At 47.3% G+C, this 285,592-nt stretch overlaps 5 protein-coding genes and 1 pseudogene across 25 annotated transcripts; 2 read left to right on the forward strand and 4 right to left on the reverse strand.

Moving 5' to 3' along the window:
- Positions 1-47,135: 47,135 nt before the first annotated feature.
- Arhgef11 (Rho guanine nucleotide exchange factor 11) lies at positions 47,136-175,343 on the forward strand. 11 transcript variants are annotated; one of them, XM_052731856.1, is made up of 44 exons: positions 47,136-47,489; positions 48,159-48,348; positions 117,772-117,804; positions 119,060-119,074; positions 119,368-119,459; positions 120,384-120,482; positions 123,277-123,326; positions 123,965-124,022; positions 125,091-125,269; positions 126,067-126,138; positions 131,910-132,029; positions 133,958-134,003; positions 134,506-134,582; positions 135,815-135,952; positions 141,434-141,508; positions 141,727-141,828; positions 143,057-143,158; positions 145,543-145,585; positions 147,338-147,434; positions 147,526-147,648; positions 151,256-151,279; positions 152,296-152,440; positions 152,702-152,801; positions 153,508-153,537; positions 158,812-158,938; positions 161,932-162,111; positions 162,215-162,262; positions 162,678-162,862; positions 163,259-163,405; positions 163,675-163,754; positions 163,907-164,032; positions 164,510-164,627; positions 165,547-165,725; positions 166,286-166,361; positions 166,631-166,798; positions 167,509-167,599; positions 168,098-168,223; positions 168,675-168,736; positions 169,549-169,764; positions 170,039-170,392; positions 171,266-171,394; positions 172,234-172,448; positions 172,739-172,928; positions 174,358-175,343. In XM_052731856.1, the coding sequence occupies exons 2-44, from the start codon at positions 48,317-48,319 to the stop codon at positions 174,399-174,401; spliced, it is 4,713 nt and encodes a 1,570-aa protein (XP_052587816.1). In that variant the 5' UTR covers positions 47,136-47,489; positions 48,159-48,316; the 3' UTR covers positions 174,402-175,343. The 11 variants fall into 11 exon arrangements, with proteins under 11 accessions (XP_052587816.1, XP_052587815.1, XP_052587818.1 ...); XM_052731855.1 differs by having other exon boundaries at positions 47,136-48,348; XM_052731858.1 differs by having other exon boundaries at positions 47,136-48,348; positions 152,705-152,801.
- On the reverse strand, positions 143,165-145,535 carry LOC128106379 (40S ribosomal protein S27-like; annotated as a pseudogene).
- A 978-nt stretch (positions 175,344-176,321) lies between the features above and the next one.
- Lrrc71 (leucine rich repeat containing 71) lies at positions 176,322-185,700 on the reverse strand. 8 transcript variants are annotated; one of them, XM_052731870.1, is made up of 15 exons: positions 185,365-185,699; positions 182,844-182,993; positions 182,588-182,716; positions 182,379-182,454; positions 182,113-182,190; positions 180,606-180,674; positions 180,283-180,442; positions 180,129-180,212; positions 179,961-180,053; positions 179,057-179,206; positions 178,773-178,866; positions 178,294-178,382; positions 177,211-177,300; positions 176,723-176,847; positions 176,322-176,534 (listed from the first exon to the last, which is right to left on the reverse strand). In XM_052731870.1, the coding sequence occupies exons 1-15, from the start codon at positions 185,522-185,524 to the stop codon at positions 176,495-176,497; spliced, it is 1,587 nt and encodes a 528-aa protein (XP_052587830.1). In that variant the 5' UTR covers positions 185,525-185,699; the 3' UTR covers positions 176,322-176,494. The 8 variants fall into 8 exon arrangements, 7 of the variants coding, with proteins under 7 accessions (XP_052587830.1, XP_052587831.1, XP_052587827.1 ...); XM_052731871.1 differs by having other exon boundaries at positions 177,211-177,297; positions 185,365-185,698; XM_052731867.1 differs by having other exon boundaries at positions 177,186-177,300; positions 185,365-185,698.
- A 636-nt stretch (positions 185,701-186,336) lies between these two features.
- On the reverse strand, positions 186,337-205,049 carry Pear1 (platelet endothelial aggregation receptor 1). Of its 4 annotated transcripts, none has more exons than XM_052731404.1 (23): positions 204,828-205,049; positions 196,939-197,103; positions 196,212-196,316; positions 195,824-195,924; positions 195,140-195,232; positions 194,740-194,983; positions 194,037-194,157; positions 193,703-193,839; positions 193,407-193,619; positions 192,972-193,146; positions 192,769-192,889; positions 191,823-191,986; positions 191,629-191,731; positions 191,395-191,541; positions 191,103-191,228; positions 189,689-189,817; positions 189,451-189,579; positions 189,103-189,315; positions 188,849-188,937; positions 188,609-188,732; positions 188,386-188,460; positions 188,052-188,297; positions 186,337-187,573 (listed from the first exon to the last, which is right to left on the reverse strand). In XM_052731404.1, exons 2-23 carry the CDS (start codon positions 197,037-197,039, stop codon positions 187,422-187,424), a joined length of 3,108 nt encoding a protein of 1,035 aa, XP_052587364.1. In that variant the 5' UTR covers positions 197,040-197,103; positions 204,828-205,049; the 3' UTR covers positions 186,337-187,421. The 4 variants fall into 4 exon arrangements, with proteins under 4 accessions (XP_052587364.1, XP_052587366.1, XP_052587367.1 ...); XM_052731406.1 differs by lacking the exon at positions 204,828-205,049 and adding an exon at positions 203,501-203,636; XM_052731407.1 differs by lacking the exon at positions 204,828-205,049 and adding an exon at positions 198,368-198,400.
- A 9,246-nt stretch (positions 205,050-214,295) lies between these two features.
- Positions 214,296-232,473, reverse strand: Ntrk1 (neurotrophic receptor tyrosine kinase 1). The gene is made up of 17 exons (XM_052731000.1): positions 232,215-232,473; positions 229,292-229,366; positions 228,965-229,036; positions 227,004-227,072; positions 226,174-226,325; positions 225,854-225,996; positions 223,431-223,563; positions 220,955-221,284; positions 220,561-220,578; positions 220,347-220,402; positions 219,990-220,092; positions 219,397-219,543; positions 218,938-219,068; positions 218,418-218,590; positions 216,144-216,384; positions 215,705-215,863; positions 214,296-214,650 (listed from the first exon to the last, which is right to left on the reverse strand). Exons 1-17 carry the CDS (start codon positions 232,424-232,426, stop codon positions 214,465-214,467), a joined length of 2,400 nt encoding a protein of 799 aa, XP_052586960.1. The 5' UTR covers positions 232,427-232,473; the 3' UTR covers positions 214,296-214,464.
- A 1,509-nt stretch (positions 232,474-233,982) lies between these two features.
- Insrr (insulin receptor related receptor) lies at positions 233,983-253,861 on the forward strand. The gene is given in 23 exon segments (XM_052730999.1): positions 233,983-234,692; positions 237,651-238,202; positions 239,671-239,974; positions 240,059-240,201; positions 240,360-240,504; positions 241,291-241,505; positions 241,687-241,813; positions 246,191-246,429; positions 246,917-247,084; positions 247,173-247,368; positions 247,535-247,576; positions 247,672-247,892; positions 248,134-248,270; positions 248,350-248,512; positions 248,651-248,756; positions 249,262-249,314; positions 250,643-250,872; positions 251,267-251,377; positions 251,486-251,645; positions 251,931-251,980; positions 251,982-252,061; positions 252,195-252,329; positions 252,879-253,861. Coding segments are annotated over 23 exon segments (3,906 nt in total). The 5' UTR covers positions 233,983-234,604; the 3' UTR covers positions 253,120-253,861.
- The last annotated feature ends 31,731 nt before the right edge of the window (positions 253,862-285,592 follow it).

The raw sequence follows: 285,592 nt of genomic DNA on the forward strand, positions 1-285,592 counted from the left end.
TTGGAACCTTCTTCACCCTTGGTTTACTCAGGTGAACCATGTTAGGAGGGCATCAGCCTCCCAGGGCACACACAGCATTTGTACGTGAAGCCTTCCTCTATGTTCTTCTCATAGCAGAGAACATGGAAGCCACAGTTCTAGGTACCAACTCATCACACATGTAAAGACAAACGTGGACACTGACATCACTTGGCAAAAAGTGACAACATGCCATCCTGATGACTCAGAACAAGGTTTTCTTTTCTTTTTTTCTTTTTTTTTTTTTTTTTTGGCTTTTTCTGAGACGGGGTTTCTCTGTGTGGCTTTGGTGCTTTTGGTGCATTTCCTGAAACTTGCTCTGTAGCCCAGGCTGACCTCGAACTCACGGAGATCTGCCTGCCTCTGCCTCCCGAGTGCTGGGATTAAAGTCGTGCGCCACCACTGCCCGGCTCAGAACACAGTTTTCTTGTGTGTGTGTGTGTGTGTGTGTGTGTGTGTGTGTGTGTTTTATCACATTAAAAATGTTACGTAAAAGCCAGCTTTCCAAAGAAATTTCTTCTCCTTCTCCTTTGAAATATTGTCTCACTATGTAGCCTTACTTAGCCTGGAACTCTATATAGACCAGACTGACCTCAAACTCAGAGATCTGTCTGCCTCTGCCTCCCAAGTGCTGGGACTAAAGGTGTACACTACTGCGTCTGACTCATTAGCTTCTTCTAAAGAACTATTAAGTCCAATCTTCACCCAACGCAGGATTCAAGGACTCATTGCTGTACCCGCATACGTACCACAGAGACTGAAGTACACCTCCCCCCATCACTGAACATTATGGTGTGTCCAAATTACACATGCCGCTGTGCTTTGGGTGACTGTCCATCCCTTTGACAGGGCCCTACACACTCTCTTTCTCACCCTCTCCCTCTAGAGCTTGGCTAATAGTCATGTGACCTCATTGGCCGTTCTCTCATCTGCGCCTGGTTGTCTGCAACACTGAGTGTATCTTGTAGAATGGGATGTAGGCAGGTGCTGTGGCGGATACTCTCTTGTGGCCTGCAGAGCTTGCTTTCCTGACCCTCGGCAGTGAGCCTCTTCATGGCCACCACCGTGAGCCTCATCTGCTCCAACCATGAAACAGCCAGCACAGATACGCCAGTACAAGTGCACAATAAGAAAACTTGCCACAGCATGGCTCTAAAAGCAAAATCTTAGAAGCAAATTAATATCCACCACAGCGTCCTGATTAGACAAATGTGGTACATCCCTACAATGGAACAGTGTGCAACATCAAAAAGAAAGAGGGGGCTTTGGGGTACCATGTGGAACTACCACTAAGATTTCAGAGGAAACCAATCATAGAGGCACAAGCCTAGTCACTGAGATGTGAGCAAGCATCGGCCATATGCTCCCTCCCCCTTCCTCCCCCTCCCCCACAGGCAGCAGCCACCTTCTCCCCCAGCATTCAGGAGGTCAAGGCGAGAGGATCAGAAGTTCAAGGCCAGCCTGGGCTGTATAGTGAGATCCCATCTCCAAAAGCAAGGCTGGCAGTGGTAGCTCATGTCTGTAATCCCAGCACTCAGGAAGCTGAAGCGCCAGAAGGATTGATTGCCTTGAGTATGAATCAGCAGGGATTATATAGTGAGTGCTAGGCCAGTCAGGGCAACAGAATGAGACCATAGACAGACAGACAGACAGACAGACAGATCTAACAAAATAATTTGAAAGAAAAATGTAGAAAAAATAGTGTGGTGACAGTACTAGACTTCAAGAAGGGAAATTCCTGAATGAATTCATGTTGACTTCATCACATACCAAAAGTCTAGAAAAATAAACAAGATCTAATACTAGCAGTTGTCTGTTGGGAAGAAATGTACAGATGTGAGAAGTGGGTTCCTCAGCACATGTGTTATAAGACTATATTGTGTTTATTTTTGCAAGATTTAGTTTTTTGAGATAGAGTCTCATGTAGCCTAGGATAGCCTCAGACTCACTAGGCAGACAAGAATGGTCTTGAATTCTTCCTGATGCTGCTGACTCCACACCTTGAGTCTTGGGTTCCAGATGTATGCCAATCATGCCTGGCATCACTATGTTCATCACATCATTATGTTCACACAAAATCAAATAAACATAAAATGACGCTATTACCTGCCAAACTACGTCACAGCATCAAGACGGAAGGTCAGCAAAACAGTGCAAAAGCACGAGCTACTCTTGTGAGGCATAAGCAATAATGGCGTTTTTATTATGAAGCTGCTGTTCTGTGGTTGTGTTAATTATAAAGACAAATGTGCTGTATACCTTCCTTCCTCCATGCTGCACCGCCCTCCATCGGACCTACTAGGGGAGTTCAAGCTTGCTTTCCAAAAGAAGGTCAGTGACAAGCAGATTGACACATAATCTCACACCTGCTTCTAACACAGAGGTTCCCACACTTGATCCCTCCTGACACTCGAACACCTGCTATCGACTCCACACATTCTTTTCTCATTACTCTAGCATGCACATGGGGGCTGGTGATCTCCCCTCACTAACCCTGGCATCCTCACAGGAACCCCAAGGCTGTAAATCTAAGGAGCAAGCCAACAGCATGCTCCACACAGACACCAGATGCTGAACCCCGAGAACTTGACAGAGAATCTCAGTCACCAATGGCATTTCTGCTTCTCATTCCTTGTCCCCTTTATCAATATTTCCAAGAGACAGGGACTTAAGGGAAGGAATTTCAAGGTTTGCTTTTGGAGGCTGTCCAGGAAACAGGCAATTCCTGAGCACTGTCCACAGCCAGAGGCTCCTGAGGTTAAGAATTCTGCAGGGATCCCCTACCAGTTCAAGTCACGGCCAAAAAGACTTTAAGGAAATGGTTAAACACAGGGTTCAGTACCATAGGCTTATTCATTCAACAAGTATTTAATGAATGCCTACTACGTGCCAGGCACTGTCCCAGATAAATAACATGTTGGATCCTATTCGCCAAAAAGAAAATTTTAATTTTGATTTAAAGCATTTTCCAGTTGCCAAGGCATAAATCCTCCCGTCACAATCAGGGTCCAGCTACCTGACCTTGGTGAATGTGGAACTGGGAAGAGATGTGAACAAATGGTTGCCACGAACCAGTACAAGCTGCATCCGATACACCTCTGCACAATGAACAACGTACATACAGACCATATTCATCAGTTCTTAGTAGTTTCTATCAAGTGCTAACTAAATGTCAGATAATACTCTAGAACTTTATAGTCATATTTGCTAATTTCCTCATCACTGTGACAAAATTCCTATTGCAAACAACTTTAAAGACCTATTTGGTCATAGTCTCAGAGGTTTAGGTCCTGGTTGCTTAGTCAAAACACCAGAGTGTCAGGGATATGTACAGAGAAGGCTCTTCACCCTCTGGCAGGTAGGAAGCTGAGAGAGTAAGGAAGCGATAGAGGCCAGACACACCTCCAGGGAGACCCCCTCCACTCCCTAAAGTTCCCAGATCCCCTATCAAAGACTAGGAGGAGAAGGAGAGGGAGAGGGATGGAAGAAGAAGAAGTGATGAATTTGGAATAATCTCAGGTATTCCTGGGACACAGAATTAAACAAAGACAAGGAAGTGATATCACAGGAAACAGGGAACACACAAAGAAAGAGGCACAGCAACCGTGCAGTTGGCGACCAAGACAGTGCCAGGCGCATGGTGTCTCCGACTGTGAGCGGGAGTTTGGGATTTATTCAAATGCACCAGAGAGACCTTAAATCTTCATTTCTACCATCTGTTAGGTGTGTATAAAAATTCCCTTCCTGTCTCTTTCTCCTTTCTCTCTCTGTAGTTTTTTCACTTTGCTCCTGTGTTTTGCCTTTTTTTTTTCCCTCTTTTTATTATACCTTTTATTTACTTGTGTCTTAGTTAGGGTTTCTATGGCTGTGAAGAGACACCATGACCATGGCAACTCTTCTTATAAAGGAAAACATTTCATTTGGGAGCTTGTTTACAGTTCAGAGATTTAGTCCACATGTTGTCATGGCGGGAAGCATGGCGGCATGCAGGCAGACATGGTGCTGGAGAAGCAGCTGAGAGTTCTACATCCACATCTGAAGGCAGCAGGAAGAGAGAGAGACACTGGGCCTGGCTTGAACATCTGAAACCTCAAAGCCTGCCCCAGTGACACACTTCCTCCAACAAGGCCACATCTATTAATAGTACCACTTCCCATGAACCCATGGGGGCCATTTTCACTCAAACCACCACAACTGGTTTATTTTTGTGGTTCTTGAGATTGAACCCAGGCCCTGCACATGTTAGATAAGCATACTCTCTCTGCTCTGAGGAATATCCCCAGCTCTCTTTTATACACTAAGTAGAATCATATCACACTTTTTTCAAAACATATTTTTATATGCCTATCTAATACTGTGTATGTATATTTTTCATATTAGGCAAAATCTCTTCTTTTTCTTCTGTGCCCTATGTTTCTTCCCTTTTTTCTAGTACTTTCTTTAAAATTTGTCTTCTTAGTATTGAAAAGAACTGTTATGGAAGCTGGGAGGATGGCTCAGTAGGTAAGAATGCCTTCTCTGTAAGCAGGGAGGACCTGAGTTCAAATCGCCCACATCCAAGTAAAAAGCAAGGCATAGATGCTTGCTCAGCCATGTTCATTGTCTCTCTATTCACAATAGCTAGGAAAGGGAAACAACTTGAGTGTCCTTCAACTGACCAGTGGAAATGAAATGTGGTAAATACACACAATGGAATACTATTCCACTGTTAAGGTGTCCCAGACCCAGAAAGACAAACGTTGCATCTCTCTCATCTTCAGTTCCTAGCACCAAGTTTTTACATGTGACTATATAACCTGGAATAACTGCAGAAACCCAAGTAAAGGGGGACCACACAGGGGGTGGAAAGAAAGGAGAAGAGCAGGGTACAAGTGACTTGAAGGGGAATGGGAAAAATGGGGGAAAGGCTTTAGCTAGGGAGAAAGGAGGAGATTAATACAGAATAAGGAGGGAGAAGGGTAATTAATACAGAAGATGGAGGGAGGAGGGCAAACTAACAGTAAGTATGTCTGAAAAAGGCATAAGAAATCATATTATCTATCTACCTAAAATTATATATTATATACACATATACATTATTTAAATGAAAAATTTTTCCTATCTGGGCTAACAATGCTCTCCTCAAAAGCCATAAACTGCCTGACAAAAACCCTAACGCCGGGCATATGAAGTCTCCTTTTGATATGTTGGTCAGAGTTGTCCAAGAAACTCCCAAAACATTGTGGACTACTTCAGTTGCCATTGGTTGCCGCCCAGAGGTGGAAGGCAAGTCCCTGTTGCTAAGGATATCATGCACTTTGAACACAGGACCCAGAGGACCTGAGCTGGCTATGACCGGAAAGCCTCTTCCTGAGGACTAGCTTTTGCAGTACCAGAAGGTGCCGTGCAAGCTTCCGAGAGAGAGAGAGAGAGAAGCAACCAATAGTCCCAACCAGCTATTATGCTAATGAACTAAAACTACAGCTGGCCTGGCAGGATCACCCTGAGGGTGCAGTGATACCTTGTGTACCTCGTAGGTAATCATCAGATCTCTAATTGGACTTAAGGCCCACTCAATAAGAGGTAAACTGTGCCTAGTACTAGAAACCTAGCTGACTATCTGGGGCTAGAGAAGCCATGGATCTCTGGAGGACCACCTACAACCACCTCTTTACTAAACCAGCATAATCCCTACGGATATTCTAAATATTTATCCTTATGTCCACAGGTAAGTACAGATCTCACCCATCAAAGAAACTTCTCCCTGCAGCAGACTGAGACTATTGCAGAAAACCACCACCAATCAAAAGTCAGGGGAACCATGTGGAGCCCAGTCCCAACTGATGTATCTACAGTACAACTCCTGTACCTAAGGCTCAGGGAACACTGTGGAAGAGAGAGCAGAAAGGTCGTAAAAGTCAGAGAACCAGTAAGTCTGCTGTGAGAGTGTGTCTCCCAGAAGCTAGAGCCATGAAGTCTCACCAATATGGCTGCCTAAACATGACATGAGCAAGCACCACACCAATGTGCTAGAGCTCGTGGGGCCCTAATCCTAAACAAAGAACTGCAGGGAACTAAGGAATGCTGAGGATGGGAGACCCAGCCTTCCCTAGGGAAGAGAACACCAACTGGTTATCAACCACCAAATGGTTGTCCCTGAAAAAACACACATACAAGTAACATTACACGGACTAAGTTGTATTTATATATTTAGGAATATGTATGCATAAATGTGTGTATTCAGAATTAAAGAAAAGCAGGCCATGAATTTGAGTGAGAAAAAGGAGGGGCACATGGGAGAGGCTAGAGGGAGGAAAGGGGAGAGGGAATGATGAATTATATTATAATTTCAGAATATAAAACATTACTTTCAAAAAAAAGGAGACATGGCTGCGCCTATCTGTAACCCCAGCAATAGAAGATGGAGACAGGCCACCTGCCCAAATGACAAGCTGCCAGGTTGGGGAGACTCCCAGCCTGGCGGCAATGATGGAGAGAAACAGAGCAAGAAGTCCTAAATCCTGCTCTGGCTTCTATATGCCTGCTCATGTACTTGCACATTGACATGCATGCAACACACACACACACACACACACACACACACACACACACGCACACGCACACGCACACGCACACGCACACGCACACACACACACACATACACACATACACACACACACAGGCACACGTACACGCACGCACACGCACGCGCACGCACACGCACACACACACCAAACACTACATTATTACACACAAGCACACACAAATCCTTTTATATATTTTTTCTTTCTTACATTTGTCTACTTTATGAATTTCCTTATTATTGGGAAGTCTTTTATTTTTGTAACTATGAATAAAAACATGAATGGCTTGGGAAGAACTCCTTTTCAGAGTTGCATGCTTGAAGAGAATCCCTATTACTTGCTCCTCTCATGGTTCAAGGCTTTCTGGAGACCCAGTTTCCACTGTAATAATGTAAATGAGGAATTTCTGTGAATGCTGGAGGTGACTGTGAACTGCCATGTGCCAAGTACATTTGCATACATAATTTCTTTTTCCTTCTTATTTCTATTTTTAAATTGGCTTAAAAAGTAATAGATTTCCATAGGCTAGGGTCCCTCACTGAATAAAACGGAGACAAACATTCACAATGTGACCATCCACCTGCTGTCACACATCCCTGCCTAGATTGATTATCTCCCCAGAACTGTGAGTCGGAACAAGCTCCCTCCTCCCTTTCTTCTTTCCTTAAGTTGCCTTTGTTAGGTATTTTGTCCTAGAAATGAGACAAATAACTACCATAATAAGTAACAAATACTCCATTCTCCTCTATAGATAGGACATCTAAACTTAAAAATCAACAAGTTAAACTACACCATAGAGAAAATGACTTCACAGATGTCTATTAAATATTCCATCCAACAGATACAGAATGTATAGTCTTCTCAAAAGTCTATGGAATCTTCTCTAAAATAGACCACATTGAAGGTCACAAAGAAATCCTAACAAATACAAAAGCATCAAAGTCATTTCTTTTCTTTTCATTTTTAACATAATTCTTTATTGATTCTTTGGGAATTTCACATCATGCACCCCAGTCCCACTCACCTCCCAGTCCCTCCATATCTGCCCCTCACCTCTGAAGCATGCACTTCCAAGAGAATTCCCCCCAAAATTAATTAAAAATAAAACAAAGCTAACAAAAAAAGCATTCCCCCTTCTCTGTCTTTCCAACACCTCTTCATTCATCCAAGTGGCATCGGGAGCTATGGTGTGTCATGCAGTATATCCTTTTATCCAATCAGCCCCACCTGCAAATTGTTCATTGCAATGAGTCATTGACTTGGTTCAAGGCCTCCGGCACACCATCATCACTGGACACTCACCGAAACTCCTCTCAGATATCCTGCTGTTGCCCCAAGTCATAGGGATCCTGTGGTTATTATTCCACAGGACCAGTTCCTTCACAAACTCCAGCAGGTCATAGATGGGATAGATGGGAGGGTGGGCCAACCCAAGGCCCAGGATGTGGGTCTGGGTGGTAGCTGGGCTGATTGGTCTGGGCCACTAGGACTGCCCCCCTCCATCAGGTAAGGGGCAGATCCAGCTCTCCTAAGCCCATGCCATTGAAGCCAGCTCTCCCCCACCCATGGTGAGGGGTGGGGCCATCTCTCCTGAGTACAGGGGAGCCAGCTCTCCTGCTGCAGTGTCCAGTGAGGGGCAGGGTCAGCTATCCCAGGGCCACTGAGGGGCAGGCCAGCTCAGCAGGACCCTCAGATTTTAACACACATAGTTCTTATGACCTGTGGTAACACGAGTCATGGACATCATCACAGACCCCAGCTGCAGCAGAAACATGGACTCAGACATGGCCCTTGGCAGCAGGTCAAGCCCAGATATCACCATGGCCCTGGTGGCAGCAATGCCTTCTGACATCAACATGGTTCCAGATGACTGTCCAGACCCCGGGTATCCATACAGACCCAGTGGCAATAGGAGCCACAGATATTAACCCAGATCCTGGCTACTGCTGGGCCACAGACCCAGACATGGTCCATGTCAGTAGCCTGGGCCTGGATGACACTATGGCCCTGTGTGGGAGTGTAGGCCACACATTGATGTGTAATCCTGGTGGCATCGCCCCAGATACCAACATGGCCACAGGTTGCAGCCCAGACCCTGGGCATCTGTGTGGCCTTTGTAGTACCATGGGCCATGGATATCAACACAGAACCCAACTGTGGTAGGACCACAGACCCAGACACAGTCCTCAGTAGCAGCCCAGGCTAGGATGTCACCATGACCTCAGATGGCAGTGTGGGACATTCAAATTGACATGGCCCCTGTGGCAACATGGCCCTGAGACACCAACATGGCCCCAGGTGGTAACCCAGACCCCTGGCATCAGCATGACCTTTAATGGTATCAGGAGCTGTGGACATCAACACAGATCCTGGCTTTGGTAGGGCCACAGACCCAGACATGGCCCTCAGCAGCAGCACTAGCCCAGACAATACCATGGCCCCAGATGACAGCCCAGACCACTCAGATCAGCATGGCTCCAGCAGAGGCATGGCCCTTTGACACCAACATGGCCACAGGATACTGTCTAGACCCTTTGATGGCACCCTGGGCCACAGACATCCACACAGACCCTGGCTGTGGTAGAACCACAGACTCGGACATGGTCCCCATCATCAACCCAGGCTCAAGTGTCACCTTGGCCCCAAGTGGCAGCACAGGCCACTCAGATTGGTTATGGCTCCAGTGTCAATGTGGCCCTCAGACACCAGCATCAGCCCTGGGGACTGTTGGTTGCTTCCCTCCTTTGGAAGCTTGGATGGTACCTTCTGGTACTCCTCAGGGAGGAGGCTTTCAAGGTCACCAATTGCTTTCAAATTGGAATTTAAGCCTATTCCACAGAAAGAACTCATGTCTCATACTTCAAACTTGGTCAAAAGTCCATGGCTGGAGAGGCCATAGCCTAGAGAGGAACAAGCTACTGTCATTTTGTTAAATAGATATGTTGCCAAACTGCATGTTTATGTTTGTACCCATAAATTAGTGTTGCCCTCAGCCTTGGTCAGAGAAGCTGCTTTTTACAGTGAGCAACAGTGAATGCAGAAACTCATAACTAGTTAAAGTGCCAAAAGTAAGTGAATGTTGGGTGCTCAGTCGAGTAAGGGACATCCATGTCACTGTGGAGGCCCAAGAAACATTGAGGAAGATGAGGCATAAAAAATGCAAAGGCCAGAGGCTAGAGGAGGAATATGCTACAGAACATGGTCTTCCAGACGAGACATGGCTGCTGCAGCAGCTGTGGTACTTGTACAAGACCTCACAAAATTGGGCTCTTCAATATCTCATCATGAATGAGCAAGGGCTCAGGAGGCCCCCTCCATAGTTAAGGAGTTATTGGCAGTCAATGGCTGCTGAGAGACAGGGAGTCGTCATGTTCTGGAGTGTAGACTGGTAAGTTGCCCAGCTCCATTAAATCATATCCATACTCATATAAGAAGACATAACTAAACTCAGTGGGTCATTAAAAAAAGACTCGATAGTAGGAAGAGGACTTGTTGGGGAGAAGGAGCTTGAGGGAGAAAAGAGGGGAAATTGAAGGAGGATGAATGTGATCAAAATGTATCATATACATGTATGGCACTGTCCAAAGTAAATAACAAGCATTTTTTAAAAAGAACTGTGAATTAATCCCAAGATCCTCTAACTGGATTGATTCTAGTCAGAGTTAAGTTACTGAAGTGGGGCATGGTGGCACACACCTTTAATCCCAGCACTTAGGAGACAGAGGCAGGTGGATATCTGTGAGTTCAAGGCCAGCCTAGTCTACATAGCAAGTTCCAGGATAGCCAGGGATACACAGAGAAACCGTATCTCAAAATGAAACAAAGCAAAAAGTTACTGGATGTTTTCAGCACCTCGGACAGTGCTGATAATCAGAAGGAAGTATCCATTAAAACAAAAGAAAGAAAACCAAAGATCTTTTAATTGAGCACTTCTCAAGATCCTCTGATTTACAGAATCCTGTCAAAGTAACATTGTGCCTGGGGCTGGAGAGATGGTTCAGCAGTTAGTAACACTGGCTGTTCTTCCAGAGGACCAGGGTTCTATTACCAGCACTTACAGGGTAGCTCACAACTGCCCATAACTCCAGATCTCCAGGGATCTGATGCCCTCTCCTGGCCTCTATAGGCATCAGCCATTCACATAGTGAATATACATACAAGCAAGCAAAACACACAGAAACATAAAATAATAAAAATAATTTTTAGAAATATTGTATTACCTCTTAAAAACTGGGAAAGTTGATTCTTTGTGGGGGGAATAATTTTTAACTGCTTTCATAGTTGAGCTTATTGCATTTCATAGCTGCACTATGATATGAGTCATATTACTTTCCATGATTTATAGAGAAGTAACTTGAAACAAATGACTCATCTGAGAGGCTGGTAAGATGGCTGAGTGAGCAGAGCACCTGCTGCATAAGGCAGATGACTTCAGCTGGGTCTCTGGCACTTATGCCAAGGTGGGAAGAGAGAAATGACTCCACAAGTTTCCTCTGATTCCCACATTCACGTTGCTGCATGCACACACCCACATACAGCGTAAGTCTAGTGGCTGGCTCCCACACCCATGTTTTTAACCATGCCACTGTGACATCATAAAGAGAAAAGGTTTAAATCAAAAACAATATGCTTTTAAAGGTTCTGCCATATGCCAAAGAGATGGCTCGGTGGTTAAGAGCATATACTGCTCTTGCAGAGGACCCAAGTTCAATTCCAGGCACCCACATGGCAGCTCACGACCATCTGTAACTCCAGTCCCAGGAGATCTGATGCTCTCTGTTGGTCTCCCTAGATACCAAGCACACATGTACTACAAGAACATATATGCAAAGAAAACACCCATACACATCAAAGATTCAAGCCTTCCCCCTTCCCCCTTTTCTATCTCTTCCTGATAGAGCAATAGAAAGAAAACCAGTAGGTATGATTAAAAAAAAAAACTGAGCTATGCTATCAACCAAACCGTCCTAGCTGACATTTAAAGATCACTTTACCCAAAAGCAGAACACATAGGATGTTTACTATAAAATAAGTCTTAATAACTTTAAAAGTAGTCAAGCCAAACAAAGAGTATTCTCTAACCACAAAGTATTTACCCTAATAATTAATAACAATAATATCCAGAAAATCTCTAAATATTTGGAAAATAAATAAGTCGCTTTTAAATAATTCATGGTTTTTAACTGAAAACGGAAATAAAATAATTTCAAAGCCCATAGAATAAAAGAATATTAATAAAAAATTAATACTAAAGAGAGCTTAATAATGTGAAAATGCTATGGGGTGTTCAACACAGGGTTTCACTGTGTAATCCTGGCTGTCCTAGAATGTTGCATAAATCCTAAATAGTCCTAAAATAAATACCCGGAACCAGACACCAGGGTGAAAGCTGAAAGATCAGAGAAGCAGAGCAAGCACAGCCACCACCTCTTACCTCACCAACTCCTCAGCCTGAAAGAGCCAGAGTTCCTGTCTCCTCCAGCCTTCTATTCCTCTCTCTTCCCAGCCATATCACTTCCTGTCTCAACCTTCCTAGTGCTGGGAATAAAGGCGTGAGATCCCAAGTGCTGGAGTTAAAGATGTGTGCCACCACTGCCTGGCTCTGTTTCTCTTTTAGACTGGATTAATCTCATGTAGGCCAGTGTGGCCTTGAACTCAGAAATCCACATGAATCTCTGCCTCCCAAGTGCTAGGATTAAAAGTGTGTGCTAGACAGTCACCCAAGGTTCCTCTGCAATGTTGGGGCATCCATCTTTGTCCTACAGTCCTAACATATCTGACAGACTTTTCTGTGAAGCAGGATATTCTGAAGGGCCTTCCTACCTTGTCTTGGCAAGGTTTGGCAGTCCTTTCTTTTGTGTCCTGCTTGTCAGCAGTCGAGGCAGGGGTGTTTTCTTACCCAGTGGCTAACTTTTGCCACAAAAGGTAACTCCTTTAACAAGCATGCTTGAATTTAGAGAAGGAGAGAGTCACACTCCAACTCCAAAGCCAGCTTTAATTTTTAATTGAACTGGGACTACATAAAGACCATTTGCATTATGTGTTTGTAGAGAACAGCAGAAACAAACATTTGTGAAGATTTATGAAATTTATTCTGTTGCAGATGTGATATATCAATAGGCCAACTTACACTTTTTCTTGGGACATTTTAAAAACATTTCTGGATGATTTGTTGTTTTTCTTCACATCTCATTTGTCCATTGGTCTTCAGATTCCTTAGCCTTCATTCTCCTGAAAGACAAAAATAAAACCCTTCCCCAACCCTAACTTTGGGAAGGTTCCCTTTGGCAAATTACATCTGATCAAATGAAAAACATTTGTTAGTGGTATAAGTTAGTTTAAATTGGATGGTCATGCTGGTTGATGAACTATCACCTCTTCTAATTAAGAGGTCTCTCTTGTTCAAATTGAACCTTTATCAATTTTGATGGTATCCATAGCTTTTCTTCTCCTGTGGGAACAAAAGCAAAACCTTGTCCCCAATGTAACACATATCCTGGTTTCCATTCTGAGGTCAGCGCATTCTTAAAGTATACAGGCTGATTTAATTCTGTAGGTTTTTTTTCTATTTTCCAATGTCTCTCTGCAGCTGTTGTTCCTTTCTCATTAGCATTGAGAAAATTCAAAGTTAACAAAAACATTTATTTCTGGGGGTCTTTATTGCCCCTTTCTGTTTATTTAGCATATCCTTTAGAGTTCGATTTGATCTTTCTATGACTACTTGGCCTGTAAGGATTATGTGGTATACCTGTAATATGCTTTATATTGTAGTAAGCAAAAAACTGTTTCATTTTACCATTGTTAGTCTTAATTTGTACAGGTATATCCACAATGGCCATAACTTCTAGCAAAAGTGTGATTTCAGAATCAGGCTTTTCAGAACTCAGAGCAGTTGCCCATTGAAATCCTGAATAACTATCAATGGTGTGGTGTACATATTTTAATTTTCCAAATTCTGCGAAATTGAACACATCCATCTGTCAGATTTCATTCCTTTGAGAACCCTTTGGGTTACTTCCTGCAGGTAGTGAGTTTGGTTGTATAAAGAATAAGTAGGGCATTTCCTTATAATTTCCTTGGCTTGTTGCCAGGTTATGGAAAAATCATTTTTTTAACCTTTACTATTGACATGATGTTTTTAATGGAATTCTGAGGCCTCCAGCACATTCCCTATCAATAGTTGATCAATCTCATCATTTATTTGTGCTAGAGGACATGTATGGCAGACATGTATGGAATTGGATGCAAGTTGTATATCAGGGATGATTCCTATTCCTGATTATTTCTTGTAACTGAATAAATAACAAAGTTAATTCTGACTCATCAGGGATAAATTCAGCAGTTTCAATGTGTAAAACAACTCTTTCTGCATACTTAGAGTCAGTAACTATGTTAAGAGGTTCCATAAAATCCATTAATACCATCAGAATGGCATATAATTCTGACTTTGGGACAGAATTATAAGGACTTTTGTTGCTGGATCCTAATGGCTCCTTCATGGGAGGGGGTGAGAAGGTGTGATGTCAATGACACAGACACCAGGAGTCAGTTGAAGGCAAACAGCAAACTCGTTTATTCAATATCAGGGAAGACCTTATATATATACCTTCCTCCCAGCACCCAAGCTGTGTCCCAATCTGGTGGCATTTTGTGGTCATCCCTCATTGGCTGGGCATGATCAGGAACTGTGACAGTGATCACAAACTCTGACAGCACCTGTTGCTAGGCCCTCAGGCAGACTCTAGGTTGGCTCATAAGGAAGTACATTATGTGTATGCTTTAGCAACTGGTTTGAACCAATTTCCTCAACCCTATGGGCCTGTCCTACTACATATCTACCCTTTTATTTTAGTACATGGGTGCTCAGTGGGAGTCAGAGTTCTTTGCTCCAACCTTGTTGATCACACCTCAGCAGGGCTCAGCAACTGGATTGTGCCTGTCTTAGGGAGGCTTGCCAAACAATCTCTCACCCATCATTGACTATCAGCCCTTGAAGCACATCCATCCCTGGGGAGTCACCTCGGGTAGGGAGGTTCAGGCAGTAGCCTTCTGAATTTCAGAAAGCCAGGCATGCATAACTTCCTGTTGAGGGCTATGAGTTGGATATCTAAGAGCCATTAACACCTGTAGAGTCACCTTAGTGGCCACCTCTTGTTGCCAGTTGTGCTGTAGGAGACACTTGAAAAGGAGAAAGATTAAAAGCAGCACCCCACCAATCAAAACATAAATGAAAATCCAGGAGGGATCAACAGCCTTTTTATATCTTGCTAAACCTTTTCAAAAAAATAAAGAGTCAAAGTCCATAACATCTGCCCTTGTCTGGGTGCTTGGAGGAGATCATCCATATAATGGACCAAAAGAACATCCCTGGGGACATTGACCAAAGCTTGAGAAACATATAACTGGCAAATAGTGGGGCTATTCTTCATTCCTTGGGGCAAAAAAGTCCATTGATATCTTTTAGCTGGTTTATGCATATTAGGTTCCCACACAGTAAAGTCAAAATAATCTCAATCCTGTGGCACCAGAGGAATTTTAAAAAAGCAATCCTTAATATCTAAAACTAATATATAATAAGATGGAGGAATAGCACTAGGGTGGGGGAGGTCTGTTGGGATAGACCCCATTTTTTCTATTAGACCATTAACTACACGAAGATCCTGCAGGAGGTGGTAGCATCCCAATTTCTTGGGGATAACAAATATGGGGGTATTATGTTTACTTGTAGACAGTTTCTATGTGCCCCATCTTTAGCTGTTCTGCAACTAATTCCTTTAGGATTGACAGTTTGGGTCAAATTATAGGCCACTGTTCCACCCATACTTCTTGATATGAGAGCCATGTCAATGGAATGGAGCTAGGGGGGCTCAATCATGGTGGATCTCATGGGGATACTGGCCCTTAGAATTGGGGGTGCAGATCTCGTGCAGGGTTGTGGACCGCAAGGCCCACCTTTTCATGTACCTTGATGTCATCAAATAGGCCCTGTCATCTGTAGTTAGGACAACACCCATATCCTCCAAAATATCTCTGCCCCACAGGTTCCTCGGTACAGTGGAAATGATAGGGTGAATGGCTCCCTGATTGCCATCAAGATCCTTCCAATGAACCAGACGAGTTGTCATCTTAGAATATTGTTGGCCTCCCACACCACTGATCAGGGTGCCAGATTTAAACTTTCAATGAGGGAAGCAAAGTGCCTCAGTCTTGGTTAAAATGGTGACATCCCCACCCATGTCAACCAAGCCTTTGACAGCTTGTCCATCAAGATTGACAGTTAGCATTGGGGAGTGTGGAAAAATGGGCATTGTAATAGATTTTTTGATTACCAGAGCCTCCTCTTACTGGCAGGACTGAGTAGTGCCCCACCTGGAGTTTAAAGGGGCTGGTGTTTGGGCAGGCTGTGACCTGCAATCCAAAGAAATCCTTTATTGCATCTGGGGCATCAGGTCCTAGGTTTTGCCCAGGGGCAGTTACACTGCAAATGACCTAGTTTGCCACATACCCAACAAGTTCTATCTACCTGGAGGGCCTTGGGAGTGTCATTAGCATGCTGCCTGTCAGCAAGGAGAGCATCCAGGGAGGCAGTAAGAGCAGTGATGGGACTGGTACTGGGGAGAGATCTCTGGTGGCCAACACCCATTTATGTATGTCCACATTTTTCACAGCTGCAACCACATTATGGGTTTGGGCATTGAGCCCCTCCCAAGTCAGCTGTTTAATCAACGTATCTCTAGTGGAGCCCACATCCACTCTGCACTCTACTGCCTCATTGACAGGGGCCAGGAAGTTGATGAAGAGCTCCCCTGGCCATTGGATAAGATTGTGAAAGTAAGCCAAGGTGTCCCAGGGAGTACAGACTCTGAGGGCCTGGAGAGCCATGTCAGAGACCTGTTAAAAAAGGCATTTAAGCCAATCTGTGCCTAGTGCACAGGATGGATATCGGGGACTATGGAGATCCAGCCCCTCAATAGTCCCCTCCCAGGGTCCGGGAAGAATCTACAACCAGCTGATAATTAATCTTTGAAGAAAAGAAATGAATCTATGTACACGAAACTCCTTAGTTCATACACTTTATTATTCTGTGATAGTTCTCTCTTTACACAGCTTGTATTCTGCTCTCATGTCTAGCTCCTTTCTTGCCTGATTTCTCTCTATATTTATTTACTGTCCCCTCTAGGTTCTATCTTAATTCCTTCATCTAGTTCTGTCCCTTCTAGGTTCTCATCCATCTAGTTCTTTGCCCTATCAGCTCCTCTCCCATCTCCTTCTCTCTCATCTGGGTCTTCCTCATCTTGTTCTTCCCCATCCAGCTCTTCCTCACCTTCTATCTCGTTCCTCTAGTCCTCTCCTCTAGCCCTTCAATCTAGTTCTTCCCCATCTCAGTTTGCTCCTCTCAAGTTCTTACCCATCTAGTTCTTTTATTCTCTTTTCTCTTCTCCATCCCATGCCCTGGAAGTCCTGGTATAAAAAGGGAGGCTCCAAGCTAAATTGTATAAAGCTATTACTTAATGTCCATCTGACCTAGGCGGTGTCCCCTTGTGGAATTTACCTTAAGTCAGAAGATTTGTATGTGGGCTGTTATCATTGTTATCCTCGGAAGTTGGGTGCCCACCTGGGCGGTGTTTCCTGTAGTCCTTGAAAGTGGCTAAGGGAGATATCTGATTCCAGAGAAAGTCTTTCCTGAGGCTGTTCTCCAAATACCTTGATTGTGTATGTCCAGAGAGTGATCAATCCACACTGTTAGCCCTTCTTAGGGAAAAGTCAATTGGGAAAACTATGAAGACACACATGATTTTCATAACAGAATACAGCTGATATATAACAAGCCAAGTAACACCAAAAACTCCTTGGGATTTGGCTTCCTCTGGAGGAATTCCCTGATTCCTCCAGGCAGTGACTTTGCCATAACCAGTTGAATTCTTATGATATATTCCTGCGGCCTGCAGCAGATGGACATATTCCCCATGCTCTGTAAGCATGTCATAGGTCACCAGGACATTAAGTAAGATGTATGTTCATCTGGGCCTAGGATTCTACCTGATCATCATAGGCCGATTTCCAACCAAGAAAGACCGCAGACTCCAACAAAGCTTTAAGTAAATGGTACCAATCAAAATAAGTTTGTAGCCAGGCAGCAGTGGTGCCCACTCAGGAGACAGAGCCAGGTGGATCTTTGTGAGTTCAAGGCCAGTCTGAGCTACAGAGTGAGTTCTAGGTCAGGCACAAAACTACACAGAGAAACCCTGTCTCAAAAAAAAAAAAAAAAAAGTTTGTACCTGCATGGACCATTGAGCCTAACTCATTGGCTGCCTTCTGGATGAGGCAGAGATCAGCTATGGGGGTGGGAATCCAGGGCTGGGCATAGGCATTTGGACCCATATTGACTGGGAAGGCTTCTATGGGCCTACAGATTGACAGTGGCACAGGCTATGAATGTTGTAAGACACCTGGCACTGTGGGAGAGTAGCCACCTCCTGAGGCAGGCAGGTACTGGGCTAGATCACCCCAAGAATACTGTGGCAGAGTCATACCCATCTGCAGTAGTGGTGGAGCCAAGGAAGCAGCAGTGAATGACTTCATGACAGCTGCCTTCTCCTCGACAGATTTTATGGGGCCCAAACTGTCTGTCTCCTCCTCATCAGATATCGTAGAGATATCCAACATGGAAATGGTGGGGGTGATGAAAAGATTACCCATCTTTTAGAGGGAAACAGCAATCAAACATTCAGAGAGGAGATGACAACCAACAGGAATGGAATTTGTATCGGGCCCTTATGTCTTGTGCTTAGTGGGGGACTTCTGTGGTTTTTTTAGACCACGGCCATATGCCCACATGGTATCTCTGGACAAGAGACATCATTTGGGACCCAAACTTTGTTTTCACCTCCTGGGTGAGTGAATCCTTATGGGGAGGCACTGGGTGAACCAAAATAGAAAAAAAAAAAATGTGCCTTCCTAATGGGATAGGCAGACAAATATAACAGACAACACAAATGAAGGAAGGAAATGGGGGGGTCCCAATGCTTGTCTGCTGAAGGGACTAAAAGAACACAACACTGAGGGGCCTTCTCACCAAAACACACCATCTTGGAGGTGCTGTCAAGCACTGCAAGTAAAGGGAGGGAGACGATCATAATCTACACCAGGAAAGAGAAAGTAACAAAAGTCCTACATTCAGACACCAGATGTTGCTGGATCCTAGTGGCTCCCAATGTTGCAGGAGCCTAACATCTCCCTTAGGGGAATGGGTGAGAAGGCACAGCATCAATGACACAGACCCTGGGAGTCAGTTGAAGGCAAACAGCAAATTCATTTACAACATTGGGAGCCATTTGGATCCAGCAACAGACTTTGAGCCACTTTACTTAAATTTTCTGATTTGTAACCTGCCTTTCATGATTTGTTTGCATCAGTATAAAATGTAGGGGCTCCAGATATTTGTGTTCCCCATAAAATGTGAGACAGGATCCAGTCAGTTCTCTTTATAAATTGACTTCTATTGCTTTTGAGATATTTGTTGTTAATCTCTCCCCAAAAATTACTGCAAGCTCTTAGCCAAGGTTCACTTTCTGCCTATAACTTGTCAATTTGATCATTAGTTGAAGGTACTACAATTTCTGCTGGGTCAACTCCTGCTAATTGACAAAGTCTCAATTTTCCTTTTAAAATAAAATCAGAAATCTTTTCCACATATGTCTTTAATTTCTTACTCTGTTTATTTGGTAGAAATATCAATTCCAACATAATATCTTTACTCTGCATTAAAAGTCTTGTAGCCAAATACTTAGAGGGTAAAACAACCAGAATGCAATCAAGCTTCAGATCCAAACCATCCACATGTGCATCCTGTAATTTCTTTTCCACCAAAGCCAATTCTCTCTCAGCTTCAGCTGATAATTCTCTTGGACTACTTAAGTCTTTGTTATCATCTAAGGTTTTGAACAAATTACTCAGTTCATGATTTTTACCCCAATAGATTTTTTTTACCCTGTAGATTGGAAATGTCTCCTAGCAATCTTTGAAGGTCATTATGAGTCCATAATCAATCTCTCTTAATTTGTACCTTTTGAGGGTCTAATTTTTTGTAGACCTATTTTATATTCCAAGTAACTAATAGAATCTCCTCTTCATATTTTTTAGGAGCAATTTGTAATCCCCAATAAGGCAAAATTCTCTTTACTTCTTCAAACATTTTTTTCTAAAAGTATCTACATTTGAATCAGCTAGTAAAATGTTGTCTATGTAATGGTAAACTATAGATTGAGGGAATTTCTTACATATTACTTCCAATGGCTGTGATACAAAATATTGGCACATGGTTGGGCTATTCAATATTCCCTGTGGGAGAATCTTCCATTGATATCTCTTATAAGTAGGCACCATGAAGGCAAATTTTTCTCTGTCTTTTTCTTGTAAGGGTATTGAGAAGAAACAGTCTTTTAAATCAATAACTATAAGAGACCATCCTTTAAGTAACAGAGTAGGGAAAGGAATTCCAGATTGTAGAGAGCCCATTGGCTGAATTGCCTTGTTAACAGCTCTTAAATCTGTTACCATTCTCCATTTACCAGATTTCTTTTTAATAACAAATACAGGAGAATCCCAAGGGCTGGTTGATTCTTCAATATGCTGAGCATTTAACTCCTCTTCTACCAGCTCTTCTAAAGCCTGCAGTTTCTCTTTTGTGAAAGGCCATTGTTCAACCTATACAGGCTTGTCTGTTAACCATTGTAAAGGTAGAGCTGTTGGTGCCTTTGAAAGGTCAGCAGCTATTGTGCCTTGTTCTTGTACAACCTGAATGGTCAGTGACTATTTATAATATCTTCTAATATTTTTCTAAGAAACATATATTAGTTTATGATTTGTTTCTGCAGTTGAAGGAATGTTAATCTGGGTATTCCATTGCTGTAACAAACAACATCCCCATAAATTCATGGCAATATTAGCCCTATATGGCTTTAATTTTCCTCTCTGGCCCTATTCATTCAATCCATCTTGAGCTCTGTTTCACTTTGAATGTTCTAATGTTCAATCATTAGACAATATTGTAATCCCTAAAAGCTGAACATTTACCTCCTGAAGAGGTCAATTTGGATGCCAAGATTCTGGTTCAATTATTATTATCTGCACCTTTGATGACATCATTTATTCATAATTTTAATTTTGGTCTTTCTTCATTTATAGAAGTTTGCCAAAAAATTGCTTTATGGTTTCTCCCAAATTTTTTGTTCTCTCTTCTATAGCTGTTCTATCATCCAGCAGTATGGTTTTTTACAATAGGCATTGGGTTCTTTAATTGCTCTGGGAAGGAGTTTCTCCCATGATGACAGGAAAGGACTGAACCAAATTTGACATGGGGGCCTTCAAGAAGCCCCTCAGAGTGTTTGCCAATGGCAAAGGAAAGGAATTACCTTATCTGTCCTTTGTTGATCTACATTCATTAGTCCAATGTCTGCCTTTGCCACACCTTCTGAATAATCCAGAAGGGAGGGGTGTTTTGTTGGGATTATTCTTTGAAAAAAAACATCGTTTCTAGAAATGCCCTGTTTACAGCCCATTTTTAGGTGACCTTAATTGAAACATTTGACATTTTGATTTGTCTTCAAACCTCTGGAAATCACCTCTGCTATGCAAGCATCATCATAATCATGAGATTCAAAATTGACTATATCTCAGATCCATTCCAAGAGTGGTGATCTTGCCTTTAATGACCTAACTACCATTTTGCATTATGTATTAGCATTTTCAAAAGCCAGAGATTCAATTATTATTTGTCTAGCTTCTGAATTTGGTATCATTCAATTTATTGCTGAAGTCAATCTTTGTAACAAATCAGTGAAGGTTTCTTTTGGGCCCTGCATAACTTTAGTAAATGACTCAATTTTCTTTCCTACTTCTTCATTTCTGTCCCAAGCATTCAAGGCTGCTGTGTGGCATAAAGCCAGGGTGTGGTCATCATATAAAGAATGTCTTTGTATATCAGCATAATTGCCCTCTCCAAAAAATTGATCTTGGCAAATTTCAATACCTCCATTGTTCAATGGTCTTAGTCTCATCCTTTCACCAGGTCCTCCATTGTAATTGGGATCCAGCCTCTAAGACTGCTGCAACTAAATCTCTCCAGTATTGAGGGATAATTCTATTACAAGTTGACCATGAGTTTAACATCTGTTTCACAAAAGGTGAGTGCATGCCATATAAGACTATTGCTTCTTTGAATCTCCTCAAATCTAATCTTCTCAAATCTAACATTTGCACAGGAGTCCACTCAGCTCTTACACAGTCTTGGGGATATCTATCATTTGACAATTCCTGTAAGGTTACTGGATAAATTAAGATTGGTTGTTTGAAAGTATTCGGCTGTTTCTCTGTAACCTTATAATGCAATGTTGAGACTTCTCCTTTAAATTCCTCTGTCTGGGTCTGAATATCTCTATGATCCGTCTTATTAAGTTTTTCTAAGACTTGTATCTTAGCACTCATATCACCCAACTTGGCACTCATAGAGACCAATTTTTTGAGTGATAAAACAAGAATGATCAAACCAATAATGTTTATAATTGACATTATGTCAATCCCATCTAAGTTAATTATCCCTCATTTATTTGTTCCATTTTCAAACCATCTAATGTATTATCAAACAGAGACAAAACTCCTTCCATTGTATAGTGTTTCCTATTTTTTTAATGTGGGGAGAAAAAAACTCTCTGATGTTTTTGTAACTAATTTCTCCCTTTTAAGAAATCCCAGTTGACTCACCAAATCTGCTGACAATGATGATTCAGATGACAGTAAAGTGAGCTAGCGACCTAGTGTGGCAGCAGCCCGAAAAGGGGCTCCAGTGAAAGCCACAACCCACCAGGAGAGGGAAGAAGGGAAAGAGCCAGTTGTCTGAACAGGGAAACATGCAAAAGCAGCTAACTCCTGGGGCTTTTGGAGTCCAAAAGCCTATGGAGTTTGCTGCAGATAGGCTGCAACAGAAACTTAGCCAGCAGGGTAGGCACTCTGACACAGGTGGAGGGGAGACTCCAGCTGCCTGCAGCTCCAGCCTGAGCCAGTGGCTGCAATGCCAAAGGCAAGCAGCTTTTTCATGAATTCATGCCCCAAAAGTTGGACACCAGATGTTGTCCAATCCTAATTGGTTTTATAATAAAAACTCAGAGCCAGGTATCAGGGTGGAAATTGAAAGATCAGAGAAGCGGATCAAGGCCACAGCCACCACCTCTCCTCAGCCTGAAAGAGCCAGAGTTCCTGTCTCCTCCCACCTTATATTCCTTTCTCTGGCCAGTCATATCACTTCCTGTTTCAACCTTCCTAGTGCTGAGATTAAAAGTGTGTGATCCCAAGTGCTGGAATTAAAGATGTGTGCCCACCACTGCCTGGCTCAGTTTCTCTTTTAGACTGGATTAATCTCATGTAGCCCAGTGTGGCCTTGAATTCACAGAAATCAAAATGGATTTCTGCCTCTGCCTCCCAGTGCTAGGATTAAAGGTGTGTGCCACCACTCCCTGGCCTCTATATTTAATGTAGTGGCTTGTTCTGTCCTCTGATCTTCAGGCAAATTTTATTTGTTCCAAAATATCATCACACTGGAACTCACTCTATAGATCAGCCTGGCTTCAAACTCATAGAGATCCACCTGCTTCTGCCTCCTAAGTGCTGTCGGGATTAAAGGCGTGCATCACCACCGCCTGGCTGAAAATGCTATTTTTCAGATTTTTATTATTATTTCTCTCTCTCTCTCTCTCTCTCTCTCTCTCTCTCTCTCTCTCTCTCTCTCTCCCTCCCTCCCTCCCTCCCTCCCTCCTTCTCTCTGTGTGTGTATGTGTGTGTGTGTGTGTGTGTGGTGGAGTGTGTACACGCATGTGTGCAGGTGCCCCTGGAGTCCAGAAGAGGGCATCAGATCCCTTGGAGCTGCAGTTATAGGTGGTTGTGAGGCACATGATGTGGGTGCCAGGAGCCAAACTCAGGTCCTCTAGAAGAGCAACATATGCTCTTAACTGCTGAGCCATCTCTACAGTCTATGAAAATGCCACTTAGGAAGAAGACTGACCCTAGGTTCAATCTTCTTCTTTCTTTAAAACCAAAGATCTTCTAATTGAGCACTTCTCAAGATCCTCTGATTTACAGAATTCTGTCAAAGTATTGTTTCTGGGGCTGGAGAGATGGTTCAGCAGTTAGTAACACTGGCTCCTCTTCCAGAGGACCAGGGTTCTACTGCCAGCACTTACATTGTAGCTTACAACTACCCATAACTCCAGATCTCCAGGGATCTGATGCCCTCTCCTGGAACCTATCTTTTGTTTTAAAGAAAAAGAAAAGCAAATTTAATGGAAAAGAAACAAGGGTCAGCACAGAAACCAATGAAACAGAAAACAACACAGATTTTTTAATAAACCAATGAAACAAGAACTGATTATTTGAGGACATCAATAAAATGTATAAACCTATAGTCAAATAATATAAAAAAACAACAAATACCAAGAATAAAACAGAAAATATGGTGTTTACATATATTAAAACAGAGTAAAGGAACAGCATAATGAGAGAAGGTGAAATGGACAACATCTTGCAAAGAGTTTGAACTGATCAAAACTTATTCAAGGGGCTGGAGAGATGGCTCAGCAGTCAAGACACTTGTTGCTCTTGCAGAGGACTCAGACTTGGTTCCCAGCACCCACATGGTGGCTCACAGCATCTGTAACTCCAGTTTCAGGGGATGTGCTCTCTTCAGGTTTCTATGGGCACCAGGCACACGCATGGTGCACATAAATACATGCATACAAAACACTCATACACATAAAATAATAAATAAATAACATTTTTTGTTTGTCTTTCAAGACAGGGTTTCTCTGTGTAGCCCAAGCTGTCCTGGAACTTGCTCTGCAGACCAGGCTGGCCTTGAACTCAGAAATCTGCCTGCCAAGTTCTAGAATTAAAGGCATGTGCCACCACCACCACCCAGCAACAAAATATTTTTTAAATTTAAAAGAATAACTCAAAAAATAACAATTAGAGTTATATATACTTGTAGAGACCCACAGAGGTTTCCTAGTGAGAGCTTACTCAGGGTTCTAGAATCTGAGCTTGCTTTACCCAGCAGGACTGCATAAGGGGATGATTTGACCACGGGTGTGGTTACCAGGTGTTTGGAAGGGTCTGCACTTGGCTGTGCAGTGTGCATTGATCTAGCAAAGGAGAGGTCTTTTGCCCCGCCCCTTGGCATTATTATAAAAAGCCCTTTTGAAGAGACAGAAGGGGCTGGTGGATTTTGATCCAGGTCCTCCCAAAGCTATCCTGTGTTTCTTTCTGTCTCCTCTCCACTATCTTTCTATCTAAAAGTTTCTTATCCCTCTCTCCTCCTCATAGGAACCCTTTAAAAGGTGGGTTCTGGCCTCCCACATATACTAAAAATACTAAATTTGTAGTTAAAATTTTTTCACAAAAAATCTCCAGGTTTGAATGGCTGCACTGGAGAATTTGTTTTAAAAACCTTATTTTGCTCTTTTTTGATTTTTCAGATTTATTTTTATTATTTTAAATTAATGTGTGTGTATGTGTCTTAGTTATGGTGTCTATTACTGTGAAGCGACATCATGACCGCAGCAACACTTACAAAGGAAGGTATTTAATTGGGGCTGGCTCACAGGTTCAGAAATTTAGTCCATTGTCATGATGGTGGGAAACATGGTGGTACACAGGCAGACGTGGTGCTGAAGAAGTAGCTGAGAGCTCTACATTCAAATCTGAAGACAGCATTAAGAAAGAGTGAGCCACTGGGGCTGACTTAAGCTTCTAAAAACCTCAAAGTCCACCCCCAGTGACACACTTCCTCCAACAAGGTTACACCTACTCCAGCAAGACCATCTGTCCTAATCCTTTCAAATAATGCCACTCTCTATGAACCTATCAGGGTTATTTTCATTCAAACCACCACAGTGCGCATGTCTGTGTGTGAGGATGTGAACATGAGTTTAGGAGCCAATGGCAGCGAGAAGCAACGGATCCACCTAGAGCAGGAGTTACGGACCATTGTAAACTGCCTGACGTGGTGCTAGGAAGCCAAACTCAGAGCCTCTGGAAGAGCAGCAAGTACTCCTAACCTCATAGCCATCTCTCCATCCCCTGTTTATTTATTTTATGGTGTATGTACCTGGGTGCATGTATGCAGATCAGAGAGGACACCTTGCAGGAGTCCCTTCTCTCTCTCCACCATGGAGGTTCCAGGAATCAAACTCAGGTCATCACGGTCTTTATTCTCAGACAATATCATCCTTTACATAGACCATCCAATTCAACTTACACAATCCTAGGCCCAAGAAGGAAGTTTATAAGAATGAAAGATTCGGCCGGGCGGTGGTGGCACACGCCTTTAATCCCAGCACTTGGGAGGCAGAGGCAGGTGGATCTCTGTGAGTTGGAGGCCAGCCTGGGCTACAGGGTGAGTTCCAGGAAAGGCACCAAAACTACACAGAGAAACCCTGTCTCAAAAAAAACAAAACAACAAAAACAAAAAAATGAAAGATTCAAGATGGATATACAATACGGAACTAACTGTTTCTACATACTAGCAGTAAACAATCAGAAATTTAAAATTTTAAATGTCAGTAACTATAAAGTAAATATCCTAGGACATTGCTATAGATGAATCTAAAAATAATTATGCTGGGTAAAAGAAGTAATGGTCTAGAAATGTAAAGAAATCTATAGAGACAAAATGCAGGTCTGTTGTTGACTGGGCACTAGGAATGGGGAGGGGTCAAGGGGAAGGGTTGAGGGTGGAGGATTAGAAAGGAGCAAAAGTCAGCTGTTCAAGGTCATTGTGCTGACAGCATCCTACATGCATGTCTCAAAACATCCAGTTCTACATTTTGCATTTGTGTAATTGGTTCTGTCAATAATTCCTTTTTAAATGTATGTTTATTACATTGTATGTGTGTGGTGTGGGTGTGTAGATAAAAGGAAAATCAGGAGTCGGCTCTCCCAGTCTGCGGAGTTCTAGGGATAGAATTCAGCTTGTACTCACTGAGCCAACTCGCTAGCCCACCTTTCAGCTTTTAAAGCAGGGTTCAGGCAGTTCAACTGTTTCCCTCTCGGCATCTCACCTTCCTTTTGTTTCTCACATCCGACCCTGGAAACTCGTCCTGTCAAGGACAGGAAAACTCACACGCACTCACTCACACACACAGCTTCCCAAAATATGAGCCTTCAGTCTGAAACTAGTTTTCTTTCACACATTTTTCCTTTACTATTTATCTTAGTGCCTTCTTTCCTATTCAGTCTGTCTCAGCTTCTACTGGCGTGACAGTAGAAGGTGGTTTCTAAGGCAACAACAGACAGGGAAGTATCAGGCTTGGGGAGATGAAGGGACTAAGGATGTGACAGTCCTCACCCCTTGCAGACAACACAGCTGTCTCTCTAGTGTGAGTTACAGTGAGTAACTTTTGTCAGCTGAATACTCTGAGATCCCTGAGAGGGACAAGAGAACAAATCTCTGAAGGAAATAATTCAGGAGACACTGAGGGGAAGTTGCACAAACTATGGGCAACTGAGAGAAATCATGCTGGTCACTGTGCCCTGGGAAAAAGAAACCACACTCAGTCATGTAAGATCAGCACAGCCTGAAGATGGCAGGGAGCAGTGATGGAAAGGGAACAGTGGACCTCTGACTCAGTCTCCCGCTCCTGGGCTCTAGTCTAGTTCTCCTTCTGACCACCAGGAGCCTCCTGATTCCCATGCCTCAGTTTGCATTTGGAAAAATCTCTTTTGCTTTCTAAACCACAGTTTGCAGTTCAGTTAGACAGAAATTTTCAAGGAAATGCTTCCTGAGAAAGCCATCCCCAGTCTTCAAAGTGGAGTATGTGAGGAGATGCCATGGTGAACCTGAAGAACATATTCAAGAATGTACTCAGAGTAGCATTCAACGATAGGAAGGCAATTATTTAAGCTAATACTAATGTCCTAGCATACACACCATGTCGAAAGCAGTAGGTGAGGAATGCCCAGGAACCACAGGTAACACTATGGTTAACATTGGTTTTCTTCATAGATCATGCCATTCACTGGGCAAAAACAAGACTGTCAATTGCTGTAAACGTCCTTGTTTTTCCGTGATGGCCAGGGGATGAACACGGACTTCTTTCTCTTTCTGACCGTCTCCTGAGAAAGGACTAACACTAGCTAGTGAGCAGGGGGGATATAGGTTATTCCCATGGCCCATGAGAAATGACATGTGATCTCAGGATGGATCAATAGTTAAGAGTACGTACTGTTCTTCCTGAGGACTCAAGTTCAGTTCCCAGCACCCAACTCCAGCAGTTCATAACTGACTGTAACTCCAGGGAGATCTAACACCCATGGCTTCTGGGTGTCACCTACACTCACATGCACAGACACACAGACACACAGAATTTAAAAAAGAAAATGTGACCCAGTACTTATTTTCAAAAACCAAACTAAACAAGCCAAAAATATCAACTTAATCTGTCCTATCAAAGTGAAATGACAGTTTGTGATTGAGTGAGAAAGTCATTACCTTCCCAGAGAAGCATTTTGAGACTGGGTTATTGGGAGCGGGTGTGATAGCTCAGCAGTCATGGCCCTTGTCACCAAATCTGATAACCTGAGTTTGAGTGTAGATGTAATTCTAAATGGTCTTATTAAGTAAGAAACACAGAGCCAAATGCAGAGTTAAAAGCCCAGAGATCAGAGAGCAATAGCTAAGAGCTGAGACCACCTTCTTACCACTCACTGCTGCTGCCGTCCTCCTGAGAAAGAGAGCTACTTCTGTGTGTCTGTACTTTTATTGCCTTTCTGTTCTGCCTTCTCATTGGCTCTAAAACCAACCACATGGTACTTGGATTAAAGGTGTGTGTCACCATGTTGCCTGTGTCCTTGAACACACAGACTCTGCCTGCCATGTGATCAGATAAAAGGCGTGTGCTACCACTGCCAGACTTCTGCTTAATGGCTATGACCTCTGATCCCCAGGCAACTTTATTTATTAACATACAAATAAAATCACATTTCAGCACAAATAAAATATCACCGTATTTGAGTCCTAGGACTCACAAAAAAGGCGAAAGAAGAGAACCACCAGGTTGTCGTCAGACCTCCATATGCGCACCCTGGCATGCACCCACCTACCACAATAACAGTAAAGAAAAGCTTTTTGAAAGAAAATGGGTTACTGAAAATATTTCAAATATTGTGCTTTTTTTCTACACAGCTGCAAACTAGGAAACAGTTAGGTGTGTGTGCAGGCCTGCAATCCCAGCACCAGAGAGCAGAAGCAGAAGGATTCCAAGTTTGATGCAGACCTGTGTTATTCAGAGAAAACATTGAAGATAGAGCACAGAGGCCTGTTTGGAAATTTTAAGCTTATTAATGTATATTCTTTTCAATTTTTAAATTATTGTGTACATTATTCATTTATTGCATACATTGCGTGTGTGTGTGTGTGTGTGTGTGTGTGTGTGTGTGTGTGTGTGTGTGTGTGTGTAACATATATGTGTGATGTGGGGCAGGGGATTGTGTATGTCATGGCATGCATGTGGAGGCCAGAGGACTTTGTATGGACCTTGGAGATTGAACTCAGGTCACCAGTCTTGCAAAGTGAGTTCCTTTGCCCACTGAGAAAGCTTGCCAGCCCCTGGGTGTGTTTTAACTATTCTGCTAGAAATATAAAAATGTAATACCCAGCCGGGCGGTGGTGGCGCACGCCTTTAATCCCAGCACTCGGGAGGCAGAGCCAGGCGGATCTCTGTGAGTTCGAGGCCAGCCTGGTCTCCAAAGCGAGTTCCAGGAAAGGCGCAAAGCTACACAGAGAAACCCTGTCTCGAAAAACCAAAAAAACAAAAAAACAAAAAAAAAATGTAATACCCTTTTCTAATCATTTAAAATAGACCAATTTCCCTGAGCCCCAAGGGGAGGGATTTGATGGAGACATCACTTAGGATTCACTGTTCCAAGGTCTCTCACTCTCTGCAGTTTTGTCCAGTTGTGGGTCTCTGTGTCTGTTCTCATCTACTGCAGGAGGAAGCTTCTCTGATGACGTCTGAGCAAGGCACCGATCTTTGAGTATAGCAGACTATATCCTTACGAGTCATTTTATTGCTATGTTCTGGTAGTAGAACAGTAGGATTTGGTCTTCCCCTAGGTCCCTGGACTATCTAGTCTCAGGTTCTTGGCCACCTGAGCAATGTTGGGAATTGGTAACTCACAGAGTGGGACTTAAATCCAATCAGATATTGGTTGGTTACTCCAGAAGCTTTGTGCTTACACTGGTGCAGTTTGGATTCCCCAAAACAGTCCTCTAGTCTTCTGTCTAGAAGATAGAAGCACCTAGCTTCCAGTCAAAGATAAAACAATTCTACTAGGGCCAGGAGGGGCAGTTATCCCTAGGTGGCTAGAGCCAAGGATGATGAAAACATTCAGTGCAGCTGAGCACTTGAGCCTTCCCTAAGAAGGGAAAGTGGGGAAACCAATGGCTCCACAGGCATTTGTTCAACCTTTCTCCTATGATTTCAGATTGTTGATACTCAGAATTGGAAGGGTCTGGGCCCACTGACATGATTTAGCTACCACTGGTTTTAAAAATCAACAGTTATTCAACAAAAGGGTAGTTCAGTCTATTTTTCAAGTACTTTAAGTAAAAGAAAAAGAACTTACAGTCTAGAATGTCCTAGTTTTTGACAAATAGCCTATATAATTTTTAGAATACATAAAAATGTAAAATTAAAAACATAAAATAAAATGGATAGATTGACCCCAGATGTAAATTAACTAGTTGAATTCTGATTTAAAAAAAAAAACCTTTGTATCATTAATGAATGGGATTGGGATTGGAAGATGAGTGTCATGATTTAATGAATGCAATCAAGAATGCACTTCTTCCCCCACAATCTATACATCTTTGTCAAATGCATTTGATTATCCTGATTCACCAGTTGTCAGAAGCGATGGACTTGCTGAGTCTGTATATAAAACTTTTGATAATTTGTGGAAAAACAAAGAAAATGATTATGTTGGTTGTGGTTGTTTGCTCCTGGCATCTCTGGATAAATTGACAAAGGAAAAGAATGAGCCCTATGATGAAATGAACCAACTTCCAGCATCTCAGAATACAGTGAAGGACAATAATGAACTCGTGATAAAACTGACCAGTTCTAGATGCAGACAAATACTCTAAAGATTTCTACGTGTGCCTTGGAAGAAAATCTTCCCTCCGGCAGCCACAGAAATCAAGTTTCAGAAAATCAAACTGAAGCCCCCATTAGGTTGGCTGAATTACAAAAAAAATTCAATTCTCAGCCTTGGAGGGTGTCGGTGGTTAAAGGAAGGGCATTAATTATTAAAGAATGGGATCCTGTAACTTGGCATGGAGATGTGTGGGAGGACCCTATTGAAGCTGAGAACTTTGAACCTCAGATTCTCAAGGGTTTATCTCACCTGAGGTTGTTTCTCCACCTTCAGCAGAAGATTTACTCCTACCCCATCCCCTGAAATATTGCCTTTTCTGCCTTTGACTGAGGAAATTAATCCTTCATTGTCTGCTAAAAACAGCAGTGACTTTCTCTGAAGGAGGTGACAGGCAAGATAATACTGATGTCCCTCAGGGCCCACCAATAGTTGCTTCAACACCTCAACAATAACCAGACTAAAGACTAAGCGGGGGGGAGGTAGAAAGGATAGTCCATGAGGAAGTGCACTACAATATTAAAGAGCTTAATGAATTCAGCTGATTCATTCAAGCAGAAGTCTGGGGAATACGTATGAGAATGGATTTTAAGGATGTGGGATGATGAAAGGAACTTAAAATTGGATCAGGCTGAGATTATTGATATGGGTGGAGATTCTAGGTTTAATATGGAAGCTCATACAGTTTTTAAAAAGGGGGTGTGTCAAAGTTTGTTTGAATGGTTGACTGAAGCATTTGTCAAAAGCTGACCTACTGAAAGGGAGTTGGAGATGCTTGATATCCCTTAGCTGAGTGTTGATGAAGGGATTTTAAGGCTCAAGGAAATCACAACATTAGAGTGGGTACACTGTTTAAAACCTAACCCTCCACAATGGGAAGGTCCAGAAGACTTGCCCTTCACTAATCCTCTAAGACACAAAATGATGAGAGGGGCACAGCACATCTGAGGAGCTTGGTTTCCTCCCTGTTCCTTGTGTCAGACCTTAGGGTTGGAGATGCTACTGCTCAGTTGGATGAACTAAATACGAAAGGGTTAATTGGGTCCCAAAGTAGCAGTGGTCAGGTATCAGCACTGAATTGTCAAAGGCAAGGTGATCATAGTTATAATGGGCAGCATGGACAAAGAAATGTCCATAATGGTTTAACCCATAATGGGCATCACAGGGAAAGTGAATTTTATAGTTGCATGATTCATATGGACCTTTGGTACTGGCTGATCAATCATGGTGTTTCCAGGCATGAAGTAGATAAGAAGCCTATTGAATTTTTGTTTGATCTATATAAGCTGAAAAATTCTCAAACAAATTAAAGAAAGTCTACGTTGGATTATGGCAAAAGGGAATCTTAGCCTTGAACCAATTTCCAGACTTGAGCCAGTTTGCAGACTTGAATGAAGGGATGGCCAGGTTCCCCTAAGGGAAGGACCTTAATAAAATACCTAAGAGTTTTACTGTTAGCCTTTCTCTAGTCCTTCCCCAGAAGGACCTATGGCCTTTTACAAGGGCAACTGTAAACTGGGGGAAAAGGAAACAATCAGACTTTCTGGGGTCTATTGGATACTGGTTATGAATTGATGCTGATTCCAGGAGACCACAAGAAACACTGTGGCCTTCCATTAAAGTAGGGGTTTATGGAGGTCGGTGATTAATGGAATTTTGGCTGAAGTCTGACTCAAAGTAGGTCCATTGGGTCCCCAAACTCATCCTGTGGTTATTTTTACAGTTCAGAATATATAAATAGGATAGATATACTTAGAGGTTGATAGAATTCTCACATTGGTTCACTGACCTGTAGGATGAGGGCTATTGTGGTTGGAAAGGCCAAATGGAAGCCTTTAGAGTTGCCTTTATCAAGGAAAACAGCGAATCAAAAACATTATTGCATCCCAGCAGGAACTGCAGAAAAATAGTGCCATCATCAAGGACTTGAAAAATGTAGGGTTCTGGTAGGAACATCTCCCTTTAACTCTCCTATCTGGTTAGTGCGGTAGACAGATGTATCATGGAGACTGATAGTTGACTATCAGAAACTCAATCAAGAAACTCCAACTGTAGCAGATGCAGTGTCCTTACTTCAGCAAATTAACACATCTCCTGATACATGGCCTGGTATATTATATGGAGCTATTGCTATAGCAAATGTCTTTTTCTTTGTACCTGTCCATAAAGACTACCAGAAGAAATTTGTTTTCAGTTGGCAAGGCCAGCAGTATACCTTTACAGGTGTACTGTAACTCGAGGATAAATTAGCTCACCAGCCCCGTGTCATAACTAAGTTAGAGGGGATCTTAATCATCTGTCTCTTTTTACAAAATATCACATTAGAGCACTATATTGATGATATGCTGATTGGACCAAGTGAGCAGGAGGTTGCAACCACTTTTGACTGGTTAGTAACACATATGTGCATCAGAGGATGATGAATAAATCCAGCCAAAAATGAAAGACCTTCTACATTAGTGAAATTCTTAAGAGCCCAGTGGTGTGGGGCATGCAGAGATATTCCTTCTAATAAGTAGGATAAGTCATTGCACTTGGTCCCTTCCACCACAAAAATGAAGTACAATGTTTAGTTGTTGTGGAATAATCTTTTTGCACACTGTGAAGATGTGACACTCTAATTAGTTTAATAAAAAGTTGAATGGCCAATAGCTAGGCAGGAATTTGGGGCAGAGGGGATTCTGGGAAGAAGAAGGCAGAGACACCAGACGATTCAGAGCAAGCAGGATGGGCATTATGGAAATGATGTAATAAAGCCACAAGGCAGAAAGTAAATTAATGGAAATGAGTTAATTTAAGTTATAAGAGCTAGTTAGAAACAAGCCTAAGATATCAGCTGAGTTTTCATAATTAACAATAAGTCTCTGTGTGGTTATTTAGAAGCTGGCTAGTGGGACAGAGAAAGACTTGATACAAATGACGCCCAATGTGGGGCACATATTTCCACATAAGACCGGAGAAAGCTTAAAAAAAAAAAAAAAAAAAAAGGTTCCAAACACACAAAAGCAGAGCCAAATGCAGTTTCCTAGTCCTACAGTCTCTCATGTGGGCCATGGTACAGACACATCTCTCAGTCACTGCCTGCTGGCAGCATGCCATGAGCTAAGTAAGCTACAAGGCAGTTTAAGATTTTGCTCATACAGACAGAAAATGTTACAGATACACAGTAAAGCAGGTTCAGACAGAAAAAAAAAAACTCTAATCAGGTTACAGTGTGTTTTGAAATGTATGAAGGCTTAATAAAGAAAAGAAGATGAATATAGACCACCATAAAAAAGTAAATGTTTGTAAATAATGAAAAAAGAATAAGCCATGTAGAGATAGGAAATACAAAAGGAGTCTGGCTCCTGTATGGTGTGGTATTGATCTTAAATTTTTTGATTGCTGATAAGCAAACAATAGATGCTGAGAGATACTAGATTATAAAAACTACTAAATTAAACCAACCTATATATTTTTAAAATATCTTAACTTCAAAATGAAAGTAAAAAAATATGTTATTTTGGGGAAGAGGTTATGCTTTTGTTTCCACAGAAAATAAAAGGCTGTGGATTCGTTCAAGGTTGATAGAGATCAGATTTGATTGAGGGAGACCACCTGAAAATCCTGGCTACATAGAAATAAACCGAGAAAAACTATAAGACAGGTGAAGTATATTTTATATGCTCAAACATAAAAAAGTCATATTTGGCTTACTTGTATACAATGCACAGTTCATACTTGTGTTAATACAGATATGTATGTTACTTTGAAAGTTTGTGTGTTTTTAGAGCAAGGGACCAGACACCATTGAAAACAGGTGGCCCAAGTGATCCAGCTTCTCAGAGTGCCTCTGTTGCAGTTTCCTCAGAGTTCTGCATCTAGAACAGCTTCAAGGATGCTGCCTGAGATGGTCCAGCCTCACAGACTATTCTAGTGAGGACTGCAGATAAGCCTTGTGCTTTCTCATTGTATAGAGACTGGACAACAAATGTTATGGCTAGCTCTCCCAGGACATGACAATTATCTCATTTTTCTCAGGGTCCCCAAAGATGCCATCACCACCAGACAACAGGAAGCAGTCTAGAGAACACAATGCCCACATTTCCAAGAGTTGGGGTGGTGGGTTTTGGCTATTTGGTGGGTTGTGGATATTTGTCATTGTTTAGGGGGGGTGGTTACAAATTGTTATTGGCCATGATCAGGGAAAAAGCTAAACAAAGGAGATTAGATTCAGATCTCTTTCTGAAGGGAAAAAGGGGGATATATTATAGAAATGATAGGATAAAAGGGTGGATTGTTGAGTCTACTTTTGAACAACCACTAGTGTCAAATATTTTACAGTGGTATGGATTTTTATATATTGATACAAATTTAAGGTTATTTTTGTTGTGCTGTATATATGTTTCTATTCACATTTAAGATATTGTACCTATGCATCTCATTTAAAAGTGTAATGTAAAGTTTTAGTCCTTGAAAGCTATTTAGGATAATAAAGAAATACAGGTTAATAGTTAGTCATCTATAACAATCAAACTTACAGTCATATCAAGTATGTTTTCAAGGTCAAACAGAGATACATTTTTAAATAGATGATCTTCAAGCACTTCAAAGACCTAAAGAATACAGCACTTAAAATATTTCAATAATATAAGGCTTTTTATGACAGTGAGACACATCTGCTCCTGGAAGCACCAATTTACTTCAAAAAAGGGCAACAAAGAATCTCTAATTGGAGTTTAATTTCTTTGTGGCAGAAGCTAGCCATTTGGGCAAAAAGCTGCCCTTGCCTTGACTGTTGACAGTATGCTGTCCAAACTGGACAAGCAGGACACAAAAGAGTGATTGCAAAACTTTTCCAAGACAGGGTAAGACAGTCCTTCAAAATTTTCTGCTTCACAGAAAAGTCTGCCAGATATTCTAGGCCTGTAGGCTGAAGATAGATGCCCCAACATTACAGAGGAAACTTGAGTGACTTTCCAGGCAGCCAACTGCTTCTGTCATTTCCTATAGTTTTGGAAATTGCTTACTGTGCACTTCCTGTTTACTCAGGTAATATTATATCCTTCTCGGGTCTTTGATGGGGTTTAAGACTAGAGAGTTATACTTAGAGTTTTCCTTAGTAGTGATAACATGTAAATTAGGTACAAAACTCTGGACTCATCAAGAGAGGATAATTAATGGATTATTTTCTCTGAATTTGCCAAATGTAAATGGACTGGACATTGTGAATATAACTCTTGATAATTATTTTTATTGTATATAGTTTCATTTGTTAAAGTGAATACCTTTCCTTTCTATTTAGACAATAGCTGATAATTGTTATTATTGTTTATAGTTTTACTATATTAGAGTTAAAACTTTTCCTTTTTATTTAGACAAAAAGGGAGAAATTTTGTGCAATGATCTTTTTGTACACTGTGATGATGTGTCATTCTGATTGGTTTAATAAAAAGCTGAATGGCTAATATCTAGATAGGATTTTTGTGCAGAGAGGATGCTTGGAAGAAGAAGGCAGAGACACCAGAAAACAGAGTATCAAAGTTTTCCCAGGGGACTGCCCTGAGAAGATTTCTCCCAGAGTCCTGGGGAAGATGCTACAGCCATTGTGGAGTAACCTGAGGGAAAAGAATCTAAGTACACCATGCTCTTATGTCCATTTGCTTTATTTCTCTAAGACAAAATTCTATCTACACAGCTTCAGTTCTATCCTCACACTCAGCTCCTCTCTGTCCCTTTTCTTCCTGTCCTCTCATAGCCCTGACTAAGCTCTTCTGCTATCGATCTCATCTTCGTCCTCCATTCCTCCACCACCCCCATCTTTCCTTCCTCTCCTACTCTCTTGACCTGATTCAAATCCACCTACAATCTGCAAAAACTTTTCCTTGCTGCTTTTCCTCGGGCCAAGTCACTCTCACCCTAACCTGGAGTCAGGAATTCTGTCCCAGTCTTCACTCCACCCGGTTATGTAAAAACAAACAAACAAACAAAACCCAAAAAACCCTTTGTTCTGAGTCAATAGTTCTAGGATGCCACTAGGCCTGTGAGAGAAAGGATGATCTGAGTTTCATTTGCACAAGAAATAAAGCTATGCATTTACACATCTGCCTGTCTCCTATGCCTAGAAAGACAGGCATTGTCTCTGTAGGGGTATTATCTAGTACGGATCAGCAGTAAGTCTGAGAGACTTATACTGTTTGCCATTATGGCCTAGGAGTTATGGGCTCACCAGAAATTAATAGTAGGAAATAGCTGATATAGCCAGGCGGTGGTGGCACACGCCTTTAATCCCAGCACTCGGGAGTCAGAGGTAGACGGATCTCTGTGAGTTCGAGGCCAGCCTGGGCTACAGAGTGAGTTCCAGGAAAGGAGCAAAGCTACACAGAGAAACCTTGTCTCGAAAAAACCCAAAAAAAAAAAAAAAAAAAAAAGAAATAGCTGACATGTTAAAAGCCGAATAACATCAAATATTCCTTGATATTTGACTTCTCCTCTAGAAGGATTCCTTGATCCTTCAAGGTATAGCTTTATCATATACAGCTGAATCTCTATTTCATATTCTTGCAGCCTGCAGCAACAGAGCAAGCAGGATGGGCAATACAGAGATGAGGTATTAATAAAACCATGAGGCAGAAAGTAAATTTATAGAAATGGGTTAAGTTATAAGAGGTAGTTAGAAACAAGCCTAAGCTATCAGCTGAGCTTTCATAATTAATAGTAAGTAAGTAAGTCCCAATGTAGGTATTTGGGAGCTGGCTGGTGGGACAGAGGAAGACTCACTACATTTAGTGGGCCTATCTGGATTCTGGAGACAGCACATTCTTCACTTGGGTGTATTACTCCAGTCCATATACCAAGTGACTCAGAAAGTTGCTAGCTTTGTGTAGGGCCTGGAATAGGAGAAGGCTCTTCAACAGGTCCAGGCTGCTTTGCAGGCTGCTCCACCACTTGGACCATATGATCCAGCAGATCTTATGGTACCTGAAGTGTCAGTGGCTGATAGCGGGTTGCTGTTTGGTTGCTCTTTGGCAGTCCCTTATAGGTAAATCACAGAACGGACCTTTGGGATTTTGGAGCAATGCTCTACCATCATCCTCAGACTACTGTTCTCCCTTTGAGAAACAGCTCTTAGCCTGCTATTTGGCCTTAGTGGAAACTGAACATTTGACGATGGGTCACCAAGTTACCATAAGAGCTGAGCTGCCTATCATGAGCTGGGTGTTATCTGATCCACCAAGCCACAAAGTAGGATGTGCACAGCAGTAATCTATTATCAAATGGAAGTGGTTTAGACGTGATTGGGCCCAAACAAGTCCAGAATGCACAAGCAAGTTACATGAAGAAGTTGCCCAAATGCCTAGGGTTTCTACTCCTGTTACAATGCCATCTGCTGCCCAACATGCACCTATAGCCTCGTGGGGTGTGCCTTGTGATTGATTGACTGAGGAAGAGAAGACTAGGTCCTGGTTTACTGATGGCTCTACATGATATGCAGGCAACACCCAGAAGTGGACAGCTGCAGCATTACAACCTCTTTCTGGGACAACCCTGAAAGACAATGGCAAAGGGAAATCTTCACTGTGGGTAGAACTTCAGGCAGTACACTTGGTCATAAATTTGTTTGGGAAGAGAAATGGCCAGATGTGTGATTGTTCACACAGCTGTAGCCAATGGATTGGCTGGATGGTCACGGACTTGGACAGAGAATCATTGGAAAGTTAGTGAGAAAGACATCTGGGGAAGAGGTATGTGACTAGGTCTTTCTAAATGGGCAAAGGATATGAAGATATTTGTGCCTCATGTAAATGCATATCAAAAGGTGACTTCAGCAGAAGAGTTCAATAATCAAGTAGATATGTTGAGCTATTGTGTAGACAGTCAGCCTCTTTTCTCAGCCATCCCTGTCATTACCCAGTGGCCCATGAACAAAGTGGCCATGGTGGCAGAAATGGAGGTTATGCATGGGCTAGACAACACGGACTTCCAGTCACCAAGGCTGACCCGGCTACAGCTGCTGCTGAGTGCCAGACCTGCCAATAGCAGAGATCAATGCTGAGTACCAGATATGGCACCACTCCCTTGGGTGGCCATTCAGTAATCTGATGGCAGACTGACTACATTGGATTACTTTCTCCATGGAAAGGACAATGCTTTGTCCTTATTGGAATAGATACTTACTCTAGTTATGGATTTGCCTTTCCTGCACATAAGGCTTCTGCCAAATCCACTATCCATGGACTTACAGAACGCATTATCCACTGCCATGGTATTCCACACAGTATTGCTTCTGACCAAGGAACTCACTTCACCCAGAGAAGTACGACAGTGGGCCCATGATCTTTGGAATCCTGGTCTTACATGTTCCCCACCATCCTGAAGCAGCTTGTCTGATAAAATGATGGAATGGCCTTTTGAAGACACAGTTATAAGTGCCAATTAGGTGGCAATGGCCTGGAGGGCTGGGGCAGAGTTCTCCAGAAGGAGGCACATGTTTTGAATATATCTGGTATTTAGATATATATCTAATACATGGTGTCTTAGTTAGGGTTCCTATTGCTGTGAAGAGACAACATGACCATGGCAACTCTTATAAAGGAAAACATTTAATGGAGACTCACTTACAGTTCAGAGGTTTAGTCCATTATCCTCATGGCAGAAAGCAAGGCAGCACGCAAACATGGTTCCAGAGAAGCTGAGAGTTCTACATCTTGATCTGCAGACACACTGAGTGAAGCTTGAGCAAAGAAGACCTCAAAGCCCACCCCTACAATGACACACTTTCTCCAATAAGGCCACACCTACTCCAACAAAGCCATACCTCCTAATAATGCCATGCCACTCCCTATGAGCTTATGAGGGCCAATGACATTCAAACTACCACATTCCACTCCCTGGCCCCCATAAGCTTATAACAATATCATAATACAAAATGCATTTAGTCCAACTTCAAAAGTCCCCATAGTCTATCAACAGTCTCTTCTGAGACTCACGCAATCTCTTAACTGTAATCCTCTGTAAAATCAAAATCAAAAAGCAGATCACATACTTCCAACATACAATGGCACAGGATATACATTATCATTCCAAAACATAGGGAAGGGAGCACAGTGAACCAAAGCAAGACTGAAAACCAGCTAGGCAAACCCCAAACTTTGCATCTCCGTGTCTGATGTCAAAACACTCTTCAGATCTCCAACTCCTTTTAGCTTTGTTGACTGCAACACACTTCTTTCTCTCGGGCTGGTTTCACTCCCTGTTAGCAGCTCTCCTTGGCAGGTATCCCATGACTCTGGCATCTCTAACATCTTGGGGTCTCCAAGGCAATCCGGGCTTCTCCTTCACAGCTTCACACAATGGCCTCTCTGGGCCTCCATGCAGAGACACCCTTGACACATGCCTGGCCTCAGCAGATTTCCTTAGTCATGGAGAAATATTCTATAACTCCTTTCTCATATCCTTGACTCTAAAACCAGAATCATGTGATGGAAACTGTCAAGATCTGCTGCTTGTTGGGGCTGGAACATGGCTCCCTCATTCAATTACATCTTGATCAGTTTTCTGTTTTCAATGGTTTCCTTCGCTGCCTAAGTTTGGCTGTCCTAAAACTGGATCTGGAGACCAGGTCGGCCTCAAACTAAGAGATCCACCTGCCTCTGCCTCTGGAGTGCTGGGATTAAAGGCATGCACCACCATACCTGGCACTAAACTCTTCTTTAATTCCTTTTCAAGTTGGAAACTTAGCTAGCTGGGATCTTGCCTGAGGTCACCACTCCCTTTATTCCATTTCTTAATCTGTTTATCTCCTTGAACACAAGACTTAGCTTCATTCCACTTCCTGGTGCTCCTTTTCTCCTCAAATTGTTCATTTTGTATTCTCCTTGTTCAGCTTGCTTCTATATATCTTCATTAGAGTTAACACTAATAACTACATGACAAAGTCTATACTAGGCTGTTTTGAGATTTCCTCTGCCAATGGGATTAATCCAAAATCTCTTCGCTTTGGCCTCAGGCATACTCTTCAGACAAGGTCAAAAAGCAACCACATTCTTCATCAAAATATTACAAGAATGATCTCTAGACAACATACTAAAATTCTTCCCCTCTGAAACCTCTTGAGCCAGGCCCCCACAGTTCACATCTTCCATGCTTCTACTAGTATGGCCTATTATGCAGTGCTTAAAGCATTTCACCGATTTTCTAACCCAAAGCACCAAAGTCCAAATTCCTCCAAACAAAAACATGGTCAGGCCTATCACAGCAATACCCCATTTCTGGTACCAACTTCTGTCTTTGGGTTTCTATTACTGCAAAGAGACACCATGATCGTGGCAATTCTTATAAAGGAAAACATTTAATGGAGACTCACTTACAGTTCAGAGGTTTAGTCCATTATGGCAAAAAGCAAGGCAGCATGCAGGCAGACGTGGTGCTGAAAAAGCTGAGAGTTCTACGTCTTGATCTGCAGGCAACAGGAAGGGGTCTGACTGTCACGCTGAGCGAAGCTTGAGCAAAGAAGACCTCAAAGTCCACCCTCACAATGACACACTTCCTCCAACAAGGTCACACCTGCTCCAACAATGCCACACCTCCTAATTTTTACTAGTTTTACTCCTTATAAGATTTTGAGGGCCAATTACATTTAAACTACCACATATGGTATGGTTTCTCCCATAGCCAGGATCCATGGGTTCAGGAATCAAGGGGTGGAAAAGAGAATAATTTCACTCACTATCACACTTAGTGACTACTAGGAAAATTTTCTTTCTGTTCCCATGACTTAATAAAGTTCTGCTAGCCTAGAAATTTTGATCTCACAGGAGGAAGTGCTCCTACCAGGAGCCACAACAAACATTATTGAACTGGAAGCTCAGACTTCCCCCGGACGCTTTGGGCTTCTGATACTATTAAGCCAAGAGGCTAAGAAAGGAATAAAAGGGTTAGGAGGGATGATTGATCCAGATTACCAAAGAGAAATTTGTTTGCTTCAAGAAAGATTATGTTGCCGGGCGGTGGTGGCGCACGCCTTTAATCCCAGCACTCGGGAGGCAGAGCCAGGCGGATCTCTGTGAGTTCGAGGCCAGCCTGGTCTCCAAAGCGAGTTCCAGGAAAGGCGCAAAGCTACACAGAGAAACCCTGTCTCGAAAAAAAACCAAAAAAAAAAAAAAGAAAGATTATGTCTGCAATATAGGGGATCCTTTAGGGCACCTCTTAGTGCTACCATGTCTGGTGATTAAAGTCAATTGGAAACTACAACCTAATCCAGGCAGGATGACAAAGGACTGCAGATATAACCGTCTTTTTAAATAAGAAACACAGAGCTAATTCAGAGATGAAAGCCAAGAGGTCAGAGCAATAGCTAAGAGCTGAGATTAAAAACCTTACCCTTCACTGCCGCTGCTGTCCTACCTCTCCGCAAGAGACCTACTTCCTGTGTGTTTGTGCTTTTTATTGACTTTCTGTTCTGCCTTCTCTTTGGTTGTAAACCCAACCACATGACCTCCTCGTCACTGCCCATCTGTACAGACCTCCAGGTCTTCTATGGTTGGTATTGAGATTAAAGGCGTGTGTCTCCATGCTGGCTGTATCCTTGAACACACAGAGATCTGCCTAGCTCTGCCTCCTAAGAGCTGGGATTAAAGGCGTGCACCACCACCACCCAGTTTCTGCTATGGCTTGCTATTAGCTCTGACCCCCGGGCAACTTTATTTATTAACATACAAATAAAATCACATTTCAGTACAATTAAAATATCACCATAAAGGACACAGACCCTTTAGGAATGAAGGTATGAGTCACTCCTCCAGGAAAAGAGCCAAGTGTGGGCTGATTTTTCTGTCCTGCCTAGCCAGCTCCCAAATAACCACACAGAGACTTATTATTAATTATAAATGATTGGCCAATAGCTTAGGCTTATTAAAAACTAGATCTTACAATTTAAATTAACCCATATTTCTTATCTATATTTTACCGTGTGGCTTGGTACCTTTCCTCAGTACGGCATGCTCATCTTGCTTCTTCCTGTGTTTCCTGGTACTCTGCCTTTCTTTATCCCAGAGCTCTCTCCATGTCTACAAGTCCTGCCTAACCTCTTCTGCCTAGCTATTGACCATTTAGCTCTTTATTAAACCAATGAGAGCAACACATCTTCACAGTGTACAAAAAGACTATTTCACAACAGCCAACATCTGCTGAGGTGCTTGCTAAGGGTGGAGGAAATACAGAATAGTTAGTAGAGGAAGGTTATAAATACTAACTAAAGCCATATGACCAGTTGCAGAAACAAGGATCATAATTCACAAGAATGTTTCTCTCATATTTTGTTAAGCATGTGTTTGTACATATATCTGTGTTTTCTTTCCTTAATTTCTTTATAATGTGATATAACATCAATTAAGAGAGTATCAGAAGTTATTATATTTAAGTTTGAGATTCTAAAAGACTGTTCCTCAAGGGACAATGCCATCTATTCTAAATGTTTGCAGTTGTATGAGGGATAGTTATATCATGTTAGGTGTAATTATGATCTGACTTAAATATATAATGCATTTGCAAGTGTACATGGGACAGTTTTATCATGTTAGATGTAATTATGACCTGGTTATTGTTTTCACTTAGAAATTAAGCGTGACTTAAGGAGATATGATTGTGTGTCAAGTTGATAAGGAGTGGACTGTAGTGGCTATTCTTGGTTATCAACTTGACTAGATCTGGAATTAACTAAAACCCAAGCTGCTGGGTATATCTGTGAGGGAAATTTTCTTAATTAAATCATTTGAATGGGGATACCCACTTTTAATCTGTATCTTTTGAGGTGGAAGATCCACCTTTAATCTGGGCCACATCTTCCAGTTGCAGCCTATATAAAGGACATGGAAGAAGGAAGCTTGCTCTCTGTGTCTACTTGTTCTTGTTCTGTAAGTCCATTCCTTCACTGGCATTAGAGCTTACTTCTTCAGGATTCTGGCATATGCTGGAGACCAGCTAAGACATCCAGCCTCATAGACTGAACGGATACTGGATTCTTGTCTTGGACCTTCCCTTGGTAGACAGCTATTGACTACAGCCTGTAAGCCATTCTAATAAATCCATTATATACATATATATGTATGTATGTATATATATATATACACACATATACATATACATAGATAGATAGATAGATAGATAGATAGATAGATAGATAGATAGATAGATAGATTCATTCTTTAAGTTCTGTTCCTCTAGAGAACCCTAATATACCGGCATACCCAGCACTTGGGAAACTGAAGTAGTGACTGCTTAGAGACTGAGCCCAGCCTGAGATTTTATATTAATAAAATGCTGATTGGCCAGTAGCCAGGCAGGAAGTATAGGCAGGATAAGCAGAAAAGGAGAATTCTGGGAAGGGAAGGCTGAGTCAGGAGACGCCAGCCTGCCATCCAAGGAGCAGCATATAATGGCACACAGGTAAAGCCACAGAATACGTGGCAACATATAGATTAACAGAAATGGGCTGAGTTTAAGTGTAAGAGCTAGTCAGTAGTAAGCCTGAGCTAACAGCCAAGCAGTTTTAATTAATATAAGCCTCTGTGTGTTTACTTGGGTCTGAGTGGCTTCGGACCAGGTAGAACACAGGAAAACATTTAGCTACAGAGATACTCAGTGAAAACACTATCTCAAAACAAACAAACAAAAAAAGCATCTAGAGATATGGCCTAGTTGGTAAAAAGTGCCTTGCAAGCACAAGAACCTGAGTTCAATACTATTATGTGACAGACTTGCTCCGGAAAGGGACCAACAACAGATCACAGTACAGATCTGACCGAAGTCCAATGTGGTGAGCCAGTGAGTTTTATTAGGGTTGCTTACAGGAATATGGGTATGGACTTTCTTATAGGCACAGAAATGACTTAAACACAGCTGTACCATCAAATGCCATCTCAGCATGGGTGACAGACAGCTTGCAAAAGCTTGAAACCTGGAGCACAGCACACGCTCTGCAGCAGCTCACCAGGTTGTAGTGTCCTTTCCAGGTTGGTAGCTTAGTGCGTCTGACCCTCTTCCAGGCTGCTTGGTTGGTCTTAGAGTGCTGGACTGTCTGATAGTCTTCTCTGTACCTTGGCGTGTCTGAGAATGACCGTAAGCAGTTCTTATTGCTTATATATGCTTGGAGAGGGAGGGGCCTAGTGAATCTGGTCAGTTTCAGGGACTTTCTGAAGCTATTTTGAGTTGTCTACTTCCTGTCTTAAGGAGCTTCTCTGTAGAATAGAATGTTTTCCCTTCCTTTTTTTTTTTTTTTTTTTTTTCGAGACAGGGTTTCTCTGCGTAGCTTTGCGCCTTTCCTGGAACTCGCTTTGGAGACCAGGCTGGCCTCGAACTCACAGAGATCCGCCTGGCTCTGCCTCCCGAGTGCTGGGATTAAAGGCGTGCGCCACCACCGCCCGGCTTCCCTTCCCTTTGAACATCCTGCCCTAAAACATCCTTTTTCAACTCCATTTCATATCTTATGTTTTAAAGAGGAAGGTTTTAACTTGAGACGAAACTGCTATATGTCAAACCGCTAAATGTAGCACAATCCTAATTGGTCTTAATACTAAAAACCCAGAGTCAGATATTGGGGTAAATGCTGAAAGATCAGAGAAGTAAAGGAGCAGCCAAAGTCACTTCTTATCTCCACAACTCCTCAGACCAAAACAGGACTGAGCTCCTGTCTCTGCCCAGCCATATCACTTCCTGTCTCCTGTCTGTACAGACCTCCAGACCTCTATGGTTAACTAATGGCTAGCTCCACCCTCTGATCTTGAGGCAAGCTTTATTTGTTAGAGCACAAACAAAGCATCACCACACCTAGAACTCACACACAAAGGCCGAGTTTTGGTGGTGTGAACTCGTAATCACAATGCTGAGAAGGCGGAAGGGTGGTGCGTGCTCAGCAGCCATTGTCGGCCTACTCAGCAGGCCAAGGCTGTTCAGAGACCCCTGTCTTCACAAAGGGGATGAGGTTGTTTGGCACTTGAGGCAGAAGGCTACCCACAGTTGTCCTCTGGTCTCCACAAGCATACTGTGCAAGGGCACACTAGCTGTGAAGATTCAGAAGGTACGCACTCAGAAATTTCAAGTCGTTTCTAAAACAAACAAGATTCACAATACCCTCCCCAAGGTTAGAGAAGCAATAACAACTCCAACTGGCCCAACGACAGAGGTCAACAGTCCACTGTCCTCACCCACGCCTGGGTGTTTTTTTGTTTTTTGGGTTTTTTTTGTGGTACAGCTGCCTTTAACTGCTCATGGTCCTGAGAAGTAACCCCAGTAAATTCACTGGCTCACTAGGATAAGCTTCCGTAAAATTGTTGGTGTTCTATCTGATGTTTTATCTGATGTATCTCCCCAGGAAGTCACATCTTACATACACACATGCACCTGCACACACACACACACACACACACACACACACACACACACACACACACTCAAACTATAGCAAAGTTCATTCATCAGCCTGTGCAGGAAAAAAAAAAATAGGGAAATCTGATTTTAGTAGGTCCTAAATAGATGCTTAATCAGTTTCTTTTCCCTTTTGCTAACACAGGTGGCAAGCTAGGAACTTGGAACGGGCTCAGGTAGGCCAAGACTGAGGCAGGCAAAGGGAAAGTAGGTACAGGGAAAAAACAAAACAAAACCAAACCAGCGCCTGCACAGCTTCCCCAGGCAAAAAGACAATTCCTCCTCAGTCTCAATGCTCCTTTTTACTTCAGTCTCGGGACCTCCTGATCACCGACAGTTACTTGAAGACATTTAGAAACCGTGATTTCACGAGGGGGGTGTGTGTCATGAAAATAACATTGCCCTGGAAAGGCTTTTGCATTGAAGGAAAAAGCAGCGCCCGAACGAGGCACCCAAGCTAATCCGAGGGAAGCCGAGAGGGCAGAGCCGGCCGGTGGGCGTTCGGAGGGGCGAGGGCACAGCTTAGAGAGCGCCTGGTAACTGGGAAGGGGCCGCGACCAACGAGTGAAAAACGAGCCGAGAAGGACGGGGCAGCAGCGAGCGCGGCCGACGGAGGCGCGGGCGGCGGACACTGCGGAAACAAAGGTCGAACCTCTAGGACAGCAGCACCGGGAGCAGCTAGGCCGCAACGCGCGGGCCGGGGGCGCGCGGGGCCGCCAGAGGTTGGGCGGCGCCAAGGAGGGGCGAGCGCCCGGGCCAGCCGGGGCGAGCGGAGTCCGCTGGCGGGGGCGGGGCGGGGCGGGGCGGGGCGTGGCCGGGCCGGGCGGGGCGGGGCGGGCGGCAGCGGGCCTGGCCTGAGCGAGCGCGCGCGGGGGCGGGGCCGGAAGCGCAGCGGCCGCGACGCGGACGCCGGGAGCGGCCGAGCTGGGAGGCTGTGGCTGGCTGGCTGGCTGGCGGGCGGGCGGGCGGGCACGGAGGCCGAGGCCGCGGCCCGGGCTCTCCGCGCCGCTGTGGAGGGCGCCCTGGCCCTTGCCGAGCCGCAACAATAGTGGGAGCGGGCCGCCGGACGCGATCGGCCGGCGAGGGGAAGCGGGAACGACGGTCCCCGGCGCTGCGGCGAGAGAGACTTTGGGAGCCTGGACGTGCAGGAGCACACAGCGCTGACTGAGGAAATTGTCTCAGAAAAAGGCCGATCTGAGGCTGGGTCTGAGCACGGGACTGGGCTAGGTGGAGGAACCTGCAGGTCGAAAGGGAGAAGAGCATTTAAGATATCCTGGGGTTTTGGCCAATGCTACCATTTTGAAGGTAAAAAGCATTGCGCTTCAGGTGTTTTGTGATTTTTGTGTGTGTGTGTGTGTGTGTCTGCACAATTGGCTCATTTCAGAATTCAAAACCTTTAATGTAAAAGATCGGTGTTTTGTTTTGATTTTTAAAAAAATCCACAAATTTTGCTTCCCAGAGCTCCACTGGACTTCGTGTTGTGTACATACTGCTGTATGGTTTTATTTATTTTAACTGTGCAAATCATCTGGAAGATTTTTTTCCCCGAGTGCCATTTCGGATTTGTTCAGCCTTTTTTTGTTTTGTTTTGTTTTCCTTCCCTGGCATTTTAAGCATTTGGAAACGAGAGATTTTTCAACCTTTGGAGCTTAAGGGTTCCCTTGTCAACAGAAGGACAGCTGGGAAAACTGGATTGAAAGGATGGTTTTTATCTGGCTACAGTTAAGACTGATATTTTGAAGTCACATTCTTTCTGTGGTTCATTTTTTAGCCCAGAGTGCTACCCTTAAAGAGATTTGTGGTTGACGTTTTGGTTTCTAAGAAGGTCATAGTTTTTCCTCTTTTGTTTCTTTTTATTTTTTATTTTTATTTTTTCCATTTTCTTCTTTATTTTTTAAGACAAGGGAAGGGGAGGGTAAAGGGTCAAGAAAGGAGGAGACCATGTTAAGTGGTAGAAGTAGAACGGTTCTGCAGTTACCAGGCTCCTGACAGCTGGAGGAAAAAAAAAGGATTCTGTCTTCAACTTGGGAGGCCTTCCTCTCACCTTCCTTAAGAATTGCAAGGGATTCAGGCCTGATTGAGACGCCCAGAGAAGCTACAGGATTCCGGAACTGTGGAGACACCAAGAAACCATGAGCATAAGATTACCCCATAGTATAGACAGGTAAGTTTGCAGATAATTGGGGGTTTTCCCAACACTTACTAAAAGGACTGGGAGGAGGTACGTAAGGTGGGGACCGTGGTCTATGGGCATGTCAGTATACATGTTTATAGTCCCTCCCTCTGTGTGTCCATGTCCAAAACATACCTCCTAATTCTGAGTCATTTATAACCAGTAAGCAGTGAAGCTGGAGAGGAGGGGAAGTGCTTTCAACAGCTTTTGCCTTAGACCAGGTGTAAGGCTGACTCTGAGTCCCCCACTTGCCAGCCTAGGGATTCCAAGCTTGGACCCAGCCTGGTCATGGGAACCCACAGGGTGAATGGGGACTAGCTTTAGATATTTGAGGAGGGTAGGGGTGACTGGCAGGGTTGTGAGCCTCCATCAGGCTGACTGCTAGGGAATGGTGGGACACAGTGGTAGGGGTGGTTCCCATTTAAAATGAGGAAGATGCTCTTGGCCTGAAATGCTGGGATAGAAATATATCCTGTATCCATATAATCAGAATTTTCACCAGTGGTTGATAGAGCTCCAAAATGTTTAGGCCACATTAGAATTTCTTCCTCTTCAAGTTTAGAGTTTACATTGAGACCTCCCAACAGTCTGATGCTTGAGGTTTAATTTTCCAAGCTGTTCTTAATAAGCTTGACTCTGCAAAACAGGCCTTCCCTCTGCTTGAAGCCGGAAGGAGTTGTTTTGGCTCTTAGGCCCTTGAAATCAGCTGGAGACACATGATGCCCCTTCCCCCATGAGCCTGATCTGCCTTCCCTGTTGCTGGTAATACTACAGCTCGATCAGTCTGCCCTCCACGGGGCTGGTACGACTTCGGCAGGTGTCTGCCTTGTCATTTCTTTCTTCTCCTCTTCCACTTCAAAATCCTCCGAGGGGGTGTGTTTCGTGGACATTCCATACATCCTGCCTGAACAGAGAGGGAGGTGGCTGGAAGAGAACAGTCAAATGAAAACATAGTATTTACGAGGTAGGGAAGAAAAGCTGTAAGTCAGCAGCTGCCCTCTCTGTGTCCGTGAACCTTTGGTTATACATGTTAATAGTAATTTCCTTTGGACTGCGGAACGCGGCCTGAAAATGCCTAATGATCTCCCCAACACTGCTGCTGTGTTTTCTCAGGGTCCCAGTTAGATCTGTTTAGTCGTTCTTGTGTAGGGAAACTGCCTTGCAGTAGGGAAAAGGAGGCAACCACGAAGGCAGTGTGGCCAGTTGGCATCTCCCTTCCCCTTTCCGTTGTGGTCTTCTGCTGTCATTTGCCCCTGGGAAAGGATAACTGAAACTGTCAGAGCAAGGGGGTGAAGGTGATTGCATGTCTGCCCTTTTCGTCCTTTTGAAGTTGGGGGATTAGTACACCCAAATTAAGATTTGGGTGTCGAACAGTTTCTATTAATTCAGGGGTATGAGCAATGGCAACCAGGTATGAAGTGGTGAGGGGTCAGTGAGGGCTTTTGGGTTAACGTGAGCTGTTCCTCTAGGAGCTTGCGTAACTTCACAGATACAGATCCCAGGGTCCTAAGTGCTTTCATTTCTCATGTGAACCTCATGATGTTTCTGTGAGGCAGGCAAACCAGATATTATTCACGCTTTGCAGATGAGGAGACTGAATGGACTCCTGGTTTGTCTGGTGCCACTTAGCATGGTCTGAGGGGTGTCAGGATCTAGTCTCAAACCTAAGTCTTCTGATTCTGAATCCCTGGGCCTTTTTGTTGCCGCTCCTGTCTACAGGGGTTTATAGACTCACCATCTAAATGAGTAAGACACCATTTTGCTCTCTCTCTCAGGCAGTTGGGTTAGGTGCTTGTCAAGTGTTCCCCTGTACTTTGGACCTATAATCTCTGGAGTTAAACACCATGTTCTTCCATGGGATAGTGCACTTTGTAGGGGAGACGTCTTGCCTTTACCGTGCCTGATTCTCTGCCCCAGTCACAGGGTCAGTCCTGGAACTGAGATCCCCTTCTGGCTTCCTCTAGCTGACTTCTCTGATCTTGCCGCCGTAGCTATGGGGTTACACTGTTGAACTTGTTGATGTCCTAGGCGCTGTACCTTACAAGTGTAAATAAGTCACAGTCTTTTCTTTTTGTCACTCAAGCTGGCTTCCCAACTTGCTATGTATCTGGGATTGGCAATCCTCCTGCTTCCACCTCCCAGGGGAAAATTTAGTCTTCTGCTGTGCTTGTAGGAATGGATTAGATGGAAACATTCGTTGCAAATTATCATGTCAGGGCTTCTGTTCTCTTCTAGTTTATCAATTTATTATGTAAGCTTACGGTATGAGTGTTTTAGAAAAGTATTATTTCTTATTGAAAACAGTCAACCTAATTGGGAAGTAGACATGGTGGCACATGCTTATAACCACAACCCCAGTACTCGGGAAGCTGAAGCAGGAGGAGTTACAGGATTGAAGCCACGGGCCACAGTGGATTTAAGGCCAGCCTGAGTTACACACCGAGACCCTGTCTCAAAAACACAACTCTCCCAAAGGCCACGTGGAAGTGCCACTGGTCTGAGCTCTGAAAGCAGGGGCTGTGTTGGTTCACATGTTTTTGACCTGTCTGCTCAGTTTAGTGCCTGGTGTGTAGTCAGCGCTCCACAAATACTCAACAAATGCCTGTTCGGATACGTGAACATGCCAACAAGTGTCGTGTCCATGACTTCATCACGTAGTTAATCTAGGGTACATTAGAGAACATTTCCTTGGTGATATGTATTCTCTAGAAGATAAAGGGACAGGATGGAGGCCCTTATATTTAGAGACAGTGTGGCTTCAATAAAGAAGACTGGGCTACCTACATGGCAGCCTTTACGTCAGTTTTCTCCTAGGGCCACAGAAGGCATGAAGTGTCTTAGATACCCTTTCCCTTCATGATCACCGGTTGTTAGTGAAGGGGGAGGAAAATTGTGGCCGTCCTGTCCTTTGCAGTTTTTGTTCATAACATCTTTTTGGCCCTTCATCTGAGTTGTGTTTGTATTGCAGATAGAGAGCATGTCTGATTCCTCGGGGTAAGTGGTTTTGGGGGCTGGGTAGGTTAGGAGTTTGCATCCACAGAACAGCTTTTCTCTGCACAATGGTGGCTCATCTGAAGACCGAACCAGGAAAGTATAGTTATGCCAAAAATTCTTGCTCTTCTCCATTTCCTCCTGTATAAAGCAGAAGTGCCACACTAACGTCATCTCTAGTTTACACGTTTACGATTGTGCCATTTGAAAATTGCTTAGTGGGCAGCAAAAAAAAAAGAAAAAAAAAAGAAAATTGCTTAGTGTATCTCCCTTACAGGGCTGTTGAAAGACACAAATCAAATGAGATAAGATATTCCAAATTGCTTTTATAAATTGTGAAACTATATAAACTAGATGGTAAATTCATGGATTTGATTTAACTTTATGTACTACTTTATGAATTAAATAATCCCAAACAAATTAAAACTGGTGTGGTGCACACCTTTAATCCTAGCACTTGGGGGAGAGAGGCAAGTGGATCTCTGATTTCAAAGCCAACAAGGTCTACAAATCCAGCCTGAGGCCAGCCAGGGCTACATATTGAGACCCTGTCTCAAGACAATAATAACAATAATTTTACAACTTAAGGAGTATCAAAAAGTTTTACTATTTTGAGAAATTTAAGATGAATACATTTTTGTTGCAGAAATGTACAGGGTACATGAAATGTACAATAGTACTGAGTAGGGAGTATAGCTTAGTTGGTAGCATGCTTGCTGGAATGCAGGAAGGACTGGGTTTAATCTCCAGTAATGCATGCCTATAATCTCAGCACTCTTGAAGTGGAGGTAGGAGGATCAAAAATCCAAGGTCATTCTTGGCTTCATAGGGAATTTGAGGCCATCCTGAGCTACAGACGCTGTCTCCAAAAGAAAAAAGCAGTACTGATAGGTGGGTGTGGTGGCCCACCCTATAATCCCAGCAGTTGGGAAATTGAGACAGGAAGATTATGAGTACAAGGTCAGCCTGAACTACATATAAGGTCAAGGTCAGCCCACTGAAGCCTCGTCTCAAAAGACCAAAAAGGAATAGTTTTCCAGTGGACAAGAGAGTATATTTGTGTGTGTGTGTGTGTGTGTGTGTGTGTGTGTGTGTGTGTGTGTGTGTGTGTGTACACATATACTTGGTTGTGTGCACACATGTATGTGGAGTTCAAAGGTTGACATTAAGTATCTTCCTCACTCACATTCCATCTTACTTTTTAAGACAAGGGCCTCACTGAACCTGGAGCTTGCTGATTTAATGAGGCCAGGCTGGCTGACCAGTGAGCTCCAGGAATCCAAACTCAGGTCCTCATGCCTGCAGGGCCAGTGCTTTCCCTACCGTCTGTCTCCCCAGCTCCTCCCAAGGCTTTCTGATGAATGGAAGAGACTTCTGCTTTGCCTAATTAGATGTCTCTTTGTGTGATACAGTTAGAATTTGTGGCTTTTGCTTTTTCCTTCTCTGTTTTTTTTCTTTCTTTTTGCATTCTAGGCAAGTACTCTACCACTAAGTTTCACTTGCAATCCCAGAAAATGTCTGATTGGTGATCCCAGGCCATTGTAGAAGAATCTTTCAAAAGAAATGTGGACCCTCAAACTGTTACTGTCAGGGACCTCTTCCACCTGAGATTCCTGTTTCTATAGAACGCAAAAATCCCTGGATATTTAATTTAGTGTATATTCATTCTTATTTTAAGTACTTTAGAAGACTGTTTTCCCAGCACAGCAATCATGATCTAGAACAGCAGAGTAAATGCCCTGAATTGCTATGGATTTTCCTCACATGGAAACCCGTGTTTCCATCTAGAATATGAGATAGGAGCTGACTGTGGATTTGCAGAAGAAATATTTGGCGATTAATCACCATTATGAGCCAGCAGCAGGCTAAGCTTAATTTTGATACTCAAAATGTTCTAATAGAGCAAGCTAATACTTTTTTTTCCTGGTCAGAATTCTGTCTGGCAAAGAAACTGCCCTCCAGTTTAGGAGTATAAACAAAACATAAAGATGATTGCATCCATCAGAAGCCAAAAACAGATCTTGGTGGAGACTGTATAAGTATCCCCTAAATGAACACACAGATAAGGGGGTTCTAGAAGCCTACAGCCTCTGTGGAACAGGGTTGGAAACCGGAGTCTGTGTCCCTGACTGCTTTAAAGATCCAGGACTTGTGTGTGTTTGAAATGGGTTGCTAGCTCTAAAATTCTGTAATACATGAGTTATTTTAATTTATACTGAGTCTGCGTCACAATATCATAGTGGCATTACTATTAAAAATAATATTTTACTGGGAGTGGTGGTATACATCTTTAATCCCAGCACTCAGAAGGCAGAGGCAGGTGGATCTCTGATTTCAAGATCAGCCTGATCTACAGAAAAACCAAAATATAAATTAGATTTATATTACATTTATATTTATAAGTTATTTATATTATATTTATATTTCAAAATTTAAATTAGAAATTAAAATAAATATCCAGTGAATAAAAAAAGAAAAAAATGGAAGACATACAGCACCCAGGGATAAGTTTCTAATCCATATGATAAATCTTCCAATTAAAATTTTAAAATAATAAACTAGTAAAATATATTTTGGGGTTTGTTGTTGTTTTACTAGACAGGGTTTCTCTGTGTAGCCCTGGCTGTCCTGGAGCTCACTTTGTAGACCAGGCTGTCCTTGAACTCACAGAGATCTGCCTGCCTCTGCCTCCTGGGTGCTGGGATTAAAGGTGTGTGCCACTACCACCTGGCTGATCACTTCTCCTCTTTAAAATTTATTTCTTTTTTTTTTTTTTTTTTTTTTTTTTTGGTTTTTTCGAGACAGGGTTTCTCTGTGTAGCTTTGCGCCTTTCCTGGAACTCACTCTGTAGCCCAGGCTAGCCTCGAACTCACAGAGATCCGCCTGGCTCTGCCTCCCGAGTGCTGGGATTAAAGGCGTGCGCCACCACCGCCCGGCTAAAATTTATTTCTTTTTATCTTATGTATATGTGGGTTTTGTCTGCATGTATGTCTCTTTGAGTCCTCTGGAACTGGAGTGACAGATGGTTGTGAGCCATCATGTGGGTGCTGGGAATGGAACTCAGGTCCTCCTCAAATCAGCAAGTACTTCTAACCATGGAGCCCTCTATCTCTCCAGCCCCTTCCTCTTTGTCTTAATGTGTTGGGGGAAAACCCAAGCTTAGACCTGTAAATGCCTTCCATGGCCCCTCCTTCACCCCAGTGGTCAAACAAGATAAAAGGAGTTGCTGATTCTAGTCTCAAAAAAAATTAATCCCAGCACTCGGGAGGCAAATCCCAGCACTCGGGAGGCAGAGCCAGGCGGATCTCTGTGAGTTCGAGGCCAGCCTGGGCTACCAAGTGAGTTCCAGGAAAGGCGCAAAGCTACACAGAGAAACCCTGTCTCGAAAAACCAAAAAAAAAAAAAAAAAAAAAAAAAAAAAAAAAAAAAAAAAAAAAATTAAAGACTATAAATCACATTGGAGTTTGTAGGGAAAATGCCAGCCTCTTGAGTTAATAGATATGGATGCTGGAGTCAGCTTTGCTTCTAGCTACATGGAAAAAATGCTTACCTGCTCTGGATCTTCATTTTCTTAACCAGAAAAATTAGTCCATTGGGCTAGTCGGCCTCGAAATTTTTTTCCTTGGAATTATAATGTTCTTAGAGCCTCTGGAAATGATGCCATGCTTTCAGTGATCCAGGACTTTTTTGTTTAGCAATTATTATCTTGTCTCCCTGAAAAGTCATGAAAAAAAGGAGGGAAAGAGTGCCTGATGAAAAGGGAAAGAAAAATAGAAATATGGGAGTGTTGAATGTGAAGAGAAACTGTGGTTCCTAATACAATTGGAGACAATAGATTTAGAAGGTGTTTAAAGACACCCAGGTTAGATGGATTTCAAGGGAGAAAATCACAAGAGTAAAAGAATGATATTGATAAAAAATGGTAGAGGATGGGCTGGAAAGATGGCTCAATGGTTATGAGCACTTGTTGCAGAGGACCCTGGTTCGATACTAGCACCCACTTGGTAGCTCACAAACATCCATAACTCCAGTTCCAAGCGATTTGACACCCTCTTCTGACTTCTTTGGATACTAGGCATATACGTGGTGCACAAACATGCTTGCAAGTAAAATACTCATATGCATAAATAAATCTGAAAAAAAAATTTAAATAGGCAGGAGAGGAGTAGTTAAATTTTTTTTTAGGTGGAAGGGAGAAGTCATTTTGGGCAAAGGGAACATGAACAAAGCTAGAATGGGTGTGGACTGAAAATGGTATGCTTGAGGGTCTCTGGAGCAGAGAAAAATTAAGTTGATAATGTGTACAAGGTAGACGATAGTTCAGACTTTATGGAGGATTCTGCTGAGATTTATTATAGAATGGTTTTTAAAACAATATTTAAGGTCGGTTTGATGTTTCAGTGGGTTAAGGTGCTTGCCATCAGTCAAACAACCTGAGTTCAACCCCTGAAACCCACATGGTTAAAGGAACCAATTCCTGACAATTGTTCTGGCCTCCACATCATGTGTGCTATGGCAGTTATGAGTGCACATACACACAATTAATTGTAATGCAAGACTTTAAAAAGTGGTGGGTAAAGTTGCAAATCCTGGTGTTGAGATTTGAATTAGAAGAGTTCAAATTTGAGAAGTCTAACTGCAAGTTTTTATATCAATTTTTGCAAGAGATGAGTTTCTTCTGTGTCCGAATAGATGGTGACAGTGGAAAGAAGGAAGAGGCTGGGTGCAGATGGCATTTTGGAAGCAGAATCAATGAGGTATGTTAGGGCTGAATCTAATGTGATTCCCAACTGTGAGACCAGTTGACTAGGAAAGGGACAGTGCTATTGATAGAATAGGAGCTTCATTAAAAGTCACTTGTCTCCCACTGGTACCCAGCAGTTCACTGAGTACAGAGTATTGAACAAATTTGTCTTGCTAAGACTCTTGGGTTAGGCCATTTCTAACGAATAGTTTTTGAGTCCTTCAGTGCAGTCTTTCAGAGAGATGGGGAAAGGACAGTTGGTTTGGGGGTAAGCTCTTAGGAAATTGGGTCATGCTTTGAGAAGATTGGCATATATTTAATAGATCCTGATTAATCATTCATACTCTATTCGTAAATATCAGACCATATTCAAGGGATTTAGAAACCATACTAGTAGATGGGTACAGAAAACAGAAGACTTTAAGGGCGAAGGTTGTTGTGTGAGCCCCACTCAGCCACTGACTAGCTATGATCAAGATAATTTTTATAAAGCCTTTTGTGAACTCTATAGTATAGTGGTAAGCATTGTCAAAGAAATTGGTTGCCAAGGACCCAGATTAGCCTAAATTTAACCTCACTCGTCACTGGAAGACCCATGCTTGGGTTATCCATTCTTCTGTTGAGTCTCAACTGAGAATTGACAGGTATGGCTCTGGGATCATGGTGAACAAAAGCAGGAGTGGTTGAAAATCAGGTAGCTAGCTGGCATGGTGGCACATGCCCTTAAACCCAGCACTCAGTAGGCAGAAGTAGGCAGATCTTTGAGAGTTTGATGCCAGACTTGTCTGTACACTGAGTTCCATGTCTCAAGATAAGGAAGGAAGGAAGATAGATTGCTTAGGTGTCTGAGATCTCAATCCAAGGCAAATTCTATTTTGCTTGAAACCTACTTGTTTTTCTTTTCTAGGCTTAGCTGTCTAGCTTGGAACTCATGGCGTCCTTCTTTCTTCCTTTCAGCCTACAGCTTGCTAATTGTGGTCATACTGTCATTTCCTACCATCAGGTAGATCAACCTATTTCTGAGCCCACTGCATTATTTTAACCCCTTTGTACCAAATGTTCTGTCTCCAACCCCATTAGTCTTTTATTTCCTTAGTGATTAATACCACCAAACTCTACCATACATTTCTGTTACTCCTCCTTCACATACATATAGCAGTTTGATTCTATTATTCTTTATTTGTGCAAAAGAATTGATATAAAAGTTCATTTTAAAATAAACTTTAAAAAACTTGCAAATAAATAAAAATATAACACATCAAAATTAACCAGACTCAGAACCTATGAAGCTGCACATTAAATTTATGCACCTATCCACCATCAAAACAAACAACAAAAAAACCTACAACAGAATTAGAACTAGAAAAGCAATTACCTGTGTGTCCTCTTTCATAACTTGGATTCATTACTTGTGTTTCTCATCCCCTTGTATTAGCTTTTCTTGTTCTCTTTTCTTCATGTTAGACTGCACTCATCAGGTATCTTTGTTTACATATATATTATTGTCTAGATCCCACATATAAGAGAGAAAATGTGATTTTTTTTGAGATTATGTGGCCTCACTTAATAGTATACATTCTAAGTCCATCCATTTTCCAATTTTTTAACTTCATTTTTTTCTCAGAGTCAAGTAGTATTCCATTATATATATATATATACACACCAAATTATTTTCATTATCCATTTTTTCTGTTGTTGAACAACTAGGGTGATTCTAATTCTTTGCTGTAGTGAATAAAGCAGCAGTAAGATAAAATCGGAATTTATGTAAAAGCTCATGCATAGCACCTAGCACATAGAAGACTTTGATTACAAAAAAAGAAAGTGGTGCTGTCCCTTTCTTCACATGTTTTATGTCGATTGTCATATCTTGTCCTGGCAGTAAAGGTTCAAGAACAGTGTGTCTTTTTTGCTTTTCTGGGTGACCTTTAGTTCCTGGTTCTTGTTATGTTAGGTGTTCTTTATACATAACAAATACTATTTCTAGACTTGAACTGTAGCTCACTTTTGACATTGCTGATTTCCTAAGAAAATGGCTCTAAACACTGCTGCCAGGTGGGATGGAAAGATGGCTCAACAGTTAAGAGCACTCACTGACTGCTCTTCCAGAAGACCTAGGTTCAATTCCCAGAAACTAACAACTGCCTGCAACTCCAGTTCCAGAGTATCCAGTGCTCTCTCCTGGCCTCTGCTGGCACCAGTCATGTATGTGGTGCATAGACATACATGCAGGCAAGACACCCATGTGCATAAACACTGCCACCAGGAGCTGAGACCAGGAATCCTTGTTCATAGCTGGGCGGTGGTGGTGCATGCTTTTAATCCCAGCACTCAGGGAGACAGAGGCTGGCAGATCTCTGTGAGTTCAAGGCCAGCCTGGTACAGAGTGAGTTCCAGGACAGCCAGAGCTACACAGAGAAACCTGTCTGAAAAAAAAACCAAAGAAAGAAAGAATTCTTGTTGATGTTGGATAGTAGGCCTTGGGTACTTGGTAGTTATTGTAGGGACAGGCCAGTCTTGTTGGAATTGTTGCCTTCAGCTTATCAAAGTTTCCGGTGTTTCCCCATCGGCAGCTTAGTTTCTAGGCTGCCTCTCCCCCACAGGAGTCTGAAGGCAGGGTCTACCCTGCTGCTGTCTGTGCTGCCTGCCCAATGCTGGCTCAGTTCATTCCACAGAGTAGAGCCCTTAGAAGCTTCTCTCCAAGAGACTGCGGCTGCAGAGAAAGGCCACTGTTGTTCTGGGAGGTGGTAACTGAAGAGAGTATAGTGAATAGCTGTGTGAAAGGGACCTTGTGTTAGGCAAGAACTGCAGACCCTCTTTTCAGAGCCCCAGAGACAAAGGAAAACGCCACTTAGGTTTCAGTGTCTTCACAGGAACAGGGGTTCAATATTAGGAGAATTCACTTATGTTGTCCCTCACATAAGGTTAATATAACAAATCCTCACATGCCATGGTGCCAAACACATGGATTCAACGTGAATAAGATGCCTACTGTCCTGTCGAGGACCAGATGGTTTTGTGGAGAGAAGACAGATGTGAGGGAGTACCTAAACTTACTCCTCTCGTACCATTTGGAATAGATGGGAAGGACACCTTGAGGTTTACAGACTTCCTGGAGGAAGAGACCTTCAGATTGGGACACAGAATGATAGCTAGGAAGGAGAGAGGAAAAGAAAATTAGGCAAAGAACATCTTCCTCTGAAGAGCAGTCTGTGCTTCCTAGGTGGGTATCGTGGCCTTGGGAGTGTTGCTGGGCAGTGGTGAGGCAGAAACCACTTCATCCTGGGTTCAGTGAGAGGAGAGGATAAGGAAATGGTGATAGACAGCCAGAGTTTAGTGGGAAAGGGAGAAGTCTAACTCCCTCTTTCTGACAAGAGGACTATTTTTCAAGAGAGGACCCTGTGCCCAGGCCAGAGGTGGTTTATCTCCAGTGCACATCAGAATCGGCTGGAAATCGGCCTGCTTAAAATATACACTGTTGGGCCCAGGTCCCTAATTCTGGCTCAGTAAGTCTGGGGCGAAGTTCCAGTCTCCTGAGAATTTGCATTTTTAACGGCTCAGGTGATACTGATATCTGTGTTCCGTGCTTTGAGAGTGTCAACATTGCCTCGCGACATCTGTGCTGTTAATTAGCTCTTCATTTGTGGGTGTGGAATGTGTGGTTTTTCTGAAGCAGGGTCTTACTGTGTCAGCAGCCTCGGATGGCATAGAACTCACTTGGTAGCTCCAGCTGGCCTCAGACTCAGTGATTTTCGTGTGTCGGCCTCTGGAGTGTTGCCCCCGCTGCTGTTAGCTCTTGCATTCTTCCGGCCGCGCCTTTTTATTATTATGAACTGTCTGTGTCTAAACTTACACCGACATGGCTCTGCTCTCTTCTGTGAATTTCTTCAGTGGATGGTGAACACTGTGTCCTTACATCTACCACACTGTTAGAATCCTGTAAATACTGCTTAAATGGGTTGAACTGAACCACATACATCACCTTCATCTGTGAAACCTTCCTTAGCCCTTTTCCTAGGATTGTTTATAATTCCAAATTTTGCTTTAGCCCTGCAGAAGTAGCAAAAAAATAATTCTCAGAGAAATGTCAAAGCTGACTGCCTAAATCAAATACATCTAATTTCAGTTTAGGACTAAATCAAGAGAATAAATTTCCCGACGTGATTCCCTAAACTGGTATGAGGTTCTGGATCATTCAATAAGAAGGACCTTTGGAATATCATTGATTTCTCTTAAAATGTTGGTACAAGTTCTCAGAATGATCAGATTCCTCCTGAACATGCTTCCTACGCTGTTGTTCTCGACCCTTGTAGTAGCCCACACCACAACCAGGCTTCTCTTCTCAAGGCTTTGAGGTTCTGTACTGGAGCCTTGGGCACTTCTCTTGAAATGGGGCCCACAGACCACACAGTAAGGTTACCAGAGCACCCAGCCTTTAGTCTCTCATTGTGTCATGGACAAACTCCATGATAATGGGATGTTTCTCATTATTTCTAGGTTCTCCATACCAGTGGCTCTGAGTTTGAGATGTAGGTCTAGATCAGAGTGAGGCCTGGCAGTTCCTGGGTCAGGGGTTTTTCTAACACTTCCAACCTTAAGGTCATTTAATTATTAGAAGCCAGAAATCCTAGGCTGTGTGTGACAGCATATTCTGCCCTCCCCTGCCCCCAGCCTTAGGATAATAGCTGCTCTTCTGTGTTCCTGGAGACACACTCATAAAGTAGACCTGAACTTTAGGCCCGGCACGTTGATTAAGGAATAAGCAAGACATGGCTTATATATTAAGTGTTAGGTAGTCTTCTAGGCTCTGAGAACACATAGGACATTCTGTGGAAGCAAGAGCTTCAACAAGCAATTAAAGAATTACTAGTTGTAATGCAAAGACCTGGATTCATAACTCTTAGGAGAAAGGCAGGAGGAAAAATGTGACAGGATTAAAGGAAATACGAGACAAAACTTGACGTGTTTTGTTTTTGTTTGTGTGTTTGTTTTTTTTTTTAAAGTAGGGTAGGACAATAACCACCAGGGAGAAAAGGATTCAAAAGATGGAGATTTTAAACCGAACACTGTCATGCCCCTCTGTTTCCCTGTCAGTGTGCTGCTAGCTACCCTTGGGCATTGCAGAGTCCCAGCTCTGTTTTAGTTTATGTTTTACGTTTATTTATTTTTCTTGTGCGTAGGGGGTGGCACATGCCGTGGAACAAGACTGGAGATCAGAGGACCCTATTGACAGTCCATTCTCTCTTCCTACCACATGGGTCCTGCGGGTCAAACCCTTGTCATCAGGCTTGTCAGCAAGGACCGTTAGCTGCTGAGCCATCTCACCCCGCCCCCATCAGTCCCGCCTTATGGATAGAGAATCGGTCTTAGAAAGCCTTGATGACTTGCCTAATGTCCATGAGCTGAAAAGTTAATGGAGCTGGGGATTTCTTTTTTCCTTTTTAATTCAGTGCTTAGCAAGTCCTGGGATGACTAGTACTGTTTCTGTTTTCCTATACTCTTGGCAAGGCTTAGGTGGCAAATAACTGCACATCTTGTGAGGGAGCCAGACCTCACTGTTGCTGGACAGTGGTGAAGATGACCTCTAGGAATCAAGTCTCCTGAGTTGCTCCATATCTTCCAGCTAAAATGTCCTTGCCTTACAAACTGAGGTTTGTATTTGCCATCCAGGAAGAGGGTGACTCTGCTTTTGTCTTCTGGTTGGTTAATGATGGGGAATGAGGAGTACCCTGGGGCTGGGAATTTCAGTGAGATTGAAGAACATAAAATCTCAGAATTGGCTTGGCACTCTACCACCAAGCAGTGTGGCATCTTTAAGCTGCTCCAGGCTTATCTTCATATGTAGTACACTTTAGTAAGTAAATGATTGATAAAATATACCGAAAAAAAATGTATAGTGTTTTAAAATATCTTTTACTTAGTCTTTGGCAGTTTCATAAGTGTATACAGTGTGTCTTGATCCTATCCACCTCTAGGACCCCTTCCCATTCCCGCTGGACACCTCTCCCAACATGTTCTCCTCCCCAATGTTTTATTTGTTATAACCCACAATGTCCAATTAATACTCCAGGTGGAGTGCTGACTGCCCTTGGCAGACTCTGTGCAGGTAATTATAAATGAAGTAGTTTCTGAGTGCAGCAGCCACATTATATCCGGAAGACAGCAGTTCACATCACACCTCCCCATCCTCAGGCTCTTAGGTTCTTTGTGCCACATCTTCTGAAATATTTCCTGAGCCTTGAGGTGGGGAGGGATGATACAGATGTCAAGTTTGGGGAGCTCCCAACAGTCAGTTATTCTCAGCACTTTGGCTAGTCATTAAGTCTCTGTATTAATTGTTGCTGCCTGCTAAAAGAAGCTTCTCTGACCAAGATTGAAAGCAGCACTATCTAGAAACATAAATATTTAGAAGGCAGTTTGACAACATGTCCATTTGTAAAAACATTGGTGGGTTCTACCCAAGGGTCTATGACTTCCCAAGCCATGGGCTTTTGACCAGGTTCATGTACCAGACATGAATTCCCTCCTGTGGAGTACGCCTCACATCCGTTCACAAAACAGTTGCTTATCCCCAGAACCTTCCTGTCACTGTTGCACTAGTGAGTACATCTTGCCTGGCAAATTGGTATTGTAGCATTTAAGATCCACTTCTGAGTAATACCACTGATGGCATTTCTCCCTGCAACAGCCTGACTGCACCTTCCCACGCTAGGAAAGTCAGTCAGCAGGGAGGGAAGCAGTTTTCAGATCAATTCCAGCTTGATTTCTCTGTCTTGTAACCAAAGTGTCTTCAGCTGTAGGGTCTTACCACTCAGCTATAATAGTCAAACAAGAACAGTGACAATGGACTGTGCTGCTGACAAGGGAGAAGGTGACCTCCAGCACTTGTAGGGAGCTACCCACAACTGGCACTGAGATTTTCATTCAGTAACCCATGCCTCCTGGGAAAAGCATTGTCCACATCTGCAGCATGTTCATACTCTTTTGTAAATTACACTTTTTTGGTTTTGTTTGTTTGTTTGTTTGTTTGTTTGGTTTTTCGAGACAGGGTTTCTCTGTGTAGCTTTGCGCCTTTTCCTGGAACTCACTCTGTAGCCCAGGCTGGCCTCGAACTCACAGAGATCCGCCTGGCTCTGCCTCCCGAGTGCTGGGATTAAAGACGTGCGCCACCACCGCCCGGCTGTAAATTACACTTTTTAATTAGCGTACAAAGTAGTGGATTTTCAGGAGGTTTTTAGACATCTTTAGTTTTGATTAACCAGTCACGTATCCTTCCCTCCTTTTTCCTCACTCCAGTTCCTTCTTAAACCTTTAATCTCCAATATTTCCCCTCCTTCTAATTTCATATCATGTGTACTTCTGTCCCCTCCTAACTCACCTAGGCCCTTTCTAGCTCTCGCCCTCTGCCGACACTGCCAATTAAACACACAAATCTAAACATTTGAAACTAGGACCCACGTATGAGAAAACATGTGACAGTTGCCTTGCTGGGCCTAGGTTACCTGATTTAGTGTAATGTTTTCCTGTTCCATGCATTTTCCTGAAAACAGTTCATAATTTCATTTTTATTTACAGCTGAGTAAAATTCTACTGCATATATGTAGTGTACTTTCATTATCCATCAGTTACTGGACCTCCAGTGTGACTCCATTTTCTAGCTGTTGTGGTTAGAGCAGTATGTGCATGGATGTCCATGTCTCTGTAAAACAGGGTGGAGTCCCTGGGTGTTTACTCAGGAATGATACAGCTAGGTTGTAGGGCCACCATACGCATGCTGGGAATTGAACCCTCGTCTTCTGTGAGAATAACAGTACCCTTAACCACTGAGCCAACCAACGTGTTCACGTTTTTGTAGAGACATATTTTCATTTCTCCTGAGTATATAGTAAGAGGGGAATGGCTGATGATACAGAAATCCAAACTGATTTCTAAAGTGGTTTCACCATTTTATATTTCCACCAGCAAACTGTAAGGGTGTGGTTCTGAATAGCACACCAGTGTCTATGCCTGCCTGCCTGCCTGCCTGCCTGCCTGCCTTGCTTCCCTTTTTCTTGTATCTGTTTAACAGACTTATTGTTTTTATTTATATATGTGTGTGTGCCCTGTCTGTGTGGTTGTTCTTGGAGTCTAGAGTGGGCACCAGAGTCACTGGAGCTGGAGACAGGTGTGAGCTGGGTGCTGGAGTCTAAGCTCAGGTTGGCTGGAGGTGCAGCAAGTGCTCTCAGCTGCCATCTTTCCAGCCCGCTTTTGTTTTGTTTGGTTGGTCATTCGGTTGGTTGGTTGATTTCGTTTTATTTTGTTTGAGACAGGGTATTGAATGTAGTGAGGGTTGCATAACCCCGGCTTAGTCTCCTGAGTGTGGGAATTACAAGCGCACTCCATCTATCTCCCTCGTTTCTTTCTCTTTTCTTTGCCCTTCCCCTTCCATTGTGTTTTTGTTTGGTTGGTTTGGTTTTGTTTTGGTTTTTGGTTTTTTGGTTTTTTGGGTTTTTTGGGGGGTGGGGGGGTTGAGACAAGGTTTCTCCGTGTAGTTTTGGTGCCTGTCCTGGATCTTGCTCTGTAGACCAGGTGGCCTCGAACTCACAGAGATCCGCCTGCCTCTGCCTCCTGAGTGCTGGGATTAAAGGCGTGCACCATCACTGCCCGGCTCCCTTCCGTTGTTTTTTAAGTTGAGATCTTATGGGACTAGAGAGATGTTTCAAAGGTTAAGAGCACTTGCTGTTCTTCCATAAGATCTGAGTTTGATTCCTGGTACCCACATTGTGGCTCACAACTGTCTAACTTCAGTTCCAGGGGGAATCTGGCACCCTCTTCTGGCCTGAGGGCACTGGGCATGAGTATGATGCTCAAACATACAAGTCAAACACTCATATAGATAAAATAAAATAAAATTTTAAATTACACACACACAAATTCAGTCAGGCTTGCTGTGTTGCCCAGGAAGCCCCAAGTTCTGCTGGGTTCTAGTAAGCCTCCTTGCCTCCACCTCCCTGGTGCTAGGACTACGGGTGCAGACCTTTTTCTCTTTGGTCACAACCTTCCTTGTGACGTGGAGTAGTATCAAATTGGGGTTGATTTACATTTGCCTAAAGACTAAAACTGCCACACATCTTTCTTTATGTTTACTATTTCCATATCCCTTATCGGTGTGTTTATTCAGATCCTTTGCTTATTGTCTGTTTGGATTATGTTTTTAATTATTAAGGAGTGGAAACAGTTTTAAGGCTGGGGATATAGTTCTGTTTGTGGTAGTGTTTGCTTAGCATACATACATGAGGCCTAGGGTTCAGTTGTCAGTACCTCCTTGGTGTGTGTGTGTGTGTGTGTGTGTGTGTGTGTGTGTGTGTGTGTGTACAGACCTCAATCAAAGATACAGTTTTAAATTAAGCCCTTTAGCTTTCATTGGCCTCCATTTCATCAACTTTTTAAGACTGTATTTATTGCCTGGCGGTGGTGGTGCACACCTGTAATCCCAGCACTAGGGAGGCAGAGGCAGGAGGATCTCTGTGAGTTTGAGGCCAGCCTGGGCTACAGAGTGAGATCCAAGACAACCGGAGCTGTTACACAGAGAAACCTTGTCTTGAAAAACCAAAACAACAACAACAAAACAACTGCATTTATTTATTTATTTATTTATTCATTTATTTATTTATTTGTGTGCCTGTGGGGTGGGGGGAGCAGGTGTAGTCAAAAGACAACTTCAACAGTCTGTTCTCTCTACAATATGGGTCCCAAGAATCAGACTCAGGTCATCAGGCTTATGGCAGATGCCCTTCTTTCCCGAACCATCTTGCCTGCTCTCATTGAGCTTAAAAGTGCAAAAGTTGGATTTGATTACAGAGTGGGTTTTGTTGTTGCTCTTGTCTCTCTTGTTTTGTGACCTGGTCTCGTGTAGCCCGGTAGCTGGAGCTGGCCCTGGTCCTCCTCATTCTGCCTTCCAGGTGTTTGTTTTACAGGTGTGCACCACCATACCCAACTTCAACTCTCGTAGTAAATCTGTGGTATTGGGTTGTTACTTCTGGGTTTGCAATCATCATCTTGTTGCAGTACTGTCTATTAGGAGTATGAATTTTGTGTCAAATAGATCTGTATTTCTTGTTATTTAACCCTTTTAAGCCTGTTTTCTCTCTCTAGAAATTGAGAACAATAGTATTTCTTTCGTAGGGGTCTTCTGAAGATTAACTGATACAGCACTTAGTAATTCAGAATCCCATAGCTGCCAGGTTTTATTTATTTTTATTTATACCATCCTTTCCTCATCTGATAGTCTGCAGCTGGGATCTGCTCCCTGGATGACGTGTCCTGGTAGTGAAGCTTTGAATGGACCACTATTGTTCACTCTATCCATTGCTCCTTAACAAACTGCAGCAGCAGGAACTTTATGTGATATTGCTCATTTATTTTGCTTATTTTTCAGAGGTTTGATTGGGCTGGGCTGAGCAGTTGCTCTCAGATGGAGTCTCTGCTACAGCTATAGTCGTGTTGGAACAGGTCAGGGCTTCAGATACTACTCGGGAACCTATGTTGACAGGACTTAAACAGCCAGGGCCTTGCAACAGCTAGAGCTCCTTAGGCATCTCTTTCTCCATCCCCACACGTGATACAGAATCTCCAAATTTTCTTTCTGTTTGGTGCTAGACTTACTTGTTGTGACTTCAGGCTTCTTGGGTAAGCATCCCAGAACATTTGCAGAGGTAACAACCTAGCCTCAGGAATCTGCTAGTTGAAGGAGTTACAAAGGCCTGCACAGAATTAGAGAGAGGATGCAATGTAAGCTCTTAGGTAGCTAGGTGGCTAGGTGGCTGGGTGGGCGGGAGGGAGGGAAGGAGTGAAGGAAGGAAAAAGAAAAAGTTTAGTTCTTTGACAGTTGGGAATATGAATGTGATGTATTTTGGTCATTTCCCCCTCCATATCTTCCCCTTCCTATTTCCCTTAAACCCCTTCTTCTAAACAAGTGTCCTCCTACTTTCACATCTTTTTTGTTGTTTTGGTTTATTGTGACCTCTGGGTTTAATTAAGGTTGCTTTGTGTGAGCTTTGGAGCAAGGGGGCAGATACATTGGCGCATGGGCAACTACCGGTGGCTACACCGCTGAAGAAAATGACTTGTCTCCCCCAGCAGCTATTGTCACCTGCTCAAGGAGGGTTTGGCTTCCTGATCCCCCAGCAGCTATTATCACCTGCTCAAGGAGGGTTCGGCTTCCTGATCCCCTCCTCCGTCCATAATGGAATGATGCTCCTAATCTTGTGTAGGTCTTATTGGGGTGGCAAGCTGCAGCTACTGCGAGTTCATGAGTCCAGAAGTGTTTCACATTGCTCCTCCACAGCATCCCACTCTGACATTCTTTCCTTCCCTTCTTCCCCATGTTCCTTGGAGGGCTGATATAGGTGTCACTTTAAGTCCAGAGCTCAGCTTCTCGATGAAGAGTGGCAAGACTCTGGACAGACAGTTCACTCTTTGATCATTATTTTTGTTTGTCCCTCCTCTCCTTTAAATACATGTTCAAAGTTAAAAGACTCACTAATGAAATCTTACTGGATTATCACTTCTCCTTAATTTGGGTTTCTTCCTTCTTATAGATCTCTCCCACATAAGTCCCTGTTGATTCTTACATGACATCTGATTATTTATTTTTGTGCCTGTTATTTGTAAATACTTCCAAAATATCTGCAACTGGACCCTATATTATTTTTTCCTTTTTTAAGATTTATCATTTTAATTTTATACACATGATGTTTGGCCTGCATGTCTGTCTGTACACCATTTATGTTCCTAGTGCCAGCAGAGGCCAGAAGAGGGTGTTGGATCCTCTGGAACTGGCAGTTGTTACAGGCAGTTGTTAGTGGCCATGCGGGTGCTTTGAATTGAACCCCAGGTCCTCTATAAGAACAATTAGTGCCCTTAACCACTGAGCCACCTTCCTAGTCCTGGGCTTTGTGTTCTTTAAGAGGTAACAGACAGCTGCCTGAAATAAATTACTAAGATTTCTAGTCAGGTTTTTCCAGTAACTTCCATGGTAACTACTTTGCTCCTGGCTAAAAGTTTTCATAGATTTTCAGACGGCTCCCTTACACTAATACAGTTGATCCTGCAAATTGGTGAGTCTATATATCACACTCCTTTGTTCTCCCAAATAGATCCTCCCATTAAGACATGTGAAAGGGCAGGTAGAGGGAGATCCATTTGCCTAGTACTTGCTCATTTTGGAAAGTGCTTTAACAATCTTTCTGATATATGTCTGTGACAGTTTTGTTTGTTTGATTTGTTGGTTGTTTTTTTGAAATGAGTCTCACTGTATAGCACAAGGTATCTTAAAACTGACTATGTAGCCCAGGCTGACTTCAACCTTTAAGCAGTCCTCCCTCCTCAGACCTGAGTACTGTGATTACAGGAATGAGCCTCTGTTCTTAGTGAACTGGGGTGTACAGGCATTAAAGCTCAAAACTACATACAGTGAGCTTAACGCTCAGACTAAGGAGGCAGAGCAAGTCATCTAGTTTCCCTTCCAGTTTGGTGATCTTACCCAGAACTCCAAAGAGCCCCCAAAGGGCTGACGTCAGGAATCTCTTTCCTACCTTCCAGTCTTTTTTTTTTTTTTTAAAGATTTATTTATTTATTATGTATACAGAAGAGGGTGCCAGATCTCACTACAGATGGTTGTGAGCCATTGAACTCAGGACCTCTGGAAGAGCAGTCGGTGCTCTTGACCTCTGAGCCATCTCTCCAGCCCCCTGCCTTCCAGTCTTGAAGAGCCTCCTTCCTCCACAGTGTAGCATTCACTCCTCTAATGAATGACCTGGGACTCTGGGCTTTGTTTCCTCCCATGTCTTATCTTTGCTACTCTGAGATTTATAACAAGGAGTGTGTGGCTTGGAGCCCTATCAGCCCTGTCACTGTCCTGGGTTGAGTGAAGTACCAAGTACAAAACTGGTATCTCTGCCCGTGATAGCCCTGCCTCTAGACTGGCACTCCCAGCAGTGCAGTTTCTTCATTGAGGGTCTGGTGCATGTCATTTCCTGTCCTAGTGTTTGGACACCTGGTATGTTTTCTTAGGGTGTAGATACTTGGTACTTTTTATTAGGGTGCTGTTGCCAGAACTAGGATGTAACCCAGGCAAAGAGTAAGACCCCACTTAATAATCACTGCAGTACCATTTACGCTGGGGCACTTTTATTCAAAGCAGTCTCCGTCTACTGCTGTACCTTAGTCTCACCATCTGCTCGTGAGGGTGAGCTTAGGGATACAGAGGAAGGATTGCTTTCCAGGGAACTTTAGTTTCTGTTTTCTCCTCTCCTTGGCTACCCAGGGCACTGCTTTCACAGCTCTTTCAGAGTTGCCTCCCTTTTGATCCAGCCTGCCCTCCCTTGAATGGAGCACCTTCCCTCCCTCTTAGTGATTAACTGGGGAGCTACTTATCTGTGTGGTCGCCCAGTTTGTCCCCCAGCTCTTGGGGAGCCTTTCCTATGCAAGCTATAAGATTAGAAAGTGAATTAACTAGGGCAGGAGGATTACCAACTCTAAGGCTAGGAACTCTTGTCAGGAAGATGCAGGGAAGGGGTGCTGAGGAAGAAAGATGAGGTAACAGCCTCCTGGCGGCATGAGCCCTGCTGGATGGAGTCTGGTCCTTTTCCCTGTACCAGCCTTCTATGCTGTCTTATGTAACAGCTGTCGCCCTCTCCCTGGCACCTTCTCTGGCCCTGTATTGTGTGTTCCTTGCTCTTCCACATGCCTTGGAGAAGGTAATGAAGGTAAGATCTCAGCATTTGACTAACCTAAAGGCTAACTGGGAGGCAGAAGGCCTTAGAATCTAGAAGCAATGCAGTGCTTTCTAAGAGGGCAGGTTAAAGGCCTGGCCCTCACCAGGAATGCTCACAGTGGGGTTGGTAAAGATAAAGAGCCTACTCTCCTTTTTTATTTACTTTGAAGTCATATTTGGCAGTTAATGGCTTCAAATAGAAATGTTTGTTGATCCCAAGTTGATGTGCTGGGTTTGCCCTTGAGGTTGTAAGGATTTAATATTGATAAGCACATGCTTAAGCTACAGTATGTGGTCAAAATATGAAAAGAATAGTCATACAGGATGCCAGGGCAGTGACATCTGACACATCTTTTCAAGGGTCAGTGGGCCTAATTGCTGAATTAATAACCTCTAGTTATTTAACTGTGGCACAGATTTCCTACACTGTGGAGAGGAATCGGCTTTTGTTTCCTTCCCCTGTGCATTTAATCTTCAGTATTGTTGGTCAGAGATGGACTGCAAGTGAAATAAATGTAAAACACTTAGCAGGCTGGGCACCTCCCTATCTACAGACACATTTTTTTTGAGGATTAGTAAATTGGCTAGTTTAATTGCTACTTCATCTAACCTTCATGACTTCATAGTCCACAGCCACTTATTTTGAGTTGTAATAGTCCCTTACATTTGTGCAACACTTTGCAGTTTTAGAGTTGTTTTTTTTTTTAAACATATGTTCTTTTTATAAAACAGCTTTATTGAGATATCATCACACGATGAAGTTTACCCTTCAGGGTATGCAGTTATCATTGTAACCTAATTCCAGACATTTTCATCATCCCCAAAAGAAATCTGTTAGCTATTAGCACTCACCCCCACCATACACTTACACAGACCCAACCACTAATCTACCTTTTGTTTCTATGATTTACTTATTTAGGCATTTCTTATAAAAAGAATCATACAGTATGTCATTTAGCATGATATTTTGAAGGTTCATTGTTTTATAGCATGCTTAATTCTTTGTATTGCCAATTAATAAACTATTGTATAGTTAGTACTACCTTTTGTTTTTATCCATTCATTGGTTGGTATGTATTTGGGATTTTTTTCTGTTGTAATATTGCTGTGAATATTTAGGCACAATTTTCTGGAGTCGTGTTTTTCTCTCTCTTGGGTATGTACCTTTGACAGAAATCGCTGTATCATCATATGGTAGCTCTATAGTTAGCATTTTGAGGTACTGTCAGAATGTTTTTCAGGACTGGAAAGATAGCTCAACAGGTAGAATACCTACTGTGCAAGTGAGGACTGGAGCTCGGATCCCCAGAACCCATGTAAAGGGTGGGAGAGTGTGGTGGTTGCTTGTAAACCGGTGTGAAAAGTGGAGATTGAAAATCTCTGGAGAAAACTGGCTTGTCAGAGCTGTAGGTTCACTGAGAGACCCTGCCTCAACACATAAGGTAGTGTGCAATCAAGGAAGACACCCGTAATCAACCTCAGGACTTCATCCGCATGTGCTCTCACATACATAACACATACATATACCCCTCCTCCAAAAAATGTTTTCAAAAGTAGTTGCACCAATTTACATTCTATCAGCAGTCTATGGGGGCTCCAGTTTCTTCAATGTATGAGGGCTTCCAGTTCCCCAGCGCTTATCAGAGGTCTTTTTCCACAGTCATCCTATGTGTATACTGGGATTTCTGTGGTTTGGGTTTGTATTTTTGCTAATGATGTTGGACATCTTTTCATGTGCTTATTGGTCCGTTGTACATTTCCTGTTCAAATCCTTTGCCTTTTGTTTTTGTTTTGAGACCAAATATCACTGTGAGGCTCTGGCTGGCTTGAACTTGCTATATAGACTAAGCTAACCTCAAACTTGTGGTGATTTTTCTGCCTCTGCCTTCAGAGTGCTGGGATTCCAAGCGTGTCTCATCATGCTTGGCTCTTTGCCCGTTTTTAATTTGAGTTGTTTCTCCTTTTATTGTTAGTGGTAAGAGTTTTGTTTTGTTACTGTGCTTTGGTGTCAGATCTAAAGCCATTGCCCAACCCAAGGTCTTCCAGTATTTCTTCTAGATGTTTTATTGTTTTAGCTCTGTTCTGGTTTTGTTTCCATTGCTGTAGTAAAGACCATGACCAAGAGAAAGTTGGGGAGGAAGAGTTTATTTAATCTTACATTTCCAGGTAACAATCCATTACTGAGGGGAGTCAGAGCGGGAACTGAAGCAGAGACCATAGAGGAACACTGCCTACTTGCTTGCTCCTCATGGCTTGTTCAGGCTGCTTTCTTCTATACCACAGGACCACCTGCCCAGGGGTAACGTCACTCACAGAGGGCTGTGGCCCTCCCAGATCAGTTATTAATCAAGAAAATATCCCACAGACTTATCTATAGGCCAGTGTGATGCAGGCTTTTTCCTCAATTGAAGTTTCATCTTCACAGATTAAAAAAAAAATCTAGTCTATGGGTCACTTGGAATAAGTTGTGTACATAGTAGAAGATAGGACTTTAACCTCATACTTTTCTGTGTGGTTATCTGGTTGTTCTAGAAGTATTTGTTGGAAATGCTGCTCTTTCTCCACTGAATTGTCTTAGTAGCCTTGTTGAAAATCAGTTAGCCCTTGGGGCTAGACAGATGGCTCAGTAGTTAAGAGTATATACTGCTCTTCCAGAGGGCTTAAATTCAGTTCCCAGTGCCACATCGGGTGACAAACAACTGCCTGTAACTCCAACTCCAGGGCCTTCACTCACACCGCACATACCCAAACACATGTACGCATAAGTTAGAAAATAATATGTCTTTTAAAAAAGAAGACTGCTGGAACTGGCCATGATGATCCACACCTTTAATCCCAACACTTGGGAGGCAGAGGCCAGTGGGTCTCTGAGTTCGAGACCAGCTAGGTCTACATAGTGAGACCCTGTTTAGGGGTGGGTTATTGAACCCATAAATGTGAGTTTATTTCTAAGTCTTAATTTTAATCTGTTGGTTTATATATGTCTGTCATTTTTGCCAGTATCACATTGTAGCATAATGAATTTTGAAGATAGTAAGATACGTATTCCAGATTTAAGTATTTTTAAAATTGTCTTGGTTATTCATTTGTATTTACATGTGAATTTTAAAATGAGCTTGTATATAAAGTTGTGGATTACTATCTTAACAATATGGAACCTCCTGATATCTTTCTACTTACTCGGGGTTTACCTGATAGGATCCCTAGTGAGTTGTAGTCTTCAGTGTACAAGTCTTAAGTCTTGGTCAAATCTTTCAAATATTTTTGCTAGTCTTCCTTTTGTCTTTATAGAAAAATGTTTTCTTAGTTTTTGATATAGATAAAGTGATAGGGAAAGATTGGTAGAATGACAGAGGTGTTGGGACAGAGTCAATGTAAACTGGATATTGATATTGTATCTTGCAACTTTGCTGAGCTTAGTAGTTTATAGGATTTGTTTCTTTTCCTTTCTTCCTTTCTTTCTTTCTTTCTTTCTTTCTTTCTTTCTTTCTTTCTTCCTTCCTTCCTTCCTTTCTCTTTCTTTCTTTCTTTCTTTCTTTCTTTCTTTCTTTCTTTCTTTCTTTCTTTCTTCCTTTCTTTCTTCCTTTCTTTCTTTCTTTCTTTTTGTTGTTCTTTGTAGAATCTTTGGGTTTTCTAAGTCAAGATTATGTCATTTGTGAAGAGTTAAATCTTTTCGGGGCTGGAGAGATGGGTCAGCGGTTAAGTGCACTGACTGCTCTTCCAGAGGTCCTGAGTTCAATTCCCAGCAACCACATGGTGACTCACAACCACCTGTAATGGGATCAGATTTCTTCTGGTGTGTGTGTAGACAGAGCACTCATATACATGAAATATATTAATAAATAAATCTTTAAAAAAATCTTCTTTTCCTCCTTCCTAATCTGGATGGTTTTCATTATATCTTCTTGCCTTATTGCCCTGACTAGATCCTTTATTAAAATGTTGATTAGACATGGTGATAGTTATCATTCTTTATTTTTATTTCTAATCTTAGAGTCTCCATCTTTTTAACCATTACAAATGATGCTACCTTGAAATTTTTTTAGACCATCCTCATTAGGAAGAGGAAAATTTCTTCTAGCCCCACTACTATGTTACTCTGACAGCAATTGATTGTCATACATTAAACCAGCCTTGCATTCTTGAGATAAATCTATCTTACTTGGGCATGCGTCTCGTCCATTTTCCATGTTGCTAGATTCAATTTGCTAATGTTTTAATGAAGAGTTTGGCATTTATTTGATCCTTACAACAATCTGTGATTACAGTCCTCCAGAAAAACTGAAGCATAAATTAAATAGTTTGCTTGTGACTACATAATGTCAAGACTGAAACAGGAATGAAGACTTTGCCCCTCGTAGCATAAATAACTCACTATTGGTTTCATTTCTTTGGACTGTTTGTTTGAGACAGGGTCTCACTATGTAGCCCAGGCTTTCCTTGAAATCACAGAGATTCATCTGCCTCTATCTTCCAAGTGCTAGGATCAAAGGCCTGTGCTACCATATGCAACCTGCTTACTTAAAAACAACTGTCAATACCATCATGGACTGGAAACTCCCAGAAAGGGCCTTTCTAATGCTCTCATCATGGCCATACATTAGGATATCACATTGATTGCATTTTGGTTGTTATTCCTGTGCTTTTCAATGTGCTCATTATGTCTCATGAGCACTAATGATGGGCATGGTATGTGTATGATTCCACTTTCTTTTTTGGTACTCAGGACTGGTGATGCCTGTCCATTCCCCTTGCCTCAAATCTCTTAAACAACTCTTTACCTGGGATTGTGTACTTATCCCCTCCCCCCTCCTCTGTCACCATAGCAACTGCTTTACCAAAGACTATAATTGCAGAGAATTTACTGAAAGAATCTCAAGATTAAATCTTTTCTTTGTCCACCTTTTCTGTTGTGTATACAGTCAGACTGTTACACATTTCACATTGAATCTAACCACTTAGATACCCGGAAAGTTTTTTTATGGCAGCTTGCAAGAGGGAGTAGAGAATACAGGGCAAACATTTGCCCATGTCCATATTGGTGGGAGACACATGGATTCTTTTGAATTCTCAAAGTCTACATGTAACACAATTGCTTCATCAGTTTCAGCATTGTAATTTATCCCTGCCACTTAGGAATTCCTGCCACTCCTATTCTAGCATACAGGTTTTTAACTTTTTTTAATGTGTATGTGTGTTTTGCTTGATATATGTCTGTGCAACACTTGTGTGGTGTCAGATCCGCTGGAAATGGAGTTATAGATGGTTGTGAGCTGCTATGTGGGTGCTGGGAATCAAACTCAGGTCCTCTAGAAGAGTAGCCAGTGTTCTTAATTGCTGAGCCATCTCTCCAGCCCCTAGTATACAGCTTTGAAAAGACACTTCATGGACCAGGAAAGAGGCTAAGTGAGTCAAGGCACCTGCTGCCAATCCTGATGGTGGACGGGGAGCACTAGCTCCCAAAAGTTGTCCTCTGCCCTCCTCTTCCAAGCCATGACACACATACATCTATAACACAAGCAAGCACACACACACATACACACACACACACACACACACACACACACACACACATACACGCACGCACGCACGCACACGCACACACACATGCATATTAAATTTTAAAACAATCGTCTTAGATCCTTGAGAGCATATCTTCTGCAAGCCATATACTAATGTATTACAAAGGCAATAAAATGCATTTTAAAAATTATCTGTCCTGATTATTTGTGTTGCCTCTCCATTGATATGTGTATTTGGAACTTGCCTATGTATTAATCAATTAAATAACCATATGCATGTTTAAACATAAAATGCAAGAGTATATGTACTTACTAATTTTCTCCCATTTTAAATTCAAACAGCATTGCCTCATTTTATAATTTAACAGCATTCTGAAAATCAGGATTGACTTTTATTGCCAGCACAAAGAATGTGTTTCTACATCTCTGTATTTGAGGAGTACAGTTTATAGTCTCTAATACAGATCCAGTGCTGTAGTGCTGTTTTTTCTTTTAATAGCTTTATTAAGATATATTTGCTTATATACATGCATAGATTTATAGAATTTAATTTGATGCATTTTGACATATGTGTGCATATATGACACCATCTCCTAAATCAGGATAAAGAACATAACCAACATTCCTCTCAAAAGTTTCCTCATGCCTCTTCTAGAATCATAATATATACCCTCTTATTGTTAACACAGTTGTTTAAGTTAGTCTGTATTGTCATGTATATCAGTAGTGTGTTCCTTTACATTGTTCAGTATTCTATTTTGTAGATATACCTTTTATGAACACTCACTCATGTGCAGGTCTTTGTGCAGGCATGTATTTTACTTTTTGAGTTTTTTTTTTCCTTGTGTAAATATTAGAAAAATGGCTAGGTCGTGTGCTAGGTATGTGTATAATGTGTTGGTCTGGGCAGTCATACTTTATTGTTATGAGTGACATAGATAAATATCTGTATGTGTCTATTTGCTGTTGTCTTAATTTTTTTTTGTGTTGTTGTGATAAAACACTGACCAAAACCAACTTGAGGAGGAAAGGGTTTAGTGTACAGACTATAGTGCATCATCAAGGGAAGCCAAGGCAGGAATTGAAGTAGAAACCGCAGAGCAATGCTGCTTACTGGCTTATTTCTTCTGCTCAGCCAGCTTTCTTATGTAGTCCAGGCTACCTGCCTAGAGATGGTACAGCTCCATGCACACAGTGCACTAGACCCTCCTCCAGGGTCAATTAGCAAACAAGAAGATGCCCACAGACAGGCTCATGGGCCAATCTGATGGAGGCTACTCCTCAGTTGAGGCTTCCTCTTCCCAGGTCTGTCAAGTTGACAACCAAGATCAGCCATCACAGCAATGTGTATGTCCTTTGTCCTTCTTTCATGTGTTTAAGTCTTTTATCCATTTTAAAGAATTTTATTTATTTATTTATTTATTTATTTATTTATTTGTGAGAAAAGGCCTCATGTAGCCCTGACTGTCCTAGAACTCTGTAGACCACGCTGGCCTCAAACACACAGAAATCTATCTGCCTCTGTCTCCAAATGCTGGGATAAACGGTGTGGACCACCACTCCTGGCCTAAAGAAACTTTCTTTAACACTTATTTTGTGTGTGATTGAGAGAGGGTGATGGATATCAGAGAATGTGGTGGTTTGAATAGGTATGGCCCATAGGGAGCACTATTAAGAGCAATAGAAACTCTAAGACAGGGGACAACTTAGGAGTTTGTCCTTTTTCACCATGTTGGTTCAGGGGATCCAACTCAGGTCGTCAGGTTTAATGACAAGTGCCTTTACTTAGCCATCTTGTCAATTTTTAAAATTGGATATATTGCAGTATTGGCCCAGTTACTGCATTGTGAAAACTCTGTATTTTCTGGACAGTTTCTGTGTTGGATGCCCTTGCTCTGTTCTCTCCTGGGCTGTGGCTTACTACGGCTTTGTTCTCTCCTGGACTGTGGCTTGCTATGGCTTTGTTCTCTCCTGGACTGCGGCTTGCTATCTATGTCTTTGCTCTGATCTCCCTTGGACTGTGGCTTGTTATATTTTTGCCACTGTTTTCTCATATTCTTGTTTCATTTTGTCTTAGAAAGATGTCATTAAATTTGCACACAGTGAAGTACATTGATGTTTGAAGAGCAAACGTTCTTAATTCGGATGAAATCTAGCATCAGTTTTTTCTAAAGTTTGTACTTTATGTGATTAATCTCTGCAACTTCAAAGTCTTAAGGTTTTCTTCTAGATTTTTTGCTTCTGTCTTTTAACTGTGTTATGGTTTTGGTAACTTTGTACCATGTGTGACAGAGCAGTGAGGTCTGTTGTTTGTATGGTATGCACTTGTTGGAAGATTATTCTCTGTCATTGAGTTACACTGGCACCAATGCAGAAAACTAGTCATCAGATACACTTGGTCTAGTCTACTCTGTCCATTGACATGTGCCAGTCACAAGCTTTTATGATTGTTGTAGCTTTAAACTACACTTAGAAGACAAATAACACAATTTTTCCAACATTGTTCTGCCTTCAGAATTATTTGAGTTTTTCTGTATTGTTTTCCTTTTCATATAAATTGTAGAATCAGCTTGTCAGTTTCTACACAAAAAAAGTAAATTAAAAAATGTTGAAGCTATAACATTTGGCAATCACTTTGGAGAAAATTCCATTTTATCAATATTCAGTCTTTTGACCTATGGACATGGTATATTTCTCCAAATATTTATGTCTGTTTTTGTGATGCTGGGGTTGAACGCAGGCAGTAGGTTTTTTCACTGTTTCACAAGCACTTTGCACATAGTAGCTCCTCCAGTCCTAGCAACCCTAAAAGGAACTATACAGCCCAGAGTAATTAAACATGAGAGTTATGCACCTTCCCCAAGGTCATGAAGCTGGTAAGTAGTAGAACTTGGTTTCAGATCCTGCCAGTTTGGCCACGTCTTAGGTTTCTATTGCTGTGATAAAACTCCATAACCAAAAGGAACTTAGGGGAAGGAAGGGATTTATTTCATTCTACATTTCCACATCACTGCTCATCAATGAAAGAAGTCAGGGCAGGAACTCAAGGCAGGAACCGATGCAGAAGCCATGGAGGAGGACTGCTTACTGGCTTGTTCTCTGTGGCTTGCTCAACCTGCTTTCTTATACAACTCAGGACCACCACCCACATCAATCATTAATTAAGAAAATGCACTACAGACTTACCTATAGGTGAATCTGATGGAGGCATTCTGTCAATTGAGGTTCCTTTTCCCAGATAACTAGCTTATGTCAAGTTAAGAAAAAGCCAGCCAAGAAAGAGCTTTGGAATCTTGGCTCTTGATCACTATCCCGTGCAGTCTCTGGAATTCCCAGAGCAGATGCAAAAATGAGAAGTAGAAACATCTTTATCGTATTGGCAGAATTATTACTTAGCTGACTGGCCATGAGAAAGACGTAAATGGGAGACAGAGTGGAGAATGGGAAATGAAGTTTTCAGTGTATTGGACTTGAGTATCTATAGGATATCCCCCAGGATGTTTCAGAGAGGAGTCTGAAACTTGAGAGAGTCTTAGCACTGAGAAGTATTATAAGGTTGGCTAAAGCAGAAACAGCCTGAAAAACATGAGAAACCCCAGGTAAAAGACATCAGCATTGTCGAATGAAGTGAGACGTCCATCTCAGTGAGATCTGATAAATAAAACCCTTCAGATTTTTCAGTTGATGGGCTGGCTAGTAATATTATTGAAAATAATTTTATCAAAGTTCTGGCAAAAGCCAAATTGAAATTCCTTTGAGCAGTCAATAGAAGGTAGAAAAATGGAGGTGGTAAATGTGCACCACACTCTAGATGTCTAGATGAGAGGCAGGCCAGGAGACTGCTTGGTAATAGCTAGAGGGGCTGACTGTGTCAAGCAGATATTTTTTCCTCAGGATAAAAAGGATGTGGTTGTGGTCTGAGTAGGTAGAGCCCAGAGAGAGTGATGGGGTCAGAGTCATGAGTGGGATATGAACTTGTACTAGAAGTAGAAGAGACTAGGTGAGTGTTGGTGTAGTGGGAGAGGTAGAAAGTTGAAAAAAAAATGTATAAAGGCTCCAGTTGTGTTGGTACTGTAAGAGTATCTTTATATTTATTATAGCCTTAAAAATGGTAGTTGAGAAGAGCCATCAAGTTTTGGAGTAGTGGAAGAACTGGCCAAGGCTAATAAAGCTGGACCATGGCCTTGAAAGCCTGACCATGGCTGCTGGCCTTGAAACTGCTTGCTACAATGCATAGTGGTATGATTTTCCCCTAGCTGAGTGTAACTATCTAGAAGTCAGAGCAGAGCCCACAGGTGGGCTATTTGGTTGGTCAGATCCAATGAGAAAATTGGACATGCAAAAGAATCAGGATGCCTGCAAACAAGAAATCAAGAAACTGTTGTCACCTGAGAGAAAGGGAGACGGGTGTAGTGAGGTCTCTAGAAAGCCAGTATGCTAAGATTAAATATGTGTGGAAGAGGGGATTGAATCTGTGCATGTGTGTTTGTTTGATTGATTGATTGGTCGAGGATATGTTTATTGGGATGTTTCCCACTCATCTTGATTCAGATACTTCCACCACCGCTTCCTCCTAGAGGAGCATCCTCCTGGCAGCCTTGCTTTTATGTGTGTAGGTGGACAGGACAGTGGAGCAGTCAAGTCTCAAGACAGCATTTGGGTGTGGCCAAAGACCACAAGGATTTAAAGAATCTTGGGCATTTCCCATCCATAGCATAGGAATTGGGGCTTTGCATCAGGCACTGCTTCTTCTGTTTCCTCTTCTGTTGGGGAAGGACAAAGGAGATCCTTTGTGAGAGGCATGTTAGGGAAGTCACCGTAGGAAGGCAAATCTGTGTTTTTGAAAGTGGTCGTGTTGTGAGTAATGTCAGGATCCAAAGTGTAATTACACAGTAAGTACTAGAAGTGAAACCATAGGAATTAAAGGAAAGTATATTTAAGGAATTCAAAATGGATTGTGAGACCCCCAGGTTTTTTGTTTGTTTGTTTGTTTTTGGTTTTTTTATTTGTTTGTTTGTTTTTTCTTTGCTAGACAGAATGAGAGGAGAGGGAAATATAAGCATTTGTATCATTGATAGTATAATATTTTTATTTTGAAATAGCCCCACCCACTAGAAAAGGCTTTCGTTATGTGGGATATGGAGAGGGAGGGTTAGGAATAGACCCCAGTACAGTAACAAGATGGGGATGGAATTCAGCCCTGCAAAAAGACAGGTCTCCATAATATGGAGCAGCCTTGACCAACCTCAGTCCAAGTAGGTAGTCTGTTATTGATGTCCAGGCCCAGATGGCTCCATGCCCATCCCCACCACCATGTGCCTGCCCAGTAGCTCCCAAGAGCAGCAGCACCTTTACCTAAAGACTGGAGGACAGTACCAAGGAAGGGAAGTCTGATTTCTGTCTTGTCCGTTTATCCCTTCAGTCTTGCAGCACTTCTTCATATAAACTGTTAATATATGACCTAAAAACATGAAAATGGTGATGAGAATGATTACTCTGTGCCAGGCATTGATCCAAATGGTATTTAGTACTTAACAATGCTGTGGGGTAGGTTCTCTCTTTTTTTTTTTTTTTTAAAAAACAGAATTTTTTTTTTTTAATTTATTTATTATGTACACAGAAGAGGGTGCCAGACCTCATTACAGATGGTTGTGAGCCACCATGTGGTTGCTGGGAATTGAACTCAGGACCTCTGGAAGAGCAGCTAGTGCTCTTAACCTCTGAGCCATCTCTCCAGCCCGTAGGTTCTCTTTTTATCTAGAGTCAACATAGATGACCCATTAATACCTAGACAGAGCACTAGGCATCCAGCTAGCCTGTGTGTGAAATGTGAGGAAGTTGTATGAGAGTAAGTGCCAGGAAAGACCTTTTTGACATAGCCTTACTGAGATACATTTCACATGTCATAACCTTCACTCATTTGACAGTTAAGGGGTATTGGTGAAATTATTAAGGCAACTCCACGTAGTTAAAAGGGAGGTTTATTTTGTGGGGTAACTTACAAATGAAGGGATAGTTTACAGGGTCTGGGAAAGGTGTGGCGTAGTCCAGTGGTGTTCTCTGGAGAACTCTGCTTGGTCTAGCTCCAGCTTCCAGGATCCAGGCATGACCGTTACCGAAGCCTCAATGGGGATTGGAACTTCCAGGTCAAAGCTGGAATGGCTACCCACTACAAAGGGGTATATTAGAATGGCCACAGTTTTGCCATTACCACTGCCAAGTTTCAGGATTCTTTTAAGGCCACAGATGGGAACGTCATAGTCTTTCCCTTTGCTGCTCTTTTCAGCTCAGCCCTAGCTAGCCATTCTTTGTGAATTTGCCTGTTCTGAATATTTCACAGACATGAAATCATGCAACATAAAGTCTTTGTGGCTGTCTTTTGCTTGGCTTGATGTTTTGAAGGCTCATCTATGTTGTGGCTCCTATCACTTCTTTGTGGTTGTTTTTAACTGCCAATTAAGATGGCATTACTTAGCTGGGCGGTGGTGGCGGCGCACGCCTTTAATCCCAGCACTCGGGAGGCAGAGCCAGGCGGATCTCTGTGAGTTCGAGGCCAGCCTGGTCTACAAAGTGAGTTCCAGGAAAGGCGCAAAACTACAGAGAAACCCTGTCTCGAAAAATAAAAAAAAAAAAAAAAAAGATGGCATTACTTGTTCATTTGTTAACAGACATTTGGGTTGTTTCTTCATTGGGGTTTTATAAATTCTCTTGTTGGAAACATTCATGTATATTTCAGGTGAATGTAGGTTTTGAACCTTGGGAGTTGACTGCTGAGCCATACAATGCCTCTGTTTATTTTTTTTTTGAAAAGCTGCCTGTTTTCTGAAAGTGGCCACACTGCTTTGCATTCCTACCAGCAACTTGTGAGTGTTCAGGTTTCTCCGTGTCTTAATCTACATTATATATTTTTGCTGTGGCCATCCTAGTGGATGTAAGGTAGTATCTCATTATTGTTTTGATTTGCCTGGAAAGTCATAGGGAACTAATAACAAATTTTAGCTTTTAAGGTATTTATAGGCATGAGTGTGCACATGCATGTACATGTGGAGAGAAAGGTATATTCAAATATTTGCCTATTTCTAATCATATTTTTATTGTTGATGTTCAAGAGTTTTTACATATTCAGGTTATAAGTTCTTTATACATAATGTGATTTGAAAATATTTTCTCCCATTATGTGTGTTGTCTTTTCAATCTCTTGATGGTATGATTTGAAACACAAAAGTTATTAATTTTGGTGAATTTCAATTTTTCTTTTTTCTGTGACTTACACTTTTGATCTCATCTAAGAAACCATTGCATAACTCAAGAACACAGAGATACAGTAGATTTTGAAATCAGGAAATGTGAGTCCTCCAACTGCCCTTTACTCAATATTGTGTCAGTGTAGGTAGAGTTTTCCTGCCTGACCCACAGTCAGGACAAATCTCTCTCACCTGCCAGTCCCACAGCCTTTCAAACCCAACCAAGTAAACACAGAGGCTTATTTTGCTTACAAACTGTATGGCCGTGGCAGGCTTCTTGCTAACTGTTCTTACAGCTTAAATTAACCCATTTCTATTAATCTATACCTTGCCACGTGGCTCGTGGCTTACCGGTATCTTCACATGCTGTTTCTCATCGTGGCAGCTGGCAGTGTCTCTCTGACTCAGCCTTCCACTTCCCAGCTTTATTCTCCTCCTTGTCCCGCCTACACTTCCTGCCTAGCCAACGGCCAGTGTTTTATTTATTGACTAATTAACAACACATTTGCCATACAGAACATCCCACAGCACAGCTCTTCATTCTCACGTGGATTTTATGGGTAACATTCTGTGCCAAAAACAAGTCATGAAAATCTGAGGTTCCAATAAAGCCTTCATTGAATTGTAGCTTCATATTCCAGAATCTCCTTCCCTTTGAGCATGCCTTTCTGCTTGATTTTTTTTTCAATATTTTGTGAATTTCGGGATACAGATTTTTGTATATATCTTGTCAATTTATTCCTATTGCTTTAGTCTTCTTGCTGTTCACATGGGATTGTTTTGTATGTTTGTTTGTTTGTTTGAGATAGGGTTTTACTAGGTAGCCCTGGCTGGCCTGAAACTCTTTATGTAGACCAGGCTGCCCTTAAGCTCATAGAGATTTGCCTGTCCCTTTCTTCTAGGTGCTGGGATTAAAGGCATATGCCAATATTACTTTCTTAATTTCACTTTTATATTGTTCATTGTTAGATATAAAAATATACTTTTTGTTTGGCAATCTTGTATCTTTAAATTGTTTTTGTTGTTTAATGCTTTACTTTTGGATGACTGGTGTTCAGCATATCCTGTGTAGAATTGTGGATTTGGATGTAACTTTTTGCATTTGTACATTGCACAGAGTTAAGTTTGTTTTGTCTGTCTCCAGGCTTCTCAAGAACTTAAGTCTCCCAAGGACATTTTATACCTTAAGATATGTCCCAGATATCTAAATCATTTCTTTGTACCAGTCAATACTTGTTAGCCATTGGCAAAGGTGAACATGATTGTAAAGGTGAGCCAGGCATTGTGACAGACACCTAGAATCCCAGCATTCAGGATGCTGAGGCAGAAGAATGGCGAGTTCAAGATCAACCTTGGGCTACAGAGTAAATTCTAGGCTATCTGAACTACAAAGACAAACTCTGGCTCAAAAATGTGATTTAAAAAAAAAAAACCACAAAAACCTAAGTTACTTAGGAAGCATATTAAGTATAAATTTGTTTCACATGTGATAGCAGATTTTTCATCAAGATGAAGAATTTCATTTGACAGTTTTGATTTTAAAGGTCTAATGGTATACAAAAATCTTGGTATTAAACTGCCTCCAGGATTTCATTAAATCCAGTCTTATTATTTACAGGTAATTTTTTACTTAATACCAATTTGTAACTCCTTTTTTTTTTTTTTTTTTTTTTGGTTTTTTGAAACAGGGTTTCTCCGAGTAGCTTTGTAGCTCTGGAACTCACTCTGTAGCCCAGGCTGGCCTCAAACTCATAGAGATCCACCTGCCTCTCTCTGCCTTCCGAGTGCTGAGATTAAAGGCATGTGCCACCACCGCCCGGCCCAATTTGTAACTCTTAATCCTAACTGCAGCCTTGAGGCTCAGTAGTAACTAGGAAGGGGCTGGGGAGGTAGCTCTGCGGGTGAAGCTCTTGCCATGGCAACCTGAGTTGATCCCTGGGGCTCATGTAGAGGTGGATGGTGAGAACATTTGCACACGTGCGCTCAAACACATACACATCATGTACACGCACAACAATAATAGAATTTTTAAAATAGCTAAGTGGAAAAGCCTTTGAAGGCAAAACCATGCCTTAGTTTTTGTTCCTCTCCTTATCCTGTGAAAGAACAAGAAATGAAGCAGGGCTCAGGAGAAGCAGGTGAGAAGCTCTGGGAAGTCGAACAGAGGGAAATCTAGGATAAGCTGCCCATTTTTCCAGCTTCTCCTTATGTCATTCTCTTCACAATCCGGATAAGCCAACTGGTTACCCGGGGTAGAGTCCTGCATTCCAGTTCTCACTCTGCCACCGAGGGGCCCCTGAAATGAGCTTGGGCTCTCTCTGTCTTGGTTCCTTTTCCTGTGACAAACTATCCTGACGAAAGCAGCTTAGGGAGACAGGGCTTACTCGGGCTCACAGTTTGGGGATGTAGTCCCATCAAGGTGGGGAAGTCGTAGTGGCAGGAGCTACATCCACAGTCAGGAAGGAGTACTCAGCTAGCTTTCCACCTCAGTCAATGTAACCTATACAATGCTCAACAGACGTTCCCAGAGGGTAACCTTATCTATGCCCGAGGCTTGTCTGCCAAGTCGACAATCAGTACTACCACAGGCTCCTATAGAATACCAAAGACTCGCTAGCTTAAATAATAGACATTTACTTTCTCAACTCTGAAAGCTAGGAGTCTGAGATCAGAGTGAGAGTGGGGTTGAATTCTGATAAAACATCACTGGCATGCAGTTGGTCAGCTTCTCACCCGTGCCGATGTGGCCTTTCCCCACACTGTGCTTTTGAAAAGAAACAGCAGTCTCCCTGGTACCTGTTTTTTCTATGAGTGCTACCCCCCCCCCCCCCCCCCCCCCCCCCCCGTAAGTGCCACACTCTCATGACCTCACTGACCCTAGTCACCTCCTAAAGGCCTGTTGTGTGACAAAACTTTCCCTTGGGAGATACAACACATGTCTACCACCCCAGATAGGGAACCCATGACAGATACCATCAAAGTCCAACTTGGTGAACCAAGAGTTTTGTTGGGGTTACTTACAGTAATATGGGTGAGGGGTCACTTACAGGAGCAGGAATGACCCAAAGACAGCTGCATTACCAAAGCCCACCCAGCATGGGTGGCAGCTCACAAGGCTGGGAACCTGGAGCCCAGCATACTCAGGTCAATGAGTTGCAGACTGACTTTTCCAGATGCCTCAGGAAGCATCTTCCAGGCAACTGGTCTAGTCTGAAAATCTTTGCAGCTTTTCTCCTCACAGAGTCTTCTTTGTAGCTGTTTGTCTGAGAGTCTTTGTCGCTTGACTTCCCTCTAAAGGGACTCTCTGCTTTTATTGCTTACTCTGGCAAGGAGGGACCGAGTGAATCTGGTCAGTTTCAGGGACTTTCTGAAGCTGTTTTGAGTTGTTTACCTTCCTGCTTAAGGAGCTTCCTATAAGATGAAATGTTTTTAATCTCAAGGAAACTGTTACACTACAAGGCCCTCTCTCCAGATTCCATCACATTGGGGCTTAGGCCTTCAGCATATGAATTGGCTGGGTCCAGATGATTGTGTAGACACACTCACTCAGTACATAGCAAAGATTTATTCTGCTCCAGTTTCTCAGATGTGAAATGATGTGAAATTCTCTCTAGCTCTTAGCTTTTATATGTGAAAAGTGTTTTTGCATTGTTTTGTAGTTTGAGGTGTAGGAAGTATTTTCCCCCTATGTTCTCTGAAATAACAGAACTTCATAAGATTGGATTCAAATAGCAATAGTCTTGTCTTGTTCTTTCATTCATTAGGTACTCTTTGAGTGCTTCTGCTGTGTTCCAGGAACTATTGCTGACACTGAGACATTAATAGTGAACAAAATGAACAAAACTTCTTGTCCACTTTGAACTTAACATTTTTTAAAATTAAATTAGAGATGATTAAAAATATGTGAGGTAATAATGACTAAGGAGGGTAATATTAGCAGCTTACAATTTTAGAAAAGGTGATCAGAGAGAAGGTCACTTCAGGTAATATTTTAGTTAAAGGATGGGAACAAGTGTTGACTTCTTTATGGCCAGATTGGAAGCTGAGATGCTCCTAGGGAAAGAGCCTTAATTCAGAATCTTACATGAGCCAAACCTGCTTCTTGTTCTTAGATGCCATCTACTCAATTCTGCCTGCACTCTGCTCTCCTCAGCACCCCTCCTGTGTTGTGTCAGACACTCCGCTCTGATTAACAGTTTTACAGCCTTTTGATAAAACAGTCTGTAATAGGATGTCCCATTCTTACACCCGCGCTGCCAGAACCGAGCACGTCTGGCTTGGCGTCTGCACCAGCGCCTGTGGAGTGTGCCATGTAACTAGTTCTCTGGGCCTTCTCCCCCTCTCAGTGCTCAGGTGCTTTTGCCCCCGTCTCTGCTTTCTCCACATCTTTCTGTGTCACCCTCCGTCCAGGTCTTTACTCCCATTCCCTTACTCTAAGTCTGTCTTTTGTGCTTTCCATTTTTCTCTTGCTGTGTTTCACCACTCATCTGTGTTTCATCTCTAACTCGTACCTTCTCCCTATATTTTTATTCTTTCTCCATCTTGTACCTTGTGATGCGTGTGAGAACAAAGATAACCCAGGGGAGGAGTTCTGTCCATTTCTTCAGAGTAAGTCACGTGTTGGTATCAGTAGCCTCCCCTGACTCAGCTGTCTGCACATTCAGAACCTGCAGGGGAAAGAGTCTAACCTTTAGCCTGTAGTCAGTTAGGAGAGAAACAGCTGCTAATCTTGGCCAGCCTGGCCTTGCAAGAGTCTGTGTCCTCCGACCCACGCCCGTGGCACATTCACACTTAATAAATTATGGGGATGACATTCCATATTAGTCAAGTCATTAAAGGTTCAGTGTGATCCGGGGAAGGAGGCAGCAGCAGGTGAAGAAACTTGGGTGTCACTCTTGCCACTGCCTTCACACTACCTCTCTAACATGAGCCTGCTGTTCCCAGGAACAGTCCTAAGTCCTCGTCTATGGCAGTCTTTTGTCCATAGAATCTTTCTCAGTACCTTTCCCCCCAAGACCTGGAGAGACACAGAGAGGCAAGAGTCTACCCAGTCCTGTCCTGTTAATGCAGTGCTTTTGGTTGAATGCATCCTAGCTCCTTCCTTACCTCCTCAGTCTTCAGATCAGAGTTAGAAGGACTCTTGTAATCATCTAATTAACCAGCCCTCAGATGCCTAGTCCATAAGATTGTGTGGTTCCATTTTGAATATCCCCAGTTTCTCTTTAGCCATCTGATCTCTTAGATTTGTGGCTATCCCAGTTACCATAGTCATCTGGTTTGCCAAACAGATGGATTGAACAATGCAGAATGTATGAGTTCTGCATCTTGTGATAGATGCTCTGTGTGTGCGCGTGTGTGCGTGCACTAAACTACCACTTACTCATCCAGCGGGTCAGCAGAAAAGGAGGGAATACAGAGACACTTTAAAAGTGGAAAGGTATCCTCTCCCTTCGAAGAGCTGATCCCCTCCTGGGGAAATGAGAAGTGTGGAAGTACACTGAGAACCCTTTGGTACAGTGCAGAACTTTGGAGAACCAGCTCCAGGATCAAGTGTTGGTATGTTGGTCATGCTAGATATGTCAAATGTAACTTACAATGGTGGGTGGAGTGGCTGTGTATTGTGTGTTTTTCCTCTTGATCTTGTTGTAAGAAACTAAGCGATGACGTGTTTATGACAACTAAGATAAGCTAGCCTAGAGGGAAGATCATTCAAGAGGCACTAAATCAAAGAACGCTTCCTGGAGTTAACTGTTTCAGGTCAGGTTTGGATGAAATTGGGTCTGTGCTCGATTGCTCTGGAACTTTTCTCCATCACTTGTGTCACCACAGTTCTGGGGGCTCTAGAAACTGTCCTGACAACCTTCAGCTCCAGAAACCCTTTAGCATTTTTAAGTCCATTTCCTATTTAGAACACCATTCCATCCTTATTTTCTGTACTATCACCTTTGACATCACCTCCTGAGAGTCGCTGGAGGTGATCCAGTGTTATGTGACTTCCTAAAGGCTTTCAGCATTATCAAGCAGGGCTCGGTGGAAACCTTAGAGCCCTGAAAATCCAAGGAGCTGTAAAGGAAAGCATACACTTTTTAAATGACTTGTTTGACGCAGTCATAGAACTAAACTAAGCAAATCTACATCAAGAAAGAGGCAGTACTACGGGGGGGGGGGGGGGGGGGGGGGAGAAAGGCGGCACTGAGCGTGCTGCTGTGCTGGGGTTTGAATAAGGGGAGCTTCAGTCCCGCCATTCAGGGTGAAGAGCAGCGTGTTTAGAAATGAGGGCAACTGCTGCTGTTCTTCCTTCCTGAACCAAGTTAGGAGCAGGTTAGAAGAGAGCAGTGGTGACTCCTCCAGGACCCCTCTACTAGCTGAAGATAAAGTAAAAGTTAGAATCCTAGATACCTTTGACCTTCAGTATGTCATACTCCACATCCTGTTTCCAGGACTAATCCCATTCTGGAGAGTTGGAGGTTGCTTTCTTCCTTCCTTTCTCCCCTACCCCCTTCAGGTTTATTTTTATTACTTTTGTATGTATGAGGGGTGGGGAGGGAATGTCATATGTGTGAGGGTGCCTGTGGAGGCCAGAAGAGGATATCGGATCCCCTGGAACTGGAGTTCCAGGCAGTTGGGAGCCACCATGTGGGTGCTGGGAACCAAACAGTTCTCTGCAAGCAGCCAGTGTCTTAACTGCTGAGCAGTCCTCCAGCCTCAAGGTTTCCCTTTCTTGTTTCACAGATCCCTTTTCACATTTGGGAGAAGAAAGGACTCTCCTCCAGGAGGCTCCTTTCCAGTGTTCTTTGTGAGGGATAGGAAGATGAAGGGTAAAGAATGTTTCTCTTTGTGTGAATGTTATTATCATTCAGCATTATTTATATACGAGAGTTGGGTTCTTTATTTTCTCTCTCTACTTCTTCAGTTTCCTGGAAGTGGGGTAAGGTAGGAAGAGAGGACAAATGGAACTTTCCGTTGCATCTCTCCACTGTGCAGTGATTGAGATGGGGTTTGGGTGAGTTGGGGGTGGGGCAGAGAGAGATGGAGTCAGCCCTGGAGGGAGAACTGCTGAGCTGATGGTATGGGTCTAATTATTCCTCTGCTTTGAGCTTGCCTGTAATTGTGGTTTCTGGGAGCCAGCACGTCCTGGAAATCTGCTGGAACAGCAGAGATTTGGGGTTTCCGCCTGGGATGGAGTTGAATTTTCCACTTGGAATAGCTTGCCCAGCACCCATTTTTGGCTGGGAGCATGATGAAGCCCTAAAGTTCAGAAGGGACAATAATCAGTATAGTTGTGCGACATAGAGCTTCCTTTGGAACTAAGAGTTATATACTCTGAAATTCTAGACATTTTTGAACGATTCAGAGAGGCCGTAGATAGCTGGATCTGGTGAAGGGCAGATGCTGAAAAGTTAGATCAAACTCTGTCCCTTATCTCAGGCAGGGGATTTACATGTCAGTTCCTCCTTTTTATAGGGCTGTCCCTAAATAATAATAGGTGGGGAAATATTATACTAAGTCATCAACTTAAGTTCTCATTTCTCATGGTAGTAAGGTGTGATAAGAGCTGGCATATTCTGAACATGTATTATGTACCCTGTACCAAACACTTTAGTGAATTCCACCATCTAACTTCCTAATGATGCAGTGTCATAGTTATCTCAACCTCAGATGAAGCTGAGAGGTTAAATATCTTGCCTGAGGCAAATGAGGATGCACTTCTGGGTTTGCACCTGAGACCTGAGTTCAAGTGCCAACTTGAGGTCTCATGAACCCCGGAGTCTCAGCCAAGTACTTTATCGTCTATAGATGTTTTCAGAGTTGCTCTGAGTATCAAATACAATACTTTCTACTCAGCCTATGTGCCACCCAGTATTTAGTAAATGATAAAGAGTTTTTAAAATTTTCTGTAGTACTGGGTATGGAATTTAGGACCTTGTGCATGCTAGCAAGCTTTCTATCACTGATCCCTACTCACCCATCCCTCAGTTTTTTCAGACAGGATTTCACTATGTATTTCAGGCTGGCTTCAAACTCAAGATCTTCCTGTCTCCACTTCCTGCATCCTGAGATCACAGGTATGTGCTCTGTATGGTCATAATTTGAATTTGAATGCAGAGAAAACAAGCAGCCAACATTTGCTTTTCTGAGTTTGAGATCTGAGGTTTCAAAACACTGAAGTAAGTTTAGACAGATCTGTGATAAAGTAAAGTAGATGTTGAGGACTCCATGTTTCTCCCTAGCCAAAGAACAAAGCATTGGTGAGACATTCCCCTGTGGTACTGGGAATTAAACCCAGGTTTTCATGCATGCTAGGCAAGTGCATTTTTACTAAGCTACATCCCTAGCCTTTGAAAGCAGTGTTTATAGAAGATGTGTTCTTACACTGAACTGCTTAGGTTCAAATACCAGCTCTATCTTACTGGATGCTTGTAATCAAGCTTGCCTTTCCGTAGTCCTGCTTCCTCATCTGTAAAGTAGCAAAGTTGTGTCTGCTCAGGGGAGTTGTTACTGAATGCCAGGACCTGGCTTGAGCATTTTAAAGGTGTGTTTTTAAATAATCCAGTCGTAGAAATCCTGTGAAGTAATGGGTACTATTATTATCTCTGTTTTATGAATAAGGAAGCTCAGGCAAGATATTAAGTAAACTACTTGAGGTGACATTGCTAATAAGAGTCTGGGGCATTAAAGACTGTAGAAGAGGCTCAGGAGCCTGTGCTTGTAAGTGTCCTTTGTTTCAGTAAGTGCTTGAAAACAGTCTACCTCTTGCTTTTATCATTACTCTGTAAGAGCTTGCTAAGCATTTGCTCAGCACTGTAGGATTGGTCAACACAGGAGATGGCAGGCAGGATTAGGGCTCTTAAGTTGTTTATTATACAGTTGGAAGGAGACATGACCAATACTGATGAAGTAATTTGAAGTAAAGTAATGCAGTATGAACTCAAAACACACTAAAAGTTAATTTCATCTGAAAAGGTTATTGGGGAAGTTAGACCAGTTAAGAGAACTTATTGGAAATTGTTGTATTTGAATTCAGTCGTAGGAAACTGTGCTGAAGGGCAACAGTGAACCATTTGGAGTCCTGGGGTTTGGAAAAAGTTTGAATTTCAAAGTTAGTCATTCATCATTCAACGCATTTTCATTGAGTATATATTTAGACACCACACATTGAGGCTTTAATCATCCTTAGACCACATTTCTGATGATGGTTCTGTAAGATGTTATCACCCATTGATGTCATAGCCATCTTCGTTTGTCTAAGTACACTATGATGTTCAAATAGCAATTAAATCACCTAACACCCTTCTTGGGATATGTCCCTGCATTAGGCAACACTCAGTGGAGACTGAGATCTAAGTGGATTGCTCAACTGCAATTGCTTCTCCCCATCCATCCAGATTTATCTTCTAGAGATTTTGCAGATTGGCATTTTCCAAGTTGAAGTACTGTTATTTCCATACTGTGGGTGGGCCCTTGTTGTCATAATAAAAAATCATTATAATGTGACTTGTGCCTGGATAAAATCAATGTATGTCCCTAGTCCCCGGGAAAGAAGTAGAGTGTATCTGGGTCATTCATTTCTTCTATCCATTACTCCCCAGCACACCACACTTTAGAACTAAGACTGTACTCTAAATTCTCAGACCCATAGTGTACCTTATTTAAACCTCTCTGCTACCTGATAATAAACTTAGTCAAATTGCATGCTCTGAAGCAGATGTTTGTCATTTATGTTAATCTATGGAAAGTACTGTAAGCCCACTTTCCTGAACCAGTAATTTTTGTCTCTTTTCATTGTCCCCTTCAAAATAAAATTTGATTCAGTAGAAGAGAGCGTGTGTGCATGTGTGTATATGTGTGTGTCACAGCAACATTGGCTGGAAGTAGCAGAAGCTGTTTTACAAACCCCTTGTCTTCCACAAAATGGCCTTGGACCTCCCCCAGTAGAAGACAGCAGCTGATTTCCTCTTTATGTGAACAAACTAGCCCTGCAGACTTGAAAGACCTGGATGGGCAAGACTACTGGAGCATTCTCTTGGTTTGTAGCCTGCCTCTTCCACCTACAGTCAGGCAGACACAATCAGAGTTTGTTGCTGTGGATTATCTTAGGCTAGTGTGGTAGACTGAATGTAATTGGCCCCTGTAATCTCATAGGCCCCTATAATCTCATAGGCCTTATTAGGAAGTGTGGCTTTGTTGGAATGAGTATGGCCTTGTTGGAAAAACTGTACCACTGGGGGCAGGCTTTGAGGTTTCATATGCCAGAATACCTCCCAGTGTCTCAGTTGACTTCCTGTTGCCTGCAAGATGTAGCACTCTCAGCTCTAGCACCACATCTGCCTGCACAGCGCCATGATAATGGACTGAACCTCTGAAACTGTAAGTGAGCCACCCCAATTAAATGTTTTCTTTGTAAGAGTTGCTGTGGTCATGATTTTCTTCACAGCAATAAAAACCTTAACTAAGACAGAAGTTGAGCCGGGCGCGGTGGTGGCACAAGCCTTTAATCCCAGCACTCGGGAGGCAAAGGCAGGCAGATCTCTGTGAGTTTGAGGCCAGCCTGGTCTACAGAGTGAGTTCCATGAAAGGTGCAAAGCTACACAGAGAAACCCTGTCTCAAAAAAACAAAACAAAAAAAAGGACAGAAGTTGGTACCAGTAACTGGGATATTGCTGTGATAGGCCTGATCATGTTTTTGTTTGGAGTGATAAGGACTTTGGGATTGTGGATTAGAAAAGCAGTAAAGTGTTGCTTAATGGGCCATATACTGGTGGTAGCATTGAAGACAGTGGTGTTGAATTGATTTGATGAACTGTGAGGGACTTGCTGAAGAAGTTACAAAGGAGAAGAATTTTAGTATGTTGCCTAGAGATCATTCTTGTGATATTTTGGTGAAGAAAGTGGCTGTTTTTTGCCGTTGTTCGAAGAGTCTGCCTGAGGCTAAATTGAAGAATTTTGGATTAATTCCATTAGCAGAGGAAATCTCAAAACAGCCTAGTAGAGACTGTTTTGTGGTTACTAGTGAATGAAGATATATAATGAAAAGGAGCAAGCTGAGCAAGGATTTGAGGAGAAAAAGAGCACCAGAAAGTGGACTGGAGTTCTAAGTCCTGTGTTCAAGGAGATAAACGGATTAAAAAATGGAATAAAGGGAATTGTGACCTCAGAGCAAGATCCTGCCTAGCTAACTTTATAATTTGTGAAAAGGAGCTAAAGAAAAGCTTAGAGCCAGGTGTGGTGGGACTAATCCCAGCACTGGGAAGGCAAAGGCAGGCAGATCTCTGAGTTTGAGGCCAGCCTGGTCTAGGGATCCACTGTCAGGACAGCCAAGCTTAGTCAGTGAAGGACAGAAAGCTGGTGAGATGTAATTGAACAAGGGGGTCATGTTCCAGCCTCAGCAAGCAGCAGAACTTGGCAGCTTCGGCCATGTGGTTCTGGCTTTATAGAGTTAAGGATAGAAAAAATGGGTTATAGAATTTGCTTCAGTACCTAAAGAAAGCCTCTTGAGGTCAGGCATGTGTCAAGGGTGTCCCCAGATGGAGGCCTAGTAGAGAGACCATTGCGTGAAGTTGTAAAATTGAATCCTGGATTGCCTTGGAGACTCCAAGATGTTAGAGATGCCAGAGTTAGTTGTGGGATACCTGCCGAGGAGAGCTGCTAATAGGGAGTGGAATTCGTCCCAAAAGAAAAAAGTGTGTTACAGTCAACAAAGCTGAAAAGGGTTGGAGGTCTGAAGAGCATTTCAACATCAAACTTGGAGATGAAGAGTTTGGAGTTTGCCCAGCTGGTTTTCAATCTTGCTTTGGTCCAGTATTTCCTCACTATGCTCCCTTCCCTATGTTTTGGAACAGTGATGTATATCCTATGCCATTACATGTTGGAAGTATGTGATCTTTTTTTTTTATTTTGATTTTACAGGGGATTATAATTAAGAGATTGTATGCATCTCAGAAGAGACTTTGAACTTTGTACTTTTAAACATTGTTGAGACTGTGATGGACAATGGGGACTTTTTTTTTTTAACTTAACTTATTTTATGTACATTGATTTGAAGGTGTCAGATCCCCTGGAACTGGAGTTACAGACAGTTGTGAGCTGCCATGTGGGTGCTGGGAATTGAACCCAGGTCCTCTGGAAGAGCAGCCAGTGCTCTTAACTGCTGAGCCATCTCTTCAGCCCCAACTATGGGGGGACTTTTGAAGTTGGACTAAATGCATTTTGCATTATGATATTGTTACAAGCTTATGGGGCCAGGGAGTGGAATGTGGTAGTTTGAATGTAATTGGCCCCCATAATCTCATAGGGAGTGGCACTATTAGGAGACGTGGCTTTGTTGGAGTAGGTGTGGCCTTGTTGGAGGAAGTATGTCACTGTGGGAGGCAGGCTTTGAGGTTTCCTGTGCTCAGGATACTGCCCAGTGTCTCAGTTGACTTCCTGTTGCCTATAAGATGTAGCACTCTCAGCTCCAGCACCACATCTGCCTGCATGCTGCCATGTTCTCTGTCACGACAATAATGAACTGAACCTCTGAAACTGTAAGCAAGCCACCCCAATGAAATGTTTTCCTTATAAGGGTTGCTGTGGTCCTGGTATCTCTTCCCAGAGTGAAAACCCTAACTGAGACAGCTGGGTAGGTTTGTGCTACAGACAGTGCCTTGTGTCTGTCGCACCAGCTCATCCGTCAGCCCGAAGGGATGGTGAGGATCAGAAAGAACCAGAAAGATCTCTTGCTGATGGAACTGTAATGAGAGCTGCAGAATCTGGCTACAGGAGAAATTGATTCAATTTTCCCTGGTTGGCCTTCTGTCAATATCCTAACCAAATATGTGTTAAATTGGAAAATCCATGAGGGACAAAGAATTATGCGGTATTAGAACAAGAAATGACCCATAATTTGTCTCAGCCTCTCACTGAAGGGAAGACAAACCAAGGAACAGAGAAGAAAGGGTGGATTGAGTTCCTACCCTATCAATTAATAGTTTTTCTCAATCTCATTACTTCATCTGTAGAAGAAAGTAGCAGTGTTACCTCACCGTGTTATTGTCAGGATTATGTGAGTTCCTCATTCATATTAATGCTTGTTATTTACCATTTCTTCTGACTTTTCATGGGCATACAAAAAGACATTGGTTTAGAACCCAGGTCTCTCACTGAACCCTACCGACTTGCTTCCAGGGTTTGTTCCTTCTCTCCTGTGGCAGCCTCGGTGATTTTCTTCTCTTGGGCTTTGTCTGCCTTAACCACTCTCAGGCAGATCTTAGATCTTCTGAGACTTGCTTTGCTTATGATGTCAACTTGTACAGCTTGTAAGTGGTAGAATTGGTACCAATGTCCCAGTCTCCTTATCTTCAGATGCTATCTTAGATACTGTTCTTTTCATCAAAGGTGATCATTTGCTGGAGGACACACAACAAAAACAAATTAATGTTGATTAAACATGATGGACAGTAGTGAACCATCTATATTAGAGATCTCTAAGATGGGCATATCTGTGTTGAATAACTCAATACATGTATTTTGTTTTGCATGACAGGTTGTAATTGTTTTGGCAGCAGCAAACTAATTATATTTGTCTTCAGGCCCTATAACAAGAATAGCAGCCTTTTATAAAGTATTACTATATGCTGTGTATCTGTTAGATACTTATTAATTATGCCAGTCTTGTTTGTTTTTGAGACGTCTCACTATGTAGCCCTGGCTGGTCTAGAACTCACTGTGTAGACAAGTTGGGCATCAGAATCTCAAAGATCCACCTGTCTCTGCCTCCTGAATTCTGGGATTAAAAATGTGCACCACCACACCTGGATGTGCCAGTTTTTAAATAGTGCTGTATGATGGTTAGTTAGTATTATAGTTTTGTAGATAAGAAAACTAAAGTATGCGGAAAGTAAATTATTTGCCTTAAGTCGCAGATATCAAAGGTAAAACCAGGGTGCAAACCCATTCTGTTTAATTCCGCAAATCACCACACTGCTCCTTGATAATAATTTGAATTTCCAGACAGCTCAGTGACACTATGTCAGACATAGCTTTATATGAAGAATATGTAACAAATGAAGTAAAACCCATTGGAGGAACTAGGGAGATAATTCAATGGTAAAGCACTTACCACACAAGGATGAAGACTGGAGTTCAGATTCCCCAGCCCCCACATGAATGTCAGGTAGGTGTAGGAGGCCTCCTGAAATCCCAGAGCTCAAGAGGCAGAAACAGCGAATCCTTGGACCAAGATGGCTAACTAGACTTGCCAAATCAGCAAGTTCTGGGTTCTAGTGAGAGGCCCTGTCTCAATATATATTAGGTGGGGAACAATTGAGGAAGACAATTTGACATCAACCTCTGGCCTCTACCCCCCCACGCCCTCACCCTCACACACACACACACACACACACACACACACACACACACACACACACACACACGTACTGGAGATCACACACATGAGCATTCATGCATAAGCACACATAGCAAACATACATACACACACAAAAGAAACCCCATAATGATATCTAATACCTTGTGTGGTAGTTTTACTTTTTAAAGACTTGTTTATTTTATTTTTTTATTTTTTTTTTTAGATTTATTTATTTATTTATTATGTACACAGAAGAGGGCGCCATATCTCATTACAGATGGTTGTGAGCCACCATGTGGGTGCTGGGAATTGAACTCAGGACCTCTGGAAGAGCAGTCGGTGCTCCCAACCTCTGAGCCATCTCTCCAGCCCTATTTTTATTTTATATTTATTAGTGTTTTGCCTGTATGGATGTCTGTGCACAGTGTGTGTGTGTCGTGCCCATAGAAGCCAGAAGAGGGTGTCATATCCCCTAGAACTGGAGTTACAAACAGTTGTGAGCTGGTAGGTGCTAAAAATCAAACCTGGGTCCTCTAGAAAAGCAGCCAGTTCTCTTAACTGCTCAGCCATCTCTCCAGTCCCCTGTGTGCTAATTTAAAAAATTAGGAAAAAATATTAACTGTGAGTCTGTTCTAATAAAAGCCTGGTAGGCCAGTGTAGGGTTGGATAAAGAGTGAAGAGACGATGCACAGCCCAGAGCTATTGTGATTTTTTGTTTGTTTCTTTAGATGATATTCTTCCTTTGTTTATTCATCTGTTGACATCATCTAGGCTGTATCCATAAATTGAATATTCTGAATAATTCTTTGGTAAACATGAATAAGCAAGTAACTCTAAGCTTTGCTGACTTACACACCTTTGTAATGTTCCAAAAGAGGTACAGATGGCCCAGAGGACAGTTCAAGTTTTATCAACTGAAGCAGCCATATTTGGCCCCTCACAGTGACTGCTTTAGTTTCAACTCATACTAGAAATGTGTATAGGCTCTCTCTTCCCTCTGTACATGCTCACTGATTTTTCTTTTTTTCTCAGTTATATTGCAGCTTTTACTTTTTTCTTTAAGAATTTACACAATGCATTTTAATCATATTTACCTCCTCCCAACCCCTCCCAGATCCATCCTCATTCCATACCCATCCAACTATATGTATTCTTTTTTACCCCCATGATTGTCTCTCATTTGAAAAGAACAGAGTTTTAAGAGATAACAACCAAACATGACAAAATAAAACATAGTAAGATAAAATAAAAACTATTACATTGAGGCTGGACAAGACAACCCAACCGAAGGAAACGAGCCCCAGGAGCAGGCATAAGAATCAGAGACCCACTTATTCACACACTCAGAAATTCCATAAAAATACTAAGCTGAAAGCTCTAATATATACACAGAGGTCCTGGTGCAGACCCTGTGCTTGCAGCTTCAGTCTCTGATTTCATATGAGCCTTGCTCAATTGATTTAGAGGGTCTTGTTCTCCTGGTGTCCTCCATCTCCTCTGGTTCTTACACTCTTTCCACCTCCTTTCCTCTGGGTTCCCTGAGCTCTGAGGAGAGGGATTTAATGGAGACATCCTATTTAGAGCTCTCATAGATTCTCTCTCAGCATAGTGTCTAGCTGTGAGTCTCTGCATCTGTTCCCATCTTCTATAAGAGGAAGCTTCTCTGATGATGACTGAATAAGGCAATGATCTGAGTAGAGCAGAATATCATTGGGAGTCATTGTATTGATCCCCTTTTTTTCTTTCTTTCTTTCTTTCTTTTTTTTCTTTTTTTGACCAGTAGTGTTCTGCTTTTTCCCAGGTCCCTGGGCTATCTAGTCTCTGGTTCTTGGTCACCCAAGCAGTGTTGGTCAGATATGGGTTCTATCTCAAGGCCTAGGCCTTAAGTTAAATCAGACATTGGTTTGTTACTCCCACAAGTTCTGTGCCACCATTGCACTATCTTGCAGTTAGGGCAGATTGAAGGTCAAAGGTTTTGTGGCTAGGTTGGTGTTTCCCTTTTGGTAGCCTAACAGAGTACCTTCCCCCACCAAAGACACTAGAACATAGGGGTGAAGGCTCCATGTAGGCACCAGCTGTATGTACTTCTCCATGTTCAATGAGTTGTGTGAGTGTTGTTCTCAGCAATGGGGTCCTGCTGTCCATTTGCAGAAACAACCTATTGTCTTAGCAATGGCCTGGGTTGTTTGAGGCAGCTACTTTTGCTTCTACAACTGAAAAGCAAAGTTTATTTAAAAAAAAAAAAAACTGTAGAAGTTCAGCTGTAGAAATTCCCTGGGATTGCTTATGTATACTATCATATCATCTGCAAATAAAGATACTTTGACTTCTTCCCCTCCTATTTATTTCCCCTGATCTCCTTCAGTTGTCTTAATGCTCTAGCTAAGACTTCAAGTACTATATTGTATAGGTATGAAGAGACAGACAGCCTTGTCTCATTCCTGATTTTAGTGGTTTGAGTTTCTTTGCATTTAATTTTATGTTGGCTATAGGCTTGCTGTGAACTGCCTTTATTATGTTTAAGTATGTTCCTTATATCTCTAATCTCCCCAGGATTTTTATCATGAAGGGATGGTGGATTTTGTCAAAGGCCTTATCTGCATATAATGAGATGACCATGTGGTTTTTTTTCCTTCAGTTTGTTTATATGGTGGATTACATTTATTGATTTTTGTATGTTGAACCATTCCTGAATCTCTAGGGTGAAGCCTACTTGATCATGGTGGATGATCTTTTTGATGTGTTCTTGGATTTGGTTTGCAAATGTTTTATTGAGCACTTTTGCATCTATGTTCATAAGAGAAACTGGTCTGAAATTCTCTTTCTTTGTTGGGTGTGTATGTGGTTTGGGTATCAGGGTGACTCTGGCCTTGTGGAATGAATTGGGTAATTTTCCTTCTGTTTCTATTTTGTGGAATAATTTGAAGAGTTTTGGTGCTAACTCTTCTTTGAAAATCTGGTAGAAATCTTTGCTAAACCATCTGCCCCCCCCCTTTTTTTGGCTGAGAAACTTAATGACTGCTTCTATTTCACTAGGGGATATTGATCTATTTTGATTGCTTATCTGATCTTGATTTAACTTTGATATGTAGTACCTATAGAGAAAATTACCCATTTCTTTTAGATTTTTCCAATTTGGTGGAGTACAGGTGTTTAAAGTATGTCCTTTTGATTCTCTGGATTTCCTCAGTGTCTGTTGTTATGTCCCCCTTTTCATTTCTGATTTTGTTAATTTGAATATTCTCTCTCTGCATCTTAGTTAGTTTAGGTTTGTCTATCTTGTTTATTTTCTCAAAGAACCAACTCTTTGTTTCATTGATTCTTTGTATTGTTCTCTTTGTTTCTATTTTATTCATTTCAGCCCTCAGTTTGATTATTTCTTGCCATCTACTCCTCCTGGATGTGATGGCATCTTTTTGTTCTAGAGCTTTCAGGTGTGCTGTTAAGTTGCTAGTATGAGATCTCTGCGGTTTTTTCTTTCTTTTTTTCCTTTTTCTTCTTTTTATGTAGGCACTTAGTGCTGTGAGCTTGCCTTTGTGTCCCATAAGTTTGGGTATGCTGTGTATTCATTTCCATTGAACTCTACAAAGTCTTTCTTGTTTTTGTCTTGACCCATTTTTTTTTAATTTATTTTTATTTCATGAGCATTAATTGGTGTTTTGCCTGCACGTATGCCTGTATGAGGGTGTCAGATCCCCTGGAACTGGAGTTACAGACAGTTGTGAGCTGCCATGTGGGTGCTGGGAATTGAACCCGGGTCCTCTGGAAGAGCAGCCAATGTTTTAAACACTGAGCCATCTCTCCAGCCCCAGTCTTGACCCATTTTTATTCAGTAGACAGTTGTGCAGTTTCCTTGAGTTTGTGAACTTTCTATTGTTTCTGTTGTTGAAATCCAGCTTTAATCCATGGTGGTCTGATGGGATGCAGGGAGTTATTTCTATTTTTTCTTGCATCTATTGAGACTTGCTTTGTGTCCTAGTATATGGTCAATTTTGGCAAAAGTTTCATGAGATTCTGAGAAGAAGATATATTTTGTGTTTTTGTGAAATGTTCTATATCTGTTAGATCCATTTGGTTTATAGTGTCTGGTAGCTCCAGTATATCTCTTAGTTTTTGTCTGGATGACCTGTGTATTGGTGAGAGTCGGGTATTGAAGTCTCCACTATCACTGTGTGAGGGTCAATATGGGATTTAAGCTGTAGTAGTGTTTCTTTTACAAAAGTGGGTGCTGTTGTGTTTGGAGCATAGATATTAAGAATTGAAACATCTTGGTGGATTTTTCCTTTGAAGAGTATGAATCATCTTTCCCCATCTCTTTTGATTAGTTTTGCTTTGAAATTTACTTTGTTAGATATTAAAATGGCTAGACCTGCTTGGTTCTTAAATCCATTTGCTTGGAATATCTTTTTCCAACCCTTTATCAAGAGTGTATTTCTAGACTTGATGTTGAGGTGTTTTTCTTGGATACAGCAGAAGAATAGATCCTGGTTTTGTATCCATTCTGTTAGTCTGTTGTGTCTTTTTATTGGGGAATTGAGTCCATTGATATTTAGAGATACCAATGATTGTTGATTCCTGTTACTCTGCTGCTGCTGGTGGTGGTGGTGGTGGTGGTGGTGGTGGTGGTGGTGGTGGTGGTGGTGGTGGTGGTGGTGGTGGTGGTGGTGGTGGTGGATGTGAGTTTGTGGGGTGGATGTGGTTGTGCTTCCCTTCTTTTGGATTTGCTGGTGTGAGATTATTTATTCCCTATGTTTTTATGGGTGTAGCTAACCTCCTTAGGTTGGAGTTTTCCTTCTGGCGCCTTCTGTAGGACTGAGTTTGTAGATGGATATTGTTTGAATTTGGCTTCTGCTGGGTATAGTAATCTAGGCTGGTATCTGTGGTCTCTTTGAGTTTGCAACACATCTATCTGTCCAGGCCCTTATGGCTTTTAGAGTCTCCACTGAGAAGTCAGGAGATATTCTACTAGGTCTGCCTTTATATGGTACTTGGTCTTTTTCCTTTGCAGCTTTTAATATTATTTCTTTCTTTCTGTGTTTAGTGTTTTGATTATTATGTGCTGAGGAAACTTTTCTGGTCCAATCTATTTGGTTCTGTATGCTTCTTGAACCTTTATAAACATCTCCTTCTTTAGGTTAAGAAAATTTTCTTCTATGATTTTTTTGAAAATATCCCTTGGCTGCTGGGCAGTGGTAGAGCACGCCTTCAATCCCAGCACTCGGGAGGCAGAGGCAGACAGATCTCTGTAAGTTTGAGGACCAGCCTGGTCTATAGAGTGAATTCCAGGACAGCCAGGGCTACACATGAAACCTTGTCTCGAAAAACAAAACAAACAAAAATTCCTGGGCCTTTGAGCTGTGATTCTTCTCCTTCCTCTATTCTTAGTATTCTTAGGTTTGGTCTTTTCATAGTATCCCAGATTTCCTGATGTTTGTGTTGAGATTTTTTTTTAATTTAACATTTTATGCTTTGACCATTTCTTCTATCATATCTTCAATGTCTGAAATTCTCTCTCCCATCTCTTGTATTCTCTTGGTGAAGCTTGTCTTTGTAGTTCCTATTCAAATTCCTAAATTTTTCATTTCCAGAATTCCCTCAGTTTGGGTTTCCTTTATTGATTCTATTTCCATTTCTAGGTCTTGGAAAGTCTCATCCCCAGTGCCATAGCCGACCCTCTGGGTAACCTCTCTTCACTGTCTCCCCCAATTCTAAGGAGACAAAATAAGCAGACCCTGTTTGTACACTCTGCTCTCCTCCTTCCTGGAACCCCTAGACTCCTAGCCTATCCCCACTCCTAAGTGTCAGCTCTCAATACACAGAAACACATTTTACCTGGAACCCTCAGTGACAACAACTATCAAGTTCAAAGAAAATTTCCTACCAGGCAACATACAGTCATCATACTCTGAAAATCCAGGGAGAAAACAGAAAACAAGGTACCCACCCAACCAAGAGAAACCTAGCAACCAGCACCTAGACCTATAATCATCTCATCCCTGATGCCTAGATGCCAGTGTAAAAACACAACAGCCGGGCATTATGTCTCCACTAGAGAGCCCAGTTATCCTACCACAGCAGGCCTTGAGTATTCCAACATAGCTGAAGCACAAGAAAACCACCGTAACACTGCCTGTATGAAGAAGATAAAGGTCCTTAAAGAGGGAATTAATAAACCTCTTAAAGAAATCCAGGAAATACATTGGCTCTAGAGGGACAGAAGGAGAGGGGGAGATCTGCAGCCTACCTGCTTTTTTGGCAGGGGTGGTTTTGGTTTAGCAGGGAGTGCCTACCGGAGTTGGGGTCTGGGATAAAGCAACAAGTGCGGAGAGGAAGCCTTGACGGGAAGGTCTGTGGGCTCCACGGGAGATGGGGCGGAGGGGAGGAAGGCTGCAGCTGGTGTTCTGTTGCAGAACTAGGGATAGGACTGGGAGATTGGGTTTGGAGGAGAGGAGGGAGTGGGGAAGGTCTTCATTTAGCTTGTCTGTTTCCCAGTCTGGTCAGCTAGTGTGTTGGAGGCTGGAATGCTAGAATGAGTTGAGGGAAGGAAGGTTGAGGAGGAGATCTTTGTGATCCATCCATTGGGGATGGGGTCAGAGAGGAATGGAAAACCGAAGCCAATTTTCTGCTGGGGATGAGACTGGGGGGATTGGATCTGGAGAAGCAGAAGGAGACCTGTGGCCTACCTGTTACCCTGACAGGATCAGCCCTTAGGTTAGCAGGGGTACCTGCTGGGTTAGGGGCTGAGGCAAAATAACTAGTGGGGAGAGGGAGGCTAGAAGGTGAAGATCTGTGGGATCCACAGGAGATAGGAAGGGCGGGGCAGGGAAGGCTGCCAAGCTGTTCTGCTGCAGAGCTGGGCATGAGACTGGGGGATTGGATCTAGGAGAAAGAGAAGAAAAATCTGCAGGTGGCCTACCTGGTTTTCTGGTAGGTGAGGCCTGTAGGCAATACAGGTTTTGACTGCCAGGAGTTGAAGTTGACCTTCAGGACATCTCGGGCCAACCAACACAGGAGTATAGTTGGCAGCTACATGGAAGATGCTTTGCAGAAATACCTGCTAGGTGCTGTAGGGAACAAGTTGACCGGAAGAGTTACTCTCCCTTCCTTTAGTCTAAAGGGCTAGAGGCTCTGATTGCAGAAAAGGGCAGAGCATGGTTCATCTGTGGCCAGAGTTGACTAGACCAGTGCTGTTCAATGGGAACAACTCTATGGTTTAAATTTTGTAGTAACCACATAAAAGTGGTAAGAGACAGGTGAAATTAATTTTGGTGGTATGCATTTCATTTAACTGGTTACATTCAAAATGCTGTTTTTTCAATATAAAAGGTTATTGAGACCATTTATTTTTTACACTAAATCATTGAAATCTGGTATGCATTTTATTTTTGCAGCGTATTTCTGTATGAACCAGGTACAGTTTGGCGGGTACTCTTAACATGTTCTATTCAGTGCAAGACAAGGCCATAAAGAGCACCCAACATCAGCTCCCGACAGCCTGCCCGCAGGACACTCTCCCTTGCCTTTCTGCATATTCTGACTGATAGTCCTCTCCTACAGGTGTATGTCCTCTGCCCTACTCAGTCTCTGGGCTCTGGTGGTTTTTCATCAGTACACTCTGGTCATTGGTAGTCAGACTCACCTTTTTAAAAAACTCTGTATGATCTTACTAGATATATGCTATGCCTTTAAGTAAAACCCACATCTCTTCCATGTAAGGTTGATATGTGTGTAACCTGTCCCAGTCCTGATGTCATTCTGCTTCCTACCATTGCTGTGTTGCTTTTCAACTTGCAGGGCTTTTGACATACTAGATCTCACTTAATTTTCAGAGCTGCCATATGAGATAGGTAGGGCAGAGCAAATAAACCATTTATCCACATTATTTAGGTGGAGAAACAGACTTGAGGAACTTAACAGGAGGTTTCCTAAGATTCTCCTAATAAGCAGCAGAACCAGGCTGGAAACTCATGTCCTTGGAGAATCTTTCCAATTCTATCTCTTGCTAGTTTCGTTTCCTTCTCTTTCTGTAGTGCATTGGCGCTGACAGTTCACCGGGGTTGCTGTGTCTTTTACTTTTTTCTGTGCCTATATATGTTATTTCCTCCCTGTGTGTCCTTCCACAACAGAGCCACTGCCAGAATCCTGTCCTTTCCTGAGTACCCTGGGTAAAATCCTGCTCTTTACGAATTCCTACTTTGGCCGGTCAATTCTCAACTATAATATGTAGTTACAACACATTTAAACATGTTTTTGCTTGCTTAGCAGATGCCTCACTGATTAGTGTATGGGACTGCATCCTTTTCTAGTGGAAGATGACACATTTAGGTATCCTTAGAGTAGCTCATATTTCCTCCCTTCTTTCCCATGGAAAGCCTTCCTACTTCATTTAGTCTTTATTAAAACTATGAAGTTGTGAATTTAGTTCTAATTTATATGCATGGAAGAGGTCACCCAAAGCCAGACATGCTTTTGATACCTTGATGTCTGAAATTTTGTTGCCTGTATTACCTACTACAAATGTGTCCTGTGTTGTCTTCTGGGGCCACTGTGTGCTTTAGAGTGCAAGACATGACCACTGTTGAACTGGAAGGGTAGATACTAATCAAAAAACACTCATATAACAATTTAGTTCCTGTTGAGGTTGGCACCATAGAGGGAGGGTTTGGGGAAATCCAGCGTAGCTTCCCTGAAGTAGACCTAAAGCTGAATCCTAAAGAATGAACGAGTCTCAGAGAGTTGAAAACTTGTCAAGGGGAGTGAAGCGAGAGGTAGGGACTTGTAAAGTTCCTGCAAACCATGTTCAAAAAATGTCAATTTAAAAAAAAAAAACAAAAACAAACCAGGAACCTCTAGACTGGGCATGGTGGCGCACACCTTTGATCCCAGGCACTCAGGAGGCAGAGGCAGGTGGATCTCTGTGAGTTTGGGCCTGGTCTACATGGTGATTTCCAGGATAGCTAGAGCTACAGTGGGACCCTGTCTCAAGGACACAAAAACAGGGAACCCCTGAAGGGTGTTGAATGTTCTGACTCATTTCTCTAAAGAACAACTGTGAAGACAAGCAGTAGCTCCTACAAGAGTTGAAGCTGAAAGTGGATGGAAGGAGGCCAGGTCTTCTGAGGTGAAGTCAAAGGTGCTGTATGCCATTGTTGAGGCCATGCTATGGAGGTGGATTCCTGGGATGCCAGGCAGTCATGTGAGAAGGGCTCAACTGATTCAATTACAGATCAAGGAACTTGAATTTCTGGCATGGGCCTGCATAGCACTGCTAGAGAGGAGTGTGTGTGGCCAGAAGCAGGGCTGGGCTGGGGCTAAGGACATTGGCTTCAGTTTTAACATTCTAGCTTTAAGGAGTTGCTGAAGGTGATCTGGTCTTTTTTTTCCCCCATAGCCTTTGAGAAAGCTAGTGGTACCACATTTTGTTGTTGTTGGGAATCAGATCTGGGGGAGCAGGGAGACTGAACCTAGACTTGGGATTGTGTTTTAACTACAGAAGCTCCACACACATTGCTCCGCTAGCCAAATCCTCCTCCTCTAATACCCTCCTGAAATTAGAAAGGAGAGCTTTCCTGGCCATGGCCTGCCTGGGACTGGAAGCCTATGGATCTTGTTCACCTTCCACGTACATTACCTCTGTTCATTCTAGTCCTGTTTCTCTTACCACTGACATTTGTCACGCATAGATCACTCTGATCCTGGGAGGAAAACCAAACAGTGAAACTATTTGTCTGGGATTTTCAAAGCACTTAACCAATATTCCCTCTTTCAGAGTCCTCACAGCCGTTCTGGAAGAAAGAAAGTGTATCTTGCTTCATTAAGTGTACTTGGAGTGGGTGTGCCCACTCCACACATGGCATTGTGTTGGAACTTGTCCCGTAGCACAGGACTATTCTGGGGAAGGCCTCAAAGTAAAGACAGACAGGTGTTATCAGTATGTGTTCATTTCACACTTGAGAAAACTGATGATACTTCAAAAGGATTTTGGTGTTTGTTTGTTTTTTTAAATTTTATTTTGTGTCTATGAATTTTTGTCTGTTTGTATATACACCATGTGTATGCTGAGAACTGAACCCAGGTCCAGTGCAAGAGCAGCATGTGCTCTTAACCACTGAGTTCTCTCTCCATGCCCCAATAAATTCAAAAGTTAAGGGATTTGGTGGTGGGGGCGGGGGTCAGAGATTTAGTGCTGTGAGCCCAGTATGAGGAGGGCACACAACTAAAATCCTACCACTTGTGTGTGTGTTGCAGTTCAAATGGGAAGGTATCCTGGCAGTTGGGAGCCAAGGAATACCACAAAATCCACACTATACAACAATCCTTACACAAGGTATTTTGGGGAGGGAAACCCCCAGGAGGGTGGCTGAAGCAGTAGAGAACTGGGCAGAAGACAGGGATTATATAGAGGTTTGGGGGAGGAGGGGCAGAGGGCAGGGAGGAGCCTTCCAGGGTGGCCCAGAATTGGAGGAATTATGTGGCCTGATCTTAAGGCAAACTCGGAGATTGGTGGTATTTTTTTCTGTAGGGTGGGGGCTGGCCACTGTCCTCAAGGGACTGGAACATAGCTGTTAGGGAAAGTTAGAAAAGTCTGGGGATGGGCCCTGGCCTTTGGAGCTCCTCAGGGGCAGGGCCTAGCCATTGAAGAAAGACTTAGAGTCAGAGGTGGAGCCTAAAGGGGAATCTCTGTACAAGGCCTGAGTCAGCGGGACTAGCCAACACTTAGAAGGTGGAGACAGGAGGCTTGCTGCAAGTCAGGGCGATCATGAACTACATAGCCAGGCATAACAAAACAACAAAAGTTTTAGACCTTTACTTAAAAATAATTTGGTCAGGGGCTGGAGAGAAGGCTCAGAGGTTACTAACACTGGCTGCTCTTTCAAAGGTCCTGAGTTCAATTCCCAGCAACCACAAAGTGTCTCACAACCACCTATAATGAGATCTGGTGCCCTCTTCTGTGCATGCTAGGAGAACACTATATACATAATAAATCTTTAAAAAAAAATTATTCGGTCAGCTTGATGAGTAAAAATTTATTCTATTCCTGAAATCCACATGGTGCAAGAAGAGAAGTTGTATACACACACACACACACACACACACACACACACACACACACACACACACACAAAAATAAAGTATTGGGTTTTTGTTTTTTTTTTTAATTTTGGGTGGTGGTGAGGGGCTGAAGAAATGGCTCACTGGGTAAAGCTACTTGCCACCAAGCCTGATCGCCTGAGTTCATTTCTCATACTCAACATGGCAGAAGGAGATTGTCCTCTGACATTTTGGTGTGCACTATGGCACACAGACACATTGATATGTGTGTGTGTGTGTGTGTGTGTGTGTGTGTGTGTAAGGAAGGGGGAGACAGGGTTTCTCTATGTAGCCCTGGCTGTCCTAGAACTTTCTATGTAGACCAGGCTGGCCTCAAACCCAGAGATCTGCCTGCCTCTGCCTCTCAAATACTGTGTGCCACACCATTTGGGCACAAATGAGTTCTAGGACATCCAGGGCTACAAAAAAAGACCTTGTCTAAAAGATGATGATGATGATGATGATGATGATGATGATGATGATCTGCAGATTCATGAAGCGTTTCATGCTTTTGAGTCTCACTGGATGTATGAACCACTCTTAAGGGCAGGCCCCATGCAGAGTAGTAGGTGACAACACAAAATGAACTCAATGTTTTTATAGATTTTCAGTCTCATATTCTGCTTTGTTTGGACATTTATTTATTTTTCTTTCTGGTTCTTTGCTTGTAGATTATGGTTTCCAATTTTGTGCTATTATGGATTTTGTCTGTCTGTCTGTGTTTCTTGTGCTTTTTCTTTGTGTTTTTCAAATTTTTTTATCCCAGTTTGTTTGTTTGGCTTTCCTGATTTTGAGAGAGAGAAAGGTGTGGAATTGGGTGGGTGGAGAGGAAGGATCTGGGAAGGGTTTGGGGAGGGGAACCCTGATCAGATTATATTATATGAGAAAAGATATTTACAGTAAATACATATATGTATATATATATACATATATGATAGTAGGTAGAATGATAACCTGTTAATGCTGACTATGTGAACACCTTAGAATCCCCTCCACTTTTAAAAAAAAAAAAGATACAAAGCAAAGAACAATAAGACTGCAACCCACAGAACCAGGGAGGCTACATAGCAGGGGGGACCTTAAGATGACTGTGGCTTATAATAAGTTTTGGTTTTATTCAATTACTGGGCAAGCCTCAGTGAAACATTTCACTATTAGGATAAGAATTTGTACTGTATCAAGCTGATAATAGGAAAATAAATAAATAAATAAAAATGGAAAAAAAAAAAGAGCTACAATATAGCTGGGAAGTAGTGGCGCATGCCTTTGATCCCAGCACTCGGGAGGCAGAGACAAATGAGTCTCTCTGTGAGTTCGAGGCCAGCCTGGTCTACAAACTGAATTCCAGGGCAGGCTCCAAAAGCTACACAGAAAAACCTTGTCTCAAAAAACAAGAAAAGCAAAACAAAAAAAGAACTACAATATAAATGTTCAAATGTGAACTGTCTTATTGTGCTAATGAGTCCCAAAGCCTAGTCCTTGTACCTTTCTCCCCCGGATAAGCAGATAGCAAAGAAGACTTGTTGAACCATTTCACCTCTTATTGGTATATTTATTAAAAATATGGGTGGCAGAACTTGCCAGGAAGTTACAGGGGGCTGGCTGTAAGCTTGATACCCTAAGTTTATTCCCTGGGAACCACATAGTAGAAGGAGAGGTCTGACTCCCAAAGTTCTCGTCTGACCTCCCCCCCGCAGGCCAAGGCAGGAATATTGTGATGTGCATATGCACACACAAGATAAATAAATAAAATGCAGGGGCTGAGGAATGGCTCATCAGTTCAGAGGGTTCATGGCTCTTGAGGAGAACCTGAGTTTGTTTGCAACTCCAGTTCCTCAGGTTGCCTCAGGCTGTGCACTCCCAAGCTCATACCCTCATCCGAATCTACATAGTTCAAAACAATAAACCCATAAAATGTAAAGAAAAAAAAAGGACCGTCTTACTATGTAGGCATGCACTATCATAATCATCTTCTAGAATACTTTCTCAGATATATATACTCGCTTGCCTTTTGAGTATGAAATAATGAGAGTTCCTTTTTTATAGCTTACATTAAAGCTAAAGTTATCCACAGTAGAGCCAGCCTTGTTGGCGGAGGTGTGGGTGAGCCAGCCTTGAAGTTGTAAGCGTGGGAGAGTTGTCCCCACTACTTGTCTGCTATATGGTGTGTGAGAGGGAAGAGATGCCCCCATTACCCCTTACAACCCTTATCACCTGCAGTAGAGGAGAGAGCTGACCATGCCCTTCACCAAGGCAGCACAACAGAGCTGCCCAGTGGTCAAAGGTGAGGGTGACCCAGCCCCCATGTTATGAGCAAAGGAGAGCTGTCTCCACTATTCATCTGACATGTGGTTGCATGGGCTGAGGAGAAATGCCCGCCCCCCACCTCCTGCCCATCAACGTCTGAGATAGATGGAGGAGCTGGCCCTGGGGTCCTAAGAGCAGGAGGGCTCTCCCTGCCCCCCACTAGCTGCTGCACTGGGGAACACAACAGGTAGGCAATACCTACCCTAATGATGTGGGAGAAATGACCCTGAGGGTGTGAAAGCAGGAAAACTGGCCCCACCCCTCACTCATTGCTGCAAGAGGTGAGTTAGCCGGGACAAGGCTGGAGAGCTCACCCTGGTGGTGAGGGCAGGGGAGAACTGGAGGGCGGACCAACTCTACAGCTGCCCGGGCCCAGAACCAGGGTTATGACTTGACCTGCCCCAACATCCACCCCATCTGTCTGCTGGAGCACATGAAGAGACCTGACCCACAGACCCAAAGCTCCAGGATCTCCACAACATTTAGGGCAACAACAGAGTATCCAAGAAGAGTCCTAATGTAATAGAAACCAGAGTTCTCGAACCAAACCAATGACTTTTTGCAGTGAACACTTGCAATTTTTTTCTCTTAAATTTTGTTTTATTGGGGGGGGGGTGCAGGGGCAGAGGGCAGATTTGAAGGGACAGGGAAATGAATAGGATCGAGATACATCATGTAAAAGACACATAGAATAAATAAAAACAAATTTTAAAAAAAGCTAAAGTTGTCTTAGAACCTGGCATGGTGGAGCACTCTTGTAATCCTGGACTCTGGAGGATGAGACAAGAAGATCCAGAGTTTGAGATTAGTGTGGGCTCCGTGGTGAGACCCTGACTTAGAGTAGTTAACTGGTAAGAAAGAACATTGGCCCAAACCCTTCACATTCCATCTTCACCTCTATTCAAAGTCTTTATGTAAAATTGTGTCATATATAAAGTGGAATGTTTCCAATGAATTATCATTATCAAGCATTAACATTTTTTATTTGTTAATAATCTGGAGTAATTCATGTACTGAATCTCAGACTTAGTCTGAGGTCAAAAGAAGTGAGGAAACCTTGATTCAACGGGATTATTGTTACTGACACTGTAGTAATTCTAGAGACCATCTTGCTTGTATTATGGAAGAGAGAAACCAAGTAAATATACTGGCATTGTTCAGGAGAGGGATTCTCACTATCTGAAAAGGAAGAGGAAGTTTGGAATGGAAGGCTGGGAATGTAGCTCAGCAGTAGATTGCCTAGCATGTGTGAGTCCGAATTCAGTTCTTGACAGTGAAAAGAGAAAAAGTATGGAATGGAGAAAGTGAGGAAGCATCCTGTCATACTGATTTCAGTTTGGAAATTGTCAGTTCGAACGTAAAATGTGGGAAGTATGTTGAGAAGGACACTCAGGAGCAGTGTCTGGCAGATCCTAGCTGCTTGTGTCAAAGTCCATTTCCTATCCTACTTAAAGGAACCAGGGGTCCTCAGAAAAACGTTTTATTCCAGGTCGACATATGGAACAAGGTGAACTGGAGTGTCTTTCTGTGTCAGAGAACAAAGACATTGTCAGTGGCAGATGGGGACTTGTTAAAAGGACACAGGGGTCTTGTTTGTAGACGTTCCCATTTCCTAGTTGGGACTTTGTGTTTCCCTTTTATTTACATTCACTTTATGCTGAATTTAAAGTTTAGCATTACAGTCCATATTTTTTAAAAGATACTATCTTTATTTATGTTTATATGTGTGTCCATGGGTTTGTGCCTGAAGTTCCTGCAGAGGCCAGGAAAGGGCATTGGATCCCCTGGAGGTGGAGTTACATGCAGTTGTGAGCCCCTCAGCTTGAATGCTGGGAACTGGACTCAGGTCCTCTAGGTGAGCAGTTCACACTCTTTTTTTTTTTTTTTTTTTTTTTTTTTTTGGTTTTTCGAGACAGGGTTTCTCTGTGTAGCTTTGTGCCTTTCCTGGAACTCACTTGGTAGCCCAGGCTGGCCTCGAACTCACAGAGATCCGCCTGCCTCTGCCTGCCGAGTGCTGGGATTAAAGGCGTGCGCCACCACCGCCCGGCGCAGTTCACACTCTTAACCAGGTCCCTTCTTCAGCCCGTCTCCAGTACACACACAACCTAGGGCGTATCCATGGAAGTGAAAGGACAGCATTTAGGAGTTGGCTGTCTTCCTCACCTTGTTGGGTCTGTCATGAATGTCACACTCTAGGCCAGCTGACTCTCCTGTCATTCACCACCTCCTTGTAGGAATGCTGGGATGTACTACTACATCTGGCTCTTCATGTGGGTTCCAGAATTGGAACTTAATTGAAACTTAGCTCGGCAGGCTCATTTGGCACTTTCACCCACTGAACCAGGGAACAAACAACAAAAAGCATTCTAGTCAATCCCAGCACTCTGGAGGCAGAGACAGGCAGATCTCTCTGGGTTCGAGGCAAGCCTGGTCTACATGGGGAGTTCCAGGCCAGCTAGAGCTACACAGTGAGACCCTGTCTCAAAACAACAGTAACAAAAACTCAGTACTCTTTTTGGGCCACCAACCCTGTGTCGAGCCCCAGAGTTTGGCCTGGCACACTTCCCACCTATGCCACTATATCAGCCAAATGGTTCCGTAAAGAAACATCTTTCAGACACTTGGTGGCTTTTCATCACTCATACCTGTGGCATCCTAGGCAGTAGTTTCATGGGTGTTGTTAAAGGAATTGGGAAGATGTGAACTTTTTTTTTTATGCTTTTTTGGGTTTTCTAGGTCAAGTGAATCATTTTCACAAGTCACCCTAGACCGCTTATGGGATGAGAAGGCAATATTTTAAACATTCTTTTAAACGGTGGGAGGAGATTTCAGGTGCAGCTCTATGTTAGAGCCTTGGGCTAGCATGCAGAAGGCACCAAGGGGGCAAAGGCTAATGAACTGGAATGTGTAGCTTCAGGGGAGGAAACATAGGTGTGATCACTTGTTGTCGGCTTAAGAGAGCGATGGAAGTGTTTCAGACGAGGAGCAGTAGTAGAGAGAGCCGGCTAGAGGGATGGCTCAGCCGGGAAGAGTTCAGTCACCCACGTCAGGCAGCTCACAACCAACCCGTTACTCCAGCTGCAGGGAGGCTGATGCCCTCTTCTGGCTTCCATGGTCACCTTCATACACATGGCAGAAGCACAGACAGCACATTAATAAAAAGAAATCTTTTAAAGTAAAAAAATAGTAACAGATATAAACACTTGGGTAAGTGGTTGTTGGAGAACAGAATTCTCCAAACACAGCCCATTTAAAAGGAAAGAATAGATTTTTACCGATGAGAAATCTCAGGTAATCATGATACTGTCACGTTACCAACATCACTTACAGTGTGTCCGAATATTCAGCTTGGGTGGGCATGGTGGCCCATCCCAACAATAACAATGCTTGGCAGGCTGAGGCAAGAGGATAACTAATTTTAGTCTAGCCTGGGCTACATAGTGAGTTCCAAGCCAGTTTGGAATACAGAGTGAGATTCTGTGCCAAGCAAACAAAAATATTTAACCTGATTTTAATCATGAGGAGACATCAGACATTTCCCAAACGTATGCCATTCATGCAACAGGACAACTGGCTTGGACTCTTCAAAATATTGTGTGGGGGTGGGGAGATGGCTCAGTCGGTAAAGAGCTTGCTGTACAAATGTGAAGACCTGAATTCAGAGCCACAGCACCCATGTGAAAAACTGGAGCTGATAGATCTGTAATTCCAGTTCTGGGAAAGCAGAGACATTGGAATGTTAAGGGACAGATGGCAGTCAAGGGACAGATGTAAAGAATATTGATAAGACAGATGGGGAAGTTTGAATACTACCCCACGTTAGATAATAGTCTATCAAAGTTAGCTTATCGGGCATGCTGATGGCAGTTCCTGTAGAGTCTCTCAAGGTACTTAGTATGTATACACTAAAGTAATTAAAGTAAAATGTCACGATGTCTCCACAATTTTTAAATGAGAAAAAATGTACAGTGTAGAAGAAGCAGCGGGTGTGGGCTGAGGATGTGACTCGGTTGCAGCATTTACCTGTGCAAGCATGAGGACTGAGTTAGGATCACCAGAGCCCGTAGAAAAGCCAGCACACGTTTGGGGTTTTGTTGTAGTTGTTCTGCTTTATGTTTTTGTTTGTTTTTTGTTTATTTGTTTATTTGTTTGGTTTTTCAAGACAAGGTTTCTCTGTGTAGCCCTGGCTGTCCTGGAACTCTCTCTGTAGACCAGGCTGGCCTCAAGCTCACAGAGATCCTCCTGCCTCTGCCTCCCAAGTGCTGGGATTAAAGGCATGCGCCACCACTGCCCAGCTAGGCCAGTGTAATTTTAATTCCACTTCTGGTGTACAGAGAACTTGCTGGCTAACCAACCCTGCCAAATTGGTAAGCTCCAGGTTCCATGATAGTTCCTATCTCCAAAACAAGGTGGAGAGCGATAGAAGATGTCAGCCTCTGCACCCCTCCACCCCATTCCGCCCCGCCCCACCCCACCCCGCCCCACCTGCCGTGTGTATGCACTGGCACAGGCACATCTACGCACACATATACCACAGGTTGTCCTTTGACATCCACATGCACCTCCCAAAGATAAGTAAGTGTAAAGCTTATAAGTAAAAACAGAGGGAAGGGAGGTGAAAAGAAGGGAGAGACTGGCAAACAGTGTGACAACAGGGTCCTCAACCTTCCTAATGCTGTGACCTTTCCTCATGCTGTGCTGACCCCAACCATAAATAATCTCCCTGCTACTTCAGAACTGTAATTCTGCCACTGTTAGCAATTGTAATGTAAACATCTAATATGCAGGATATCTGATATGTGACCCCTGTGAAAGGGCCGTTTGATCCGAAAGGAGTGGCACCCCACGAGTTGAGAACCACTGATCTAGATGAAGAGTGTTACCGTCTTGCTCCTTCAGCTTTAGTACTGCTTGAAATTACTCAGAATTGAATATGGACTAGGGTAACTTGATGGAGAGAAGGGTGTGAGCGATTAAAAGGGGGATGATGGAGAATGGGTAGAGGCCATAGTAGACATAGCATCCTTAGGTCTCCTAAATGTAGAGAAGTTGTCAGGGATGAATTTCCCAAGGTTTTAGGTCCCCCTGATGAAAGGTATTTATTCACACACCTAATTGTGTAGGTAGTAAAGGCTGAGGAGTCGTGTTCTTGAAGGGCTGAGGGAATGATGTGCCAGAGTGGGAGAGTGAAATGAGGTGATTTGAGTTGGTAGTGGTAGTTTGTTGGTAGCTCGTTGGTTTGTTCCAGTATTTCAGGCTTGAGGCAGTGTACCTGCTGAAGGTGTCATTGATAACATATTAAAAAAAGACAGTCCCCAGTGTTAGAAATAGGGCTTCCAACTGAAGTTTCTGAACAAGGCAAACTTTACTCTCAATCAAATATGCTGAGTGAAGAGCAAACACATAGAAACAGGAAATTTGTCATGCTAGAAGAAGGTTCTAAAGGACATTGAAGTCTCTAGTTGGATAATCTGCATCAGAAAACCTGTCTCTGGAGAGTGCATACTTGAGTTTAAATCTCTACTCTCCAGGTTGAAGCTAAGTGGAACCTGACCTTTGGTGCTACATTTCTATGGAGGAAAGACCTGCACAAGCTATGTTTTTCTCCTGACCAGCTCAGTCTCATGCCAAACTACTTTATTCTCTCCTTTGCCTCCTCCCTGGTCTCTCATAGTTTAACCTGAAGTCTTCCTCCCAGATCTGTACTCGGACTTGAAACCAGGATGACCCAAACTTTCTCTTTCTCTTTCCACCTACCAGGCCTGCCTAACATAGGCATTTCTTCCTCCTTCACTTCATCGCTCATTTTCCCTCTTTAAGCTCTTAGTTTATTTTAAAAAAAAAAAAAAGTGTGAGTTCGCTTAGGTAAGGGTACAGTGAAACCACCAAATTAGACCACTCCATGGGTAGAGAGAAAGGTTTATTGGTGATCAGACTACCAAGGCTATTTCTCAGTAACAGAGAAGAACAAAGTGGTGGAAAAGCAGTCGGATTTTATGTGACATCCAGCAGGGTGGGGTCTTTGAGCTGATACTGGCTGTTCAGATTGATAGGAACTGAATGCCCTTATAGAAAGTAGTTGACTTTTTGGGTAGGATTAAGGGAGGTTCCTGGTAGTTTAAGGGAAGTTCCTGGTGAGCAGAAACCCACCTTTAGGCCTTTGTTTAGCCAATAACAATCCTGTTTACCAGACCAAAATCACTGAAGGTCCAGGGGTTGGGGGTGGGGACTTAACATGACAATCTGCTTGTTCTCCATCATACCTGCCCTGTCCTGTATTGTTTTGTTTTTTTAGTAGAGCCTATAGTGGCTGGTCATGTCAGCTGATCTTTGTCCATGCCCCCAGCAGTCTTCTTCAGTAGATAATTGACACTTGCTTTCAGTTTTGTAGCCCTGATCATGCCACAGCTCAAATGCAGTCCAGCTAAGCTTGAGCTCAGTGTTAGACTTCATGCTATGACTGAGTCTTCATGCTATAGACTCAGTTCCCACCTCTCAAAAACAGAAAAGTGTTTCCAAGTTCAAATAAATCTTCTCAGTTTTGCTGGGTGGTGGTGGCGCACGCCTTTAATCCCAGCACTCGGGAGGCAGAGGCAGGCGGATCTCTATGAGTTCAAGGCCCACCTGGTCTACAGAGTGAGTTCCAGGAAAGGCGCAAAGCTACACAGAGGAACCCTGTCTCAAAAAAACAAAACAAGAACAACAACAACAAAATCTTCTCAGTTTTGATAGGGGTATGGAAAGCCAGTTTCTTTCCAGAGTCAAGAAGAAGGTAAGAGGAGGCCCAGGGTGTACCAAGGTAAAAATGGGCTTGCTCTGGAAGTCTCTGTCTGGGTGGATTCAGAGCCAGCTTGAGATTGGGAGGAGGATATTATGGGTACACTGCAAAAAGCAGCGAGCGGTTGGCACCAGAGACAGTCTTGACAAGCCCTTTCAAGAGGCCCTTTCTGGCAGGGGCTGCGGACCCTGGGGTTTAGACTAAACCTGCTTGTCTGTATCCCTATTGCCTGGCAGTGTCTGAAGCAGTGCTGTTCAGTAACGCTCCCTGTTAGAGGAAGACAAGATACTGGACCCTATAGGACAGTTAAGAGAAGCACCTAGACAGACATCAGGCCATACCTCCCGTTAGATGCTGTGGCTAATGGCCTGGTTAGTATTTACTCCTGAGGACAGGATGAGACTCTGATGAATTTTAAGTAGACAAATTGGTGAATTTGCATTATAGTAAGCTCATCACTATCAACTCCCAGCTCTGCTTGGTCCTTAGTTCTATTGAGATTCTTCTTTTGAACTAACCATCTCTAGTGTCTTGTCTGTTTTATGTTGTTTTGTTTTCTTTCTCTTTCTTCCTCCTATCCTGCATCACTCTCTCCTGGGTCCTTCTTCTTTGATGTCTTCCTCTCTCTGACCCAAAGATCAGCCAGTAAAAAGCAGTCTCACCTGTCCAGGTAAGAGGGATGCCTCTGGTGGAAAGATCCCCTGCTTGGCATTTTTAAATTTGTGTAGGGTGGTGGTGGTGGTGGTGGTGGTGGTGGTGGTGGTGGTGGTGGTGGTGGTGGTGGTTGGTTGGAGAGTAGGGAGTACTGTTTTGTTTTTGACACTACAGTCTCACAGTATAACCCAGGCCAGTCTGAAAAGGCCAGGCTGCCTTAAACTCAGCAGTCTTCCTTCCTCAGCCTCCCAAGGGCCGGGATTGTAGTCGTCTACCACCTCATCTGGCTCTCTTGAAAAGTTAGTATCCTCACAAAGTTCAGAATTAAGCACAAAAAGAATATAAAGAGACGTCTCCAGTCCTGTGCCTATTCCCCAGACAACCACTTTCCCACCTCGGAGACAACCAATGTTGTTTCTTTTGTACTCTGCAAAGATATGCTAGATATTTGCATATATAGCAAATACGCAAACATACCATCTTTTCCCTTTTATCTACTGCTTTAAATGCCCACATAAATCTCTTTTTTTTCCTTAATAGCATCATAGAGGTCATTCGTTACACACAGTTCTGTAAGGACAAGTTCTGTATTGTTATATAGATATGAGATCATTTCTGGTGCTCTCATTGTGCACAGGGATTCTGAACATAAGCTTCCACTTAGTCACTCTTTACAGCTAGGAAGGGAACTGCCCCTTCCTGAGAGCAGCAGCTACTGATTCTGGAGCTGTGAACTTGAACTCATTCTAAAAAGCCAAGCCACAGCAGTGTTCTAAGTTTGTTTTCTGTTCCTGTATCAGTCCTAATTAAAGAAGAGATCAATAAATAAATCTATTGGTTGGTGATATGTGGTACTTAGAGGGTTTGGGGTCTTAATTTTTAAGCAGGATACCACAGGCTAGCTGTAGGGCTGGTCTGATTGTGAGGTTGGAGTACATGGTCACCAATAGACCAGACTCCTATTCTTCCATGGTATCCAGAAGATAAATTGACTTTTCAGAGGCTCAGGCTATTGGTATGCTCCTGTTCAGGTTGCCATTTCCCTGGTCTGTTAGTTCTAAATGTTCAGGTGCCACCTTAGAGAGGTGAGATTTTCAGGGACAAAGAGATGAAGCCATTCAGTGCTCTGCTGTGCTCATAGAGGCCTCTGTATGTGCCGGCCCACCATGTCCTTCCAGTCTCCTCCTCGTTTGCAGATCATCACCTAACACTAACTAGCTGTTTGTTTTTCTTGCATTCATTTTCTCTGCTGCTCCGTTCTGTTCCATCAGCCCCATTGCAGCCTGGTAAGACCCAGCAAGCACATGGATGTTTGCACAGCCTTGCTGTTGTCTCTCTGTTGTCTCTCTTCATACCTGCTGACTATTAAAGAGACCATTCTAGCCCTGCCCAGCCAGGATTCCAGATAGGTGGTGTTGCCAGCAGCATAGACATGATTAATCTCTTATTGGGATGACCAGGTTACAAAGTGGGTGGGTTAGCTGTCATTGTTCAAGACTCTGGGCCTCCTTTAACAGAGCCTCTTCCACTGTCCCTCCCTGCCCAGCTTACTGGTGTGTTTTCTTTATTTCTTCTCCAGGTTAAGTAGCCTGTCTTCTCTGGGAGACTCTACACCTGAACGCACGTCCCCATCCCACCGCCGCCAGCCTTCTGACACCTCTGAGACAACAGGTAACTAACTACCTTATTGATGTCAGCACATAGACACAGGTGGATACCGCTATAGAGAAATCCTGTATACCCACATGTAAAACACCTAAACTTTATGTTGAGCACATATGTGTGTTGGGTTTTATTTTAGGAGTTTTATATCAGTTGTCTCCTCATGCCAACCTAGGAAGTGGGTTTTATATTCTTATTTTGCAGATAAGGAAACTGAAGCATGGAGAAGTTAGGAAACTTGCCCAACCTCACACTTATTGGAGACAGAATTGAGGCTTGAAACAAGTTCTATTCTAACTCTAGAGCCAATGCCCCTATCATAACAGAGTGCTGTCACATTGTACAGTGTCTGGTAAAAATCCATAGCAAAGACAGTTTGTGTCCACCACCCCTTTCTCCTTTCCTTCCTCCCTTTTTATTCTATGCATGAATATTGATATGAATAGAGGATTTCTCCTGACATTTATCATTCCCTGGACTTGGCAAGGAAACAACCCTAAGTTATCTTCACAAGTTATCCAGCTCTGTAACATCAGTCAGCAAGCTTTGGAGTCCCATTTGCTGTGTTCACTGGGTATAACAATGTAAAATTTCCAGTCAACCCACAGGGCTACTACTTATCTTTAATACTAGACTTGAGGAGCACTGCTGGACTTAGCCCTACCCCTTCCTCAATCGGTATCATTCTTACAAGCCTAAAAGGACAACCATTTCAGTACCTTAGAAAAGGGTCACTTCCCTTATAGAAAAGAAAGTCGATTACAGGTGTTTACCAGTCACTGAGGATGGTATATATTACCTCAGTATATGTGGACAGGGTGAATCTGGGGAAATGGGTCAGTCTGGGGAGGCTACTTAAAAAGGAAATTGGCTGGCTTGGAGACACTGACCGTCCAGTGACTGCCTGCCCAAGTCCTATCCTCCACCCCACAGGTCTTGTTCAACGCTGTGTCATCATCCAAAAGGACCAGCATGGCTTTGGCTTCACAGTCAGTGGGGATCGAATTGTGCTGGTGCAGTCTGTGCGCCCTGGTGAGTGCTGTGACCCTCCTGTCAACAATGGGCAGTTCTCAGAAGGCTGTGTGTGTGTGTGTGTGTGTGTGTGTGTGTGTGTGTGTGTGTGTGTGTGTGTAATGGTGCTGTGTGACTTGGAGACTGTTTGAATGGGGGGAATCCCCAAGGGGACAGTGAATGAATTATTCTAGAACTAGCTCCCTATGGACACATGGGGAAGTCTCCATCATACTGAGCCAGTAGGTAGAATTTCCCTCAGTTGTGTCCAGCAGCTTGATTTTTGGTTGATTCCAGATGTAGTCAAGTTGACAACCAAGATCAGCCATCACAGACTAAGTGGTAAAGTACATTGTGACATAAACACACACACACACTCTAAATAAATAAATAAATAAATAAATAAATAAATAAATAAATAAATAAATAAATAAATCATTTTAAAATGTGCTATAAATGGAAAACTACTGGCAGGTAGCTTGTTAGATTTTCTTTTACTCTAGCCCCACATTGGAACACCAAAATGTAGTCGGTTGTTTTTGCTCTTTTGGGGGGGCCTGCCACCTAGCTTCAAATAAATCACTCATGGAGGCTTATTCTTTTTTTTTTTTTTTTTTTTGGTTTTTCGAGACAGGGTTTCTCTGTGTAGCTTTGTGCCTTTCCTGGAACTCACATGGTAGCCCAGGCTGGCCTCGAACTCACAGAGATCCACCTGGCTCTGCCTCCCGAGTGCTGGGATTAAAGGCGTGCGCCACCACCGCCTGGCTTGGCTTATTCTTAATTATAAATGCCTGGCCTTAGCTTGACTTGTTTCTTGCCAGCTTTTCTTAACTTTAAATTATCCCATCTGGGTGGCTGAGTGGCTGAGTGACTGGGTGGCTGGGTGGCTGGGTGGCTGGCCCCTACCATCCTCCTCTCCTTGTTCTTTTGCTCTTTCTTCTTTTCTTCCCAGATTTCTCCTTCTATTTATTCTCTCTGCCTGCTTGCCCCACCTATCCTTTTCCTGCTCACTATTGGCCAGTCAGCTCTTTATTAGACCAATCGGGTGTTTTAGACAGGCAAAGAAACAGCTTCACAGAGTTAAACAAATGCAACACAAAAGAATGGAACACATCTTTGCATCATTCAATAAATGTGCCACAGCATAAACAAATGTATCACATCTTAAAATAATATTCTACAACAGTAGCTTGAAATTAGAGAGGAAGTAGCTATCTTGGCTGAATATATAAACATCAGGGTACTTCTAATAACTAGTAATTTAAAAAATTAAACTTGAGCTGGGCATGGTAGAACACACTTTTGATTTCAGTACTTGGGAAGCAGTAGACAGATCTCTTTATGTGTTTAAGGTCAACCTGGTCTACATACTGAGTTCCAGCTAGCTGAGACTACATAGTGAGACCCTATTTTAAAAAACAAAACAAAAAAGAAAAACCTCCAGACGTTTTGGCACACACCTTTAAACCCAGCACTTGGGAGGCAGAAGCAGGCCAATCTCTTGAGTTTGAGGGCAGCCAGGGCTACACAGAGAAACCTTGTTTTAAAAAGCCAAAATAGGGCTGGAGAGATGGCTCAGAGGTTAAGAGCACCGACTGCTCTTCAAGAGGTCCTGAGTTCAATTCCCAGCAACCACATGGTGGCTCACAACCATCTGTAATGAGATCTGGCACCCCTCTTCTGTATACATAATAAATAAATCTTTAAAAAAAAAAAAAAAAAAAAAGCCAAAATAATAATAAATAATAATATAAAAACCTACCCAAAGAGGCCAGAAGAGGGCATAGGATTCCCTGAAACTGGAGTTACAGGTGGTTTTGAGTGATTCTGGGTACCAACCCAGGTCTTCTGCAAAGCAGCAAGTGCTATTAACCACTGAAACATCTCTCTAGCCTTAAATAGTACATTTTAGATGAGGGGAGTCTTAATTTCTAAAAAAAAAAAAAAAAAGCTATAATGGAGAGTAGACTTTATATACCAGAACCATCTACATGTACTTTGTGAGGAGTTTAACAGATGAATATAACTTACAAGATTTAATGACCATCTTGGGGCAAATTTACAAAGTATAATATTTATGCTTCTCATTAACTTGTTTTTGTTAAGTGTTCTTGTGCTTCTTGGGTATAAATTAAGGCTAAGAATAGAATAGAAGCTATTTACACCTATATAGTGAGCAAAACCTCTGCGCCCTCAGTTGAAAAGGGCAAGAGCATATTCTTCCGAGCACCTCTCTTGGTCAGCCAACATCAGAAGGCCTTAATATGATCTGTCTCAAAATGGTCCATCTCAAATGAAGAAACTATCAATGGTTTAAAAGGTCATTTTAGCAGAATGTCATATCATTATCTCTAGTGATAAGAACCCAGAGAATGTCTTTATGAACTTCTCAAGACTTATAAGCCCCCAGTTTGAAAGCTATTGTTTTAATCCATTTCTTCAGTTCTTAATATGATTTTACTACCTATATTTTTAATACAGTAAACTTACCTTTCCCATGGGATAATAACACATAACTCTATCTGACCTTAAAACATTCAAATGAAGCAAAAATACAGTCTTCTCAGTTCCTAGCCGCACTTGTCTCCCCCATTAGCTGGTTGTGAGAGCTAGGTGAAGAGCAGCAGGTGTGACTTATGAAGTCCACTCTAGATTAAAAGTCATCACGTTGCTGGAGCAAAATTGGACGTCCACCCAGGATTTGAAGTTCTGATATAAAATTTCAGAGCAGGTAATCTAAGACGGACTTTGGTGTAGTTCTGGTGGCTTTTAGGAGTGGTTATAGGACTTGGCTGACTGACTCTTCTCCCTCCAGGAGGTGCAGCCATGAAAGCTGGTGTGAAAGAGGGTGACCGGATCATCAAAGTGAGTAAACTTGACCTCTCTTCCACCTTACAGTGGTAGCAGGTTCAGGGGCTGCCTAGTGATTTGGCCTATCTTGTACTTCATTTCAGTACTAACTCTGGCAGCCAGTAACGGGTGGTACCGTAACGGGGAGGGGTGAAGATAGCTGGCTTTCATGTTCTAGGCTCTTCAAGTTCATTGACCTTGAGGCTTTCTGGAATAGGTTTTATTTATCCATACGTCACAAAATACAAAAAATAAGGTTAAGAGGAAGCAGCTGTGGCCTTCGGGTTCTTACCTTAGTCCGACCTCACACAGTGCTGACATGAGAGAGTCTTCTGAATGTAGGTCTGGCTTTGCAGAATGGAGTCCTGACTACATTAAAGAAATCCTAGCTGCAGACTTCTACTTCTCCAGTAAGGAAGAAACCCATAGGGCCAGTAGATACACACACAGAAAAAAATTCATGGATGGAGGCATGGGTCTTATCCCTGAAAACTTAGAAGCCAGTTTGGAACAAACTGACAGTGTGAATTTGAGTAAACACATAACCAGAGGTAACTAAAAGCATTGGGAAATGGCTTCCTAAAGAAATAGCATTTTAGACTTGGAAAAAGGTTTCCAGCACTGTTACTCAATGTTCTTTGTCCCTCCAACAGGTGAACGGAACCATGGTGACCAATAGCTCACACTTGGAGGTGGTGAAGCTTATCAAATGTGAGTTGGTTAGGGCATAACAACTAAAGGAAATAGACTTGGTGGATTCTGGGACAAATTGTCAGGTTTACTGACCTGAGAGACTTCATTTGTAGGTAGTAGATATTGAGGCAGCTGAAATCGCGTCTTTCGTCTTAACATGAGTGATCAGCTTAAACTGCTGCAGAGCCCTAGTATGATGTCAAGTAGCGGCACTATTAGTGTCCCAATAGATAGCTTCATTTTTAGCACACCATCATTGCCACCACTCCTGACCATATCCTCCTAAGACCACATTTCATTTAAATGTCATTCTATTCCATTCACATCTTCCTTATTAACTTCCAAAGGAGGCAGAAGAGGGCCAAAAATACTCTAGCCAGGAATACCTAACAAGTGAGTCTATACAGATAATCGAATAGAAGCAACAATATTAAGGAAGTAAATCAAGAATGTGGGAAGTCTTGGGAGAATGGAATTTGAGTGACTGTTGTGTACCAGACATGCAGTGTGCTAGGCTTTGCATTGGTTCAAAGTTTAGTGAGATTAAGAAGGGAGCTGGGCATGGTAGTGCACCCACACAATCCCAGCGCCTAAACTGAGGTAGGAGGATCTTGAATTTAAGGCCATTCTTGGCTACATTGAAAGACTACCTTGAGCTGGGCGGTGATGGCACACACTAGTCCCAGCACTCAGGAGGCAGAGGCAGACTAGTTCCAGGACAGCCAGAGCTATATTCAAAACAAAACTATCTCGTGGGGGGGCGGGGGGACACGGACGACAGACTACATTGAAAAAGCAAAAGCAAAAAGTGGGGGTGGGGGCAGGGTTGGGTGAGGTGGCCCATAGGGAGTGTTTCCAGAGACATTTATGGGTGGAATTTTGGTTGAGGTCTCTGTAAAAGATTGAGAACTTGGTTGGTGCAGGGCAAGAGGGCAGAAATTAGAGAATGGCTAAAGCTAAAAGGAGATTTTAATCTGTAGGATTGTGGGACTTAATGAAAGGAGAAAAGTACTTTTCTTTGTGGTTTAAGGAACTCCTCTTCTTGAACAGTGGCATTCAAGCAAGCCTCTTTTTCTCTTCTTCTAGCTGGTGCTTACGTTGCACTTACCCTCCTGGGCTCTTCTCCTTCCTCCATTGGTGTCTCTGGGCTCCAGCAGAACCCATCTCTGGCAGGAATACCCAGAGTTAACCCCATGATTCCTCCACCACCTCCTCCTCCACCCTTGCCACCTCCACAACACATTACAGGACCCAAACCTCTGCAGGTAATAGTTTTCCTGATGCCCACTGATCACTCTAGACCCCAGAGTCTAGAGACTCTTTGAAGATCTCCCTCAGTGGAACTTAAATTGAGTGGGCTGTGGTAAGCAGAGATAGGCCGTAGAGACATGTGAATACCACCAAAAAGTTAAACAAAAATGAAATCTGCATAAAAGGATGTTCATACTTTAGTGTCCTACTCCTTTGTGAATGCATATGAGGCTTTACAATAGCATCCTCACTGTGTGAAGACTCTCACAGGGGACCCAGGCATGGAAAGAAGCATCCTTTAGAGATTGTTGCCAGTTGGTGTTGGGAGGGTGTGCTTGAAAGTCCAAGAGGAAGAGACTGGCTTTCCAGAGCAAAAGGGGGTTCCTGGAAGAGTGAACTGTGGAGGACAGTCAATAAAGGAGAGAGTCAGAAAGAAGAAAAATGGGTAGTCCTCAAGAGTAGAAAAGCCTGTGTGAAGGAAGACTTGAAAGAGGGCAAGATGAAGAGATGTATAAGGAACAGGATTCTAGGTTGAATAGAAGACTGAACCAGTTCTTTGAGAATTTAGAAAATAATTCAGTATTAAAGCTGATTACAGCCAGGGTATCTAAGAAGTTCAGTAGTTTAAAAAAAAAGAAAGAAAAGATTGCGTGTTTATTGCATGCTAGCAAGGTGTTGAATTATCCAGAATGTGCTCCTGACTCGGGATTTACTCTCAGCACCTTTCCTCACTCAGGAATGAGCACATAGAAGAGAGTTAAGCTGTTGAGCTAGTCCCCAGGTCTCACTGCTGTTATATTTCCATTCCTAGGATCCTGAAGTTCAAAAGCATGCCACTCAAATCCTCAGGAATATGCTGAGACAGGAGGAGAAAGAGTTACAGGTGAGATCACTATTAAAGATAGCCTGGCCTTTACCTTCGTGAAGGAATCTCTAGCACAGCAGTCTGCCAGTGTGTGCAACTGAATTTTGTAGACCATATCCAATTATAATAAAACATGTGGTAGAACACATACTTGAGACCCTAGGTTCAATCCCCAGCAAACAAAACAGTACTGCCTCAAGACCATTAAAGACCAGAACAGGCACCAAAGCTACGCAGAGAAACCCTGTCTCAAAAAAACAAACAACAACAACAAAAAAAAACATTAAAGAGTTGCCTTTGGTCAACAGAATTTGTTAAAGCAGACTGGTGGAGTGAGTAGGAGAGCAGAATCCCATTAGGATGATGACTGTGTAAACTAGTGATAAATAAATAAACAGACTAAAATGAGGAACTAGTAGAACTCAGGAAAATTGATGTTTGTTGGAATAGTTCTTAAGAGGATTCCAAGGAAGAGAAAGGTAAGCATGGGAGACAGGGATGGGCAGATGAACGCTGGGCTAGACTGATGAGGGAGAGGATGAAGAGAGATTGCCAGTCTAGGAAGTGATGGGCACAGAGACCAAGAAGATTAATTTGGCTGGAATAGGTCACTCTGTAAGAACTTACTATGTATAAAACATCGCTTTAGTTCCTGTGGTGTATAAAAATGGAAATGAGGTAGTTCCTACCTTCAGTGTGCTTCAGATCTAATGGGGGAAATTTCAAATTCTAGTAAGAGGGAAGTAGGAAGAACAAAGAGTTTGTAATAAAGATTAAAAGGAAGAACAGTTACAGTGGCATGTAAAAGCTTCACGGTAGAAACGGTGTTTGGGTGGGGTTTGGAAGAGTGGACTTTAGCAGATAAAAAGAAGTGGGGGATAGCCAGGAATGATAGCACATACCTTTAATTCCACCACTTAGGAAGGAGAAGTAAATGGATCTCTGTGAATTTGAGGCCTGCCTGGTCTACATAGAAGTTTCAGGCCAACCATGCCTGCAAAGAGGGACCCTGACTCAAAAATAAACAAAATTTAAAAAGAAAAAAAAATATTTGAGGGCATTGTTAGTGAAGAAACAGTTTAGGTCAAACTGGAGTTGTGAAAACACACTTAATAAGCATTGAGTTCTTGCAGTGTGCTAAGTATTCCGTTAGAGCAATGACTGGGGGTAACCTTAGAGGTAGGAGTGGGAGTGGTTGCAGAGATAAATGAGAAGTTGCAGTAATACCATAGAACATGACAGAATAAATGAAGGTATACTACATTATGAAGTGTTACTTATATACTCACATTGGATTACTAAGACATTGTTACAATATAAGGCTAGACATATAAGTCAATGGACTAGAATTCAGAGCTCTGAAATTAATCCATACATTTATGGCAGCTTGTTTTCAACAGTGGTACTAAGACAATTCAGTAGTGTTTGTCTTGTCAACAAATGGTACTAGATCAACTGGATATCTACAAACAAAGAATTAATCTGTACCCTTATGTCACATAAGTAACAAAATTTAATTAAAAATAGATTAATAAAATCTCAACAAATAAGCGTATAAAACTCAAGATGGAGAAAGGGGGACTTGATCTGAACTGAACATGCACAGATGTTTTTCTTGTCATTATTTCTTCAGTACTGTATGTACAGAGCATTTCCATTATGTTAGATATAAATAATGAAGAAAGGAAAATATTAAACTCTTAGAAGGAAACATGAGTATGAATCATCATAACCTTGGATTAGCCAATGGTTTCTTTATGGTACTAAAAGTACAAGCATTCCCCCCAAAAAGATAATTGGATATCATCAAAATTAAAACGTTTGTGTATAAAGAAATAAAATAAAAAATAAATAAAAGGGCAGCTCATAGAATAGAAGAAATATTTCATAATCATACATCTATTAAGGGTCTTATTACCTTAGAATATGCAAAGAACTCTTCCACTTCAAGAATAAAAAGACAAATAACAGGACTGGAGAGATGGCTCAGATACTAAGAGCACTGGCTGTTCTTCCAGAGGACCCGGGTTCAACTCACAGCACCCACATGGCAGCTCTCAACTGTGTAGATCTAACTCCAGCTCCAGGGGATCCAATGTTCTCTCTGACCTTAGTGGGCCCTTCATACATGTGGTACTCAGACACACATGCAGGCACAATACCCTTACACATAAAATAATAAAATAAAACAAAAAAAAAAAAAGACAACACAGTTAAAAATTTGACAAGGGCTATGATGTTTTTCAGTGGTTAGAATGTTTGCCTAGATCCTAAATTCAATTCCTGCTCATCACTAGAAGCAAGCAAACAACGACCAAACTTAAAAAAAAATTAGGTAGGAAGCTGACTAATTCAAAATGGTATTTGAATATTTTAGATATTTTTAAAAGCTTTGTTCTTTTTGAAGTGTTTTTATTATTTTTTTAAGAGTGTGTGTGTTCAGGTCCCTCAAAGTCCAGAAGAGGGTGTCAGATCCTCTCTCCAGCCCCATAAGCTTTGCTTTTATACTAAATAAAATGAGCAAAGAATTTGAATAGTTCTCTAAAGAAAACACAGGCCAGGCATTGTGACATATACCTGTAATTCCAACACTTGAAATCTGAGGCAGAAAGATTGCAATTTGGAGACCAGCCTAGATTATGCAGTGAAAAACAGCCCTAAAAATAACAAAGAACTACAAATGGCCGATAAGCATGTGAAAAGATGGGAAACTGCTTCTCAAAATGACAAGATACTAGGATTTTTATAGTCAGAATAATGGAAAGTCGCATGCTGTTAAGAGTTGTAAACAAACCTGAGAAGTACTTGTTTATGTTCTGTCTGCAAGCTCATTATCTAATCTGTTTGCATCATTGATGGTGGGAATATAAAATATGCAGTCACAGGGAAACATTACGCAGTTCTTCCTGATGTTAAACACAGATACTGTGTAATCCAATAAATCCACTCCTAGATAAAGACCAAGAAGAACTGAAAATACATATTCACACAAAATTTGTACATGAACATTCATGACAACTATCTCCGTAATAGCCAAAAGGAAACAACCTAGAGTCTATCAACTGATAGAAAAATGTGGTATATCTATAACACAGTAGGATATTTAGCCATAAAAAATAATGGAGTACTGATACACGCTGTAAGTGGAAGAGCCCTGAAGGCATACTAAGTGAAGAAAGACAGACAAACGTTCACAAGTGTTGCGGTTCCATCTATATGGAATGTCCAGAATAGGCAAATGCTCAAAGACAAAGTAGACTCGCAGTTACCGGAAGATGGAGAGTTGGGGAGGTAGACTGAGTGATTGCTCACAGGTACCAGCTTCCTTATTGAAGTAATGCGAATGTTCCGGAATTTGATCGTGAGAATGGTTGCACAATTGTATAAATATACTAAAAACCTCTGTATTATATACTTTAAATAAGTTTTAATTATATGAATTATATCTTAATGACAAACTTTAAAATAATTATTGGGCACCATGGAAGCCTGAAAGCATGAGTGATTTATGCAGTACCTATCAAAGCTTTCAGGAGGTGACAGTTGAGTGGGGTTCAGTCCACTGTGACCAAAACACTGAAATAACAGTGCAGGACAGTGACTGGGAAGTGATTCGGGTCACTTAAAGATCTTGGAGTTTGTCCTAAAGACTGTGGGAATTGATCAAAGATTTTCAAAGCAATCTTCTTAAGAGATGTGTGGTTTTGGAGCTGGAGAGATGATTCTGCCATTAAGAGTACCAAGAGAGATGGAGTAAGAGTAAGTAAGAGTATCAGGAGAGATGGTCCTGAGTTTAATTCCCAGCAACCACATGGTGGCTCACAACCATCTGTAATGAGATCTGGTGCCCTCTTCTGGCCTGCAGGGATACATGCAGACATTACACTGTATACATAATAAATAAATCTTTGAGAAAAAAAAAAAGAGTACTTAAGGGTACTTGCCGCTCTTGCAGAGGACCAAAGCTCAGTTCCCAGCATCTACACTGGACCACTCACAGCTGCCTGTAACTCCCTTTTTAAGGTACCAGATGCCTCCTCTGGCCTTTGCAGGCACCTGCACATACATAGTGCACATGCGTACACTGAGGCACGTGCACACACTCTAAAAAAAATAAAAATAAGTCCGTGTTAAGTGATTGACATAAAGAAACTTTGGTGGTGGATACTGTAGTATACAGGATATGATGACAGATTTGACAAGAACTAGACGTTAGAACAAAAACGAGAGAACAGGAAAGAGACATCTCAGAAGTCACCTTAGGGAAACTTACCATCTGGTAAGGAGAAAAAAAGAGTGAAGGATGGCTCTGAGTTGGGAGCCTGGGGTGCCATGGGTGGAGTCAAATAGGTCACAGGAGCAGGGCTTACAGGACAGAAATGAAGGTCAGCTTTCAGTGAATTAAGCATGCCTGTGAGGCACTTAGGTAGATATCCTCTGGAAACAGCTCTGGAGAAAGGAGATTAGGGTATCCTCAGCAACAGTATAATCACTGAAGCTGGGATCTGGCTGAAATCAACACAGTAAGTTAGAGAGGCAGTATCTACAAATTGATTGAAGATTTGTGTGAGCTGTGGCAGTGTACCAACCTCTGACATCCACATCGTTTGATCTTTTAAAGGGTAGCTGCTGAGGTGGTGAGGAAAGCAAGAAAAAATGGGCTGTGGCTTAAAAAACAATCTGAATTGACAGAAATAATTGTATTGTGGGAGTTTGCTTTTAATTTAGGGAATGTAGATGTCTTTAAAGGGAAGGAACCACTTGAAAAAGATTTTAAGGGTATCTGGATGGTGTCTAAGAAAGACTCAAAGCAATCAGTGGTTCAGAGTGGTAAAGAATTTGACTTCTGAGTCAGGAGAAAAGATGATGCAGATGTTTTGAAATGGAGTAATGTTGGAAAAGTTCTTTTCAGATAATATTATCTGCTGAGACAGGGAATGTTTGGGGCTTGATAGGCATGGAAAAGATAAATCTAAAATGTAAGGTATTTTAACAAGGTCGGCAGGTAGCTGGAAGCTTCAGATGAAGTCAGTTCATGTATAAACCTAACATCTTCGTTTAGTAAGTTTTACTGCTGATTCCTTTTGTACAAAAGCATATAACTGCCACAGCCACTCTGGCGAGCATGTTAGATGGTGTTATTCACATCTTAGGGTCATCTCATGATGCCGATACTGTCTCCATTCTTGACAGATGTTGTCAAGCTTGCCTAAGCCTACACAGCTAGAGGTGCCAAGATACAATGCCAGTCTCCTGCGCCCTGTGCTCTCACTCTGCTGCTGCTATAAATGCATTAGAGGAGGTAGAATAGACACTTCTAATGAAGCAAGGCTTCTGGCTTCTCTAATTAAGCTTTTCCTCTCCTTAGTGGACATTGTCCTTATGTTAGGTTTGCCTTAACATTTTCTGTGTAGTGATCTGGATAGTCACTTCAATACTTCACACAAGTGCAAGTGGAGGAAGATCTCATGTACGATGTGGGACCTCATCCAACCCTTAAAAAATAGGTCAGACTAAGGAAGGCCTTTTGGTTTTTTGGTTTGATGTTTTTGTTTTTTTCCTTTCTTCAGCTGTTTCATATATTCTGTTTCCCACCAGTCACCCCTTTTTTTCTGATCCTAAATGATGCTGAAGTAGCAGGCATCTACTAGCAGACAGAAATCTCTTCTCTTCTCTGTTTTGTGATAGCTGTCTGTTCTTACTGCTGGTAAGTCATCTATCCTCTACTAACCACTCCTCTGCCTTTCCCCCTCCTCCTCCTCCTCCTCTTTCTCCTCACCCCTCCCTAGCGTATCTGTGAGGTGTATAGTCGGAACCCCGCCAGCCTGCTAGAAGAGCAAATCGAAGGTGCCCGGCGGCGAGTCACTCAGTTACAGCTGAAGATCCAGCAGGAGACTGGTGGCTCAGTGGTGAGTGAGTGGTAGTAGGCATTGCTCCAGGGACAGCACCATGCAGAGGGACTAGATAGAAGGAGAAAGGCAGAGCAGAAAGCCTCTGGGGCCATGGCAGGATGAGCACCAAAGAAGCTGAGTATTAGTGCAGTACTACTGGTGATACCATAGAAAGACACAGCCCTGTTTCATGTCCTCCTACTGAGAAGAAGAAATAGAAATCAACTAGTCTGCTTCCGTCTACTAATCACTCCTCCCTTCTGATAGTTTCTTCAAGAGTGTATATTCCTACTCTGGCATCACTCAGCATCATCTGGTAGCTTTTCTTTAAGGATCTCCTTAAAGGAACCCAAGTCTTTCCAAGTCAACCTCAGTTAAGGGTCCCAGTCAGTTGAGAAGGAGCTAAATGTACTTTGTAGAAAATGCCACACTGGAGGAGGTTGTTTATCTATTCTTCTCCTCAGGGACTTTACTATTACTATCTTGCTTATATCCACCAAGCCTCAGTTCTTTGGGTAAGTATAAGTACTAACATTAGGAAATTATGGTATCCAAAACAGTAGTTTCCCTAACCCATAGAAATGTTTAAGGTGGAGTTGGAGAGATGACTCGCAGTTAAGAGCACTAGCTGTTCTTCCAGGGGACCCAATCCCTCCTCTGGCCTTCGTGGGCATAGCACACACATGGTACACATACATAACGTGCATACAGAATACCCATACACATAAAATAAAAATAAATAAATCTTTTTAAAATATTTTTTGAAATTTGTTTAAAGCGTTTGGCTTTCTTTTTAAACTGTTCTTTTCCGAAGTTGGTAAGAACATAGGCAAATAAAACTTTAAGAATTCACTTTTCTGAAGGAACTTTCATATCATGAGGTAGATGGCTTAGATTATAGACATAGACCATCTAGTTTTGATTACCAGGTCCCATTCCCCTCAGCTTTCAGACTCATGGCCAAGTAACTTAACCACTAAGAGCCTCTCTTCATTTTCTTATTTATAGAAGGACACAACAATCTACCTAGTAAGATATTGCAGAACTGAAGCATGTCACCAGCGTGTGTGTGTGTGTGTGTGTGTGTGTGTGTGTGTGTGTGTGTGTGTGTGTGTGTGCATGGCTGCTGCCACTGTCAGTGTCTGCGTAACAGGAACCTGAGATTCTGAGCTGAGAATCAGGACACCAGGGCTCTAGCCCTAGTTTTTTGTTTTTGTTGTTGTTGTTATTGTTGTTGTTTTGTTGTTGTTTTCATTTAGAATGTGGCTTAGAAAGATCAGTAAACAACTGAGCTTCTTTCTGTCTCCTTATTTGTAACATGGGAATAAACTCTTCTACCTGGAGTTGCTGAAAGATTGAATGCAGTTAAGGACTGAGCTCCATGCCAACACCAGTACTTCCCCACAGACATGGATGTTTTTTAAACAAATCTTTTTATTATTTATTTTTATTTTATTTGCATTGGTGTTTTGCCATGGGTGTCCGGTCCCATGGAACTGGAGTTACAAACAGTTGTGAGCAGCCGTGTGGGTGCTGGGAATTGAACCTAGGTCCTCTGGAAGAGCAACCAGTGCTCTTAACCACTGAACCATCTCTCTAGCCCCGACACAGATGTTTAACATCTTTCCTCAGTGTAGGCTTGGGATTTTTTTTATTCCTTGATGGTTAGAAAATCCTTTCCTGTATCCAACCCAAATAAGGCCTTTGAAGTCCAGGGTGAAAAGTGAAGGGAGGTTTTTGTTCAGTTTTACAATGCTGGTAAAGCTCCTTTCCACCATTAGGGGTCACCACCTCCTCAGGCTACACATATAAAGCGGGGCATTTCCCAGCAGTAAAGCCGAAGTGGCCGTGTGCTATAAAAGCAAGCACAGCTCTGACTGGAAGAAGGACAGAGGAGAGGGAGAGGCTCGGAGAAATTTCCCACCATCTGGTCTTCTCTCTTTTAGGACATTCTTCCACTCTATGGTGACACCAGCCAGAGAACATCTGAAGGTAAGTCCCCATCGTCCTGTGGTATATATGAGTTCTCTTCTATGTTGGTCTCTCCCAATAGGGCAGATTCTAGAATAATGAGGAAAAAGCGATACCCATACACAGGGCAGTTGGATGTAGAGAAATAAGCGATGGCTGAGTAAGAAACAGGAGCTCCTGGGGTGACGGGTCCAGACAGCAGCTTGCTTGACAGATGTGGCACTTAGGAAGAGGGCTGGTGACGAAAAGAGGGTCAGGAGTGAGCTGGAGACTAAGAGCGGCTGTAAGAGGATGCCAGGGTCTTATTTTAGGACGTGACGTGTTCTGTGCCCAGATGCAGACGGAGGCAAAAGCTGGCCATGAGGAGAGTAAGAGAGAGTGTGCCAGGAGCCTGCAGGTCCTGAGATGAACGAGTTGAAGCGAAGATGGCAGCTCCCCTTCCTGCCTGGTGCCCAAAATAAAGGCCGCTCTTCACTCAAGGCCTGAGATCTTTTCTAAACTGTCTGAACTGGTTTCTTCTCAGGCCGCCTCTCTCTGGATTCCCAGGAGGCCGACAGTGGCTTGGACTCTGGGACAGAACGCTTTCCCTCCATCAGTGAGGTGAGTGCCAGCAGGCACGGGGCCGTTTAAAATGGGTGCATTCAATTTCCCACCCTGGGGCACTAGACGGCTCTGCTGCTCACTGGCTGCTGAAGGCCCTGTCCTGTCATCTGGACACCTCCTCTACAATTGTAGTTTTAGGGGTCTAGTCACTGTGCTCTGGTTCCGAATGGCTTTGGCATGCATCCTTATGCTGGATTATCACATCCGGCTTGTATTTTATCCCGGGTGATTGGCTCTGTTGTGGTGTAAAGTGTGAGGTGAAGAGGTGGGCAGTGTTAGCACTGTACTCACCTTTGAGAGCAAGTTAGTGAACCCCACCAAGTCAGGTGGGGTGCTTACTTTCTTTTTTTTTTTAAAGATTTATTTATTTATTAGGTATACAGCATGTCTGTCTGCAGGCCAGAAGAGGGCACCAGATCTCGTTACAGGTGGTTGTGAGCCACCATGTGGGTGCTGGGAATTGAACTCAGGACCTCTGGAAGAACAGCCAGTGCTCTTAACCTCTGAGCCATCTCTCCAGCCCGTGATGCTCACTTTCTTTGCTGCACATCTTTTTATACTTCAGTCATAAATTTTCAGGTTTTTTTGTTTTTTTGTTTTTTTGTTTTGTTTTTTTTTTAACCTCCAAGGTTATCTCTCTTCCAGATGCTCTCAGTTGGCATATAAGATGAATATAAAAATGAGAAAGAATAAAATGAGTGGAAGAATGATGACAACAGTAAAATGTCTATTTAGCCAGACTTATTAAACATGGAAATAAGTGTTTAAAAAAAAACATACTAAAAATGTAATTTAGGTCACATTTGGAATTTCCTTTTCTGAGTGCTGGTGACTGACTATTGGGGAGAGAATGATGGATAGCTGTAAGAGAACAGATATATGGGAAAGTCACCAGAGAGTGGTGGGATGTACTGTGAGCCTAGATAATCTATAGTTTGCATACATGCCAGGTGATACATTTGGCAATGAAGTGTGTGAACTGTGACCGAAACGTCCTGATTGAATATATCCTACAAGCTCTTTGGCCTTCAGTGACTCTCATGACCTTTCTGAGGCCTGGCTCCCTGTGGGAAAAGTGGGTTGAGTTTCCCTCACGAGCTGTTAGAAGGTTAGTGGAATAATAGAGAGTCAAAAATGTTGTGGGTGTCAGCGCGTTACCATTACAGAGCAAGCTGAGCCCAGAGTGTTGTCTGAATGAGGTTCCTTATCACAGAATTCTCTTCCTCTAGTCTTTGATGAATCGGAACTCAGTACTGTCAGACCCTGGACTAGACAGCCCTCAGACCTCCCCTGTAGTCCTGGCGCGAGTGGCCCAGCACCACAGGCGACAGAGCTCAGATGCACCAGCGCTCCCACCCGACGACCAGGTGAGATGGGAACCACCCCAGTTTGTCTTTCTGCTGTAGGCTAGGGTTATCACCAGTATGTAATCTTGAATAATCTGACTAAACTCTGCTCTGGCAACCCACAAGTTGAGATAGTCACCTAGAGAACAAATAGAAAAGAGTGAACACGGTGTGATAAGGAATTCAAGTGGATCGGTTTCTGTGTGAGGAGTCAGTAGACGTGCCTGTCAGAACACCGAAGTTAAGGGAAGGACCGCTGGTAGATCTTGTAATGTCTGGATAGAATAAAAAGTAGTATCTGTTCAGGATACTGACCTTTCCTTAGCAAAACTTTGCCTCGGTCAAAACTGAGGGCAAGGGGATGAATAACAGTGAAATACAGTGATGTAGCTGTATGAAAATGTCATAATGAAACCCATTTTTGTGTATTAAATAATAAACCTTATTATTGGAATCCTAACACAGAAAACAAATAAAAGTTCAGCATGCTTGGGATCTTTCCTTGTTAAGCTACCTTCAAGCCCCACCCTCAGGTTCCTCAAAGAGTGCAAAAAGTGACTTGAAAGTCCCCCTGAAAGGTGGGACTAGGTCTGGGGATATTTCAGAAAGACGGATATTGGTTCGAGGCAAAATCCTTCAAAGAACCCAAGCTGTATAGCCATGGGTGGGATTGCCTGTCATAGTACAGATAGATGCTAACAGACACTGGCTTCCTAAAACAGTATTCTGTAAAATTCACCACTGTACTAATGTTTTTCCAAATCCACATTCCAGTTGCATAGTGTTATTTTCCTTATAATGTATTTTCTTCTAGCTTAATTTTTTATTTCTTTTGTTTGTTTGTTAGAGACAGTGACTGTATAGACCAGGCTGGGCTTAAATGCACAGAGATTTGCCTGCCCTTATCCTGGGGTGCTGGCATTAAAGGCATGTACCACAATGCCAGGCTAAGCTTACTTTCTTAAATTCGTTTTAAAGGATATTTGTCATTGCTTCAAATTAAAACCAGTATCACACACTGTAAATGCAACGTAAATGTAAGTAAGGCAGCACACATGTTTAGAAATTATTTTGTAAAGCCTCATCTAGAAACATACAGAACAAAGGAGAAAGAAAGCTGCCATTTATGTTGAAAGGATGCCTCCTTCATGAGCCGTCTCTGGATGAATGCATGAGAAGCTGACGGCTATTGCCTCAGAGCCTCAGAACAGAAGAAAGACGTCATTGATTTACCCTTTGTATCATTTCGGTTCCTAAACTATGTGACTGTATCATGAATTATAAAAATACATAAAATTCAGGGCTGGAAAGATAGTTCAGCAATCGAGCACCGGCTGTTCCACCAGAAGACCCAAGTTAGGTTTTCAACATCCACATGACAGTTCACAGCTGTCTTAGTTGGGATTACTATCGCTGTGATGAAGCACCATGACCAAAAGCAACTTGGGGAGGAAAGGGTTCATTTGTTTGCACTTCCACATCACAGTTCATCATCTAAGGCAGTCAGGACAGGAACTCAAGCGGAGCAAGAACGTGAAGGCAGGAGCTGATGCAGAGGTTAAGGAGGCATGCTGCTTACTGGCTTGCTTGGCCTGCTTTCTTATACAAGCCAGAACCACCAGCCCAGGGAAAGCACCTCCACAATGGCCTGGAACCTCCCTCATCCATCACTGGTTAAGAAAATGCTCAGCAGCTGGCTCTTCTGGAGGCATTTTCTCTCAGTTGAGGTTCTCTCCTTTCAGGTGACTCTAGTCTGTTATCAAGTTGATATAAAACTAATCAGAACAGCAACCGTCTGTAACTCCAGCTCCAGAACATCTCCCACCCTCTTCTGGCCTCCATAGTCACTGCATGCATGAGTATATAGACATACATGCAGACAAAACACCCATACACATAAAATAAAAACAAAGAAATTAATAAAAACACATAAAATTTATCTATTTAAATTTAACCTAAAATATTTTAATAATAACAAAATTTATCTATTTAAATTTATTATCTATGCATACATTTTGTATATTATCATTTTTTCACTCTGGCTAGATTCTTTTGCTTGTAATAAGTCTGAGGTGGAATTTCCCTTTGTAAAGATGTAAAGATAGACTAACAGCAGGCTGAAACTTTATTTGGATTAATCAAAGGGATTGAATGGGAACTGAAATTAACTCTCTTACACTTTGACTGACTACTATTTAATGTCATGTCTAGGTACCACCTAAAATTGTTCCAGCCTCACTAAATACCACTTCACCTGAAATCACCCAAATCAACCAGTGGTAAATTTCTTACCCTGGAAGACATTGGTGTAAGGAAGTTCAAAGGTGTTATTTCCAAACTATCACTTTTTGATAGATCATTTTAGCAGTAGTAAAGGTCAAGAACAGTGTTTATTGTAATGAAGTAGAATCTATTAGTATTCAATTGACTTTTTTTCAGTAAAGAAATTTTATAATGTAAGCTGGGCATGGTGGTGCACAGCTTTAATTCCAGCACTTGGGAGGCAGAAACCGGTGGATCTCTGTGAGTTCAAGGCCAGCCTGGTCTACAGAGTGAGTTCCGGGAGAGCCAGAGCTATGTAGGGAGACCCTGTCTCAAAAGGGGGGGGGGGGGGCGAGGGGCAGGGAGGAAGGAAAGGAAGGAAGGAATTGTATAATGGGAGGGGTTTTTTTTTGTTTTGTTTTGTTTTTTAAGATTTTGTTCATTTAATCTATGTATATGAGTATTTTGCCTGGGTATATGTCTGTACCACATACTCAGAGGCCAGAAGAAGGCATCAAATCTCTTTGAACTAGAGTTACACATATGCATAAGTATAAAATAAAATCTAATTGAAAAAATACCTAAAGTATATAAATATCATAAAAAACTAAGAGAAACTTTAAAAAACAGCAAGAAATCAAAAACTCAGTTAATAAATGGGCTAATGAAATAAAGAAACAGTTCACAAAATATGGGATACAGCCGGGTAGTGGTGGCACACGCCTTTAATCCCAGCACTCGGGAGGCAGAGGCAGGTGGATCTCTGTGAGTTTGAGGCCAGCCTGGTCTACAGAGTTCCAGAACAAGCTCCAAAGCTACACACAAAGAAACCTTATCTTGAAAAACAAAAAACAAACAAACAAAAATATATATATATATATGGAATACAAATGGTCAGTAAACTTGAAAAGATATTCAACTTCACTAACCATCAGGGAAATGTAAGATGTTGAGATCCATCTTATCCCATACAGAATGGCAATCATTAAGAAAACAGGTAACAGGATGGTGAAGATGTAGATTAAAGGGAACCCTTATATATTGCTGGTGGTAGTATAAACTAGTCCTAGCCACTGTAGAAGTCAATATGAAGATTTCTCAAAAACTAAAAATAGGTCTTCTGTGTGACTGTCGTGTGACACTATTTCTGGGGCAACCTGAACAAACATCTGCTTAACCCAGATAAAGAACAGATGTCAGACTAAAGTATGGATACCACCAAAGTTTAACTTGGTGAACTTGAGTTTTTATTGGTGTTACTTATGGGAGTATGGGTGAAGAGTTAGTTACAGGAGCAGGAATATTCAAAGATAGAGGCATCATCAAAAGCCCACCCTAGCATGAAAGCTGGAAACCTAGAGTATAACTTACAGTCAACTTGACAAGTTGGAGAGTGTCTCTTCCAGGTCTGAGGGTATTTCTCAGCAGTCTGTTTTTATATGCCTGGGGAAGGAGTGGCCTAGTGCATTTGGTCAGTCCCAGGAATTTCCTGAAGCTTCTAAGCTGTTTACTTCCCGAGTCTTCAGGAGCTTCCTGCAGGATGGACTGTTTGATCTTAGAGAAAATTGCTTTATAACAAATGATGGTCTGTACCACTCCAGATTACAGACACTTGCACGTCCGTTTTTACAGCAGCACAGTTCACGGTAGCTGAGTTAAGGAACCAGACTTGGTGTTGAGCAACAGAGGAATAAAGGAAATGTAGTGCATGTACACTGTGGAATTTTTCAGCCAAAATGAAGAACCAAGTCTTGTCATTTGCATAAAAATGGATGCAAATGGAGCTAATTATAAGAATAAAGCCAAGTTAAGAGAGACAAATAGCATGTTTTTATTTGTCTGTTATTTTTGGCTTTCAATAGATATAGAAAATCATGTATTATGTCTATGACATGACTGTCCCCATAGACAAAGGGGACCAACAGGAGAAAGAGGCACAGACGGGGGAAAGCATGGAGCAGGGGAGTATGCTCACTATCCTATAGAGACTTGTACAAACACTTCCTTTAAATAAGTTTATTTCTAAAAAAGTCTCCCCGAGCAAGCTAAAATCTGGTCTTGTTGGTGCTTCTGCCAGAGCCTAGGGATCTAGATAGCGTGGGCTTCAGAGACTGGGTGATACAAGGCTGGAGGGTCTTGGATGTGTGAGAGGCTCTCAGGGCCTCCCTCTTCCAATACTTTCAGGGTCTTGCAGTCATTCTGGGGTTAGAGGTAGGTGACTGTCCAGAAAAACAAGATAAAGAAAAGCGTTAGGGAGAGCTCCTTGAGAAAGTGCACGGGTAAAGTAGGTAGGTTCCAGAAGCAAAGCCTTCTTAGAGAATCACTAAAAATGGGGGCAGTGTAGTCACTAGAAAAACATTGATAGTCCCAGCATTTGGGTGGCAGAGGCAAGAGAACCTTGTGAATTTGAGGCTAGCCTGGTCTACAGAGTGAGTTCCAGGACAGCCAGGGCTACGTAGTGAGACCCTGTCCCCAAAACAAAACAAAAAAGCACATTTGGTAACTCAGGGAACCTTTAGAACAATCTGACATATAAAGCATTTGAAAAGTTCATGTAGTGTGAAGTCTCTTGGAGTCATTACTGGCATGTCAGTTAGGATTAGTATTTTATTAAAATTCGTGGAAAAAGAAAAGCTGAGGTAAAGGGTTTGTGTTTTAACAAGGAATAAGGATCTACCATAGATTGTTAAGCAGACAAAATAATGCATGTTAGTGTTTGAGGAAGATCAGCCCCATCCTTCCTCATTGAGGGAGAGGCCAATCTGCTGCTCTGGTGTCTCTAGCAGTTACTAATCCATATGCTTGCTTGTCCACACTAGTCAGCAACACTGTGGTGTTGCATTATTAGATTTGGAGAGTGTGTTTAGGGTTAACGGTGGGGATTTGGTCTGTTTAGGAAAACACAAGTCTCCAACCCAATAGTCCATTAGGTGCTGTCAGCTAGTTCTTTGTTAAAGGACACTCATTCCTCATCCTTTACAAACAGAAAGAACATTTTTCCTATTTCCCATCTTCCTGTGTCATGTGACCAAGCAGTTCTGTGCCTACTGTGCCCCACCCAGAAGCAGTTGTCTTTCTGCAAGTGGAAATGGGTACATCTGTGCGAACCTGGAGGTGCTGGTTAGATCCGAATGGCCTCTCTAGAGTTAGGCTCCTAAAGAGATGCCACTGAGGAAGTTGAATCCATGTCTTCTGTAATTTCTCATCTCTACGTCTCAACTCTCTCTCTCTCTCCTTCAGGGTGTAGATCAAAGCCCAAAGCCTCTGATTATTGGCCCAGAGGAAGATTATGACCCAGGTTATTTCAACAATGAGGTAACCGTTTTCTGGTTTACTCCTTTTATCTTCTTCCCTTGCTTTGCCCACACTGCCCTTGACTGGAAGCAGTTTGATTGGCACCAGCTATGAAATGACCCTATGGGAAAGGAGGTTCAGCTAACAGAGCCCAGAAAGTAGAGAGTGTGAGAATAAAGTTGGCTTTCTGTCTGCGGTCTCTGTGCCTCCTAGCCATTCTCAAGTTTTCTGCCTTCCAGAGCGACATCATCTTCCAAGATCTTGAGAAACTGAAGTCACATCCAGCTCACTTGGCAGTTTTTCTGCGTTACATCTTCTCTCAGGCAGACCCTGGTCCACTGGTAAGTCTCACAAGTGCCAGTCTTGTTTGAGTGCCTGCTTGTGCTCAGCAGAGAGAACCTCTGACCACCGTGCCCGAGCTCTGTGTATCTAGTTTTTATGTCAGATCCATGGCAAAGTCAGGCATCTCAAGGACAGAGACAAAACAGAAAAGAAGATGAAACCTGTTGTATCATGTGGCTAGCCATACCTGTACCCTGAGGAATATCAAGAAGACCTAGGCCAGGAACACTGTCATTCTTCATCAGTTTAGGAAGTCTTCAGAGTTTTTAAATGAAAGTAGATACAGATTGACTGAGGAGTTGAGAGAATCACCCTTGCAGATTTACAATGTTGCTATAAAGAATTTTAGCAGGAGCAAAACACTAAAGAGTCTTCCATGTAAGGTGATGGCAAGAAGAAATACCAGCAGGGCTTCCTTTAATCTCAGCACTCGGGAAAGAAAGGCAAGTGTTCTCCGAGTTCAAGGCCAGCCTAGTCTACAAATTGAGTTCCAGGCCAGGGCTGCACAATAAGACCTTGTCTCAGGGCCGGAGGAAAGGCATCCGAGGAGATGGATGAAGTCCACGGTGCCCCAAAGTGGTGCACATAGCATCACCTTACAGCCGCTCTCGTTCCTCCTAGCTGCATAGAAACAAGGGCTGATGGTAGAGGAAGACTGGTGTTGTGTTCTCCAGAGTAAGTCTGTTGTCCAAGGAATGAGTTGCTGTTTTTTTTTTTCTTTCTGAAAATACCACAATTAGAGTCCAGAATGAACATTGATTTGATCAAAGGGAATTCATTGAATATCTGTTTGTTTAGTCCCAAATGCTGATGTCTCAGACGCATTCCTGAAAAAGACAAAGCACATCACCAAGAGAAACAAAGCAAAAGCCCTTCAGGAGCAATACATAAACAAGTGAAGACACCACTACCAATGTCAAGTGTGGAAGGAGACAGAGTAGAGGAGTGATCAACCTGAAACATGCTCATGGGAAGGAAACTGGAATCGTTTAGGTTTCCAACCTCAACATTGTTGACAGTTTAGACTGGAGAATTCTTTGTTGTAGGAGCTGATCTTAATTTGGGGATATTTAGCCACTTACTGGACTCTACCCCTAGATGACAGTAGGAACCACTCCCTAGTAAATTCAGCAACTCAGAATCTCTTGAGACATTACCAGACATCCTCCAGGTAAAGTCATCCTGATGAAGATCCACTGCTCTAACCCAGTTTCTCTGTCGTTCCAGCTTTTTTATTTGTGTTCAGAAGTTTATCAACAGACAAATTCCAAAGATTTCCAAAGAAGTTTGGGGAAAGACATCTGGAGTATTTTCCTAGCGAAAAATGCGGTAAGGCTGTCATGGGTTAGATTACAATTCCATACTCTGCATCACAAGGAGAGGAAAACCAAACAAAATATTCAAGCCAAGTAGAGACAGGTTGTTTTGTTTTGTTTTGTTTTAACAAAAATGTGTTTCTTGGGCTGGTTCCCACTCATCTTGAACCAGGTGTGTCCAGTGCTGCCTCCTCCTGGAGGAACATCCTTCTGTCAGCCTTGTTTTTCCTCCTATAGGCTGACAGGACCCTGGGGCAGCCAACACACAAGACTACTGTTTGTGCATGCCTAAAGACCATGGGGATTTGATAGCATCCTGGGCATTTCCCTTCCATAAAGTAGGAATCAGGACTCTACACCAGGTGCTTTTTCCTCTCCTCCTCTTCTGGAGAGGGATGAGGGAGATCTTTTGCAAGAGGCATGTTCTCGTAGAGAGGTCGTCACCACCAGAAAGCTAGAGACAGGTTTTTAAAGACCTTTGCTCGCTAAGAAATTAAGATTCCTGGATTCTGTTCCTGCCTCTCAAAGTTCTACCTCCCCTAAGGCTGGAGATGGCTCAAGGGCAAAGAGCACATGTTGCTCTTCCAGGGGACCCAGGTTTGATTCCCAACACCCACATGGGAGTTCCCAAACATCTGTAACTCCAGATCCAGGGGACCTGACACCCTCTTCTGGCCTCCACAGGCACTAGTCACCCACATGTTACACAGACATACACACAGGCAAACTCCAAACACATAACATAAAATATTTTTTTTAATTTAAAGGATTTATCTCCTCTGTATGTCTCTTTATTTCCACATACAGAATGTACTTTATTTCCACATATAGAATGTACACTACCTTTCTTCACAATATGTAGAGATAGAACAGTGGTTCTCAACCTGTGGGTCTTTCGACCCTTTCACAGAGGTCACCTAAGACCATCGGAAAACACAGATATTTACATTACGATTCATAACAGTAGCAAAATTACAGTTGTGAAGTAGCAGCAAAAATAATTGTATGGTTGGGGGTCACCACAGCATGAGGAACTGTATTGAAGGATCACAGTTAGGAAGGTTGAGGACCGCTGAGATAGAGGGTGCTAACCACTTTCCAAACCTTGTCTGCCTTTCCTTTCCTGGGTGAAGAGACAGGCCCAGGAGCATCAGGTGATCTGGATCAGTGAGGCAAGGAGAGTGCAATTTTCTGAGATTCAGCCAGACTTGCTGTCATTCCCTAAAGAAGGAGTCGAGAGGGAGAGCTTGTAGTGTCTGGGAGGAATGAGCCTCCCTGCATCTGAACTGGCTTCTCAGGAAAGTGTCAGGATCCTGCCTGGAACATCTGCCTGCAGATGACATTCCTTATCTTGACTTTATAATCTGATCAACTAAACTAATTCCAAAATGATTTTATTCTTCTTGCAGTTGGCTACTAGGGCTAATGAGGTTAGGGAAATTTGGTTTTCCTCAGTGTTTTGCCTTTATGCCTTCAGTGGGTCTTGAGGAAGGAGGTTAGAGTGCCAAGTACTCTCTGCCATCATTTACAAAACCGTATCAACATCCAGCCACATGGCAAGAGATTTAAGGGCACATTCCAGAGTATCATGCTAAGTGCAGGACTAGGTGACACATACCCAGTTTCCGTTGGTAGCAAAGGAGAAAAGCAGCAATCCATCAAGTAACAAAGGTTGTCCTTTTGGAACCACTCAAAGGCAAAGGAAAATCTAGCAGCTAATTTAACAGTGGTCCAGTTTTAGGACATGCCATTCTATATTCCATGCTTCAGAGTAAAAAACCACCAGGCCACCCTCAGAATGTAGTATCAACTTGTCTTGTAAACTCATGTGCCATTTCCCAAAGGCCTAGCCTAGAATTAAAGTCCACAATTGAAGAGAGATGAGAAAGACGGTGTTGCACGAATCGTAAATGGTCTTATAATAAAAACCCGGAGCCAGATAGCAGGGTAAAAGCTGAAAGATCAGAGAAGCAGAACAAGCCACAGCCACCACCTCTTACCTCACCAACTCCTCAGCCTGACACAGCCAGGCAGTGGTGGCGCACACCTTTAATCCCAGCACTAGGATGGTTGAGACAGGAAGTGATATGGCTGGGCAGAGAGAGGAATATAAGGCAGGAGGAGACAGGAACACAACTCTCTTACAGAGGCTCTGTCAGGCTGAGGAGTTGATGAGGTAAGAAGTGGTGGCTGTGCTTGCTCTGCTTCTCTGATCTTTCAGCTTTCACCATGATACTTGGCTCCAGGTTTTTACTATAAGACCATTTAGGGTTTGTGCAACAAGAGGGGAAGGGTAGGTATACAAGAGAGAAGATAGCATCACCAGGTCCTGTGTACCTGTCTAGCTGCTTGGTGCTTGCAACCTCATTACTTCTGCCCCCACTCTTTGTTTTATAGCCTCTCAGAGTGAAGATCCCTGAGATGTTGCAGGCCGAAATCGGTAAGTTGACTCATGGATCAGGTTGCCTTTTTAGTGCCCTTCTTATACTGAACTCTCGGGAGACACCAGAGACAGAGAGTCAGAGTCCCTGTCCCTGGGTAACTGTCCTGTCCTGGGGGCAGAATGCAGAGATGGTTACTCCAAAACACTTCACACTTAGAACAGGCATGATTAGACAGCACCCTAGAGCTCACTCTGCCCTGTCACAGGAGGATATTGGATCGGCGTTAGGAGACCTGAGCTCATTTCTGCCAGCTTTCCATGGGACCTCTGGGCCTTACCTTGTAGGCTCACTTGTATGAAGAGGAAATTAGACTTAACCAAGGATTTCTAAGCAAGGACAGATTACTAAAGGTAACTTGTAAAATTACAGAGACCAAGCCTTACTCCATCCTACCTGCTAAGTCAGAAGCTCTGGAATATTGTTTTGAGTGGATTTTTCAGTTGGTTGATTCTAGGGTGGTTGGGTTTTAGTTTGCTAAGTTCCATAGCAATACAGGTAACAGGAGTACCAGAGTTGGAGTGGGGACCAAGGACTAGATGGTAATGCTGTTCCTTCCAGTTCCAGAATAATTGAGGCAGTGTAAAGAAGATAGCAGCTTGGGGCTGGGGATGCAGCTCAGTTGGTAGAATGCTTGCCTAACATGCACTAAACCCTGGGTTTGAATCCCAGTACCCCGTAAACCAGGTATAGTGGCACACCTCTGTAATCCAAATATTCAGGAGGTAGAGACAGGAAGATCAGAAGTTCAAGATCATTCTTAGCTAGACAGCACATTTCCAAGGCCAGTCTGGGATATATGAGACTCTGTCTCAAAAAAGAAGAACACCTTACAAAGTTAGGCACAGGTAGTGTTTTATAAGCTGGAACTGGGAGTCTGCATTTGAAAAGAAACAGTTAATGGCAGAGACACAGGGAAGACAACCTACATGTAAACACAAAGCAGCTTGCTCAAAAACAGACTGAGAAGCCCGGCATGGTGGCTGGCACATGCCTTTATTCTCAGCACTCAGAAGGCAGCAGTCAGAGCTCTGTGAATTCGAGGCCTGGTCTACATAGTAAGTCCCAGGACAGCCAGGGTTATGTATTGAGGCCCTAAAGGGAGGGAGGGAGGGCGGGGGAGAGAGAGAGAGAGAGAGGAGGTTGCCGTTTCCAAGGCCTTGGCCTAGCCTGCATGATGCTAGATGGCAGAACAGGAAGGGCACACCTCTTGGTTCCATGAAGTGTGAAAGGCTTCTGGTTTTTTAGGCCTTTGAAATGGTATCAAGGCAGTAGAAAGAGTAAGTCTATATAAGAAGACTGCATGGTGATGTCAGCAGACATTTAAGCATATACCCAATGAGAAGGGGCTTCAGTATTTCCTCTCATGAAGCATTAGATATCCAGAGAATAATTTTGTCCTTGACTTTGATAGGACCAGAAGAATGATTCAGTCTTAAGCCTGACAACTTAAGTTCAATTCCTGGAATCCACATAAAGGTGAGAGGGGAGAACCAACTCTACAGAGTTGTCCTCTGACCTCCACATGCACACCACAGCACATGCAATAATAAGTGAAGCATGTTTTTAATTAAATAAGAAAGAAGACAATATCTGGGTGGAATGCAGGCCTCCACTGCTTTCAAACTAATGGGCCAAAAAGCCAGTTTTCTGTGCAGCATCACAGGATGCAAACACCACTTAAGGTGCTCAGAAGTTATCTCCTCCTCCCCCGCCTCACCCGTTCCGCCTTCCCTGCCCTCCCACTACAGACCTGCGCCTGCGGAATGGCGAGGAGCCTCGAAGTGTTCTCTGTGAAGCTCAGGAGGCAGTCACACTGGAGATCCAGGAGCAGATCAATGACTATAGGTTTGCAGAGCCCTTCCACGTTCTCTGCTCCCCTTTCTGTGTACACACGTGTTCAGTGTCACAGGTGTTTCCCTGTTGTATCTCTGTGTAGATCAAAGCGCACTCTGGGGCTGGGCAGCCTCTATGGTGAAAATGACCTACTGGACCTGGATGGGGACCTTCTTCGAGAGCGACAAATGGCTGAGAAGCAACTGGCTGCCCTTGGAGATATCTTGTGAGTATCCGATTTCACTGACACCTCTGAACTTCCCAGACAGGTTGGCAGATCTTGTAGGACTGTTTTCTACTTCCTTCTACATCTTGCATGATCTCTTTCACCAAAAGACAGGAGATCCTGCTGCATTTCTTGTGCTGAGGGCCCCACTTTCAAGCCTAGAGCTCCTGACAGTTCACTGGTGGTTGTGACAACACAAGGCTCCAAGAATACAGTGAGCTTTCTGCTTCCCCTTCTAGTCTTTTCATGATCTTCCTCCTCCTTAGCCTCTGAGTTCATGGCTAATACTCAGATGAGACTGCAGCCTGCCAGGGGAGGGAAGTGTCTTCAGGAGGTGGTCGGGTTGACTTAAGGAAAGCGGCCAGTTTTCCACAAGCACAACAGAAAACTAGAGCTCCTTCCTGGGAGCTTCGGCACAGTGCTCCGGCTGTGCTTGTCCAGTACTGTTTTCTGTTTGTTTGTTTGTTTGTTTGTTTGTTTGTTTTTCATTTGATTTCATGTATGTGAGTGTTTTGCCTGCATGTATGTCTGTGCATCATGTGCATGCAGTACCTACAAAGGCCATAAAAGGGTGTCAGATCCCCTGTAGCTACAGTTACAGACAGTTATAAGCTACCATCTGTGTGCTAGGAATCAAACTCAGGTCCTCCAGAAGAGCTGCCAGTGGTCTTAACCGCTGAGCCATCTCCCCAGCCCCTTGAGTCCCATTCTCTAAAGCATGTGTTGAATCCCAGGGCAGGATTGATGACTCAACTTCTGAGCCTAGACAGCTTTTCTTCCCAGTATTGTCTCCTGCTCAGGAGTGACCCTAGTCAATCTGTTCTGTCTCTCTGGGCCTCACATACTAAATGACAAAAGTTAGCCTGAGTGACCTTGGTAGTGTCAATAACATGAGCCTTTCAGTTTGGCTTATATCATATGTGTTTCCACTGTGCCAAACACTTCTACATGCGGCATCTAGTGAACAACATGGTCATTTCCTTCATGGGGATTATGTAATGATGGAAAGAGACGGCAATATGTAAGAAGTGAGTGGACTGGCAGTATGTGAGAGATGCCGCTGGGGGAGGAAATAGAACAGGATATAGACAGCTGGGAGTACCGGAGTCGGTAGGTTGCAGTTTTAAATAGGCTAGTCCAGGAGAGCTACCTGGAAAAAAGAGACTGACTAAATTACCCTTGACATCTGGGAAAGAGCATATCAGACAGAAGATGTCAGGTAGAATGTGCTCAACACTGAAGGAACAGCAAGGAGAGCAGTAGAAAGAGCAGGGAGAGCAGTAGAAAGAGAGAGCAGGGAGAGCAGTAGAAAGAGAGAGCAGGGAGAGCAGTAGAAAGAGAGAGCAAGGAGAGCAGTAGAAAGAGAGGGCAGGGAGAGCAGTAGAAAGATCAGGGAGAGCAGTAGAAAGATCAGGGAGAGCAGTAGAAAGATCAGGGAGAGCAGTAGAAAGAGCAGGGAGAGCAGTAGAAAGAGCAGGGAGAGCAGTAGAAAGAGCAAGGAGAGCAGTAGAAAGAGCAAGGAGAGCAGTAGAAAGAGAGCAAGGAGAGCAGTAGAAAGAGAGGGCAGGGAGAGCAGTAGAAAGATCAGGGAGAGCAGTAGAAAGATCAGGGAGAGCAGTAGAAAGAGCAAGGAGAGCAGTAGAAAGAGAGCAAGGAGAGCAGTAGAAAGAGCAAGGAGAGCAGTAGAAAGAGAGCAAGGAGAGCAGTAGAAAGAGAGGGCAGGGAGAGCAGTAGAAAGAGGGCAGGGAGAGCAGTAGAAAGAGAGCAAGGAGAGCAGTAGAAAGAGAGAGCAGGGAGAGCAGTAGAAAGAGCAAGGAGAGCAGTAGAAAGAGAGAGCAGGGAGAGCAGTAGAAAGAGCAGGGAGAGCAGTAGAAAGAGCAAGGAGAGCAGTAGAAAGAGAGAGCAGGGAGAGCAGTAGAAAGAGAGGGCAGGGAGAGCAGTAGAAAGAGAGCAGGGAGAGCAGTAGAAAGAGCAAGGAGAGCAGTAGAAAGAGCAAGGAGAGCAGTAGAAAGAGAGAGCAGGGAGAGCAGTAGAAAGAGAGAGCAGGGAGAGCAGTAGAAAGAGCAGAGAGAAGAGCAAGTGGTGGAGCCAGGTAACTGGAGGGGCAGCGCCGTGGGGAAGATTGTCATCTTCACTTAGCAAGTGGGGAGCTGTTGGAGCTGTAGGAGGCTGCACTGTACAAGAGACGGGAAGCTGAGAAGTTCAGTTGCAAGGCTCCTCCTAGAAATCCCCACAAATGATAGTAAAGCGACAGCTGTGAACGTTGTGATAGCTCTTGGTGGAGTTGAGGAACAGAACCATTAAGAGAACTTCCTAAAACTTGAGTGTGGGGTATGGAAGAAAAGTCAAAGGAGAGATTCCAGGGATTTCTTACCAAAACACTAAAGACCATCGGTCACTCTGGGTGCAGTTAATAACACAGGGAGCAGTTTGGGACATGTTAAGTCTGAGGTCTCTGACATGTCAAACTACAGTTCTGAAGATACAGCTGCTTGTGTGAATCTGTCATGTGGTGACAGAGCTGAGCTAGTGGGGGCTAGGGTTACAGCTCAGTTAGAGCAGTTGCCTAACAAGCACAAGACCCTGGGTTCCATCTCACTAAAAAATAAAAAATAGCTGAGCCTGGTGGCACACGCCTGTAAACCCAGCTATTTTGAGAGGCTGAAGTGCCAGGCAGTGGTGGAGCACACCTTTAATCCCAGCACTTGGAAGTCAGAGGCAGGTGGATCTCTGAGTTCGAGGACAGCCAGGGCTACGTACACAAAGAAACCCTGTCTTGAAAAAAACCAAAAAGGGGGTGGGGGCTGAGACAAAATTCAAGGCTTCCCTGAGCTACTGAGAGGTTCAAAGCCAAACTTAGTAGGATCAAGATATATTAAAAAAAAAAAAAAATGAAAGGCAGAGGATATAGCTCAGAGGTAGAGTGATTGCCTGACATGTACAAGTCCTAGGTTCAACCCCTAGTACTAATGAATAATAAAGAAAGAGGAAAGAGGCGTGGAGAAGATGGGCAAGAAAGGATAGGAAATCTGGATTAGAAAGAAAATCACACAGAAAGCATGGCCTTTGCCATCCAGGCTCCTGGCCTTCAGTAGTGAGGTGGCATGAATTACTTCTGGGATGCAAATAGTAGCTGACTGAGCCTGTTTGAAGAGTCTAAGGACCCAACTTACAGTAGTTTCTATTTTTAAATAGTGTAATTCTTTCTTACCAAATGGGAGCCTTCTTGTGCATAATTTTTAAATTAAATGGTTTGTGTATAAATAGCTTATAAAAATGTCTGTCCCATAGTAATACCCAAACATTGGTTGCTGCTGCCTAGATGTGGTCTCCAGGTTTCATCTTGTCCTTCTGATGACTTTGTACTTGACACAGAGCCGAGGCTGGATTTGCTGTCCCCCTTTGTACTAGAAAGACGTCATTGTCATTGTCATCATTGCCAGTTGAATCCTTGAGGAAGTAACTCTCACCTCCTGAGCTTCAAAGGCTCCAGAGCTATGACCTTGTGTCCCTACCAACCCTCCTCTTTCCTCCGAGAAAGGCCTTCCAGCCTCTGCCCAGAGGACAGCCTATCTCGAGGTCTGAGTCATCTGTTCTTTCATTACAGGTCCAAGTACGAGGACGACCGGAGGTGAGCAAATCCAGTGTGGTTCATTTGCAGAGTTCAAGGTGGGAAGAAGTAGGGCTGAGCTCCTCTGTGCTTTTTATTTCTGCTACCCACAAGGAAGTTGTAACATTCTAGGACATGAGTCTGTTCAGGGTCAATCCCCAGGTAACTATCCATTAACATGCAGGACTTAGAAGGTCCAGATCCTTTATGCATAAGGACTACTGCCTGGTATATGAGTCTACTCCTTGGTGTGACAGGCTGGCCCTCAGCTCCTGGCTTCCCAGGCCTGCTTCTGTACGTCTACCCACAATACCCCTGAGTCTGTCTTCCCAGTTCTTTCCCTGAAGAGAGATTTCACCTCCCAAAGAAATAGTGGTGTTAGAATCAGTCTGTGATGGTGGCTCCAGCAGAGAGGAAAAGCATCTCCTTTCTTTTTTTTAAATCTTACAGATTGACCTTACTATTTTTGTCAGCCTAAAATGTGTTTGCATTCCCTGCCTGCACACACTTTGTAAGGGAACAGATGGGCCACGCAGCCAAAGTGGGATGTTGCTGTACTGCTTCACAGAGCAGATAATCCGCCAAATACATTGTGAGCACGGAGCTCTGGACAGTTTGATTTGTTTGCGGCAATTAGAAGTGCCGTGACAGCCCTTTCCTCTCTCTCTCCTTGTTCTCAGGATGGGGGCAGGCAAAGGCAGCCTGCCTACTTCAGACCCCCATGTATGTGTCTGAGGGTGTTGGCTACAGGCTTAAGCTGTCCTCCAGGCCTTAGATTTTAGGGACTTTGTATTCCCATCCCTGACCATCATCCCTTCATGGGGAGAGAATACTGCTTAGATTGCTCATGGGAGCAATGAAGAGCTTTTGGCCAGCTTCTAACTGCTGTCACATTTGGCCATCCAGACTTCACTTTGAATATGTTAGCTCATAAGTACCCCTTTCCTTCTCCAAGGGATGGCTGTGAGGAGATTGTCCTGAGCTGGGTTTTGATCCTTCAACCATCTGTTAAGAAACATGACTTGTCTTGCTTGCAGTGTTCCCATGGACTTCGCCCTTAATACCTACATGAGCCATGCTGGAATCCGTGTTCGGGAGTGGAGACCCTCCAGCATAGCAGAAAAGGCCCAGTCTGCTCCTGACAAGGACAAGTGGCTGCCCTTCTTCCCTAAGACCAAGAAGGTAACAGAGCTGCCCTAGAACACAGCTGACTTGGAGCAGTCCTCCGTGCTGAGTAAACCAGGAAAGCCATTTCACAGCTTTCCTGCTGCATCTCCCTCCTTCCTCTAAACCCGACCATAGGTGGACCAAGTCCATTAGGATAGAAACCAGAGTCAGCTTGCCAGTTATTTGTTTAGGGCCAGTCTTGGGAACAGGGCAAGAGTGATCAGCAGTCATATCTGAGTGTTGGAACCACCTCCAAACTAGTGTCTCCTGTCTCAGCAGAGCAGCAATTCCAAGAAAGAAAAGGATGCCTTGGAGGACAAGAAGCGGAACCCCATCCTCAGATACATTGGGAAGCCCAAAAGCTCTTCTCAGAGCAGTGAGTATTTTGGAGAGCAAAATCCTTGGCCATCCTTTGGTAGAGAACTCAGCTCTTCGCCTACACAGGAAGTGGAGGAGGGGCTTGCTGTGTTTCTGAGAGCTAAGGCCTCGACCCTGGAGACTGTGGCTTCCTCTTAGTACGGCTGCTTTCTCCCCCTTGCCACGTCTAGTGCAGTCTCATTGAGGGAAGGTGAGTGTTAAGAGCCAGAGGGGCCGAGCTTACCCTTGGATCTCAGTCCGGGAACTCGGAAGCAGCTGTAGCTACTGAATAGCTCTATGGAAGAACTTCTGCCCCGGTGATCTGTAGTTCCCTCTGTCTCATCCCTGGGGTTCATGTGATTTTTGTGTTTTGGGCCCTTGACGAGGGTTCGAGTAACTGTTAAGTAGACCTGGCAGGGGTGGCCAAGCTCCATGATGCCATCGGTAACTAAAGCACTGACCCCCTCCCCATTGGTTTCTCCTCAGCCGTGTGTCAGATGTTAGAAACTGTCAGTGTTGTCAGTCCTGAGCTTCAGTGGGAGTCTGCGCAGTGGTTTAGGCCTGCACTGAGCTCGGTGACGCTGGGCAGGGAGGAAGAAGGGACTCCTCCAGATCTGTTTTGGTTTTTGTTACTACCTTTTTATTTTCTAGCTTGATACAGTTTTTATTTTGACTCTTGCAACATTAAATTGACTTTTCATGGTTTACTTTTGTTTTTCTTTTAGCATTTCATATTCCCTTGTCCTCTGTGGAAGGTAAAAGGACCATTTTCTTCGGGTTTATCTTCTCATTAGCATCAGTTTTCCACTCAGTTTTTGCTGTCCCTTTTCCGTCTGGTCCTGTCCGGTCCCTCCCCCCTTTCCTTCTCTTCATCTTGTACGTGTTCCTCCTTTCCGCTCCAGCCCCTCTGTGACACAGACGGCTGGCACCTCTTCTCCCCTGCGGTAGCTCCAGCCCTTTACCTTATCTGCTTTCTTCTGGGTGGGAACTCCCTTCCCCCGGTGGGGTTCCCGTGAGTTCTGGCAGAGACCAGCCTTCTTGGCCGCAGCTTCCCCGTGGCCCTAGCCTTTGCCCTTTAAGGTGTGTTAGCTTGTTGTCGCTGTAACAAAATACCGGAGATAAACAACTTAAAAAGAGGAAGTTTTTATCTGGGCTAATAGTTTCCAAAGTTTCAGTCCATATTCACTTGGCCCTATTGCTTTGTGGTACGGTTTAAAAAAAAGTGGCCGGGCGGTGGTGGCGCACGCCTTTAATCCCAGCACTCGGGAGGCAGAGCCAGGCGGATCTCTGTGAGTTCGAGGCCAGCCTGGGCTACCAAGTGAGTTCCAGGAAAGGAGCAAAGCTACACAGAGAAACCCTGTCTCGAAAAACCAAAAAAAAAAAAAATAAAAAATAAAAAATAAAAAAAAGTGCATTGTAGCTAGGCAGCACACCTTTAATCCCAGCATTCGGGAGGCAGAGGCAGGTGGATCTCTGAGTTCAAGGCCAGCCTTGTCTACAGAGTGAGTTCCAGAACAGCCAGAGCAACCCTGTCTAGAAAAACAAAACAAAAAAGAAAGAGAGAGAGAGAGAACATTGTAGCAGCGGTGTGTGGCATGTGGCAGAGAAAATCTACTTAACTCATGAAGTAAAACGAGAAGGTGCTGGAGTGCAGGTGTCTTTTTCAAGGGCATAGATCTCCTTGTGACCTCCTTCTAAGTAGATTAACACCTCCTAAAACACTACCACCTTCCAATCACATCATTAGCTGGGACCAAGCTGTAAACATGCAAGCTTTTGGGAGACTGTGTATAGACCCTATTAGACTGCAGTGTGTACTACAGGGAGATAGAAACAGGAATGCCTCAGGGTTTCATTGACAATTAAAATAATAGTTTTTTTAAATTAAATTGCAAGTTGCTAAATTAAATTACAATTACAAAGAAAAAAATTATAATTTTTCTTTTTATTGTATCCCCCTATTCCTGCTTAGGCCCTTCAATTTAGTGAAGGAGCATGTTGAGTTGGAAGCCAGACCAGGCTACATAGTTGAGTCAGTAAAGTACTTGGCACAGAAGCATTAGAACTTGAGTTTGCTCCCCTATACTCATAAAAAAAAGCCAGGTGTGCTGGGGCTGGAGAGATACTCGGTAGCTAAGAGCACCGCCTGCTCTCCCAGAGGACCCAGGTTTGATTGACAATGCACATGGCAGCTTAGAACTGTCTGTAACTTCAGTCCCAGGGGATCTGAGGCCCTCTCTGGTCTCCAGTGGCAATAGGCACAAAAGTGGTACAGAGATATACATGCAGGCAGAGCACCCATATACATTAAATAAATTAATTTTTTTTAAAGCCAAGTAGAGTGGTGTGCATGTGTAATCCATCAGTGAGGAAGAGGCAGAGGGTTCACTGACCAGCCAGCCCAACTGAATCAGCAAACTCCACGTTAGAGAGACCCTATTAGGATGGTAGTCATCTCCTGAGGAATAACTTTCAAGGTTAGGTTACACACACACACACACACTCTCTCTCTCTCTCTCTCTCTCTCTCTCTCTCTCTCTTCAAAAACAATAACTGATATAGGGCTATGAGGGTGGCGCAATAGAGCATATGATTAGCACGTGTAAAGTCCTGGCTTTGATCCCCAGCACAGCAAAAATAATAATAAATTATACATATTAACCCATCAGAAACTTATAGCCTCCATCTACTAGGATCAGGCAAGTTTCCATCAGTGAGGTCCATGTGTATACAATTAAATGATATTTTCAAATTATGCATGGTGAAATAGTCCTGTAACCCTAGAACTTGGGAAGTAGAAGCAGAAGGATTAGGAAATCAAGATAAGCCTCAGCTACGTAGCCTGAGCTACATGAAATCCTGTCTTTAAAAAAGGTACAAAAAATGTCTTCTAGGTTCTACAGTAGTTTGTACATCGAGAAAGAACAATGGAATCCAGTCAGATTCTGTTGCTAGAATTCATTTTATGTAAAAATGGCATTTTAAAATAGTATCTTTGAACTTACTTTAAGTTACTGACATATCATGCTATCTTAAGCCATAAAAATAATTCTTGAAAAAAGAACTTTAGCTGTGGAAAAACAAAAGAATAGCCTTGAAATCCAGGCCCATCATTGGAACCAAGCTACTCTACCTCTGAGCTTTGTTCCCAGCTCCAGGCTCATAACTGCCAAAATCGGTTCTCATTTGCCCTGCCAAGGAAAGTCTGAGGCACTACAGGTTGTGCAGAGCTGAGCAGCCCCACTGAAGGAGCTTGCTTTGAAGGAGCTTGAGAGGGAACAGTCGTGCACAAGGTGGAGTAAGGTTGCTGAGCCCAGGAGAACAAGATAGAGATGCCAAGGGTCTACGTGCTCTCCTTTTTCAAGATTGTTTTTCTTATTTTTAATTGTGTGTGTAGGTATGTGCACGTGAATGCAGGTGATTGCAGAGGAGTTAGATACCCTGGAGCTGAAGATTCAAGCAGCTCTGAGCTGCCTGATCTGGTTGCTGACAGTCAAACTCTGTTTCCCTGGAAGAGCAGTGCACACTCCTTCCATGCTGGTCCTCTTCAGCCCCATACCCCATCCGTGTGCTCCTTAATTCAGATTTTATCACTGTGATTGCTTGATTTGATTTGGGCTTCTAAAATTCCTAGGACATCAAACACCCACTGCTAGGAAGGCTCAGTTGACACTTAAAATCATCTGCTATCACCTATTTGTCTGGTTGCTAATAGCATAATTCATGAGGAGGGGGGCTGTGGAAGTCAGAGGTCAACCTCAAGTGTCAGTCCTCATGAGACATCCACCTTGTTGTTTTGTGATGATCTCTCTCACTACGACCTGGGGTTCACCAATCTGCTAGGCAGGCTGTCTCCAACATCCTAGTACTGGAATTACAAGCACTTGCCACCACACTGGCTTTATGTGGGTGCTAGGGGTTCAGCTCTGGTCCTCACATTCATGCAGCAAGCACGTCAGTGACTGAGCGATCACTCCAGCCCACACAATTCACTTTTTCTTAGTTCTGTTGTCATTCAGAGACTGGAGGAAGGGGAGCAAAGTCTACTAGTGAAACTTGGCTGGATAAAAATGTGCTCCTTCCTGTTCCCCCTTGTTACGCTGCGCGACTTAGCCATACCAGATCTCAGGGTTACACCTGCTTTTTGCCACAGCCACACTCTGCACAGAGCAGCATACCTAGACATTTTTCAGGTAGCCCATGAGATAGGAATAGTAGATTCTGCCTCATGCTGTCAGTTTAGGCTATCCCTAGGTTCTTACCTAATCACCCAGACAAGGCCATCGTGGGTACACAACAGATCGTTGAGTCTAGTGACCCCTGGGCCAGATGCACATTCAGTCTAGGACAGGTCCTTGACAAAAGCAAGAGATAGTAACAGCCCTGCTAAACATACACCCAGCCGTTTCCTTAGGAAGTGTGAGAAAGGGGCCACCCTAGCCATCTGCCTCAATGGTGGGGCTGTAAGTGTAAAAGAGAATAGACGAGTTTTTTGTTCTCTCGGGCTTGGGAATCTTCCTGTGGAAGTCAGATTTTTGCAACAAGGAGATCTGTTTCAGACAAGGAGTCTAAACTGTACATGTAGAATCTCTAAAGTCAGTCTTGATGTCCCCAGTTCCCTGGGATACTTACCCTGCCTCCACCCTCTACCCAAGCCCTGCTCTAACCTCACATGACTCAGTTTTGACGTGAAGATGAACTCTATCTCCTCTCTGGCCCCATTTGCAGGGTTTCCAAGTATTATGTCTTAGTGTCTTCTTCCTCTCTGTCCCTTGCTTGTTCTTGAACAGGACTGGCTCCCTAAGCTGTTAGCTTGGGAAAAGAACTAGAATTCAAATACCAGAGAGTAATGTGCTACCTCTGTAGTGGGTAGCCATTCCAGCTTTGATCTGGAAGTTCCAACCCCCATTGAGACTTCGGCAACTTTCACGCCTACAAGGCGGGGCCTGCTGGCAACCTTGGCGGGCGGCAGCTGGAGGCAGGAGCCGGATGGCGGGAGCCGGGATGGTGGGAGCCGGGGCCCGCACTCGGGGAGGAGGGGGATCGCCTCACTCACAGCGGTTTTTCGCTGGTCTGGGGGCTTAAGCTAGGGAGCTGAGACCGGACTAGCTGCTCCCTTTTTCGGGAATGGAACCGTGTAGGCGTTCCCTGGTTCTATGGAACTCTGCAGGCGGGTTTAGGTACCCGCCAGCCGGGGAGGAGGCTGAGGGCGGGAGCCACCCAGGCCTTTGGAACTTGCCCCACGTGAGCGCCAGATATTGGTGAAATTATTAAGGCCACTCCACGTAGTTAAAAGGAGATTTATTTAATGGCGTAACTTACAAATTAAGGAATAGGTAGGTCGCGGAGTCTGGGGAAGGTGTATCACAGTCCAGCGGTGTTCTCTGGAGCTCTGCTTGGTCCACCTCTCCAGTCCAGGGTCCCGCAACAGAGAGAGCACCCGCCGATCCAGATCTCGGGTCCCCCGGCGCCTCCCTTGGCCCCGCCTTGTAGGCGTGAAAGTTGCCGAAGTCTCAATGGGGGTTGGAACTTCCAGATCAAAGCTGGAATGACTACCCACTACATACCTCTGCTCCTAAGAGGCCATCTCTCATCGATTCTTTAATGATGGAGCTCAAAGCTGGCAGGAGGAACGGGATGGAGAGTTGTGGGCAGGGAGGGGAGCGTCTAAAAGGGAGAGAAATTTGAAAAGGGCCCGAGATTTGGCAGCATGGACAGACTCCATGTACGTGTGGTTTTGGTCTTCCTGGGTTTCTTTTTTCGTTTTTTTTTTAGACCTGCTGTGTGACTTCAGGAAAGCCTAGTCATTGTTTTCAGGTAGAGTGTGAAAAGAAGACCTAGGAAGGGAGAGTGTCCACCCAGGAACACACAGCATGATCAGAGAGGAGCCAGGACTAGGCCACGTCCCCTGTCTTCTGGTGCCATGCTGTTCTCATCTATGCTTGTTCACTGCTCTGTCCTCTGGGCTAGAGGGAGTAAGGGCCCTGGAACAGAAAGCATAGTACCCTTCATTCTCTTTTTGCCTGCAGTTAAGCCAGGCAGTGTGAGGAACATCATTCAGCACTTTGAGAACAGCCATCAGTATGATGCCCCAGAGCCGGGGACACAACGACTCTCAACAGGAAGCTTTCCTGAGGACCTGCTGGAGAGTGACAGGTAGCTGTAGCTGGACGGGGCCCACCAGCTGCCCAAGACATAGGGCATGGGCAGGCTTCAGCACTAGGGTTTAATTCCCACTGCCTTGCTCCTCTCCACTAGACTATGAGGTCGCAATTAGAGCCTGCCCACCCTAAGTAGCTGCAGAAAGCATAATGTGTTGGCAATTAGGCCAGTGGAAGGTCAGGAAGGCAGCCTTCAGGTTGACCCCCTAACTACTGAGCAGCTCCATCCCAAAATGGAGCTGCTGGATTACATTATCCAGCAGCCAATGAGGAAGCACTGGGTGATGCGGATGAAAGACTTTGGAGGGGACAGAGGGAAGTCTTGGAAAATAAAAGGCCCAGAGAGGCACAGGAGTCTTTGCCTATTAAGAAGAAAGTTTAAGCTAGGTGAGATGTCGCACACCTTTAATCCCACCCAGTACTAGGGAGGCAGAGGCAGGAGGATCTCTGTGAGTTCCAGGCCATCCTGGTCTACCTTGTCTCTGAAAAAATAATAATAATTTTTAAAAATGCTTAAAAAGGAGTTTCTGCTGACACTTTAAAGACAAGCAATAACTGGGAATGAGTCATCTGTCTCCGCAGACCATAGCATCAGTTGGCTCAAGACAGATGATTCTTCCCTTGGGAAAGAAAAGGAGGACAGGTGTGGTGACACGTGTCTGTAATCTCAGCACTACAGAGACTGAGACAGGAGGATCACTAGGAGATCAGTGCGAGTCTAGGCTGCAAAATAAGACCCTGTCTCACAAAGGATGGGTCGGGATTAGACTGTCTTGTTTTCTGCATCCCCGTCAGGTATCAGATTCTAAACAAGGATGTGTGTGTGTGTGTGGTTTTAACACATGCTCTGAGATTTCCTTGCTCCTGACTGCCATGCGGCTGTCAAGTCATGGCTACAGCCAGCTTTAAAATGAAGACTGCCTCTAGTCAGAGATGTCTGTGAGATTCCTCAAGTTGTCCTGGAAGTACAGTACTGTAGCCTTTTGTATAGGAAAATAATCCTTTTGTACAGTCAAGCCACTGAGGAATAGAGGTAGACAGAGAGGCAAGTTCGAAGGCAGCAGTGTAGATATTCGAGCCATTTTGCCTTTAAAATAACCATCTAAGTCAGACATTCTTGCTTGAATGCAAGTTTATTCTCTCTGTTTTATATTAGCCCTTCATAAAACTTAGTGAATGTCAAAGGATTTAGCCATAGTAAGAATTGACAAAGATTTTGGAACAGTAACCTTTAGATTTGTACTGTGGAGAGAGGTTGAATTCTAGCATTTGTAGGTAAATTAGATACAAATTACAGAATTGCTGTGACAGATGTGATAATTTGGATATGTCAGGTATTTTAAGTTTGGAAGACGTCAATACCTTGAGAAAACACTTACAGACTTGCACTCTTGCCCTTGCTAGGTAGATTTGCTCTACCTGAGACAGTCACCAAAATCTTAAAAAATAAAAATGAAATCCAAAGCAGAAGCCTTTGGATTTTATTGTAAATTCCTTGGCAATCTTGGGAGAATAGTATGCACAGGAAGACAGTTTAGATTGCTGTAGATACTTGGCAAGTGTTGAGTGCCCAAGGGTTCTTCTAGGAAGTTCCAAAGCTTTGCAGCACTCTAGCCCTACTGGAAGAGGTTTGTAGTGCTGACTGAGGACACAGGAAACAATGCGAGTTGGTCTGGATTAGAACTGTTCTTGTAGCTTTCTGAGGAGTAAGTTCAGTAGGACATCAGTTGTCAAGATGTTTGCAATCCTGAAGACAAATTCAGACCCTCACGAGGTGAGCTCTGTGCTGACTCCTCTGGCCTTTTAGAGAAAGTATAAATGAAAATTCGAGGTACTTGGCTCCTTGTTGCAGCAACCTGCTTTACTATCAAGTGCTCTCCAGACATCTCAAGGCCTCGTATGGTTCCAGACACAGAACAGGACATAGATTAGTAACAAAGGACCAGCCCAGCAGGGCCTGGTGATGCATCCAGGGGCATCTAGGGGTCAGAGATGCCCACTGTGTTGAGGCCGATGCACTGCAGGACTCAACAGAAATCAGTTCTCAGTTGTCAGCATCTCACCAAGCCCCAAGGATGCTTGTTAGCCAAGCAGGACATCCAGAGATGAAGCCCTGCCTGTCTGTAACCCAGCCCTGGAAGCATTTTCCCAGCCATTCCTCCCTGGAAAGGAAATAGAAGCACCTTTAGGAAGGGCGCTGTCAGAGTAGGGAAAGGAGAAATCTACGTCACAGCTAGAGATAGAGTGCTTCAGCAGACAACATCTTCTGACACACAGCCTGGGGAATAACAGAACCAAGCTGTAGGAACCATAACTAAACCTCCCACAAAGAGGATCAGAGTCACAGAAGAGAGTAGCTGGTCCAGAACAGGCAAGGTGTACTGGCTATGGGATGGCCTCCAAGGCAGTGGACCTTATGGCTCCTGATGAGGGACTTTAGTATCCATGGGTCATCTGAAAGGATCATGGTGTCTTAGGCATCTGGACACACCACAAAACTGATTCTCTTAGCCTAGCGGTTCTCAACCTATGAGTCGCAACCCTTTGGGAGTTGAATAATGACCCTTTCACAGGTGTTGCCTATCAGATACTTACGATTCATAACAGTAAAAAAAATGGAGTTGTGAAGTATCAATGGTAATAATTTTGTGGTTGGGGATCACCACAACATAGGAACTGTATTAAAGGGTCCAGCAGTAGGAACCTGTATTAAAGGGTCCAGCTGAGAACCTCTGTCTTAGTTAGCTCCTGTCTTCACCTTTCTGATAGCTCAAGGTGAAGAAGAGAAACTGTCCAGTAAGCCCACCGAGGAGAGCAGAGTCTGTAGAGCAGCCAGAGTGGCTTGTCACTGTGCAGCTTCTGGACCCTAATGTTGGGGCCTTTCAGGGCCAGGTGGAAAACCTGTGGTATTGAGGCACCTTTGAAGTGGGATGACAAGTAAAAGCTAGCCACAGTGTCAGATCTCAGTTTCCTGTCCCTCTCTGGCAGTTCACGCTCAGAGATTCGCCTGGGCCGCTCTGAGAGCCTCAAGGGACGGGAAGAGATGAAGCGATCTCGGAAAGCAGAGAACGTGCCCCGATCTCGAAGTGATGTTGACATGGATGCTGCTGCTGAGGCCACCCGTCTTCATCAGTCAGCCTCGTCCTCTGCCTCCAGCCTCTCCACCAGGTGAGTAACCTCCAGTGATGACTCTCTTGCTGTTTAGTGCAGTTAGATGTTCATCATCATCATCATCATCATCATCTATTCAGAGCTGGTATTTTCTCCTCAGGTCTCTTGAGAACCCAACTCCTCCCTTCACACCCAAAATGGGCCGCAGGTGAGTGGTGAGCATTGTGGTACCTCTGTTTGGTATCTCTGGGGCACATCTGTGTTCAGCCACCTTCACACGTCTAGGGATGGCCAGATGTGTGTCTCTTCTCCATAGACCTGGTAAAAGCAGATGGGGGTGGGAGGGCAGGCTGGAGAGATGGCTCAGTGAGCAGTTAAGAGCACTGGCTGCTCTTCCAGAGGTCCTTAGTTCAATTCCCAGCAACCACATGGTGGCTCACAACCATACATAATGAGATCTGGTGCCCTCTTCTGGTATAAAGTCATAAATGCAGATAGAGCTCTCATATACATAAAATAAATAATTTTTTTTTTTTTTAGAAGAAGCAGGTTGGGTAGGAAAGTGACAGACTCCTTGAATGTAAGTTACCTACAAGTGAAGCTGAGCTCCCCATTTTCTCCAGGAGCATCGAGTCCCCCAATCTGGGGTTCTGTACAGATGTCCTTCCCCACCTTCTGGAGGATGATCTGGGCCAGCTGTCTGACCTGGAGCCAGAGCCAGATGTCCAAAACTGGCAGCATACAGTGGGCAAGGATGTGGTGGCAGGGCTGACCCAGAGGGAGATTGACCGGCAGGAGGTCATCAATGGTGAGAGCCTGCCATCTTCCTCACCTCCACTCACGCCTGTGTGGGGAGAGGGTCTCCACGCTCACCTCATTCTGGCCTTAGCCCAAGGGGAGAGAAACCAGCACTCCACTTCCCCAAAGAGAAGTGTGGTGTGGGGACCAGGTGGTGACTCCAGACCAATGGTTCTCAGTCTGTGGGTCTCATCCCCCCAGGGGGCTGCATAGCAGATATTTACACTACAGTTCATAACAGCAGAAAAATTACAGTTATGAAATAGTAACAGAATAATTCTATGGTGAGGCTCACCACAACACGAGGAGCTGTATTAATGGTTGCAACATTAAGAAGGTTGGAAACCCCTGCTCTAGACACTTGCTAATCTTTTCCCCGCCTCTCCTTGTCACAACCCCTACTCAGAGCTGTTTGTGACAGAAGCATCCCACCTGCGCACACTCCGGGTCCTGGACCTCATCTTCTACCAGCGCATGAAAAAGGAGAACCTAATGCCTCGGGAAGAGCTGGCGAGGCTCTTCCCTAATCTGCCTGAACTCATCGAGATTCACAGTAAGGAGCCTGCGTCCCTCCAGTCTATTCTGCCACCTTCCACTCCGTTTCAGTTTGAACCCCCATCTTGATCCTCCTAAGTAAATAACCCCCACTACTCCTGCCAAAAGAAGCTGATGGACAGCTGGGAATTAACCCCACAGATCCACAGGAAAGGTTCCCAGACTTCTCCATGGCCCTACTGTCAAAAATGCCTTTTCTCCTCGTCATAAAGTGTCTAGCAGTATGGCTCAACCCCAGGCATTTCTGCTTCTCCCTTCTTACCACAGATTCCTGGTGTGAAGCCATGAAGAAGCTCCGGGAGGAGGGTCCCATTATCCGAGACATCAGTGACCTCATGCTGGCTCGGGTATGGCAGGGAGGAGATTGGAGGAAGCAAGACCCCTTTACCTAAGACTAAGGAATTGGACAGGGAAGAGAATAGCCTGGGGGGAGGGGGGCAGGGGTGCTGCTCCCTGGCAGGAGTGTGATACCTGGACCGTGTCCTTTCTGCCTCTTCAGTTTGATGGCCCTGCCCGAGAGGAACTCCAGCAAGTAGCTGCACAATTCTGTTCCTATCAGTCCATAGCCCTAGAGCTAATCAAGACTAAACAGCGTAAAGAGAGCCGGTTCCAGCTCTTCATGCAGGTATCCTGGGCTGTGTCTTAACCCTCCCTCAGCTCTGTTATGCTCACCAAAAATCTCCTAACCTCTTCTGGTCCCAACCTTATCTCCTCTACTGAGGAGAGCACCTAGCAGTGACCTCTGACTACCCACATCACTCATACCAGTACTGTAAAGCATTGCTTCTAGAGCCAAAGACGCCTTGGGTTGAGAAGCACTCTGGACCAGCAGGCCAAAGGCCTGGCTTGCCTACCGGAATTTGTGTGTACTTTTCTGTAAAATGGGAATGATACTGCCCTTCTGTTCTGACGGTCAAAAGACAACAACCTGGCAACCTCAACCCCTCCCTAAATGTTGAAGGAAAAAACTGCCACCATTTTCAAGTGGCCCATCTGGGGTTAGGACCTACTTGGCATTTTCACAGCCATCCTAGCCCGGAACCCTACAGGCAGCTCCCACTCACTCGCTGACCCTTTCCTCTGTCTGCGTCTTGCTGTCCAGGAGGCTGAAAGCCACCCTCAGTGCCGGCGGCTGCAGCTTCGAGACCTGATCATCTCTGAAATGCAGCGACTCACCAAGTACCCGCTGCTGCTAGAGAACATCATCAAGCACACAGAGGGTAGGGCGCGGGGAGGACTGGTGCCGTGTGGCCTTGGATGTCCTTGCTTTGTCACAGTTTTGTGATCTTAGCAAGCCTAGACCTTGAGGTCCTTGGTGTCTTCTTCCTTGTCCTGGTACAGTAAGTCTCAGAGAGAATGATTATAAATGTGGTTTGGAAATACAGAAGGGAGAGCAAGGCCACTCCTGGTTTCTGGGGCCTGTGGGAGCCCAGCTGGGAGACCGGCTCCCACATTTTACAACAGGGTACTCTTGAGGAATAAGGGATAAGAGATATTAGATAGAAGGACAGAGGGGAGAGAAACAGAAACACAGGATAGCCTCGGGAGGGCCTGGATCCTTATCCACCGGCCCCTCTTGACTCTTCTAAAGGGCTATTTATAGGAATACCAAGGGGTGGAGCAAAAGACCTCCCCCTAGCTCAACTAAGTGTAGACCCCTCCAATCACCTAGAAACCATGCACATGGTCAAGCAATCCTCTAATGTATCTCTGCTGGGTAAAGCAAGCTCAGATCTCACTAGGAAACTTTTGTGGGCCTCCACAGGGACCTTTATAGGAATCAGGAAGCATGGACCCAGGGGCTGGCCCTTGAGGGTGTCTTGGCACCTCTGGGCAACTGTGAGCTCCTACCAGGGCTATACTGGATTTTAGACCCATTAATACCTCTCCTAGATGCCTCTGCAATGTACAAAAGCTATAACCAGGGGACTAGCAAGATGACGCAACAGAAATCCACAGAAAAGGATAGAAGGAGAGAACCAACTTGACATGCACTGTGGCATGGGTGCCCACACATACACAATAATAGTAAATAAGCAAATAATGCTAACCCATATATAACACAGAGTGAAGAGTGATGAGCGTATGCACTTGGCAGGCAGAAGCACTAACTATCGCACACTTCCCCCTGTTTGGTAGGTGGCACATCTGAGCATGAAAAGCTCTGCCGTGCCCGGGACCAGTGCCGAGAGATTCTCAAGTTTGTAAATGAAGCAGTGAAGCAGACAGAGAACCGTCACCGATTAGAGAACTACCAGAAACGCCTGGATGCCACTGCCCTAGAGCGGGCCAGCAACCCCTTAGCAGCAGAGTTCAAGGTAGGAGGTGGAGGCTACAACACTGGCAGCCCCTCACACATCCTTCTTGGGCTCCCTTAGGAGCAGAACTCGAGTCAGGGCCCAGAGAGTCTTAGAGGACAGAGACATGGACTGCCTGTGATAGGGTGGCATGGTCAGGCCCGGGGAGACACACCCTATTAATGTCACTCATCCTAAATGAAGTAGAATGGACAGCCTCACTAAGTAAAGACTAATGTTGGGACTCAGCCTAAGGAAATAGAATGGGATGGGATGTGAGGTAAGGTGTAATAATGTAAAGGGAATAAAGCTGAAGAGAAGGTCAGGAAAAGCAGCACTGTCTCCTTGGGACAGCATGTAGTAGGCCACATGAGATCCCAAGTCAAAGCCCTTGGTGTGTGCCCCAGAGCACCACAGGCACAGGGCTTCATAGCACATATCACTTCTCTCCATCCCTGCAAGAGCAGGGTTACGGTAACAGTCGTTTCCTACCCACTGATTCCAAGCACCTTAGCATAATATCCCTACACAGTGGTCTCTTAAATACTTGTGTGAATGGAGTGATGGTGTCTCCTTTACAGAGCCTGGATCTTACAACAAGGAAGATGATCCATGAGGGGCCCCTGACCTGGAGGATCAGCAAAGACAAGACCCTGGGTATGTGCCAGGGACTAGAAGTGGGAGGGAACCTGTGGTAAGTGTGCCTCTCCGGGGTTCGTTCTTGTCTGCTGCTCTAACAGGGTAGTGGGAGGGATGCTGGGGAGGCATACACAGTGCAGCTAGAATGGCATTATGCGCCGTGTGGGAAGGGAGGACATAGAGACAGAAGAGGTGAAGGCACTGGATTCCTATGGCCTCCTAGTCCTGGGCATGGGCATCTAATAGCCTCTGGGTGAGTGAGCAACAGGGATTGTCTTCATTCCCAGACCTCCAGGTGCTGTTACTGGAGGACCTGCTAGTGCTGCTGCAGAGACAAGAGGAGAGGCTGCTGCTTAAGTGCCACAGCAAGACAGCTGTGGGCTCCGCAGACAGCAAGCAGACCTTCAGCCCTGTGCTAAAGCTCAACGCTGTGCTCATCCGCTCCGTGGCCACAGGTACCCATGAGGAGATGAGCCAGCAAGCCTGGGGCTCTACAAGACTTAATGTCCTGTGTTCCTTTCCTGTCCTGACCAGTCTAAGCAGGAGATTTGGTCCAAGATGGGCAGGGTGAGGGGTGGATAAGGGACCAAGGTGAAGATGGACAGCCTGATGCAGGGGGTGGTCAACCTTAAAGGACCATGATGGATGGGATGGGCGCACTGGGTGGGGCTGATGACAAAAGCAAGATTGGAAGAAATGGGAGTCGGCATAAAGAACAGGACAGATCTTGGTGCAAGAATGCCTTGGGCCGGGCAGAGTTTGGAAAGAAACCACACTACTGCACAGGCCCAAGTCCAGGAGTTTGAGGTTGCAGGGCAAAGCATGATGCGATGAGAAAGGGCAGGGGTCAGCAACCACATTCTCTGGGGTCACCTTCTTCTATGACACCTGACCTCCCTAAGCAACTCAAAAAGGATGGGGTAGACATGAAAAGATTCGGTAAGCCCTAAGCACGGTATGGACATCAGCCCTCAGTTAGTAGAGAAAGAGGGAAGTAGGAATGACCCTGACAGATGTCATTGGGGACCCATAATTGCCAGTATCTTTTGTTGGTGAGTACCAATTGATTCTGATGATCCAGCTATATCTCATAGTGTTTTCTTCAGGTTGGGGCCCATGTCTGCCGTGCCCCATGTAGACTTTCTGCCTTCCTTTCCTCACGCAGATAAACGAGCCTTCTTCATCATCTGCACCTCTGAACTGGGCCCTCCCCAGATCTATGAGCTGGTTGCATTGACATCATCAGACAAGAATATGTGAGAATTGATTGTGGGGTCCCATGTAACTTCTGTCCCCTTGGAACCAGAGTGGTGTGTAGAAGGATTTGAACAGTGAGGCCAGGGCTGGGCCCCAGAGAAGTTAGGAGGCGACATAGGCACAGAGCAGCAGAGGCCATCACCCCAGGATATAACCAGGCCTGGGCCAAGAACAATAAGCCATGTATAACCCAGGCCCTGACTCTTCCCAACACTGACTGCCAGACAGTTTCTTCCCCTCTGGGTTTTCATCTGTACAGTGTTATTTTGGAAGCGGGGAATGGGGTCTATCAAAGTGTTATGGTAGCTCTGAGTCATACAAACCCAGGGGAATAGCCAGTGAGAAGTGTTGATGGAGACAGAGACCTGCTAGCAAGGGGTCCTTAAGACAGGATGTGGAGAGGGCTTTGAAGGTTTTTGGCAGCGGGGTCCACAGAGGACAGGGGTGTTCCTGGCCTTGTTCTTACCACTGTTCTTAACGTTTCTGCCGAGCAACAGATGGATGGAGCTCTTAGAAGAGGCTGTGCAGAATGCCACCAAGCACCCTGGAGCTGCCCCAACACCCATCCATCCCTCACCACCAGGATCCCAGGAGCCAACCTACCAGGGCTCCCCCACTAGCAGGTGTGGTGCTTAGCTCTCCAGTCCCAGCACCATCCCCATCCAACCTGCCTCTTTCTTGATGCTCCTCCTCAGCCTTTCGTCACTAGGGTAGACAGTCTCCATGGGGAAATCCCACTGGGAAACAGCCCCGGGCTCTGACAGATAGAGGAACATGCCTCTGCTTCTTGGCCTCCTGACCTCCCTGCCCTCACCCACTACCTCCCACTTGGATATAACGCAGACTGCCCCTGAAGCAGGGGTGTGGTGTAGAATGCAGCCAGGGAAGCTAGGCCCACGCCACCTGCTGCTTCGCCAGCCTGTGCTGCCCATTCAGGTGATGGGGCCCAGCTCCTTCCTTGCACCTGCTCCTTCATTGCCTGTGAAAAATATGAGGGAACCAGTCTGGATCTCATGACACCTTGACCAGGCTGGCAGAGCTAGAAATTAACACCAGGTGGGTTTCTTCCCTCAGGGTGGAAATAAATGACTCGGAAGTTTACCATACTGAACCAGAACCCAAGGAACTGTCTGGAGGTAAGGCCACTCGCCTTCTCGTGGGAAACCAGCATAGTCCATTTTTTTCCTGTAGGTGTGGGTCAGATTAGGGTGTCAGGTGATGGGAGAGTCCATCAGGGTCAGAGACATGAGAAGTACCATTTGATAAAATGAGTAGAGGAGAAACGGGAACGTGGAGTCCAGGAGAAGAAACTGACAGCTTGACCGACCCACTGCCTCTGGGTAACGGGTTAGCAGGAGAAAGGTCCTGCCTGCTGTGGACAGAGTGAGAGGAGTGAGTAACAAGAAGCTAAGACAGCATTTTGGGGATGGGATGTAGAAGCACAGTTTTCAGGTAACTTCTCTTTGAGGTTGGTTGTTTTTAAATCACTTCAGATCTTGCGTGTGAAGAAAAATGTAGAGTTCCCAGCCTGTGTCACTCTGTTTCCTTCCGCTTAGAATGTCTTCCTCTGTCCCACATGTCCTTCATAGCTCTGTCCAGCAGCTATTATTGTGTGTGTCAGTTCATAGTATAACCAGCACTGCTAATGCCCATGCCCTGGTCTAGTCTGTCTTCTTTCCATGCTACTCACCACCTGCTAACAAATGCCCCGTTTCCTAGTTTATTGTGATTTCGAGTCCCTCCACTAAGACCTTAAGGCTCCACCCCAGGCACAAGTCTTTATTTGTCTGCTAGTATGTGACGGGTCTGGTGTGGTGGCCGCAGGAGGTGCTCCATGAATTTCCATAGAGCTTACCAACCAGTGTTCCCAAGCCGTGGGTCCACAGCTGGACATGGGGCCACCTCATACTTCTACTCTCCCACGCCCTAACACACTCATCCAACACAGGCCCTGGGCCCCAGCAGAGACTTCAGGAAGAGCCTGAGCTGGTAGCACAAGAAGAGCCTGAGCAGGAGGAGGATGCAGAGGAGCTGAGAGCCCTGCCTCACCCGTCCCCCTCCCTGGATGGCGAAAACAGAGGCATCAGGACAAGGGACCCGGTCCTTCTGGCCCTCGCAGGCCCTCTCCTCATGGAGGGACTTGCTGATGCTGCCCTGGAGGATGGTGAGTAGACCTTGGCATTGGCCCCTGGGATCCCAGTAGCATAGCCTGTATGAATTTCACCTTCTACCTACTCAAAGTTCTCACTAGTTATACTCGAGGGGAGCTGGGTGCAAGAACACCAGCTAGTCGGCCAGAAACCCACCAGCTCCCCGTTAGACTGCAGCAGTGGACTGCGTTAGTGGCCGGAGCAATGTCCGACACTCGCCTCCCCTGAGCTTCCCACCTCGGCCGTGTGCAGTCCTTCACCAGGGGGGCGTCACTGTCGTTTCTGCAGTGGAGAACTTGCGGCACCTGATCCTGTGGAGCCTGCTGCCCGGCCACACTGTGAAGACTCGGGCTGCGGGCGAGCCTGAGGATGACCTCACTCCCACCCCTTCCGTCACCAGCATCACCTCTCACCCCTGGGACCCAGGATCCCCAGGGCAGGCGCTCACCATAGGTGACAACACCCAGCTTCTGAGGCCGGAGGAGGAGGAGGAGGAGGAGGATGTGGCTCTCTGGTCTCTGGCACACCTGCCCCCAAGGACCAGAAATTCTGGCATCTGGGACTCTCCTGAGCTGGCTGGGAATCCAGCTGAAGAGGCTTCAAGCACAGAACCAGCAGGAAGTTACAAAGTTGTAAGAAAAGGTAAAATACGTTGTGTCCATTGTGTTCACACTTTTGCTGGGGCGGAGATGAGTGTTGCAGGCAGATACCTCTTTCCCCATCTTTCTCCTGGATACTGTGTGAGCAGACTGGCATTAGGACCTGGGGGAAGAAGACATGTTGATGTGAAGAGACTTTGGAGTCAGACAGGCAAGGCTCAAAGCATATCTCATTTTCCGTCTGTAATATAGAACATTTTCTACTTCCCTCAGCCAGCACGGATCAACTTCCAGTAAAGGCTTTTTGCTATTCTTCACTGATTATGTAGTCTAAAGAAAAAAGTGTCACTTTTCTTCCCAGGAGACTCGGGCTTAGAAAGATGAGGGCAACTGCCTATAGCCTGTTATTCCAGAAAGTGGCTGAGCACAGAGGGGCTCAAGACCAAAGTGGGAAGACCTTTAGGGCTGCTCTGGGAGCAACTACACAGAGTGGTAGAGGCTATCCCAAGTTGGGGACACTGTGGGCAGCTCTGTGACAACCCCAGCCAGGTTTGAATAGACCAGTAAGGCTGTGGAGGAGGGAAGGCTCCCTGAGGAGCGTGACCAGAATGGTGACACCAAACCTGGGCCACTGGAGGCTGAGAGGATTGTCTGACATCAGTCCCTTGTGCCTTTGCTGCCCCCTGCCCTGTTGGCCAAAGGCGGCCTCTCCTGGGCTTCTGGGAACTGACCGACCTGCTTCCACTCTCCCAAGGTGACTTGGTGGAATGTTCTCTGCAGCTCCTGGGACATGGCCATGTATGATCTTGTACTCACTTTGTTCTTTTCTTCCTTTATTCTCGTTATCCCCCGACATGTCCACTTCTTTCTCCCTCTCCTTCACGCTCTCTCCCTCCTTCCCTACCTTGTCTCTCAGTCTCTCTTCCCACTGGTGGTGGTGTCGGTGCAGCCAAGGTGGCGGGCAGCAAAGTTACCCCTGCACTACCAGAGAGTGGCCAGTCAGAATCTGAGCTATCTGAAGTGGAAGGCGGAGCACAGGCTACGGGTAATCAACTTCTCCTTGAAGCCCAAGCCAGGCCAGGCCATAGCAGGGGTTCCGTGGGTTCTTTTCCCACAAACGTCCTCTGTGCTCCCTGAGCTGTCTGAGACGGTTGGGAAGTAGCTCGTGAGCCCAGAGACAGGAAGGAGACCTGCACCTCCAGCTCTGAGAAACCACCCCCTGGGAGACACAGAGCCCATTTCCAAGCTTTCAGCCTATGCTCAGGTCTGGAAGAAAGCAAGAAACCGGCCAATGCCCACACTCCAGTGTACTTCCCCTGACATCCTGAGCAACCACTTCCCAACCCTGTGCACTGCTCTAGCACTGCGATGAGAAAGCTTTGCATGGCTTTGCAGGTTCCTTGTGTTTCTCCGTGGTGGGGCTCTCCAGGGACCTTGACATACTTCTGCCAGCTATCCCTGACCTCCCCATCAGTGATGTTTCTAGGGACGGTGACATGTAGGGCAGTGTTGACATGCATCGGCAGAATGTGAACTGAGACCATTGAAATACTGCTGTTAGCTGCTCTCCGGGGGGCCTAACCCTCTTGCCCCTTCCTTTCATGGATGGAGCTGCTCTCCGTCTCCCTCAGCATAACACCTCCATCTTGCCCCTTCTTCAGTCTCATCACTGAGCATCTTCCCCTGGCAGGTGGCCAGCCTGAGAGCCGTTGCCATCCAAAGAGAAAAGGGCCTCTGGGAGCTGGTGGGCAGCATGGGCCTGCATGCACCAGGTTGTCCGTAGAAGCCTCCCCGACCTGTTCTGTCACAGGGCACACTGAGGGAGTGGGAGAGTGACTTAGGCATCTCTGCTTGTCTAATTTCTTTCTCTTGCCATCGGTACAGGGAACTGTTTTTATGTCAGCATGCCAGCAGGACCTCTGGACTCCAGCACTGAACCTACCGGGACACCCCTAAGTCCCTCACAGCCTCGGTACCAGAGGAGGGGTGTTGGAGATCAAATGTGTTCCAGCTCTTCTCCCCACAGCCTGGTCCTCAAGGATGTGGATGTGATCTTCCGTACCATTGAGCAGCTTACCATCAAGCTTCACAGACTCAAGGTAAGGAGCCTGGCCTTGGGTCAGAAAGCCTTCCGTCCATCACCTGGGACAGTTATACATTCACATAGTAAATGTTTTTGGGTGTGTATAGCTATGCGTATAAATGTGTATGGAATTGAGCCTAGGGCTTCATACATGCTAGACAAACATTCTACCATTAAGCTACATCCCCAACTCCGGAAGCGTGTGTCTTCACTGGACTCCTAGGCCACCTTCATCTTCAGCTTACCCTGCCACACCCTCTGAGCCTTAGCACTGGGACTCAAACACCCCTCCTGCAACTCTTCCAGGACATGGAGCTGGCCCATAGAGAGCTTCTCAAGTCCCTTGGAGGAGAGTCATCTGGTGGGACCACTCCTGTAGGCAGTTTTCACACAGAGACAGCCAGATGGACAGACCACTGTCTCTCTCCTCCAGCCAAGGAAGCCCTGGCCTCTGACTCCCAAACCAGTCAGGAACAGGGGTCCTGCCCTGAAGAAGGTGAGTGAAGCCAATTCCTGCATGTGCCACCTTGAGAGAATGCATAAGCAAGCAGTGAAGGGTGGTCCCATGACTCGTTCCCCCTCGAGGTGTAACCAACACATTCCCTCAGCTTCAGAAAGGGATCTTTGCCAGGCATATGGCGCACTCCTTTAAGCCTGCACTCGGGAAGCAGAGGCAGCTGGATCTCTGTGGATGAAGGCCAGCCAGGACTGCATGGTGTGAAAAGGGTGTCAGAGAGGCACCTCAGCTGTCCGTCCGTTCGTGCCTTCCACCCGGAGGCAGGGTCTGTGTTCACCGCTGGGCAAGCCAGGCTCACTGGCCCATAAGTTTCTTGGGGGTTCTCCTGTCCACTGTCTCTATTGCCAGAGACCTGGGGCTACGGATCTGCACTCCCACATCCAGGGCTACGTAGATGCTGGGGATCCCATCTCCAGCCCTCAGGTTTGCATGGCAGTGCCTATCCACCAGACTCTCTCGAGCCCCAGAAAGGGATCTTTTTAGGGAAGCCACACAGAGGCTCCCTCCAGATAGGGACCAAAACAGAACCCCCCCTTTTTTTTTTTTGGTTTTTTGAGACAGGGTTTCTCTGTGTAGCTTTGCACCTTTCCTGGAACTCACTTGGTAGCCCAGGCTGGCCTCGAACTCACAGAGATCCGCCTGGCTCTGCCTCCCGAGTGCTGGGATTAAAGGCGTGCGCCACCACCGCCCGGCTTAGAACCCCCTTCTTAAAATCCTTTAAGTGTATGTGGATACTTTGTCTGCATGTCAGTCTGTATACCACATACATGCAGTGCCTAAAAAGGCCAGCGATGACTTTAATACCGTGGAACTGGAGTTACAGCTGCTTGTGAGCTGCCATGTGGGTGATGGGAATTGAACCTGGGTCCTCTGAAAGAGCAGCAAGTGTTCTTAACTGCTGAGCCACCTCTCCAGCCCCCAGAACCCTCTTTTTATGTTGAGGTGTTCATGCACCAGGAGGGCCTGATTTTACCTCTGCTGCAGGTTCTCAGTGGCTCAAATCTGGATTAGGAGGGAAGGCCACTACCATGGCCTGACTTAAAACACTGACCTGTCTTGGTTTTGGAGGCCATACAGAAGTGGAGTTCTCATGGACCTGCTAAAGTCCCACAAGAAACAAGGATTGGACTGACAAGGTGGCTCAGTGTTTAAAGGCATTTGCCACCAAGCCTGACCATGAGTTCAAGCCCCAGGACTCACACGGTGGAAGGAGAGAGCTGACTCTTGCAAGTAGTCCAACTTGCACACACACTCCATACACATAAGTAAAATTATTTTCATACAAATAAAGGAGAATTTCTGGAGAAGAAAGCTTTGTCACCGACAGCTGGTGTTGAAGAGTAAGCCAGGGACTTGAAACATCTTCACAAACCTAGCCAGCTTCTCAACCCTCACCTTCCTCCCACAGGCTCCGACAGTGCCACAGATACAGCTGCATCACCAGGACCATAGCCATCCCAGACAACCAGAGCCTCAGCTTCTCCACTCTGCCAGAGTCTGGCCTGAGCCAGAGCACAACACTAGGAGACCCAAGCCTCCCCTTGAAAGATGCTGCAGAGGCCCAGGGGGAGACTTGCATGTTGCTTGGTCTGTTCACATTGGACAGAGTCCAGTTTCAGTGTCTCTTCCTATTAGCCAAGTCTCCATGGTTTTCATCTCCTAAGCATGCTGAGCACCACAGAACAGCCTCCTACAGTGATCGACCCCTTTACCCCACATAGCTCCCTGCATGTGTGGGGTGTGCTGTGTGCATAGTACCCTCAGGTGTGCAAGTCAAAGGAGGAGGCTCTTGTGTAAATGCACTTTTTTCCTCTCCTTCTTCCGAGGCCCGAGACAGCTGCGTGCCTGGCTCTCCTCTCTGTCCCTTTAGTTTCCTATAAATATGTCTATTGTATGTGCGTTTTTGCCGTTGTAAATAACGTAGCCGTTTTTCTGTCCCTGGCATGCTCACCAGTCAGAGACAGTTAGAGGAGAGCCAGTCAGCAGCCCAGCAGGGGTGGTGACTGTCTGTGTCCCAGACTCCAGCCCTGTCAGGCTCAGCTGAGGCCTTCTCATTGTCAGATGAGCCTCTGGGGAGCGGCTTACCTGACCCATGCCCACCCCTTCCCCACTTGCCCCCTAGAAACAAATACAGCAGGTACGGAACTCAAAACAGACCCTAAGAGAGCAGAGTCCCCGAGATACTTCAGGACCCTTCCCCAGGTTCTCCATGTCCTCACTCCACTCCCCACTGATGAACATACACACTGTGCTAGGTGTATATATACATATATATAAATATATATAATATATAAAATAGAGATATGGAAATGACTGTTTTGCTGTTAAAATAATGTATACTCTTATTTTCCTCCTTTCATGGTTAAGATTTTTTTAAAGAAAAGTTAAATATTCCTCCATTGTGGTTGTATGATTCTTAGACTGATAGAGGATGTTGGTTGTGACTGGTCAAGAATGGATAGAGGGAACCAGGAGAGGCCCTGCCACGCCATCCCACGCCAGGGCTTCCCACCTCTCCCAAAGTTTCAGGTGTGTACCTTCTCAGAAGAGGTTGGGCAAGTGACCCTGGCCCAAAAAAGATATTGTGGTTACTTCACACAAAGGAACAGAGATCTCAAGACCTACTCTCAGCTGTAAAACATGAAGAAAGATCACCTCACTCCCCCCATACCTCTCCTTCCCGTAGATCAGGATTAGCCATGGCTGTTGATCAAGTGTAGGGCTGAAGACAGAGCTTTAGAGGACCTGGCAGACGTAACTGGAGAAGCCATAATGAATGATCATGGTGCACCTTGACAGTGTTGGGACTCAGAGCAGTGGGAGATATCCCTGCAGCCAATGCTGAGGCAGCCAGTGCAGAAGATGGAGCTCTGGTAGGCAGAGGGGCTAGAGAAGAGGGAGGTGTCCTCTTTACCTTAGTTGGAGATTCCCTATAGGTTGGCATGGGCTCTCCAAAATTCAGTGGAGACGGCCTGGCAGCCCTGACTCTAGATGTCCATGATCTCAAGTTGCTGACCTGCCGTGTCTAATGTTTGGCCTTTGCTATGCAAATATGAATACAATGCCCTCTCCCTAGCCTCTCACAAGCCAGGCAACATGGGTTGGAGCTAAGCAGCAGGGAATGCTGGGAGATGATAGTTCCAAGCCTACCCCCTCCATCAGTTGTGCTGACGGACCCCCATCATCCTAAGGCTGTGTGTATGCTGGCAGAGATGGTCTGGGGGCTGCTGCTGGGACACTCGGGAGGTAGAGCAAGGGCCCTGGCTTTGTAGCCAGGACCTCAGTTCATCCCCCAAACAGAGACATGGTGTAATTCAGGCCACCACTCTGCCACGTCTAGCCAGGCAGTATGAACAGACACAAGAGCCCAAATGTTCCAAACAGTTCTGGAGAGATTTTCAAAGAATAGCACAGCAACAGACTATGTTATTGGTCCGTGGTATCTCCCAAGGACATAGGGCTGCCCCTGGAGGCCTAGGTAGCTGTGGCCTCCTCCTCCCTGACCTTGGCCTTCACAGGGTCCCTTGGCAGCATCAGTTCCTGAATCATGGTGTATGTTGGACACTGCGGGTCAAAGCAGTTTTTCTGAAAGGAAAAAAAGAACATTAACAGATTGAAGATTTGTCTTCAGGAGAAAACAATACCCTGAACAGTGTTAGGGCTGGTGAGCAGAGGAAGGCAGTCATGCCATTGCTAACTACAGAAAACAAAGGTTGCTGCATTGAAACAGGATCAGGACAATGAGACCTTCTGGAAATGGGCTAGGCACTCACCGCCAGGGACAGCCACAGCAGCCCCAAGGGGCCCTTGGACGAAGAAGTCCTGGACTTGGAGACCTGAACCTGGTATTGCACAGCAGTGAGGAAGCCTTCCAGCCCCACCTCTGTGATTCGGTTCCCTGAGAGGAGGCATGGAAGTGGCATCTGGCATCACATCTGGCAGCCTGGCCCCCAAGTTCACCAGGCAGGACTGACTTTTTAACTGGCCCTCTACCCCGTTCTTCCTGCTTCCCACCTTCCCCTCACTTCCCCTTCCCACCCAGCTGTCTTACTCCTGTCACTGCTGCCCTGGATCCCCCCTGACCCAGCACTGCCTCTCAGCTCCAGCCCCGAGGGTCTGACAAAACGATGCTCGGCTATTGGAGAATCGAGCACACTCCATGCTATGGCAGCACTCCTTAGCAGCATGGAGGCTGGGTAGTCCCACGGTAAGGGCAGGTAAGGCTCGAAAACATACGGAGGAGGTTGAGGTGCAAAAGGACCTTGTTCCCAGGCATGAAAACCTTCCCATCTCGGTGCTCCACAGGCTCCAGGAGAGGGTTAACCATCTCTGTAGCTTCAACAACCAGCTGCTAAAGCAGAATACTAATTGCAGCAGAGGAGAAGGGAGCTGGTCAACAGGCCATTCATTCATTCATTCAACATACAGTTTTTGAGTGCTGGTTATAATTCAGGCTGTGTCCTAGGTGCTGGAGAAACAAAGATGAATAAGCCCATACCCTCAAAAAGTTCCTTGATGTGGGGAGCCGGGGCCCTTGAGAGCAGACTAGGAGTGTAGGCCTTAAAAGAGGCAGCCTGAGAGTGAAAGTTGAAGGTGTCCAGACATTCAGATGAAGAGGGGAGGTTCCCTCAAGCAATGAGCACAGCAGATACAAAGACCCTGGAGCCCTGAGTCCACATGGGACTGGGCTTGTAAATAGGATTTGTAACCCTTCCATTAAAGAGCACTTGGGAAACTGATGGTCCTGTTGAGAAGGAGCAGTTTGCCCAAGGCAAAGGCAAAGACTATAATGTGGGGTGTAGAAAGCCATCCTCCTTCCATCTGACGGGTTCTTCTGCCAGAACCTGGCTTGGGTGCCAGGAAAGACTCTTAAAAGGACAGGGCTGTCCCTTTCAGGAGTATGTGACAAGGTTGTGGCGTCTCCTCGCTGAAAGAATGGAGATGACAGAGAACTGGGAATGAGGAAGTAGGTGGCCCAGGTGGCCCAGGAAGGCTTCCTAAGGAAGGTCACACACAAAGCATGAAAGGGGATCCAGCAGCAAAAAAAAAGGGGGGTGTCTCTGAAGGAGAGTCCTGCATGGGGCAGTGTAGTGACAAAGTGCCTCAGGGAGCCCCTGAGGGGCAAAAGCATCCTTTGTCCCTTTGCAATGTTGGAGGGCCTGGTGGTGAGCTGAGGACCTCAGAGAACAGAGCCTCGGTTGTGCAGCAGACCCAGAGTGGGGCTTCTAGACATGGAGGTAAAGGGGCCTGCCACCTGGGAAGGGGAACGGGGAGTTGTGAGCGTCATCTAGAGACAGCCGCCAAAGCAGTGAGATGGGGTGACACATTCCTGGGTGTTACGTACCTCTGACTCCAGGAGGATGCTGCGCTTCTCTTTGCTTCCCGTCTTTATCCCTTTTCCCTTGCTCATCTTCTGCTCAGGGATGGTTACCTCTGGGACCAGAAGAGGAGCCAGAATGCACAGAGCAGACCCCCCTGACACCACCCAAACTCCCCAGAGAAAGGAGCTTGGTAAGGCAGAGTCCCTGAACTTGGGAGGAACATAGGAACATCAGCAGTGAGCTCCCGTCTAGCTGGATGAATTCCTTTTCTGAGGACAGCCGTAGAGGCCTAGTCCTGAAAAATGGGGTAGTGGGTCACAATGTCTAGGCCAAGTGGAGGGTCACCCATCATTTCAAGGTGAGGAATAAACAAGGTCTGGGGAGAGATGTGAAAGAACAGCTCCTGGCAGACACAGCCAGGCCAAAACCAGGCTTCTGCACGCTGCCCAAGGCTCTTCTGTGTGGGGAAGATTCCCATAGAAGGGTGAGTGCTCACACTTACTCCCCTTGCCTGCCTTTGTGGCATCTTCTTTCTTAGGGGTTCCTTGTGTAGGGGACTGCCCGGGACCTGACTTCTCTTCCTTCTTTACAACTTCCTACGAAGGATATGAGAAGACTTAATGGCTATCCATCCTGCCTCCCACAGGAAGAGTGTATGAAGGCTGAGCCTGAGAGACACCTTCAAAGGCCAAATCCACTTGCCCATCTTTCTACCACCCTGTGTACCGTGGAAACTCCTCCCCTGCCCATTCAGGGCCAAGGTTTCCTTTCACCCAGCACACCTACCCCTGACTTCTCCTTTTTCTTGCCCAGACCCTTGGGTGTTTTTAATGTCTGCATCTTTTCTGGCTTGTCCACCAAAGTAACATTGCTGATGCCCGCCGTCTGAAACTTCTCACGTTCCGTCTTGGAGTCTCCGTGTCGGGAGGAGGAAGGCTGTACTCACAAATGGGGGCGGGGGGTGCAGAGAAGTAACCAAATCCTTGCCTTTCCCTACCTCTCTGCCTATCAATTGGTCTGGGACAGAGTTGCTGTTGGCAAGAAGGAGCCCAGAAATGGGTAAGAATGAGCTGGAGGCTCAGGTTTTCATCAGGAGGGGAAATCGCTCACTTTGAATTTATTTATCTTTGTTGTTATTTGTTTCAGGACTGGGGATCAAACCCAGTGCCTGTGTGTGGTAGGCAAGCACTCTGTGTACTGTACTATACCTCCAGACCTCGGTTTTATTGAGCCAGGGTCTTACTCTGTGGCTCAGGCTGTCCTTGAACTCATCTTTCATCTGCCTCCTTGCTGACAAGGTTTACATTATGCCCAGCCAGCAGCTTTTGTTGAGCTAAGTTCTAGGCAGTATTCCAAATGCTTTATAGTAACTCATTTAAATCATCTCAATTCTGTGAAGAAAGTAACAGTTACCCGGCCTAGTTGAGAAAAGTCAGACTCAGAGGTTAAGCAGTGAATTCAAGATCAGAAACTGCTGACGTGGTAGAGAGGATTTCAAGCCCAAGTGGTCTGAACAGTGTCTTTTAACTACACTTGTAACTGCCAGAGTGGCTGTGTAGTTAGAGCGCCAAGTTGGGCTTGGTAGGCGCGGGGGGGTCTCCAGAATCCAGAAGGGCAAGAGGGTGGAGGGAATTTGAGTCATGGGCAGCGGGCAGAAAAGCACCCTTCCTGGGACCAGGCCGCTCCTCACCGATCGCGAAGACCGCTCCTGCGTTCCTTTCTCCAAGAGCAGGCGCCGCCGCTCCACCACCTCCGTGTGGGTCAGCTCAAAGGGGCGCAGGACCTGAGGCAAGGCCAGCTCCCCACGTCAGACGCCTCCGTCTCAGCCCCTGCCCCTCCCGGCGGCGTGTACACCCACCTCAGCCAGCTTCAGTGCGCCCTTGTCCTGAATACGGTTGTGCGCCAGGGACAACCAGAGAAGAGAGCGATTCAGTCTCAGGCCCTGGAGAACAGAGAGCCCTGTAAGCCAAGGGCAAGCCAGCATCCCCAAGCCGTCTTGCCGCAGCACGCACATCTGCAATGTAGCCTGCTCCCTCGTCCCCGATGTGGTTGAATCCCAGGTTCAGCGAAACAAGGGTCCGGTTGCTGTTGTTCAGTGTGGACAGTGCCTGGCCTAGGAGCTGCGCCCCGTGGTCATTGATGCTGTTGTTCCTCAGAGATAAGTGAGAGATCCTGGGACGGGGAGAGAGGACCAGCGATACTGGGCTTGCTTCTATCTGATCTGTAGGTGGAGGGGCAGGGATCAAAGGAGCCTGGGGACCAGGAGAGGGGAAGACTAAAGATAACCTCAAGTGGGGGTAAGCCAAGACAGGAAAGTGAAGGCAAGGAGTCTCACGTGCTGTCCAGTCCCATGAGCTTGTAATAGGATTGCTCCGGTAGTGGGTTCCCCTCCAGAGACACCTTCCTGAGAGTGAGAGGGGTCTGAGGTCTAGGAATCACCACTGAGGCCATGCAAGGCGGAGGGGAACAGAGTGGAAGTGTGGACCTTTGGGGAACATCTAGAAAACAGAGCCTAAGGATATCCCCCAATATAGGAAGTATATCTATGATAATTCCCCAGACTCAAATTCCAGAAGCATGACCGTGTGAGGGGCCAGTTCCCTGAGCTGACCTGTAGTACAGTGGTCTCTAAGATGGCCTTCACTGAGTCCTGCGTCTGGGTACTCAGGCCCTGTGCCATGGACTCCTGTCCTCTGCAGTGTAGCTAGAACTAGTGACAGTTCTTTGTGTGTTTGCGTTTGGTTTTTTGTTTTTGTTTTTTTCCAGATAAGATTTCTCTGTGTAGCCCTGGCTGCCCTGGAACTCCCACTATAGATCAGGCTGGCCTCGAACTCACAGAGATCCGCTTGCCTCTGCCTCCCGAGTGCTGGGATTAAAGGCGTGCGCCACCACCTGTCTCTCCTGGTTGTTTTAAACCGCTACATTTTGGAGTTACTTTGTTACATAGTAATAAATCACTACAGGACCCTCTATGAGACAGTAGCTTCTCTCACAGTCCTAAGAAAATGAACCAATGGGTGGAAACTTCTCTAATATTTCACATTGTATCCAATTCTTGCTCAGCCTTTTGGACTGCCTTGTTTCATATAAACAATTCATTTTACATCATCTTACACTGATGTAGCTGGTTCTTATGTTAATGAATTCACAGTTCTTTTTCTATTAGCTCGTTTGTCTCTACTTTCCCAGCTAAAGATCCAGCCCCTGCGCTCAGGGAGCATCCATCCGATACACAGAAGGAAAGCCCACATGGGTAGTAGCACTGAGGGCCACTAATTATGAAGCAAGAGTGTTGACTCTAGGGGCCTGTAGGAACCTGAAAAGGGACAGACAGCTCAGGTGGCTTTGTCCTTTGTACAGCAAGCTGCAATTGTAGTAGGCTGTCTTAAACCTGGCTCTGCCTCCTACCCATCCTACCCATCCACCCCACGATTCCCAGAAGGCTGGCTTAGCACAGGTCTTCCTGCACAGACTCATGTGGTGGGCAGCACGCCCTTTTGTGTGAGCCATTCCTCCACATCCACATCCCCACACTGCTGCAAAGCAGTGTCTGTTCCTGGGCCTTAGGCCCTTGGCTCCCTGCTCGCTGTACTGGGCCATTAAACAGGGCTGATGGAGCGGAAAGAGGGGTTAGACCTCAGAGGGCTCTGTGGATGCCGCATGGACTAAAACCGTGGTCTCAGGTGTGAATCCCACCACCCAGCAGACACAGGCTGAGCCCCATTTCCACACAGGTGCCAGCCTAGGCCTACAAATGGGACTTGCTAACTCTGCAGGCAACTACTTCCCCCTCATACACCCCAGCCAGGCCAATTAGACACTGGGGCCTGACCACAACTGACCTGAGTGTGGAGGAACAGAGAGGCAAAAGGGCGATGAACGTGGTCAGGGTCTTATCCGTCAGCCCCACCTTCCACAAGCTGGTTTTAGAAACAGAAACAGCTGGGCACCACCTCATTAGGAAGCCCCTTCCCACAGTCCCCCAGGCACACCCTCCACCCTCCCCAGCTGAACTTTCTCTCCTCTCTCTCTCCCCACCCCTCTCTTCCCCCTCCCTCCTCCTCCCCCCCTCCTCCCCCAGAGGCTGACCTCCCACAGTGCCTCTCACTTGATAGCTTGCAGCTGGCTGAGGGAGGGCAGACATTTGGAGAAAATACCCAGAATCCGATCCTCAAGTTTCCAACCTAAGGAAAGGCCAAAGGCATCTCAGGCCTGGGAAGGGCCTGATGTGAACTGCCGTGAGCCAAGTAGTGGGAGGTGATGCTCGAGGGGGATGGGGAGGGCTGGGGGAGGGTGGGGCGGGCGGGCGGCGCTCACCTCGGATGTAGATCTCCTTCACCGCCTTGCTGTCCTCCTGCTCTACCTCCACCTGAATGGTGGGCCGGAAGAACACGTATTTGCTCTCCAGGCTGTTCTGGCTGCAGGATGCTGACAGCCGCTGGTCGTCTTAGAAGACAGGGTAGAGTGGGAAGGCGCCCCACGGCTGTGGCTCCAGGGTAGAGTGGGAAGGCGCCCCACGGCTGTGGCCCGCCCCACCCCACCCCGTGAATGAGTCGGGCGGGCTATGGCTCACCTTGGGTGGGTTTTTCTGACATGGAGGCGGAAAGGACAAAGTTCTGGTTGGGCCGAGGCCGGGTGACCACTTTGGGGAAGTCGGTGTAGCCTGACCGTACGCAGAGCTCGGCGAAGTCTGTCTCCAGGACCCCGGAGCACTGGTACTCCTCTGCGGGGGCGGCAGCAGAGTGAGCCCGCACTCCGCGCCGCAGCAGGGACCCCCACGCTCACAGCAGCCCCCCGTGGAAGCTACTTTGCTAAGACCCACGCTGAAGACACTGGAGGAAGGCGAGCGCTCGCAGAAGAGGGCTGCGCCTAGCCAGCAGGGCTGCTGGCCTGTCAACACTTTCTTTTATATAGTATTTGCTAGTCAGTGGCCCCGGGCTTGTAAAGGTTCTGAAAATACCATTGCCTTGATAAGTTGGTCATTCAGTCTTGCCCCACCGCCTGCTACCCTGAGGCTCTGCAGAGCTGGTGTCTGACACCCCCAAGAGACCTCTGCCCCGGGAGGGTTCCTGGAAATGGGAAATTCCCGCCAACCACCACCAACCCCACAGCAGCGCCAGGCCACCAGCAGGGGGCACTGTCAGCTGCGCCTGGCCGCCTACGTCTGTGCAGTAGGGAGCCTGGTCCCAGGTTCCCCGGGAGACTCCATGACACAGAACGCCCTTTGAGGAACAGGGTAAGAGGAGCTTTGCTCCTGTCCCCAGCTGCCAATGGGAACTCGGGCACATGGGAAATGTTCAACCAGTTAGTCCGATTTACCGATTTAACGGTAGGAGAGCCGGGGAAGTTGGGTGGCCCCTGCACAGCCCTGTGCATGCTCAGGCTGGCTCTCCTCTGTTGGGTGTGCCCCTCACCCTTCATGGCATCACTCACCTCTCAAGAGCAGAGTCCCTCAAACTTTAACATCCATAGAAATCACCTGAAGTCTTAAAGCACCCTCCTGGGCCCATGCCCAGACTCTCACAGTTCTCTTTCCTGTGGGGAGCATCTAAAGGAACGTACTCCTGCCCTCCATTCCCACACCAATGCTAAATGGCCCCACTCACAGTTTGAGAAATGGGCCATCAGATGGAGTTTCCTCTAAATCTACACACCCACGTCCGCCCCTGCCAGGCCATACGATGGCAACCGTAAAAGCCTCTGTGCCCTCCACATTGCCCACATTGTCCAGGGTCCCTTGAGTTCTCCCCTGCATCTGCCAAGGCTGCCTAGGCCGTCCTTGCCAGAGCCTTCTTTGCATCTCTTCAGGCAGACTTCTGACCCATCTCGGGGAGTCTCAGGTTTGCGAATCCCAACGCCCTAGCAGTTCCCAATGCCATGTCACCCTGCCATTCCTCTTTACTGCTGAGCCTCACTCCTCCAGGCCCACCCTTGCATAGTCCTCCTTCCGACTTTCTTCCCGTCCATCTCCACCCAGCTAGCATCCCAGGCTAGAAACCTGGGACTCGGTCATGCTGTGCCCCTCACCGCCTCTCTCTCTCTCTCTCTCTCTCTCTCTCTCTCTCTCTCTCTCTCTCTCTCTCTCCAGTCCTTCACCAACTCACTTCTACCTCCCAGGAGTCTCCCCCCACCCTCTTGCACCCTCACTGTCCGGTGCCAACTACCCCTGTCCCTGGACTAGGCTACTCAGTCACAGCTCCGCTCCCTGCTGCCCGTCTCTCTGCTTCCTCGCTTCTCCGTGCACTGCCAGTGTTGTTCTTCCCTGTCACCTCCTGGAGATACAGTCTTGCTTTGTATACAGCCCAAGTTTTCTGAGGAAAACTGCCTCAGCATCCCAAGTGCTGGGGTTACAAGTGTGCACCCTTTATGTGCCCAGGGAACTCAACCCTATCTTCTCTTCCCTGTGAAAGATGCTTTTTGTCCAGGTCTTCATAATCCACCTGTTCCTGGCCACTAGTAGGGACAGGGAAATGGCACCTGGCAAAGGGTGGACCATCAGAGTCTTCCCTCAGGTTGTTTTATCTCCATTCCAGGGACAGCAGGGTCCTGACCCTCTTTGGTAACAAAAGCATCAAATTAGTATCAAGACACCCTCTGACAAATTCCCTTTTGCGCTTCATTGGTGAAAATTGGGTTCTGGCACTTGCAACAAGAAAAGCCATAGCCCTATTCATCTAACTTTAATGGTTTCTTTAAATATGCCGAAGCAGAACTGTGCCCATGGCCACAGGGCAGATACTCAAAAAGTAACTGTTGTCTAAATGAGTATCTAGAGAGCTCTGTTCAAGACCCCGCTCACAGCACCATGGGATCTTCCCACCCCTAACCGGGTCTTCTTTGGCATCTCTTATCCCATCTTACTGTGTGTGTCAGCAAACCCGGGGAAATGTGTATTCTTTAAAGCCAGCCCCTGAGGAGATCCACCTTTGATCTCAGCGGAGATATAATTCTGAGTTCTGGACCAGCCTAATCTATATAGCAAGTTCCAGACCAGATTTGATTTAATAATAATAATAATAATAATAATAATAATAATAATAATGCTGCCAAGCTCTGGGGCTCTGATTAACCCGACCCTGGCCCTGCCAACATACCGGGATTTTTCGGTTCCTCCTCGCCCAACGGAGGCAGGGCAGTTGCTGGCTTCTCCTTAGCGGCCCGGTCCCCCTTCTTGGTTATCGCACCGGATGACTTCTGGGCCCCAGGACGCGGTGTCCTAGGTGAGGTCCCTGGAGCGCTCGGCTCAGTTGACATACTGGTGGTTCTGGACCCCTCAAGTGAGAGGGAAGATGAGGCAGGGCTCTGCGGGCCGCACCCTGGAGATCTCCACTCACCAGATCCAACTGGCCAGAAACCGCGGGATCTGCGAGTCCCCTCTCCAGGACAACCGAGCTCGGTTGGGTGGCGCTGCTGCGGCCCCAGCAACGGCAAAGAGTGCACGTGATGGGCGCCTGATGGCCCTGGGCCGGAGCGAGTGGGCGTGGTTTGGTACTGTTGGGGTCCATGTGAACCGAAAGGCTCAGGCAGCCTAGGATCCATGCGGAGCCCTGACAGGGTGGGTCTAGGGCAGAGTGGGCCTAGGGCAGAGTGGGCAGGCACCTAACAGTCCCTACTCACGGAGCTGTGGGCAGGAGGGGCGACACTGAGCAGGGAGGTGGTAGTGGTTGGAGAACATTCAGAAGGGGAGCTCAGGTTCATTCTCTAGAGAGGGTCCCTAGTGGTAAGGGCCCAAGCAAGCTGTTCAGACTGACACTGAGTTCTCTCCTCTACCAGCTCTATTCAGCCTACTGGAGGACTGGGGACCCAGTCTGATAATGATTTGATCCAGGAGGTCCCCTCCTTACCACTTTGCTATCCCGGGCTCTTTTGAGTTGCTTTGCTTCCTCTAGCCTGGCACCCCATTCAGTGCCGGCCGCTTCATGGCCCCCAGCACTGAATTCAAACACTGATGCGCTGCTCCCTGCAGAGAAGCTACTTCTGAGATCTCCAAACGAGGCTCTGAGGGGCACTGAGAACGCAGGAACTGGTATTTACCACAGGTATCATTGGTACTATCACTCAGCCACTCAGCTTTGAAAGGAACATTTATTGACTGCCATGTGCCAAGGGAAACCAACAGTGAGCATAAACACGGAGTCCTGCATCCAGGGAGCTTGCGGTCCACCTCCCTGCTAGGGGGAGGCAGAGGGGCTGATCTAGGACCGTGGAGATCACATCAGAGTGCAGCCTGAGTTAGCAGTTGGCCCATGCCTTTCAACCCAGCACTCAGGAGGCAGAGGCAGGCAGACCTCTGAGTTCAAGACCCGCCTGATCTACAAAGTAGAGCTCCAGGAGAGCCAGGGCTGCATAGGGAGACAATGTCTCAAAAACAAACTAATAAAACAAATCCAAGTCCTGCCTGGTACCACCCCTGCCTTCTTCTGCAGGTGCACGGAGAAGAAACAGTAGCTACAAAGGAAGAGATGTGGGGTGGAGTAGGGACTCTGTGGGATGCCTGAAGGACAAGCAGGAGTCAACAGGTAACCCAGGAAGGCTGAACTCAGATGTGCCAGTCCCTGGGGGAGGAAGAAGGATGGCAGATAGCCTTCTCTCCAGAAAAGAGTAGAACGGGACAGAAGAGGTAGACTGCAGGGCCACTGAGGCCTGGGAAATTTGACTGTGTAGCCCAAGGAGTACCAGGAGGATGGACCACACAGGCAGGGAGCAACCCTCCGAGCAAAAACCTGGAGGATTACCACACGAAGGGTGGCAGGTAGTAAGGGCCTGCTGTTGGAGCTAGTTAAGCTTGGAGGCTGGCCGCCTGGGAAGTGCGCAAGGCAGAACCTGTGCCTGGCACCCTCTGAAGTCCACTAGACACACACACAGCCCCGCCTGGGTACATACACAGAAAAGGTACCCAACACATACTTTTAAAATCCATCTAAAATCAGACTTATATACAACAACATTCAGCCCAGCAACCATGTCCACAGAGCCTTGGGGACTCGAACAGTGGGCTGGAGAAAGGGAGCTGGACAGTTGGCCAACCAGTGTCTCCCTTGGTGGAAGCATCTCTCCGTTCACTTCGTCAAATGTGCTTCTTCACGGCCTGCTGGTCCAGTCCCTGCTCCCGGCAGGGTCTGCGGGCACTATCCCATCCCACGCTGGCTCCTCAGCGGTCTTGGCGCCGAGGCGGAGGTGATGGAGGATGCCGTACCGGAGGCAAGTCATAGTGTCCAGGGATGTGGCTGTTCTTGGGTGAGTCATAGTGGCCAGGAGGCAGGCCTGGAGGAAGAGGGGGCATGGAGCCCCCAGACTCTTGATCTGAAGACAGAGAGGACAGGATGAGGTGACTCCTCCACCTCCCCCGGCTTCTCCTCCTACTCCAGGCTCTTTCTACCCACAGAGAGGTGAATGGCAATGCACGTACGTGGGCTGGCTGGGCCAAGCGCCTGCATGGACGACTCTGAGCAAAGCCCTCCGCTTCCCAGCCACCCCCACATGTCCACCTCAAAGGATGTGAGGATGCTGTCCCACAACTTGGTCTCCACTTTCCTGGATGCTAATTCTACCCCTCTGGTGCTATACAAGCACCATCTCAAATGCTCAACCTCGGGTGAGGAACAGACCGGAAGAAGCAGGGCAACGCCCCCAGTGTCCTGCCTGGTTTGAGACCAAACCGCCCAAAGGCCTTGCCCTTGCCGTATCATGCCACTGTTTCCGTCTCTCCCCTGCCCTTCTCCTTTCCGACTTCCCATGTGCCAGGGCCCTGCAGCCCCTGCTGGGGGCAGGGGGTGCTCACTATGGCTCAAGGGGGTGGGCTGCTCATAGGTGCCACTGTCCCTCTGTGGCTGCCGTTGGCGCCGCTGGCTGTCCCGGAGATGAAGAGGCTGCCTGGGAGGAGACACTGATGGAGGGCCCTTCATCTCCACATAGCTGCTCTCCCGAGGTTCCCCAGGCAGGCCCGGCAGATCTCTGATGGTAGCATAGGGGTTCTCGGTGCTCAGGGACAGAACGCTTGCCCCCAGCCCCTCTTCAGAGGTGGGACCTGAGGGTCAAGGAAGGAAATCAGGCTCCTTGGAGGCCCTGGCTCCCTGACCCAGCTTCCCTTCCCCTCCCTGTCCCTCTACTCGTACCTTTATGACAGAATGGTCCCGGGCCATTCCTGTGGCCATAGCTGCAGCTATAACTTCGGTCCAGGTGGCTGGAGCCTGAGGGAAGGCAGAGAGGACAGACCTCTGGTCCCTTCTCAGGCCTCTTCTGGAACTAGGCTCTTCCCCCATCCCAACCCCATCAAGACGACCCAGCAGGGGAGGCTGCACACGTCCACCTCCTCAGCCTCTGCCTCCAAGAGCCTACCTCTGTCATGGGGTTCTCGTCTGTGCTTCCAGTCAGCGGGCAGAGTAGCATGGTTATCACGCCCATGGGCTCTGCCTGGCCGCTCGGGTGCCTGGGAGCCGACAAAGAGCTGACCGCCTGGGACCTGATGGGGGACGATGGGGGCTCAGGGAGGGAGGGCACAGGCGCAGGGTCGAGGCTTTCCTGAGAAATGAGATGCCCCCCCCACCTGCAGAGCACCCCCCCCCTCAATGCACTGACCTTGTTAGGGGGTGGGGGGTTGGGAGAGCACTGAGACAGAGTGTGGTAGCTAGGGTTGGAGTAGTAGTGACTGTAGCTCGGAGAGACATCTGCAGGACAAACACGGGTACCGAGTAGCTCAGAGACAGGCGGAGGCCAGGACCACTGCCGGCTGGCCTCCCTGGCTCCTTCCATTCTTCCACCCCACACCCCCTGGGGGAAGCGTCAGCCACACCCCACTGCCCATCGCTCACTTCAGCCCCGCCCCCGCTCACCTGGCATGACATAATCCGAGCCATCCAGCCGCCCAGAGCTGTAAGCCACTGCCAGGTGCTCGTGCTCTTTGCCCTTTTGCCAATGGCGGTAGCCAATGAACAGCGCTACCAGGGCCACCACAAGGGTGCCCAGTACTGCAATGCCAATCACTGCACCCAGTGAGTTATGGATCACAGGAGAGGTGGGCATTATGGTGGAGGACTCCTGGCTTCCTGTGAGATAAAGCAGGCACCGAGATAGGCAATTTTGTTCTGCTAGTGAACGTGGGTGCACTTCAAGGAAGGCAGAGGTGGTATGGGGACCCTGCGTCACAGAACCTTGGAGGGTCACAGAGTCCAAGAACTCACCTATCTTGCAGGGTGCACCACTGTGTCCTGGGGGACAGACACAGGCCCCAGTCTCTGGGTGGCACCTCTCTCCAGGACCACACTGGCATGGCTGGGAGCAGTTGGCACCAAACACTCCTGGTGGGCAGCCTGGACAGAGCCAAGGAGGCAAGGAGGGGGTCACAGAGCCGGCAAACTGCAGCCTCCTCTTGGATAAGGGCTACGGTGTATTCAGGGACTTAGTTCTCCATCGCGGTACCTTCCAGGCAGTAGGGTCCAGTCCAGCCTGGGGTGCAGGCACAGCTCCCGTCCTGGGGGTGGCAGGTTCCGCCATGATGACACTGGCAGGCTTGGGAGCATTTGAGTCCCCAATGGCCTGGGGGACACGCTACAAGAGACAAGGGGATGTCAGGCAGGGCGGGGCCACCCCCTCTGCATGAACTCTCAGTCCTCAGTACCTCTGAAGTCTCCAGCTTGGCCTTTTCTTGGGGACACCAAGGCTCTGAGGGGCATCTACACTCTGATGACTCAGATGTTCATTTCCAGCCGTCTTGACCCACCCTGACCCACCCACTTGACATCTGCTCTCGAATCCCTACCGGCCATTTCAAAATAATGTACCCAGTGCTGGGGAACCAGAAACTTCCCAACATCCCCTGGGGGGGCTCAGCACGGGGCTTGTTTGTTTCTCTTTTCAAATATCTGTCTCCTACCTGGGTACTGGGATTACAGCCTAATATGTTATCTGTGTGTGTGATCCTAGCAAATAGATTATAGTAGACACTACTGAATTCTCTGCAGAAAACAACCACACAAAGACTGGCCCAGAGCACTTCCTTTACGCCCTGACTGCGGAAGTGCGGTCTCTGGACCGCCACTTCTCCCTTCAAAACTTGCTTCTGCTGCCTAGACGAGTCGGCCCTTTATCATCGTATAGTTATGTGGGAGACAGATATAAAACAGCCATGGCTGCCGGGGGAGGGAGACCCATGTTCCAGTCAATAGCCCCATGCCCACACAGGCCAACAAACTGGACTCAGTGGGTTACAGAAAAGGAATGGGCACTTGGTAGGAGAGAGACATATTAGGGCTTATGAGGGGGAGTGGGATTTGGTCAAGACACATAGTATATGTGTATGAACTCTCCAAAGAATAAAATTAATAGTTTTTTTTTTCATTCTTGTTTTTGTGTTTTGGTTTTTCAAGACAGGGTTTCTCTGTGTAGCTTTGGTGCCTGTCCTGGAACTCACTCTGTAGACCAGGCTGGCCTCGAACTCAGAGATCCGCCTGGCTCTGCCTCCCGAGTGCTGGGATTAAAGGCGTGCGCTACCACCACCCGGCTAAATAGTTTAAAATAAAAAAAAAATTTTTTTAAAGGAAGAGAAAATAGTATGTCCAAGAGGGAAGTTTTGGGGATTTGCTGTTCCATAAATACCCTGCTCTTCCCAGGTTCTAGAAAGGCAGAAAATTTCTCCCTCTGACATGTTCGCTGCTGCATCCTCCACTAAAACCAGTTCCCAGCATGAAGGTGATGTCAGGATTTTTCCTATTGTACAGATAACCAAGTAAGGTGAGTGGGGGGGGGCCTTCTGCCCAGAGCCAGGAGACTGAGGTTGCAGGGCTCAGCCACGCAAGCAGCAGGCACACCTGCTCCCACACAAGCTGCTACGCACATTCGGAGCAGTCGGGGCCTGTCCAGCCTGCCAGACAGTAGCAGGTCCCGTCCGAAGGGTGGCAGGAAGAATGGTTGTTGCACTTGCAGGGCACGCAGCGTTTGCCGTAGCGACCAGGCTGGCAGGCTGGGGAAGGGGAGGCACGGTGACTGGGGGGGCCTTGCCCGGGGTCTCCCTTCCCACCTCCCCCTGGATTAACTATCCCGGAGATGGGAGGCAGAGGCAGAACCCAAGGGGTGGAGTGGGGCTCCTGCATCTGAACTGCTAACAGGAGGGAGTGGAGTGCGCTCACGCCTCTGGCAGGATGGGCCTCGGAACCCTGGTGCGCACACACAGTTGCCATTCTCGGGTACACAGGTACCCCCATTTTTGCAGGTGCAAGTATTGCTGCAGTTGGCTCCCCAGAAGCCCTCAGGGCAAGGCAGGTGGCAGCGTGAGCCTGTGGGAGACAGCTAAGGGTCATCTCCTGTGGCGTACACTCCCAACTCCACAGCAGACCTGAGACCTCGACACCCGGAATGCTCACCCATCCAGCCAGCCTGGCATCGGCAGTGTCCATGAACAGGGTCACAGCCATCAGAGTGGTCACAGTCACAGACACTGGCGCAACCTTCACCAAACTGCCCCTTCTGGGAGAGCACAAGGAGGGGAGAGTAGCCCAGTCAGTGGAGAGGTGCTGCGCCCTCCCCTCCCCCAGGCAGGTGGGCTGTGATCACTCACCGGGCAGGGAAGCTGGCAGTGAGCCCCATGCCACCCAGGGGTGCAAGTGCAGGTTCCAGTTTGGGGACTGCAGGCTCCCTCATGGGCACACTGGCAACTGGCATTGCAACTGAAGCCCCAGGTGCCAGGGGGACAGGGCACAGAGCAGTTACCACGCTGCCAACCTAGAGAAGGCAAGCAGGTATACCCTGGGTAAGGGTTGTGCCAGCTTTGTGCTGTGAGCTGGGCATGAGAAAAAGCACATGAACAAACAATTGTCTGGGCCTCCTATGGCTGCCACCCCACCTGGGCATCCCCCCCTCTTCCACCCCACCTGGGCCTCCTCTGTCTCTCCTACAGAATACAGGAGGCTGACAACAAACCCAAGGTCATAGTGGACCCCACAGGCCATCTGTGGGATGACAGGGAGAAATGAGGGCTGAAGACTCCATGCTTGGTTGAGTCTATACCACTTGCTCTCCCCACCTGCTGATGTCGGGGTGTCCTTGCCATTTACCTGCCCCAAAGGACAGCCCTTGGGAGAGCTCACTGGTACAGTCCTGGGACATTTCTATGGACCTGAGGGTGGGAACGTTCATCATAGAGGTATCTTTTGGTCTACACCTTGTAAGGGCAAGTATGGCGTTTGTAGCTAGAGAAAAGCAAAATGACTAGGGCGTTTGGGCTCTGCCTGGGATCCCAGCACTCCAGAGGCTGAGGCAGGATGGGTGCTTGGATTCTGAGTCTATCCTGGGCTATATAGTGAGACCTCGTCTGGAAAAAAAAAAAAAAAGCAGGACGGGAAAGGGAGAAGGGGGCAGGAAAGACAGGATGAGAGAGGACAAAGAAATAGTGTTCCAGCAGGAACTAGCCCGGATCCGTTCCCACAGGCCCACTTCCAGTAAGTTTTGCTCCGGTGCTCTCCTCACCCCCCATCCCGCCCCTCCCAGAGACCCTAGTCCATTACCTTCCTTGCAAACGCACGTGCCGTCGATGGGGGAGCAGGCGATGGCATTTTCGCAGGAGCAGCGGGAGGAGCAGTTGATCCCGTAGGTGTCGGGTGGACAGAGGTTAGCGCAGTGCGGTCCCTGAAAGCAGAGGGCGCACGAGTGAGGGGCCGTCCAGGCTCCACCCCGCTCCTCCTTTCCCCAGGATGGGGCACAGCCTCACCGTGTAGCCCGGCGCGCACCGGCAGAGGCCGCTGTCGGCAAGGCAGACGCCACCGTGCAGACACAGGCAGTGCTCCTGGCAGCCGGGCCCGTGCGTGTCCTGTGGGCAGCTCTCGTTACAGTGCAGGCCGGCCCAGCCCGGCTGGCAGGCGCACTCGCCGTGCATAGGGTGGCAGCTGTGGGCGCAGGAGGGGACACGAGCGTCTGAGCTGTATGACAGGGGTCCCTTCCTCTGCAGAGCCCGAGTAGGGAGCCAAGGGGCTCCGTGAGATCCTCCGTGAGAGCCAGGCTGGGCCAGGAGCAACGCCCAAGCCGCTCCCGCCCCGTCCCTAGACCCCTCCTCGATCCTTCTGTGCCACCAATGCCGCCCTTAGCTATATATACCCTGGTGCTTTCTGTTTCTCTGTCTCCCTTGACCGTGTTTCCCGCAGCCCACCTGAGACTATGTTCTAGATCGCAGGTGCAGGGCTCCTGGCAGCTGAGACCGTAGAGGCCGTCTGGACAGAGGCGTTCAGTGCAGCGGTCGCCTGTGAAGCCATGTTCACACAGACACGCGCCATTGGCAGGAAAACAGCGGGCACCAGGGGCGCAGTCGCAGGGCTCAGCACAGTCTTGCCCGAAGCGGCCCACAGGGCACTCTTCATGGCACCTGGGTACCGGGTTAAGCACGGCTGTACAAACTGGGCTCCACCTCCTCCTGGTCCACCCAGCTCCCTAGAGCCACAAGCTCACCGATCCCCGATATAGCCAGGAGCGCAGTGGCACTGCCCAGTAAACCGGTCACAGAGACCACCGTTGTGGCAGCGACATTCCTGAGTACAGTTGGGTCCATAGAAACCCTCTGGGCAGGGCAGGGAACAGATGACACCCTGTGGGTGGGTGAAAAGTCACTTAATCCCCTTCTCATGGCCACAGGCGGTTGGACACCCCCATATACTCAAAGCCCTCCAACCTCGCTGGGGTCCTGAGAGCCCATCTCATGAAAGCCCAGAGCCCTGTCCTGAGCCACCCTCAGAATTCTCCTGGGAATCCCAACCCCACCCTCACAGCCCCCACCCCTTCATACCATCCAGCCCGGCGGGCAGCTGCAGGAGCCTTGGGGGACCTGGAAGACACCTCCATTTTGGCAAGGATAGGTTCTGGGGCAGAGGAAGCCAGCAGTGCCCTGTGAACAGGGCACATTACAGCTGTGGAACAGGGGTGAGGTCAGAGTGTCATCAGGAAGCACCTTCAGCTGGCCCTCCTTGCTCCCCAAGGCTGGCTACCTGCACAGCAGGAGCCTCTGGAGCAGGTGAATGGCAAGGACACCCCGACATCAGCAGGAGGGGAGAGCAAGTGGGCCCCTCCTCCACCTGCTCAGATGGTCCCCTCTTCACATCTGCTCCTACTACAGTTTTTCTACCCTGGAGGGCTCAACACCCCAACCCTCTCTGCGTGTGGCCTTGCAAGCAGTTCTGCCTAAGTCCTCAACTCAGCCTCGCTTGACCACAGGCTCGCTCTCTCTCTCTCTCTCTCTCTCTCTCTCTCTCTCTCTCTCTCTCTCACACACACACACACACACACACACACACACACACACACACACACCCCACACACACACACTTCCTCACGCTGTGATTGTGGCAATTGTTCTAGGGAACAGTTCACGAGGAGTTGATGGCTGCTTGAGGCTGCTTGGCTGGGACCCAGCAGAGCCGGACTAAGATCTTGGTCTCTCAACTTCATCATTTCCTCATGTACGGTCCAGTGTCTATGGCCTCGTCACACACCTGGGTCCTGTTCTCCCGGGGGGACAGAAGCAGGCTCCGTTCTGGGGGTCACAGGATGCCCCGTGGCAATGACAACCAAACTGGCAGGCGGGACCATAGTGGCCAGGGGGGCAAGGCTGGAGGCAGTTGGGGGGCTGCAGGCCAGAGGGGCAAAAGCACTCCCCACTCTTGGGATCACAGGAACTGCTGTTGCCACAGTGGCAGAGCTTGTCACACCTGGGCCCCCACTTTCCTGGGGCACACTCTGTGGAACAGAATGAAAGGGAGTCACCAGGCACTTAGCTTCCAGTTAGATCCAGTCTTACCGCCCCCACACCCATACCCTCTACCCCATCTCCAGGAAGGGCAGCTAACAGCGACAGTCTCCAATGAAAAGCCATCCGAGTCACCAACAACTCACCGCTGGAACAGTCGTCACCCCGCCAGCCTGGTGCACACTGGCACCGATTAGGAGCCACACAACGACCATGGACACACTCCTGGGCACAGAGTGCTGGCCAGAGATGGGATGAATGAGAAGATGCCTCCATCCCACCCTCCCACCCTTGATCTATGAAGCCAGAGCCATCCCTCCCATGCCAGGGACCTGCAGGTCCCCAAGCACCAGCTCTGTCTGAGATGAAGACTTGGGGTGCGACCCCAGGGGTCCAGGCTCCCTGACCCCTCTCTGTGAACATGTCTAAACATCTTGTCGGGAAATGGGGGGATTCTCAAGTGGGTAGTTGGATAGAGGTATGGTCAGAAAGGGTAGGGGCTGAGGTGAGGGCTAAGTCGGGCTAGGAAGCTGGCCTGCAGAGCCTGGTGACAGAGCTGGATGAAGGGTCAGGGGACGGCAGGGGCCCATCCTTAGATAGGCTCACAAGAGGCTAGGGAACAAGAGACTGGACAATAGCGAAGTCGGTCCGTCCTCCACTCCCGGCCCCTCTTCCAGCCCTGTTACCCCAACCCCAGCTACAGCCAAAGGGGGGATCTAAAGGAGCAGACAGTAGCACCCCACTCACCATACCCCTTACTAGGACAGGGAAAATTCCGACAGATGGGTCCCTCCCATTCCATTCCCACCCTGACCCAACGCAAGACTTACGGACACAGGCCCCGCTGCTCTCATAGTAGCCCCCACAGCACTGAAGACGTGGGCGGGAGTCGGTCTTAACCACCTGACGGTACACAGTCCGGTAGACAACCCTGCAGTGGCCCAGGAGGTGGCCATCAGTGCAGAGGCCCTGGCTACCCCACCTCTCCCCCCACCCCCATCACACCTCAGTGAGGCACTGGAGGGGTTGAGTGTTCCTTCTCTGCCCCACGTCAGCCACACACATGTACAATGAACCAGACACACCTTCACAGGCCACCTGGGTGCCCACTATGGACAGCTGAATGCCTTGAGGTCAGAGTGTCCTCTGAGCACCAAAGGTTCTGAGAGGGGCCAGGGCTCGGCCAGCTACGGGTTCATAGAAGGATAAAGCACTCACGTGGGCCGAGGACAGCTGTGGGGGTCCTCCCAGGGCCTGTCACAGGACTCGGCTGGCAGCAGGCTGAAGGGGCGTAAGTGGGACTCCTTAGTGGTGGTGGTGAAGCTGTAGGATGAGAACAGTCAGGCCCAAGGAGAGCCCTGGCCTGCGTGGGCAGGGTGCAGCAGGGAGCCAAGGCCAGGCTTCACCATGCAGAAAACCAGCACCCCAGTATCTGGGCTTCCCCATCCCACTCCCCACCCGTCTTGTCTAGGGGCTCCTTCTAGAACCGGAATGTTCTAGGAGTCCTCCCACCCTAGCTGTTCTCATCCTAAGGGCCAAAACCATCCACACGCACACACGCGCACACGCGCACGCGCACACGCACACGCACATGCTTGCACACCTCCCAATGAAGGAAGCTTGAACTTGACTGCTCAATCTTGACGCAGCAGTGGACTAAAGCACTTTTGGCTAACCCTGGGCCCTGTTTTCCAGTCCGGGCCCTACCTTCTCCCCACCCCCACCCCAGCCAGCCCCTCTGCTTGGGCTACACTACATGGCTCCCTCCCACAGGGATCCAGGGACAAGGACAGGTAAAAATCAGGGTCAGAGATAGGACAAAGACTGAGACAAGGGCAGAGGTGGGAAAGGTCAAAGGCCATGGAGGGGCACAAAGACACCAGAAACAGATTCCTAAGAGGAACCATTCATCCGGGACAAGCATTCAGCTTGGGGCCCTTCTCACCTTTCCCAAAAGGTACAGACATTGGGATCGTTGGAGCTGAGCGTTCTGGCCAGACCCAGGCCGAGGGCCAGGAGAAGGAGGGACCGCAGAAGAGGCGGCATGGCAGAGGCCCGCCGCAGGGCACACAGCCACTGAACAGCGCAGCCAGCAGCCGAAAGGACGCATCTGCAGAGAGGCAAGCAGTGGGCATGCTGAAGAGACCAGCCCACGGCCTCTGTGGTCCTGTGGTCCACGGGGCAGGACTCCAGCTCCCCCAGGACCCCAGAACAGTGATCCTAGCACACTTCTGTGGCTCCAGATCTCGGCTCAGTTTGAACATTCTGACCCCAGCCCTCATTATTCCTGGAACTCTGTGCCACCTTGCTTTTCTGTCTGCTCCCTGACAGCTCCGCCCACCACCACCCCACCACCTCCAAACACACACACACACACACACACACACACACACACACACACACACACACACACACACACACACACACTGGCTGGCGGCATGCTCATCTCTTTTAGTGCCTCCTCGTACCGTTCACTACATATCCACGTCGCGCATCACTTGACCACCCCCTGGCCTAGCAAATAAATACTAAGGACACTGAAAGGTGTGCCACGGTGTGAACTGCCACGGTGTGAACCTGGGACCGATGAAGGAGGTTCTAAGGGAAGCCAAATTGGGCCCAGTCCACGAGAACTTTCAAATGGCCAGGACAGTTCACCATCGGATGCCACGGACAGCAAGTTCCATCACTGTATGTGGGCAGCCAGGAGCCAAGGCCATGCTAATGAAGTATTGTCAGGAGGCTCTTGCCACAGGGGATGGCAGTGGGGCTGCAGCTGGGCGACCACCCAGCCACTGGGGCGATTTCCATCTTTCTCTGACAGCTCAAGGAACCTGGCTCCTCCTCATCTCCACACCTAGGCCTCACCCCCGAGGGTGGGAAGAGTCAGGACCCCGGATGGGATGGGTTTTTCTCTGGCCGCCCAGGCTGAGGAAAAGCTGACAGCTATGGCCCGGGCTAACTGCTCTACTCTCCAGAGATACCACATCTGCTTGTAATTTTTCTTCCGGAGGAGAGAGGTCGCAGTTACTGGCCCCTTACACCCCTGAGTATCTCTGGAATGTTGTTGCAGCCCCATCCCTGGCCCCCCCACCCCACCCACATATTCTCCAGATCACGATTCTCTCAGCTCAGCCGGGGCACCTTCTTCTCAGATGAACACAGGCTCCCTGACCGAGCCCCATTCCCTACTGTGGCCCACCCCCAGCTTAACCCCCTAACAGCTGAATTTCCCCCATCATCCTCTTTGTTCCTGCTACTGCTGCCCAGAGCAAACTCCCAGCTCCTTCCATGGGCCAGAGACACTACACCCCACACATCCCCTGGGGCCCAGCTGCACCTCTAGCCAAGTCTCAGTCGACCAAGTATCTCACCAGTGATGCCAGCGCGGGCCTGGGAAGCCAGATGATGTCCTGGGGATCCCACTGCCCAGGGTCTAAATCCTTAAAAGAGGAAACCCAGCTGGCCCCACCCTCCCCTACCACCCTGTCAGGTGTGAAGGGCTCCCATTTGGCTGGCTTGGCTACTGGGCTGGCATTGTGGCCTCGGGAGATGGGGACGTGCCCAGGGAGCCACACCATGATCAGAGGTACCCACTGCTACTCACAACCTGATCCAGGGGCTGTACCACCAAACAAGTCCCCACCCCTACAAAGTCAGTTCCTTCTCTCAAGGTTCCCAAACTGTCTCCTCCAACCTTGCCCTACGCACTGCCCACCAACAGGGTTGGCTCGAACTGGTCCAAGCTACTCTTCCCCACTCGCCCGCGGGTGTTCCACAGCCAGGGCCATGGGCAGAACCCAGAGCTCTCCACATCTCTGCCCCTACTCCGAGTCTGTTCCACACTCCATTCTTCTAGAATCTTGGGCTCTTGTCAAGATGCAGTCTCACCTACAAAGTCACCCATGGGACCCAGTGCACTGCCCTGTCCTGTCTGTTCCTAGAGTCCCTAGCGGGAAGATTGAATAAAGGTGGAAGAAGGTTGGGCTGTGGCTGCATAAAGTCCTTCCCAGGCTCACCTGCCCTTACCCCCAGGCCACAAGTATCAAGTGTTGCCCCTTCTTCCCCTTCAGTTCAGCTGGGGCCTCAGGATGGCCCTGCACAGAACAGGGGGTACAGTATTACGGGAGATGACTAACTGGAACTCTGCTAGGTGGCTAGTTGGCTGAAGAAGGGCTATACCTTCCCTCTTCCCAGAGGCCTTCAGGGTGGGGCTGCATTGTGGAGGAGGTTTCAGCTGCTCTGCTGTCCAGGGCGAGAAGCCAAGGTGGAGCCAGCAGAGACCAGCCGGTGGACAATAGGGAGGGGAGATGGAGGGGGGGGGGGTCCTAGCAGAAAGCGGAAGGATTTTACCTGACCATTCCCAGCCTGAGAAATAAACACAGGCCTGATGAGGACCCCAAAGCCTCCAAAGTTGGCTTCCCCCCGGGGGGAGAGGGGAGCTGGTGCAGCTGATGCCTGTCCCATGAGCCTCCAGCTACTCTCCAGTCCCAGTAGCACCCAGCCTCTATGACTATACACCCATCAAGGTGCTTAGTCCTTCGTTCCTGGCTCCCTGCCCCAGGAGACCCCTCTCGGGCCCCCTCTGCTCAACCTCCATTTCCCAGGAAGCTTCTGTTTTGACCAAGGGCTTCCCCTCCCAACAGTTAAAATGTGGCCCTGTACTATTCTGAGATGGGTCAGGGCAGGCAGGGAGTGACTCCCATAGGCCACCTCTCCATCAGCCCTCGTGGAAAGTGCTACTCTCCAGTCCACAGAGGAAGCAGACTCAGTAAATAGAGGAGTCCGCCCCGGAGCCACAGCCAGTGGTGTCAGAAGAGGAATCCAAACTCCAGCAGCGGCGGAGGCCTCCCAATAGTTTTATTTCTGGACGGGGATTAGGAAACCCAGGGGCTTGATATCTTTACAGCCCCAGTTATAGGAATGGGGAGCTGGCCAAGGGCTGGCCGAGGGGAGGGGAGGGGAGGGGAGGGGAGGCGGCCACTAGAACATGATCAGAGGCGTGGGAACCGCACTGAAGGCAGTCAAAATGAACAACTTTTCTCTCCCACCTCCACATGCAAATTGCTGGGCTCTTGGCCAGGCTCAGCTCCATTTCCTGCCTGCAAGGCTGCAAGCTACATTCCTGCCCTGAGAGTCCAAGTCCCACAGGGCCCGGGCCTGTTCCCTCTCCAAGAGCCCCTCTACCCTCCCTGCACCCCAGCCTCTGGGAGGAGGAAGTGAGTCTAGGGCCTCTGGGAGCTGGGAGATGAGAGAAGAGGGTCCTTAACCAGAAAAGGGCAAACGGGAATGGTGGAAGAAGACGCGGGAACTTCTGCAGGCCTTTCCCAGCTCCCTCACCCTCTGAGGATTGGTTTCGCGTGGGATAACCCTTGCACTCTGGCCCTTTTATCCCAGTTCCGGAGAATGGTAGCAAACCCTGCCACAAGGTTACCGTAAAGGTTAACTGGGGTGGCACACTTGGGGCCGATCTGTAACATGCACTGCCCCATCCACAGTAATTGTACCCAACATCCACAGGACCCCCCTGTGTTCCCCTGGCATTCATTCCAGGAAAAACTGGGTTGTTGTTGTTGTTGTTTTTTTTCTTTTTCAAGAACCCCCACGATGATCCGGGAATAAACAGGGTTGAAAATGCTGACGGGAGAAAGGAAGTCTGGGGTGGGGGGAGGCCAGAACCTGATCCCCCAGAAGGACGGGCTGCCTGCCAGGTGCATCTTCGAGCTAGAGCCAGTAACAGGGCAGGATCCCTGGATTTCCTCCCCTCCCTCACCTGCAGTACCAACCCCAACTCTCTGATACCCGCCCCCCCCCCCCATTTTGCAGTCCAGAGACTCTAATTCTAGTGTCACAAGCTGTGTGACTTTGGTTAAGTCCCTTGGGCCCTCTGAGCCGCCACCCACACATCAGCCTCCCTCATAACGGACTGTTTAAGCCTGGCATGTTCCTCGCACACCTTCTCCTGGTTTTCCTCGGCACCCTTGCCTTCCATCCTGGTCGGTGAGTCTCCCATTCTCCTTTTTCTGTCAGGGCCCTCACGGACGGTTGAGTGGTATGTTCCCCGCACAAAGAGAGGCGGACAAAGGGACACCCAGGCTGCCCTGCAGCTTAGCTTGGTGCTGAGGTGCTTAGCATTTGAGTCCCTCTCTCTGCCCTTTGCCACCGAGACACGCTGAGTGAGACCCCAGCCCAGACCTCCACGTTCTCCCCCCAAAAGAGAACTCTGCCAGCACTGACTGCCCAGTGGCACCTCACACCACGGTCTCCCCAAGCACACAGGGCCCCTCCTATATCCAGCCAAGCCGGGCTCGGCACGCCAGGCATGTCTGCCGGATGGAGGAACAGGAAGCCTGAGAGAGGCAGACTGGAGGCCGGGGCAGCAGGAGCAGGGCAGGGGTGAGCGGCTGGCCTGCCGCTGGCTCAGGAAACGGAGGCTAGAGGGTCTACCACGGACCTTGTTTACTCATCAGGAAACAGAGAACCAGCAGGGAATCTGACTCACAAACCCAACCAGTCCCCGCCCCAGCCCTGACTACCACCTGGAGAGAGGCGGCTCTTCTCACCAGAGGAGGCGTGGAGGGTCTTCCTCAAGTGAGTTGCCCAAGGGCTGTCTGGCCACCAGACTGGGGCACGCCTGGAGGGCAGCTTCCCCACTGGCCTGCCTCCCTCACCACCATGCAGAGATGACCTCCAGAAATTCTAATTCTGGCAGGGCGAGATGGCTTTTACCTATAATCCCAACACTCCGGAGGTTGAGGTAGGAGGGTAATTTATTCCAGGTCGGCCTGGGCTACACACAGAGTGAGCTGGAGTTCAAAACAAACAAACAAACAAACCAAAGCACAGCCCATAGGGCAGTTCTGGCCACTGCCCTCTTCTACCACCTTCTGTAGCTCTGATTACAGGAAAGGCCAGCTATACCAGGCGTCTAGCCTTGTGACACGCCTCTCACCATGCAGCCATCTCTGCTCAAGCCTCCTCAGAATGTCCAGTTGCCCCCAGCCTCCACCAGGAAGCCCCTCAGTGTTCAAGCCTCCCCTCCTCTCCCTGCCCTGTAGACTAAACGGGCATGGCTCCCATGGCCCAACAGAGTTCTGCCTGTTTTCCCTGAGTCTGCTTGTGCCTCCTGGCTCCAAGTGGGACGCTCCCCCTGACCCAGGGGGATGACCCAGCCAAAGTCAGTACCTGTGTCCCTCCTCTGGGAGCAGGTAGAGCTAACCCAGACCACTCTAGGGGCTGACAGAACACTGTAGTCTAGGGAGGGACTAAGGGACAGCCCTCTGTGGCAGCTCCATCCACCAGCCTGCTCTCAGTCTCCCCTCCCCAAGTACAACACACTCCAACATCGGCGTGGACCGATGTTTCCTCCGAACTCAGCCCAGGGCCACAGTGGGCTCTTTCACTGGCCTGGGCTTGCTTGGTGGTGCTGGGAGTGGAACCCTGGTCCTTGAGCATGCTAGGCAAATGCTACACCAGTGAGCTGTACCCTAGCCTGCCCATAACGCTTATCCACGGCTGTCTGCCACTGTGTCAGAGCTGGCTTGGACAGGGCCCTTCTCCCACACACCTGGGTGCTGAGCACCAGCAGGTGGACACCCCAAACGGAGTACAGAGCACTGCAGCTTTCCTTCTGAGGCCTACCAGAGAGGCTGTGGCCTCCCCTCAGCTCCCCTCAGGCCTCCCAGAGCCCCAAACACAGTGCAGTGTGACTGGGAAGAGAAAAAGCAGCCGCAGAAAGACTAACACCGCAGGGTGAAAGATGGCCCCGCCTCTGCCATACCGGCCTGGGTCAGGAACTCCTCAGGGTTGGCATCCAAGTTCCCAGGTGCTGAGTGGGACGAGGGTACAGAAATGCAAGGCTCTGAGTCACCGTGCATGTAGGGAATATGGACTAGAGAAGAGTCCTCATCCTGGGTCTGGGGGCCACAGAGTCTTCCAAACACAGGGACTGAGTCCCAGATGCCCCTCTGCGGGTGGGGGCAGCCACAGGAAGATGCCCACACTCCGGATCCTGCTTCCAGGCTGCTTCTCAAGGCTGTGTGCAGGTGTGTAACACTAGTTATCACCCTGGGGAAACACAATGAGGACGAACCTTTCCCTCCCCTTAGCTCTTATGCCTCCTATTTCAGAGGTGAAGAAATGGGAAGGGGGTAATTCGCCCTCCAACACACAAGCCACCCGAGCACAGCAGGGGGCTGGACCAGGCCTGCACACCTTGTGTGCTCTTCCTTCCATCTCCGTGGCTTCTCCTCAGCCTGGGATCTTTGTCCTCGGACAGCCTCTCCCCTACATCCACAGTTCTCCCCCTGGGGCCTGTCTCACCCGTCTGTGTGTCTGGTTTGGCCTGTGTCTGTGTTTACGTCTGTCTACCCCCTCTCCTCCTGGCTGTCCGCTAGCTTCCCCCACAGAGCAGGTACCAGGAGTCACCACCACCTGCACCACGCTGGAGACGAGGCCACAGGGAGCTTCTTCAGAGGAGTCAAGATATTGTAGAGCCCCTTACCTACCTATCTTTCTTCCTCTAGGTCTCCCGCTGCTGGAGCGGGGTGCCTGGGGAGGGTTTCCTCTTCTGGGAAAGTCTGATAGGGCACGTTGGTTGGTGTGGAGTGGAGAAGCAAAAGTCAGCCCTCCCTCTTCACCCCGCTCTGAGAAGAAAGGGGCAAGCGGGGCGGGGGGGTGGGGGGGAGGCGGCAGGGATACGGTGGCAGGCTTTGGAAGAGGTTGGTGGCAGGCTTTGGAAGAGGTCATCCGTTGGAGAGCAGCAGGGGGGCAGACTGGGAGGGTGGGAGGCCTGTCCACACCCACCTCACCCGTCCACACACTGTTACACTATGGGGTGGAGTTGGGTTTGGAGAACAGCCTCCATCCCTCTAGGCCCAGCACAGGCAGGGGTTGAGAACTGACCCCTTATCCTGCCCTGCCTGGAGCCGAGGCCTGGCTGAGCCTGGGAGTCTCAGCCAGCACATGCTGTTCCCATCTCTTGGGACTAGGGTCACAGTCCCCAGCTGGGGCAGGGAGCTCCAAAACAGGGAGTCACGAGTTCAGGGCTAGAGGCTGTAGAGGCTGGAAATAGGGATGAGAAGCCAGAGAGGCCTTGCTGGAGCTTGGGCTCCTGGGCTCCAGGGCCTGGCAACCGGCCACATCACCCAGGCAGAGAGCCTTCAGAGGCTATGCTATGGGTGCCCATGGCTGACCTCTCCCACAAGGTGGGAAGGGACTTGCAAATCTACCAACACCAAACAGAGTCCTTTTCCAGGAGACATGCTTTCCCTCAACCACAGAAGGAAACAGGTACAGTGTTTTGTTAGCGCCTCCAGAAAGAAGAAATTGAGGGATGGAGGGAAGACAAGGTTTAGGATTCCTTTTCAGGGTTTCAGCACCACCAAGGTTCCAGCAACCTGCACACTGGAACCCAGGAGGCAAGCCTTCCAGGCTGCCTTCCCCGGGGCAAAGAGAACACTCTCCCGGGCTGGCCCTGGGTTCCTAATCCTCACAACCAGAGTAGCTTTTCTTCCCATTTAGGTGGATCGATCTCTCTCTCTCTCTCTCTCTCTCTCTCTCTCTCTCTCTCTCTCTCTCTCTCTCTCTCTCTCTCTCTCTTTCTCTCCCTGTCTGCTCGCTCTCTCCTTTCCCTCCTCTCTCTTTTTACTTAGCTCTCTCTACGCAGATCTTTCTCTCCACTCTCCTATTACCTTTGTCTCCTTTCTCTTTTCTCTTTCCACTTAGACGGCTCGCACTCCCTCCACCCCCATCTCCTCTTTCCACTCAGCTCTCTGCTGGGTTCCATCCCAGCAGTCTCAGGCTCCAGAGCCCAGGGTTGGGCTGGTCACTCACCTGCCTCGGAGCTCAGAGCTCAGAGCTCGGGCGGCGCGGCGGCGTGTGCACCGACGACGGGTCCCGCTAGCCGACAGAGCAAGCTGCACGGGCAGGAAGGGGGTGGGCCTCCGCCCGCGCCCAGGCAGGAAGTCCGCGCAGGGAGGCTGGAGCCGGGCCGGGTGGGGTCAGGCCTCCGCACGCCTGTCTGCGAAGTGGACGAGGAGAGCCGCCCAACCTGACAGCCTTCCGATCAGCGCCCGCTCCGCTCCCGGCGTCGCTGTCCACCCGACGCCCCTCTTTCCTGCCCGGCGGCGCCCTCTGGCGGCCCTCGGCGGAGGGGAGGGGCGCCCCCGCCTGTCCGGTCAGGTCATTGCGACCTTTGCGTGGGTGGAAGCAGGATATCCAGAGGCCAAGCAAGGCAAGATCTCAGCCGCTGTCCATCCGGTTGCTCCTCCGAAGCACTCAGCGACCCACCCTAGTCAGGGTGTAAAGCAAAGACAACTTGGGACTGTTGGGTGTGGCTCATGCTGCCGGTCCTGGGTTGAATTCTCAGGAGCAGGGCTACCTTTATTTAGGCGTGATGGATATATAATAAAAACGAGCCCGCTTGGTTTGATAAGTAGTGTCCTAAAATTTTACTGTGGCAAAATGTAAGGTTTATCCTTTCAACAAATGTGAAGCGAACAGTTCAGTGACATAAAGTACTTCACGTGTGTGCCACCTTTGGCACTATCGATTTCCAGAGCTTTCCTCTCATCCCAAACTGAAACTCAGTCTACATCCCCTGGCCCTGCACAGAAGCAGGTGGATCTTTGTGAGTTTGAGGTTAACCAGGTCTACAAAGCAAGTTCCAAGACAGCTAGGACTGTTACACATAGAAACCCTGTCTCAAAATTTTTTTTAAAAAGTCCATCTCTGGGGATAGTGAGATGGCTCCGTTGGGAAAGGCACCTGCCACCAAAACTGACGACCTGAGTTTGATCCCAGGGACCCACGTGGCGGAAGGTGAGAATCTCAAAAGTTCACTGAGCCCACAGGGATCCCAAAGCACAATCCCCTCCCATTTACAACATACATATAATATTTTAAATGACCCCCCCCCAGTTTACCTAATCCACTCTGCAATAATGACCCGGATTCCATTCTCACCCCTAACCCAAGCTCATGAAAATTTTGATTTGTTTTCTGTCACCGTAGATTTTTTTCTAGAGCGTCTGTGTAAACGCAACCATACAGTATGTACTCACTTCTGTCTGTACCAGGCTTTTTCTTTAGGGCCACCATCCAGCTCCCAAATCATGACACAGAGACTTATCATGAGTTTTGAATGCTTGGCCTTAGGTTAGCTCTTTTCTTGCTAGCTCTTATAACTTAACCTGTTTCCCTTCATCTACGTTTTGCCTCAGGGCTTTTTACCTTGTCTTACTTTCTTGCTGGCTGTCTGTCTGTCTGGCTGACTGATGGCTACATGGCTTCTGGCCCCTGGCATCTCCCTTGTTCTCTTCTTCTTCTCTTGTTCTTCCCCCTTGAGCCCAGATTTCTCCTCCTACTTAGTCTCTCTGCCCGCCAGTCCCACCTATCCTTTCTCCTGCCTAGCTATTGGCCATTCAGCTTTTTGTTTTGTTTTGTTTTTGTTTTTTTGAGACAGGGTTTCTCTGTGTAACAGTCCTGGGTGTCCTGGAAATCACTCTGTAGACCAGGCTGGCCTCGAACTCACAGAGATGCACCTGCCTCTGCCTCCTGAGTGCTGCGATTAAAGGCATGCACCATCACTGCCCGGCCGGCCATTTAGCTTTTTACTAGACCAATCAGGTGCCTTGGGCAGGCAAAGTGAAACAGATGCAACACATCTTGTCATAATTAAACACACATCCTTACATCATTAAACAAATGCAGCATAAACAAAAGTAACACACCTTTACGCAGTTATATTCTGCAGCATAAACAAATGTAACACATCTTTGCCCAGTTAAAATAATATTCCACAACATATATCTATCTTCTTTCCCTCACCATAAGGTTTCTGGGTCACTGGGTGTCCTCTACTAGCAGGTGATAACACTAGGTCTTGTACAGTTGGGACTGCTACAGCTAGGTACTGTGAGCCTGTGAGCACAGGTCCTGTGTGGCCTCCATAGTCTGTGCTCCTGGTAGCTATTCAAGAATAGGATTGCTGTGTCCTGACAGTTACTAATTCTTGAGTATTGTGGTTTCAAGTCCTTTGTGTATAATATTTGCTGAGATTATTTCTATGTGGAGAATCAAGCTAAGAGACAGGCAATACTGTTTAATAATTGTTTTTTGTTGTTTTTGTGGTAGGTTTTTGTTTTTGTTTTTGGGGTTTTTTTGTTTGTTTGGGTTTTTTGTTGTTTTTGTTTTGTTTGTTTTGGTTTTGGTTTTTCCTGACAAGGTTTCTCTGTGTAGCCCTGGCCATTTTAGACCAAGCTGGCCTCAAACTCAGAGATGCACCTGCCTCTACCTCCCGAATGCTGTGATTAAAGGCGTGAGCCACCACCCGAGATAATTGCTGTTTTGAGCTCAGGTGCACTGGATGGTACCAATGCTCCGGGAAGGAAACACAAAGTTGGACTTTGATGCCTGTAGCTGTCCAGCAGGGGGCAGTAGAAACAGTCGTATCACTCAAGGACAGGCTGCAGAAAACCCGCGTTCTGTAGTAGGAAGCTGGTGGCTTTGGAAGTTAACTGATCCTGCTCATTTAAAGCAACCAATGGGGGAGGCTGCGGTGCAGAGAGAAAGTGAGGCATGCACGTGGTTCAACTTGCACTCAGACATTCAGCTCCACGCTCTTGCTCTGGGAGCCACACTCTGCCCCCACATCCCATTCCTGCTAAGAAAGTTTAACGCTCGGGCCCCAGAGATGGAGCTGCTTCTACTGTTTAAACAGTGGCACGAGACTGCCTTCTAAACACCCACATTTACACTCTTAGAGCTTCGTCCACCCTTCATCAGAAAGGTGGTGTCAGAGCCAAACCTCCAGGAACCTCTTAGGCCACAGGCGAGCTACTGGAGTTTGCTCTGTGTGGGATGAGAAGCCATTGGAATAGCTTGACCAGAGGCAGGCATGATCCTCACAGGAATATTGCTGTGCTGAGAACAGGCTGTAGGGAGAGGTGGAGCCCGCGAGCCTGGGGAAGCGGCTGCTATGCTGATCCACATGAGCTCAGGGATGGATAGACCAGAAGAGCTGCCAAGGAGCCAGGGCTGGAAGCCTCCCCCACCCTCAGTGGGGATGACCTTACAAGGAGTCGTAGAGACATCTGCCTTTCAGGAACTTTGCTCAAAGCATCCCAACTCCCAGAGAAGGCTCCCTGACAGAGCTCCGAGTGGACGCTGTGAGTGGAGACTGTAGGTGCTGACCAGCCTGGTCTTACAAGGAGCAGAGGGGCCTCTCAGGAAGGAAGCCTACTGCTGCCCACTCTCCTTTCCAGCCAGTCCCTCATGAACACCTGGTTACAACTGATGATAGGCAGAGTAAGCTTCACCCTTGAAGAGGAGTGCCAGCCGATTTCCCCAAACCCTCCTGAGGTCAAATGCCCACTTCTCAGTCTGCCCCCCACCCCGACACACACACTTTAGACTTCCAGATTCCTGCCCCCAAGATGGTCACTGTTCTGCATCTGCCCCCAGGTTCCAGCCCCTCCTGTCCCTGCTCTGCCTCTGCCTCCCGCCAGCTTGCCTGGCACTCAGATCAAATCTCCATCTTCACCCCTCCACTCCAGCTGCAATCACAGCTCAGCCCAGCACACCCCCTGCATGAATAATTGGGGCTGATTTAGGGGCTATCGGGGAAGGGGGGCTAATGGAGCTTGTGGGGGGACACCCTGGTGATGAGGGGAAGGTTGAAAGGCAATTAGCTGGACAGGCAGCCCGGGAGTCACCTAATGTGCCTGTCTGCAGGAAGGGCTAGTGAGGGGCCATGGAAGGGGGGATGGCCTGGTTCACCCCCACCTACATCCAGAGACAGACTTGAACTTGAGAAGAAATCGGCCACTTCCTCAACAGGAGGTTCAGGAATACACCAGGAGGGAGGTCCAGGAAAGTCATGGCAAGGGGTAGGAGGGTTACGTGGAGGCACTGTGGAGAGGGCAGGAAACTGAGAAAGGAGTCAGGAGTTCCTGCTGCCCCACAGCACACACACACACACACACACACACACACACACACACACACACACACACACACACATTCATTGGCCCAGCTGAACCTGATCCTTCACTGGGGACTGGGGACCAGCTCCTGATTAATACCAACATTAGCCCTGAACATTCACTGTCCAGCCTTCCGTCATTAATTACCTCCTCTCCCACCCCAGAAGAGGGGAAGCCAGTTCCTCTGGGAAAGAGAAGTGAGCTTCGGAGTCCCTGAGCAGAGGAGCACCAGGCCCTTCTCATCTGAGTTAAAGGGAGGCTGGGAGGGAGAAGTTTGCTTCTGTGCCCGCCATCATACCCTCGGTACCTCCCTCTCTCAGCCTCCAGCGGACACCCAACAGGGGGGCCTGCCTGGAGAAGGTGGGCCTGATACCTAAGCCCTTCTGGCCCACATCCATCTCAAGATGAAGACAGGAATGTGCAAAGCTCTAGGTGGAGAGACAAGGCTGTACCAACCATCTCACAGGGCGTCCCATGCAAATAGGAAGCTGGACACACAAGGCCAAAGTTACTCCCCCATCCCGTGGGAAGAGCCTGCTCAATAGCTGCCGGGGGGGGGGCAGGTAAGGGCTCAGGGCGGACCAGGAATCCCCCCAGATCTCTTCAGCAGCTCTAAGTGTGCTCACATTCTCTCTCACATGCACACAAAACAGGCCGGTGCTAGAGTACCAAGCCCTGAGCCCCCTCAGCTTTCCTATGCCCCCATCTCCCCAGAGCTCTCACTCACAAAGCCTGTCTCTACTGTCATCCTTGGACCAGACCTTGTGTGGCCACCATTCCAGAAGAAGGGGTGGGGGCTACGTGGGATCTTTCTGTGCCCCTCCCAACACCTCCATGCACCCCATTATAAGACCAAATGGGCCTGGAGACCCAGCAATCAATATCCCTCAAAGATGAAGACACTAATAACTTTATCCTTCTTGTCCTCCACTTCTCGCTTGCATTAGCCCTGACCACAGGCCCCAGGCAGCTGAGACCTGCCGTGGGCAGGCCCGGAGCTGAGTAACCCCTTCAAATCCAAGTGAGAGGCACAAAGGTAGACTGCAAGAAGGGCTTCCGGACACTTGGAACAGCAGGCTACAGGGAAAGGGAGCAAAGTCTTAGTACATTTTCCAGTCCGACATCTCTAGTGACTGGCAGAGACCTGACCCGGCCAGTAAGGGGCCATAACCCAGAATCACCTGTCACAAGGTACCAAGGTCCCTATCCTGTCCCCCAGGTCGCCCAGACAAGTCAGGAGAGACATCCCTGCTAGGACAGCCAGGGAGTTTGAGGGTTGGGGATAAGAAGACAGTGGGCATGGGGCTTGGCCCTGTCCTCCACACAGCAAGAGAAGGGCATTAGAGCCTCAGTCTACAGCCCTCCACACCTCATACACTCCACTCTGAAGCGATTGCAGGTAGAGGGGAGGGTTGGGACTGGGGTCAAAAGTAAGTATCCCTTCTCAAACACTGCAGTCCCCAGGATACCTGCTCACACTCAGGATGGAATGGATTACCATCGTGAATACTAGCAGGGCCCCAGCTGGGCCCCCAAGGCCTGAGACAGGCTAGAGAGGGGAAGGAAGAGAGAAGATGAGCAGGAAAGAACACTGGCCTAAGAACAGTCTCTACTGGGCACCGGCTGGAGGTCGGGCCCCATCGGGAGAGCTTTACACACGGATCTCAGCCTCCCAGCATCCCTTGGGGGGGGGGGGGGGTCTGCTGTTATTGTCTATCCCCATTTAGCAGAAGACACTAAGGTACAGAAATGCCGGGTGACATTATACTAGTCAATGGCAGAACTAAGCTCCAGAGTCTAGAAGTTTACCTACGAGGGCACATAACCCAGTAAGGAGCGGAAGGGCTCAGCTTAGTGGGTGGTGGGTGACGAGCACTCTGGTCTAGGGGCCTGGATTCCAGGCAAAGAAACGCAGACCATCTCAGGGGCTCTGCCCTGCCGGGTCCCGGGGCTCCTGGCTGCTGCCTCTTCCCCTCCTGGCCTCTCCTGGTTGGTTCCTGCAGCGATGGCCTCGGCTTGTCTGTCTCTCCCCACTCCAGCCTTCAGCCCTCACTACTGGCAACTCTCCATTTTTCACAGCTCGGAGGGGGCAGAAAGACGGTCTGGAAAATTCAGAACACGCAGCCAGTGCACACCCTGCTGGAGGCACCTGGGTAGCCTGGCACATCAGTGGCACGGGAGGCTAGAACCCAGGGTCCCCGAGTCCTGGCTTCTCTGCTTCTGCCAGCACTGAGCAGCCAGTCCAAGGCCACACAGGAACACGGCAAGCTCCCTCCAGACGCTACTTACAGCCCCAGGGCCTGCGCAGTCAGCTAGGACCTGTCCTCAGCCTGAGGGGACTCAGGCAAGGTGGGGTACCCTCCCAAGCAGCCCTAGAAACCTGTCTGCAGGGTCCTGGAAATCTGGCAGCTATCCTAGCCTCCTTCTGAGAATCCAGATCTAAGGGAGCAGGAGAACCCCAAGTTCCTCAGAGGCCTGTCCCGGGGCAGGAGACCCGAGGCACAACACTCGGTCAGAGTGACTGAAGGGAGCCTGGTTCCTGGGCTCAGTGCTCCACAACACCCCAGCCTCTCAGAGCCTCCTTCCAGCCAACAAGGCGCTGGTCGGAAAAGGGAGTAGAGGGAGGGAAAATACTACCCTATGGCCCCAGGTTGCTGTCTCAGTCTCAAGCCCCCCAAAATCCCCAGGGCCCCATTCCACCCATCTCCTTATAGCTATCCATCTCAACTGGTGCTCAGCCCCTGGGACTGAGGGCAGCTAATGGACTTGGCACAGCCAGGAGGTAATTAACAGAGAGGGGGCAGGGGCCACAGTGGGACAAGGACAGAGTTAATGGCAGTGGGGCCCAGCGGCAGCGGAAGGAGTGCTATTTGTATGTGCTTCACATGCACAAGCCTCCATTCAGGCCAGCTATGTGCCCTAGGTGGTCGGGGTGCTGTGGGCAAGTGTCTGAATATCCATCGAGGAGGAGGCCACTAGCAGACCAAGGAAGGGTACAGTCCCTTCTTGCCCCAGGGTGGAAGCCCACAGAGGCTATCTAGTGAGACCTTACTCTGGGTCAGAGAATCTGAGCTTGCTGTACCCAGCAGGGCTGCATAAGGAGATGATTTGACCACGTGTGTGGTTACTAGGTGTTTGGAAGGGTCTGTCTGCACTTGGCTGTATGGTGTGCTTTGATCTTGCAGGGGGAAGTCTTTTGCCTCTCCCCTTGGCATATTATAAAAAGCTCTTCTGAATAAAGGACGAGGCTGTTGGGTATTGACCCAGGCCCTCCCGAAGCTATCCTGTGTCTGTCTTTCTTCTCGTCGTCGTCGTCTAGGTCTCTCTATCATTTCTTAATTCCTCTCTCCTCCACATAAGAACCCTTCAAAAGGTGGGAGCAGGCCAGAGCTGGACTCCCACATACTCCCACACCCCAGTGCAAAGCTTCAAGCCCTGTTACCTGAAGGACTGGTGCTCATCTCTGCTATTCCCAGATCTCTCTGCCACTTTCCCAGAAGGTTCCCTTTGCCCAAGCCACACTCCCAGAACTCTGTACCCCTTCTGTTCAGCTTCTCCAGTAATCCTCCAGTGGGGTTCAGGCATCTCCCATGCCCCATAATCAACATTGGAAATAGCTCATAGGCTTTTCAGGTCTTTTCTGCTCTCTGGCCTCCGAGCCCTTCCCAATCCTGCTCAGGGCAGCAAACCTCAGAGCCCTGTGTCCCCAGCAGGGCCTCCAGGTCTGCTAGTACCCACTCCTCGCCCGCCGCCTGCCCGCACAGGATCAAACAGGAGTGAGAGAAAGGACCAGGCAAAGCCTGTAGGGGTCCTAGGCTCTTAGGACTCTGCCAGCCGCCGCCCTCCTGTGCCTGTGTGCTCCTGCCACCCTGTCCCTTTGTGTCTCCGTCTCTGTCTTTGTTCCTTCCTCTATACTATCTGAGCTGCAATATCTGTAGCTCTCGTCCACGGCTTCACCTGCCAGATCTGATGCCTCCACGCTGTCCCCCTTCTGGGGTGAAACAGCACCGCCGATCCCCAGGCAGGAAAGGAAAGCCTGCCAATGAAGGCCCTGGGGACCAGACCCCCCCATCAATCAGCCTGCCGCCCTGGGCTAGCCCTCCATTAGCTGGAACCAGCCTGGACAAGAGGCAGACACACTGCAGGGCCTGGCCCAGGGCGATAAGAACAGATTGAATCACGGGGACAAGGCAGGGAACTGGGCACCCAGGGACAGGAGACAGCCATCACTTGGCCCAGGAGCTGTGCGAGTGAGCATGTGATATTGCAGGAGCCCAGCAGGTGATGGGAAGTGATGGCTGGTGGCTGAAACGCGGCTGCTCCAGCTCCAGGGCAGAGGCAAGTCTCTGCAGTGACAAGGAGAGCACCTGGCTCTGCTCCCCGGATGTGGTAGAGTTTGGGGATATGAATGTGACAGAAGCCTCAGGCCCTGCGGCTAAGGTCACAAAGGAAGGTAGACCCCATCTGCCCCAGGAGTAGGATAGGACAGCACCAGAGGTCTATTCTTAGGAAGTCTCCTTACCCAAGCCCCACCTCCAAGTATTAATCTCGAAGCAGCAGGACCAAGAAGGGAAACAGAAGGGAAGGAACGGGGTCCTGACCCTTCATCTCCAGGCTCTCCCCCATCCCCACCCTCCCCACACAGTACCGGGATTTGAACCCAGGACCTCACACATACCAGGCAAGGGGGGTCTACCACTGAGCTATTTCCCAGCCCTCTCTTTACTTCTTGTTTTGAGACTGGGTTTCCCTAAGTTGCCCAGGCCGTCCTTGAACTGACTCCGAAGCCCAGGGAGACCCTTGAATGTGAGATTCTCCTGCTGCACTCGGCCTCCTGAGTAGCTGGGGTTAAAGGTGTGTACCATGGTTCTGCTCCTTTAATCCTTACCCCTGCTACAGCCACATGTATGTACACACACACACACACACACACACACACACACACACACAGAGAGAGAGAGAGAGAGAGAGAGAGAGACAGACAGACAGACACACACACACACAGAGAGACAGACAGACAGAGATGTTTCTCTCTGTCTTGTTCATTTGTTCTAATGTGTGCCTGCTCTCTCTACCCCCGCCATCCCCAGGGGCCCTACCCCCCCATCCCCAGCATCAGCCTTCCCGAAATCCAAACACAGCGAGGGTACGGAGAGACTGTCACCAGGTGAGGGGTGAAGATAAAGCGGAAGACAGCTGCGCAGAGCAGGGCAGCAACCAACCAAAGGGACCAGCACGAGAACGGACTCCAGAGACAGAGCACAGCCTCCACTGAGCCCCAAAGTCCTTCTCCCCAAGAACGGGCAAGAAACACAGCCAGGGATAATAAATATAATTGCTATTATGGTGGATGCTGGCCACGAAGCATGGCTACCCTCCACTCCCAGCCTGCCAGTCCCCTCCACATGCTGAGGGTGAGAGGCCTGAGTGTGGTAGCTGCTGGGTGCTGAGGGACCTGAGGGTGGCCTGCCAGCCAGGCTCAGCTCCTAGCCCAGGACATCCAGATAACTGGGGGGTGCCTGCGCCAGGGCCTGCAGACGTGCGTGCACATCCTTCATGCTGTGGCGTTGCTGCGGTTCACGCTGCCAGCAGCCGCGCATGATGGCGTAGACATCAGGAGGGCAGGCGCGCGGCCGCTCCAGCTCCCGACCCTGCGTGATGCACTCGATCGCCTGTGCCACAGGAGAGACAGAGAGGAGAATGAACTGGGGGCTTCAGGGCATGGAGGTTACAGGCTCTCCCACGGATGGGTCCCGGCTGTCTGCCTCTACCATACCCCGCAAACTCTGAGGCTCCTTCCTGCTCCGACTCTAAGAAGTAGGAATGACTAAGGATTGCCTCCAGAAGGCTAGTGTCACACCCAAAGACCACTTGCCAGGCGGGGTGAAGAGAGTGAGGTCATGACATTGCCAAGACTGTCAACCTCGGCCTCAGCCTCCACCTCCCAGCTGCACAAGGAAAGAGCAGTGTGGGACCACAGCTATAGCCTTTGGGGGGAAAAATGGCTGTTTCGGCTTACAGCAGAGGCAACCCTTGCTTCTCCCTTTTGTGGGCACCACTCTGAGGGGATACAGTGGAAAGAAACTGTAGCAATGAAGAGCACAGCCAGACTCCAGGAAGGGCTGCTGGGGTGGCTACAGGATCTAACAGAGACGGTGACAGCGAGATAGTTGGAGAAGCCGCCTGGAGCCTCTCCCCCCTTCTCCCCATCCCCATTAGAGGACTTAGATTATGGGCAGCACTAATTCCATTCCTTCTCTCAGTGCTTGAGAAAATTAAAATCTATAACCCTCTCCCCCACCCCACCAGCCTCGGGGGAACAGACTGCATTAGACGGAGAAATGGAAACTGACAGCTGTGAGCCAAGGAGGCGGCTTGGGGAGCTGCTGGGAGACAGAACACCTGGGGTCTGCTCTAACTGTGGCCGGCCCGAGGGCAGGGAAGGCAGGGACGTCCTTCTCCATCTAACCTCCAGCCTCCCTGCTGTTCTATATCAGGACCTCTCTCCCACCCTCCGCTCTGCCCTGTGACTGCCCACTGTGACCTATAAAGCACACACAGGCATGGCATGGACTCCAGCCACAATGATCTCTAAGGGCCCACCAGGAGCCGGCTGGGCTTGGATTTGGGAGCCTGGGCAAGAGAAGGATCAACAGAGAAAGAAAGGGAGTGGGGAGGGGGCTGAGGGGAAAGCACGGGGCCCCCAGGATTCCTGGCAGGGCTGACCTCGGTGTTGGAGAGCTGGTACCAGGGCTGCTTTCCATAGGTGAAGATCTCCCAGAGCACCACCCCAAAGCTCCACACGTCACTCTCGGTGCTGAACTTGCGGTAGAGGATGCTCTCAGGTGGCATCCAGCGGATGGGCAGCATGGTCCGACCTCCCACCTGCCGAGATGCACTGTGTCACCTCCAGCGGGGGCAACCACAGAGCCATCCCACCACATTCAACAGATAGAAGGTGTGCAGGACCAGGGCTGAGGGACCAGACGATAAGACAGTTTCCCACCCAGGGCTGAGGTGCTGGAAGGGATGGGAGACCAGAGGCCAGAGGCCAGAGCCCACGCTACTAGAGGAGGAAGAGGGCAAGCTGGTCAGTGCAGGATCTTACACTCCAAGTCAGGGTGTGCACAGTATGGATGCTGGGAGAGGGTTTAGGGACCCTTACGCGGTAATAGTCTGTGCTGTAGATGTCCCTGCTCATGCCAAAGTCTCCAATCTTGACCACTAGTCCCTGACCCACCAGACAGTTGCGTGTGGCCAGGTCCCGGTGCACAAAGTGCAGGCTGGCCAGGTACACCATACCTGCAGCCACCTGGCTAGCCACAGCCAGCAGCTGCCCAAGGCCCAGAGGACCAGGAGCCACATCCTCACCACCAGCCAGCAGCTTTGCATCAGGTCCATGGGACCTGAGAAAGACAGGGAGAGGGAGAAGCTAAGAGAGAGAAAGAGAGAAGGAGAGGGGGGAACCTAGTGGACCCAGGAGCTGTGGAGGGGATGCCTGGAACTGGGTGTGATGAAGGGAGAGACTAGGGGCAAAAATGGAGGAAAGGGAGCAGGAGGCAGCTGTCTGGAGAGCTGAGGGACGGGGGAAACAGAGTTGTCTTTCTCCATGACCAGGCCCACCCCAAGGATACTAACTCCACAGTCCTTGGAAGAACTCAGTCCCAGCCTCCAGCTGCCCCTAGTCCCCATTATTGCTGGCAGCGCCCAGGCACAGCCTTTGCCAAGCTGAGCTGTTTCTGCCTCCATCCCACTCTGCCCCATGAAGGGAGCCTCCCCAGCTCCAGGCCAGCAACTTGAGTCCCCTCTGAATCTCCTGTCAGCGTCCCCCACTTTTGCCCTTAGTGTCCAGCTGTTCCTTGGATGGTTCTCCTTTCAAAGGTTTCTGGGGTGCCCCACAGCCCCCAAGTCCCGGCGGTCCTGATCACTTGGTGCCACTGCCCAAATACTTCCCCTTCCTAGCCTTTCTTCCTACCGAATGCTTTGCTAGCAATGCCTTTTCCAACTTGCCAAGTGTTTGCCGAACACTCTGAGACCAGGGCACTGGAGTAGGGAGTGGAGTATGAGTAAGCACATGCCAGCGGGGGAGACCGAGAAGGCTTCCTGGAAGAAGGGGCATGAAAACTGAGACTCCAGTCGGGAGGCTGGGCCAGGAGGCAGCGTAGCTGGGAGGGAGGTCCCATGTGTAATCAGAGAAAGCTGGAAACACGAAGGCCCAAGCCTCCTGTCCAAGGCCTTCCAGGCTCGCCTCAGATTCTCTCCTTCCTGCCCGGTGCTTCAAGGAAGATCACCAGCTGCTCCTCACACAGCCTGGGCCCCATCTGATGACATCTCTCTGGCTCTCCGTGGCCTTCCCTGGACACTGGCTCCTCTGCCAGTCCACCTCCATGCATCTTAGGGCTGGCTCACCTGAGCCACCCAGTGCCCCTACAGGGCTACACTGTCTTGGGGTATACCCCTCCTCAGGGTCTCTCGTAGCTAAGTCGTATCAACGGCACACACGTGCCTTCTTCACTCCCTAGAGCTGCTGGGACATCATCAGCATGAGCATCAGCTGCACAGTGCTTTCTCATCCAGGACCACGGCTTCCTCCGACAGACACATGGGACCTCCCTCCTAGCTATGCTGCGTCCTGGCCCGCCTCCTTTCCCTGGCTTACTCCTCTGCCTCTTGAATGGAGTCTTGGTTTTAATAACCCTTCCTCGAGGAAGCCTTCTCGATCTTCATTCCCCTGGTGTGTGCTCTTGGCCAGAAAGGAAGGTTCACAGACATGGTGGCTGACTCTGGACCCTGATGCTCCTCCCACTAACTAACTCTGCCTGGTCCTATGACTACCTTGGGCAGGGGGGGTGGGGGTGGGGGAGGGCTATCACAGCTGGTATCTGAGGGTAGGAGTTCTGCTGGAGTGGCATCCTTCACTTCCTGTGTGCCCCCGGGCGGGTCTGGTCACCCCTAAGCCGCCTTGTGAAGTCACACATTTCTCAAAGTGGCTACAACTATCAAGTACTTGAACATCAGAGTTGTTCGACCCAAAGCCGAAGAAGTGCATTTTGTGGGACCCCCTTCAAATATACATCGCTTACATGCTTGGAGACTGAAACATACAGCACTATACACGCACACAGAACACAGAAGGGGCCTGATGGCAGCTTGGGGTCAGCATCCTCCCATGCCACATCTCCCTGCAGGCCTGGCCCCTATGCATACAAATGCACATACACTCTTACAGAACCATGGTCCCAAAGCTCAGAGCTCCGGCCTCTAGCAGCTGCCCTACAGACATGCCCACCTTCACACACCTGCGCACTCTACTTCCCTGGGGGGTGGGAACTGTGCCTTCCTGACCCTTCCTGGTGCCTCCCCCTTAACCAGGCAGACAAGCAAAGATATTCTTGCAGGGAAGGGACCAAGGACTGAGCCGGGGGCTGGGTCCTTGTACCGGAGGAAACGGTTGAGGTCCCCGTGACGCATGTACTCAAAGACCATGAGCAACGGGCGGCCCTCAGTGCAGACTCCGAAGAAGCGTACAATGTGCTGGTGCTGTAGCATGGTGAGCAGCTCCGCCTCACGCTGGAAGTCCTGCCGAGCACTCTCAGATGCCTCCTTCAGGGCCTGGGGGAAGGGATGGGGACAGAACTGGAGGGGACCCCAATCCCATCTCAAGTCTTTTTTTTTTTTTTTAAAGATTTATTTATTTATTATGTATACAGTGTTCTGCCTACATGCATGCTTGCAGGCCAGAAGAGGGCACCAGATCTCATTACGGATGGTTGTGAGCCACCATGTGGTTGCTGGGAATTGAACTCAGGACCTCTGGAAGAACAGCCAGTGCTCTTAACCGCTGAGCCATCTCTCCAGCCCCCATCTCAAGTCTTATTCCATTCAAATACCCGCCATCCTGACACGATGGTCCTCTGAGGGACACGCGCCAGCAATCCCTACCAGGACCCTGGTCTCACCTTGACAGCCACCAGCATCTTGTCCTGCTCATTCAGAAGGTTGTAGCATTCAGCAAGGAAGACCTTTCCAAAGGCTCCCTCTCCTAGCTCCCACTTGAGAACAATGTCCCGGCGCTTGATGTGATGGACACCTGAGAGGGGCTTGCAAAGTCAGAAGGCGGCCCAGGCGTGGGCAGGATGGGGCAGTGGTAAAGGGCAGTGCAGCCACAGGAAATGGGGTGTGGGTGGGTGGGAGGATCTGGCCAGGGAGAGTCCAGTATGGGAGATAAGGCCCTAAACAGGGTTGGGGCCAGGAGTCAGGCTAGACTTTGAGTTAGGTAGGGAGAGTCCTGGGTCAGCACAAGGATGGCCCAGGGACTTTACAGACACATAGACACACACACACACACACACACACACACACACACACACACACACACACACCACCTCACACTCGCCTACTGTAACACAGCTCCTCACAGGCATCACTGAAGTACTGTGGGTTCTCCATGATGTGGCCCTGGAGTCCGGAGACTTTGCCCTCGGTAGGGGAAAGAGAGCTGCCACCCAGTGTCATGAAATGTAGGGACATGGCCAGCCCATCCTCTGGAGCCAGCACAGCAGGGCCTGGGGAAGAGACACACCAACATGGACCATCACAGCCAAGGTACCATCTCCATCATCCAGACTAGCCTGAAGAGTGCCAGGCTCTTCCCTGGCTCTTTCCTGGCAGGAGGGAAAGAGTAGTGCCAGAGCAAGACAGTAGGCAAGGGAAGGGAAGCACCAGGGCCTCTGTGGACTGGCTCCTGGCACCAAAGCACTCCCCTGCTCCTGACAGAGCCGAGCCCTGCAGACCCACTCAGTGTCCGACAACAGCCACCCACGATCTAAACCACCTCCAAAACGATCCCGCCCCAGCCCAGCCCACATCCAGCCTCAGCCCCACAGACAACCCCTCAACAATACGCCGAACACAGGGCATAGATGGGAAGAGCCGGTAGAGAGCCAAGCCAGTGGGACAGACGGACAGACAGACAGACAGACAGACAGATAGCCCTCTGCTGCCAACTCACGGTTGATCCCAAATTTGCTTCTCTGTCCACATTTGTTGAGCACGAGGAGCAGGGCGGAAAGGAAGAGGGCCGCGGAGACGGCCAGGCCCACAGCCACAGAGACCTAGAAGCAGGGTCAGTCCTAAGGGCTTCTGCACTCTAGCACAGTTCCACCCTACGGACGGACGGACGAGTCCAGAGCCAGGCCGCCAGCCCCGGGCCCTGCTTCCCGAGTGACCTCAGCCTGGCTGGGAAAGCATCTAATCAAGCTCAGGACACAACAGACTGTCCTGCTCCAGCTCCAAACGACAGCCAAAGGAGCCACGCCGGCCACCCCATTCCACGTCCTGACCCTCAGCTTCCACAGCCCACACTCACCCCAAAAGGTGTTTCATCTTTCTTCTCCACTGGGTCTCTGGATGTGCTGTTAGTGTCTGTGGGGACACAGGGCACAAAGGGTGGGCCTTGGCCCAGACTGCCATGTCTCCTCCAGTCGCTCCCCACCCTGGCCAGTGTTCAGGGTCCCCAGCTAGCTGTCCCCTGTGCTTCAGCTCGGAGACCACACAGCTGCCCTCCAGCCCAGGCAACTCACCCGCTGGCGAGAAGGAGACTGCGGCAGGAAGGAGGAGAGAACGCGGTCAGAGGGGCGGACGGTGAGGCCCTGCCCGCCCGCCCTCCAGGATGTTCTTTCTGGGGTGGGGTAGGCTGCTGGGCTTCAGGAAAAGAGGGAGCTGGAGCTGCCTGGAGGGCACAACCCTCTCCTCAGCCTGGACAGACAGAACAGCTCAGGGCCTCAGCAGGCCTGGCTTGGGCTTGGAGGGGCAAGGAGGGAGGGTAGAGCTGGCCACCAGCTCTTTTGTCCAGGACAGAGCACTCTAGCTCTGGGAACCAGGGTCATGGCAGATGAGGCCAGACCTCCCTGGATGGCTAGATCTCTACCCAGGCGCCTCCCAGGAGCAGGGCAGGGTTCAGGGCAGCTCTCACACCAGGGATGGGGTCCTCGGGGTTGAACTCAAAAGGGTTGTCCATAAAGGCAGCTATGACGGAGGCCGCAGCCTGGCCGTAGGGGTTGGCCGCCAGCAGCGTGTAGTTGCCATTGTTGACATGGGTGGGCTGGTTGAGGCGAAGACAGCCATGCCGCACGGTCTCATTCGTCAGCGTCGACTCCAAGAACTGAGTGAAGATGAAGCTGGTCTCGTTGAGCACGGAGCCGTTGAAGAGCCAGCGCAGGGAGGGGGCCGGCTGCCCATCCACAGAGAAGGGTATGCACCAGTGGTGCTGCTCCACTGCCATGCCCAGGTGCACACTGGCTGGGACTGTGGGAAGAGGACACGGGACAGGAAGTGGGCAACAGGCAGGAAGGACTCCAGGGGAGGGAGAAACCAGGGGTGGGGTCAGGAAAAACAGGTCATCGGATCCTAAGAACTGCTCTAGGAAACGTATCTGGGAGAAAGTCAGCAGAGGAGGATACCAAATGTGGCAGCAAACAGACAAAATTCAGAGGCTTAAGGGACATACATGGAGCCCGGTCCAGGCCTGGTGGTGATGGCCTGCCAGCCAAGCTACTTGGGAGGCAGAAGGGGGCAAGTTCAAGGCCTGAGTAACTTAGAAAGACCTTGTCTCTAAGCAAATAGATAACAGCGCTAGGGTGTGGCTCAGTAAGAGAGCACTTGGTAGGCTAGGATACAGCAGGTCCTGGGTTCCATCCCAGGACATTTATAGCACTGAAGGAAAAAAAAAGAAAAGAAAGAACGAAAAATAATCAAGAAACATGGCTTGAGACAGTCACAATCCTGAAAAACAGAAAGCCCCTCAATAATAGAAAAAAGTATGTATGTGTAACATATGTGTATAAACACATACAGATTTATGGGAAATCTCAGCAGCATTCATACCATGAAATATATGTAGTACATGAAGAAATTACAGTTACTTTTGTTGCCACAGATGGATTTCACAACTATGAGGGTTGTACAAAAGAAAATAGATAAAAATAATAGAGTAATTTATATATATTCATTTATATAATGTGTAAAAAGAAACGAAATTTTTCTAATAGGGAAGCAGACATGTAGAAAAGTATTATTATTGTTGTTGTTATTATTATTATTACTCTTTTTTTTTTTTTTTTTTGGTTTTTACAAGACAAGGTTTCTCTGTGTAGCTCTAGCTGTCCTGGAACTCACTCTGTAGATCAGGCTGGCCTTGAACTCACAGAGATCTGCCTGCCTCTGCCTTTCAAATGCTGGGATTAAAGGTGTGTGCCACCCCATGCCCAGCTTGAAAACTATTATTTTTAATATTTACTTTTATTTTATGTTTATCAGTGTTTTGCCGCGTGTATGTACGTGTACCACATGTGCACCTGGTGACCTTGGAGGCCAGAAGAGGACATCAGATTCCTGGGAACTGGAGTTACAGATGGCTGTGAGCTACCGTGTCAGGTGCTGGGAACCCAATCTGGGCCCTCTGGAAGAGCAATCAGTGCCTTTAAACAATAGAAAATGCTCATAACTGCTCAACTTCCAGCCCCTGTGGAAAATTACTCCCACAAGGAAGTGTTGAACATAAAAATCAGGATGGAGAGATGGAGTTGGGACTGAGGGAGGGTGTCTTCTCAAGTCCCAGCAAGAGTAATTCTTGCTTAAAGTATATATGCCAGCTAGGTGTGGCAATTCTGTAATCCCAGCCCTTGGCTGAGGCAGGAGGATTGTGAGTTCCAGGGCTGCCTGGGTTTCATGGCCAGACCCCGTCTCTAAATAAATAAGTGAATAAACGATGTGTATGCTTGATGTGCGTGACTACGTGTATTTCACAATAAAGGAGGAACGGTGCTGGAGCACAGATTAAAGATAATTCGTTGGCAAAGCCAGAGAAATTAGGCAACAAGCATAAAAAGGAACTGCAAAGAGGAATTCCCCTCTTTAGGGATGCTTATCTACGGCTGTGCCCCCTCCATTAAACCAAAGCTTGTCCAGGAACAGGATGCAGAACTGACGTAAGCCTCCTTCACTAGAAGTGCAGCCCTGAGCTCATTCTCCCCACAACGTTCAATTTGCACAAATGTCAGGCTGGAAGTTCACTCCTGGGCTAGAGGAGGCTTCACCAGCTGTAAAGTGGTTCTCCCAAACCTAGACAGCAATCCTAAGGGGCATAAACGAATAAGGTGGTAAGACAAAAGCCTTTACAGAGGACCAGGCAGTGGGGCCAGCCCGCAGCTGGTGCCGAGGGCCTCAGGTAGCAAGCTTGGGCGGCATGCCAGAAAGAAATCCATCTCTAACCCTCTGGCCTTGAGGAGCCTCCAGGACTTCCCAAGTAGGATCAGGTTTTCGTGGGAATCTGGAAACAGCTGGGAGGGAGCAGCTGTAGAGATGCCCACTCACCCTCCCATCTACCCCCCCTCTCTTTTCAGGGCAGAGGAGATGAGTGGGGGTGGGTGCAGGGGCCATCACAAGAGCTTACAGGAGACGCTGACTTGGGCAGAGACCTCAGCCCTGCCCACATCATTCTCTGCCCAGCACGTCACATTCTTCTTGTTGAGGTCACTGGTGACATTGACCAGGGTTAGCCCCAGGGATGGCAGATCTCCAGATTTCTGGACCAGGGAAGAAAGAGACATTAGAAGGGTTTCAGCAGACAGAGGCAGGAGGCAGGGGGGTAGAGCTGATGTGTTTGGGAGCCCTGTGACCCCATATGGAAGGAGGCAGAGCTGGGGCGGTGAAGGGAAGGGGGAGCAGATCTGTGGCAGAGAACGGTCTCCTTTGCAGTTTGCAGAGGAGCTCCTGGGTCGGCGAAATCTAAAGTACAAACAACACCCTCAAGATAGGTAGTACTCTAAAAGGGAGGCCGCAACCAAGGAGCCAGGCAGCAGCCACGGAGCTCCAGCCACCATATCCACATCAGCTCCTCAGAGCGCCAAGCAGAACCTTGCCAACTCATTCCTGGCTCACAAAGTTCTATCAGACTCAGTCTCAGTCCAAGGAAGGTCAGAAACGAAGGGACTGTGAACAAACAGGTCGTAGCGGCTACGGAAGCGGCTTCGGCAACAGCATCACTTCCTTCGGCAAAGGAAAAGCATGCCGGTGAGTGACATCAGAATCGCCACCGAAAAACTAAATCCAGCTCAGATTATCTTCCTAGGAAACCGTGGCTGCACCACATGTAAATTAGATGACCTTTCAATTATTCTCAATCTTGATGAGTTCAGCGATTGTTTACAAGTTGGAGTAGGCAGAATGTTCCGATTTCCTACTCCCCGCCCCCAGAAACTGAGTCTCACCATGTAGCCCTAGCTGATCTAGAACTCACTCGGTAGCCCAGGCTGGCCTCAAACTCAGAGATCCACCTGCCTCTGCCTCCCCACTGCTGGGATTAAAGGTGTGCGCCACCACCGCCGCCCATCCACTTTAGAGTTTTGGTCACAATTTTACTGGGCTCTGACAGTGGGCTGATTCTATTCAGAAATTAGTAAGTAGAACTATGGGATGAGGGACCCCCCCACTGTAAAAGGAGAGTCAGCTCCAACTTCTGGAGACCCCTGGGGCAATGCTGCTGGGCGGCCCTTCCCACTCAGAGGGCAGAGTTGCTGCAAGTGAGTAAGGGAAAGGGGACAGGTGGAGGAGAGTCGGATGCCCGCGTGTGAAGACATCGTCAGACAACTTCGGGAAGTCCCGGTTTCTGGTATCTCTTTGAGGAATTGACCTGTTACTCACACCTGTAATCTGTTTCCTAAAAACTTCCATAGAAAAGCCACACCCTAACCAACTGGGGTGTGTTTAGGGGGAGAGAGCAGTCAGTTCCAGGACAACCAGAGCTACACACAGAACCCCGGGGAGGCGGGGGGGAGGGGACCTCCAAAGTCAGCTGTAGCTACGGCAGTGGCCTGTGGCCGGCTTGAGAAAAGATGCAAGACCTGGGAAGATGCTCAGGTGAGAGAGACAGAGGCCAAACAACTCCTAGGGGCAGGGAGGATGTCAGAGGGCATCATGTAACCACCATGGCTACCTCAGTTTACAGATAAGAAAACCAAAAGGCAGGTAGAAACAGGGAGTGTGAGTGAGTGTGTGTGTGTGTGTGTGTGTGTGTGTGTGTGTGTGTGTGTGTGTGTGTGTGTGTGTGTGAAAGTTATTCCAAGAATTAGTGGGGACTGAAGGGATAGCTCATGGGTAAGGCACTTGCCATACAAGTATGAGGCTCAGAGTTTGGATCCCCAGAACCCACATAAGCTGGACTCAGCATCATGGTCCTATCATTCCCGTGCTCTTACAGGTGGGATGGGAGGCAGAAACAGGAGAGTCCCTGGGAGCTCACGGACAAGCAGCAAAGAAAAGGAAAGAAGATGGAGGTGAGGACCGACATCTGAGCTTGCCCTGACTCCACGTGTGTGCCAATGCACATGTATGCACAGATTTTAAAAATGTGTATGCACAGTGGGAGCTGGAACCAGCTGCCCTTCACTAATGTGTTCACAACATACCCAAGAGAACACTGCTTCCTGAGTGTCCAGGAGACGCCAGAAGCCCTAGTAATTGCCTCTGGGTATGGAACACACACAGATCCTGTCCTGTCCCCAGGCCTCAGTTTCCTAAGCTAGAAAAGGAATGCATGGGAGGAATGGCCTGTTAGGTTCCTCCTGGGTCTCTCGCATGTGAGCTCTAGCCCCCTCTTCTACAGCCAGCATTGTGCTCAAAGATGGAGGCCCAGACCTGAGGTGGGGGTCTCCAGTAGACCTGTCCTGAGGACCTGCTGTTCCCACTGTCGTTCCCCGCTAGCACGAGGTCTGAGCCATCTCCGCCCTTCCGGCCTCCCTGTGTGCCCCTTTATTGCTTTTGCCCTCTCTTATGGCCTGATCTTCATCTCCTTTGAGGGGCTGCACGGCTTCTCACCTTCACTGTGGCTGTCCCTTCCAGCTCTGTGAGGATCCAGCCAGCCTGCTGCAGGGTCTGCCCCTCCACCTGGCACTGGAGAAATACGTCATCCCCCACCTCCACAGAGTCGTTGGGCATCTGGATCTTCACTGTGGGTACACCTGCCACCCGGGGTATGGAGGACATTAGAACCTAAGGGTGGGCTTGTGAGCCCCACCCTGCTCATGACCCCAAACCTGAGCAGTATGCCCGGCCTCCAGGGTCCACAGCCCCTGCCAATGCTATCCCGAGTCCCCCCAGGCGGACCCCAGGCTTTCCCATCCGACAACAGCACCTACCACAACTGGTGTTGTGTGTGAGTGGGAGGAACTGGTCCCCAGGCCCAGATCCCTGAAGCTCCTGTGTGTGCACGCCACACAGCCCCTCCTGCTCCCAACGCTGGAGCCAGGACAGGGCACAGGAACAGTGCAGTGGATTCCCCGACAAGGTCCTGTTGGGTAGGGGGTGTCAGGAGTCAGGGAAAGAGGGTGCAACAGGTCTGAGGAGCCAAGAGGCAGTGTCCTGGAGATGGCTGGCTACAGGGGGGTCTAAGCAGAAGGGGGCCAGGCCCATAACCAGCACAGTAACAAGACTTTACTAAAAGAAATAAGGCAGACTGTTGTAGATGCCAGCTGAGGGCTTCATGGGATCCGTTTACCCCAGCTCTAAAGTGAGAAGCCAAGGATGGTAACAAAGAAGGGCGTCTGGCCATGGCCCACAGGCTTTAGGTACCCATCACACACACGTGGACTATTATGTGTAACTCCCTTCCAGTGTGTGCACTGGGAATCGGGCTACTATCCTCAAGCATCAAGGTGGGCCTGTGGTCTGTGCAACACAGCTCTGAGCCTAGTCTCTGAACACACACAGCTGCTCCTCCACCCTGGCTTCCGAGACCAGACCAGACCAGCCCAGCCCAGGACAGTCCCACAGTCTCTGCCTTGATGGAGGGGAGTGGATGATAGACATGCACATAATCCCCAGTGCAAGCTCACAGACACAACACTGTCTCCTACCCCTCCCCTGCTCCACACAGACACAGTAACACAGAGTCCGGCAGACACGCACACACACACAGCCCCATATCACACACACTGGCCCCTGCCCCTGCCCCTGCCCACACACTCACAGGTCCTGTAGCGAGAGGCCCTGCACAGTTTTCCAGGAAAGGGACTCCAAAGCATTGGAGGACAGATTCCTGTGGGAGGACAGATGCCCTGAGCCAGTGACCTCACTCTGACCCAGTCTGAGGCAGAAGCATGAAGGAGGCTGCTGCCCCCCCCCCACCCCACCCCCCAGCCCAGGCAACTAGAACAGGCCCAGAGAAGTAGCGTGCTGTGCCTGTGGACATGTGGGAATGTAGCAACGGCATGGGCAGGTACTTCTTTCTGAGTATAATCTTCTCCTTGGGACAACAAGGGTTAATCCCACTTAACCCCCTCCCTGACTGACCCCAGGGAGAGGGATCCAAGGGAACAGCCGGCTACCCTCCCCCCACACCTCAGCCCCAGCTGGCGAAGTGCTGAGGCCACAGCTGGGGTAAGGGGCTCCATCTGTGCTCCCCACCAAGGAGGAGAGGAAGACCGCAGCCCTCACAACCCCCTCCCCTGCCTAACCTCAAGACAGGGATGTCAAAGTACTTCCTCAGGCCCCCTCCCCTTCCTTCCTGTTCCTCCAAAGGCACTTCAAGCAGGAAGAGACGGAGGGACCTAGGGTCATAGCTCCCCAGGTAAAGGAGAGAGCACCCAGCCAGGGCTCCACTCCTGGGCCCCTAGGAGACTGATTCAGGAGCTCAGGGCTTTGTGTCTACAGCATACTGCCACTGCCAGGACCCTGGGCGTTGAGGGACATGCCCTAACCACTCGCCTTGCCTAGCCACCCTTGACTTAATGGAGACTGGGTTGAATAGGAACCCTCACACAAGGCCCCAGAACGCCACCACCTTGGAGACAGGTTAGAAGTGGGTGGGTGGGTGTTGCACCTGTCCCGCCATGTATAGCCAGGTGACCTCAGTCAAGAAACAACTTAATTCCCAGAATCTTCATCTATCAAATGGGGACCCTGCCATCTCTGTCCCCAGGTTGACTACTGGGGACAGTCACTGCCACGGGCATCATGAACTGCCACCAAATACACATTTAAAAATTCTTTTTAGCCGGGCGGTGGTGGCGCACGCCTTTAATCCCAGCACTCGGGAGGCAGAGCCAGGCGGATCTCTGTGAGTTCGAGGCCAGCCTGGTCTACAGAGCAAGATCCAGGAAAGGCGCAAAGCTACACAGAGAAACCCTGTCTCGAAAAACCAAAAAAAAAAAAAAAAATTCTTTTTAAGGTTTTTGTTTTGTTGAGACAAAAGGCTGTCCTGGAACTTGTTGTGTAGCCATGGATGACCTGAAACTTCTGATCCTCCTGTCTGCACCTCCCCAGTGTCAGGACTATAGGCATGTATCACCACACCTGGCTTATGGTGGGGGGATCAAACCCAGGGCTTTGTGAAGAGTAGGCAAATACTCTACCAGCTGGGCCCTATCTCCAACCCTAAGAGCACATTTTAAGCCAGTAGATACAGTAGGTAACACAACATCGCTCTCTCTTGTGGTTAAATCCCCGGACCCCTCTGAGGGTTTAGAGGACCCAGCCCAACTCTGTGAATGACGACAGGCCCCCAACCCAGGGAGGGACTGCCAGGGACCAAACTGCATCTTCTACCCACTCCATGCCCCACAGGACAAGCAGCTGTAACTCTCAGGAATGAGGAGTAGCAGGTAGAAAGAACATGCCATCCCCCCGGGGGGCCAGGTCAGCACGCCGCCCCACAGGAGAGGGGACGAAATTCTGACCAGAACTCAGAATCCTGCCCCTCAGTCACTATGAACTCCAGGCAGAGAGAGAGCCTGGGTGGGCGTTTATGAGCAGTGTCTCTGAGGCATAGAACATGGAAGGGAGGCAACAAGGATTCTAGTCTGACTGGATGAGAATCAGAGCACCGCGCCCTCCCTGACGCAGTTCCCTGGGGAGCACAAAGCCTATCAGCACCCCAAGTCTGGAGGTCCCCCTCAGTCCCGCCCCCACCGATCCAGCCTGACCACTCACAGGTGACTGAGCCGAGGAGTGAAATGGAAGGCATCTGGGGCCACAAAGCGGAGGCCACTCTTCACGATGGTTCTAGGGGAGAGGTGAGAGGAATTTAAGCTCTGCCCTCTGCCCACCCAGGCCAGATACCCCTGTGGAGCCGCACACCCCTCTCCATCTCTTACTTTCCACAGTTACCTGGACCCCCTCAAATCCCTGAGCCACCACAGCTCTCCCAGACTCTCAGGTCTTTCCGAGACCCCAATATCCGTGGGCACCCACCACCCTGCGCCCAGTCCCACCCACCACCCTGCGCCCAGTCCCACCCTGTCAACCCTTAGTCCTCACAGGCTTCTCAACTCCCCCAGGCCCTGCAAGTCCCCGAATTCCAGGCGCTGCAGCCGCTGCTGGTTCTCCACATAGCTGCAGGGAAAGGGGTGGGTCGGCAGGGGAGGGGGGGGGAATCAGCTGGGTCAGGACCTCAAAGGAGTTACCCCATGCCCACCACCCACTCACCTCCCTCACATAAATAAACACATGCACCATTCACACACAGACCCATTTCACAGACCCATTCATGCACATGCCCCACATGCTGACCTGACTCACAAGTCACACACGTGCCCACATGCACGCATGCCCCCTCACCTTTACGTACATGCAGACTCTCACATGCCTCCTGCAACACATATGCAAGTGTCCAGAAGCACACAGGGGTATCCTCATAAGCCTCACCCAAGGACACACAAGAACAAAGCTCACGTAAGCTTCTCCCATGCATACACAGAAGAGAAGGTGTGAAGACACATTAGTCAATGCACACCTCAGGCCACCGTTCTCAGCTTGAGGCTCCACCTCTCCAGCAGGCCTCTCCAGCACACACACACACACACACACAAGCTCAACAATAGGGGGTCGGTCATGCTGGGACTCACTTTCACAAAAGGCAAGGCTCCACCCAGTGCCCCAATTATCATGCCAATGTGTGCTCCCAAACACAGCTCAGTGCCTACTATCTGGGTCCATTGACACCACACACACACACACACACACACACACACACACACACACACACACACGTACACGCTACACTCCCCAAATACACCCCACCCCCTCTGTCCCCTCAAAACCTTTGGTTGTCCCCCCACAGCAACCCCTACTCTCCCCCTCTCCAGCACTTCTGCAAAGCCAGCCAAAAGCACAGAGCTGTTGGGGACCCCCTAGCCCCTCCTTAATCCATGAAGGGCTCAGGAAGGGAGAGAGGAGCGTGGACCTGACGGAGTCTGAATGTGTGGCTGAAGAGAGATGGAGATACGGTGTGAGACAGGAAGGCTGAGTGAGGTGGCGGAGGAGGGCGGAAAAACAAAGTCAGGACTGAGAAGAGGCTGACAGGAGAAAGCCGCTTGGGTAGTGGTGGTGGGATGGACAGACAGATAAGGACGCGGAGCCACGGAGACAGAGATAAGGGAGAACTGAGGAGAGCCAGGGAGGCCGAAAGCGAAGGACATGGGGAGCACTCGGGGGTGGGGTGGCTGTGGCTGCAGCCCTATCTTGTGGATCTGGGAGTTCCCGTGAGCTCACTCCCCTGTAGTGACATGTCCGTGTTTCCCTCTCCTCTCTCCACCCCCTCCCCCCGTGTGTGGCAGGGGCCCCTGACTCACTAACAGCTCTCAGAACTCTCCCCCTCTTTTTTGGACCTCTGCTTAGTAAAAGAGCAGCAAGGAACAGATTTAGTCCAAGCCCAGCACCCCGCCCCTGCCCCCATCCTTCCCTGATCCCAGCCTTGACCCCAACAGGACGGTCCGTGACCATCCTCACCCTGGAAGTCTAGGGAGACGCAGCTAGCCACTTTGGGGGAGGCCAGATCCCTGTTGTGCCCCAAGGGTCTCAAGCTACAGAGACCCAGGGAGTTGGTAAGATGTGAAGAGCTGGGTAAGTATGGGCTGTCAGGCAGTGTGTTCCACGCCGCCTCATTTGTTCGGATTCATAATCAATCTGTCTATTCGAGTCCATTAGCTCCTTGTTAGCTATGCGGGTGAGGGAGGAGGGAGAGGGCCGTGCAGGAGGAGGCGGGAGGATCGGGCCCCACCCAGGGGGACATCTCCGCTCACCACCCTGCCAACCTCCTCTTCTACAGCCCCGGCTCGCCCACTGCCCCTGTCCTGGACTGCCCTGGAGCCTGGGAAGTCACTGGGGGAATGAGAACGCTGAGGGGAACCGTCGGGAGCCTGGACTCTGGTTTGAATGGACAGGCCTGGGAGCAACAATCTAGACCTCCTGCCCCATCCCATCATGCAGGAGCCTAGGCCAGACCAAGACAAGGCCATCTCCTCTCTTCCTGGTCTCCCTAGGGGCATTAGAAAGAGATGGAGTATCTCCGTTAATTACCACAAGATGCCCGAGTAACTCGGTGCCAATCACTGCAGGCTGCTGGCTCCACCAGCATGCAGAATACTCGAGTATTTTCAGCCATCACGGTGATGCTGAGTCCCTTCAAGTCAACAATACTCTCAGAGGTGTCACCAGCTGCTAAAAAGTACTTGGGCATTTTGTAACCAATTATTGCAGAATGTCAAAGTACTGCAGAGCTGAAGGTTCCTCCCAGCTCTGGACCTGGAAGCGGGGAGAATCTCAGCAACAGCCTTGACTCCCCGATACAGGTAGGGAGGCGTCGGTGAAAGGGGAGATGGGAGAGAAGCAAAGGGCTTTCATTTCCCACATCCAAATTAAGAAGTCTTGGGGTCAGTGGAAAGGAGGGAAGCTCAGACACCAAGCTGGTTCCTCGCCGTCTCCCATCAACTCCAGCTCCATCACAAATCCAGAGAAGACCTGATACCCTGGTCATGACGAGGAAGAGGTTGGGGGCTGGCTTCCCCCTAAGAAGGGGACGATGGCAAAAATACAGAGTGCCGAATTCTCCACACTAACCACTCCTCCAAGGGGCCGAACTTGAATAAACCCCACAAAGAGCTCCTAGATCGCGGGACCAAGCCCAGGTCTACCGAGTTCCCCTCTTGCTCTGCCCCAAGCTAGCACCCCAACTACCCTTAACCCTGGGCGACATCCAGACAGTGACTGCGCGGCTTTGCCAGGGTGGTGGCAGCAGCAGCAGCAGCAGCAGCAGCAAAAGCCTCTGCAGCACAGCCAAGGGCTACACGTGCCAGCCTCCTAGAGCAGCCAAGCCTGGCCCCTCCAGCCAGAGGTGAGTGCGCGCCCTCGGGGAAGGGCTGTGCCCTCCTGACCCCGCGCCCCTCCCCCGCCACACACTCACAGCTCGGTCAGGTTCCCGGCGCCCCGCAGGCCGCGGAGGGTATCCAGGGTCCCTGCCCTGGTGCAGCGCAGCCCCGAGGGGCCCGCGGGGCAGCAGGCCTCCCGACAGGACGCGGCGCAGGCAGAGGCCAGCATCAGCGAAGCCAGCAGGCCTCCTAGCCCCGCGGCCCGGCGATGCCAGCCCAGCTGCCCGCGCCGCTGGCCTCGCAGCATCGCGGCGGCGCCCGCCAAGCTCGGGCCGCGCGGCCGTCCGTGCGCTCTTAGCCGCCGCCTCCGCCGCCCGCCCGCCCGCCCGGCCGGCCTCGCGCGACACGTGCGCGGGGCGGTGTTAAAGAGCAGCCGGCAGGAGAGGGCGGCACCCGCAGCCCCGCCCCGCCCCGCCCCGCCCGCCTGCCGATGCCCCCCCGTGCCCCCTCCCTAATGCCAGCCAGCCTCCTTAATGTCCCTCGCGGCTGCAGGAGACCTGGGGCGGGGGGCTGCCACAGAATGCCTCACAAGTGTCTTCTGAGCCTGGGGGTGGAGGGAGGTTGGGGCGGGGGCGTGCTAGGAAGCTGATATGTTATTTCTCCCAGGAAAACAGCTGCATTTTCAGATTTGCGGGGACAGGGAGAGACTGAGCAAGGAAGAGGTTGAAGTCCAGGTCATCCCGGCCAGCTTCACGGTGCACTTGCCTAAGAGAGTGTGCATGTCACTTGGAATAAGTTTGATGAACGCTCTCCAGACGCTAGCAAGGGAAGGGAGAGGGCCCCGGAATAGGCGGCTGGACGCAGAACCTGGGGAGGAAAACAGAAGGTGCAGAGAAGAGTTCTCTGAACACAGCGGGAGAGTGGAAAGTGGAGAGCGCCCGGTCCGCAAGAGGCCACAGGGTGGCGCTAGAAGCCCTTGCGCCGCGGCGTTTGCTCCCGGCCTGGGTCTTCGAGGGCCCCGGAGCGCGGTTCGCAACCCTGCGAGGATGTGCCTTCGGTCTTAAGGTCCCCAATCCAAGCCAGCCAGCTGGGGCACCAGAACCGGGTAGGGCCAAACAGAGCAGGACTGGCATCGATCGCCGTCCTGACAAGTGCATCGATTTCTAAGAGGAGAAATTAATAGGTCTCTTAGCCCTTCGGACGCGGGAGTTGCCCGCGGGTAGAGCTGGGAACCTTCGGCCCTTGGTATTTGTGAACATGGGAAGTCCCAGGATCCCAGCATTCAGGCCATCAAAGGGCAGGTCTCGCTCATTGGCCTTCCAGGCTGCAAGTCTGTAAGTCTCATGCTTAAGAGAGGGAGCAGGTCGGTACTGGGAGTGAGCAGTGAAGGAGTCCTAGTGGCAGGTACCTTTCTGCGCCAGGCCCCAGCACAAATAGTCCCCCAAGTGCCTCCGAAAGAGTATACATACAGAGACCCACCAACCATCCCGAGTTCTTAAAAGTAACCAAACGAAGGCGGAATCTCTTCTCATAGGGATTTGAGCCAGAACCAAGGGACTTGGCAGGGACACACCCCGTACCAAGGGCTTATGGTCAAAGTGGCCTCGGGAGGCTGGGAAGGGCTGCGAGAGGCGAAGGTCTGAGATCTTCAGGTTCCACAAGGGAGTCCGACCTGTCCAGGCTGCGGGCTGTTACCCTCTAGGGTGTCAAAACACCTGTTGGACTCCAGAACCTCCGCTCCTCAGACCAGGGCGCCCAGTCACTGCTCCAGGTCTGCAGCCAGCCGAGGCGGTGCCAGAGGTGGGAGAGAGACGCCGCCAAGATTCGGGAGCTCAGTTCTTGGCCCCCAACCCCTTCGGAATTTGGCCTTATTTCCCCCAACACATCTACCCCCCACCTCCCTCAGTTGACAGGCTAAATATTTTTACATGACTTTGTGGGAGGGGCGGAGAGAAGGGAGATGTCGGCACAAACCAATCCGTTTCTGGAAAGGGCGGGAGCTGGGCGAGGTCCCTGCGTTCCTGCCCCAGGAGCTGCGCCACCGGAGGCTGGAAGTCTGTATGCCCAGGAGGTCCGCGGAGTCTCGGGGTGGAGTCCTGCGCGCCTCCGGACCCTCCCGGGGCTTCCGCTCCGCCTCCCTCGGGACTGTCCAGCCCCTGGACCCTCGTGTTCTGAATCCTGGGTCAATTTCTCCTTCTGGAGGCCTCTCTGAGGCTCTCCTGCTCCTGACTTCATCTCTCTCTGTTCCAGCCCTTGTCTGTGGATCACACCGAAGCTGTGTCCAACTGCCTGGCACAGGCTTTGTTTCCTCTGGTCCGAAATTCTTTTCTATCTCCTGCTGTCTCTACTTGAGATTTCCAATCCCTTTGCCCCTGTGCCTCACCCCCCGCCCCGCCCACCACCCACCCCCGACTCTGGAACCTGGGTCTGCATCCCATGAGACCCTTTCCCCCTGGAGGACACCTGGAGGACACTCGGGGCAGAGATGGTGGCCGTGCCTGCTCTGTGGCCCTGGGGAGTACACTTGCTTATGAGCCTGCTGTCCTTGGGATCTGGCCTGGACACACTAGAGGGTGAGTCCCCAGCAACGTCTTTCCAACCCCCATCTCCCTCCAAGAACACATCTACTTAGTTTGTTTTGGTTTTTCCTGACAGGGTTCTATCTGTGTAGCCCTGGCTGTCCTGGAACTCGCTCTGTAGACTAGGCTGGCCTTTAGAGATCCACCTGCCCCTGCTGGGACTAAAGGCGTGTGCCACCACCTCTGGCTTCTATTTAGTCTTTATTGGAACTTGAAGGCTAGGATTAGCCCTCAAAAGGACTTTTCACCAGAAAAAAAACAAAAAAACTGTTAGATGAAGCGTTTTTTTCTCTCAGCTCCCTAAGAGTTAAGGAGTCGGAAATGGAATGAACAGGTGTTCTCCAACCCATTGCTGTTTGTGAAACTGCGATCCCGGTAAAGTCTGAGTTTGAACTGAAATGAGACTGTGAGAATTAGGGGTCTTTTCTAGGACCACTGAATGATAAGGGGCAGGCTGGGACCAACAGCTGAACACCAGGCGTCATTAAGCAACTTGACCTATTGTGTGGATAGGAGGCTGAGGCTGGAGAGGCAGCCCCTGGGCAGGTCTTGAACTCTAGCACCCCAGGCTTTAGTCCTGTTCCCCTCCCCCGGGGGTTCACCCACTGTGGGCAGAAGGGTTGCCTGAGAGAGGACTCTGTCCTGTGTCTCAGTGCTGTTCCCCACACACATTTCCCACCAAGGGCGTCCAGGAAGTGTGAGCAGGACCATGTAGACCAAACTGCCCTCAGAGGCTTGCCAGGGGCTACGTGGGAAACAGAAGCAGCCCAAGAGGAACGGTTAAGGGCACCCCTCCCTCATCTAGCCTGCCTGTGTCCTCCACACAGGGAGAGCTTGGGAACTCAGCACTCTGGAAGTGTGAAGGGTCTTAAGATGCTCTTCTAAGTGGGACTTCCAAAACCCGAGGCAGGGGCTCCCTTTCCTATACAGATAATGCAGATGGACCGGGGCAAGGTGCCCTCTGAAAGGGGCCAATCACAGAAGATTTGCAGTGCGTGCTGATCCACCTGAGCACCCTACCCCTGCCCCTTCTGTGCTGAGAGACACAGCACAGTAGATGCCAGGCAAGAGCACAGTTGTCACAATAAAGCAGCGAGCCCGGGACTTAGTGTTCATTCCCGGAGCACAGCTGTTGTTTCCCAGTGAAGCTCTGCCTGGAGCTTGTCCTGAGGAAAGGCAGGAGTTAACCTGCAGAGGTCTTGGATTTGTTTTTCCAATGTCTCGCATTAGGGGAGCTCTGGAGAGGCTAAGGCATGATGGGAAGTGGGCGCCTGAGGGAACCCCCCCACCTGCCTCAAAGAGCCTAATTGGCTTTCACGGAGGGAAGAGAAGTGTTTTTCCTTCTCATCCTTTTTGTGTGTGTACCTGCCTTGCCTAGTGTGTGCATAAGCATGGGGGGGGGGGGGTGCACACGCGCACACATCCAACAGCTAGACAGTCAAGCATGGACCACAGAGAGAAGGCACAGGGAGCTAGGCTTTCCTGTCCCCCAACCCATCCCAATTGTCCCTGACAAGCCCTGAGCCGGGGACAGGGCTGGCCTGTATGGGAGAATGTGGGGCATGGTGCCGATGTGTGATATTTCTAGAGGGCCAGATGAGGAGAGAGGAAACAGCCCTGGGTGTTAAACGGAAGCATTCAGATGCATGTCTTCTATGAAGACCTGCAGGCTCTCCCTAGGAGCAAGTGGAGCCAAGCATCCAGCCCCTATAGGGAAATTAGCCTGCGGGCCTTGAGCACAGAAAGGCGAAGGGACTGGGTCCCAAAGGAAAGGGTAGGTTTGGGATCCAGATGTTCATGGCCCATAGTCCCTGGGTGCCCAGAAGTTCCAGTCCTGAGCTGGGTACCATGGTAGATGCACACTTAGAACCAGGGCTTTGAAGAGCGTGGTGGAAATGTAAGCAGCCCTGCTGGACAGCACCACTGTTACGTGTGTATTCATTCCCACGACTCGCTGCTGAACTCAGGGTATTTTCTCCTAAAGGGGTAGTGGTGCAGAGCCAGAGAGCTATGGAAAGAACACCAGGCCCCAGGATTGTAGGCCAAAGACCTAAGGAGCCTTTCTTCTGGGTTTGAGGCTGGAGAGATGAATAGGGACTAGCTTGTCCCAGAATATCAGGGTGAGGTAATCAGATGAGGACTTTGGCAAGGAGGAACTATGGAATGTCCCTTCAAAAGCAAAAAAGAGTTAGGTACCAGGGGGCTGGCTCCCTGAGGACAGAGACAGAAGCTCAGTGCTCAGTAATCACTCACTCAGTACTCACTCATACTCAGTACTCACTCAGTACTCACTCACTCAGTACTCAGTACTCACTCAGTACTCAGTACTCACTTCTTCCCAGGCACAGTGTACATTCACACTCTCACCAAACATTCACTGAGCACCAATTTTGCATCAGGCCCTCTATGTGAACTAGGATATAGCAGTGAGTTAAACAAAAATTCCTGCCCTCATGAGGCTTGCAATAAGCAAAATAAATAAGCAAATTATACGTAGGTTAGTTGGGCACTAAAGGGAAACTGGGTGTGGTACACAGACTCAGGAGACAGAGGCAGAAGGACAGAGTTCCAGGCTTCCGCAGCTAAACAGTAAGATCCTATCTCAAAACACCATGGACTGGGGATGTAGTTCAACGATATGGTGTTTGTCTAACCAGCACTGAGCCCAGGAAAAGGGCAGGGGGAGAGCGGTTTAGCAAGGTAGTGGGAGAAGTCTTCGCTGAGGTGACTTTAGAAGGTGGGGGAGCCATGTAAGGGCAAGTGTTCCATTTACAGGGATAAAAGGCACAAAGACCCTAAGTCAGGAGTCTGACTGGCATGTTTGGGAGGAGGCAGCTCTTCGTTAGAGCACAGCTTGGTACCCGTCCATTCTGTGCCCTCCTGCCAGTGTGGTGCCGGGACAGGGCTCTTGGTCTGCACTGCACTCACTGTCCTGCCCACGTGTGCCCACAGTGTGCCCCAGCCTGGATATCCGCTCTGAGGTGACCGAGCTTCGTCGGCTGGAGAACTGCAGCGTGGTGGAGGGCCACCTCCAGATTCTTCTCATGTTTGCTGCCACTGGAGAGGACTTCAGAGGCCTCAGCTTCCCACGCCTTACGCAGGTCACGGACTACCTGCTGTTGTTCCGAGTCTACGGCCTGGAGAGCCTTCGAGACCTCTTCCCCAACCTTGCCGTGATCCGAGGGGCACGCCTCTTCCTGGGCTATGCCCTCATCATCTTCGAGATGCCCCACCTACGGGACGTTGGGCTGCCGTCGCTCGGGGCCGTGCTGCGTGGGGCTGTGCGTGTGGAGAAGAACCAGGAACTCTGTCACCTCTCCACCATCGACTGGGGCCTGCTGCAGCCTGCGCCTGGCGCCAACCACATTGTGGGTAACAAGCTGGGCGACGAGTGTGCTGACGTGTGCCCTGGTGTGCTGGGTGCTGCTGGTGAACCCTGCGCAAGAACCACCTTCAGTGGGCACACTGACTACAGGTGCTGGACCTCCAGCCACTGTCAGAGAGGTGGGCATTGCACGGAACATGGCGGTAGCCACAGGGAGGCTGGGCTGTCCCACCCGATAGATACTGTTTGGTTTTTGAGCCGACAAATAATGTAGCCCAAGCTGGCCTGAAACTTGACACGTGGCTGAGGTTGGCCTTGAACACCTAATTCTTCTGTCTCTCTTTCCTAAGCGCTGGGATTACAGGTCTATGCCTGGCTTGCTACCATTGTTTTTAAATCGTTACCCTTCCTATGGGACAGGTACCTCATTATCCCATTTTACAGGAAAGGAAACTGATGTTCAGAGAAGTGAAATAATTGATGTGGCATCAGGCAGGCATAGAGTAGGTGAGGAGGGGGTTTGGGAAGAGGGGGCAGACACAAGTGGATAGAAGTCAGCCCAAGAAACTGTCCCCAAGGATGCAGCCCGGCGACCTGGGTTGACCTCTGATCACTAGCCAGGCTCACCTGGCATCTCCGCCTCTGCTGGGCAATGATAGGGCGTGGGGAGGAGCCTGCACAGCATCAGAGCAGAGCCAGGGTCATGGTATCAGTCCGGCACTCCCAGGAAAAGTGGTCTCAGCCCATGTGATTAAGGGGGGAGCTGGTGGCAGTGAAACAGAGAGATGAGGTATTGAGGGCAGAAAGGAGGGGGACCGGATGGAGAGCCTTGGGCAGGCAAGGCAAGCATGTGACCTAGGAAGTACATTCACGGAGGCAGAAGGAATGCAGAGGAGAAAATGGGGGAAATAAGACCTTCCAGAGGCCAGGAGCAGATCTGGGGGTCCCTAGCCCAGCCAGGAGCCTTTCTCATACTGCTCAAGGTCTGTGCCCTCACCTCTAGCCTCAACTCCGGGCAGGAGAATAACCAGATCCCTGCTGTATCAGCAGTGAGCTGCCTCCCTGTTGCCTGTAAACACAGCTGCTACATGCCCTCTCAATTTGTGTACCATGTCAACAGGCCCTGGCTGGACCCACCTTGCCCTGGCCTAGCTGATCAGGAGTGGCCAGCTGGTTCCCCTTGGCACCGTACCAAGTCACCACGGGACAGCCTAGACAGGACAGCAGGGCTGCAGAGCAGCAAGCCTGATGGATAAGGTCACTGCTCCAACCTGAGTTCTGAGACTCTCTTTTTTCTTTTTTCCTGGGAGAGGGTCTCTCCGTGTAGCTTGGGCTGGACTGGAATGCACTTTGTAGACCAGGCTAGCCTCAGGCTCACAGAGATCCATCAGCTTCTGCCTCCCAAGTGCTGGGATCGCAACACAGGCCAGCTTGAGTTCTGATACTCTCAAGGTGGAGCACCGAGAGAGGCCTCCTGCTTGCCTTCCAGCATCCATGATGGAAGGAAACAGTCAGTAGTGTAATCTGAATCCAGAGATACCTAGGGCCGAGAAGGTCATCTCAAGATGGGGTGGGCCAGGGTGGGAAAAGGGCATCATTGAGGGGTTGCCGAGGGGCAGGTAAGGTCTCACAGCCCTCTGCCCGCAGTGTGTCCCTGCCCCGGTGGGCTGGCCTGCACAGCAGGCGGTGAGTGCTGCCACAGTGAATGTCTGGGGGGCTGCAGCCAGCCTGAAGACTCCCGTGCCTGTGTAGCTTGCCGCCACCTCTACTTCCAAGGAGCCTGCCTCCGGGCCTGCCCTCTGGGCACCTACCAGTATGAGTCCTGGCGCTGTGTCACCGCTGAGGTCTGTGCTCATCTGCGGGAGGTGCCTGGCCGCACCGCCACCTTCGGCATCTACCAGGGCAGCTGCCTGGCTCAGTGCCCTCCAGGCTTCACCCGTAACGGCAGCAGGTGAGGGGCATACCCTTGGGGTTGTCGGGGGGCCCTAAGCAGTTTCATCGGACCACGGCTGAGGCTCTCTGCTTGTACCGCCAGCATTTTCTGCCGCAAGTGTGAGGGACTGTGCCCCAAAGAGTGCAAGGTTGGCACAAAGACCATTGACTCTGTCCAAGCCACACAGGACCTGGTGGGCTGCACCCACGTGGAGGGGAGCCTCATCCTCAACCTTCGCCAAGGCTGTCAGTACTCTTCCTGAGCACACCCTCCCTCCTAACTGTAGTTCATGCATGTGGCTTCCCCTCATCCGGGGTCCTATCCCTCTGTCCCTCCAGCTCCCTACCCTGTGGACCCGTCACCTTCCCTGGCCCTGCTCCAGTCCTATATTCCTCATCCCCAGACAACCTGGAGCCAGAGCTTCAACGCAACCTGGGGCTGGTGGAGACCATCACCGGCTTCCTCAAAATCAAGCACTCGTTTGCACTCGTGTCCCTGGGCTTTTTCAAGAACCTCAAACTAATCCGGGGAGATTCCATGGTGGATGGGTAAGGGGTCAGAATCAGGCTGACCAGCCCCCTTTTCCTCAACCTTCTTGGAAGAATGGGGAAGGGAATGGGTTCTGAATCAGTTTGCTAGGTTCCTTGACTTCTCTGGCCCTCGGGTTTCCCATCTGTAAAATGAAGCTTGTGCTCCGGGATTGTGGTTTGCTACCTCTGCTGTTATGTGTGGAGTGCTGTCTATGTGTTCAGTGACTAGAACCCAGTACATGCGGCACTAGTTTCCTGCTGTTCCTGAACGGTGGGCCGTGATTGCGTCACCTGATCAGTTTGGTGGCCGAGTGAACCTGACGGGGGTGTATAAACCATCCTTACCACCCAGCAACCAAGGCCTGCTCACAAAGTAGCCAGTGTTCTTCAAAATGAAAAGAAGTTTAAATTGCCATCACTCAAGTGGTCCCCTGTGGCTTCCTCTGTCTCCTGGCATGTTATCGTGCCCCCCTAGGGGTACCCATACCCAAACTGGCCAGGCATAGCTTCTGTGTCCCCACAGACAGTGCTGTTAAATATGAGATCGGAAGGAGGGAAGAGACAGACAAACTGCTGGCCTGGCTTCACTGGCGAGTTCAGCAGAGGGAGGGTGGGTGAATTTCAGGATGTCACATTCCTGGTCAGTGGCACAGAGAGGGTGCTCCTGAACCCCCTTTGTGGATGTGAATGGACTACAGATTATACCTGTGCCCAGAGCAGCCTCTGCAGGGGAGCCCATGAGCCAGCCTCTCTCCTGCCCCAGCCCCTGCCACTTTGCACAGCGAGGCACCTGGCTTTCTCCAGGAACTACACTCTCTATGTGCTGGACAACCAGAACCTGCAACAGCTGGGGTCCTGGGTGGCCGTGGGGCTCACCATTCCTGTGGGCAAAATGTACTTCGCCTTCAATCCACGCCTCTGCTTGGAGCACATATACCAACTGGAGGAGGTGACCGGGACCAGAGGCCGACAGAGCAAAGCTGAGATCAACCCCCGCACCAATGGAGATCGAGCTGCCTGTAAGGCCCCGCCCAACCCGAAGAGTGCGCGCAGGGCAACAGACACGCGCACACGCACACGCACACATACACACGCACTGAAACACTGAGGGGGTCACCCAAGGGGCTGAGCAGCCGTGGTGTCAGCACGAGCCTGTGGCAGGCGTGCTTAGAGCGGACGCTTTCCTTTTGCCCTGCCCAGGTCAGACTCGCACTCTGCGCTTTGTGTTCAACCTGACTGAGGCCGACCGCATCCTGCTGCGCTGGGAACGCTATGAGCCACTGGAGGCCCGAGACCTGCTCAGCTTCATCGTCTATTACAAGGAGTCGTGAGTAGAGAGTGGTGCCAGACGGAGGACCCTATTTTTTTTTTCTTTCTTTCTTTCTTTGAGACAGGGTCTCACTATGTAAACTAGCTTCCAACTGTCAAAGATTCTCCTGCCTGGATCCCAGCCTCCAAGAATGCTGGGATTCCAGGCCTGCGTGCTGTGTAGAGTCCAATTATTTTCAAGACCAAAAGAGGTGAGAGCATGGCCCAGCTGGGTTATGGACAGCCTGAAAGCTAGGACCCCCCCAGGCAGATCCAAGCTGGATCTGCCTCACCTTCTCTGGTCCTCCATGCCTCAGTTTCCCCTCAACAAATGAAATGAAGAGGACTGCCAGGGTTTCCAAGAGCCCAGAAGATCATTTTGCTAGAAAAGCTTGGCTAATTAAGCTTCAATTCACTGTGCTAACGTTTTCTGCTGACCACATACTCTTGCCCCAGCAGCGGTTTGGGAAGTACCCACTAATCTGGCCACTTTTATGAGCATTTTTTATCAACATTTCATTAAAGCCTGAAGCGGGAGAAGAGCAGGGACCAACCTTCCTTCCTCCTTCTTCCCTTTCTTCCTCCTCCTCCTCCTCCTCCTCCTCCTCCTCCTTCTCTCTCTCTCTCTCTCTCTCTCTCTCTCTCTCTCTCTCTCTCTCTCTCTTTCTAAAATAAGACAGTGTCTCATGACGTAGCCCCGGCTGTCCCAGAGCTTTCTATAGACCAGGCTGGCCTTGAACTCACAGAGATCCACCTGCCTCTGCCTCCAAGTGCTGGGATTAAAGGCGTGCGCCACCGGTGCCCGGCCCTTTCTTTCTCTGAGCAGGGTCTTAAATATCCTGGCTGGTCTCAAACTCTTTGAACTTCTCCTCTTGCTTTTGACCCCCAAGCACTGCACACCACACCCTGCTTATGTGGTGCCGAGGATCAAACTCAGGGCGTTGTGAATGTTAGTCAGACGCTGCGCCAACTAAGCTACACTCCAGCCCAGAATGGGCCATTTCTTTGGGGAGAGTGGATTGATTTTAGCAAGAGAGGTACCACAAGCAGGACTTCTCTCAAACCGAGTCTAAGATTCAGCAGGAGGTGTCCCAGCAAAGCTTTTAGCACAATCATATGAACAGAATGAAGGAGGCTAAGACAAGAGAATCCTAAATTCAAGGCCTGCACGATCCGCCTAGTAAGATCTTGTCTCAAAACAAAAAACAGAAGGACTGGATATGGAGCTCAGGGGCGGGATGCTTGCCTAGCATGAGAGGCCCTGGTTCCATGCCCAGAACCAGGGCAAGAGAGCCCCTTAGAAGAGAGAAATGGACTTTTGATGGGTGGGAGCGGGGAGTAAGAAGTGCTTGCCTTGGTAGACAGGGTCTGGACCACCCATGCTGGAGGGACTTCCTGCAAATTCAAATTGAGAGGTTTTACTGCAGCACCAGCTCAGGCTCTGGCTGGAATCCGGTAGAGAGCCCACAGAAGCAGCGTGCTCAACTGGCCCAGGCTCCCCTAGGTCTCACTAGCAGGAGACTGTCTAATGTGGGGGGAATGGAGAGTGTGTTATATACAGATTCCCACGCTTCACCCTGACAGTCTGAAGGTTAATGTCAGGCAAGGTCTAAGAACTGTAGTTGATGTTTTTACTCTTTTTTTTTAAAGAAGAATATTCTTTCTTTTTTTTAATTTAATTTTATTTTATGTGCATTAGAATGAAGGTGTCAGATCCCCTGGGACTGGAGTTACAGATGGTCGTAAACCACCATGTGGGTTCTGGGAATTGAACCCGGGTCCTCTGGAAGGGCGTTTTTACTCTTTTTTTTTTTTTTTTTTTTTTGTTTTGTTTTGTTTTTCGAGACAGGGTTTCTCTGTGTAGCTTTGCGCCTTTCCTGGAACTCGCTTTGGAGACCAGGCTGGCCTCGAACTCACAGAGATCCGCCTGGCTCTGCCTCCCGAGTGCTGGGATTAAAGGCGTGCGCCACCACCGCCCGGCTCGTTTTTACTCTTTAGGGGCCCACCACCCAGCTCCCATCTAAATACACAGAGACTTATTCTTGCTTATGAATGCCTGACCTTAGCTTGGCTTGTTTCTAGCCAGTTTTTCCAACTTAAATTATCCTGTTTCTCTTTAACTACGTTTTGCCTCTGGGCTTTTTACCTTTCTTTATTCTAAATATCTTTCTTCCCTTCTTACTTTATGACTGACTGTGTGGCTGTGTGGCTGTGTGGCTGGTGGCTGTGTGGCTGTGTGGCTGTGTGGCTGTGTGGCTGGTGGCTGTGGCTGGTGGCTGGCCCCTGGCGTCCTCGTCTCCTTCTCCTTGTCTCGCTCCTGGCTCACTTCCCTAGATTTCTCCTCCTGTTTATTCTTTCTGCCCACCAGCCCACTTATTTCTCTCTCCTGCCCAGCTATTGGCTGTTCAGCTCTTTGTTAGAACAAGCAGGTGTTTCAGACAGGCACAGTAACACAGCCTCGCAGAGTTAAACAAGTGCAACATAAAAGAACGCAACCCATCTTTGCATCATTAAACAAATGTTCCACAGCATAAACAAATATAACACATCTTCAGCTAATATTCTACAACAGTGAACCTGCATTTCTAACAAGCTCCCAACTGAAGCTGAGACTGACGAGTCATGGGACGCACTTCAAGGAGTTACTGACATGGGCAGCAGTGTGAATTCCTCCCACCTATGTTCATGCAGGTCACAACCTACATAACGATGCACAGCTGCCTCTAGGCGCTAAGAGCAGAGAATCTTAGGGTTCTTGAGGAAGACCCCACCAACAGCATCACTGCTTTATTGTATGACTATCACGTTGCTCCCTCAGGGGCAGACACTGAGAATCTTGGTCCAATTCTGGTTTTGAGCCAGACCTCCTCGGTGTGTCCTATCTCATGAGGCACCTGCCCTCATGGTGCCCACTCTGTAACCCCATACCGGCTCCTGGACCATCCTGCCTCTGAGTTCCATCAAGAACAGGCCCTTTGAGCCGGGCCTCAAGCGTCTCTTCATCTCACTCCACCTACCTCATTTCTGTCCATGGGGCCAGCGAGATGGCTCAGTGGCTAGGGTGGGGTTTGCTGCACAAGCTTGAGGAACTTGAGGTTAGGTCCCTAGAACTCACATAAAAGCCAGGAGTGCCTCTGTAACACCAGCACTGGAGGGCAGAGATGGTGAGCCAGGGGCTCGCTGGCCAGGCAGCTTAGCACAAAGAGAGAGCGCCAGGTTTAGTGAGAGACCCCATCTCAAAATATAAGGTAGAGAGTGATTGGGGAAGACATTTCAGCATCAACCCCCAGTCTCCACACATCTGCACCAGTACACCAGTGAGGAGATCCCCACATATACACCATCACACACACATACACACACACATGCACACGCACGTGCACACACACACACAGAGTTTTTGTCCCTGGCTCAGCATAATTCCACCCCTCTGCCTCCCATCAAAGAAACAACAGATATGAACATGGATGCGATGCCTCATGGTACCCCAAAACCTGCTGATGTCCTCCACACAGTCCTGATTCTCTTTGATCAGGAGCCACCCCTCCTTGTATCCCTAAAACCTATGGCATCTCTCCAAGGCCTCCCTCTGGTCTAGCCCCCAAAGTCTGCCTCAATTATTCCCTTAAGGCAGTGGGTGTTGGCTTTGGAGATCTACTTTTAAGACGTGAGAGCTAGCCTGGTGTGGTGGCGCATATCTTTAATCCCAACACTCGGGAGGCACAGGCAGGTGGATCTCTGAGTTCAAGGCTTGCCTGGTCTACATATTCTAGGACAGAATGAAAGCTAGGAACCCACTGCTGGAAAGCTGTTTCTAGAAACACAAACACATGCAGAGCTGTGCCTGTCGTCTGGGAGGCTCTCAGGCTTGCAAAGTCAGTTCAGGGACCTTGGCTAAGACACTCTGCTCATTGGAGTGGTGGTGCAGGCAGGCCTGTGATCGAGGCAAACACTCAATGAGACCAAAGCAGAAGGAGGGCCAGTTCAAGACTAGACTGGGCTACTTGGAAATACTCTCTAAAACAGAACAAAACAAAACAAAAGCAGATTGTTCCGCCCTCAGCAAGAGAGTGCTCTCCCAGTCCTGGCTCCAGGGAAACTCCCTAGAGATGAGAATGAGCTGCTTGCTTGCCTGCACCCACTTTCTAGGTTTTGTTTTAATACAGTTCAAACCTTTTTTTTGGCTATTCTCATTAGGACAAAAGCTCAATAATCCCTGCTAAGGATGAGAGGTATTTCCTTACAGTTTGTAAGGTGTGGCAGGATCATAAGCCCCACAGGGTAGGTGTGTCCACATGCAGAGTGGGGAAATGGCTATGACAGTCCTGCGTAGTGGGGGAGGGTTGGTTAGAGCCCAGAGATGGGTATCCCCCAGCAGTGGGGATGGGGTATCCAGTCCATTCCAGAATGCCACAGAACACGTGGGTCCAGATGCATGTGGAACCCAGAGCTGGAACCTGTTGGATGTGGAACTACCCCTCAGCCGCACCCAGGAGCCAGGAGTGACCCTAGCCCCCCTCAAGCCCTGGACACAGTACGCCGTGTTTGTGCGGGCCATCACGCTGACCACCGCCGAGGACAGCCCCCATCAAGGAGCCCAGAGCCCCATTGTCTACCTTCGAACATTGCCTGCAGGTGAGCTGAGGGCTCCGGAATGAGATGCCTGAATCTCCTAGTGAGGAAGGCACACGGGTGCCAGACACAGAGAGGCTGGGGAGCCCTAGAGGACAGGAGGTCCGATTCTTCGGCACTACAAAGAAGTCTCTGAACCTTGGGGGAGGCTGGGGTTGGACTTGCAATGGCTGAGTGAACTCAAAGGCCTGTGAAGGATTTGGAGAACTAAAACCTGAATTCTGCTCTCCTGTATGACAATATTGCCTCCCCAGGGTTAGGGCCACGGCACAGTTGGGAGAGTGCTTGCCTCCCGTGAATGAAGCCCTCAGTTTCATCCACCCTAGTTTCTGGAACAGAGAAAGGACAGGATGATTTCTAGGGAAGGAGGGCTGAAAGTCACAGATAGATCCCTCCGGAAAAGGAGGGTGGATCCAAAGAGAGGGGCTCATTATCACGCAGTGTTTGGGAGGGGCCCCACCTCTGAGCGTCACCTTCTTCACAATCATAGCACCCACCGTGCCCCAAGATGTCATCTCCACGTCCAACTCCTCTTCACACCTACTGGTGCGCTGGAAGCCGCCGGTCCAGCGCAACGGAAATATCACCTACTACCTGGTGCTGTGGCAGCGGCTAGCCGAGGACGGGGACCTCTACATCAATGACTACTGCCACCGCGGTGCGCTGGGGGTGCCTCGGGCCGGGGGTACTCAGCAGTGGCGGGTGGACCACTGTCCTGACCTCTCTCTTCTCCACCATGGCCACAGGTCTGCGGCTGCCCAGCAGCAGCCACGACGCCCGCTTCGACCGCGAAGACCCGGCGCTGGAGGCTGAGCCTGAGCAAGGCTGCTGTCCCTGCCAACACTCACCTCCTGGGCAGGCCCTGCCCGCACTGGAGGCGCAAGAGGTCACGTTCCAGAAAAAGTTTGAAAACTTCCTACACCATGCCATCACCATCCCGAAGTGCGAACCTGGTGGGGAGGGCCTGGGGGGCGGTAGCTGGAGAGGGTGGGACTCTGTGAGCGGGGCCTGTTATGGGGTGGGCCTGGCCTTGGTATGGTGGGCGGATTTGGAGGCGGGGCGCAGTGGCAGAGCGCACTGGAGCTGAGAGGTCCCCTGGCTTCCCCAGGTCTCCATGGAAAGTAACATCCATTAACAAGAGCCCCCAAAGGTGAGCTGGGACGGGAGCGGGCGGGGGGTGGGGGTGGGGGGCGGGGACGAGGCTCTGGGAACAGGCCTGCTGGCTCTGACCCATCCCATTTCCAGGGACTCGGAGAGGCACCGCCGGGAAGCTGGGCCTCTCAGACTAGGGAACAACAGTTCGGATTTTGAGATTCAAGAGGACAAGGTTCCCCGGGAGCGAGCGGTGCTGAGCGGCTTGAGGCACTTCACAGAATACAGGATTGACATCCACGCCTGCAACCACGCGGCGCACACGGTGGGCTGTAGTGCTGCCACCTTCGTCTTTGCCCGCACCATGCCACATAGTAGGTGCCCCCTCACGCCGTGCACCCCCACTACTGACTCCAAGAACTGCCCGGTCAGTGCTCTGTAACCAGCAGGTGTACCCTCCCACTAATCTCAGAGCCTCGCTCTGTTCCCCGTTCCCAGTTCCCACGATTGTGGGACTTCTCCAAACTTCCCAGTGTGGCCCCAGTGTAGCCTGGGTTCGAACGTGATACAAGAGGAACTGCTTGTGGCCTATTTGCCAGATGCCTCCTCCTGCAGGAGAGGCCGATGGCATCCCAGGGAAGGTGGCCTGGAAGGCAGCTGGCAGGAGCAGCGTCATCTTGCATTGGCTTGAGCCGCCTGACCCCAACGGGCTCATCCTCAAGTATGAAATCAAGTACCGCCGCCTGGGAGAGGTATGTACCCAGGCACCCTATCCCAGTCTGGGTCCGCACCGCCACTCCCTTCCCAGCCTGCTGTCTGTCCTGCCTGCAGGAGGCCACAGTGCTTTGTGTGTCCCGGCTTCGATATGCCAAAGTTGGTGGGGTCCAGCTGGCTCTGCTGCCCCCGGGAAACTACTCTGCTAAAGTCCGGGCCACCTCACTGGCTGGCAATGGCTCCTGGACAGACGGTGTTGCCTTCTACATCACTGGTCCAGGTAAGACAGACTCGCTTCCCTGTCTGCCCAACTGGCCTCTGCCTCCCGTCAGCCCTGCCCATCACCTTTCTCCAGTGTTGCCAGAGAAGCAGCTTCCACCCTAACCTGTCCATTCTTCTTCCCACCCTCCACCACCAGAGGAAGAGGATGCTGGGGGGCTGCGCATCCTCCTCACCGCCACCCCTGTGGGGTTCATGCTGCTCATCATGCTTGCTGCCCTGGGTTTCTTCTACAGCAAGAAGAGGTGATGACAAGTCCCACATACCCCCCCCCCCGCTTCTCCCCCTCAGCCATCTCACAGGGACAGCACACTCGGAGGGTAGTAGTTTAGACAACAGAAAGGACTTCCTTAAAGACAGTAACTCTTGCCCTGGAAGGCATAGAGGAGGCGTACCTCTTAGCCAGGGTGACAGTTCATCTTTGTTCACCTGGAAATGTTTTGTATCCTGAGAAACGCCTTGGTGTGGGCACATGGGGACTACTGGTCACCATACCATTAGCTCAAGCTGAGAAAAAAAAAAAATGAAGTTGGTCTGCTATGACTAGAGGAAACAACCCTAGGATGTGCCTCTACAGACGTCACCAAATCCGTCTGGGGCTGAGCACAAGAGGGCCCACTGAGAGAGGACCCCCTCTATCTACCCCTGGCTCCACCTATTCCCAGCCTATTTGATCCCAGGACTAGGACCACGGGCAGCTTGGAAATGCTGGGGCGTTCATTTCCCCTTATCTACTGCCTCCCATTGCAGAAACCGCACGCTGTACACGTCTGTGAACCCCGAGTATTTCAGTGCTTCCCACAGTAAGTCCAGGGGCACGGTGGCATGGGAAAGGGGGCGGGAGCAGGAGAGCAGAGCTCCAGGGGCCTTCTTGGAGAAGGTGGCTTTGAGAACAGAGCACTTCAGAAGGGAAGTCCAAGGGCTCTGTGTCTGTATTTCAGAAGGGCGCCTGAAATGACCTTGTAGCCTTCGGTGAAGAAACATTGCCTTAATTTGATGGTCTGGGGGTGATGGCTTGGAAGATGGTTCAGTGGGTAAAGGTGCTTGCTCCAAAGCATGAGTACCCAAGTCTGAATACCCAGCACCCACATAAAAAGCTTGGTATCACTGTGCATGCCTGTAACCCCAGCATTGGTTGTAGAGACAGGCAAGGATCCCCCAGCCTAGTCAAAGCATAGAGCTTCCAGTTCCATGGGAGACCCTGTACCAGTGCAATAACTCAGCAGATACACCTGCACACCCACATACATCACACACACACACACACACACACACACACACACACACACACACACACACACTTAAACAAAAGAACAACTGAAAGCTGAGGAGGTGATTCACTATTAAAATGTTTGCCACAGCAGTTAAGAGCACCGGCTGCTCTTGCAGAGGACCTGGGTCCTGTTCCTAGCACCCACAGGGCGGCTCACAGTTGTCTGTAATTAAGGTTTCAAAAATCCTATGCCTTCTTCTGGCTTCAAGGACACCAGGCACACATGTGGCACATGGACATATATATAGGCAAAAAACCTATACACTTAGAAATAATGTATAAGAATATAATAATTAAAATATTCTCCACACAAGGGTGAGGCCTCCAAATTGTTCGGGTCCTCAGAAATCTTCATAGATGCTACATGGGCATAGTGGCCCACAGGTAATTCCAGCCTCAGAAGGTGGAGACAGGGATCCCCAGAGCAAACTGGCTAGGACTAGGCATATTGGTGAGCTCTGGTTTTGGTTAAGAGTCCCTGCCTCAGTGAACAAGGTAGAAGAGCAATTGGCAATGATTTCTGACATCAACCTGTGGTCTCCACATGTCCTTACCTGTGTACACACAAACACATACACACACACACACACACACACACACACACACACACACCATGCACACACGAAAAAAGAACAACTGCCCTAATTTGAAAACAACTACCAGGAAGCCGGCATAAAGTTGACACTGATATGAATCTATAGTGACCTAAATGTTGAAGCATGAACGATCTTTAGAAAAGTAGTTCTCTTTTCACATTAAAGTTGGATAGTAGCTTTAAGGGGGAAAAAAGCGTCAAGAGGCAGGTGAAGGCAGGACAGAGAGAGACGCTCCTACCTCCTGACATGTGTCTCCTCTCAGTGTATGTCCCTGATGAGTGGGAGGTGCCTCGGGAGCAAATATCCATCATCCGGGAGCTGGGCCAAGGCTCTTTCGGGATGGTCTACGAGGGGCTGGCCCGAGGGCTTGAAGGTGGGAAGGAGTCTACACCTGTAGCCCTGAAGACAGTTAATGAGCTGGCCAGCGCACGGGAGCGAGTGGAGTTCCTCAAGGAAGCATCTGTCATGAAGGCATTCAAGTGCCACCATGTGGTAAGGTGTAGGGTAAAGGTTATGTGGGAAGAGGAAAGGGTCTGAAATGAGGTCAGGGTTGGGACTGCAGTTACAATTCTAACAGGAACAGAGTCAAATCTAGAGCTGAGATCAGTCAAGGTCGGGGCACAGTATTGGGTGTGCAGAGAGTTATTAGGGTCTTGATTGGAATCAAGATCAGAGCTGGGCCAAGTTCATGGTTGTGATGATAACCAGATGTGATCAGGGTTAAGAGTTGAAGTCAGGGTAACTTTTAAGGTCAGGATTAGGACTGCCGTTGTGGCAGGGGTGAGGGTTAGGATAGGCCTCTGAGTCAGATTATGATCACAGAAGGTCGGGGTTTTGACCACGTGGATCAAAGAGAGGTCTGCGACAAAGATCTTTGTCATCCCAGGTTCGTCTCCTGGGTGTGGTGTCTCAGGGCCAGCCAGCTTTGGTCATCATGGAGTTAATGACCCGTGGGGACCTCAAGAGCCATCTCCGATCTCTGAGACCCGAGGCAGAGGTTGGAACAAGGAAGATCCTGAGCCATATGAGTCTGGGGAATTCGGAAAGAGGTTGGGCATCGTGTGGGTGAGGGGCAGTCCTTCACCAGCCCCTCTCTTGCCTGTAGAACAACCCTGGCCTCCCGGAGCCAGCACTCAGTGACATGATACAGATGGCTGGCGAGATTGCAGATGGCATGGCCTACCTTGCTGCCAACAAGTTTGTGCACCGGGACCTGGCAGCCCGCAACTGCATGGTGTCCCAGGACTTCACCGTCAAAATTGGTGGTACAGCGGGACCCGGGGGGGGGGGGGGGGGGGGATGAGGGAAGCCTGAAGGTAGAGAGTCTTTGCCGAAGCTAGCCATAGGAGACCAGGCCTGACTCACAGGCTTGACAGGCAAGCTCGCCAGTCCCGATCTCAGTCTCCATGTCCAAGAGCAGGGATGACCTCCGGGATCCCTTGAGCTCACGTATTCCAGGACGCTTAGAGACTAGAGGTGGATAGGTTTGGGGACTGTCTTCCGGGGGAACTGGTGCATGACTCTCATGCCCCTAAACTCTTACTTTGCAGACTTTGGGATGACCCGGGATGTGTATGAGACAGACTATTACCGCAAGGGTGGGAAAGGGGCTACTGCCTGTGCGCTGGATGGCCCCTGAGTCCCTCAAAGATGGAATCTTCACCACTCACTCAGATGTCTGGTAGGGCCTGACAGGAGCAGAGGGTTCCAGGGATGTGCCAGTGGCATCTGGGAAGGGCTTGGGACACTTCCTGGCTGGGGCTGCTGAGCAGCCGGAAGGGTGCTGGATTTAGGCTGTCCGTCATGTGCTCCAGGTCCTTCGGTGTGGTGCTCTGGGAGATTGTGACCTTGGCTGAACAACCATACCAGGGTCTGTCAAATGAGCAGGTGCTCAAATTTGTCATGGACGGCGGCGTACTAGAGGAACTGGAGGACTGTCCCCTTCAGCTGTGAGTGGTCCCTGCTGCCCCCACCCTTCTTCATCTCTGCTCCGTGCTCACCACCCTGGATTCCGACCCAACTCTTCTGAAGCTTCTACTCACTGACTCCCGGGTCTCTAGTTGTTTGTTTGTTTTTGTTTTTTGGTAGACCAGGCTGGCCTCAAACTCAGAGATTCTCCTGCCCGTCTCCTGAGTGCTGGAATCAAAGGTGTGTGCCACCACTGCCCAGCTACTCCCAGTTTTTGGGGGTTTTTTTTTGTTGTTGTTTTGTGGTTGTTGTTGTTTTGTTTCTCAAGACAGGGTTTTTCTGTGTAGCCCTGGCTGTCCTGGATCTTGCTCTGTAGACCAGGCTGGCCCCGAACTCACAGAGATCCGCCTGCCTCTGCCTCCCGAGGGCTGGGATTAAAGGCGTGCGCCATCACCGCCCGGCTTTACTCCCAGTTCTTAACTCAGCTCCGTTCCTCATGTATTCTTTCCCCTCTGGTCCCTTCCTTCCACCAACGGATACTCCTGGCGTGGGAGGCAGAGCTGCATCTAACCCCACCTCACCCTCACCAGACAGGAGCTGATGAGACTTTGCTGGCAGCGCAGTCCACGCCTGCGTCCCACCTTCGTCCACATCCTGGATCGCATACAGGATGAGCTTCGGCCCTCTTTCCGACTCCGTTCCTTCTACTACAGCCCAGAGTGCCAGCGGGGCCAGGCCTCCTTGCTGCCTACTGAGACAGAACCTGACTCCCCACCAACCTCAAATGGAGCTCCAGACTACAGGCCCCCAAATGGGGACCCAGGACACTGAGAGTTACCCATTCCCCACCTGACTGGCCTCCCATGGGCAGAGAAGACAGAACCCACCCCTTATAGCCATGCGTTCACCTCTCACCCTGAGTCTCCCTCAGGCAGGTCAAGAATTAGCCCGGCACTAGCAGAGAACAGGAGCCAGAGAGCGAGGCGACTGAACGGACTCACAGAGCTAGCCTGTGGGAAAGCATGAGAGCCCACAGCAGGAGAGGTCTGCTCAGACCAGGGCAACAGTCCTGCCCTCAGAGTGAGACACTGTCCAGACTGAGGAAGCTAGTCCACCGGAGGCAGAGACACCCCCTCCAAATCTGGGGGTTTCATCAACCGTTTGAAAGCAAATGAGTGGCCAGAGGCAGGCCTGGAGATCGCTCTACTCACTTGGGGGCCTGGAGACAAGTATCCATATCGCTGCCTCCTCTTCCCTCTGTGTCCATCACCTCTCCTGTGCCCCACAGACCAGGACAAAGCTGGAACCCTAGGACCCTGAGCAAGTGGGTTCCCACTGGTCCTCACTTCTCCCCCACCCCGCTCTGCCCAGGGACCCCAAGCTTGGTGCCCCTCACTCTCTTGCCTCAAGGGCATCATCCCTTGATGCACGGTCGCCCCCCTTTCCAGTTGTCTCCCGGATTGCTAGCCCTGGCTACTAAGGCCACGCAAGCCTCACCTTCCTCTCTCCCATCTCCCACCCCAGCCCTCCAGGAAAGACTGGGAGACACAATAAATACTGAGGTCTGTTTGTACTCTGGCCCCAGACAGCCTATCTCTCCATGGACAGCGTCAACTCTGGTAGACTTCCTCTCTCCTGAAGGTGGCAATACAGGATAAACACACTGCTATGAAACGTCACCTCCATGAGGACCCCAGCAGCCAGGATTGCCACAAAAGTGACACAGAACAATCTTGTCATTATGGGACTCTCATGGTCAGAAGTGGCTGAGGCCCTAGGGAACCCTCTGTATCCGGCCTCTCAGAATCAACCAGTCCTCACCCCCCAACCCACCCAATCTACATTTTGTCCATCGCTGTATCTGACCAATAGGCCGGCTTCCAGAAGCTCACAGGATGGACTTGGAGTGGCCAGAACATGGAGTAGAGAGGGGCCCTGATGACACTACCTGCCCCTACTAGTGCCCTAGCCAAGGCAGGGGACACACACCTGAGCAGGGTCTATGGCAGGCTCCCTCCCTCCTTCTGGGAGCCCAGCATGTCAGCTTCTGTCCTGTATGCCTTTGAAGGATGCTAAAGTTGCACAGGGAGTCAGTCCAGGCTTTTATGTCAAAACTCGGGACTCAAAGCTTTTTAGCACCCTGCACCCAGGCTGATGCACCGCACCCCCATCCACTGAGCAGGCTTGCACGCAGTCCTGCAGCATCTAGGGAAGCCACAGAACCATCAAGACAGGACCTGAGTGGGGCAGGTGATGAGCTGTGTGAAGCCATATCTGGTTCCATAGATATCCTGTTTCCTTGAGACTCTAGTTCCCCCGGGGTACCGAGTTGGGGGTGCTGACTCCCAACCCTTGCCTGGCATTGTGACTGAAGCAACACTGACCCCTAATGGTTGCTACCAGAACTGCATCTATCTTGGTTATATAGTGAGCTCTGGTCCAGCCTGAGCTACAGAGCAAGCCTGTCTTACAAGCAACGAAACAAACAAACAAGTAAATAGCCAACCAACCTGGACCCGGAACCTGCACACTCACACAGCACACAGATACATAGCAGTATCCATCAGCCCCTCCCACGCACGCTCCCAACCTCCTGTGCTGGACAGCACATGCTCAGGATGCCATGGCGACCTGGAAGCCGGGAAAGTGCAGGAAAACAGTAGAAAAATAGATGCTGGTCTGCACTTTGGGGCTCCACCTACGATGAAAGAGGATAGCCCCCCCAGAGGGACAAGCTCTGTTGTTCGAGTCCTGAAAAGCAGTGAATTTAACAGGTAGGAAGAGCTGAAGATTGAACTCCAGTGGGGATTCCCCAACTATGCAGGAGGCGTTATGGAGGGAAAGCATGCCTTCCTTCTCAGAGACAACAGGAGACCTGATAGGTGGGCCTTGGAGGGAGGTGTAGAAAGAAGGGTAGACAATCCAAATAGAATAAAAAGGCAACTTCTTGGCTCTCTACCAGCTTTCAAATTCAGACAACTCACAAGTAAGTGACCAGCTGCTAGCCAGCAAAATGGTAGCAGACATGGTGGAGACAGAATCATGCCCTCTAGACTGTCTCTGTGGCTTTGCCACAGGTCCCCAACCTGTCCAGAAGTGTGCTGGCCATGTGTCTTTTTAGGGGTAGGGAGGAGTCCAACAGGAAGAAAACTCAGGGACCCAAGGAAACAGTAGAGGCACTTGAGTGGTCCTTGGTGGAGTAGTGGTCCTTGGTGGAGTAGTGGTCCTTGGTGGAGTAGTGGTCCTTGGTGGAGTAGTGGTCCTTGGTGGAGTAGTGGTCCTTGGTGGAGTAGTGGTCCTTGGAGTAGTGGTCCTTGGAGTAGTGGTCCTAGGTGATCGATCCTAGGTGGAGTAGTGGTCCTTGATGGAGTAGTGGTCCTAGGTGATCGATCCTAGGTGGAGTAGTGGTCCTAGGTAGAAGCAGAACCAAGACGTACCCTGGCACAGGCAGGGTGCGAGGTACCTGGGGACCCCAGAGTGTTTAAAGAAGCGAGCTTGAAGGTCATTAGAATACTTGTCCATGAGAGTCTGGCCTCCAGTGGTGCCCATTAGCAAGAAGAGTGAGACTTTTGGCCTACTCATTTCCAGAGATATGGAGAGCAGAGGGCCCATCCAGACCTGTCCTCTCAGGGTGTGTTAGGCCTGTGTCCTCAAGCAAAACTAGACCAGAGGAAGGTCAGGTCAGAGCTGAAGGCAGAGAGAACAGAGACAGCTGAGACTCAAAAATTAGAGTGACAGATGGGAAGAAATCCAGGGGCTTGGGGCCAGAGAGATGACTCAGCAGTTAAAAACACTTGTTTCTCTTCCGGAGGACCCAGGTTCAATTCCCTGCACTCACACCAGACAGTTCACAACCAGCTGTAACTCTATTAATCCAGGTAATCTAATTAACTCCAGGTAGTCCGACATCCTCTTCTGGCCTCAGCAGGCACCTGCACATATATGGTACCCATAACATACACTCAGGCACATAACAATACACATAAAATAAAATTAATAAACTGTAGCAGGCTTTCTCGGGCCGCCAGCTCCCAAATCATGACACAGAGACTTACTATTAGTTGTGAATGCTTGACCCTAGTTTATGCTCATCTCTAGCTAGCTTTTATAACTTATTTTAACCTGTTTCTCTATGTTTCCACTTTGCCTCGGGGCTTTTTACCTTTCTTTCATTCTGTATGTCCTTCCTGCTTCCCCCATGTCTGGCTGGCTAGTGGCTGCCTGGCCGGCCCCTGGAGTCTCCCTCTCTTTCTCCCTCATAGATTTCTCCTCCTACTTATTTTCTCTGCCCTCCAGCCCCACCTATCCCTCTACTGCCTAGCTATTGGCTGTTCAGCTTTTTATTAGACCAATCAGGTGCCTTAGGCAGGCAAGGTTAAACAAATGTAACACATCTTTAGATAGTTAAACAAATGCAATGTAAACAAATGTAACACATCTTTACATAGTTCAACTAATATTCCACAACAATATTTTTTTTAATCCAGAAGCCATGAAGAAGGGTCCAGAAAGGTTGAAACAAAAGGAGCAGACCTGACCACAGGGTCAGACAGGAAGTGAAGCTGGTGGAGGTTCCAACCTCCAAAAGCCAGTTTGAGGGGGACATCAACTGATATGGAAGCAGGAGGGCTGAGGCAGCACTGTGGTGATTTTACAGGGTGGGAAGCCCAGGCCTGACATGAGATCATGGATGACATGTGCTTTGTAAGCTCTGGAGCACCATGGCCATCATTTGTTCACTATGGCATCATTTGAAAAAATGCTACAGAAGTGCACACAAAGACATGAAAAAATGGCCACAGTGAGCTGCAAAATGAGTTTTCTGCATTTACAGGTGCAAACTCAGGAAGCTCTTGTGAATGTGAATACATGTCTGAGTAATAGGACTATTCGTGAATTACATCTTCGCTCTGCTGGCCTGTGTTCTCTCTCTCTCTCTCTCTCTCTCTCTCTCTCTCTCTCTCTCTCTCTCTCTCTCTCTCTCTCTCAAGAATATGCATCATTTATAGAGTGAAAAGCAAAGAGTTTGCTTTTAAATGAACAATCTCCAGAGGCTCACATGGGCAATGGCAAGGCTACTGGACTGACTTTGCTCCCGTTACCTGCTTTCCTACCATGTACTACGGGGTTGGCTCACACACTTTCTCCAAGGACATTTTTTTCTTCCTGTGACATGGGCAAAAGTAGAATTTCTTGGATTCAGGAGTAGCAGTGTGACTTTGTAACCCTGTGATGTCTTCCAGCTGGAGAGAGAGAGACAGGTGGAGGGAGGCACTACAAAGAAGACAGTTTCTAGGGGTTCCCAGCAGTGAGTTGACAGCCAGATATGGCCTCCCACTCCTCATTACACACACGCCATACCTAGTCTAGTCTCCTTTTCCATCCCTTCCGTGGCCCTCTTCTCACCCTCTCCGCACATGCACGAATGGACATTATACCCCTTGAAGCTCCCATCCAAATTCTCCCCACTGTGGCCCCATTCAGAACCACACCCCAGATGCTCCTCTCCACCTACCCACAGTATCTCACACTAGCGAACAACATTCTGTGTCCAAAGTGTATTTGTTTGTACCTATTTTTCAGAAAGACTACATCAGTGGTCTGAGAACCAGAAGGACTAGCCTGATCACACAGATCACACAGCAGATGATGAAGATCCAGCCCACTCTGCCCTTGAGATCCGAGAGGGAGAGGCATTGCCCTCTCTGCTTCCTCACGCCCCAGCCTTGTCTCTAAACTGTGCCTCCCCGGCCTCTAGACTCTGGCATTGAAGCCTCCCCCATCCCACCGCAATGGGCCCTTTCCAGGGTAATGAGATGCCCCGCTTCACACAGATGCTACCTTCAACCCAGCCAAGAGCTTCCTGTCTTCACTTTGCACAGTGCTGGCCATCCCCAGGCCTGGCTCGCATCCCGTGAGACTTCCTCCACACCTGCCCCTTCCCTCCCCACAGCGTTGGTCTTCAGTAAATCTCTGAACCTGCGCTGGAGTGTCCTGTGTGACTGTGAGGAGTCCCCTTAGGAAAACAGAAGCCGTCCTAGGCGATTCCCTGGAGTGCAGTGGAATCGCAGTGATATGAAGGATTGACTTTAGTGCTGTGAAGCTGAGAGAGAAAAAAAAAAAAAAAAAACAGTTGTGGGAAGAATCTTCTAGCTCAGGCTGCGTGGTGGAAGGGAGGATGGGACTGTCAGGGGAGGGGCTGCTCACAGGTTGGAGCAGGAAGCAGCTCGAAGCAAGTATCCCTACAGCTCCCCCTGTTGGTGGAACTTAAGAGAGACCCAGATGGCAAAAGAGTCTTCACGGTGTTGCTCACGTTTTACAGACGGGGAACTGGGCCTAAGGGGATCGAAATCGACTTGCTCAGAGACCCCAGCTGTCACTCATAAGTCTGCTGACACCTATCCCTTGCCTATGAGGTGCCGGCAGAGTGCTGTGGGACAGGGGGCCATGAGTCTGTGGGAATGAATGTCTGTACTGTCCCAGCACCAAACAGCCTCGAGCACATAGTGCCATGCTGAACTCCAGCCTCCGGCAGATCCTGAAAAAAAAATCACAGAGACGGGACAGGGCCAGCCCTGCCCCAGGAGCCCACTGTCTCCTAGGAGAGACGTGGGGACAAATAATGGGGGAGGGGGCCGCAGTGCATGGTGTGGCTATAGAGGAGCCAAGTGTTGCAGGAGGGAAAGGGTAGGGCAGAACTCAATGTTCAGCACGCCCGCTAGCCGGCCGCTACAGCTCCCCAGCGCCAAGGAGTGGATGGGCAGCGGCTCCAGCTTCCGGTCTGGAGCCTCCTGACTCACTTGCATGCGGTCCCAAAGAGGTCCTGTTCGGACTCTCCGCCCTCCTCAGGTGTCAGGACACCCATCTCTGCCTCCTGCTGGCTGTGAGGGCTACTGCACCCCTGTAAGTCACCCCTCAACTGTGGCCTCCTCTCTGAAACCTGTCTTGACTTCCACCCATCTAGTAATTTCATCCCTGAGCAAAGGACTACTCCTTGGACCCTTTTGGCCTTACCCCCATGCTTCTAGCTCAGTTGTCACCCTAAAATATCTGTATTTATTGACGTTTGTACACACCTCTACCCTCATGTGTCTCCTGTATCTTTTATCCCACATGACCAGTATTTTATAGGCGCTGGATGAATTCATAGAAAAAAATTTAAAAACAGCTGAGGCCAACTTAAGCCAAATCTTAAACATACGCACCAGAATACCAGAACAATTCATGGTCACTTACTGTGCCATTTAGCACATCTTCCAATTGAAAGTCTACCTCACAACTCACTGAGAGGTATCAGACCCAAGACATCTTTCAGGGCTTCCTGCGGCATCTTTGAGGTCAGCCTCCCGGGCTGCAGCAGAGAATCTGCAGGTGACTGCTATGATTTAGAACCAAGTTTACACTCTGGGTCGTGCTAGCGAGAAAGTAGGAGCCCTTGAGTCTCTCATCCTCCTGGCCTTCCAGCTCTACCCTGGGTCTTGCAAACGCGGGCTGCCCTGGCCACCAGATTCTTCTGTGGACTTAGCACCAGAGTCCCTCAGAGTATATGGAAATTCCTCTCATTCTCCAAGGAACCTACCAGGATCTTCTGTATGTCTCTACTGGTCTCCCATCACCCTCAGGTCACTCTCAAGTAATAAAGAATCTCTCTATCACTCTCTCCAGACTCAGAATCCTTGGCTCTCTTTTTGATTGCTCTCCACCCCTCCAGACACTGGCTCCAGCAGCAACCATGCGGGCCTCCACGCACAGGAGCTCCAGCTGCTCCAGCCTCTTGCAGGACATCCCCTCGGTTCCTACCCTAGGCCCAGACCCCACCTTCCCATGGCTTCCAGCAAATCAGGTCTACGGGAACTTCCAGCAGCAAAGCCTCTCAGAAGGGAGAAGAAGGAAAGAGGAGTGACTGGTGAGATGGTTTAATGGTTAAGAGCACTGGCGGCTCTTCCAGAAGCCCCGGGTTCAATTCCCAGCACCCACATGACATCTCACAACCTCTGTAACTCCAGTTCCAGGGGATCCGACACCCTCACACAGACACACAGGCAGGCAAAACACCAGTGCACATAAAATAAAAATTAAAAATTTTTAAAAAGAAGGAAAAGGAGAGGAAGAACTGACGGGCTGGTGCCATGGATGAAAATGACCACCTGCCTTCCGGCCCACGCACGGACAGACCCAAGCCAGCACTGAGCCCTCAGGCCATCTCTGCTCATGCCTTTTTCTTCGTTTTGTTTTTCCAGACGGTGTAACTCTGGCTGACCTGGAACTTACTGTGTAGTTCAGGTTGTCCTGGATCCTGGGGTGACCCTCCTGCCCCAGCCTCCCAGGTACTGGGATGGCAAACAGACACTAATTGTGGTTGTCGGCTTGACCACATCTGGAGTCAACTAAAACCCAAGCAGCTGGGCACCTGCGAAAGGACTTGTCTTGCTTGGACCATTTGGGGTGGGAAGACCCACCCTAACCCTGGGCCATACTCTCTGGTGGCAGCCTATGTGAAAGGCCGTGGAAGAAGGAAGGCTCTGACGTTTGCCTGCTTGCTCTTGCAGTCACTGACAGTGCCTCCAACCTGCTGCCGAGGCATCCCTTCACTGACATTAGAACCCGGTTCTTCGGGATTCCGATGTATACTGAGGACCAGCTGAGACACTCAGCCTGGTGGAGTGAATGACTACGGCATTCTTGGCCTGTCAGGAGGCAGCCGGTGTTGGACTAGCCAGATCACAGATCACAGTGGCTTGTGAGCCACTCTAATAAACACCCTTTGTTCACGTTCATTCTCTCAGCTCTGTTCCTCTAGAGGACCCTGAGTAATACAGCCACCATGCCTAGCTACTCATGACTTCATATTAGGAGAGTACCAAGATTTCAAGGTCAAGCCCGATGCCCAAGAGTGGTCCTCTCCTCTGAGTCCATGCACCTTCACTATCCAAGTTGGAGAGTTCTCTCTGTTCCCCTGGCCTTTAGATTGAACCCCTGGAAGGGAATGGCAAGCTCTGACATTTGGAATCCCTTCCCATCCACCTATCCCAGCCAGAGGGAAAACCTGAGGCCTGGCCCTCAACCTACCTGTCAAGGGTAAGCCATTGTATGTCCCCATCATGATGTTAGGAGCTGGCAGAAGGGGAGGGGACAAAGCAGGGCACACTTAGCTGTCATCCCAATTACTCAGAATGCTGAGGCAGGAGGATCACTTCAGACCATGAATTCAAGGCCTGCCTGGACAATGCAGTGAGACCAGTCTCAACAAGGTAAAAACAAGGGGCCAAAAACATCTGAACTTTTCCCAAGGCTAGACCCCCACATGGCTAGCTCCATCTGCATTCACAACCAGCCTCCCTCTCCTGCCCACTTCCCACACAGATGGCTGGGCTTGGAGAGGAGAAGGAGCGTGCCATATTCACCTGGGCACAGTGGGTAGAAGACAAGTGGGTAGGACTCTGTCAAGCTGACTCTACCTGGGTGATAAGTTGAGCTCTGTGCTGGATTGTTCTATGTCAACTTAACCCAAGCTAAAGTCATCTGAGAGGAGGGAGCCTCCATTAAGAAAATGTCTTGGCTGCTGGGCGGTGGTGGCCTATGCCTTTAATCTTAGCACTCGAGAGGCAGAGGCAGGCAGATCTCTGTGTGTTCAAGGCCAGCCTGGGCTACAGTGCAAGATCCAGGACAGGCACCAAAGCTACACAGAGAAACCCTGTCTCAAAAGAAAGAAAGAAAAAAAGAAAGGAAGGAAGGAAGAAAGGAAGGAAGGGCGGGAGGAAGGAAGGAAGGAAGGAAGGAAGGAAGGAAGGAAGGAAGGAAGGAAAGGAAGGAAAGGAAGAAAGAAAGAAAATGTCTTGGGCCGGGTAGTGGTGGCGCACGCCTTTAATCCCAGCACTTGGGAGGCAGAGGCAGTCGGATCTCTGTGAGTTCGTGGCCAGCCTGGGCTACAGAGTGAGTTCCAGGAAAGACGCAAAGCTACACAGAGAAACCTTGTCTCGAAAAACAAAAACAAAAACAAAACAACAACAAAAAAAAAAAACTATGAAGAACAAGCCAGTAAGCAGCACCCCTTCATGGCCTCTGCATCAGCTTCTGCCTCCAGGTTCCTGCCCTGTTTGAATTCCTGTCCTGACTTCTTTTGATGATAACAGTGATATGGAAGTGTAAATCAAATAAACCCTTCCCTCCCCAAGTTGCTTTGGTAATGATGTTTCATATCAGCAATAGAAACCCTAACTAAGACGGGTACACACACATTCCCATACTCTGGTCTCTGTGCAGACACCCTGTAGATGAAAATTAGCCATCCTTGGATCTATGGGAGCCCTTGGTAGCCATGCTCAGGCTTCCCAGAAAGAAAGCATGCTGTCTTTTTGAAAGTTAAAAATGTCCTTGTTGTGTGCATGAGGTGGACACAGACAGAGTCCAGAAGCAGGCTGCCCAGGGTAGCATTCCATCCTCTCCCCAAGGGCAGAGCAGAGGGCTGGGACTCTGCTGCCTGGTAAGGGAAGTTTAGACTTCTGATTTGGGGGGGTGTCACAAGCAGACATCTGAAGTATAAAAAGTAGACTTGCTACTCTTTTATAAACGGAAAGCATCCATGAGTTAGAGGGGAGAGTGGGAGGTGGATGTTGAAGACCAGGCGGCCCCAGTACTGAGTTCTAATGTGGAGACAGGCCAACAGGGGTCTGGAACTCCTGGCCGACTTATGGGCCAAGGAGTCCTACGTTCATCTACATTTCTCCCTCTCCACGTGCCTTCCCTGTTACATTCCAGCTTTCGATACTCCCATCACCCAGCCCTGTCTTGGAGAGACAGCATCGGAAGGCTGAGAGAGAAACCAGGACTGGCAGACCTGGTGTGGGAAAGGTGTCCTTGAGCCGCTCAACGAGGCCCCCTGTGGGTAGGCTGGGGAGACTGAGGACTGCTCTAGACCGTGGTCACCAGACCCTTAGAGGCTAGTTGCCACTCACCCAGCCTCCTCCTCCAGAGGCCTTCCAGATGTATTATAAACCCCGAAGCACCTGGTTCCACCACCCTCATCATTCCAATTGTGAGAAAAGTACCTTTCTCTGTTGCTCTTCGACTCCCTCTACTTCCCAGAAAGAAGGCTCACAGAGAGTATGGCCAACACATCTCACCTCCCGATTGACGCCCCACCCCACCCCCACCTATGTGTGCATCCCCACATGCTCCACTCTGGGAGGGCCCAGCTGTGCTGGATGAGTGGCTGGTCCGGGCCTCCATTTCTTAGTATATACTGATATCATGAATGTAAAGATGATGTACACCAGCGTGCAGCAGCCTCGTGGGGTTGGCAGAGCTTTGCAATGAGTCCCTGCTCGGTTCCTCCACGTGCTGACTTAGGACGGCTTATTCCCTTTTCCAGAAGTGGACGCTGAGACTCAGGACCACAGCATGTGCCTAGACCACAGGGCTGTACTGCTATACTATAACAGTTCATCAGAACCTGACTCCTAACCTCTCTCTCTCCTTCTTCTCTTCCCTCCCCTCCACACAAAACACACACACACACACACACACACACACACACACACACACACACACGGAGTCCTTCTTCCTTGGTGACCTCAGAGTGGCCTCTGAAGGACAAGCATGAAGGGAGGTGGAAGTCACCTTGAAGCTGCCTTGCCTACAAGGGCTATTTGTTAAAATTTTCCCTGCTTCCCTTAGAATGTCAATGTACAGTTAGTGAGCATGCCCTATATGCCAGCAGTTTGCACAACACTGGGAATTCCACAGAAATCAGAGAAAATTTCTACCTCAAGCAGCACTCAAGCAGCTCAGGCAGACAGATCACAAGTTCCAGCACAGCCTGAACTACAGAGGGAGAACCCCCATCTCCAAAATTAATAAACAAATGACGTGATCCATGCGGGAAAGGGTTTTTCTGATTTACTGAAGAAGTTGGATGTTTAATGACGACAGATAGTGATACAATCTCCCCCATTCCAGAAAGTGCTAGAAATGCAGAGTGAAGAAAGAACCCAGGCGAGGAACCCAGGAGACACCTTCAGTGATCGATGTGAACGTCATTAACAGTGGGTATCTAATTATAGTCACACTGTGGGCTGCAGCGAGAAGAGTCAGAGTCCCTTCTGTGATGCTCTGGCCAAAACAAACAGTCCAGACACCACAATAATGATGCATCAGAAAATCCCAACGAGAGACATTCTACATTAACATTTTTAACTCAAAGAGTCCAAAAAGACTGAGAAATGTTCCAATTCTTTCAAATTCTGAGTGTCACGTAGTAGTTACATGCAATGTTCCAATTTAATCAGGAGATGATAGCATACATTACCAACCACAAATGGTTTAGAGGGGAAGGTTTTTTTGTATTAGAGCTTGGAACTTGTCTATAACCTAAATAAGACTATTTTTTAAAAAAGTTAATCAAAGGTGAATTTTTTGTTTTGTTTTTTGAGACAGGGTTTCTTTGTGTACCCTTGGTTTTCCTGGACCAGGTTGGCCTTGAACTCAGAGATCCGCCTGCCTCTGCCTCCCTAAGTCCTGGGGTTAAAGGCGTGCACCACCACCACCTGCCCAGCCAAAGGTGAATTTTTTATGGGAAAAGAGAGAGAGAGAGAGAGAGAGAGAGAGAGAGAGAGAGAGAGAGAGAGAGAGAGGCTCAGTGGGTAAAATTGTCTGAGCATGAGGATTCAAGTTCAATCCTTAGGACCCAAATACAAAGCCAGGCCAGCAACGGGAAGTGGAGACAGGCGCATCAAGTCACCAGTGTCATGTGAGATTCGGGTTCAGTAAGAGACACTATCTTAAAACATAAAGAGGAGAGCCAGGCAAGGTGGTACACGCCTTTAGTCCCAGCACTCTAGAGGCAGAGGCAAGTGTGTCTCTGTGGGTTGGAGGCCAGCCTGGTCTACAAAACAAGTTCCAGGACAGCCAGGGCTGTTACACAGAGAAACCCTGTCTCAAAAAACCTAAATAAATAAATAAATAGGAAAGTGATAGAAGAAGACACCTATAGTGATTTTTGGCCCCCACATGAGCATATGCATAAAAATAAATAAGTAAAAATTTAAAATGCTAAAACCAGAAAAGATGAGCAGGGTATGGTGGTACATATCTTTAATCTCATCACTCAGGAGGCAGAGGCAGGTGGATCTCTACAAGTTCAAGACCAGCCTGGTCTACATAGTGAGTTCCAGACAGCCAGGGCTACATAGTGAGATCCTGTCTCAAAACAAAAGTACCATAAAAAGTGAAAAGCCTTGGGAAAGTATTTCTTCATGAAAAGACTATAAAGTACTGCTCAAAATGACAAGGCTAAGGAAATGAAAATGTTTGAGAGCACTATGACAGTCGAGCTATGATGGAACATTGATGATGACTACAGAAGTGGTATGCCGAAGGAGTATCACCGAAATTTTTAGGTAGGTACAGCCTGTGCTTCTACATGCCCAGGGCAAATGGATTGTAACTTTATGGCCACCCTGGGCAACCACATCTCAAAATAATTAGGTGGGGGTCGGAGAGATGGCTCAGCAGTTAGGAGCACCTGTTTTTGCAGAGGAGCCCTTGTTAGATTCCCAGCACCCACAAGGTGGCTCATAAGTGTCTATAACTCCAGTGCCAGGAGATCCAGTGTGCTTGAGCACCAAGCATGCACACACTGCAAATACATACACACAGGCAAAATACACATGAGATAAATCTAATGTTTAAATTTTTATAAAGCATACTTGGGCCTATATAGAGCAATAAAATTTAGAAAATATAAATCAGTCCCCACTAAAGCAATGCTCAACTCCACCAGACTATTAATAGCAAGGTGGTTGTTTAGGTGTTAGTTAAGCACCTGGAATTTGGAACATTTGGGGTCATAAAAACTCTTAACATGGGTTTTCATTTTCCAAAACTCCTTAAAATGAGTTTAGATCTTGAGGGAGAGTCATTTTCTTTAGGGGTATAGCCACTGGAAAGTTGCCCACAGCCTGGTGAGTAGTTCCTACCCAAGCTCATACAGGCAACCCTAATTAAACTTAGTGAGTCAGAAAAGAGGGAGAAGGTGAGATGGTCTGTGAGTAAAGCCAAGCAGGAGGACCTGAGTTCAAGCCCTGGGAACTCCTGCAAGTTGTCCCCTGGCCTCCACACACCCACCTGAGCACACACGTGTGCATGCATGTACCCAAAATGCACAAATGTAAAACTGTTAAAAAAGACAGAGAGGAGAGGGACTAGTTGGGGACAAAAAGAGGTCAGCAGATAAGAGAGGGTAATAAACCGGGCGATGGTGGCGCACGCCTTTAATCCCAGCACTCGGGAGGCAGAGGCAGATGGATCTCGGTGAGTTCGAGGCCAGCCTGGGCTACAGAGTGAGTTCCAGGACAGGCTCCAAAGCTACAAAGAGAAACCCTGTCTCGAAAAGAAAAAAGAGAGAGAGAGGGGGTAATAAAGGATGAATGTGGCCATAATATTTGTATTCCTGTACAAAACTGTCAAAAGTAAAAAAAAAGGCCGGGCAGTGGTGGCGCATGCCTTTAATCCCAGCACTCGGGAGGCAGAGCCAGGCGGATCTCTGTGAGTTCGAGGCCAGCCTGGTCTACAGAGCGAGATCCAGGAAAGGCGCAAAGCTACACAGAGAAACCCTGTCTCAAAAAAAACCAAAAAAAAAAAGAAAAAGTAAAAAAAAAAATGTTAAAAATTAGTTTGGATGCCATGAAAGAGTATATGACACAGATATAGATTATAAACATTATATGATGCTGAGACGGCGTCTTTAACAGGATGCGAGATTATTCTCCGAGGTCACGGAGATGGCTCAGTGGATTAAATGTACTGGCCCCACAAGTCTGACGACCTCCTTGGACACTGGAACCCACGCAGAGAGCTGACTGTGGCAGCAGCAAGTGGGCTGGGGACTGTACTGCCTGTCAGCTTGCAGGCCAGCTGGCCTGGAAGACACCGGGCAGCAGCAGAAACAAAAGAGAAAAACCCTGCTTCAAGACCTTCTCCAACGCCTGAAGGTTGTCCTCTGACCTCTGTGTGTAAATAAAAATTTTACAAACATGTTTTTCTTCAATAAAAGTTTCAAGTCAGCCGGGCGGTGGTGGCGCACGCCTTTAATCCCAGCACTCGGGAGGCAGAGCCAGGAGGATCTCTGTGAGTTCGAGGCCAGACTGGGCTACCAAGTGAGTTCCAGGAAAGGCGCAAAGCTACACAGAGAAACCCTGTCTCGAAAAACCAAAAAAAAAAAAAAAAAAGTTTCAAGTCATAATAGGAAACAAGGTGTCATATTAACATTATACTAGTCACCTCTGTGGTTGTTATAAAAAGTATCTTGCAAAAGCTACTTAAGGAAAAAGACTTGAAATGTGTACTTGTGTGTGTACCATGAGCCTGAGGCGTTAGTTAATCGCCAGGAGCTGCAGTTCCAGACTGTTGGGAGTTGTCAGATACCGGTGCTAAGAACCAAACCTGGGTCCTCTAGAAGATAAGAAAGTGCTCTTAGCGGCTGAGCAATCGCTCCAGCCCCAGGAAAGCATAGCATGAGGAGCAGGAGGTAGCTGCTCACGTTGCTTCCACAGTCAGGAGGCAGAGCTGGGCTAGTGCTGAACGCCACTTCTGTCTTTCAGCCTGGGACTCCAAACCGGGTAATGAAGGAGATGGTGCCACTCACATTTAGGGTGGGATTTTCTGCTCAGTCAAACCTTTCTAGAAAACCAGAAGTGTGTTTCCATAGTGATCCTAAATCTCATCCCATCAAGTTGACAAATGCAACCTAACCATCTAAATGTCCAAAAAGTAAAAATTTCTCCAGAATGTTTCCTTTGTCTACATTTCTATATATCTTGATTTGTTTCAGAAGGTAGGTGTTGACTCATCTTAGTAGATACTAAAACGGAAGGTCTAAAAACATCCGGATATGCACTCACCAGTGGCGTCTGTACTTTTTCTTCTTACACTTATTTTGCAACTCCAGATGCCTCTGCTTTGTTTTCCGACTGTCGTTACTGTAGTCTGCTGTCTGTCTTCCGGGAGACATAGCAATAGGCATGCTAACCCCACAGAAGACTGCCCACCAAGAAGACCCCAACCATCCTGCTAGATTCCAGACACCAGGAAGCAGTCTCTTACAGTAACATGATTGTGCACTTTTAATCCCAGCACTCAGGAGGCAGAGACAGGCAGATCTCTGTGAGTTCAAGGCTAGCCTGATCTACATGGGGAGTTCCAGAACAGCCTGGTCTGCACAGTGAGACCCTATATATAAAAAAAAAAAAAATGGAGCACTTCCTGAAGACACCTGAGCACCGCCTGGAGCCCTTCCGCCCAAGGCAGGCCGGTACCACTGCAAATAACAAGTATGTGATGGAGAGATGGGAAAGACAGAAAAGTGGAACAGTGAGTGCACTATAGAACTATAGAGAGAGGCAGAACTGGAGATGAGATGGAGGTGACAGGTGAGACAGAGGGCTGAGGTCGACATGCTGTCATTGCCCAGTAGGGACTGCAGGATGATGTACAACAGCCTGGAGCTTATGCAGATGCAGACTCAGCCTTTGAACCTGCTGCCTGGCCACGGGATCCTCTGGCTCTGGGCAACGATGGAGGCCTAAGATAAGGAAAGGTTCGCTGTCTGGATTGACCTCCTCCAAGGACCACCGTGGTCCGAGATGACACCAGAGACCATGTCAGTGTCTGTGGTCCATGCTGCTGCCCCAGGCTGTGATTAAAACTGAGATCCAGAGCCCATGTGGATGTAAGCAGTCTGTGCTGCTGCCTGATGCCTTGGTGATGTCCTTGGGCTATTCTGCCTCGGGGAGAGAGGCCACCCTGATGGGAGTGGCCTATGTAGCCACCTGAGGCCATATTGAGACCCATGGCCCATGCAGCATCCTGATATAGACAAGGGCCGTGCCGATGTCTGCAGCCTGGGTTACCACCGAAGCACATGCAGATGTCTGTGGTCTGGGCTGCCTCCTGAACCCATATTAATGTCCCAGGGCCTCAGAGAGCTGGCCCCGCCCCTCTCCAGCCACCGCATGGCTTCTAGCAGAGATGAGATGCAGGTGGAAAGAGACTCATCCTTTTGGGGGCTGGCCACTAGGAATTTGACCATGCTCCATTGAGTATATTGACTTATGACGGGCGTTGGTGGCACACGCCTTTAATCCCAGCACTTGGGAGGCAGAGCCAGGCGGGTCTCTGAGTTCAAGCCCAGCCTGATCTACAGAGCGAAATTCAGGACAGGCACCAAAACTACACAGAGAAACCCTGCCTCAAAAAAACAAAAAAAGGGGAGGGGGGAGGGGGGCTTGTTTTTGCTTTTTCTTTTTTTTTTTTCTTTTTCTTTTGGTGGGGTGGAGGTCATAGGGGAGGGGTGGCGGACATGGGAAGACTGGGAGCCAAGCACGATCCAGGTGCATGATGTAAGATTCCCAAATAACCAATAAAGATAAGTAAATAATTGTGTAAAGAATACAGCCTGAGTGGCACAGTCACCATCAATGTGCTCCAGCACTGGTCTCATGTAAAGTGACAATTCTCCCACGGAGAGTCCACAGTGCCGGACTTGTGCTGGCTTCCTCGGAACCCTGCCCCTCTCCTTCCATGATCCTGCTCTTCACTGGTTCTTTTCTCGTGATTTCTGTCCACCACTACTACGTGGCATCAGGGGAAGAAAACCTTAGAAGCAGGGTGTTACCACTGTGAGCCAGGTTGTCCTTGCCCAGACCTTCACCCAAGTCCATGGGCTCCATCTGTCTATCAGTGGGCTTTTGAAAATGGAGGCCCGCAGCTAGCCATCTCAGGCTCATGATCCCTTTCTGCTCACTCATTTCTTTCGTCACTACTCCTTTTTCATATGAAATTGAGGCATTCAAAGATTAACATGAGGGGCTAAATAAATAGTGGTTACTTCCTGCTCTCAGAGGACCAGCATTCAGTTCCTCTGGACACCACCACGATGGATGTTCCCCTGCTCTAGCGCATCCTCCTGATGGTGGTCTGAAACATCAGCCAACACATAGCATTCCTCCTTTCCAATTATTTTCTCAGGGATTTTTCACAGTGACAAAACACAGAAAATTGGTGCCTGAAAGAGGTGTTGTCACGTACCCCTGTGACCCCAGCAGTTGGGAAGGTGAGGCAGGAGGCCATCCTGAGCTCCATAGGGAGCTGCGGGCCATGCTGGGATAGAGACTCAGTTTCAAAAACAAAAAAGGAATGAAGGAAGAGAGGAAGGGAAGGAGGGAGGGAGGAAATTGGTATTAAGGAATTTGGGTCATTGCTGTGACTAAACTTGACCTTGTACTTCAGAAGGCTTTGGAATTTTTTATTTGTGGGGACCCCAGAATCCCATCAGGGGTAGTGATTCCTAGCTCCAGAGAATACTGGTCGGCTGGGAGGCCCAGGAGCAGCAGCCTCCCTGGACCAGGTGGGGTTGTGGTAACAATCTCGCTAGGGCCTCCAGAAATGTTTCAGGAAGCAGCACTTTCTGGTATAAGCGCTTCAAAGCCTTTCGGGGGCTCTCCTGGCTTTGGTCCACTGGTGATGTCTCCTCTCTTCCACTCGCACTGGTGTCAGAGTGCTGATTCCAGAAGGATTCCCACAACATTTGGAACTTGTTTGTAAGAGGAATTTGGAAAAATGTGGAGAAAGAGCCTTAAGAAAACCTAGAACGCAGAGGCTGGGGAGATGGTTTCACACTTGATGGGATCTGTAACGGCCAGACTTGTCAACTTGACTATATCTGCGATTAACTAAAACCCAAGCAGCTGGACACAACTGCAAGGGATTTTGCTTGACTGGATTATTTGAGATGGGAAGACCCACTGCTAATCTGGGCCACACCTTCCGGTGGCAGGCTCTATAAAAAGACATGGAGGAAGCAAGCTTTTGCTTTTTGCCTACTTACTCTCACTGGTAAGTTTATCATCGATCCTGCTGCTGAGGCATTCCGACACTGATGTCGGAACCTACTTCTTCAGGATTCCGCCATAAATCTATGGGAAATATCAAATATGAGTCTTTTCTATCAAATAATATAAAACTTGTGTTTGGGACAAGGAATTCAAATCTTTCATTTCCCCCACCTTGTAAGACTTTTATGAAATGTTTCAATCCTCCCCTCCCAGGAAAACCTTTGTTTACACAAAGGCCCAGTACTCTGTACTCTAGGAATTTGATGACCTGGAGCAGGGACCATTTCCCCCTTCTTCCTTCATTTACTGTGTGCCAATTCTTTTCAGACTAGCTAACGGAAGAAGATTGTGAGGTCCGACCCTAGGCAATGGAAAAAAAGACACAGCCACCACCTGAGTTAGAATAAAAACCAGCTGAACTTCCTGTCTGGGGTATTTGCTTTTCTGAGCATGCTCTCTTGATCAGGGGTAAAGTTTGCCTTGTTCAGACACTTCAGCTGGAATGGTGGTCTCTTTCTTTGCAACCCTGAACTTATTTCTAACAGACCAAAGACCAGCTGAGACATCCATCCTCCTGAACTGAACAACTACTGAACTCTTGGCCTCTCCATTGGTAGACGGGCACTGGGAACCAGCTGGACCACAGCCTGTGAGCCACTCTAACAAATTCCCTTTTAATATAGATTCATCCTGTCAGTTCTGTTCCTCTAGAGAACCCTGACTAATACAGACTATGGTCCAGGAGTGGTTCTAGAGAGACGCAATCATAAGAATGAATATTTTAAAGTATCTGGAACAGGCTTTCCAATTTGCTGACACCTACATTGCTGACCAAAGCCTCTCCTAGAAGCACAAGGAGCATTAAAACGCCATGGTGTGAACTTTTTAATCAATTTCTCAGATAAATGCATTTGATTATCCTGATTCACCTAGTGTGAGGAGCAAGGAATTTAGTGAAATAATGACGCTGGCTGATTGATTTTAGCATCACTAGATAAGTTGACAAAGAAAAAGAATGAGCTCCATGATAAAACTGAACAGCTCCAGATTCACGTACACAGTATAAAGGTTTCTAAGCGTGCCCTGGAAGGGATCTCGGGCAGCCACAGAGCTCAAGTTGCAGAAGTCCTGATTTTAAGATTAGCTGGATTACAATGACAATTCAAGTCCTAGCGGTGGAAGGTGTTGGCAGTTAAATAAGGGTACTGATTAGTAAATAATGGGGTCCTGGAACTCGGGATGGAAATGTGTGTGCGCACCCTAGCGAGGCTGAGGATTTTGAACACTCAAATTCTGAAGAAGTCTCTTCACCCTTAGCAGAAGATACACCCCCATCCCGACCTTCTGGAATATTGCCTTCTCTGCCTTTGCCAAGGGGAATTAACCCTTCATTGTCTGCTGAACCAGAGGTAACCTTCCCTAAAGAAGAGGCCAGGCAAGGGAATACTGGTGTTGCCCAAGGCCCACCAATAGTTTCCTCTAGACCTATAACCAGACTCACGGTAAAGCAGGCTCCTAGAGGGGAGGGAGAAAGTGTGGTCCGTGAGGAGGTGTGCCACATGACTAGAGAGCTTAATGAGTTTGCTAATTCATTCAAGCAAACATCTGGGGAATTTGTATGGGAACAGATTTTTAAGAGAGTAGGGTAACGGTAGGAGGAACATAAGCCTGGGTCAGGCTGGGTTTGCTACAGACCCACAGAGGGGAAATTCTAGGTTTGACATGGAAGCTCACACAGTTTATTGGAAAAAAAAAATGTGTCAAAGGTTTGTTTGAATGGATGGCTGAAGCATTTGTCAAAAGGTGGCCTACTGAGAGGGAGTTGGAGATGCCTGGTATCCCCTAGCTTAGCATTGATGATGGGATTTTAAGACTCAGGGAGATCGCAGTGTTAGAGTGGATACGCTGTGTAAAACCCAGTACTCCACAATGGGAAGGCCCCGAAGACATGCCCTTCACCAAAATCCCATAAAATACAAAATGGTGACAGGGCAAAATGGTGACCCAACCACACCAAAAAAAAAAAAAAAAAAAAAAAAAAAAAAAAAAAAAAAAAGCCGGGCGGTGGTGGCGCACACCTTTAATCCCAGCACTCGGGAGGCAGAGGCAGGCGGATCTCTGTGAGTTCGAGGCCAGCCTGTTCTACAGAGCGAGATCCAGGAAAGGCGCAAAGCTACACAGAGAAACCCTGTCTCAAAAAACCAAAAAAAAAAAAAAAAAAAAAAAATGGTGACCCAGCACATGTGAAGGGCTTTATTGTTGTTTTTTTTTTCCTTGTGCCAGGCCTTAGGTTTGGAGATGGGGTCGCCTAAGACCATCGAAAAACACAGGTATTTACATTATGATTCATAACAGTAGCAAAATTACAGTTATGAAGTAGCAATGAAAATAATTTTTTAAATTTATTTATTTTTATTTTATGTGCATTGGTGTTTTGCCTGTATGTGTGTCTGTGTGAGGGTGCCAGATTTCCTGGAACTAGAGTTACAGAGAGTGGTGAGCTTCTATGTGGGTGCTGGGAATTGAATTGAACCTGGATCCTTTGGAAGAGCAGCCAGTGCTCTTAACCTCGGAGCCATATCTCCAGCCCCATCAACAAAATGGGTTATAGAGAATGACAGTACCGCAAACCTAACCGAGTAGTGACTCTGATTTGCAGCTACTGTGCTGGATATGTAGTGTCGCCACTTGAGCAGATTAACACATCGCCTGGTATGTGGTGATATTTCGTTTGTGCTCTCACAAATAAAGCTTGTCAGAGTGCAGAGCTAGTCACTAGAGGCCAGGCAGTGGTGGCACACACCTTTAATCCCAGCACTTGGGAGGAGGAAACAGGAAGTGATATGGCTGGGCAGAGAGAGGAAGTGATAAGGCAGGGTGGAGACAGGAGCTTGGCCCTTTCAGTCTGAGGATTCCTAGAAGTAAGAAGTCTCTCTAGTGGCTGGCTGCTCTGCTTCTCTGATCTTTCAGCTTTCACCCTGGTATCCGACTCTGGGTTTTTATTATTATGACCAATTAGAATTCACCCTACATCTGGTATCCAACTTTTGGAGCACAAATCCACAAAAAAGCCACTTGCCTATGGCTTTGCAGCCACCAGCATAGGCCAGAGCGGCATGTGGCCGGAGTCACTACCCGACCAGCTAGGTTTTCCTTTCTTTGGGGATTTTTCTGTTGCTGCCTCTCTGCAGCAAACTCCATAGGCGGTTGGACTCCAAACGACACACACGCGTTAGCCACTTTTGCACGTTCCCCGTGCAGACAGCTGGCTCTTTGGCTTCTTTCCTCCCAGTGGGTTGTGGGTTTTCCCTGGACCCCCTCCTTGGGCTGCAGCCACACTACATAACTGCCTTGAAAACCCGCTCAGGCTTCTACTGTTGTACGCAAAGGCAGGCAGCCTCACATCTTTATCAGCAGCAGCAGCAGATTTGATGAGACAATTGGGAATTTTTTTTTTTTTTTTGGTTTTTCGAGACAGGGTTTCTCTGTGTAGCTTTGGAGCCTCTCCTGGAACTCACTTGGTAGCCCAGGCTGGCCTCGAACTCACAGAGATCCGCCTGGCTCTGCCTCCCGAGTGCTGGGATTAAAGGCATGCGCCACCACCGCCCGGCGGGAATTTTTAAAGGGAGGAATTATTAAAAAAAAAAAAATGGGAAACACTATTACAATGGAGGGAGTTAGGTCTCTGTATGATAATACATTGGATGATTTGAATGTGGAACAATTAAATGAAGGGATAATCAGTTTAACCCGGATTGACATAATGTTAGTTATCATTTTGATAATCCTTATTGTCGGTTTGATAATTCTTGGTTTATCTCTAAAAACGTTGGCTGATATGAGTGCCAAGATACAAGTTTTAAAAAGACTTATTAAAACAGATCATAGAGGTATTCAGACCCAGACAGAGGAATCTAAAAGAGAACCAATCTCAGCATTGCATCATAAGGTTAGAGAGGAACAGCCTAAGGTTTTCAAACAGCCAACTTCCATTTATCCAGTAACCAATATCCAGGAATTGCCAAATGATAGATATCCCCTGCCCTGGCCAGCGGGGTATCAACGGGGGCGACCCACCTGCGGGAGAGAATGAAAGGGACTGGGAGACACGAAAGAAGACAGCAAGACAGTGTTCTGATCAAGCTGCAAATTTTATTCTCCTCAGCAAGGCTTATATAGCATGGGAGGGGGAGGGGGCAGGAAGGAGGGAAGGGGTGCATGATGTGCCGTACGTGCAGGTGAAGGGAGACATGAAAGTCGTGAGGCTACAGGATGTTGTGCTAGGTGGTAAGGTCACTGGTCAGGGCCCATTGTTCTGTTGCTATGCTACCTGACCTGTTCTTTATCTTTGGGGGCATCTGGTTTAGGGCAGGGGCTTGTTCTCTGGCCTAGCTAGTACTTTTCCATGGTCCATGTTTGGTCCCTGACAATCCCCAAGGTTGTGTAAGAGCTGAATGGACTCCTATGCAAATGTTAGATTTAAGGATATTGAAGGAAGTGATAGTCTCATGAGGCATGCATTCACCTTTTATGAAGCAGATGTTAAACTTGTGGTCAACTTGTAAAAGAATTATCACTCAAGACTGGAGAGACTTGGTTACAGCAGTCTTGGAGCCTGGTCCTCAATTACAGTGGAGGACCTGGTGGAAAGATGAGGCTAAGACCATTGAACAACCAAGTGGGGCTAGAGGTATGGAAATCTCCCAAGACCAACTTCTCGGAGAGGGTGATTATGCTGATGTACAAAGACAGTCTACATATGATGACCACATCCTAGCTCTAGCCGTGCAGCAGCTTTGAATGCTTGAGACAGAACTGAAGAAGTAGGAAAGAAAATTGAGTCATTTACAGGGCCCAAAAGAAACCTTCACTGATTTCTTATAAAGATTGACTTCAGCAGTAAATAGAATGATACCAAATTCAGAAGCAGGCAAATAATAATTGAATCTCTGGCTTTTGAAAATGCTAGTGCACAATGTAAAAGGGTAATTAGGCTGTTAAAGGCAAGAGCAGCACCCTTGGAGGAATGAATCCAAGATACAATCAATATTTGAACAAGAGAAACCTCTTGATTAGAAGAGGTAATAGTTCATCAAACAGTGTGACCATGATGATGCTTGGATAGGAGAGGTTATTTCCAGAGGTTTGAAGAAAAATTGAAGTGTCAGGTGTTTCAATTGCAGTAAACAAGGTCACTTAAAAAGGGACTGTAAACAGGGCATTCCTAGAAACAATGTTTTTCCTAAGCATAATCCAAACAGAATGCCCCTCCCTTCTGGATTATGCAGTAAGTGTGGCAAAGGCCAGTATTTGAATGTAGATCAACAAGGGACAGACAAGGTAACCCTTTGCCATAGAGAAATGCCTTGAGTAGCCTCTGGCAGGCCCCCATGTCAAATTCAGTTCAGTGCTTTCCTGTCATCATGGAGGAAACTCCTTCCCAGAACAATTAAAGAACCTAATGCCTATTGTAAAAACAAAACAAAACAAAACAAAAACCCATACTGTTCTGTATGATAAAACAGTTTAGAAAAGAAAATGAAAATTTCAGGAGAAACCATGAATCAAAATTGATAAAGGTTAGATCTGAACAAGAGAAACCTCTTGATTAGAAGAGGTAATAGTTCATCAAACAGTGTGACCATTCAATCTAAACTAACTTATAAAACTAACAAATGCTTTTCATTTGATCAGATATAACTTGTTAAAAGGAATATAACTCCCCAAAGTTAGGGTTGGGGCAGGGTTTTGTTTTTGTCTTTTCAGAAGAATGAAGGCATCCAGCTAAGGAATCTGAAGATCACTGAACAAATGAGATATGTGAAGAAAAAGGACAAATCATCCAAAAAAAATGTCCCAAGAAAAACAGTAAATTGGTGTACTGATATATCATATTTCCAACAGGATAAAATTTCATGAATCTTCACAAATGTTTGTTTCTGCTGTTCTCTACAGACACTAATGCAAATGGTCTTTTTGTAGTTTCAGTTCAATTAAAAATTAAAGCTGGCTTTGGAGTTGGAATGTGACTCTCTCCTTCTCTAAACCCAAGCATGCTTGTTAAAGTGAAATCCAAAATCTCTGCCTCATGTCAGAAGATCCACCTGATATGGGACAGAAGAAAAACCAAATTTAGGGACTATTCTATTGCTACTAATCCCATGATCCTTTGGTTTTATTTTGACTCTTTAAAACTTTTTCATAAGGTATGAATATTATCTCAAAATTTATAAAATTAATATATATTTTTGTAAACTTTTTTCACAGTATTAATAGTCATATAGAGTATTAACTAATTCTAGACAAAGGCTTCATCTAGCTTCCTGTACATGATTTCAGGTTTGAGTCTCTACCAGGTAACTGGGAATTAAGATTTTGTACTCTGGATGTACATAACAAATACTGATTCTTTAACTTCTTTGAGATCTGCTGCATATGACATTTAAAATGTTTAAGTTTTCTGCAGTGAACCATGACCACACCTAACAGTGACCTTTGAAATGTCCAAAAGGAGGATGGGACCCCACAACGACGATTCCACATGAACTATGATAACACCACTAAGCTGAAAAACACCACCAAAAGATTGGCTTTGAAGTACAAACTGCTCAGGACCATTTCAAGGTGGCTAGCTGAGATGATCCAGCCTCACAGACTACTATAGCCAGGACTTGAGACAAGCCCTGCACTTTTCCATTACACAGAGACGGGACAACAAATGATAGAGCTACCTCTCCCAGGACTTGAAAATTAACCCAAGTTTTTCTTTTCAGGATCCCCTAAAGATGCTGTCACCCCCCAGACAACAGGAAGTAAATTTAAGAACATAACACCCACATTCCCAAGAGGTGGGGTGGGTGGTTTTTGGTCATTCAATGGGTTATGGATATTTGTCATTGTTTTCCGTGGTTGGTTACAAGTTGTTATTGGTAATGGTAAAAAACAGAAAAAAACCTTTAATCCCAGCACTCAGGAGGCAGAGTCAGGTGAATCTCTGTGAGTTTGAGGCCAACCTGGGCTACAGAGCGAGTTCCAGGAAAGGCTCCAAAGCCAAACAGAGAAAGCCTGTCTCAAAAAAAAAAAAATAGAAAACATTTGCTGAACGAAGGAGATTACATTCAGGGTTCTTGTTGTGAAGAAAAAAGAAAAAGAAAAAAGGGGATATAGGAATGATAGGATAAGGGTAGATTATTGAATCTACTTTTAAACCAAAAAAGCAACTAATAGTTTTAAATATTTTACATTAATATGGATCTTTGCATATTGATACAAAGTTGAGATTATTTTTGTTAGAACATGCTGTACATACATTTCTAATCTTGTTCAAGGTATTGCACCTATACAGTGCATTTAACAATGTAATGAAAATTGCTAGTCCTTGAAAGTTATTATTACAAACTATTTAGGATAAGAAAAACACAGGCTAGGCAGTGGTGGCACATGACTTTAATCCCAGCACTCGGGAGGCAGAGCCAGGCGGATCTCTGTGAGTTCGAGGCTAGCCTGGTTGGGCTACAGAGTGAGTTCCAGGACAGGCACCAAAACTACACTGAGAAACCATCTTGAAAAAAAAAAGAAAGAAAGACAGGTTAGTAGTTAGTCACCTATTACAACTAAACTTGTAGTAATGTTAGGTATGTTTTCAAGGTCCAACAGATATATTTTAGGTAGACAAGTGGTCTTCAAACATTTCAGAGATCTACAGAATATGGCATTTAAGATGTTTTAATAACATAGATTCTTTTTTATTATGACAATGAGACATGTCTACTCTCTCTTTTTTTTTTCCAGAGAAGATGATGGGCATCGAAGAAACTCCATATGGTGTTTACTTTCCTTGTAGAAAAAGTTAGCCAGTGGGCAAGAAAATACCCTTGCCTCAACTGCTGACAGTATGCTGTCCAAAATGGACAAGCAGGACCCAAAAGAAAGGACTGTTGAACTTTGCCAAGGCAAGGTGGGACAGTCCTTCAGAAAATCCTGCGAGATATGTCTGTCATACATTCTAGGCCTATAGGCTGAAGGTGGATGCCCCAACATTGCAGAGGAACCTTGGGTGACTGTCCAGGCAGCCAGCTGTTTCTGTCATTTCTCACATTTTTTGGAAGTCACTTGCTTGCACTTCTTGCTTACTCAAGTAATATTATTTCCTTCTTGGGTCTCTGATGGAGTTGAAGACTTTACAGTTATAATTTTTCTTGTTGCCAGATTCAGAAAAGCAATTCATTAAAGAAGTGTAAAGTGTATATAGTTGAGAGACATTAAAAGATAATTTTGGGCCAGGCAGTGGTGGCCCATGCTCTTAATCCCAGCATTCGGGAGGCAGAGGCAGACAGATCTCTGTGAGTTCGAGGCCAGCCGGGTCTACAGAGTGAGTTCCAGGACATGCTCTAAAGCTACACAGGGAAACCCTGTCTCGAAAAACAAAAAAACAAACAAACAAAAAAAGGTAATTTTGGTAATGCAAGTTAGAATAGAAAGTGAAAAGTGAATTAGGTACAATCTTCTGGATTCACCAAGACAGGATAGAGTGTTTTCCCTGAATTTGTCAATTGTTAATGGACTAGACATTGTTTAATTATTTATTGCCTGTATATATCATATATAGTTATTATACTTATTATATATAGTTTTTCTTATATTAGTTATTCTTTTTTAGACAAAAAAGGAGAAGTGTGATGTTTTGTTTGTGCTTTAACAAATAAAGCTTATCTGGAGATCAGAGTGCAGAGCTAGTCACTAGAGGCCAGGCAGTGGCGGCACACACCTTTAATCCCAGCACTTGGGAGGAGGAAACAGGAAGTGATATGGCTGGGTGGAGAGAGAAAGTGATAAGGCGGGGTGGAGACAGGAGCTTGGCCCTTTCAGTCTGAGGATTCCTAGAGGTAAGAAGTCTTTCTAGTGGCTGGCTGCTCTGCTTCTCTGATCTTTCAGCTTTCACCCTGATATCTGACTCCAGGTTTTTATTATTAAGACCAATTAAAGGGCTAGAAAGATGGCTCAGCAGTTTAGAGCACTGTCTTCTCTTCCAGAGGACCAGGATTCAATTCCCAGCACCTACATGGCAACTCATAACTGTCTGTAACTCCAGTTCCAGGGGATTCAACACCTTCATACCAATGCACATAAAATAAAGTTTAAAAAAAAAAAGACCAATTAGAATTTGCACTACAGTGGTACATGGCCCGGATTGTATGTAGCTATTGATATAGAAATGCTTTTTTCTAACCTGTCCATAAGGGCCACCAGAAACAGTTTCCCTTTAGTTGGCAAGGCCAGCAGTGTGCCTTTACAGTTTTACCTTAATGGTACATTAACTCTCCAGCCTTGTATCCTAATTAAGTTTGAAGGGATCTTGATTGTCTTTTCCACAAAATCTCACACAGGTCCACAATATTGACAACATTATGCTGATTGGACCAAGTCAGTGTGCGGTTGCAACCATTTTGGACTTGTTGGTATCAGAGGATGGGGAATAAATCCAACCAAAATTCAAGGACCTTCTACCTCAGTGACATTCTCAGGAGTCCAGTGGCGTGGGGCAGGCAGAGATATTCCTTCTAAGGTGAAGGATGAGTTATTGCACCTGGCCCCTCCCACTACCAAGAAAGAAGTACAAGGCTTAGTGGGTCTATGTGGATTCTGGAGACAGCACATTCCTCACTTGGGCATGTTACTTTGGACCACATGATCCAGCAGATCCAATGATACTTGAGGTGTTAGTGGCAGATCAGGATGCTGTTTTGAGGTGAATCACAGAGGAGACCTTTAGGATTTTGGTACAAGGCTCTACCATCATCTGAAGAAACTATTCTCCCTTTGAGAGACAACTCTTGGCCTGCTATTGGACCTTAGAGGAAACTGAATTTTGACAATGGGCCACCAAGTACCATGGGACCTGAGCTGCCCATCATTGAGCTGGATGTTATGTGACCTACTGAGTCACAAAGTAGGCCGTGTACAGCAGCAATCCATTATCAGCTGGAAATGGTGTATACGTGAACAAGACCTAACTAACACTGAGTCCTCTGGCCTCTACATGCAGACAGACACACACGAGAAAGCCTAGAAAACAGTAAGCAGAGATTAATAGGCAATTCTGGGGGCTGCTCAGAAAACCAAAATGGCTGCAGGGTGCCTGTGGCTTCTCACAGGAACAAGAGTTCTATTGGGAATTGAATTAGAGCCCATTCTTGTTACATTATAGCAGAAAACCTGGTTATATTTTCCCCAAGCCTTGTAGCTGGAGTTTTCTCCAGTCCTGCCTGGCCCACGGTCAGGACAAATCTCTCTCACCCGCCAGTCCTGCAGCTGCTCAGACCCAACCGAGTAAACACAGAGAGACTTGTATTGCTTACAAACTGTATGACCGTGGCAGGCTTCTTGCTATCTGGTTCTTACATCTCAAATTAACCCATTTCTATTAATCTATAAGTTGCCACGTGGCTCGTGGCTTACCAGTACCTTAACATCTCCTCATGGCGGCGGCTGGCAGTGTCTCTCTGCCTCAGCCTTCCACTTCCCAGAATTCTCCTCTCTGTTAGTCCCGCCTATACTTCCTGCCTGGCTACTGGCCAATCAGTGTTTTATTTATTAACCAATCAGAGCAACACATTTTACATACAGAACATCCCACAGCAAAGCCTGAAACTTTGTGCAAGGCTATTTAAAGGTGGCAGACATAATTAATACAGTGAAGACAAGAAGTTTCAATATACTCAAAAACTTTGAAATAACACTGTTGGTGAATAACAGCGCTGAATGGAGTCTTGAGCAAGCCCTAATAAGGTCCAAAGTATGTGTCCTGAACAAGGTCCTGTCTCTTTTCTTACTTGAATTAAACTCTCAAAACCAGATACACTTATGCTGTTGGATCCTCGCACAGACTACATGCCTGGTCAATACACAGTAAGTGACCTCAGGATGCTGAGGCAGGGAGGTGGCTATAAGCAAGGCCTGCTTGGCCTACACAGTGAGTCTGAGCCTAGCCTGGGCTACATAAGGATACCTTGTTACAAAACAAACAAGCAACTAAGCTAACAAACAGTTGGACATGTAAATTAGTAATCTACTAATTAGTAAATTAGTATGTGGTGAAAATGATACATTTGCACCAGGCTTGAGCTGGTCTGGAACACATAAGTAAATTGCATGAGCGGGGTGGTAGCACAAAGAACTTGCCTTTATTGTATTATGGCTTCTTTTCCAAATCACATTTTTTGGCCTCACATTGGGTGGGAGGGCTCTATATAATAAACTGACAGATACACCAATATGGCATGTTGGTACTACCCAAATGTATAACTCCACTCAGGTGCCCTGAAGGACAGTGGGAAAGGGGCATGCACTGTCATGCACTTTGTGTTTGGAGACTGACAATCCAGAGTAAAGATGGATACGCATGCTTGGAAAGTGGGGAATCAGCCAACTATTAGTCAGGGCCCTGGAAGAAATCAAAGAGGAAAGTTGGGGGAAAGAGAGTGAGAAAAAGAGATAAATGTGTGGCAGGGCCATGACTACAGGCATTTTCAGGACCCCCAAGAGTGAGTACCTCAAAGCGTATGGTCCAGGCACCTTACTTGCCCCACTCAGTGCCAGCCCTGACAGGGGAACTGATGGACCCTGCACACAGGATTCACATCTTTGGGCCTCAGCACCAAGGAGCATCTGTCCTGGAGGCCATGAACAATGTGGACATGATAACTGAGCCTGTGCGGGTTAGCCAACCTTTCACTTCAGACACCAGTCAACCCAACACCAGGACAATGAGCTGACAGTCACACCAGACTTTCTGGGAAAATGGAAGCTTTGCCTAGGCCCAGGATCCAGCTGTCTTTTCACCACCGCTGAGAGCTAATGCTGAGTATTGAACGTCCTCAATGCAGAGATTAGCATGAGCTCTCTGCCTGGCACTACGCTTTAGTGGGGCAGGGCAGGGGGTGGAATATCTGCCCATGTGGCATCAGGAGGGATTACAGCAGATTGCTTCCTTTTTGAGGGGACAGCAATTTTTATAACTCAAGCATCACCAACCACGTGCGTACAGAATGCCAGTGCTCCTCCATGTGGCCCTGCACGTGGCCGTCCCAGACCAAGGGAGCACTTTGTGGCAGAAGCACAATTTGCTATACAGCCCAGAGTTTTCTGGTCTTATACCATTACCCAGAATCACCCAGTGTATGAAATGATGGAATGACTTGCCAAAGACTCCGGCAAGCATCACTGGAGAACAGCCCTGCATGAGGCTGACACTCTCTCAGCAGAGAGGAAGTGTGCTTTATGCCGATGCTCCCAAGATGGTCCTATGACTCCTACAACCAGAATACACAGATCTGGAGACAGAGGGCAGGAACTCAAAACGGTTTCTCTCAGTATCAGTATGTGTGAACTTCCTCTCACCATAATGCTAGGGTTTTCCAGGCTACAAGGTTTTCCTAATTGACCATAGGAAAATATTTCTACCAGTTGGTGGAATAATAATTCCATTAAGCTGGCAGCCATGCCAGGTGGGGATCACACTGTGATCCCAGCACTCAGGAGCCTAAGCAGTAGGATGGCCACAAGTTTGAGGCCAGGCTTGACTACACTGTAAGTTCTAGGCCAGTCTGGACCACAGAACGAGATGCTGACTTACAAAACTACCCACTTCCCCAAAAAGGAGAGCTGAAAACTAAAAGTACCACCCACTCATCGGTATCCTCATGCAGTAAACAAACAGCCCAGAGGAGGAGTTTCCAACACCTGCTAAGAGAATCAAGTCAGGGGCCTGGAGAGATGGCTCAGTGGCTAAGAACATGGGCTGCTCTTCCAAAGGACCTGAGTTCAATTCCACATGGCAGCTCACAACTGTCTGTAACTCCAGTTCCAGGGCATCTGACACCTTCACACCAATGCACATAAAGTAAATTTAAAAAAAAAAAACTCTGCCTTTGGTCATAGCACTCAAAAGGCAGAAGCAGGGCTGGAGAGATGGCTCTATGGTTAGGAGCACTGGCTACTCTTCCAGAGGACTCAGGTTCAATTCCCAGCACCCACATGGCAGTTTACAACTGTTTATAACTCCAGTTCCAGAGGATCCAACACCCTCACAGATAAATGTGCACATAAAATAATAAAGTATATTTTTAAAAAAAAAAAGACAAAAAGACAGAGGCAGGCAGATCTCTGTGAGTTAGAGGCAACCTGGTCTACATAGCAAGGTCCAGGCCACATAGACTCTGTCTCAAAAAAAGTAAAAATAAATAAATAGGGGCTTGGGGATTTAGCTCAGTGGTAGAGCACTTACCTAGCAAGTGCAAGGCCCTGGGTTCGGAACTCAACTCCGAATAAATAAATAAATAAATAAATAAATAAATAAATAAATAAATAGATAGATAGATAGATAGATAAATAAATAAATAAATAAATAAATAAATAGACAGACAGACAGACAAGAAAGTCAGTCAAGGTGGCCATGATGAGTTGGGGTGGCTCCTAAACAGTGGGGCAGGAGGAGAATGTCCTACAGGCAGACACTCCCTGAGGGATCTTTGAATACCACATCAACTGATGAGTGTTAGCAGATAACTACATTAACAACAGGGCCAGGACAGCTTAGGATGTAGACATTTGAGAAATGAAGCTCTGGACTCTCCTAGCTGGAAAAAGCTCGGACCTAAGTGCTCCTGGAGATGGGTGTGAGGAGGAACACCGTGACTGTCGAAGCTTCTGGACCAGTCCTGATCAGAGACTGCATCTTTGTTACTGTCTAAGAAAACTTTATCAGCCACCATTCCAAAGGGAATGTTGTGATTGGCTGGGTCTCTAGCTCCCTTCTTGGAGGGGATAAGGAGTTAAGAATATTAAAAAAAAAATAAAAATAGGGCCGGGCAGTGGTGGCGCACGCCTTTAATCCCAGCACTCGGGAGGCAGAGCCAGGCGGATCTCTGTGAGTTCGAGGCCAGCCTGGGCTACCAAGCGAGTCCCAGGAAAGGCGCAAAGCTACACAGAGAAACCCTGTCTCGAAAAACGAAAAAAAATAAATAAATAAATAAAAATAAAACCCTTTCTGAAACAGGGTTTCTCTATGTAGCCCTGGCAGTGTGTAGATCAGGTTAGCCTCAAACACACAGAGATCCTTCTGCCTCTGGGACTAAAGATGTGTACCATAATGCTGGGTAAGAATGTCTTCTATTTTTTAACAGGAAAAAATTAAATAGAAAACCATAGAAAAGGTCAAAGGATTGACTGTATTGAACATAAAGCTTGTATTCAGCTTTAGGATCCTTTCTTCTTTGGGGGGGGGGGCGGAGGGTGCTTGTTGAAGCTCACAGGTTACAAGAATCTTTTTGAAAGGCAGGGTCTCAGATATCCCAGGACAGCCTGCAGCTTGTCAGGTAGCCCAAGGACGACCTTGAATTTCTGATCCCCTGCTT

The sequence above is a fragment of the Peromyscus californicus genome, unplaced genomic scaffold (genome assembly GCF_007827085.1).
Source record: "Peromyscus californicus insignis strain IS unplaced genomic scaffold, ASM782708v3 Scaffold_9__1_contigs__length_137607984, whole genome shotgun sequence".
Taxonomy (NCBI): Eukaryota; Metazoa; Chordata; class Mammalia; order Rodentia; family Cricetidae; genus Peromyscus; species Peromyscus californicus.

Coding starts and splice junctions, on each gene's coding strand:
- Arhgef11 (XM_052731855.1), top strand. CDS start 48,317: ATGAGCATAAGATTACCCCATAGTATAGACAG. Junction 141,829..143,056: donor AGGCAGACCCTGGTCCACTG/GTAAGTCTCACA, acceptor CTGTCGTTCCAG/CTTTTTTATTTGTGTTCAGA. Junction 147,649..151,255: donor GCTGCCCTTGGAGATATCTT/GTGAGTATCCGA, acceptor CTTTCATTACAG/GTCCAAGTACGAGGACGACC.
- Lrrc71 (XM_052731867.1), bottom strand. CDS start 185,524: ATGTCAACTGAGCCGAGCGCTCCAGGGACCTCACCTAGGACACCGCGT. Junction 180,213..180,282: donor GAGCAGGCTACATTGCAGAT/GTGCGTGCTGCG, acceptor TCTGTTCTCCAG/GGCCTGAGACTGAATCGCTC. Junction 177,301..178,293: donor GCATCCTCCTGGAGTCAGAG/GTACGTAACACC, acceptor ATTCTGCTTTAG/CAGCTGGTTGTTGAAGCTAC.
- Pear1 (XM_052731404.1), bottom strand. CDS start 197,039: ATGCCGCCTCTTCTGCGGTCCCTCCTTCTCCTGGCCCTCGGCCTGGGT. Junction 193,620..193,702: donor CCTGGCTATATCGGGGATCG/GTGAGCTTGTGG, acceptor CCCGGTACCCAG/GTGCCATGAAGAGTGCCCTG. Junction 193,147..193,406: donor GATCTAGAACATAGTCTCAG/GTGGGCTGCGGG, acceptor CTGCGCCCACAG/CTGCCACCCTATGCACGGCG.
- Ntrk1 (XM_052731000.1), bottom strand. CDS start 232,426: ATGCTGCGAGGCCAGCGGCGCGGGCAGCTGGGCTGGCATCGCCGGGCC. Junction 229,367..232,214: donor GCCGGGAACCTGACCGAGCT/GTGAGTGTGTGG, acceptor CTTTCCCTGCAG/CTATGTGGAGAACCAGCAGC. Junction 219,069..219,396: donor ACAGTACTTCAGTGATGCCT/GTGAGGAGCTGT, acceptor AGCCCCTCTCAG/GTGTCCATCACATCAAGCGC.